Source organism: Pelobates fuscus, chromosome 7, assembly GCF_036172605.1.
Source record: "Pelobates fuscus isolate aPelFus1 chromosome 7, aPelFus1.pri, whole genome shotgun sequence".
NCBI classification, from domain to species: domain Eukaryota; kingdom Metazoa; phylum Chordata; class Amphibia; order Anura; family Pelobatidae; genus Pelobates; species Pelobates fuscus.
In genome coordinates this window covers 173,236,055-173,479,847 of record NC_086323.1, presented here as the reverse complement: position 1 = coordinate 173,479,847, position 243,793 = coordinate 173,236,055, and the positions used below count along the sequence as shown (strand labels likewise).

Below are 243,793 nucleotides of genomic sequence, written 5' to 3'. Positions count from 1 at the left end.
TGGCTACTAAAAAAGACTGGACATACCCCATTTGCAATACCTTGGGTCGTCTACTATTGCAAATGGTATGCCATTATGGGTGTAAATTTATTTCCTGGGCTACTATACAGTCTCAAAGGCAACGTAACCAATCTGACAAATTTCAATTTCAAATGTAACACGCTATATTTGACCCTGTAACTTCCCAAAACACCATTAAACATGTACATAGGGGGTACTGTTTTACACGTGAGACTTTGCTGAATACAAATATGTGTATTTTATTGCAGTTAAAGCAAACAGTATTATGACATTGACAGTTAAAATGTCATGTAGAACTAAAAAAATCAAAAAAAATCTTATTTTCTCCCATGTTTTTCATATTAAATTATGTTTCATAGCTAAATATTTGATATTAAATGAAAGCCCTGTTTCCCCTGAATAAAATGATATATAATAAGGGGGGTGCATTTAATATGAAAGAGGTGAATTACGGTTTGACAGACATATAGCGCAAATGCTAGGTTTTGTTTACATTTTGTTTCGTTCACAACTTGTACATTTGGCTGCGGTGTTAAGGGGTTAATAAAGTGTCCCCGTAACACAGCCTTATATGTACACCAAACTATAGCATCTGGTGTACCTTTGTTTTTATTTTCATCAAAAAAACGGTTTGTTAGATCTTTTATGGAATTTATATCTTGAGCCTCCTTCAGGAGTGATTCGTTAAGTCTCCAATTATTCCTAATCTTAATATCAGGTGAAATAGTTAGATCAAGTATTAATGGATTATGGTCTGACCAGGTTACTTCTTGAATCAAGACCTTTTTGACCCTATATGAAACCTCTGAGGAACCTAAAAATAAGTCTAATCTAGAGTAAGTACAGTGCGCTTTAGAAAAACAGGTAAAATCTTTTTCTAGTGGATGATTAATCCTCCATAGATCTAATAATCCGTACTTATTTATCAAAGTTGAAAATTGAGTTGATGATTTCTTTCCCTTTTTATCTTGAATGACCCCTGTTAATGAATTCCTATCCAGCGTTCCATCTAAGATACAGTTAAAATCTCCTCCCATAATAATCTTGCCCTTTTTGATTTTTTTCTAGTTTACTCAAAACCATTTGTATAAACTGAACAGAATTAGTATTAGGGGCATAAATGTTTACAATAGTAAATTCTTCATCTTGTATTTTACATATAACTAAAATTAATCTTCCATTTTTATCTTTGTCCTGGTATGTGACTTGAATATCTAGATCATCTGTTACTAAAAAAGCTACTCCACACTTCTTTTTATCCTCCAATGAAGAGCAGAGTTGAATTTTAAAGTTTTTGGGGATAAAGCGCTTTATGTCTCTCCTTAGCCAATGGGTTTCTTGAAGTAATATAACTTTTGCACCTTCCTTTTTAATATATTGAAACACCATGGCTCTTTTAATTGGGTTGTTTATTTATTGTCATAAATTTAACCATAAACTATCCGTTTGTGGTTCGCGACTATGACCCTCAGCAAAGAGACAAAAACATGAACTAAAAAAACACATACGACAGTTACATTCGAATGCCCTCATGTAATTCAGACATGAGCCATTCCACATCCACACTATTAAAAAGAACTTCCATCTCCACTCCCACTTAGTGGAAGACAGACAATGCATCCCAAAACCCTGGGTATGCATCCAAAACTCCAAAAAAAGAAATATGGAGTTAGTTGGAGGAGCATGAAGGGAACCCTCCTCGAGAGTGTCGCAGGAAGTCCATATAATCCTTATAACTGGGAGAGGAAGAGAGGGAGAGAGAAAAAAAAAAAAAAAAAAAAAAGAAGAAGCTCCTCTCCTCTAACATAGTCTAGAATATAGTCAGGTCACATTATAGTCACTTCCATTTCTTAAGTAACTTTTTAAGTCGCTAAATCAGTGTCAAGAGTCAGATATGCAACCATCCTGCATTCTGCTCCCTTCGATTAGGCAAACTGCGTATAGCTAGAAGAGCAGTGACGACAAAACAGAATGTAATAGCATCACTACCCTGATTTGCACCTTTAACTATTGACTTTATCTAGCCGCTTTATGTTAATATAATCCAACTAAGCAATCTGTGCATTTTGCAAACAAGTCTTGTGTAGGGAATAATACTTAATTCCACTATCATAATCACACCAAGAAGTATCGACAGAAAGAAGAAAAAAAAAAAAACACTCACATTTATGTATGCATTAAGCTATTCCTATCTGAAAGAAACAAATTATAATATGATTTGTTCAATTTCTTGTATACCAACTTTATATTAGTGAGATCAGACTGTATCCTATTCCTTTTCCAAACCAATATCAACTCATGCCAACCATTATATCCAATTTAACTGTTGGGATTGCACCAAGTAGTGCCAAGAATAAAAAAAATAAATAAAAAAAACAAAACATCTTTATATATACATTTTCCTTTTCCCCACTAGCATAGGTGACTTGCAATGTGATTTTTACAATTTCTTATATACCAACTTTATATTAATGACATAATTCTTTACATTCTGTGAATTTTTCAGACTTTTTCCTTTTCCCCACTAGCATAGGCACCTTGCAATGTGATTTTTACAATTTCTTATATACCAACTTTATATTAGTGAAGTAATTCTTTACATTTGCATTCTTTTTTTCTTATTATTTGTTTTGTGTGTTTATTATACATTATCCTCTATAGCCAGTAACCTGTGTTTATTATACATTATCCCCCATAGCCAGTAACCTGTGTTTATTATACATTATCCCCCCATAGCCAGTAACCTGTGTTTATTATACATTATCCCCCCATAGCCAGTAACCTGTGTTTATTATACATTATCCCCCATATCCAGTAACCTGTGTTTATTATACATTATCCTCCCTTAGCCAGTAACCTGTGTTTATTATACATTATCCTCCCATAGCCAGTAACCTGTGTTTATTATACATTATCCTCCCATAGCCAGTAACATGTGTTTATTATACAGTATCCTCCCATAGCCAGTAACCTGTGTTTATTATACATTATCCCCCATAGCCAGTAACCTGTGTTTATTATACATTATCCTCCCATAGCCAGTAACCTGTGTTTATTATTCATTATCCTCCCATAGCCAGTAACCTGTGTTTATTATACATTATCCTCCCATTGCCAGTAACCTGTGTTTTTTATACATTATCCTCCCATAGCCAGTAACCTGCGTTTATTATACATTATCCTCCCATAGCCAGTAACCTGTGTTTATTATACATTATCCCCCCACAACCAGTAACCTGTGTTTATTATGCATTATCTTCCCCATTGCCAGTAACCTGTGTTTATTATACATTATCCTCCCCATAGCCAGTAACCTGTGTTTATTATACATTATCCTCCCATAGCCAGTAACCTGTGTTTATTATACATTATCCCCCCACAACCAGTAACCTGTGTTTATTATGCATTATCTTCCCCATAGCCAGTAACCTGTGTTTATTATACATTATCCCCCCACAACCAGTAACCTGTGTTTATTATGCATTATCTTCCCCATAGCCAGTAACCTGTGTTTATTATACATTATCCTCCCCATAGCCAGTAACCTGTGTTTATTATACATTATCCTCCCATAGCCAGTAACCTGTGTTTATTATACATTATCCCCCCACAACCAGTAACCTGTGTTTATTATGCATTATCTTCCCCATAGCCAGTAACCTGTGTTTATTATACATTATCCTCCCCATAGCCAGTAACCTGTGTTTATTATACCTTATCCCCCCATAGCCAGTAACCTGTGTTTATTATACCTTATCCCCCCATAGCCAGTAACCTGTGTTTATTATACATTATCCTCCCCATAGCCAGTAACCTGTGTTTATTATACATTATCCTCCCCATAGCCAGTAACCTGTGTTTATTATACATTATCCTCCCCATAGCCAGTAACCTGTGTTTATTATACATTATCCTCCCATAGCCAGTAACGTGTTTATTATGCATTATCCTCCCATAGCCAGTAACCTGTATTTAACCTGTCTGTAATGAATGCCGCCGCCAGACTGATTTTCCTCTCTCGCGGGCGGCTCCCTTCCTATGGAATAGCCTACCTACCTCCATCAGACTCTCCCCTAGTCTTCAATCCTTTAAGAAGTGCCTTAAAACCCATCTTTTTAGGAAAGTTTATGGCCTCACCTGAGTAACCTCTACCTTACATACCTGTCTCTTGCTCTCTCCTATAGGGCAGCACTTTACTCTCTACTCCAGCTCTGCTTCACTCCCACCTTATTTGATTGATATTTCCTGTCCTAATGTGTTTTATACCCCACCTCCTATAGACTGAAAGCTCGTTTGAGCAGGGTCCTCTTCAACCTATCGTTTCTGTAAGTTTTCTTGTACGTGTCCTATTTATAGTTACATCCCTCCTCTCATATTATTGTAAAGCGCTACAGTTCGTGCTATATAAATGTCAATAATACTGCTACTACTAATAATAATGTTAGAAAGTCTGCAGTAGTTACCAGAGGGTCTGAGTCCAACACTGTTTTCTCCCGCAGACCCTCTCTCTCTACAGAAGTCATGGGACATGCACAGAAGGATAATTTGGCATGTGAGAGCTGTGAAATAACAACATTCTTCACTATATAAGACTATTGATCCCATATGTAGTGGTTTTATCTGAATGGTGCTCTGTTTTTGCTAATACTTGTTTTTATTTGTTTTTGACCAGGCTTGGCTTACCTTCTCTTCTGATTAACGTTTATTCCTTGACCAGGCATTCTCATTTTCTGATCTAGAGTTCCATTACCCATGACCCAGGTAGTTTTATCATTCTGTTCAGCCCTGGTGTCCTTGACTAATCAGGGCCATTCTCTTGTGTTGCCCTGTCCATTTTTATTTTACCCTTCATGTTTGTTAATGTATTTCTACATCAGGATGACAAAACACCCTGTTCATAGTTCAAGGCTTGTATCATAGGATTATAAGGACTGAACATGCAGCATAACATATTAAAGCACTTACACCAAGTACTACAAAACACACAATTTTATGACTTACAAGTACACAACTATACAATTCAGCATTTACAAATGAAAAGGGCAATTGACATTTGATACATAAGTTCAAAAACAAAAACAGTATATTTTGGATTAAGGTGGATAATACATAAATATTTCAAGCATGCTGGCACAGTGTACAGGAACCTCCTGAATGATAAAGTCACAACATCAGATGATGGTGTGGTAGGTGGAAATTTGCACCATGTGTGTACACATAGTTACAGGAACAGAACCTCTATTTATTAATGAGGTTTTGTCATGTGATGGTCACTCCTGAAAATCAAGCTTTAGATGCTTTCAAGTGTAGTGCAGGAAATAAAAAGTATATATTATATATATTTTAGGATTAGGACTAGGGTTACTGATTAGGGTTAGGACTACTGTTAAGGTTTCTTCAATCTCAAGTCAGCACCATGGCATGTCTGACTGAGATTGATTACAGTTATTCCGCTGCCTGTTTACCTCCTCTCCCAATAGTGATATGCCAGCAGAGGATCTGAGGAGAGCCTTCCTTTCACATAACAAGGTTACTGAGAGAGCTCTGAATAAAAACTACTATAGCGTCAAAGAGAAGCTTCTGTCGGGGGCAGAACCCCCACTAATTTTGGGCAGGACATATATGTCCCACTGCTCCTCAAAATTAGTGCTAATAATTGTGCACTGTTTCAATTACACTATTTATTACTTATAATAATAATGTAAATATAATAATGTTTGGATGACCTTACCCACTGTAGAGTCTGAATTTTGATAACATTATTTTCCCGGCAGATCATATAATTTGAATATATTAATATTTTTTTTAAATGTCACATATACATATATATACACATACAGATGTTTATCAAAATAAAAAGAATGTATTCTACACATTGTTTCAGAAAAGTGGTCTCTGCAAAGAATCGTAGTTTTCTGTTAATTATTAAGTGCAGTCTAATAATTGTAAAATAATATCTGCCTCTCTATAAAGGACAGATTGCAACAAAATATTATAAATTCTTGAAAGTGTTCTTTGCAAATGTCTCTTGTTTAGAAGGCAGGAAATTACATATATAGAAAATTCTTGTGGCAAAGTTGTACGAATGAAACAAACAGCAGGATCATTCCATTGGTTTCCATGGTGATCACTCTACTTTTAAAACTTTATCCGAGAATTGCTGTCTAAACACGAAACATAAAACCTTTTATGTAGGTAAGTCCGTTTTGAAAAACCCATTCAAATCTTTTCTAACTATATTGCCCAAACAGTAGGAAGTCTGGGTCTAAGAAAACACGCATTTCATACATTGTCTATAGATGTTTCCCTCTAATGTACAAATGAAAAATACCACATAAACAAAAGATATATTCATGAAATAACTAATTTCTACAGCATACCATTCAAAAATATTTTTACGATAGTATTTTTTTAATTCAATAGAGTTGATTATTTGGATGGATTGTAATTGTGTTTTCTGATTAAACGGCTTGATATTATTTAAATGTAGGGTGAAGCAAAATCATTTGAAATGCCATAGCGTTCCATTTATTCAAAATGTGAAAACTTTTGTCTTAACTAATATATTTTGATTGTGAAACACTTTTTTTTCTGGTTAATTGCAGTTAAAATGGCTATACAAATGGGGCGGGGCCGGACCGCCATGCTGACCGGTCGCATGCAGGAGAGGCTCCAGAGAATTCTGGCCTCTTAGGCAAATCCTGCAGCTCTGATGCCCGCAAAGAGCCCAACAATCAAGCATACGGTGGTGGGAAAGGTGGCGGACCCCGAGATTGGGAGTTTTGGGACCCAGAAGGGTCGAATAAAGCTTCGGGGACTGCGGCCTACTCGAGAGGGGAGAGGGGTAGACAGCCGCTGCCCTGTCTCCCCCCGCGGCAACCACACGCCGACTATCTGTGACGCCTGCCGGTCCCGTTTCCCCCCCCCCCGTGGGCCGGGGGGGGGGTTATCCCGGCCCCCACTGCAGAGAGCTCGGCAGGAGAGAAGGCTGAGAAGCGCGGTACTCCCAAAAACCTACCTCCCAAGATGGCGGCAACGTGGAGCCCTACACCAAGGCCCCTGTCTCATGCAACCAAGGGGAAAGAAGCTGTGCTGCTCACCAATCCGCCTGACCGCAAAGCTGTTGGAGAGAGCTCTGAAAGCTGAGAGCTCTGCGCTGTTTAAGCCTTAGGCTTAAACAGCGCAGACAGCCACTAAGCTCCCCTGACAGCCTCACAACCGTGAAGTATACATTTTTAATCAAGCACCAAAACCCGCTGATACCAGCCGAGAACTGTGGGACTTCACTAAACAGACCTGAGTTGCAAACCTTAACTGGACTCACCGTTTCCAGCGACATCCTCAAGGCACTCCATATCATCACAGAGGCACACACAACAAGTGTCATGCAGCATATGGGATATCACTTACAGCAACTGAGCGAGGTATCTCTAACGACCCCGGCAGCCATCTTTGGTCTCTGTTCCTGCTCTCGCCTATTCACCTCTCCAACATGGACTTACATGGACATAAGTACTTGTTTAGCAGTTAGCCCGACTCCAGTGGTCTCTGTTATATAACATGTCTGTCTAGCATGTAACCTAACGTTTAATAAGTAACCTGTCCCAATCGAGTACAGCCTTGCATGTAATCTACCATACACCACTCAATGCACCAGTTGCAGTTATGTCTTGCTTGCATTGAATCTTAACATTTTGCTAATCTTTAAGCTTACACTCAACACTGCAGTCAGCGCACCAGTTGAATGTATTGTTTGAATAATAATTAAAAAAATGTGCCGTTTTCTCAAAGCCACAAATGTGACCTTCTATGTTCTTGCTTTACTTACTAATGTTGTTGTGGCATTGTAAGATGTTATGTTATTCCATGCACACAGAAAATAATGAATTAAAAAAAAAAAATGGCTATACAAATATATCCATCATATTGGCAGTTATCTTTTTACACATATAGTCCACCTCCATAATACTCTTAAAAAAAACAACTTTATATTTTTCCATAGCAACAGTTTTGTATTAAATCACATTTTTAAAGCACAGAAAATGCAATTCTAATATATATTTTATACGGTTTACTTGGTAAGTATTATAAACAATTCTGATTCTTAACCATTGAAATAAACAACCTACCTAATGCTGTATATGGTTATCGGAAGCAGTTCTGTTTATACATACTTATTTCTTTTTATTTGGATATATTAATTTGCTTTCTGATGATTTAATTAGCCTCTGCGTAGGCACACGTGAAACTGCATTAGTAAATTTGCTGTCTGACTGCCTTTATTACGTTAAAAAAACACAAAAATCATTTAAAACAACTCTGATTCTTTGGGACCCAAAACATTCTATATCATATATAACCTGCAAGGTGGCTCGATTTACTTACATGAATGATACTATTTATTCTAGACCCGTCATTTTTTTAAACCTTGAAAGGAAAACTGTCACTTCTCTGGAATTTAAACCACTGAAAAAACATAGAAAATCACCTATATTTTGCTTGTTCTCGTTGAAAATTCACAATGCACATGATACAGATCCATTAAAGTATATGCTAATTTGTGATTTCTTCAATCAGTGTGTATTAATATTTACATAAGGTGAAAATGGCAGTGGTTGGACTTCAATGAATAAAACAGTAGTACTATATATTCTTATTACATAATGAATTAACTTGTTTTCAGTTTTGGGGGGCTAATAGCAGATCTGGCATTCTAAAGATAATGTCCATGAGAAATAAACATGGCTGACTGAGCTGACAATCTGTCATACAGGATACATGCTTCATATATCTGTTGTTAATGATATCACCAAAGTAATTTAATCTGAACAACCAAGAAATCTGCAAGGTGTATATAGGGAAGTCCACACAAGATACATTCATAGTCTTTCTGGCTAAACATCTGTCCAGAACTTAAGTGACTAATACTGGGCACCATTTTGATAAGACAATAATTAAAATATTTTATTTAAGAGCTACAACCTTACAAGATGGGGAAAGGTTAAACAGATGGGGAAGACAAGTTGTGGTTAAAGCACGTAAACAAAAAATAATATGCTTCATGAGTTAATATAAGTAAGGATTTCTTTCAATGTAATGTGCAAAAAGCAAACACCTTAACCACTCCTCTATTATATATAAAATATAATTCTTTCTCTTCATGTATTTTGTCCCATATCTCATAGTATAGTCAATTGGCCACTCTTTCTCATGTATAGATAAATATTGCACCAAACTCATTACTTTTGGAAACCATCAAACCTTTATATTATGGGATGCAACAAATCAGTTTTGATGGAACTGAATGTTCTTCCCACACACTAGGGAATTGGTTCTTAACTTCACTCATATTCTCAATATCACACATAGTTACAATGGCTCAAGTAGCGTTTTTTAGACTTTCATCAGATTTGAGAACATGTATTGATGATGAACAAAATCTCAAACACAATCCAACGATACTCTATAAATATATTAATATATATTCAAATCAGTCACACCCGTCTTTCCAACAGTAGGAGAAGATGATGATAATTATTAATTGTGTTCATTTCAAGGTGCAGGACGTACATTTTTCTTTCTTGCACACAGTACAGTACAGTTCAACACGAAATATCTTTTTAAATGTCTTTTTAAAGTTCTCGTTACACAAAGGATAAATCAGGGGGTTCAGTGTTGAGTTTACATATCCCAGCCATATAGTAAACATATGGAAATTGTGATTGAAGCAGTTTTGGCAAAATGCTATTACCATGAATAAGACAAAATATGGGATCCAACACAACATAAAAGCTGCCATGATGAAGCCCAATTGCTTGGCGGCTTTTCTCTCCCTGTTCATGTGAAGTCCTTGAATGTGCTGCTTGGAATGAGAGCGAATCCTTTGCCAAGTGTGCTTCAGGTAGCTAAGGTTCCCTGATACAGGACCATCTATCCTCTCGGATGGCACATCATTGGATTCCTCTATCCGACTGGTTTCCATAATACACGAAGGAGCTTCAGCAAACGTATGTTCTTCAGATATATCTGTCAACTCTTGGTTTTCACAACAGTGATGGTCTTTTAATTTCCCCCTAGTGACAGTTACATAATTCCTGCATTCCTCTGGGTGAGTCTGCAGGATTGTGAGAGGAAAACAGTGCAATTTGACCACTTTATTGTCACATGTGTCAAACTCCTGCTGGGTTTCAAAGCCCTCCAGCCGGAAATGGTCTTGCAAAGTACTTTGTTGAGTGAAAACCTTTGAGACTGCCGTGTAATGAGTTTGACAATTTGTTTTGGGAACCATAAGCATCCCATTAGAACACTGGTTATGAATACAATCCTCTGTCTTCTTCAGCACTTTAACATTTCTCACAAATTTACTGTCATAATATAACTGGAATGAGCCATTGATAAGAACTCTATGCTGGTAGTGTTCCCTTACTGCTTTATAAATTTTAGCATAGAACCACAACATTAACAAGGAAGGGATATAGAAATTCAATATGGCAGTGAGCACTTTAAACCAAGTCACCTTATGGAACTCAGTTTCACATGTATGTTCAGGCACAGATCTGTTTCCACCATTTGCAAATACATGCCAACCCAAAATAGGGATGATCCACATGCAAGAAAGAAGCCATGCTCCAGAAATCATCACTGAAGCCCTGGTCTTAGTCCGATATTTCAAATACTGCAATGGCTGCTGAATGGAGCGATAGCGATCAATGCACAATATGAAAAGACTAAATATAGAGGCCGTGCTTGCTACATAATCCATTGAGAGCCAAAATAAACAGGCTGGCCTTCCCAGGACCCATTTGTCATTGATAAGATAGATAATGTTCAGTGGCATGACAGCCATACCCACAATAAGATCAGCAATGGATAGACTGACGATGTATAAGTTACCAACAGTGTGAAGTGTCCGCTCAATCTTAACTGCATACAAAACCAAAATGTTCAAGATAACAGTAAAAAATGAAATGCACCCCAGTACCAGTCCGAGGCTAGCAGAATGAATGTCTGTCGCGTTCTTCGATGCGCTGAGGTTTGTATACCACATAATTTCCCAAGTTCGGTATCACTGGCTTACGTGGTAAGTTATGTTACGCAAATGCTGGGATGAGAAATGGCATTTTGTTGCTTCTGATCTGTAATAGGAAAAATAAATGTTAATGATCTGTATATACAGATGAGATAAGAATATATATACAAGCAAGAGCCTAAATATGCGCTGTCAGTAGACACATTTGAGTACAGTAGACCCCATGTTACAACAAAATGTAAGCTTAAAAGAAGGGATTTGTCTTCAACTGCTCTGTCAAAACATATTTTATTTATATGTATTAAAATAGTACTATTTATACTGAAAGAAATATAAATGACCAAGGCAGAGGGTCATTTCTTCAAGAGACTAATTTGCAAACATATGTTTTATTTATTTATTTTTTCATATTAAGCACAAAACCAAACCAATTGCAAATATTTTTTTAACCTGCATCCTGCTTTTGCCCTTGTAACATAGTAAAAGAAAATCACTATTTTAAATTGGGCAGCATTAATTCCAGTGTCCCCCAAAATCATTTTTGTTTTAGTACCTTTACCAAAATGGATGTCTGGTAATGTTTAGCTTACAGGGCAAGTATAAGCAGATGGCCTTATTTTGTGCACTTAACTCACAGAGCTCAGTATGGATGGCCGTACTCACATGGAGTATGTGATATATAGATTTGACAGATAGTTGCTAGAGTTGCAATGTGTGCTGTCATATATTCCAGCAACATGCATCAATCTGTGCATGCCTAAGAGTATTTCTCACACCTCTATGGACATCATAGAAACTCATGGTAGGCTGGTAGTCTGGTTAACATAAGACACTGCAGTCCACCAGGAAGAAAACATCCCACGTGGTCTACCCAGGCCTAGAGAACATTGATATTGTGGGCCATCAGCCAAAACATAAACTCATACAGTGCTGGACTAGCAAATGTCCTGCAAAATACACAACACAAACCTTCAACTATTTTTATTTTCAGAAGAATTCAGATCAAAAAAACCTTGCCAGTCCTCCATGCTAACAGCCGAGAAAGCAATTGGTACCCCTGTCCCTCACACACAGAGATGATTGTCTCAATATGAAAAAAATAATCAAAATCACAGTAATATTATGAAAATTAGTGTTCTTCAATGAATAAATAAATAGAAGTATAATTATAGATAGGGTGTAATCTACTTTGATACTGTTCCACATATAGGGTTAGTGTTCTAAAATAAATTAGATGATTTATATAAAAAAATCTTGTTCTTGGGTAGAACATTGACTTCACGATAGAGTACAGAGACTTGTCATTAATGGTAAATTACAATTACCAATATTACATACAAAGACACCCCTCCATTCACATGCCAACATAACCATGCATTCATACACTAACACTGCATAAGAAATATTGCATTCAGAAAGCAACACTATACCCCCCACAATATTTAAATGTCTGCACTAGACACAAACAAACCCCCGACATTCAAACATCAGCATTATACACAAACACACAAACATTCTCACAAGTATACTTCCTACAAAATCATGCCTACATTCACAGATACTACTTAAAAATAGAATCCTGCAAGAATGGGTAAATAGCAGACCCACAGCTGGCAAATCATCATAGGATTTGTATGGCACCTGAGGAGTTACCTATTATACCTAATCTACCAGTACTATGTCACGACCGGGGGCGGAGCTATGTACACGCATGCGCACAGGGCACACGCAGATGCCGGGAATTGCACTGAGCACACCTGTGGTAAGGCAGACCTTCATTACTGTTCCTATATAAATTATTGTTTTACATTGTAATGTTATCCTTATCCTGATGAAAGACGTTGATCCCTGAACCCTCAATAAAGAAATGTATTCTATTCAACAAGACTGTGAGTCTTTCTAACATTTGAACTTTATGCAACATTTGTCCTCTGGGACTGGAACCCATCCACATCAAATTCAGCCTGAGTGCAAGGATACAACCACAGTAATTTACTGTCACGTATTCATCCGCTTATAAATGTGGTTAATGACATTTACTATCCACACAGGAAAGGTTGTGCCGAGCAGCAACCAAATCCACAGAAGGGTTAATGCTGAGCAGCAATTATGCAAATGGGAACCTGGTAAATGACTTTGGGGTCAAAGGCCGGTTACAGCCTATCAGATCTAGAGGAGGGGTATTTAGGCCCAGTTCTCATCCTGCTCAGTGCCCTGTCGTGGTTTCCCTTGTGGTTGTCCAAGAGCGTGTTATTTATTCTGGTATTTCTGGTTATTTGACTTTGGCATTGTTTTTGACTTCCCTGTTTTCTGGTATCCCTGACTCCTGGCTTTTCCTTATCGTTGTGTCTCTTTCTGTATCCCTTGACCTCGGCTATTCCTGACTATTCTTTGGTACGTTAGTCCGGACATTCTAAGGTCCGGTATACGTTACCTATCAGTCCTCTGTGTTACACAATTCTACGTGCTGGATCATTCTGTAATCCTGACATTACGACATGGCCATAGATCCTGTAGAATTGTGTAAGCACATAGCTGCTTGCGAAATGAAACTGGAGGAAAATGATCACTGCATGGATCAATTTGCCCAGGCCTTCAGTACACTTCTTACTCGAACAGCGCATCTGCAACCTGCGGCCTCACCTCCACCTTATGTACCTCCACCTATAGTACACAAGGCACCTACTATCTCCCTATCTCCTCCCCTGCATTTTGATGGTAATATTCAAGAATGCAGGGGATTCCTTTACCAAATGGAGTATCATTTTGCGGCCTCACCAGGATCTTTTCCCACAGACAGAGCTAAAATTGGTTACCTGATGAATTAGTTAAAAGGTAAAGCTTTAGCTTGGGCCAATCCATTCCGGGAGAGTAATAGGAGTGTGGCACACAATTACCAGGAGTTTCTTACAGAATTTAAACTTACGTTTGAACCTTTAGGCAGGGAGGACGATGCCTCCACTGCTCTGATGCACATCAGACAAGGGAACCGGTCTATCTCGGATTATGCCATAGAATTTCGTACCCTGGCCTCCGAGGTAGACTGGACTAGCAGTGGGCTACTCTCTGCATTTAAAAAGGAACTATCTGACAATATGCTAGATGAGATTGCTGCTAAAGATCTACCCAATAAACGAGTGCATCACATTTGTTATGTAAATTGATAATAGACTAAGAACCAGAGAGAATACTAGAAATAAGACCAGGCGTATGACTATGCCTTTAAAACCCTGTCTCTTCGAACCTGTTGTTCCTGACCTTCCTAAACAGTCCGAACCTGAACCCATGCAGTTGGGGGTCACTAGACTGTCAGAGGCCGAGAAACAATATAGGAGAAATTAAGGTTTATGTTTTTACTGCGGTAGTAATGGACATATGAGAGACAATTGTCCCATTTGTCCGAATAAACTACCACACCTAAGTGCCTTTAGGAGACAGGTCTTAGGTTTAATGGAGACATCCTCTGAAAAGAATAAATATAGACTTCTCATTGATATTTCGATTATTCTTGACAAAAAGCACTTTTCATGCAAAGCCCTGATGGACTCAGGGGCTGCTGGAAATTTCATTGATGTCCAATTTGTCAAGGATAATACTATACCTATCAAGGAGAGACTATCACCCCTAGCCGTTGAAGCTATTGATGGGAGACCACTCTCACAACCATTAATAACGCATGAAACCTTACCCATACATATTTCCATTGGTGCCTTACATAAGGAAGAGATTATATTTCAGGTGACTGCATCTCCTTCATGTCCTATCATATTAGGATTTCCATGGCTTAGCAAGCATAACCCTCACATTGACTGGGCTAATGGGGAAATATTGGAATGGGGTAAGGAGTGTAATGAAAGGTGTATATTGCATGTCACCAAAAGAGTGGGCACTATCGAATTACCCACTAGAAAAAAGGAAGAAAAAAAACCCAAAAAGGGATGTCTTATATAAAGACCGCCCAGAGGGTAAATACCCAGTCCAATCTCAACAGTAGTGTAGTTGCCAAAAAAATAAAAAAGCCTTCATTGAAATCTATTAAAAACCTGGGTTATCAGTGATGGACAGAATAATATAGGGATAAATATGTATGGTAGGAACAGGGCTAGTCAGGAGCCTAATAGCCAAAAGGAACCCTCACAAAAAACGGAGAGGGGATAGAAGGCAATATGTACCGCCATACATAACTCAGGTAACAAAGCAGTAGGAGAGAACAGGGAAAGGGAGAAACACACACTCCCAACCAAACAGTAGTGCTATGCTAATACCCTATCTCCTATAAAACACCTTCGTGGGTGTTCTAATCTAAATGCTGTCATAACATCTGAATCCCCAGGTTACACACACATGCTAGAAAAACATAAATGAAAAAGGTGCTCAGAGCAAAGTGCTCAAAGAGTATTAAAAACACAGAAGAACCCGACGTACGTTTTGGCGTGACCACACGCCGTCCTCAGGGGTATCAGCAGTGAGCAGAAACTGTCCGGGTGGTAAATTTATACCTTAAGCTCATAAGCTTTATTGTAATCACCTGTGATTGTGTCTAAGCTGCTCTGGTCCTCCTGCGAATGGGGCTGTGGGGGTGTGGTGTAACATGGGGATACATATTGCCTTCTATCCCCTCTCCGTTTTTTGTGAGGGTTCCTTTTGGCTATTAGGCTCCTGACTAGCCCTGTTCCTACCATACATATTTATCCCTATATTATTCTGTCCATCACTGATAACCCAGGTTTTTAATAGATTTCAATAAAGGCTTTTTAATTTTTTTGGCAACTACACTACTGTTGAGATTGGACTGGGTATTTACCCTCTGGGCGGTCTCAGGGCCGGCCTTAGGGGTGTGCGAGCTGTGCGGCCGCACAGGGCGCCATGGTGCAGGGGGCGCCCTGCGGCCGCATAGCTCACACGGCATGTCTGTTAGCCGCAATGCTAACAAGACATTTGCCTTGGGCGGCATTTTCCAGGGGGCGGCAAAAAAAGCCGCCCCCAAATGCCCAAGGCAAATGTCTTGTTAGCCTTGCGGCTAACAGACATGCCTGGCGGTCGGGCGGCGCTGGCGGGCGGCTGGCGAGGGAGCACTTCCTCTGAGCTGTATGCTCAGCTCCCTCGCGCGCCGCAGAGTGAGGCTGGGAGCCGGAATATGACGTCATATTCCGGCTCCCAGCCTCACTCTGCAGCGTGCGAGGGAGCTGAGCATACAGCTCAGAGGAAGTGCTCCCTCGCCAGCCGCCCGCCAGCGCCGCCTGCCCAGCCCAGCAGCCACTGGACCACCAGGGAGGAAGAGACCCCCCCCCCCAGCATTCCCAAAGGTAAGGAGGCTGGGGGGGGGGGGGGTCTAAATAAATGTTAAAAAATGTGTTAATGTGGGTGAGTGTGTATGTTAGTGTGTGTGTGTCTGTTAGTGTGTGTGTGTGTGTGTGTGTGTGTGTCTGTTAGTGTGTGTGTGTATGTTAGTGTGTGTGTGTGTGTGTATGTTAGTGTGTGTGTGTGTATGTTAGTGTGTGTGTGTTAGTGTGTGTCTGTGTATGTTAGTGTGTGTCTGTTAGTGTGTGTGTGTGTGTCTGTGTCTGTTAGTGTGTGTGTGTGTGTGTGTCTGTTAGTGTGTGTGTGTGTGTCTGTTAGTGTGTGTGTGTGTCTGTTAGTGTGTGTGTATGTTAGTGTGTATGTTAGTGGGTGTCTGTTAGTGTGTCTGTGTATGTTAGTGTGTGTCTGTTAGTGTGTGTCTGTGTATGTTAGTGTGTGTCTGTTAGTGTGTGTGTCTGTGTATGTTAGTGTGTGTCTGTTAGTGAGTGTGTGTGTGTGGCTGTCTGCCTGTGTGTGTGTGACTGTCTGCGCGTGTGTGTGTGACTGTCTGCGCGTGTGTGTGTGTGTGTGGGAAGGGGTAAGGAGTGGGGGAGGGGGGGCCGGGAAGGGGGGGCGCTGTGAAGATTTTTTGCACAGGGCGCCCAAATGCCTAAGGCCGGCCCTGGGCGGTCTTTATATAAGACATCCCTTTTTGGTTTTTTTTTCTTCCTTTTTTCTACAATTTCCAGGATTACCCCCTTTTAACCAGTCCAGGTGACCTCTATACTCTGGAGGCTCGGCAGTGGGATACGGGAGTGTCTTTTCCTCCCCCCCCCCACTTTCCAGCCTTTTGAGTTTCCTTTTTCTTGTTATCGAATTACCCACTAGTACACCTCAAAATCCTGAGCTTCCTATACAATACCGTGACATTAAAGAAGTATTCAGCAAGACTCAGTCTAATACTCTACCTCCTCATAGACCATATGACTGTTCCATTAACTTACTACCCAGCGCTATGCCACCTAAGGGGGCAGTTTATGCTCTATCTCCTCAGGAGAGTAGTGTAATGGAGGAATATATTAAGGCCATATACGAAAATCATCCTCGCCTGCTGGTTCTTTTTTGTATCTAAAAAGGATGGTGAGTTGCCCCCATGTATCGATTACAGGGCATTGAACAAAATCACCATTAAAAACGCCTACCCCATTCCTCTTATTGCTGAATTATTGCTGAATTATTTGACAGACTCCAGGGTGCTAAAGTGTTTACTAAGCTTGATCTTAGAAGTGCTTATAATTTAGTGAGAATCAAGGAAAACCACGAGTGGAAGACTGCATTTAATACCACAAGTGGACACTATGAATATCTAGTGATGCCATTCGGGTTGTGCAATGCTCCAGCCGTGTTCCAAGATTTCATTAACGATGTACTCAGGGATTATATTTATTCGTTTGTCTTGGTCTATCTGGATGATATCCTTATTTATTCTCCTGACCTCCAGTCTCACCACTATCATGTTAAACAAGTTCTACAAACCTTGTTTAAAAAAAACAACAACTTTATTGTTAATTGGAAAAATGTATCTTTGACCAGTCTGAAGTACAGTTTTTAGGATATAATATTTCTGCCTCGGGGTTTCAGATGGATTCTAAAAAACTAGAGTCTGTTCTACAGTGGCCTTTACCAACTGGTTTGAAAGCTATTCAAAGGTTTATTGGTTTCGCCAATTATTACAGAAGATTTATAAAGGGATTTTCTTCAGTAATATCCCCCATCACCAATATGACATGCAAGGGGGCTAGTAGTACGATATGGTCTAAGGAGGCTATTGAAGCCTTTGAAACTCTCAAACAGCGATTTGCCTCCGCTGACATATTGATACATCCTGACACCAGTTAGCCTTTCATACTGGAGGTTGATGCTTCAGAGACAGGGGTAGGGGCAGTTCTCTCCCAGAGGGAGAGCCAGGAAACTCAGTTACATCCTTGTGGTTACTTTTCTAGAAAGTTGTCTCCTGCTGAGTGCAATTACGATATTGGCAATAGAGAATTGTTGGCCATTATTCTAGCTCTCAAGGAGTGGCGACATCTTTTAGAGGGTTCCAAGGACCCCCTTTTGATCATTACTGATCAGAAAAACCTGGCTTACATAGAAGATGCTAAGCGATTATCTTCTAGACAAGCTAGGTGGTCTCTATTTCTTTCTTGCTTTAATTTTCTTATCACTTACAGACCTGGTTCTAAAAATGGCAAGGCCGACGCCTTGTCCAGGCAGTTTGATACTGAGGCTATACTAGAGCAAGAAACATCCCATATCATTCCCCCGGAATGTATCATTGCGTCCACTGTCCTTTCATTGTCCTCTCCACTGCTTGGCTCCATCATGGAGGCTCAGTCTCAGACGCCCTGCGGTAAACCTCAGGACAAACTATTTGTTCCATTGGGGGAGAGGGTTAATATCATGAAGGTGTTTCACGACAATGTGTCTGCTGGTCACCCAGGTATTAATTAATCCACTTCTGCTATCATGAGGTCATTCTGGTGGGATTCCCTCAGGAGGGATGTTAAGGAATATGTGCAGGCTTGTTCTGTTTGTGTGGTCCCACTTGTCCATGGACTTCATTGTTGAACTTCCTAGTTCTAACAGTTATACCACCATTCTCATGGTTGTGGACCGTTTTTCTAAGCTCTCTCTCTCTCTCTCTATATATATATATGTTTTAAGGCCTGTATTTGTAGGAGGAGTTTGAATCTATCTTATCCTATAAAACCCCTGATTACCCTCTTACCTGGGCTGTTCTCGTTCAGGTGATACATTACCTTGGTTACCATGTGGATTTCGGGTTCAGCTCTTCCCGCCAATTTTTTTTTTCTGTACTCACCTTCAGCCACGAGATCCGACTGCTCCGGACTAACAGCTGACTCTAACCGCATCAGAGCATTGTTGCCGGTTCACTTCCGTGTTCCTGTCTCCTGGTCTTTACAGGTAACGCAAGGCTTTCTCCCGAGCGCCCTCTGTATTTTGTATCCATATGTACGGTGTTCGGCTCATCATAGGAGTTTTCGTGCTTTTGTCTGCATTTTGCTGAAACTAGCCTTTTGAGATAATTTTGTATGTTTCCCACACGTTCTAACAACTGAACGTTCGCATAGCATTGTCCCATTTGTATGAGTATCATTGTTCAGCACTTGGCCCGTTACATTTTGTATGTTTCACAAACTGCTCTTCGTTCACATAAGTTACAGTTAGTCATGTTTCGTGTTCGGTTGGCTGATATTTTGTTTGCTCTCCTTGATGTTCGAGTGTTTGAGCTCTGGTAAATGAGAATTATAGACTGTTCGTTATTATGGCTCTCTATTCATTATTTACATATGAGCTAACTCTAGCTGGTCATTTATATGTACCCACAGTGTTCTTTTTTTTACACAACTGTTCACTGTGGTACATTATTATCCAAGTATTAAACACATGGGGTATATGTTATATTTTTCACTTATACATGCTTGACTGGTCTGGTGGTTTAGAATTACACAGAGTAGCTTGTGCACCGTTTCTCCCCTCCCCTCTATGTCTCACATTGTCACACCTGCACATTTCATCCGCACCTCCATCAGGAAAGACATTATTGAGGATAAGGATGTTAATTTACTCTCACTACTAATTGCTTTGCAGGACATTGTAGAGAACAGGACTTATGTATACAGGGATTTGTCAGTACTACTTAAAGCCAGGGACCCCAGTCTTAATAAGAAACTCTCAATCCCCGAGTTCGTACTCGCCTTTAGGTTCTACAGGGATGTCATATGTTCCGTGTACCCCAGAGGCGAGAGGAACCTCACAGCAGACAGGCTCCTGTCCAGAACGCCACTATTCCAAGAGCTTGTGATGTACTAGCCAGTCTTCTGTCTCACGCCCGGCCACTATCATGTTTTGCACTCTCTGATAACACATAGGCAGCTTATGATAAGGCTCTAAAAGTTTATCATAGGTTTGCCATGTCCAAGAGTATTTCTCCATAGAATCCATGGTAGCTCCATAGAATCTTTATCTCACAGGGATTCAACATCACATACTCACCACTTATAGGAATCACACACCTTTCCTCACGTCCTCTCCCATTAAAAGCATATTACAGGGTATTAATAAAACAGATAGACTCCCTACTTCATTCAGGTTACCAATCGGTGGTCTAATATTCCAAACCCTCTCCGATTTATTGGACACATGACCATTCGACATTCCCACGAATCAAGTAATTAAAACCACTATTTACATAGCATTCTACAGTTTTTTGAGACCACGAGAGTTTACAGTAGCTAGACAGAGAGTCATCATCTCTAGCTTAAAAATATTCGATATCGCTAAACATCACTATATACTTTCTCTACAAACCTCTAAAACGAACCAAACTACTCATCCATCCACTATACCACTTTAACCCACCTAGAACAAGTGTTGCCAAGTTAAAATACTCGACTCTTACTTACCCACACTCAGTCATGTCACACACAGTTCACCACTACTCTCACTGCAAGGAATCCCTCTGACTACTGCTAAATTCATATTCATATTCTACATCAGAACACTACTCCTAAGTTTGTGTTTCAAACCGGTCATTCATGTTTCCAACCACAAATACTATATATATTTTTACTGTGTATTTTCCATATAAAGCATTAAAAGTGTATGTTGCCTAACGATTGGCGTGTCCATTTAATTAATTAGAACCAGTTGGTTTACATTTTGAAAATATTGGTGATATTGCCATAAACAAATGACAAATGTGTCTTGTGACAAAAACAGTGCTAAAGTTGACATCCGCATTCCTAAAATATTCCTAAAATATACATGATACATTTACTCAAGAGAGAACTGTCGGGAATTTAAAGTGAATTTCAAGTTTAAGGCTAAAGTAGTTGAACTATAAGTATAGCTGCCTTGGAGAAATGGAAGCTCGTCCATAGGGGCACCTGGAGCAGCACAAATCTAGTTTTCTTGTGGAGAGAGGAATAATTTGCAGTAGTTTCGAAACACTAAGCTAGTGATGTCCCGAACAGTTCGCCAGGAACCGTTCGCTGGCGAACATAGCGTGTTCGGGTTGCGAACACGCGCGATGTTCGGTCCGCCCCCTATTCGTCATGGAGGTGGGAGGGTCTGGGAGGGAGGGTCTGCTGATGATTGGCTGGAATGTGTCTGCTGACTGTGAGGTACAAGGTCAAAGTTTACTCAATGATGACGAATAGGGGGCGGACCGAACATCGCGCGTGTTCGCAAACGCCGACACGCTATGTTCGCCGGCGAACGGTTGCCGGCGAACTGTTCGGGACATCACTACACTAAGATTATTTTTCTGGAGGGTAGAGTGGTAAGCCAAAATTAAAAATTAAAGGGATACAATTAGTGTCCCTTTAATTCTTTAATAGGTTTCAGTTTGTCAAGATCCCTCCCCCCTCATTGGTAGTTGTTTGGAGAGGATTAGTTAATAGCATCTAGGTTTGTCCCAAAATTGGAGCCTATATGAAATCTGTCCTATTTCATCAGGTTTTGCACATGCCTAGTGTCCTTTAAGAAGGAATTTTAGGAATTTCCAAAGTTGCCATTGGGCAGCAGAGCCAGCAGCCATCATTGGCTGATAGCACCAGGGGGTGGAGTTACAGTGCCCACAAGAGAGAGAAGCAAGATGCAATCTTGGAAGTAACACTGAGAGAGCACAGCAGCAGCAACAGCTCCTGGCCCTTATCAAATGTAAGTGTGTAATATTATATTTTTCTCTCTCCATAATAGCGCAAGTCTGATTGCCTGAGGTCTGATTAAGCAAAGGAATTCACTCAAATATATCAATAATATATGCAAAAAAAGGGGTGACAAGGGGACTGCCTGAAGATTTTTTCCAGCTTGGCTATTTTGGTCTTAAGATTAAAATGTACTTTTAAATTCCCAATAATTCTCACTTTATTGATAGAACTTTAAAGGGACACGATAGTCACCAGAACAACTATAGCTTAATGTAATTGTTCTGGTGAGTATAATCATTGCCTTTTAGACATTTTCATGCAAACACTGCCTTTTCCGAGAAAAGGCAGTGTTTACATTACCCCCTGGGGACACCTCCAGTGGCCACTCCTCAGATGGCTACTAGACAGTAGGTAGCACTGCCATTCAGCGTCTCCACGCTCTGCATGGAGGCGCTACATTTTCCTCATAGAGATGCATTGATTCAATGCATCTCTATGAGGTAGTGCTGATTGGACAAAACAGCGTTTTGCCCAGCCCCCATCCAGCCTCCTTGCCTAATTTAGCCAATCTAATGCTTTCCCTATGGGAACTAAAGATTGATTTTGTAAGCAAAGCCCGAAGGCCTCATGATATTTACCCAGAAGTACTTAAGGAGCTAAAAGTGGAATTCAGATTTAAAAAAAAATATTTATGTTTTATTGAAGGTTTTAACATTCACATCCATTGCAGAGTCATGTTATAGTTATAGTGTGGTACATGATTGCAGTTGACACAAGATATAAGATAACAGTCACATGTACATATCTGAAGTCGTCCATGCATCATACAATTGGATACAGTGATATAGACATTGCGTCATTATATAAACAAAGTAACATGTATCAACATAATGAACATCTTGAACATCTAGGTCTGAGGTAAAATTGTCCAAAGGACAATCACAGTAGTAGTACTTAGGCCCCAGCCCTGAAGGATCCGGGTGGCCCCCCTATCGGTCTGTACGTGGGAAGCGGCCCTGTTATGTATCTCAAGTGAGAGGGAAATGTTTCTCTACCCATGAGTAGAGATGCGGCATGGAGCAGCCCCTTGTTTAGAATGTTTTGGCTATAATGATGGTTGGGCAGACTATGGGAGATGGCACACCGGGTGCAACTGTCAACTAGGGGTACTACAAATGCCATCATTAAAACTCGTCAGGGACAGCCCATGTTTCCTGGAATTTCTTGATTTTGGTCGGGGAGTCTAGAGACATACGCTCATATACAGGGCCGCCATCAGGGGGTGGCAACCATGACGGCTGTCACTGGCTCGGCGGCCCTGGGGGGCCCGGACTGCTCTGGCAGTCCTGGGCCCCACTTTCCCTCTCTGCACACATAGATAGCGACTATCGTGATCTATGTGTGCAGCCGCGGGCCCCCGGCTCCCTGTTACTGCAGAGGGGGCCCAGGCAGCACACAGCTTCTTCTCTTCTCCTCTCTGCTAATAACTCTCGCGAGACCCGGTTGCCATGGCAATGCTCCGTGGGTCTCGCGAGAGTTATTGGACGAGAGGAGAAGAGAAGAAGCTGTGTGCTGCCTGGGCCCCCTCTGCGGTAACAGGGAGCCGGGGGCCCCCCATGCCACTGGACCAACAGGAATGGACCCCCCCCCCCCTCCCTGGACACAGGTAAGCAGGGAGGGGGGAGAAACATTTAATTACATTTTAAAAAAAATTCATTTTTTTTTAATGTGAAAATGCCCCTTCCTCCCCCTCCTCCCCAGATTGCACATTTACACACACACACTACATACACTGACACAACACACACATACAATGACACAACACACACACACACACACACTGCATACACTAACACAACACATGCACACACTACATACACTGACACAACACACACACACACTGCATACACTGACACAACACACACACACACTACATACACTAACACAACACACACGCTGCATACACTGACACAACACACACACTGAATACACTAACAAAACACACACACACTGCATACACTGACACAACACACACACACTGCTTACACTGACACAACACACACACTGCATCAGGTGAGGTGGTGATCTGGACCAGGCCCCAAAAGAAGGGAATGCTACTGGATCCACAAACTAGACACCCTATCACCCAAAGGACTCAACGAGGGGTTCACATTCACTCCCTTCATTAGTTGAGTGTACCTTAAGGATATCCATAATTGTAAATTTGTAAATATGTATAATTGTATAAAGAGTTTGTTTACTCGTGACATAACTTTACACCAAAGATATATTAGGGTTACAATACTTAACACAAGCTAACTCGTATTGTGACACTTTCTTAGCATATTAATTACACTCCCAATTATCTAATAGGGCAGTATATGAGCTTAATGGGGACCTACATTAAGTGTATATTTTCATTTCTAGACCATATGACAGAGATGCACCATAACAAGATAAGGACAGATAGATATGAGGATAACAAAACCGTTTATAACATTAATAATAATCAATATATATACGCGGAGCCCTCCATGGGTGAAGATGGATTATTTTTTTTGTGCGCTCGGGTTTTTTCTTTTTCGTCGGGTTTTTTTTTGCGCTCGGGTTTTTTATTTTATTTTTAGTTCGACGGCTATGATGTTTTTTTATTTGGCCTTTTTTGGGGCTGAAAAATGAAGATTTTAGAAAAAAGAAGACGTCGAATGGTAAGTTTAATTTTACTTTACAGGTTAGCAATTTTATTCCCCCCTCACAATTTTTTAGGGTGAGGGGGGTAGGTAGGGGCATTTTTTATTTGGGTGGGGGGTGGGTGACTAGGGGCTTGGGCACCCCTAGTCACCTTGATGGGGGGGGGGGGAATTTACTTAGTGCCCCCACCCGCCGCCCAGGGGTGGGGGCGGGGGGAGGACAGTAGGTCCCCCCCCATTATCGTTATGGCCCCCACCCGCCGCCCAGGGGTGGGGGCCGGGGGGGGGGGAGGACAGTAGATCCCCCCCCCCTTATTACTATTATGGCCCCCACCCGCCGCCCAGGGGTGGGGGCCGGGGGGGAGGACAGTAGGTCCCCCCCCCTTGTTACTGTTATGGCCCCCACCCGCCGCCCAGGGGTGGGGGCCGGGGGGGGGAGGACAGTAGGTCCCGTCCCCCCCCTTATTACTATTATGGCCCCCACCCGCCGCCCAGGGGTGGGGACCGGGGGGTGGAGGACAGTAGGTCCCCCCCCCCTTATTACTATTATGGCCCCCACCCGCCGCCCAGGGGTGGGGGCCGGGGGGTGGAGGACAGTAGGTCCCCCCCCCCCCTTATTACTATTATGGCCCCCACCCGCCGCCCAGGGGTGGGGGCCTGAGGGGAGGACAGTAGGTCCCCCCTCATTCCCATTATGGCCCCCACCCGCCGTCCAGGGGTGGGGGCCGGCGGGGGAGGACAGTAGGTCCCCCGTCCCCCCCTTATTACCCTTTTTTTTTTTTTTTTTTTACAGTGAGCAGCCACAGGCTGCTCACTGTTTAGTGGACATGCCCCTACTCGCGATATAGCGAGTAGGGGCATTGGGGAGATTTGAATCTCCCTTGTGCTATTATGGGGGTCATATTGACCCCCATAGAGTGAGGGGGGGACCTGGGGGGCTAATGAAGTGGTGGGGAGCACTGCTCCCCACCGCTTCTGTCTTTACATATTGCAAGGAGGGAGCTGCACGCCGGTAGCTCCCTCCTTGTAATAAACCGAACAAACAAACGAACACTGATACACAGTGTTAGTTTGCTCGTCTGATTTTTTCTATTCATTCATTCGTCTGTCTGATGAATGAATGAATAGGTGAAATTCCCGTTCGCATGTCCAGATGTTTCACTGGGCATGTGCGGGAATCTCACAGTCTGTGTAGTGTGGGTAGATGACGTGTCCCACAGGGACTTCACCTACCCACACAAAGATGGCGGCGCCCTGAATATAGATCGGGGCAGAAAATAAAGAATAAAAAATAGGTAATGTGGGGGGCATAGGGGCATTTGGGGATGACTAGGGGGTCGATTGGATGTAGTTGAGGCGGGAGGGGGGTTAAAAAAAAAACGGAATTCGGCATGACAGTGCCGCTTTAAGCTATGCTACAGAATCACTTGGAGAGATCACAAGTTCCAAAGCTCTGCAGAACTTTATTATTATATACTTGCCTGTAAAGCAATATACTAAGCCATTTTGGGGCATTTAACCCCTTACATAGACAAGCTCATCTCAGGCACTGTGGTGAAGCTCAGTAATTAGAAGTAATAGCGATCTATCACATAAGACTTGCAAGTTCTGGATATAATTGATACTTTGTCTAAGGCTTCAATGTCTATCTGTATCAATCCTACTAGTGACCAAGTTAACAGGTCTACTCATAAGGGATACTATTTTGTTCTTATCTCTCCTAAAGGCCTTGTAGTCCGCTAAAGCAGTGATTATTGTCTATCTTCTACACTAACCACATATATACTTAAAAGAAACCCCTGACTATACGGTTTCAAGTAGTGGATTGTGTAAGATTCAATTGCTCACTCCTTTCTCTGATGTACATATTACCACCTCCCACTAATTTATTAGATGTGTTAGCATTATTTATAAGTTTCCTTTACTTCTTTTGGGGAATTTGTACCCTATAATAAAGGTGTTTTTTATTTTCAGTCCACAAAGAGTAGACTCATAGAATCTTTCTTGGTGCCCCTGAGCTCTTATGGGCTCGGGTCCACCCCCAGTCTCTACATTTATTATATATTCAAGGGTTATCCCCTATCTAAGATTCTGTGGACACAATATAGATCCTGTTCATCAGGCGTCTCATTACTTTATAATTAATGCAGAGAGTGTGTTAGTGTGTAGTGAATGCAGACTGTGTGTTAGTGTAGTGAATGCAGAGTGTGTTAATGTGTAGCGAATGCAGAGTGTGTGTCAGTAAAGTGGATGCAGTGAGTGTGTAGTGTATGCAGAGTGCAGAAGGAATTGTTTCCTAGTTTGTTGCAAATTTAGAAAGTGATTTGTGCCTTATTTTGGATCAACAGCTAAAGCAGATGTGAGAAAGGCTGAACTTGGTGTGTAAGAGTCTCTTTTCAGCCTACACAACTATTATTATTATTATTATTATTATTATCGCCATTTATATAGCGCCAACAGATTCCGTAGCGCTTTACAATATTTTGAGAGGGGGGATGTAACAATAAATAGGACAATTACAAGAAAACTTACAAGAACAATAGGCTGAAGAGGACCCTGCTCAAATGAGCTTACAGTCTATAGGAGGTGGGGTATTAGAAACATTAGGATAGGAAATATCAAGTAGGAGTGAAGCAGAGCTGGAGGAGAGAGCAAAGCACTATCCCATAGGAGAGCAAGCGACAGGTATGTAAGGGAGAGATTACTCTGGGAGGCCATACGCTTTCCTGAAGAGATGGGTTTTAAGGCCCTTCTTAAATGATTGAAGACTAGGGGAGAGTCTGATGGCAGTAGGCAAGTTATTCCATAGGAGAGGAGCCGCCCGTGAGAGGTCCTGCAAGCGTGAGTTGGCCGTACGGGTGCGAGCAGCGGTCAGGAGGTGGTCGCGGGCAGAGCGGAGGGTACGAGGAGGGGCATACCTCTGGATCAGTGAAGAGATATAAGAGGGGCTGGAATTGTTCAGTGCCTTAAATGTATGGGTTAGCACTTTGAATTGACTCCTATAGGATACAGGGAGCCAATGTAAGGACTGGCAGAGGGGCGAGGTGTGAGAGGACCGACTGGATAGGAAAATCAGTCTAGCTGCAGCATTCATTACAGACTGTAGCGGGGCAGTACGGCTTTTGGGGAGACCAATCAGGAGAGGGTTACGGTAATCCATGCGGGAAATTACTAGAGCATGGACAAGCTCCTTGGTAGCATCTTGCGTAAGAAAGGGGCGGATGCGGGCTATGTTTTTGAGTTGGAACCTACAGGACTTGGCAACAAACTGGATGTGAGACTCAAAGGTGAGACCAGAGTCAAGTATGACGCCAAGACAGCGCGCTTGTAGGGATGGACTTATGTGGATATCACTGACTTGAAGGGAGAGTGAGAGAGGAGGATCAGTATTAGGAGGAGGAAAGACAAGGAGTTCAGTTTTAGAGAGGTTAAGTTTGAGAAAGCGTGACGACATCCAGTCAGAGATGGAAGAGAGGCAAGCAGTGACACGTTGCAGGACGGCCGGGGAGAGGTCCGGTGAGGAGAGGTATATCTGAGTGTCATCAGCGTACAGGTGGTAGTTGAATCCAAAAGAGGCAATAAGTTTTCCAAGAGAGGCAGTATAAAGAGAAAATAGAAGGGGACCAAGGACAGAGCCTTGGGGAACTCCAACCGAGACAGGGCGAGGGGAGGAGGTATCCTTGGAAAAGGAGACACTAAATGAGCGTTGGGAGAGATAGGAGGAAAACCAAGAGAGGACAGAGTCACAGAGACCGAGTGATTGAAGAGTTTGAAGGAGGAGAGCATGATCAACTGTGTCAAAGGCAGCAGAGAGGTCAAGGAGACTATGACCCCAGTCCTGAAAAAACTGTACATCTCTGCAAAAATAATGACGTACTCTGCTCTTGGTCTCTTTGTCTTTCTCTACTGACTGGTTTATGACTGCATGGACCTGTCCTAAGATTAAAGAAGCCTTATTCAGAACTCTAATCCAAATATAAAAGATTCGTAGCACTAAAGAATGTATTAGGAGAAAATAATAATTATGCTTAAATCCTATAGTTTAGCGGAATGTCTACAGAATCACTCAATGGCTTTGTTTACCCATAATGCACCCTTCACTGCTGTGCACTATTACGAAGGCTTAGAAGTTGCTTGCCACGCCTAGCTTAGCGGGTCAGTGACATACTCACCAGGTGTGGATTTCTGCTTTCTATGGCTGAATTTGTACTCCACAACGACTAGTGCTAAGGTGAACATTTTTTTTTTTTCTGTATAATGTACTTTTAATATTAAATGTATCTATACACCAGTAAAACTAAAGATTCAAACAGAGTTAAACATATACACAGATACATTGTATGTGGATTATCCTTTAGAAGATTATTTGGAAATCTGTTTCTTGTCCACTCATCATCAAAAATGTGCCCTAGATACGTGGCAAGGCACAGATCTCATGCGCAGATGGGCTTAAAGTGATGCCGAATACAGGGGTGAGATCGATCTCTACACCAGATGGAGGCCGGAATGTAAATGCTTGCATAAGTCTTGTAAAGAACAGGAACAATTCCATTTTAGCTAAGTTTTCCCCAGCACAGCTTCTTCGACCTATCAGTGGTCTGTCGGTGTGGTATCCGTGTGGGAAGAGTCAATCTCCATGGAACTTGGTAGGCCGGTTAGGAGGCCTGTGTCCGAGTGTGTGAGCCTTGGGTGTCACTGCAGGCCTAGTGTATCGGGTGTTGTAGCCAAGCAGCTGCGTTACTATGTGTTGGCCAGCTAAAAGGTAATATGTAATGTGTGGGATCTTGTGGGATCATGGCTTAATGCCTAGATTCATGCTCCTAACGCTAGGATTATTTAATCATGGACCTGATAAGGTCTTGGGATCTCCTAGTTGCGTCAGTCACTATAGCATGTAGGCTGGCTGGATATTGGACTGTGTTCAACTGTGATGAAGTGTAGAGGAATACGTTGTCTTGTAGCCATTGAGCCAGTAATAACTAATAAGAACAAAACCAATATATGCATAAAAAGGAAAAAATAAAAGTGATTGTCATAGTCCGTGGCCACCCTGTTGTTCGAGGGTACATGTTACAAGGCTGTGAGTCAGGTATCTAAAGGGTGCCGTCGTGGAAGATGTGGGCCTCCTGATCGTTGCGAGGTTCGGTGTACATGAAATGTTTGTTCATATGAGGTCGGCCGTTGGTTCCCTAACTGAAGAGTGTCCCAGCCATCGCAAGGATGAATCCGAAGACATCGAGTCTGCCTGTTAAGTGGTATGTGTCACGTAGGGGTCGGGTGTTCGGCCCGTCGGTACAAATGGTATAGATCTCGCTGGGTCCCACGAGTGTTGGGGTGACTTTGGGCCCTGCCGGGCTGTCTGTGTGAGGGAGTCCGGCGGTAAGCCCAGTGCTTGCAGTAGCGGTGTCGCTTCGTTCAGCTCCCTGATCTGATGGGAGTATGTTCCCTGTTGCACGGTGAGCACGTGTGTAGTTTGCCACCGATATTTGAGGCCTCGTTGGCGTAGGAGCGTGGTAAGCGGTTGGAGGGATCGCCGCCATGCCAGGATACCTCTCGATAAGTCTGCGAGGAAATGCAACGTCATCCCTTCGAATTGGAAGGGCGTCTTCTCCCTCAAGGCGTTTTGAAGTGTTGTCTTGTCAGCTCTGGATTGTAAGGTGAGTATAATATCTTGTGTGGCCTCTGAGGGTGCCCTGGGAGATGTGGGAATTCGGAATATGTTTGCGGGGGTGACCTTGTTGGCCTGCATGGGTGGCAGTATGCTGTTAATGAGGCGAGCCACAGCCCGAGCCAGGTCTGCGTCAGAGATATTTTCAGTGAACCCTCTTATTTTCAAGTTGTCCCTCCGACCTGCATCCTCTTGTTCCGCCATGCGGTGTTCAAGGAGCACTTGATGGTGTTGGATGTCGAGTATGTTTTGCCTGATTTCTCCGATATCTCGGGTGGTGTCCGAGGCTGTGTGTTCCAATGTGTTTAATCGGGATGTCATCCCTTGTATGTCCCCCCTGAGTGCCTCGATGTCGTTGTGCAGATTTTTGTGGTGGTCCGCAAGCAGCCGTGTAAGGGCCGCAATTGTTACCGGAGCTGTCTCTGGGTTGGGACTGGTTAGTTGTGGAGGTCTCACCGCCTTGGTTGCCGGCAGGTAGTCGTCCTCGGATGGGTCGTCCGAAAAATCGGAGCAACCGCCGTGTATTGCCGCCATGTCTGGTCCACATGCTCCGCGGGCCTGCTTCCACATGTCGCCTATCGTAAGGCCGGGAGGGTGTTTTTCGGCCGGCGGTTTCTTGGTTTTCCGTCCCATGTTGCTCTGGGGACCGCTGTACACCTTCTTGGGTAGTTTTAGGGATTTTCCCCCCGGATTTCTGGGGTTATTTTACTCGTTTTCTTCGAGTTTCTGCCGGAGCTCTTAGCCTGTGCGTCCGCTTGTCTCGGCTGTCAGGCTCCGCCCCCTAAGGTGAACATTTTAACCCCACTGTTAAGGTCATTTTTTTTTATTCTTTCAAGATCAATGGATTATATATTATGTAATATAACCAGATATTAAAGTTATGTCTGTGCCTACAAATTTGTATGCATAATTTCTAAATAATAATATGGTGTTTGTGGACGTTCCACACAAAAGCGCTTAATGACAGATGGATTGAAATGTACAGAAACAAAAACCTGAAAATATGAAACTGCTAAACAATTTAAGATGCATATGGATTTGTTTATGCAATATCAACTTCCTCAGATTCTCCCAGCATGTATTGCTACTCATGCCAGCCTAATTAGCCAATTTTACCTCTTACGCTTACTTATTTTTTCCTCTCACAGCAGATTTAAAATGTATCCTTTTCCTATGGGATGATACATTCCCCGGACTTAATACTGTCAGATGAAAATGGAATTCTCCAGGGATAGTTTAATAATACACAGGAAAAGAGCAAAATAAAACAATTTGGTTTCCAGTTTCTGAAATCAAAACCTAAATGATATGCTTCATCTCTCGGTTTCCAGATAATAATTCCTCTGGGCAGCAATGGTAATGACATGGTCTGATAAAATCCTCCTGTATAACTGATCCCGTCACGCACCTCTTGTATTGTATTTTACTGAATCATAGTTTTCCTGCAGATTTTCACAGCGTATTTGTTACGATCACTGTTATAACCAAGCTTTACTTGCATGACTAACCGCACAATGAAATAATGAAAAACATGTATTTCATCTCACCCTTATTACAGGTCCATTATCGCAGAGGTATATCTGCGTAATTATAGTAGGCAAGTGTGATTAATTTAATGTGCTGTGTTGTTGAGGTACTGTAATAGTGTGTCATTTAGTGAAAATAATTGATAAGGAAATGCGGTAACACTATGATTTAAAGGGATGCTTTAGACTCTGAAATCACATCAGTTTAATAAAGTGATTTTGGGCATAAATGCGGCCTCTGGAGTATTGTAAATAAACATAGAAGTATATCATTGAAGAAATATATATTTGCTATTTCCACGCCTAATTGTGGCCTAATATCAGCCAGCCACTAAAGGCTTCCAACGCAAATAGATTTGGTCAATGTGGCATATTTACAAAGTTTCCTGAAAAGTGACGATTAAATGGCGTCATTATTTTATTTTATTATATTTATTAGAATTAACCCCTGCAGTGCACAATGTGCTTCTGCTACAATGATCAAATAAAACTCAGTCATGTGACCTTGTAGCTCATTAGATTCAATGCTTTACTATGAGAAATATTGGATGAATTCGTACTTGAATGCACTTGAATATCAGGCTTCCAATGCTCTAGGATTGGACCAGCAACAAGGAAGTGATGCTCCAAAGGAGTCTCAGCGCTGGAAAAAGGTGAGTAAAATAATTGTTTTAATATATTTTTAGTGCAAATTGGGGCAGGAGGGTGAGGGCCAGGGCACTAATTGTTTTTTCTAACGCTATAGTGTTCCTCTAGAGTGTTCTAAAAGTGATCTAAAAAGTTAAGTTCTTTTTCTGCGGTAAATAATGCCAGTTTGCACAGAAATATCCATTTTAGAAGACTGCTAAAGCAAAAGTGATCTGAAAAAGTGTTTAATTTGTTGCATCGTCAAACAAATTATGTATATAAGGTGCAAGGTGCAAAGAAGCAACAGACTAAATAAACTGACAGATTTAATAAATTATTCCTCCAAAATTAGGGGGGCGGGACACGTATGCTGTGTAATTTGACTCATAACACTGTTATGAAACACTGTTTATTTTCTGAAAACAACCTTTTAGAGGGTTATGAGTCAAATAAGACAGCATGGGAAAATTCCAAAGAAAATTCCAAGAACAAAATTACACAAAACACTCTGGTTGGTTGGATATCAAGCTAACCAATCAGAGTGGTGTGACAGGTAAATTTAGAGAATTATCTGTCAGTCTCTTCGTTTACCTGTCAGAAGCAACAAGTGCCAAAATACACACAACACTCCCTGTGTATAAAGATATAAAATAATACTTATACATGTACAGATATATGTGGGGGATGTCCCATATAGTCAGTACCTACAATAATAAAACAGGTACATAGTATAGACTGTACATACAAAGAGGGAAATATGGAGGTAATTGGATACACTCACGGATTTCAGAGCCGTGCCAGGCTCTGTATTTAGTGCCCAAGGGTGCCTCAAAAAGGCTTTGCTGGAGAATCCTGGATGATATCCCCCAGAGGTAGAAGGAACAGCAGCAGAGTGATGATAAAAAAGTATAGATTTATTGTAAATATAAATTAAAATAGTAACTGTGCAGGTCCCATATGGTGACTCATGAAATCACAGACATGAAGACGCGTTTCTACTCAGTCCGAGTTTTCATCAGTGCATAAAATCATCCAGTTGCTGTTCCGTTTTAAATTCTCCGCTATTCTGATTGCCGGTCACATGGGCGGAAGTTCGGGTGGCCGGCGTCTGACATCACTTCCGGTATTTCGGCGCTCATTTTCCAGCTTGATTGTGTTTAGTGCATTTGCCCATTCGAGGCTGGAAGCTCCATCTTGTAAATGGGCATCTGGTATAGTTCTTAGCATGCTTGCATAGAAAGGAACTTGCAGTATTGGAAGTGACATAATTGTATATACGAAATAGCGGTAATAATGCAATGCTATGCATAAAAGAAAGGACATTATAAATACCTAGTGTACAATATCAGTATGGGATTAATTAGTACATTTGTCCAACTAGGGCAGAAGGGTTTCATATTGAGGATGGACATCTGTCATATCTTAAAGAATGTATACATATAAACAGTAATTACTAAAATACAATGAAATAAAAAGTATAATATAAAATAAAATAGGATAAAAGTAAACAATGTTAAAGCAGCAGCAGCAATATAGTAATATATACAAAAAAAGAGAGAATGTGTGTATATATTAAACAGCATGTGGGTATATAATACAAAATGATCCCATCTAGGTGGTATAAATATAGCCCATATAGAATAAGATTGGTGGGTGAAAAAAGAGCTAAAAAAAAAGTCTCTATAAGAAACTATAAAAAAATTAGAAAAATTATAAAGTTATAAAAAATGAGCCAACTCGAAATCTAAATTTAGACCGTAGGGGGATAGGGTATTCAATTAAAAAATCCACCTACTTTCAATTTTACAAAGTTCTTTAAAATTATCTTCACCCCTCCAATCTTTTTTCTTTTGGGCAATGGCAGTGAAATTGACATATGAAGGGTCACTGTTGTGGCATTGTAAAATATGTGCAGAGACACTGTGTTTGGCATACCCCCTCTGTATGTTGCCCAAGTGTTCCAGTATGCGGGTTTTTAAAGTCCTCGTAGTCATTCCCACATACTGGAGTCCACAAGGGCACCAGAGGAGGTATATCACATTACTAGAATGGCAAGTAAGAATATAATTAATCTTATACTCCTTTTTAGATATATTGGAGATAAATTTAGTTTGTGTATCTTTCTTAAATTTTGTTCTTTTACAGGCTGTGCACATTTTGCATGGATAGAAACCATGTTTTTGGTTAAAAACGTTGGTATTAGCGGTATGTGTTTTTATGTGGTTTTTGACCAGTAGCGTTTGTAAATTTTTAGTACCCCTATATATAATTTTTGGTTTTTCACCAATGATGTTATTAAGACCCTCATCGGTTCTCAGAATGTGCCAGTACTTCTGAACAATAGATTTTATATGTTCAGCGTCACCACTATAATCTAAAATTAAAAGAGGTTCCTCTGTTTGTTTGGTTACTTGTTTATCCTTATATTCTAATAGGGACTCTCTATTTAGTTGTCTGGTTTCCTGAATTTGATGATCCAAAATACTTGGATCATATTTCTTTTCAATGAAGAAATTTTTCAAACGTCCCGCCTGTTCCTCATATTCTTTAATGTCACTGCAATTTTTAAAAATCCGGTTGAATTGGCTCTTGGGCACATTGCGCAACCACAGATCGTGATGACAACTCGTGGTGTCAATGTACCCATTGACATCCACTGGTTTGAAATAAGTTCTGGTGGAAATATGATTGTGTGAGACATAAATATCCAAATCTAAGAACTGGACCGATGTTTGGCTAATTTGACTAGTCAGAACAATGTTATTATGATTGTCATTAAGGCCCTCCAGGAAGAGATCCAAGGACATTCTGGACCCCTTCCATATAAAGAAGATGTCGTCGATATATCTGCGATAGAGGACCAGACCCGCTCCCATGATGTCCCGAGCTGGGAGGAAGGTACCCTCCCAGTGAGACATAAAAAGATTAGCATAACTGGGAGCGAATCTGGTCCCCATCGCAGTACCGACTAGCTGTAAAAAAAAGGAACCATCGAACCAAAAAAAGTTGTTGGTAAGAATTAAATAGATACTGTCTATGATGAAATCAATCTGGCTCTCAGCAAACTTATTACTATGCATCAAAAAATGCTTGACAGCCGTACAACCCAACTCATGAGAAATAATAGTATATAAACTGGTCACATCATATGTGACCAGATAGTAATCCTCTTCCCATTGGATATTCTGTAAGGTCTTTATTAACTGTGTGGAGTCCCTGAGATAGGATGGTTGTGATATCACCAAAGGTTGAAGTTGTTTATCTACATATTCAGATAACCTACTTAGTAGGGAGCCTATCCCGGATACTATAGGCCTTCCAGGGGGTTTCTTTGTATCCTTATGGATTTTTGGGAGGATGTAGAGGACTGGTATATGGCATACCGAGACATTTAGATATTTATATTCCTGCTTGTTGAGAATTCCATCTTCCATACCCTTACTCAATAATGATGTATATTTCTTTCTTATTTCTGGAGTAGGATCCACTTTAAGTTTGGTGTAGGTGGAGGCATCGTTGAGCTGTCTGTATACCTCCTCCATGTAATCCGCAACATTCAGCACAACGATGCCCCCACCCTTGTCTGCTGGCTTAATAACAATATTATGATCTTGTTGAAGATCTCTCAAAGCTTTAGTTTGGGAATAATTTAAGTTATTTCTTTTCTTTTTGGATATCTGTCTCACATCATTAGTGACCAATTTCTCAAAAACCTTCATTTCACCGCTAATGTGGTTTTTGGGAAAAAACTGGGATTTGTCTTTCAAATTTGTGTGTATAAAATTGTCACTGTTAGTATCTCTTAATTCATTAGTAGGGAATTTTTAAAAATGTTTCTTTAAGCAAAGTTTCCGAATGAATTTATGGATGTCTATGAAAGTATTAAAAGGTTTGTTGGAACTAGTTGGTGCGAATTTTAGGCCCTTATCGAGGACTTCTAATTCTTTATTCGTTAATACTTTATTTGAGAGGTTAAAGATACCTAATGGTGGTTTTTCCCTCTTTTTTTCAATGTCCAAAGGTCTTCCTGCTCGGCATCCCCTTCTCCCTGATCCCACGGTCTTTTGGACCTTTGTGGGCGGGGGGGTTGATCCTGTACTAAAAAAGAGTGGGATGAATGGTAGGCATGGGGTTTACTTTTAGTAGTATGATCATTTGTTGTCTCGTCTGTTAAGGATCTATATCTACTTCCATAATTAGGGGTATATTGCTGGTTTCGCTTAGAAAGCTGTATCCTATTTGCACCACTAGTTTTAGGAGAATCTCTAAAGGTTGGTTTATTAACCTCCTTATAATAGGGTTTTTTTGTATGTGTTTGCATTTGTTTTTTGGTTATCTACGTTGTAATTCCTGTTGTACCCACTAGATTTAAATCCAGGGTTGGAGTGGTTTCTTTTATGCCTAGCAAATGAGCGAACTCTATTGTAAGCATAATCATGCTTATCCCTAATGTATTTGCTTTTCTTGATGGAAACAACCTCTTCTTCTTGTTTATCTATATTTTCTTGGACTTTTTTAAGGGAGGCATTAACCTCTTCGGTGCCTAGTATTGGTTGGAGTTTTTCTTTAATCTCATTAATTTCCCTATCTAATTTGACAAGATTACGTTTCCTTTGTTGGACGATGATGGACATCATACGAGCAGAGAATGATTCCAATGCTGAATTCCAAATCTCCATGAATTCATCATCGTCCTGGTCAAAGGTAGGTTTCTTAAAAAACCTTAAGCCCCTTGGGGTAATGTTCTCTGTTAGGTATTTTTCCATGGTGAAAATTTCCCATTTGATTTTTGTTTCCTTAATTAATAATTTTTGTAATGAATCACAAGTATAATCAAAATCATATTCACGAAACTTAATAGGTTCTGATTCACAGTGAAATTTTCTGGCCAATTTATCCTGCCAATTGTTTCTTTTTTCAAATAATTCCATCTTTTAATGGACTGGAGCAGCCTACACTTTGTGGAGAATAGTAAATAGACACAATAAAAAAAGGGAAGTGAATGGCGCTTACACAGTAAAAACCAAAACACAGTACTGGAGTGAGAAAGGTGTTCCCCAACACCCTAAAGTCAAAATGTACGAAGGGTATTAGAAGCAACAAGTGCCAAAATACACACAACACTCCCTGTGTATAAAGATATAAAATAATACTTATACATGTACAGATATATGTGGGGGATGTCCCATATAGTCAGTACCTACAATAATAAAAAAGGTACATAGTATAGACTGTACATACAAAGAGAGAAATATGGAGGTAATTGGATACACTCACTGATTTTTTTTGTATATATTACTATATTGCTGCTGCTGCTTTAACATTGTTTACTTTTATCCTATTTTATTTTATATTATACTTTTTATTTCATTGTATTTTAGTAATTACTGTTTATATGTATACATTCTTTAAGATATGACAGATGTCCATCCTCAATATGAAACCCTTCTGCTCTAGTTGGACAAATGTACTAATTAATCCCATACTGATATTGTACACTAGGTATTTATAATGTCCTTTCTTTTATGCATAGCATTGCATTATTACCGCTATTTCGTATATACAATTATGTCACTTCCAATACTGCAAGTTCCTTTCTATGCAAGCATGCTAAGAACTATACCAGATGCCCATTTACAAGATGGAGCTTCCAGCCTCGAATGGGCAAATGCACTAAACACAATCAAGCTGGAAAATGAGTGCCGAAATACCGGAAGTGATGTCAGACGCCGGCCACCCGAACTTCCGCCTATGTGACCGGCAATCAGAATAGCGGAGAATTTAAAACGGAACAGCAACTGGGTGATTTTATGCACTGATGAAAACTCGGACTGAGTTGAAACGCGTCTGCATGACTGTGATTTCGTGAGTCACCATATGGGACCTGCACAGTTACTATTTTAATTTATATTTACAATAAATCTATACTTTTTTATCATCACTCTGCTGCTGTTCCTTCTACCTCTGGGGGATATCATCCAGGATTCTCCAGCAAAGCCTTTTTGAGGCACCCTTGGGCACTAAATACAGAGCCTGGCACGGCTCTGAAATCCGTGAGTGTATCCAATTACCTCCATATTTCTCTCTTTGTATGTACAGTCTATACTATGTACCTTTTTTATTATTGTAGGTACTGACTATATGGGACATCCCCCACATATATCTGTACATGTATAAGTATTATTTGATATCTTTATACACAGGGAGTGTTGTGTGTATTTTGGCACTTGTTGCTTCTAATACCTTTCGTACATTCAGAATTTATATGTGTATGAGTACATAATTTATAGAATTTGGTAATACACCACATTTTGACAACCACTAAATAGGAGAATTATACAACAAATATTTGTGAGGGGGGCGTGCCTAGCTGCCGAAGAAGATGGCTGCCTAATCCTGTAGCTCCTCGTGGTCCCAGCAAAACGCAGCAACACTAGACTCACCACTCGCATCCACCACTGAAAATGGGGCGCAATAAGAAGCAGGCAGATCCCTCCGGTACCCCCAGACCATCGGGGTCCGGAACGGAACTCTCCTCTGCACCTACCTCACCACGCCATGGGATCTCGGGTCCCAGTCAGATACGGAGGTCCCAGACCCGACCGCGGACTTGCCCGCGGCAACTCCCACGCAATTCTCCATGGCGCTCACTATCGGACCCACCCAAAACCCAGGGGACACGAGAGAGACCTCAGGGCCATACTGCCTACCCTTCTGATGAAGGGCGCTCTCAGACCACCTCAGCAAGGTGATCCACGACGAACTGACCCAAGTGAAGGCGGATCTAACCAGGCTGACGGCTACAGAAGCAGAAACAAGGGCCCTCCGCGCGGAAACTGATGCTGCGGCCTCCACGATCACGGGCTGTGAAACGAGCCTGGCACATATCACCACATGGATTGATGATCTCGACAACAGGAGCCACAGAATGAACCTCAGTGTAAGAGGGGTGAGGGAGATGGGCCCCAATGAAAACATACCTGAGATCCTCCGCACAGTTTTCAGCCTCGCCCTGGGGGGACAACAACCCAGACTAGGCCTCGTACGAGCCCACCGTGCACTCCGAGCAACACCAGCACCAGGGGATCAGCCACGTGACATCATCTGCTGCTTGGATAACTTTAACCTCAAAGAAGACATCCTGCGCAATGCCCACCGTATGGGCACCATCAGACTGGACAACCAAGTAGTGTCGGTCTTCCAAGACCTCTCCCTCTACACACTGCAAGCCAAGAAGGCCCTTCGACCGGTAACAGCGTCACTTCAAGCGGCGGGTATCCCGTATCGCTGGGGATACCCCTTCTCCCTCTCTGCATGTAGGGGACAAGAGCTACACACCATCAAGACCCCGGCGGATGTCCAGGGATTACAACAGTCCTTGGGGCTCCCTCCTGCCAGAGTACAGAATTGGCTGACTCACCAATTTATACAGCAAGCAGCAGGCCCTCCGCCTCCACCGCCAGACAGATTCACAAGCCGAGATCACACTCAGCGCAGATACCCAGGGCGACCAGGCCCGACCAGGCCTGAAGAATAATGGCCGCACTAAAAGCTCAGCCAGAATGGAGGAACGGTGCAGGAGCACGCCAAACCACACACCACACAGCAGTGAGTACTTTTATAATATTTGATAAGGGGACTTTGGCTACATGCCCACGAGATTGCGAGGGGGGGGGGGGAACTGCCTACACTGAGGGTGGGGGACGGGCACACTAACTGCCATCAAAAGCCTGGGCACCAATCCTCCCTGCCCATACCCAGGAACAGGTCTTTCCACCAGGGGGACAACGGCACTTGCCAGCACTAATGGGGGGGGGGTATTCAGCACCGTTGGGGCGGGGGACAGGGGACCTGGGCTACACCTTGGCACTCCCTGGGACCCGCAAGCAACACAACATCATTGGAACTGGGCTATTTAATGACAGAGACATGGGACACGGGATATACTCCCACACGGGAGCACCAAACTCCGCAGAAGTCCCCCGGCCCTGCCGTACACACATAGTAGGTACACACACAACATCGGCTGACTCCCGGCACGCTAGGAAACCACGCAAATACGCAGAACCAACATAATACCGTAACACAACACTACATGCATAGGACAAGGGAGGGAGGGGGGAGGAGAGGGGGACCAGGAAGGACAGGAGGGGGATGCTAACAACCTGCAGAATAGGAGGGGGGGGTGGGGGGAAGAGGATTCGGGGCAGAAACGCTACTGAGTACTGAGACGAGAAGGGGGGGAAGGGGAACGAGACTCCACGAGACGGGGGGAAGGGAGTGGGAACTAAACGAACATACGCGGGGGAGGGGGGAATAAATAAGTAAATAACCACGAAAAAAAAGAGACAATAATTAGAAGGGCCCCGGGGAACCTACATCCCCATGCCAAATGAAAACGACAGTAAAGAGGAAACAGGGAGGTGGAGAGGCCACCACCCACACCGCCAACCCAGACCCAGCACACATAACCCCAACCAACCCGGACCCCATGGTACACATACCCTCTACACATTGGAGTAACACCCCAACAAGTGGATGAGACACTGGGCAGCCCACGCAACGCTAGACCATCAGCCATCAGAAACCACACGTAGCCAACCCCCTCACAGACCACTTAATGCTCACGCACCGTTCCTACCAAACCTGGAACATACACCTAGACCGGGAACCAGACGCCTAACCTAACCCATACCCCAGATGGGAGCTCACTGACAATGCCAACCCACTGCGAAATTGATAAACCACTAAACGGTGCAGCCACAAACCACACCTAGATACCACTACGAGCCACTACCAAGGCCACTGACTAGCCAACTACCCACGGTCAGACCTGACTTACGGACCCAAAACCGAGCCAGGCGTGCACGGGTGATAGATCTGAACGCCGGGAGCGGAGGCCGAGCGGCCACCGACGCCCCCAAGGGAATAGGACAAATGGCGCCCTTACACTAGAAGGGCACCACACTCCGGAAGTAACCCCGGGCACCCAGACTACAAGGACCCGAGGACCCACCGCCCGGATACCTGTCCACAACCCCAACCTAAACGGAGAACATACCGAGCTAGACACAAAACAGACTCGCAGACAACCTCACCATACACCCTCCATCCCCTACCCATACCTCTCCACCACCTCCTCTCCCCCTGCTAAATGGCAGCCGCCCCGGGCTTGCAGGCCCCAAGAAATGTCCACTATGCCAAAGAGGACCTAAACATTCTCACATATAACGTCCATGGACTCAACGTCCGCGAAAAACGCACCAGGCTCCTCAGAGACCTGAAACGGTACAGAGCTTCGGTTGCATACATTCAGGAAACACACTTCCAAGACCTCCGGGCACCATCGCTCCGGACCCGCAACTTCCCACTCGGATACTTCAGCAATAATCCACAGCGACGCACACTGGGAGTGGGCATTCTATTCTCCAGATGGATCCCATACATCGAACAAGACACGCTCCGTTGCACATCGGGGAGATACATCTTCACAAAGGGCACCATCCATGACCAGACATACACTTTTGAAAACATATATGCTCCGAACACAAAACAATACCACTTCCTCCGCAGGACAATGACAGGCCTGATGAGGTTCACAGAGGGCACCCTGATAGTAGGGGGGGACCTCAACCTCCCCCTGCATGACCGGGACACCTCAGCGACACACACCCAGACACCCCCGGCAGGCACGCAAGAACGCTCCAACTACTCCACCACCATCAGCTCACAGACTGCTGGAGGGCGATGAATCCTGAGTTACGAGACTACACGTTCTACTCCACGACACATGCCACTTACACAAGGCTGGACTACCTCCTACTGCCATACCACAGCCTATTCTACCGATGACTTGGTCGGACCACAACCCAGTTCGCATACGACTGAAATCCGTTATACAGACCCTGCCACATTTCCTGGAGACTTAACGAATCCGTCTTAACAGATCCCGCGCTGGTGTCGAAGACCGTGCAGATCATACAGGACTATTTCACCACCAACAAAACCGAGGACACGACACCCCTGACGTGCTGGGAGGTGCACAAGGTGGTCATACGGGGTCACTTTATCGCGCACTGCACGGCACTGAAGAAGACGCACACGAAAGCAATAACGGATCTCAGCACGTATATATATACCTGGAGAACCAACACAAACGGACACTAGATGCCTCAACTTACAGAGATCTCCTCCACAAACGCTCCCAACTTGCTGAGCACATGAACCGCTCCATCCAACGATCCAAGGCTGCCCCTGTCGCCCATACTGTTTGCACTCACCCTAGAGCCCTTCCTCAACAAAATCCGAAGCAACGAGGCGATCCGAGGGCTAACCGTAGGCCAAACACACCACAAAGTTTTGGCCTATGTGGACGACCTTCTGTTCCTAGTGCAGGAACCCACCAGATCGCTCCGGGCAATCAGAACCAAATTCGAGACCTATGGCCAGATATGCAATCTACGCATCAACGACACCAAATCGGAAATCCTAGGCCTAACAATCCGACACTCACAACAACTCGAACTTAGGCAAAACTTTCCATTCCGCTGGTGCACGAACAAGATGAAATACCTGGGGGTGTGGCTCACGCAAGACACGGCGGACCTCTACACCCACAATTACCTACCACTCCTGCGGACGGCGCAGACCGAACTCCAAACATGGAGCACAACTTACATCTCTTGGCTGGGACGCATGAACGCAGTGAAAATGACCCTGCTTCCCAAGTTCCTCTTCATCTTCCAAACAGTACCAATTGAGGCACCGAAGTCATTCTTTACCACCATCCAAACCATGATCCGTAATTTCATCTGGAAAGGGAAATCTCCCCGAATTGCTCACACCCAACTGACTCTCCCCAAGCTCAAAGGGGGCTTGACACTCCCAGACTTTCGGAAATATCACCTAGCGACACACCTCACCCGAATAATCAACTGGTCGGTAAAGACCAGGGACAAGCCCTGGGTGCAACTCGAGGCAGACAGCACCAAATGCGACCTCACGACCCTCCCCTGGATCACGAAAGAAGCCAGCAAACTACTACAATACGCCAACCCATTCGTGAAGGCCACCCTACGTATCTGGCACTAAAATGGGCCCAAACACTACCTTACGACCAACCCCAGCCCACTACTCCCCTTAAGAGGCAACCCGGACTTCCCGGCGGGAGACATGGGCCCAATCCCACACCCAGCAAACGGCAACACAACGCTCAGAATGATGGATATCATCTCACCCCCATTCATACTCAGACACACTTTCGCACACACGCTGGCGAGGGAACAAATGTCCCACTATGCACACTACAAAACCCAACGCCCCTACCTGACAAGAGACTGCACAGAGTTCGAAACCCTGTGCAGGCAGAATGAAACCCCACGAGAACAATATCCCTGATTTACAATTCCCTAGCGACGAACCGATACCTTTTAGCCCCCCATGCATCAGACGATGGGAAGAAGACCTTGAAGAAGAACTTACAGACGCGGACTGTGACAAAATCATCCTGCACGTTCAAAAGACCCTGGGCTCAGCCAGACTCCAGGAAAACTCATACAAAATCCTCACTAGATGGTATATCACCCCTGCCACCCTCCACGATGGCAACGATTCAGTGCCGGCCATGTGCTGGCGATGCGGAGAGGAGGACGGGACTTTCCTCCACATCTGGTGGAACTGTACCCTCATCCGACCATTCTGGGAAATGATACGCCAAGTCATTCACGCAGTGACCAACGACACTCCACCTACGTCACCAGCCTTCTTCCTACTACACCACACACCCACCCCGACCTATAAGAAATCGGTGGTGCCACGATTACTCAATGCGGCGAAAGCAACGGTCCTATACCACACAACCACACCCACCCCGACCTATAAGAAATCGGTGGTGCCACGATTACTCAATGCGGCGAAAGCAACGGTCCCCATATTCTGGAAACAACCATGTGCCCCTCCACTCAGACGCTGGGTGGAGGAGGTAGAGGACACAAGAAAATTCGAGAACCTGAAAGTCACAACGGCAGCGGCAAAAGAAAAGCTCATGACCAGATGGTTCCACTGGATACGGCACATCGCTACAGATGAGTTCTTACAATGCCTGAACTCACCCTAAACCTAGGACACGCCACCACAAGACAAGCAGGCGCCTGCACCTGGGGGGCGGCCCCTAGGCGGGTCACCCTCACCCCCCCCGGTACATGCCAACCACATACACCCCAATCACGGACTGGAGGCAACATGAACCACACAACGTACTAACTGCTCTATAAGTCGACCGGTTCATCTATAATGCAACACAACATAAGAACCGCACATGAAAACCCAGGCCTCACATCCGGGGGCCCCCATTTAAGTTTTGACATTACGACCTCATCTTGGGCAGGAACACCCACGTAGGGAACCACATGCTCGCACTAGCTTTCACAAGAAGGTGATCCCCGTTTGCTTACTAGCTATACACAGGCTATAACTTAGCCCAGCTTACCTCAACAGACGGACTAACCCCCGCGCATACTTCACTAACCTATACCATTACCCTTCAATCTATACGTCAGCGCACACGCGCAAAATTAAACAGCTAAATGGACGTCATACACTAACGTACTAAGCTTATACATATGCTTATTTGCTTAACGACTGCCTCTAATAACACTGTAATAATTACAAATAGTATAGTTCTTAACTATAATAGACCAGCTACAATTACTACTTGAGCCTCGTGAAAGCAAAAGTGCACTGTTTACTGCCTGCATTGAAATAATTTGTATGACTTCTGATACGATTTTAGTGCAACGCACCATTTAAAGCCTCGCAAGCCGTGTAACTGCGCAGTACCACTATTTGTCATAAGCATTCTAACGTGTTAGACATGTATAATCCTGCAAAGTATGTACAAAATGATATTGTATTGTTAGGCATTCACTCGGATTCATATGCCTCTGTGTAGGCAACCACATGCTATAATTCCGCACTGTACTCATCTTCAAAGTAAAAATAAAACATATTTAAAACAAATATTTGTGAGGTGTAATAACTACCATATTGATACATAATCTAAGAGCTAGAGAGTTTATAGAATGAAACAAATATACACATGTGTTTTGTTGACTTTTGAATTTGTGCATTGTGACTGACAGAACATATTTTGTTGCAAATTTTAGCATTTATATGTTTAACTTTGTTTCTGCACAGTTTTAAAGTATTGGTGATAAAAGGGGAAGATTGAATAGTTGCACTGCATGGGTACTTTTGATGTTTCGGACATTTTTAATTGCCCATGTGCTGTATTGTCTCTCTCTTGTTGCAACTAACTATAATGAAACTGAATATATTTTAATCGTTTTTTGTTAAATTGTGTGGCTTCACTGCATTCTAAGTTTAACCCCTTAAGACCGCAGGACGTTCTATGCCGTCCTTATTTTGGTGGCTCTAAACGCCGCAGGACGGCATAGAACGTCCTGCGATCTTTTGTACTTACCCGGTCGCCGGCGATCCCACGCCGGCGATCGCGGTATGGGGGACTTACCTGGGAGCCCAGGGAGTCCCCCTCTGTCCTCTTCGGCCCCCCAGGGCCATGTGATCGCGTGGTCCTTGCGAGGACCCCGCGATCACATGGACGGCATAGCCGTCCATGTCAATGCCAGCAGGGGGAGTGCCTGTAAAGACAGGTACTCCCCCTGCTGCCTGGAAATAAAATAAAATAAGTTAAATCAGTGTTAAAAATAAATAATATATACTTAGATCACATATATATTTATTATATATATGATCTAAGTATATATACACATATACACATATACACATAAATATACATACACTGTCTACGTGTATTTTAATATTACTATATACATAATTATATATATATTAATATCAAAATACACGTATAATGATATTGATTAAATATATATATAATTTTCATTATATATATTTATATATAATAAAAAATAAATAAATATATAAATATGTTAAAAAATAAAATTAAAAAAATAATAAAAAATAAATAGATAAAAAATATATAAACATGCGTCATTTCGTTCTAACTGTATTTTAAAATTAATATATATATATTGATATCAAAATACATGTAGAACGAAATAATATATATATATCTATATACATAAGTATATACGTATATATCACTATATATATATACCTATATATAAATAAAAATAATAAAAAAATTATATACATATATATATATATATATATACACACATATATATATATATATATATATATATATAATAATTCTACGTATATATTTACGTAATAATTTTACATAATTAGGTCATTTTATTAATTACAATTTGCAGGACCTGCCTGACAACCCAGGCCGAAAGTTCAGGGAATTAAATTTTCTAGCACTATATTTAACCCTGTAACTTTCCAAGACACCATAAAACCTGTACATGGGGGGTACTGTTTTACTCGGAAGACTTCGCTGAACACAAATATTAGTGTTTCAAAACAATAAAATATATTACAACGATGATATCGTCAGTGACAGTGAAATTTTTTGCATTTTTCACACACAAATGGCACTTACACTGACGATATAATTGTTGTGGTACGTTTTACTGTTTTGAAACACTAATATTTGTGTTCAGCGAAGTCTCCTGAGTATAACAGTACCCCTCATGTACAGGTTTTATGGTGTTTTCAAAAGTTACAGAGTCAAATATAAGGTTTGCGTTTCAGTTTTTTCACATTAAAATTCGCCAGGTTGCCTTTGAGACCGTATGGTAGCCCAGGAATGAAAATTATCCCCATGATGGCATACCATTTGCAATAGTAGACAACCCAGGATATTGCAAATAGGGAATGTTCAGTTTTTTTTAGTAGCCACTTAGTCACAAACACTGGCCAAAATTTGCGTTCAAATTAGTTTTTTGCATTTTCAAATATTAACACTAACTTTGGCCAGTGTTTGTGACCAAGTGGCTACTAAAAAAGACTGGACATACTCCATTTGCAATAACTTGGGTTGTCTACTTTTGCAAATGGTATGCCATCATGGGGGTAATTCTTATTCCTGGGCTACCATATGGTCTCAAAGGCAACGTAACCAATCTGGCGAATTTCAATGTGAAAAAACTGAAATATGTAACATGCTATATTTGTCCCTGTAACTTCCCAAAACACCATAAAACCTGTACATAGGGGGTACTGTTTTACACGTGAGACATCACTGAATACAAATATGTGTATTGTATTGCAGTAAAAGCAAACAGTATTTTGACATTCACAGTTAAAATGTCACGTAGAACTAAAACAATTTAAAAAATTCTTATTTTCTCCCATTTTTTTTATATTTTTCTCATATTAATAGCAAATGAACAGTTTGTACTTGGGGTAAATATTATTATGAAGGTGCCTATGTTAGATGGTTATATGGTTGGGAATTATCATTGTGCTTAAGTTACAGTAAGGTATCTTCCAGTTTCTATGATCTTCCTTTGAATTATTCTGCTTATTTGTATAAAACCCCACTGCACTTAAAGGCAGAAGGGTGGTTTTGTGTTTTGCTATCTGTTGTTGTATTGTTGTATTGAGACTGTGAAGTCAATTTTTTTTAAAGACAAGAGTTTGTTTGAACAGGTTAATGTTATTCTGTTTCTCAAATGGTTCAATCTCTTAGGAGCCAGTTTCTGTTTATTTTTTATTTTATTTTTTTAATTAATCCCATTGTTAAAAGCTTTTTGTCTTTTTACTTAGTCTGCTGGTCTATTTTGGTTAAATACTCAGGGAGAGCTCTGTTTTAAAATGTAATTTCTAGGTACTAAGTATTTTTCTGCAGAAGTACAAGAGTACTTCAAGAAGGACATTGCCAAACATGATGGACCATATGAGCTTCCAGAACCTGCAGGACCCGATTGTGTAAAATATGAAGGTTTCATGGATGTTTTGACGCAGATTGTAAGTAACAAAAAGTGCCATATTAAGAAAAGGAAAAACTTGGTGGCACAAGCGGTTGTTGCTGCAATAGGGGGTTTGGCAAGCATGGTACTCAAATTGCAGCAAGGTAATTTGATAATCACTAATACAATGGAAGATGCTTTTGATGAAAACATTTTTTTAAATAGCTGCCCTAAGAACAAACACAATGATTGAGGGGTTGGAGAAGGAATTAAAGGAAATAGAACAACAGAGAGATGCATATAGTGCTAAGATCACTGAACTCCAAAACCTAGTCATGGAATATAAAATTAAAACTAAAGAAAAAACAAATAAATGGGATCAGGATATTCCTAAAGTATGCCCAGGCCAGTCTTATTATATATCTGAGAGCACAGAACCAGTGCTGGGAACAAAACACAAGGGGAATGTGCCAATTGTAAATGGTGTCCCACAAGCCCCTATAAAAATAACTGAAAACTTTAATGCAAGCAAAATGCCTACTAGCTTGTCTAGGCTGACAAGGACTATGTCATTGACAGACAAAGAACATTTTCAGAAATGGTGGGGAAGTATGCCAACTAACAACTTTACACATTGATTTATGAGGGGAGCAAATAGAGCTAAGAAAAAGGAGGTCTTAACTTAGAGGAATGGACAGAACTGTTAGAATATGCTATAGGTCCTTTGGCTAGTAGACTATTGGGATTTTATAACTGTGTGTCTGATCAGACAGGAAAAATTGCTGCAACTAATTTCTATCTATTCAGCATAGAGAAAGAAATAGTGAATATTACCATGAGGCCAACAGATGGTCCTAGAGATGCAGCACATAGGATATTTTTCTGGTATACACTACGCCAACCTCAACAGTTCCTGGTGTTGGGCTCACCATAACACATTGCTAAAGTAATGGAAGCCCTTCCCTGGGATGTCAAGAATGTGTCAGGCTTTTTGATCTAATACCAGCAGACTTAGAAATGGTACTAACTAGAACTGACAAGTGGTGGATCAAGTATCCTTTTACAGAACAGGCCTGCTCTGTTTCAGCCGTAAGAACATTCAAGGTCGACTCTGGTAGAGATATAGGTGGTAAATGGAGAAACCAGAGGTGGGATGTACCCCAGAACAAGAGGGATAATGAGAACTGGAGACAAAAACAGGACTTTGACAAAAGAGAGATCCGCAGAGGGACCATAGGAATAAGGAAAGTGCTAAAGGGAGCAATGTAATGGAAGATAATTGGAGAAATAAATGGGAGGAGCCTTGGGTAATCAATAATAATTGGAATAATAATAACTGGGAGAGGCTAAACAGGAGAGATAAGTGGGAAAATCAGAGTTGGCGAGAAAAACGGAGAAACAACAGGAACAGAAATAACTAGAAGAAAAGAAAGTAGTAGTTCTCAAGGAAGGAGAAGAAAGTATATCAACTTTAATGTTTCATTCTCAAATTCCTAATTGGAACTAGTACCGTATAGGCAACCCTTAAGGTGTACATATATAGTGAATATTAATGAATATTAAAATATACCTTTTAATAGAAAACATAAAAAAATGTGTCAAAAAATGTGTCAAAAAATGTATAAAAACGAAATTAGGCTGTGATTAGCAGACTGTTTGGTTTAATGGCAAGCAGGCTAAATAGCCTTTAACTTAATAGCAACATAAGTGGGTATAGTAGAGTGGTACAAACGGAAACATAAATAGAAAAAATTGCTACAGAATATGTTTAGTGCAATACTATACTAGGAATTCTCCACTCTAAATAGTGAAACTACCCAGGAGAAAATAAGATACAAAAAACTCCTCACTGTTACATAAATCACGTCCCAGCCGCTAAATGACCTCAAACAGCTGTCTGTTGGAGCTCGTTTTGAAATCTAGTCTAAGTAGTGAAAAAGGAGACAACGAGATCGGTATAGTCCCCTGTCTAAACTCCAAAATCCTAGGAGCAGAACACGAAAACTCCTAATCGTTGAGTGTCCCTGCGGCTAGACTCCCAAACGGCTGCAATCTCTGCCTCAAAGATTAAACTAAGCTAGAGCTTTGCTGGAGAGATAATATCGAAAATCATTCTATCTGTCCCTTATCTAAAACTCCATTGCTAGCTATATTTTGAGCGTCCCGTCCCGACGCGCGTTTCGCCGTAACTCGGCTCGTCCAGGGGACGACAGGAACAGTTATTGGGAGAATAATTGGAAAAGGAACTATAGATGGGATGAGCATCAGACCAATAGACGGAAATGGGATGATTGGAGGAATAAGGAAGGGAATAGAGAATATACTGGAATCTGAAGAGACAGACAGAGATTGGAGGCAGACATAAAAGCGCTTAGGGAACAAATGAGAGAGGAGGGAAAGACTGATCAATTGAGGGTCCCCAGTAATTAATAACTCCAAAAAAATTTTTGTTGTCCTCTACATCTGTATGTATGTATGCTTGTTTTTCTTTTGTTTCTATATTTGATCTGTCTCACCATTATTTCGTAACACTCTAGTTTAAAGAGGACCTTAGTATTGTTATATATTTTTTTTCATATTAAGGATAAGCCTCTAAATTCATTAATTACAGTCAGGTGGGCCAAATTCCAAATAAGTTTTGTTTTTATTAGTTTAGCATGCCTGCACTGCCAGCTATGTTTTATTTATTTTTGATGCTGGATTAAAAATGATAAATTCATAGATTAGGTGAATTGTTGCCAATGTGAGGTTTATATTTGATCACACTGGAGAGATGTGATAGTGTAACATTCTGTTGGTTTACAACAGTAAAAACATTTTTTTTATTTAATTTGGTTACCAACAAACATAGCCTCAAGCTGATTTTTTATTTTTATCTTTGAATAGCAACAGACCATTATCAATTTTCTATAGATTGCACACTGCCAAACTGTGTAACTGTAGCATTCAATCTACTTTTTTTTTTCGCTCTCCATCGTTGATGTTTTTTTGTTTTGCTTTGTGTTGTTGTTGTTATTAATAGCCTTAGAGTGAGGTGAAGAATATAGGGACATTAGATTGCCTTGAGTCAAGATGGAATGAATAATAAAGTGACAGTGTATGCTATTTGCTCTATTTGGCTATCCGCATGGGGGTTAAATGGTTACGGGTATGAGAATTTGCACCTACGTTCAATTGCAAATACATTTTTCACCCTTACATCTTTCCCACTCACATTCATCTCTAATAATTTTCTGTAAACCTGTATACATTTTTTGATTATTGCATGTATTCATCAGTAAATTATAAAGTAACTAATATGGTTTTGTGTTCAACTGTCCATCAGGTGTGGCGTAAGTGTCTAAATAAATCCTATTTTCAGGAGACATTTGTGGGTGTTTTACCTACCTCTAAAATTCAAACATAGACTTAAGACACCACAACCAAATAGATATTATTAGACAAAACTAATTAAGCCTTTGACACAAGAAGATACGCTGATTACTGTTGTGCATAGTTCATTGTCTGTGTTTGATTCAAAGAACATGTTATCAGGAAGGCCCAGAGAGGCAACGGAAATTGACATGTCCTGTCACAGTTTACTATACAGATGAAAAGTGCTAGGATTACCAAGTCAAACTATTATCCTGAAAATTGATACTATACAGAAGAAGAGGTGCTGGGATTACCAAATCAAACTATTATCCTGAAAATTGATACTATATAGATGAAGAAGTGCTGAGATTACCAAGTCAAACTATTCATACAGCTCAGAATGAGGGTAAAGTAACGCAGCAAGAAGCGGGAATCTGTGTCATTTCAAGGTGGTCACAGAATGAGTTTCCCCTACACTCATGAATATTTGCTTGCATGTAATGGATTGTAATGGATTGGCAAAGACAATATTCAAGGAGAGATCATTCTAAAATCACAGCTATCAAGCACACAGATCAGTCATTGAGTATTGGACTCAGAGTCTTCAGTTGCCAGTCCCAGGCGAAACTAAACATCATATTGTGTCATAAACTATTGATAATTACTGTGTGGGGTTGATTGTGTCTAGATTTTACTTTACTTCACATGAACACATTACCATAGAATATTAATGAATTACTACCAGGGTCATAGTGACCCCCATACGGGTTTATATTTAGTTTTATGACAGCAAGCAGCCATTGGCTGCTCGCTGTCATTTAAAACTGGATATAAATGTATCTTATATAGACGTTTTAGAGCTATGGTAAGAGTATGTATAAAAAGTTGCCATTTAGATAGTGACCCCCATAGGTTTTAATGCAGGGGGAGTGGAGGTGGGGGGAATAGTTATTTATTTATTACCAGGAGGGAGCTGGTTGGGCTGCTGGTTACATAGTTACATAGTTACATAGCTGAAAAGAGACTTGCGTCCATCAAGTTCCTTGCTTTTTTAAATTTTGTGAATGTGCAGTGCTGGACAAAAGCAAATTATTTTTTAATGAATTTCGCAAACAAATGGTTTATGGACGTAATTCAGGATTATGAAAATTTTACTGGTGCACATGTCTAATACATACATACACACTAACATACATACAGACACATATATACATAAAGACACATACATACATATACATACATACATACTGACAAAGATACATACAGACAGACACATACATACATACAGGGGCGTATTAGCCGCGAGGCAAACAAGGCTAACAAGACATTTGCCTTGGGCATTTGGGGGCGGCGTTTTTTGCCGCCCCCTGGAAAATGCCGCCCCCAAATGCCCAAGGCAAATGTCTTGTTAGCCTTGCGGCTAACAGACTTGCTGGGCTGGTTGCTGGGCGGCCGGCGAGGGAGCTCTTCCCCTGAGCTCTCTGCTCAGCTCCCTCGCGCGCCGCTCGCAGAGTGAGACTGGGAGCCGGAATATGACGTCATATTCCGGCTCCGCCTCCCAGCCTCACTCTGCGGGCGGCGCGCGAGGGAGCTGAGCAGAGAGCTCAGGGGAAGAGCTCCCTCGCCGGCCGCCCAGCCTGCCCGCCAGTGCCGTCCTGCAGCCACTTGACCACCAGGGAATTGGAGAACCCCCCCACCCCCAGCATTCCCAAAGGTAGGGGGGGGGGGAGTAAATAAAAAAAAAAAAATGTGTTAATGTGAGTGTGTGTGTCTCTGACTGTGTGTGTCTGATAGTGTGTGTGTCTGTTAGTGTGTGTGTGTGTCTGTTAGTGTGTGTGTTAGTGTGTGTGTGTCTGTTAGTGTGTGTGTCTGACTGTGTGTCCGACAGTGTGTGTCTGTTAGTGTGTGTGTCTGTTAGTGTGTGTGTGTCCGACTGTGTGTGTTTGTTAGTGTGTGTGTCTCACTGTGTGTGTCTGTTAGTGTGTGTCAGACTGTGTGTGTTTGTTAGTGTGTGTGTCTCACTGTGTGTGTCTGTTAGTGTGTGTGTGTCCGACTGTGTGTGTTTGTTAGTGTGTGTGTCTGACTGTGTGTGTTTGTTAGTGTGTGTGTGTGTGTGTCCGACTGTGTGTGTTTGTTAGTGTGTGTGTCCGACTGTGTGTGTTTGTTGGTGTGTGTGTCTCACTGTGTGTGTCTGTTGGTGTGTGTGTCCGACTGCTTGTGTTTGTTAGTGTGTGTGTGTGTGTGTCCGACTGTGTGTGTCCGACTGTGTGTGTCCGACTGTGTGTGTCTGACTGTGTGTGTCTGTTAGCTAGTGTATGCGTATCTGTCAGTGAATGTGTGTGTATTTAGAAGGCGGGGCAGGGGGGAAGGGTTGGGTGGGGGTGGCGCGCGTGCGCGCGGGGGGGGGGGGGTGTCTGAGTTTTGTCCTGCCTAGGGCAGCACAAAACCAAGATACACCACTGCATACATACATACGTACATACATACTGACACATACATACATATACAGACATACATACTGACATACTTACACACTGACACACACATGCAGCTAATTTTTCAGCCACCCTCCTGTTTCTTACCTTTTAGTTGCAGGAGGGTCCCTCTTCACAGCCTGTCTGTCCTTCTTCCCTCGCGTAGTAAGCTGTGAGGAAGTGACTATCTGTCACTTCCTCCTAGCAATAGTTGCGTTGATATTTTAAAAGGCCCTAACTGCTTGGGCCACCCGATGGGTCCTTCAGTGTGCGGGCCCCGGTGCAGTTGCACCGGCAGCAGTTCCGCCCGCTACACATGGGGCCCTGATGGCGGCCCTGGCTCGTTTATGGCTATCCGTTCATTGATATGTTCAAGAGCATCAGCAGCACACTGTTCATGGGTAGAGAGGTGGGGACATGTCATGACACCTCTCTGTTTGCGTAGGGATCATGAAGTTTTGGGTTCAAGCCACAGGTGTTTTTGGAACCTAGCAACGACTATGATCTTGCAATTAACGCTGATGTACCATAGGTCCACAATGCTTCTCTAAGAGAAAAATCTGATTGAACAAAAAGTAATCAGCACTGATAACTGGATAACTACAATGAAGGATGATCGAGCTGCAGGAAAAAGTACATTCTGGTGATGAACATTTTATAGTTTTTTTTTTTTTTTTTTTTTTACAGAAGGAGGGACAGTTATATATACATAGAGAGAAATAACGAGAATGGGAGGAGATTATTTTTTAGTTTATTTAATTAAATATTGACAAGATCCTGAGTGCAGGCTGCATCCATTTGAGATGACATAGTATTGTTATTTGTGTGAGAAAAGTTAACCAACAGCTAACCAAGAATATGGAGACTTATCACAGAGGAGGACATTTGCCATCAGGCCAAATAAGCCAAAACACTCAATTTATTGTGCTAATAATGACAGATGGCAGAATGAAATGGCTGTGATCACATTAGCCTTGTGCATTTCAGGATTATTGGGAAGCATTTACATAGCCCATGTATCTCCACAATAACCTCCATAAGAAGTTGGGTATTCTGGACAGAGATAATGCATGCATAAGAAGCAAACAATGAGAACTAGACAGAAGTTGGTTTCTTTGGCCAAAGTGTTGTAAAATGTTTAAATGGATGATGGATTGCTGTTTAGATAATAAACCCCTTGGTGTTTTATTTACTAAACAGTGAGTTGGTACCTGATTTGACAAAATAGTTCAGATAAAAAGAAAATAATTCAGAGCTTTTTTTTTTTGGACTTGGTTATTTTGTCAAGGTCATAGCCACTTCTTGTTTAATTCTTAAACTCAAATGTGAAATAAACAACAGATTAATAGTGATATGCAATCCTATTACAGACAGTATAGGGAGGGAGTCATGATGGTTATTAGGCCTGGAGATGCTCAGAACGGAGAAAGCTGTCTATCATCTGGTATCCGCAAATCTGCACATTGATCAGCCTTTCATGCTTCACATTCCTCTGACCCCATGTGTGTGTGCGTACAATGTCAGCTATCTGCCAGGGCTGACTGTTTGATGCCGAAATTCCATATTGTGCTTTTTCCATTTCTCCGTTTCCCATCCATCAATGGGATTATCTCCCCTTTTATTTTCTGGTTGGATACCTTCCGAAAAATGTGTGATATAAAAGGTAGCGCCTGTGTATTATGTCTGCATTTATTACTTTACACAATGGATACACTATTGTGATAAGTGCATGCTTATATTTATAATTGAATATGTGAAACTGCTACAGAATATTTCTATTTATAACAAGTTATGTTGTTTAACAATCTACAGGTTTCATATTGCAAAATTGCCCTATTAGGATTCGACGTCAGTAAGTGCATTTTTTTTATTTTTTATTTCCTTTTTATGACACCAGTCCTGAGAATGTCAGAGCAAATATCATATGTGAAGTGAAGCAGGATGAATAATAATGTCGGTAGCTCAGTACTGGTGTTTTCAGATGATGCACATGTAAATTGGTGAAAGAGGGTTTGTGTAAAGATGGTTATAGGAAAAAGAGAGAAAATATAAATATATCATTTTAACTATAATTCCAAGATGTACATGTAAGCAGGCTGAATTTATCCTCCCTGACTTTTATTAGTTTTACAAGGGTTTTAGCTTTTTCTATAGCATTGTACAATGGGAAGTTAAATCATTTAATACTATTATCTTGTGAAATTAAGTAAGAATAGAAATTTGGGGAGCAAATAGGAGCCTGCACTCACAGCATGTCTGTTTGGCACTGTCCCCCTTCCCCAAATGTCCACAGGTGACAGGTACATGTACTCATGCCAATATGAATGCCTGTCAACTGTCTCAATTTGGTTGAGACAGTTCCGCTTTTCAGGTCCAGTCCCACCATCCCACCTTAAGATCTGGCTGTCTCGCTTTTGGAGACACCATGGAACTGTCTCCAACATTCACAAAATGAGCATGAGACGCGCCTATACTATATTCAGGGCGCTAGGACCTTGCAGGGAGGACTGAAACTATATAAGGGAAGTGGTCACAGGAAAAAAAAAATATATGGTAGTTAATAGGAGAGGAAATAAACAGTAAGTAGGCTAAAAAGGACAAATGCCTAATTAAATGTTTTCTTTTGGGATACAGAAACTAAATAGTGTTTTATTATTTTTTGTATTAGTGCAGTGAAGTGTCTTTTTAAAGAAAGAAATTAAGTGAAGCAAGACAAGCATGTGAATACAAAGGTACAGGGAAGTTGGAATAGTGGAGAAAGTGACAATGAAAGAGAAATGAGAAAAAAATGTGAAAAACATACAAGAGTCATGACGTTCATCTGTATTGTCAGTGCCTCATCAGACATTGTAGTACCAGTGATTTAGACTACTAAATGTTTCCTGGGGCATGATGTAAAATTAAAGAACCACCTGCCATTATTAAAATCATTGAGACACCCTGTGACAGATCCACAAAATGATTCCAGGCCCCCCAAATGTCCCACTTTTGGTGGGAAAGTCCAGAATTTAGTTCCCTGATGTCCTGCAGCCAGGGACACCAGTTAACTGTCCTTGTGTATCACAGCATGACCACGCATAATGAGCGGACAGTGGGCACTAATGTGAAGTAGGCATTAAGACCATACTGAGGCCACTTCGGCAGCACTCTCTGCAGTCCTCTATGTAGTGGGCCAGCTGGGAAGCTGTCTGTCTGTTTGACATCAGGTTGACACGCCAGGGTGGTCCCACTCAATATGGGTGTTACCAATTACACAAGTTTTGTAATTTGTGACACCCCTGCTGAGGGCCCACTAACTAATCCCAATTCCATGCCTACCAATCATACTGTTGGGAATGGGATATATGTGATATACTGATTTTAATAATAATAAATAACAGGAAGCTATAGAGAACAAGCAGATCTAAAAAATGTCCATTCTGCTTTCATCATCCAATATGTTTACTTTCATCATCCATTATGTTTGCATCTGATCCTGGATATCCTATAAGGGAGGCATGTGCTTTGTCTTCTCTTTAAAAATATATATTTTTTAAAACTGCACTTTAATAATTAAGAAATCAACTCTCTCTGTATATGTTACATACCAATGTCAAAAAAATCTGTTATTTGCCAAAGATGGTTTGAAGTCCAGCGTGGAACTCTGCATGCAAGCTTTATAGAATCACTTGATCACAGTCATTCCTTGCACATCGATAATTTTTATTTAGCGTATATCACAATAGCAGTAATCCAATCGAGTCTGGAAAGAACGACTGTACAATTAGTCTATCCTTCAAGCAAGTGATTTAGAATAAAAAACCCTCTGACAATGTAACGCTGGGTGCACCTGCATATCTGACTAAGCGCTCACTATGTTTCTTACTCATCTTGATAATGGACGTGGATGTGTAATTCTCTAGGCAGTGGTTGCCAATAATTTTCATGGATACTTCTTAAACATAAATGGTTAGTTAAGTCCATTGCACACGTTTCAGTTTTGCGACCAACATGCTTTACTTGTATTAACTGCTTTTAAAGACTGGGGAGTAAGATTTTGTGGGTTGGATTGGATTGGATTGGATTGGAATAGCTGGAGAGGTAAAACTCAAACATTTTGGAAGTGCCATGATAAAATGATTTGCATCCAAACAATAGGATTATTGTAATAAAATAAAATAATAGAGTTGTCACTGTATTATTTACTTGCATGACGCAATATTGCATTAATGTTATGTTTTTAAGTAAAATAAGATGTTTGAATTGTGGAAGTGCAGGGACCATTAAAAATACGAAACTCTTTAGATTACCAATTAGTGTTGTTTCGTTAAAATTACCATTACTTTTTTTTTTTTATCTTTCATTCCTTCGAAGATAGCCAAGTCTCAAGATTTACCTGTCAGAGCTCACTGATTGGTTGGCTCAAGCCAACTAATCAGAGTGCTTTGACTCAAATTGCATGGTGTGGGGAAGCTCTCTAATGCTTTCCCCACCCTGGAAGCTCAGTCTGCATGGAGTTGTCACAGGTGAAGATGGTTTTTTTTTTTTTTTGTTACTTTTTTTTGTGTGATTGGGTCCATTTTTTATATTAATAGTTGGGCTTGTGGGTGACACTAGGTTTTTATGGGTCAGCATATTTAATAGCATGTGATAGCCCCACTTGGGAGCATGGGGACCTGTGCCATGTGCCCCTTTATTGGAAAAGTGACTGGGTAGCAATAGCTGGAAAGTCGCCAGTCCTAACTTATGACAGCAAGCAGCCACTGGCTGCTTGCTGTTTATTATAAATGCCCCCTCTCGTGCCACAGCGGGCAGGAGCGAGAATACAGTTTTGTATTCCTGGCATTATAGGATTCCTTTAGCCATATGTTCTTTAGCCTGGGACAAACCCATACATTTCCCAGGTGGAGATCCAAACAGTGCATGGCTGTTGTGATTAACCTGTGCACAAAGCTAAGCTCTTTTGACGACCTGTCAACCATTCTTTATTTGGCCTTCCCCTTCTGTCTAAATGCCTACTGTATTCCAGACGTTTTCACGCTGGATTCAGAATCACTACTCCATTGCCTGATCAACAGAATTAATTTACCACTGACATAATACTATTTAACCAGCCCACAAGACAGACACTACTAGAAGGGAATACAAATTGTCCCCAAAAATGGTTACATTAATGTCTATTGTTTCTATTATTGCCTTTATTGTTGTGCTTCCAAGTTCTCCCTAAGTGCCTGCTTCTTTACAGGTAGTGGTGATATGACATGTGTGCACATATCTGCTCATATCAACATGGAGCCCAAAATCCTAATAACAAAATTAGTGGTTCAATAAAGTAGTGCTCCAGACATAACTGAGAAAAAAAAAATAATATCACAGAATACATTATGACATTATCAATTTATGACGCATCCCCAACTTCCCCTTATGGTCAAAATATTAGCAGAGGTGATCACCAATCACAAAAGAGTCTCTAGATTCAAGCTTAAAAATAGCACTGAAACAGCTCAGGTTAAAGTATTGCTAAAGGTGTATCTCTAATCTTCTTTTATCTTTCCACTGGTTTGAAACCCTTAACCAGAGAATAATCCTTAGATGTGCATACATGTTGCAGGGTTATCACTAAAGTGGATCACCTCTTTTTTATCAAAGCATGGTGAACATGGATAATAAACCAGAGTGTACCACTATTTCAGTGAAACTGTTTTGTTCTAGAGCAACAATGCTCTAGAAATGCAATGTCCACAAACATCAGAGCAACTATGATGAAACGAACAGAAGTGACTCTTTCACAGAGCAATACAAATTGTGCACACTGCTCACAAGTCTTTCTGTTTTCTGCTTGCCTCTTTAACTCTTAAACAGCAGGTGCATGAATCACACTTAAAGGAACACTATACTGTGAGGAACACAAACTTGTATTCCTCCTGACCCAATAGTGTTAAATCTACCATCTAGCCTCCCCTGGCCCCCGTTGCCCCCTTAAAGATAGTAAATATATAGTAAGAATATAGTCAAAGCTTACTTTTATTCACGCCTGCAGCGTCTAGCTCTATTCCGATCTGCCTGCTTAGCTGACATTATTTATAAGTGGTTGTCTGAGCCAATCACAATGCTTTCACATAGGATTTGCTGAGACTGCCAATGAGACAGATTAGGGGCAGAGCCAGCACAAGCCAAACAAAGCTCTGGCCAATCAGCATCTCCTCGTAGGGATTAATTGAATCAATGCATCTCTATGAGGAACGATCAGTGTCTCCATGCACAGGGTGGAGACAATAAATGTCAGTGATGCACATTATGCAGCACTGCCCCAGGAAGCACCTCTAGTAACCATCTAAGGAGTGTCCAGTGGAGTTATCCCTAGGCTGTAATGTAAACACTGCATTTTCTCTGAAAAATCTGTGTTTGCTGCAAAAAGCCTGAAGGGAATAATTCTACTCACCTGAACAAATACAAATTTAACAATTTTCAGTTACTATAAACATGAAACAAAGGAAAATAAAATTGGGGAAATGCCTACATAGTAGCAAAATAGGTACAATAATGCATTCAGTTGTGAGAATGCAATAACCAATGTTCCCATAGTGTTCCAATATAGTGTAATTTAATAAAGGTGGAAGCCAAAACATTGGGATTTACTCATTGTATGATACAATAAAGTTTTGCTCAATTTAAAGTGGCTCTGTCACTTTGCAGGATTTGCTTTTCAATTAATCCTTTTCCTCTATTTCTTCTTGATATTTTTTTTTTGTAATTCTCCTCAGTTTTTTCATTTTTACTTATATATAAAATAAAGTAGGGATTGCTGTTTCTTGGGTGGGAATGAACTTTGGCACATTTTTGCAATGGCTGGAGCATAAGCAACGTTCCATTCCAATTGCTAAGCTGATTTATCTACAATCCATCAGTAAAATGAATTCTACAGAGAGCAAACCGCAGACATCATGATCAGAGGAGAATAAAATGGAGGCAGCCACGTATTGAGATCTGGCACAAGGAAGATAATAAATGTAAATAAAGGCAAGTGGCAATGGGACAAGTGTAATCATTAAGATACTAGAGGCATAAGGAAAGGAAAACTGAAAGAAACACAACCAAAACATGGCATTGCTGCTTTAAAGGAACACAATAGGCGTCCTTACCACTTCATCTTAATTAAGAGGTCTAAGTCCACGTGCCCCAGCTCTGCAGGAAATGATTTTTTTTTTTTGCAGGGTTAACCTGCTTCTATTGGCTGTTAATAGGACAGCCACTAGAGGTGCTTCTGTAAAATAGCCGCGTAAAACACAGCGAGACCATCTGATTGGTGCAGCTTGTCATTTTGGCATGCACGCCCACTACCCTCCTAATGCTCTTTTATGGTATCTCAGTCAAAGAGACGGAGCATTATGGAGGAGACCAGTACTATGAGAGAAAGTAAAGTAAAATATATTTTTAAAATATATTTTTTAACCCTGGCAGTGCTGGCACTGTCACCTAAATGATGGTTGAGTCTCTATAATGTTAGGAATAAACAATGATTGCACTAGACTTACATAAACTACATTTTGCCATAAGGGTGGCTCTCAATAACCTTCCATTATATAAAAAGCAATAAAATACCAGTGGATTATAACTGGGCACTTTCAAAAGAGATGCTGCTAACAATGGGCACTGAGTACCTTGTTGCCAACTGTGCCACTTCCATAGCAACTTAAAAATACACAAAATAAATCCGAAAACAGAAACCGTTCACATTAAACCCATAAAACCACAAACACATTTTATTTATTATCTTACTCAATTTTTTTCTCTGTCTAAATCTTTAATATATTTTTCATGCTTTTCAAATAATTGGTTTTCTTTTAGTGTACTCCGTTCCCTGAATAAAATATTAGTTAATTTAAAATGTCATAAATTCTTCTCCGATTTGTAACCTTTTATTTTAAAATACTGTGAGGCTAGCGTGTTCCTGGCACCATGGAAACCCAAGGACACTGCAACATGCCTGGCACTGGCAGTCTGGCACTAATTAGTTCTCACCTCTCTGGATTCTCAGAGCTCTTCTTTAGCTTTAGGGAAAGGAATAGAGCAACATATATCTCATACTTATGTCAGCAATAAATTATTTTCGCACAAGGAGAAAGGTTGTATATTTCACATATTTTATGTGAACAGAAAATGCAGTAATATGGGTATTGTAGTAATTCATTTCATTTGGGTGCCAGAGCATTCATGGGCAATGGGTTGGTAGAACCTCTGGCCCTTAAAGGGTTACATACATTTCAATTGTATATTTATAGATTTTTTAGGACATACTTGAAAACGAGAGAAATATCAATGTATCCTTCCTGGTAAAATATTTTATAAACAAATAAATAAATAAAAATATATTGTCTCCACACTTCATTTGATTTTTCTCTTCCCTCTACCACACTTCGTGTGTGTTTCTTCTCACTCTCTCCAGCTCTTATAGCCTTCTCCTTACTCAGCCTCTTCCTCAACAACCTCCTCATGTTAACCAACTGTTTTCTATACCCTCACCCAGCACCTGAGGTCTTGTGTTTCACCTGTACTCCTATCCGTTATCATGCTGTTACTTACTAAAAATCTCCAGTTCCTATGACTATTCTGCTCATAATCCATAGCTATTGTGTCTTCACCATTCCCAGCTCAAGTGATCTTTCTCCATGCAATTTTTATATTTTTCACCCTTTCACCTTCATCCAATTAGTCTCTAGCTCACTAGCAAGTTCCAAATACAGGGCTTCAACCCGTAATATCCAGAGACAAAGGATAAAGGATTCATGCATTTTACTGGTTGTTAGGGTGGCTGTACTGAATGCCAAGCCTAGGGAAGGCAAAACCAGTGAGAATGGTCCTGTAAGAAGTGGAGGTCAAAGCAGCACTGAAGTGTAGACATTAAGCCATGCAGAGTTGAAAATATCAAAGAGAAGAAAAGTCAAGAACAAGCTGAATCTAATACCAGAAAATACACAAAGATAAATAAGGTGCAATTGGTATCACAAGGAAACCACAACAAGTCAATGTGCTGCAATATATTAGAGATTATTATAGCTACTAACCTATGTAGATTGGTTTGGTACTAGTGATGTACCGAACTGTCCGCCGGCGAACAGTTCCCGGCGAACTTAGCGTGTTCGCGTTCGCCGCGGCGGGCGGACACATGCGCAGTTCGATCCGCCCCCTATTCGTCATCATTGGGCAAACTTTGACCCTGTGCCTCTCGGTCAGCAGACACATTCCAGCCAATCAGCAGCACTCCCTCCCTTCCACACCCTCCACATTTTTTTTTCACTGTAATAGAAGAGCAGTTGCCTGCCTGCCAGCTTCTGTGTCAGGTTGGATGCCTTGCCCATTTGCACAGTCAGTGCCACCACTCATATCTGTTTTAACAATAGGTTAAGCTTTACATTTAAAGGAAATATTTTTTTTTTCACTGTAATAGAAGAGCAGTTGCCTGCCTGCCAGCTTCTGTGTCAGGTTGGATGCTTTGCCCATTTGCACAGTCAGTGCCACCACTCATATCTGTTTTAACAATAGGTTAAGCTTTACATTTAAAATAAATAATTTTTTGTCACTGTAATAGAAGAGCAGTTGCCTGCCTGCCAGCTTCTGTGTCAGGTTGGATGCCTTGCCCATTTGCACAGTCAGTGCCACCACTCATATCTGTCTTAACAATAGGTTAAGCTTTACATTTAAAATAAATAATTTTTTTTCACTGTAATAGAAGAGCAGTTAGTTGTCTGCAAGCGTCTGGGTGTCAGGCCTACTTCAGCAGACCTGTGCCAGCGTGCTTTGACAGTTGCCAATCATATCTGGTGTCTCTTTAGCGTGTTTTTACAAAGAAAAAAGGTTTCCAGAGTAAGCTAATAGCAGCCAGTCAGTGTCCTTCAAGCGGCTCTGTCAGGCCTTCCTTCAGCGTGTGCCCTGCACAACCATGCCAGCGTACTTTGACAGTTGCCATTCATATCTGGTGTCTCTATAGCGTGCTTTTACAAAGAAAAAAGTTTCCAGTGTAAGCTAATAGCAGCCAGTCAGTGTCCTTCAAGCGGCTCTGTCAGGCCTTCCTTCAGCGTGTGCTCTGCAGACCTGTGCCAGCGTGCTTTGACAGTTGCCAATCATATCTGGTGTCTCTATAGCGTGCTTTTACAAAGAAAAAAGGTTTCTAGTGTAAGCTAATAGCAGCCAGTCAGTGTCCTTCAAGCGGCTCTGTCAGTCCTTCCTTCAGCGTGTGCTCTGCAGACCTGTGCCAGCGTGCTTTGACAGTTGCCAATCATATCTGGTGTCTCTATAGCATGCTTTTACAAAGAAAAAAGGTTTCTAGTGTAAGCTAATAGCAGCCAGTCAGTGTCCTTCAAGCGTCTCTGTCAGTCCTTCCTTCAGCGCGTGCTCTCCAGAACTGTTCCAGTGCACATTGCCAATCATATCTGGTGTCTCTATAGCGTGCTTTTAAAACCAAAATTTTTTTTTCACTGTTATAGATTGAATAGCAGTTACTTGTCTTCAAGCGGGTGTGTCAGGCCTACAGTGTGTGCTCTGCAGAACTGTTCAAGTGCACATTGCTAATCATATCTGGTGTCTCTATAGCGTGCTTTTACAAAGAAAAAAGTTTCTAGTGTAAGCTAACAGCAGCCAGTCAGTGTCCTTCAAGCGGCTCTGTCAGTCCTTCCTTCAGCGTGTGCTCTGCAGACCTGTGCCAGCGTGCTTTGACAGTTGCCAATCATATCTGGTGTCTCTATAGCGTGCTTTTACAAAGAAAAAAGGTTTCTAGTGTAAGTAGGCCCCCCCCATTGTGATTTATGGCCCCCACCCACCGCGCAGGGGTTGGGGAGGACAGTAGCTCCCCCCAGTGTGTATCATGGGCTTTGAGGACAGGTGTCAATCCATACCTGCCAAGTGACCCTATGTAGGGGTAACAGTCCCTATTCTGCTCTGTGCCAGTGTGTATCATGGTCTCTGTGGACGGTGAACAGTCTCTATTCTGCTCTGTGTCAGTGTGTATCATGGTCTCTGTGGACAGGGAACAGTCTCTATTCTGCTCTGTGTCAGTGTGTATCAGGGGCTTTGAGGACAGGTGTCAATCCATACCTGCCAAGTGACCCTATGTAGGGGTAACAGTCCCTATTCTGCTCTGTGCCAGTGTGTATCATGGTCTCTGTGGACGGTGAACAGTCTCTATTCTGCTCTGTGTCAGTGTGTATCATGGTCTCTGTGGACAGGGAACAGTCTCTATTCTGCTCTGTGTCAGTGTGTATCAGGGGCTTTGAGGACAGGTGTCAATCCATACCTGCCAAGTGACCCTATGTAGGGGGGACAGTCTCTATTCTGCTCTGTGTCAGTGTGTATCATGGTCTCTGTGGACGGTGAACAGTCTCTATTCTGCTCTGTGTCAGTGTGTATCATGGTCTCTGTGGACAGGGAACAGTCTCTATTCTGCTCTGTGTCAGTGTGTATCAGGGGTTTTGAGGACAGGTGTCAATCCATATCTGCCAAGTGACCCTATGTAGGGGGAACAGTCCCTATTCTGCTCTGTGTCAGTGTGTATCAGGGGTTTTGAGGACAGGTGTCAATCCATATCTGCCAAGTGACCCTATGTAGGGGGAACAGTCTCTATTCTGCTCTGTGTCAGTGTGTATCAGGGATCATTAGGATAGGTGTCAATCCATATCTGCCAAGTGACCCTATGTAGGGGGAACAGTCCCTATTCTGCTCTGTGTCAGTGTGTATCAGGGATTTGATTATCTTTATTCAGATTCAAAAATTACAATTCCAGGAAAAAATTAACAAACATTTACAAGAACATGTTATGCACATCATAGAAACAACGTAAACCTCTTTAAAGCCACAAACTTAAGACAAAAAATACGTACACACAATGTGTAAGGGTTTGAAAGAATATTCTGAATCCTTACATGTTTACTTTATCGTTTGTTTGATTTTTGTGAACCATATATAAACTACAAGCAGCGTGAAAACTATAAAAACTCAAGTGGCCATGCTGATCAAATTAAATAGTATGCTTTACACACCTTATGGGTGATGTCACAGCACAACGGGAATGTAACAGGGGAAGAGGTGAAAGTCATCCTCCCCCTCCCACGACCCCGCCATATCTGCCAAGTGACCCTATGTAGGGGTAACAGTCTCTATTCTGCTCTGTGTCAGTGTGTATCATGGTCTCTGAGGACGGGGAACAGTCTCTATTCTGCTCTGTGTCAGTGTGTATCAGGGGCTTTGAGGACAGGTGTCATTGTTAGGTGATTTCTGCCCTTTATGGATTAAAAGCAGACTCTGCATCAACTGTGCAATTTTCCATGGGAGTTTTGCCATGGATCCCCCTCCGGCATGCCACAGTCCAGGTGTTAGTCCCCTTGAAACAACTTTTCCATCACTTTTGTGGCCAGAAAGAGTCCCTGTTGGTTTTAAAATTCGCCTGCCCATTGAAGTCAATGGCGGTTCACCGGTTCGCGAACATTTGTGGAAGTTCGCGTTCGCCGTTCGCGAAACAAAATTTTCGGGTTCGCGACAACACTATTTGGTACCCAGAACATAGTTGCCTGAATGATACAGTGGAATGATAAGTTGTTGGCACCATAATTGACACATGGATGTCTTGTAATAAAAGGATGCTCATCTGAATGTACTGAGATTTGCTGCACACTGTCACAGGTCTCTTTCTTTTCAGACACTCAGTTAGAGATGTAAAATACACTGTATTTTTCTGGACCCATAACCGATAAGGATCTGGGAAACTTGGAGGCCAAGGCAACACCTTGAACTCTTTGTCAGGCTCCTTAAAACATTCCTGAATAATTTTTGCAGTGTGGCAGAGTGCATTATCATGCTGAAAGAGGCAACTGTATGTGATCTGCAGCAATCTCTAGGTAGGTGGTATGTGTCTAAGTAACATTCACATTAATGCCAGGACCCAGGTGTCACAAACTTACCTTTACCCAGTGCCCGCGCCGCTCCTCTCCTCAGGCCGTGCGGGCCGAATGCTCCACGTGGCCGCACAGCCTGTGTAGAACCTTTGGTCCTGCAAATGTCTTCCTCTGCTGGTTCTTGGGACTGCAGCCCCTAGAAATAAAATATAAAGCCATGAAGTCTTTACCTTAAGGGACCACATCATCTAGGTGACTCAATGCTGTTTGGGCTCACAGAGATGACGTGGACCAATGTGAACTCTTTTTTTTTTTTTATTCTTTATTTTGTCGTGCTCAGGTTAACAGTACATGCTTGTCTAGCCACATTAGCATCCACAAGCTTAGTAGTAACAATTATTGGTGATTTTCCGTTTGGCGTAGCAAGTAATAGCACAGTTTTTGTTTTTGTTAGAAAACAGATTGGAGAAACATGTTAGTTAACGTAAAAGTGCTTAATCATGCAGTAGGTAGCTTCTAGGAATGGGAACTCTTTTGAGCCTATTTAAGACTTATTTTAGCCTCCATTCATTGACCTATTATGATTTCTGTTAGATCCCTTTTAGTGCTCCTAGAGATTCCCTTGTGATTTCCTATGTTTGACCTTGGCTTCGTATTTGACTTGTGACTGCTGGTATCCTGACCTGACTTTGTCTTGACTCTGAGTATTTCTGTTATCCTAACCTTAATTTATATTGACCCTGCTTCTTGTTGTTTTAATATGTTAAGTCCGGCCATTCTAAGTCTCGGTAATACGTCTTTCGGATCCACCTTTTGTGGGTTCCCTCTTTCCTGCATTTTGGGGTACGACTCCTGTGACACCAGGGTTTCCCAAAAGAATATTGCCCAAATCATAACACTGCCTCTGCTGACCTGCCTACTTCCATAGTGCATCCTGTTGCCATCTCTTCCCCAGGTATACAATACACATGCACCCGGCCAACCATCTGACATAAATTTAATTAATACCCAACACACAGAACTTAAGTTAACAAATAAAATATAACCTGAATGCTAAAGCGTATCTTCGAACCTTAGAATGGCCAGATTTAACACTAATCCATAGACTAGTTCATAAGAGGCCTAGGCCAAGGGAGACAGGGAATACATCAGCCAGATATCATGGAATACAGAAGGAAGAATAGTCAAGATACAAGCAAGGGTCAAAATACAAAAGAATCAATAAATATAATGCGCTCTCGGAAAACCACAAGGGAAACCACGACATGGCACAGGGAAACATACCAGAATAAGCTTTTTTTTCCACTAGGAGGACAAATATTGGTAAATGGCTGTCATGTGATGCCGCAGAGCGCACGCAATGTCTGTGTTTTGATGAGTGTATGTTCACATCAGTTAACGGAGCTGGAAAGGCTAAGCCATATGAGGGCCCTGATTCACAGTGGCTGAATGCCAGCAGAGACCCCGGACACATGGGATGGAGGCAATAGCGGCATAGGCAGTGTGCGAACAAGCAGTGCAACAGGTTCCCAAACCCCCATCAACTCTCTCAATAAAACAAAAAAACAACTGCCATCCCCCTTACCTTAATAATAGTGATGAGGAACGTATTAAAAAAATACCTGTAAAAAGAAATATACTTACCACTCAATGTTTTCTTGAAAAAAAAGACGAATATGCAAAACGACAATGTTTTACCTTATTATTATTATTATGATATTTAAAGAGCACCGTCAAATTCCGCAGCGCTTTACAGTGGGTGGACGAACAGACATGTAGTTGTAACCAGACAAGTTGGACACAGGAACAGAGGGGTTGAGGGCCCTGCTCAATGAGCTTACATGCTAGAGGGAGTGGGTTAAAATGACACAGAAAGGTAAGGATAGTATTAGACTAGTGACAGTTGCAGAAGAGGAATCAGTTGGGAGCTATTAACAGTTTAATTGATACGCTTTTATGAAGAATGGTTAAATTGACAGGATCACTGCCCTGTCAATTTAATGTAATATTCCTCCTGTGGGGGCTCAGGGGGTGGACAGTGATCAATGCACCCACTGTTCTTTAATTTGAAGCCAAATCTGGCATCATAGTTTATGGGGGAGGTTTTAAATCTCATCTGACCTACACATCAATTTCTTCATTATTTGCCCACTGGCTGCTAATTGCTCTTTCTGGGTTATGAAATTGACGTGTGTTGAGTACGCTACAGCCATAAACAAATATAATACAGATGTAAATTATAAATATCAACCTTTATTATTTGAGGACCAAATAATTCTCTAATTTTATCTATTTGCTCCCTGCTCAGATTTTCTTCTAGCCGCATTGATTATAGTTCACAGACATAAAAGTACTTCCCCAATCCACATATGCTTAACTTTACTCCTGCTTTTGCTATCTCTGTCTATCACTTGAAGATGGTCATTCAGAACCTGTAATCAAGAGTAGAATTAGCAGACATTATAGCATACAGAACACTGGTTTTAAATTATTTTTGCCTGGCCCCAATTTCTATACATGATATTTACTTTGTGATTATTCTAGTGGAAATTGCCTCAGTTAACCATTCCACTAATTTTATAATATAATATAATATAATATGAGATAGAACATAAGGTCAGCTGACTGCTCTCAGCCAATGAGCCAAGCTCTGCTTTGGAGGGCTTAGCTCAGGAGAGCTAAAGTAAGTTCCTGGCATTGATAGTGGAGGTTGGAAGTGGAAATTGCCGGGCACCAGGTAAGAAGCCATACTGCTAAAAATGGTTTGACTCCTTACAATGAGGGGGCAAAATGGCAGATCAGGCACCATGGTTATGGTGCTTTAAAGGAACTCTCTAGTGCCAGGAAAACATACCTGTTTTCCTGGCACTGCAGGTTCCTGCAGTGCCCCTCTCCCTCCCACCCCCCATCCCATGTTGCTGAAGGGAGAGGGGCACTGCAGGACTTAAAACCCCTTCAGTGACTAAACTGAGTCCAGCGCTGATGTCCCTTGGTGCTGGATCAGGTTCCGCCCCCAATGTTCCTCTCCATCGACGTCAACCAGCGGGGGTGACCTAATGCGCATGAACGTCAATGGCCGCACGCGCATTAGATCTCCCCTTAGGAAAGCATTATTCAATGCCTTCCTATGGGGATTTCGGCGACCCTGGAGATCCTCATGCACAGTGTGCAGACGTCCAGCGTAGATTAAAATACTTTTCGTGTTCTAAGAACACGGAAGTCCCTCTAGTGGCTGTCTGATAGACAGCCACTAGAGGAGGACTTAACCCTGCAAGGTAATGATTGCAGTTTATAAAAACTGCAATAATTACACTTACAGGGTTAAGGGTGGTCAGGGTGCCTGGAGTGTCCCTTTAATTAAACTCTGTTTAATATAGCTTTGTAATACACGCATACACATTTCTTTGCATTTTGTGGTTCTTGAATATGCTTATTGGACATCGCTGTTTTAATATTGTGTTCCCTGGCTCGCCATGTCACTTAAAATGTGATAATATCACTGATCAGATTTGTGTCAGGGGAGCTCTGCATCTACCCCGAGACTGTATTGGTATTTTATCGACTTAAAGACCAGCCGAAGCCTAACCATGAACGCACCCCCTCAAAAACACAATGGGGTGCAAGTACCGCAAGCTTTTCTCATGGGAGACTCCCAAACAGATATGAGGCTCTCATTCGAGTGGCCTGTACCGCCTGCACCTCCCAAGATGGCGCAAGCCACGAGGATTGAGGATTAAGCCTCAGATGAATCCCAAAAGGTCCAGAAGTTACACCGTGCAGTCGCCTCGATGGCACAGGTGACGCAATATCCACCTGAGAGGCATCCTAGAGGAGGTAACTGGGGAAGCATTACTGCCCTACTCCCAAAAGTTGATCGCCTCAATGAGCCTAAACGGAAGATCAGACCCCTCCATGATACTAACCGCATTTAGTGTATGTAAGGCAGCCACAGCACGGCTGCCCCCAGAGACACAATTATTGTCACCAGAGACATTGCAGTGCGCACAGCAGTTATGGTCTGTTCCAGAACACTGAGAAAAGTTCAGTTTGAGGGAACCTCAGTATCACTCTTCAGTGACATCCCATTTGCTGCACTCATAGAAAAGTGTAAATTTCCTCTGGTGGTTAAGAAGCTGAGGGACAACTCGGTCCATTACTGCTGAGGAGCCGACGGTGCTTTACAAGTCCCACAAAGAGACAAGCCCTTAAGTTATCTTCAGACGAAGACCCTGAGAAGTTTATCCAGAGCCTAAACCAGCAGGCTCAACATGCAAAAGTAGAAATGCCAGGGAGTACCCAAGATGAGACACACAGAGACCCAGGGAAAGGCACTTCGCTGACCCGACCTAACCCACCAAGAACACAGACGCTGATTTTGACTAAGGGGATAGGCTCAATAGCATTATAGTGCTTCTAATTGCCTGCTTACCACCACTGTCTATTTCATAGACCGTAATAGATGACTAACCTGTGACAATAGGTTCTTGAACGGGACTATAGAGGAACTCTATACTACTACCTCTTGCAAGATTACCACTTATGCACATATAGAGTAATGATTATATGCAATGGTTAATTTTACTTTATTTTATGTTATTTCGTTCCGCACCTTGATGTGGATGCATACCTTTGTATGCAAAACCCAATAAAATACCAAAAAAAAAAGTGATGTCATTAATCACTTTTAATGCGATTCCCTCCATTCATACAGCCCCATGTCACTTCCCCACATCACTTGTACCAGGGCAATGGAAGGAAATAAAGACACCCTGAAACACACTTATATAAACACAGTAACAGACAGTTGTGGAATATGCTCTGTTTTTGTTTTTTTTTCCTTCTAAATTTGAGTAAAATATCTTAATATTCAGTTGTGGCTGAATTATATGGTATTTACATCACAGAGCCATTTGTTGCATGAATAAAAGAAAACTCAAAGAAAACAGACCCTTTCTACAAACATAGAGGCTGCTGGCCTTCTTCGTTCTGTCCATTGATGTTTGAAGGTGCCTGGCCAGTTTTCTCACTCTGGCACATCCACTGAGCCTGTCTCTGCATAAAATTCTTTGAATAAAAGACTTCACAGTCCTCTTTGTTGTTTGTTTCTTTAATCTTCACTAGAATGATTGGAGTTCAACTGAGCTTTTAGCATGACCCTACCTCTTTGTCATTAGTGTTTAGAGAAGTGTGTATTATACAGAAGAAATTACCATTCTATATATTCTTTATATATTTATAGGAAAAAAGTTACCTGCACTCTTTCCCAAATCCCTATGTATATTTAAACAAATAGAGGTTATTTAGTTACCCCAATGGCCATTAGAGGGAATGCCCACCTGCCACGTCAAGGCAAACCTTGCTTCCTTGAGCTTCTGGCAAATATATATCTGAGACAGACAGGGGCATTTTTTATATACACCCCTACATGCTTATTAACCCTTAATAGGGAATACATGGGATGGGCGTCAGCATTGTAACATAACTGTGTGATACAAAAGTGAATACAAATACAAAAAAACAAGTCCTGCGCTCAAACTCCCACTACTCTTGGGTGGCAGCAATGGCCATAGTACACATCAGCCTCAATACATACAGTAAAAACCAAAGAAAAAAAGTGTCTTTAGCAGGCGACGTGAAGGAGGCAGCCGATCCCTCCGCAGCAGCAGCCTTCTTGGACTAAGGTCTCCCTGGAGGACTCTACCTCAACCCCCTCCCCCATGCCGGCGGGGGATAGCCCGGCAAACACAAGCGATGACCCAGCACCAGGGAATCACCCTGAGAAAAACATGGTGGACACCACGTGCAGCCTCGCGACCAGCACCAGACTGCCCCCATTAGCGGAGAGGATCGACCGCCTACTGCAGGACTTCTGGGCCAAACTTGCCCTCCGAGAGAACACTTCTGAGGTGAGGCCACCCGCAAAACGCCCACAAGACATGGCACCAACACTAGGGGTCAAGAAGAGGAGGCAAGCGCCTCGGAGAGTGCCACGACGAAAAAAAAAAAAGGGCGCTGCCAAGGTACGCCATCCTAGGTCACGGCCTGGGCAGGGACAGTCCACCACGCATCACCCACGCTATCGGGGAGCTGCTCCCAGTCGGGGACACAAGCATTTCACGGAGAGAAGTCCTCTATTGAGCAGTTGCAAATCCTCTGACCGGCAGAGTCGCCAAACCCGAAAATTCACTGCCCAACGGAGACTTACCACACCTGGAGACCGCGGATGGCCTCATGCTTCCCTAAGGGGCCTGAGATATGACTATCGCAGCCGCTCCCAGCAAGCTGACCCACGACACCACGGCATCATGTACCAGATACTACTACAGCTCATGGACCTGACTACACAGCTGCAAGTAGCCTGTAATAGCAAACTTAGGGCCATGCTACGGGCCTCTAGACGGGGCATAGGCTAAACAACATGGGCTGCTGGGAGGCTTCATCTTCTGCAACACACTGCAGGAACAGACCACATGGCCCATAGCCAGCATTACTTTCTCTTATGTTATTTTTCACGTTATTCTACTGTTATAATATGCTGATCTGCGGTCTCCTAATTACTCTCACAATGTTTTAACACTATAGGCCAAACGATTAGAACCTTTATTATTGCTTGTAGCAATATAAGCTAGAACATGGCCTGTTTAATACCATACTACAGCCAGTTCTGATAACGCCCTATGCCATATGTTTCACTCTCCCCTCTTGCGTATAGTGCACAGCACGACTGGTATTTAGCCTTGCTCCACTCGAGTTACCGAGGGCACTAGCATATTAATCATTAGTGTATACAACATACCATATGTGTTAAGCTTCACCATACTGTTTATTCATACAAGCTGTTTTAACCCTTCACATGTCCCCTAGCCTAAATATAAAAACTGTGCAATGTCTTTCAATGCCATATTTATATTACTATACATTTCCATGCCTGCTTGCGGTAGCTATTGTGGCAGTGCAAACATGATTGTCCACGCTATGCACAAATAAAATAAAGAATAAAAAAAAAAAAAAGTTTCTTCAAGGAAGCAATGGTTAGTGTAGGACCCACCTAAGAGGATTGCCTTGTTTGCCATGGCAGGTGGGCATTCCAACTAATGGCTATTGGAGTAACTAAATAACCTCTATTTGTTTAAATATACATAGGGATTTGGTTAAATGTTAGAGTATGGCTCCTCTGTAACGTATATAGCTGTACAAAGGTCGTTAACTGATCTCTTCAATCATATTCTGGTCTACTCTATATTCTGGAGTGCAACCTCTTATTGATCAGAGGTTGTGCAAATTATTTTTTATCCTATTATCCTATAATGGCTGAGATGTCATCAATGAATTAAGGACCCTTTCTCCTTCCTGCCTACTGTGATGATTTCTAATTCTCTACTCCTATACTGAATGGATGTTTTTCTGTTGAGAACTGATCTTGTTGGTATTGATCTAGGAGAACTAAACAAAAGCCTTAATAAGATTCGCACTATTCTGTGTAGAGCATTTGTAAGTGTCTAGGCCAATCTAGTGTTTCTAGATGATGACACATCAAATATTCCCAATTAAGGGTTTTGTAAGAAATCGATTGTTCATTCCATAAATCTGACCTGCTCATGACCAGTAGTATAGGAAGAGAGATGTCTTTAGTGGGCTCTCCATGTTAATTCCACCCTTGCTCCTGTAGCGGGAAAGAGCTAGACTGTGAAGGAATGTAATTTCCTCTTCAATACCTTTTCATTGTATTTACAAAGTCACACAACTGGGGGAGTAGAACAAATTGGTGATCAGTTGGGTGCAGGGCATCACAAATGGAAATAATGGATGGACAAAAAAGAGGAGAGATGTGGGCAGTAGACTCAAGCATGGAATACTTCGTGAGGTAACCTAATTGGGGGAGAGATGAAAAGGTGGGATTGGGGAGACTGATACAGCTGGCTTACAAGGGAGAATGACACCACTGGGATATGGAAAGTGACAACATCGTGATAGAGATATGGTTGGAAGGAAAGCATAGCTGAGAAGGACACAAGTGGCAGAGGATGAAACAATTGGGGTACATATTTAGAACAGAATAGGGAGTAAGACAAAACTGAGACAGCCTATGTCAAGTTCCAGGTTACATTATAACTAATATCAATTTTAAGGAGCACTATAATCCTTTAATAATATACTATAATCCTATGATAATATTATAATCTGTATTCTTAACATTACAGTGTCCCCAGCTCTGCTTATATTAATGTCTCCTCAACCAGATGCATAAAAAAATATAAAATAAATTAAAGATTTATTTACCTTTTCCCAGTTCCGAGTATTACTCGTGCTGCATACATTTTTGCCTCCAGCAATGTCATGGAGGAGGCATGGCCTCTTTCAACAATGTCCAATCCAATGTTTCTCATAGAGGAGCATTGTGACCCAATGTGCATGCATGGTTACACCATGCATTTCATTGATCCAACATCACTTGATGAAGTGATCAACTCAAATCACTTTGTTTAGACAGCCCCTGCCTGTGACTTACACAGCTTTCCTAAACACTTCCTGTAAAGAGATCTAATGTTTAAACTTCCTTTATTGAATAGTGTGTTTAATCTAGAATCTCTTATCTCCTGCTCTGTTAAAGGGACACTATAAAGGTACCCAGACCACTTCATTTCAATGTAGCGACATGCCTTTGTCTATTTAACCCTTAAACATTGCCATTGACAGCCACGTATGTCTCTTGTGGCTGTCAATCTGAGTAAAACTCTGCTATTTCTGTCAGATGGTCTCATAGAGACCATTGTATTTGTACAGCGTGGCATTTTACTGCGCATGAGCACTAGCCTCCCAATGCTTTCCTATGGGAAAGCATTGAGCTAGCTGAGAACATAAGTCTTGATGATTTCCTCCGTGAAGGTGGGATGATATACTGTGATGGAAAAAAGGTAAGTAAAACTCTTTATTTCCCTTCATTGGGGGGCAGGCACTGGTTATGGTGTCTGGGGCCTGTATGTGCAACGTTTCAGTATGTAACCCTGCACATACAGAGTCTTACCCCTTTGCTGCTGAAGCTGTAATTCCACCTCTGACTGCATCATCTGGGCATTATTAGCCAGCCGGGAACAAGAGCTAATGTTGGTTTTGTGCAAAATGGACAAGTGGCAACAAGACACACAGCATTATGGAAACAGGCGTCCAAAGGCAGCATGCCAACCATCTTTGTCCTCCCTTAGCCTGTCCTGCCCTACATTCCTACCATTATATTGCTCCGCCTCCACATCACATACTATTCTAAAACCATCGGCATTAATATGCTTTGTGTCCGGTTGACTCTTGGCATTGGGCATGTTGATTTGAGGATTTTGTACAACAGCTGGGCCTTTAACCCCTTAAGGACACATGACATGTGTGACATGTCATGATTCCTTTTTATTCCAGAAGTTCCTTAAGGGGTTAAACACATTTCATGAAATTCCTGTTGCAAAGTTCCAGAGCCAGTTTGGAATTCTGTAGAGTGATTTTTACGTGCTGCGTGCATGGTCCAACACGTTGTGATTGAGTTGTTTGTATTCCTATATGCTTCCACATCAGAATAATAGTACATACAGTTGACATGGGAAGATCTTGTAGTGTGAAAATGTCATAAACTGACTCATGGCAAATGTTGTAATATGACAATTCCATGTTTCAAGTCACTAGGGTATTTGCTGGGCTGTTAGCTGTAGGTGACGCTGAAACACCTGATCTCAATAATTAGTAGAAGTATCCACATACTTTTTTACCATATAGTAAAACGTTATTTCAATGCTTTGCTGCAGCCTGACTTTTGCCCAGTCAGATGCTTCCTATAGAGAAGCATGGGGAATAAATTATGCTTGAGCGCAATTGCACTAGTCTATCACACTAATGATTCTCTGTGAGGAGCATAGTATCTTAAGCTTTTCAGAGAGAAGTAATGGACACGTACAGCATGCAGTTACTGCATACTTTACATGCTGATCTTGATCATCCAATAACAAAAAAAAAATTTTGTGTCAGAAATCATTGGTGGCTGTCTTAAAGGGACACTCCACTACCCAAATATAAATAACTGTTTAGTAGATATATCCCCAATTAAACCATTCATACAATATATAATAACTTTTTTCATTGGGGTATATCTAAATAAATGTGAGGAACTGACTCTGCTGGGTTTCGAACCCTGGTTTACATGCTGCTAAACCTCTTCCTTACCACTACACCAGCCTGCCTTTTGCAAATGTACCTGAGATCTGGTAACCTTGACTCTATAAGCATTGGTATCAGTGACAAGTCTCTTCAGCTGTGTCTGGTCATGTGTCTGGTTCTTGGCCTATAAAAGTCACTTCCTGTCTCTGTACCTTTGCCAGATTATTGTGGTTCCTGTACTCTCTAATCAAGCTTGTTCCTGTTTCTCCTACCTGTTGCTGATTTTGGACCGTTTTGACTTTGCTGCTTCTCCTTCCCACTGACCTCGGCTTGCCTCACTACGATTATCATCTCTTTGTTCCAGTCTCCCATCTCTGCTTAAGATCAGAAGGCCACTCAAGGCTCAGGGGCTCAACCACCTGGGTAACGAGTGGCTACCTCTGGCAGAAAACATTGCTGATCTGGCTACTGGACTCCAAAACTTTGTAACATCAATATCATTACAGAATAATCTGGCCCATTCATGAAGACCGTCGGATCAGATTCTGCATTGGCCCAGCAGGTTGCTTTTAATGCAAGAACTATGCAGACCCAGGCACAGACCATTCAAGTGCTGCAAGATCAGGTAGCTGAACTGCAAAATGAAGTTCGATCAATGCATAGTGAGCTTACCAGCTACAGGGCACATGATGTTGCGGCTGCTGCTGCTACTACTGTTACACCTGCACAAGATGCCCGCTTGCCTCTACCAGAAAAATTTGGAGGAGACCGCAAAAAATTTAGGGGTTTCCTAAATCAATGCCGTTTGCATTTCATGATGTTACCTAACCGTTTTCCATCTGAAAGAGAGAAGGTGGGATTTATTTTCTCCCTATTCAAAGATGAAGCCCTGGCTTGGGGCTCCCCTTTTCTGGAACAGGACAGTCCAGTCTTGGGAAATTTAAATGACTTTCTTGAGGCCATGTGCCTAGTTTTTGATGACCCCAATCGCTGTGCTACAGCAGAAGCCACTCTCCTTCATTTACATCAAGGGAGGCGCTCTGTGGCTGAATATGCTGCTGAATTCAGACAGTGGGTTGCTGATACTACTTGGAACCAATCAGCCCAGAGGTTCCACTTCAGAAGGGGTCTCTCAGAAGCTATAAAAGATGAGCTAGCTCGTGTTGATCTTCCTGTTGAGTTTGATGCATTTGTGCGGTTGGCTATCCGTATTGATCGGAGACTTTCAGAAAGAAGATTGGAAAGACAGGGCTCTTTTAAACCAAGTGCTACTCCTACTTTCTATTCAAGAATTTCTACTCCGACCCCACAAACACCTACAGAATCTGAACCTGAGGCTATGCAGGTAGATCTAATAAGAGGGTCATTATCCAATGAAGAAAAACAGTGGCGACGCACTCACAATTTATGCCTGTATTGTGGTAGTGCAGGGCATTATGCCATCAATTGCCCTAGCAAGTCTAAAAGAACAATAGCTATGACTGCTGAGGGTGCACAGATTCAACACCAATCCCAGATTTCAGACCAACTGGATTCTGTCACACAACCCTTGTTTTCTCTGGCTCAGGGTGAAGAGGGTATGATGACTCAACATCCTCATTTGGTGGTGCCTATCACTTTGCAATATGGTGATAATAAAATTTCAACTACAGCTATGATAGATTCTGGAGCAGGCGGAAACTTTATGGACATCAAATTTGCAGCAGGAAATAAAATTCAGTCTATCCCTAAATCTTCACCTGTGTTAATGGAAACAGTAGACGGTTCTCCACTTACGTCAGGCCCGGTTACACATGAGACTGTGCCCTTAAAATTGATTCTGGAAGTGAATCACCATGAGTCTATATCTTTCCACCTAATTTCCTCAACACAGTTTCCAGTGATTTTGGGTATACCCTGGCTTGCTCTGCATAACCCACAGATTGATTGGAAGACTAGAACTTTGTCCTTTCCTTCAGAACACTGCTTAATGAATTGTCAACCCTCTAAGGCAACACCTGTTGCCACAACATTTAATGAAATGGTTGATACAAACTTAACTAAGCTTCCTCTACAATATCGGGATTTTGCAGATGTCTGTGATAAGAAGAATGCTGATCAGCTTCCACCTCACAGGCCTTATGATTGCCCCATAGAGCTGCTACCTGGAGCTGCTATCCCATTTGGCCGTATATACTCCCTTTCTGAGCCTGAATTGAAAGCACTTCGTGAATACATACAAGAAAATCTTGCCAAAGGCTTTATTCGACCATCTACTTCTCCAGCAGGAGCTCCTATATTCTTTGTAGAAAAGAAAGATGGCAGTCTACGGCCATGTGTTGATTACAGGGACATTAATAAAATCACTGTTAAAAACCGCTATTCCTTGCCTCTCATTCCTGAACTTCTGGAGAGACTTCGTTCAGCTAAAATATTTACGAAGCTTGATCTACGGGGGGCATATAATCTGGTTCGCATAAGACCAAATGATGAATGGAAAACAGCTTTCAGAACCAGGTACGGACATTACGAATATCTAGTAATGCCATTTGGGCTTTGTAATGCCCCTGCAACTTTTCAGCATCTAATCAATGATGTTCTACGGGATCTCCTGGATCAGTTTGTTGTGGCATATTTGGATGATATCCTGATATTTTCTGATAATCTTGAAAATCACAGAAAACAGGTCTGCATTGTTCTTGAGCGCCTTCGTACCCACCACCTATACATTAAACTGGAAAAATGTGAGTTTGAACAAACAGAAATTCAATTCCTGGGATATGTAATAACTCCTAAAGGTTTAAGTATGGACGCAAGTAAAATTAAAGCTGTGCTGGACTGGCCCATCCCCAAGAATGAAAAAGATATTCAGAGATTTGTGGGGTTTGCCAATTTTTACAGGCGTTTCATTAAGAATTTCTCTGCCGTTATTACACCGATCACTGAACTTACACGTAAAGGGACTCCTTTTCAGTGGTCCAATAAGGCTGACACTGCATTTTCCAGATTAAAGACTCTGTTTACATCTGCCCCTATTCTGGTACATCCTCAGCCAGAATTGCCATTTACTGTAGAGGTAGATGCTTCTGATTCAGCTGTTGGGGCTATACTGTCTCAAAGGACTGGACCTAAGATGTTGTTACATCCATGTGCCTTCTATTCCTGCCAGATGTTACCAGCAGAAAGAAATTATGACATAGGGAATAAAGAACTTTTGGCTATAAAAGCTGCCTTCACCGAATGGAGACATCTCTTGGAGGGAGCCACCCATCCAATTACTGTCCTCGCAGATCACAAAAATCTGGAATGTATTCAATCAGCTAAGAGACTGTCAGCCAGACAAGCACGTTGGTCCCTATTTTTCTCAAGGTTTAATTTTTTGATTTCATACCGCCGTGGTTCCAGAAATGGCAAGGCAGATGCCTTGTCTAGGATAGCTGACCCCCTCCATACTACAGTAACCAAAGCCACCATCTTGCCTGAGAGTAGATTTTTAGGAGTTACCTTTCCTTCTGATCTAATGTCTCACATTAAAAAGGGCTACGCTGATGATCCAGTTTTTCGTGATCCTCCTCGTGATCATCATATGACCATGCTTAATGGGTTTTGGATTTTTCAACAACGTCTGTTTGTTCACGAATCAGTGCGACTGGACATTTTACGCCTCTACCATGACTCAAAACCAGCAGGTCATCCAGGAATCCGAAAGACACAAGAACTACTTACCCGATCCTTTTGGTGGCCTAAATATTATGAGGATGTTAAGAAGTATGTGTCCTCTTGTGATGTATGTGCCAGACATAAGACTCCTCGCTCATACCCTGATGGCATGCTTCAGCCTCTTCCTATTCCTCATCGTCCCTGGGGATCTATATCCATGGACTTTATTGTGGAACTACCTCCCTCTAAGGAACACACTACCATTCTTGTTGTTGTGGACCGGTTAACTAAGATGAGTCATTTCATACCAGCTCGTGGTCTCCCTTCAGCTAAACAGACTGCTGACCTAGTTATTCGGGAAATATTTCGCTTGCATGGAGTGCCTGATGAAGTAATTTCTGACAGGGGAGTGCAGTTTACATCTCATTTTTGGAAATATTTTTGTTCTATTCTAGGTATTAATGTAAATCTGTCGTCAGCTTTTCATCCACAAAGTAATGGACAGACTGAGCGAACCAACCAGACGTTAGAACAATATTTGCGGTGCTATATTAGTTACCTGCAGGATGACTGGCTGGATTTTCTACCCACGGCGGAATTTGCCTATAACAATGCCCAACACTGCTCCACTTCTCTGAGCCCATTTTTTTGCTAATTATGGTTACCATCCAACCTTCCTAGTGAGTCTCCCAATTACTACTTCCATTCCTGCAGTCACTGACCGGCTAACCGCCTTACGAGATTCCCAAGAACTGTTGAAGAAGACTCTTTCGGATGCTCAGGAATGTTACAAAAGAGCTGCTGATAGGCATAGAAAGGAGGCCCCAGTTTATCATGTTGGTGACAAGGTTTGGCTGTCAACAAAGAATCTTAAGCTTAGGATTCTTTCTCATAAATTGGGTCAAAAGTTCATGGGACCTTTTGAGATCATCGCTCAGATCAATGCTGTCACCTTCCGTCTGCAACTTCCAGATTCCATGAAAATACATCCGGTGTTTCACGTTGCACTGCTTAAACCTTTTCATGAAAATACTTTCCCTGGTCGAGCCCTGCCTGCCCCACCACCAGTCCTCGTGGATGGTGAAGATGAATACGAGGTGGAAAAAATTCTTGACTCCAGGATATTCCGCAACAAGCTTCAATATTTGGTTCTTTGGAAAGGCTATGGTGAAGAGGATAGATCATGGGAACGAGTGGACAATATTCATGCTCCTGATCTTCTTCAGTCTTTCCATGCACAGTACCCTGCTAAACCAGGAAATAGGGCATCCAGAGGCTGCACCTGTAGAGGTGGGAGTAATGTGAGGAATTGACTCTGCCGGGTTTTGAACCCTGGTTTACATGCTGCTAAACCTCTTCCTTACCACTACACCAGCCTGCCTTTTGCAAATGTACCTGAGATCTGGTAACCTTGACTCTATAAGCATTGGTATCAGTGACAAGTCTCTTCAGCTGTGTCTGGTCATGTGTCTGGTTCTTGGCCTATAAAAGCCACTTCCTGTCTCTGTACCTTTGCCAGATTATTGTGGTTCCTGTACTCTCTAATCAAGCTTGTTCCTGTTTCTCCTACCTGTTGCTGATTTTGGACCGTTTTGACTTTGCTGCTTCTCCTTCCCACTGACCTCGGCTTGCCTCACTACGATTATCATCTCTTTGTTCCAGTCTCCCATCTCTGCTTAAGACCAGAAGGCCACTCAAGGCTCAGGGGCTCAACCACCTGGGTAACGAGTGGCTACCTCTGGCAGAAAACATTGCTGATCTGGCTACTGGACTCCAAAACTTTGTAACATCAATATCATTACACACAGACTTCCCAATGTAGCTCAATGAGAAGTCTTCGCATGGCAGGTGCTCTGAGCAATTACTGCCTCTTGAGTTTAGCGCCACTAAGCTAACCAAACCAGAAAGTAACATGACCGTTTGATTGACAGACATGGGGTTATAACAATTTATTTTATAATAAAAACGCTAATTTCTATTGCAATTTGGACTTTTTGTAGAATGAAACAAAGATGACACACATTTCACAAATAAAGCACTTTAGCAAGCTGAAGTGTTTTAAGAGTCTGGAGTGTTCAGTTAATGACACTAGTAGTCAAAAATATATGAAAACTGCAAAATGCGACAGTCTTGTTTCTCAGAAATTACTTGCAAGACCCCAGGGACAGCATCTCTGCTCCAAAATTATTTCAGTAATGCCACAAAATAGCTGTAATACTGTTTTTCAAATTGTGACTTGCAATGTGTATAATACAATAGTATACATATTTTCTGGTATAATATGTCTAACATTAGACTGTCCCTTTAAAACAAACATGCAATGCTATATTTCTTAATAACAGCGCCTAACAACCTAACAACACATCGCAACACGCTAATTCTGACATGTTTTATGAAACAGTGAATAAAGGTCATTAATACCAATTTCTCAAGCATTGTAGAGACTGATAATTAACTGCTAAGAGCTTTTGAGGAGGTTGTAGTTACCATGGACAATCTTATCGTCATCAGAGACACAAATATTTCATTCAATTCATTGGTTCACTTTAGATTGTGGTGTTTGCTATATGTAAACGGAGAGAACTTTTATGTTTCTGTCAAAATGAAACCACTCAATGTAATTAAGGTACAAAGGAAATCTATTCGGGCCACTGAAAGTGCCCCACAAATGGCAAAAATGTTTTAGTAATGTGTTATAATGTCAATCACTGCAAATAACCTTGTTACGATCCCATTCAATTATATTTATAACTAGTTAACTATAAGAGTGATCAATATTTACAAGCAGGTGATTCATAGAAAATGTTCGCGCATTGATCGGTATGAGCTCTGAAGGTTTTCCATTAAAGACAAAATAACTATAAACATATTTTCAGATTGTTATGGGTATATATTTTAGTGTTTATTTAAAAAAAAAAAAAAGACAAAATAAAAACCCCAAAACAACTAGCAACAAAACAAAGAGGGCATATAGCGGACACAAATAGAAAATTTTCATTATTCCACAATCATCCATTGTGCATTAAAGTACTGGGTAACTTTCATTTGCACCATTGAATAAAACAATGATTATTATCTATAACTTTCATTAGCCTTGTTCATATGATGCCTCCTTTTCTTTTAAATGTAATGATCTATCAATTTTTCAAAACCCAGTTCAGACAAGGCAAAGTCAAGGCAGACATTGCAAATGAAATTGGGAAATAGGAACATTATTACATTTCTCCTATTCTGTGTATGCATTCTCTATGCCAGCATTTCCCAATTGGTGTTCCGCGGAACCCGAGGGTTCCGAAATAACAAAATTGGGGTTCCGCAGTGACTTGCCCATCGGGTGGCCCATGCATTTAGGGCCACCTGATGGGCATTGTTGCACAGTATGGGATGCTGGGAGGAAATGACGGGCGGTCACTTCCTACCAGCTTCATATAGAAAACACAGAGTGCATACGCCAGTGTGTGTATCTGACAGTGTGTGTGTATCTGTGTGTTAAGGTGTGTGCCAGTGTATGTGCCTGTGTGTATTTGGCAATTTGTGTATCTGAGTGTGTGTATCTGTGTGTCAGTGCCAGGTTGTGTATCTGTGTCTGTGGGTCAGTGTTTTCGGTGTGCGTGTATCTGTGTGTTAAGATGTGTGTGTGTATCTGAGTGTATGTGCCAGTGTGTGTGTCTGTGTATCTGTGTGTTAAGGTGTGCGTGTGTATATGAGTGTGTGTATGCGCCAGTGTGTGTATATGTCTGTGTTTGTGTATATGTGTGTATCTGCGCCAGTGTGTGTATCTGTTTGTCAAGATGTCTTCATGTGTCAGTGTGTATCTTTGTGTCTGTGTGTTTATGAATGTGTGTATATGTAAAGTGCTTTTGTGCGTATCTCTGTGTTGATGTGTATGTATAGCTGTGTAAGTATGTATGTGACATACATCCCAGCAATCAAACACAACATGCCAACACACCCCTGCAAACACAAACATTACATACAAAAACACCCCTGAATTCAAACCCTAAAATTATATACAAACACTCAAACACCAATACTACACACATGCATTAAAGCCAACACTACATCCAGGGGCGTATTAGCCGCGAGGCAAACAAGGCATTTGCCTTGGGCGGCATTTTCCAGGGGGCGGCAAAAAACGCCGCCCCCAAATGCCCAGGGCAAATGTCTTGTTAGCCTTGCGGCTAACAGACATGCTGGGCTGGTTGCTGGGCGGGCTGGTTGCTGGGCGGGCGGGCAGGCTGGGTGGCCGGCGAGGGAGCTCTTCCCCTGAGCTCTCTGCTCAGCTCCCTCGCGCGCCGCCCGAAGAGTGAGACTGGGAGCCGGAATATGACGTCATATTCCGGCTCCGCCTCCCAGCCTCACTCTGCGGGCGGCGCGCGAGGGAGCTGAGCAGAGAGCTCAGGGGAAGAGCTCCCTCGCCGGCCACCCAGCCTGCCCGCCAGTGCCGCCCTGCAGCCACTGAACCACCAGGGAATTGGAGAACCCCCCCACCCCCAGCATTCCCAAAGGTAAGGAGGCTGGGGGGGGGGAAGTAAATTAAAAAAAAGTGTTTTTGTTAATGGTTAATGTGTGTGTGTGTGTGTCTGACTGTGTGTGTCTGATAGTGTGTGTGTATGTTAGTGTGTGTGTGTGTGTCAGTGTGTGTGTGTGTGTCTGACTGTGTGTGTCTGTTAGTGTGTGTCTTACTGTGTGTCCGACTGTGTGTGTCTGTTAGTGTGTGTGTGTGCGTGTCTGACTGTGTGTTTGTGTGTGTCTGTTACTGTGTGTGTTAGTGTGTGTGTGTGTGTGTGTGTCTGTTACTGTGTGTGTTAGTGTGTGTGTGTGTGTGTCTGTTAGTGTGTGTGTGTGTGTCTGTTAGTGTGTGTGTCTGACTGTGTGTGTATGTTAGTGTGTGTCTGACTGTGTGTCCGACTGTGTGTCTGTTAGTGTGTGTGTGTCTGACTGTGTGTTTGTGTGTGTCTGTTACTGTGTGTGTGTGTGTGTGTATGTTAGTGTGTGTGTGTCTGTTAGTGTGTGTGTGTCTGTTAGTGTGTGTGTGTCTGTTAGTGTGTGTCTGACTGTGGGTCCGACAGTGTGTGTCTGTTAGTGTGTGTGTGTCTCACTGTGTGTGTGTCTGTTAGTGTGTGTGTGTCTCACTGTGTGTGTCTGTTAGTGTGTGTGTTTCCGACTGTGTGTGTTTGTTAGTGTGTGTGTGTCCGACTGTGTGTGTTTGTTAGTGTGTGTGTGTGTGTCCGACTGTGTGTGTCCGACTGTGTGTGTCTGACTGTGTGTGTCTGTTAGCTAGTGTATGCGTATCTGTCAGTGAATGTGTGTGTATTTAGAAGGCGGGGGAAGGGTTGGGTGGGGGTGGCGCGCGCGCGCGCGCGGGGGGGGGGGGTGTCTGAGTTTTGTCCTGCCTAGGGCAGCACAAAACCAAGATACACCACTGACTACATCCAAACAAACCTCTAAAAGCAAATGCAAACATTACATACAAAACACACCCCTGTATTAAAATGCTAAAATTATATACAAACACCAACTCTACACACTCTAGCACACCTGCTCCTAAGGAAAAAAAAAGAGGGAAAGGGGATCCTCTATAAAAATGTTGACTTTAACTTTACCCCAAAACAGCCTTGTTGAATAATGGTTTTGCTTTTGGCACACACAATCTTTTATAGAGTTTACTGTAATAGAAGATTACATTGCATTACTCATTTTAAGAAACAACTTCTTATAAATTTAATAAATTTTTCTTCTTTCAATCGATAGTGTCCAGCACATATGTTCAGCCAGCCTTTTAGAAATGATCAGATTAATATTTTGGACTGTACTTGTAGAATGTCAATTATTCTGAAGGTGCCTTGATATGCTAGGAGTTTTTTTTTTTTTTTTAGCAATGTATGTGTGCCTGGAGCTATATATTTTGCATTGTTTGTTTATTTTTTTAGGTTATCAGAAAATTATAATGCAACTTGGGCAACTGTGATCCTGGCGTCACAGACACCTGGATGCAGAACATTATTTTGATACCTGAGGTGTGCATGGTCGTCTTACTAACCCCTTCAGTTTGCAAAAGTCCAGTCCAGACATGCATGTTTCTATGGCAATGACTCCACCTCTCTATCTATAAGCCCCACCTCATTTTGTAATCACACACACACACTAACTGACAGTTACACACTCTCACTGAGAGGCACACACTCTCACTGACAAACACACACACTCACTGAAATGCACACTTACTGACATACACACACACACACACACACACATACACACATACACACATACACACACACTCACTGATGCACTCTCAATGTGGAGCTGGGCCTGGAGGTGGAACACTCCTCCCACAAGCAGGCAGATCGGAGCATTGCCACGCGGTACTATGGCAATGCACCAACATGTACTCTTGGTAGTAGTCAGCCTACACGCACCGCCACTGAACCACCAGGGCTTGAAAAGTCTCCCCTCCTCCCTGGCCAAAGGTAAGAAGAAGGCAAGAGGGGGGAAATACAAAGTTTTTTTTTTTTTTTTTTTTAAATATATACATTAGCTCCATTATCCCTCCCACATACACTGAAATGTTTAATATTGTGTTCTGAAGTTTCGAGGTGTCTATAAGCCATAGCCAACCCTCATGTAACTATATAAATTATTTTACACTTTAACCTGTTATATAATATTTATACTTATCTGTTGTCATCTTGTTCCCGGAGGTTCTCCATCAAAAGAGGAGTGTGTGGCATTTCTCCATTATAAGCTTGGACATAAATACATTTTCCTGTCCTATTGTGTTTTACATCCCACCTCCAATAGATTGTAAGCTTGTTTGAGCAGGGTCCTCTTCAATCTATCGTTCCTGTAAGTTTTCTTGTAATTGTCCAATCTATAGTTAAATCCCCCCCTCTTTTAATATTGTAAAGCGCTAACACTATATAAATGACAATAAAAATAAAAATACATGATCAAACTCACAGCATCATTGGACAGCCAAGTGCAGCACCAAGAGGTGAGCCCTTTTTATTTTTTATTTTTTTTTACCTTCACTACATAATTTGTCCCAGTAGATGCTGGGGTGAAGAAACAAGGAACTGTTACCTCTCTGGAAGTGACAGTTCTTCTTTAAACATTATATATTATTTGTTCTTTTTCTCAACCCAGTACCGGTAACTTTGCAAAAAGGTAATATTGTTAATATATATATATATATATATATATATATATATATATATATATATATATATATATATATATTAAATCCACTTAACATGCATTTATCGATGAGCTTTGCTATGATGGATCCAGCATCTTGTTTTATCTTCCCTAGAAACAATTCTGACCTCCAGACTACATTAAAAAGGAGCTCAGGGAGATGTCATCTACTGTCTGTAACACAGAACACCTTGAGTGTCCCATTACTGTTTCCATAAACCAGTTATTTTTATTTTTAATTAATACTTCACTAATCAGTCTACATCATCATTCATCAAAAATGCCTCATCATCCTGTTAATTAATAGTTTCATGCTATGCGTAGTGTTTCTGTGAGAATGTGACCACGGGCCAAATGTCATTGCAAAACCATTACTGTTTCGGGAAGATGCAAATAATCTTACTCAGGGAGGACTGCAAATATTCAGTACTACAAATAAATTAATTGCATTTGAATAATCGGTGACTTTTTAAAATTGCAGTAGCAGATGTGTCAGAAATAATATTCTGAGAGTAGCTCACTAATTGTAATAATAAAATTCTCATAGAACATTCTCAACTGTTCCACAATTCATCAATGGAATAATCCAGAATAATCCAGCGTTTTCATACAACAATTTAAAGGGACACTATAGGCACCAGAACAACTACAGTTAAATGTAGTTGTTCTGGTGAGTATAGAATGCCCCTGCAGACATTTTAATGTAAGCAGTGCCTTTTCAGAGAAAAGGCAGTGTTTACATTGCTGCCCAGGAACATCTCAAGTGGCAATCACTCAGACAGCCACTAGAGGTGCTTCCTGGGTTAAAAAAATCACCTTTTTACCTAGAGGTAATGGGGGGCCAAGACAGTTATTTAGAGCTTTAGTGTCAGGAATACATAGTGTTCCATTTAATTTGAAAGTTAGGTGTTTTATATGATTGAAAAGTGTATTGCCTTTCATCGCTCAAGATTCAAATTAATTTGTTCAATCAAGCAGATTCGGTCGTGCCCAAGTACAGCTCTACGAAAACTAAATATGGCATGCCAGAAAATGCATTTGAGAATCCTTACATGCGTGAAAGAATTTTGTTTTTCTTAAAACTTTATAAACCTTTAAATTAGATACAGATATAGATAATTATTTGTTGTGGTTATGGAACACTGAGGCTAATGTTTTGTTTTTTTGTTTTCTTCTATTTTTTTGTAAAATGTTTCTGCAAAGAGAACATAATGGAACAGAAAGACATACATCCATTATTCATCCAACCTATTTATACATATTTGTCATGCATTTTGTCCATGGAGTGTCCCTTCAATGCTAAAGATAATTGCATAACCATTTATCTCACAGGACTATTCACTAAAATGAGAATTGAAATTGAACTTCACATTTTAGGCCAAGGTAGCCAAACCAGAAGCATAGCTGACTCCAATTTGGTTATTTTGGCCCTAAATCTGCCATTCAGATTTTTGTAAATAACTCATTTAGTGTGTAATAATGACAGAGTGCAATAAAATGGCAGTTATTTATTAAATAATAATAACAAAGTATTTAACCAGGAAAGGTACATTCAGATTACTCTGGTTTCCAAGTACGTCCTGGGGATGATACCTTAGCCCAACATCCAGGGGCTGTTACTATCACACAATTTAATGGTACTCAAATCAGATACATAGGCACTTTTGTTTGACATACCTACCAGTGGCAGAGTTGAGAAACTTTAGGTGACTTACTGATAGCAATTTCTGCAACTAAAATGTAATTTAGAGCAAGACTAATGTGTGTTACTTAAATAGACTGCATAAGTACCAACAGTCCCGAATGACTTTGCTGCAAGGGGATTTATATGGAACGGTGGGACTGGGCACTTAGATGGTGACATTTAACATAGAAAAAATATATATCATTTTTAGTTAGTGGAGTGATATCTTCTTGATCGAAGGGGATATCTGACTGTCATTCTGGAGTCAAAAAGGATTATTTGCCTAGTTTATTGCAAAATTGGAAGTGCTTCAAACTGTTTTTTTTTTTTCGTTTTTTTCGTGAGAAAGATCGAATTTGATGGACGCATATCTCCTTTCAGTTAGATAACTATGTAACTCTGTGAAATAAAACCTAATACTCAAGGATATAATGTTTAATTTGTGGTATAATAGGTTCTTGATCCAAGGAGATATCTGACTGCTGTCTGGAGTCAAGAGGATGTTTTTCCTAGTATTTTGCAAACTTTGAAGCACTCCGAACTGGGTTTTTTGCCTTCTTTTGGATCAATAGTCAACAGAAAAAACAGATGTCTGCTTTCAATTCGGTCCAAATAAGGGACTGTAGATAATTTCTTACTGATTAACTGTAATAAGGGGAATTCAACTAATGTGAAATATGTTTAGTCTTGCTTTCGTAATTTTTGTTCCAGTAGCCCATTGACTAAATACATTACTACTTTATTTAGTTAGAACAAAGCAAATGCATTCTCTTACCCTTCCTAACATTTCGCATGCCTTAAAAGGGAGACATTTCTTTTAGGGAATAGGGCTAATATCGTGATCTTCTGAGGGGGCTTTTCTGAGATATCTTAGTTGTCTTCATGACCTAGCTTCTGAAAGCTATTCAGCACAAATGTTTTTAGATGTTAGAGCAGCATTCCTTTCATGTGTGTTTCTCTCTAAAAGCCCACACCGGACTATATTTAATCAAGGCATTTAACTTCAAAGGAGACTATTAACCAAGTCTGACTGCAGAATGAAATTTTTTTTCATAAGGGTAATCAATGGCGAAAAGGAGCTTGTAATTTTGTGTATACAATTTTAGCCATAGGACTATTTTCATGAAGCCCATTGTTTAAGTAAATATGTGCTGTGGATTAATGTATTAATTTTGTGGACATATGATCCTTATTTGTAAAGATACTTGCAAATTAATAGGTTTCTGCAGCCCCTCAATAGTCCAACTATTGAAATATATCCTTTCAACCACACATGACATATTCCATTGAGCAGAGGAGCTGGTTACTTGTGCATGCTCTACCTTGAGCTTCCATTCGGTGACAGCAGCTGTGATTGCTAAATGTGCCTTTTCTGCAATCAAAATCACTCCACAGTCAGACTACATTGTCTCTGGAAGTTCTTCCCCTATCTCCCAGAGAGAGTGCCAGCAGTTTAGAGACTGCAGCAAACATTTACCATTTTCAAACGTTGGTCACAATAACAGATCACAAAAGGTCTGGTAAACCTCTACATAACAGGCAGTCTAAACTCCTATATAAAGGCAATGCCTGACATGCAAAATAAATCACCTACTATCCTATGAAGCAATTAATACATTTATTTGTGCAACATCAAAGTAACAACGTGCAGCACATAAGGACATATGCACACTTGGATGTTCATTCAGGATAATCCATATCCCCTAAATTGTGTCCCATGAAGCAGGATGCCAGTGGGCAGGATCAAATAAGGGGGTCAGTGATGTGTACTACACCACTAAAACTGCCCAAACTAAGCCAAATCACCTGGATACCTGGCAGATTTTCTTGGCTGGCCCACCAATGGTGGACCATGCAAGGAGCACTGTTTCAATTCATAGTGCTCTGATCATAGAACAAGCACATGTAATGCGGTGCTCGCAGTACACTTATTGGGGGAACTTAATTGGTGTCCCCAAAAGCTGAACACTAAGGAACAAAATTGGTACTGTGAGAAAGCACCCTAAAATTGTGATTGTCCCACCCAAATCGGGAATGTTTGGAGGCATGGAAATATGTAAAGATGTTGTCATAGTATTTACCTATGTTAAAGTGAATCGAACTGCTGATTAATGCAAACGTTTTTAGTTCCATCTAAATATTAACCAATTATCAATGTTTATTTACATATTCCATCTTTTTCATTTAGAATTTGTACATCTTCGGTGAGCAACAGGGGGATTAAAAGGTTAACAGCAGGCGACAGGCAGAGCAACAGAATAAAGTATCACAAGGGCTTTAATTCCTCTACAAATAGCTATTTGACTTTTGTGACTAGAATTATGCTTTAGTAAAAAATATATTTTCAGTAGTAATGGCTTAATGCTGACTGCTTGCTCTAATATGATGTTGTCCTGTTACATTTTTTAGAGCAGCATGCACTTTTTTATGTTTTTGCTACTAATTAGGCACATCCCCTACAATAATAGGCTGTGCGGGTTTTCTCTTCTCTTTGAGTTAAAGTGCAGTAGAAAAGTGCAATAATTTCCAGCAGCTGCAACACTTAAAATTGGATCTCTCAAATCCACCAAATGTACAGAATGTAGAAATAGGAGAGTTAAAAAGGGGGTGGTAGAAACCAAACCACTTGAAACAAACTCCCAAAAGTGGAGCGCTAGCAGTAGAACTTACCCCTACAATACAGGGGTATTAGGTATCCCAGACATAGGTTACATGTAAAACAAAAAATAAAGAAAGTGCAATAGTGAAGTATATCAAGGGTTAGTGAATGAATCCTAAGTACAAAAAGACCAAACTCACAAGTCTAGAGGCAAGTAAAGGACTGGCTCAAATCTCAAGCGTCTTGGGTGCATAGGGAGACACCTTCCCTCTTTCGGTTTTCTTTCTTTCACACTCAGGAGAAAACACAAATAGGAAATGTCTCTCTAGTGTAGTATATTAAGACCAGGAGATGAGTATAGAAACGCTTCTCGGAGGATCTTTTCAGCATTTGGACTTTGATTTTATTGTTTATTGATCGGTTTGATCTCATGGTCATGCATGTATTACATTGATACTGTCAGAATGCTTTCTATGTAGAGGGAAAGGTTCATGGTGATTGAATGATTCAATCCTTTTAGATCCAAACATATAAACTGCAATCCATGGAGAACTAGCTTCTTATTTTCAGATTAATAAATCCCCTGACTCCACAATTGATTTATTTTGGCAAGCAAATAAAGCATTTATTAAGGGGCTTTTTATTAAACATATTAGCTTCACCAAGAAACAGTAAAACCTGAAACAGATTGTGGATTCATTTGCCACATCCTACAGTGGTTTATATAATTTAAAGGACAGTCCACGTTGACACCTGCCTGAGAAGAAATCGAGCAGTTCTTGTCCTCTGTGGAACTCCCCAGCTTGTCTCCAGAGTAGCACAATCACCTCTCCAGACCATTGAAACAACAAGATGTGTTACAAACTGTGACTTGCCTGCCAGCGCACAAATATCCAGGTCCAGATGGATTTTCCAATAGCATCCAACCATTGCTATAATCAGAGTGCTTTACCTCCAGAGATGCGTCAGGCAAATATATCCACAATATATATCGACAATACCAAAGCTGGGTAAACCATATCCCAGTTATTCAAATGTTCAACCTATTTCCTTGCTAAACAGTGCTGTGAAATTTTATGCAAACATTCTAGTGAATAGCTTATCCAAATACTAACACAAATCATTCATAATGACCAGGTGGACAGCAAGCAAGGAGCAGATAATATGAGAAAGATCCTGAATATCCTCTCTTATATATCCATAACCAAAATGGAGGGCCTTCTCCTTGCACTTGAGGGGTATAGAAATGGACTGCAAAGTCTCTCACCTTTCTATGTTCGCGGTCAATATCCTTCTCAAGGTGAGAAGATATCACTTATCTAGGAGTAAAAATAGCATTGTCAAAATTATTAGATTGAATTATACTCTTATGATGCAGAAGTGTAGAGAGGATCTTTTTAAATGGAAGTTGATTACATTACCCTGGCTAGGTAAAATTAATGTGTTAAAGATGGTGTAACTTCAAAAAATCCTCTAGATGCTCCCGATGTTACCAGGTAAAATCTAGGTATCCTTTTGCAAAAAATTACAGGCCGTGTGTAATATAAGCATTAGCTTAGAGTTCCCTTGGCCCTTCTACAAGATTCATAAAAGAGGGAGGTGTAGGCCTGCCACATTATTTGGCTTACTATCAGGCTTCTATATTAGAATCGGCAGTAAATATGCATGCACCTAATGATACACTGCAGTAGGTGGACATGGAGAGGGTTCGGGTCCCCCGAGGCATGCTGGTGGACATCTTGTGGGTGCCTAAATCATTTCGATATAAGATGCATTTTGTATTACCAATGATGTAATTGACATTCTGTATTTTGGACCAAATTCAGAAAACTATATAGACTGCACAGAAATTCCACCAATCAGTGCCAGTCTCAGAGCTGGGGGCTGTCTCACTATGGCTAAATTTAGAATTTATCACATAAGTACACATACGATTAGTTGTTAAGATGTTGTCCCTATGTTAAAGAACCATGCTAGAAACCAATTTAGTTTTATGACACAATGGAGGGCAAATGGGACCAGGCGCCAAAAGGGAAACATTGGATTGAGACGTTGAATGCGCTAAAGGGCCTCACTTCCTGTTACTCACATATTGAAGCCCATACAAAAGTTAGTTTATAGGTGTTATCTGACACCAAGCTGACTCCATAAAATATATATTCAAACACACCACCTTGCTGCTGTCGATGTAGAAAGGGAAAGGGGACCATGATGCACATTTGTTGAGAATGTAGGGTTATTAAACCATTGCGGATGGAAGTTACAACTATATTGAGGGTATTACATATAATAGACATGACAGCCAATCTATATACTTTTTTATTTCTTTAGTTCATTTATTTCTTTAGTTCATTTATTTCTTAAATTTTATTATATCCCCAATTGGACAGACACATGCTTCTAAATATCTGAAAGCTATTGTAAGCTTAGTAGCAAGAAATCTCACAGCAGGGAACTGGAAACAGGCTACTTGCCCAACACAAAATAATTTGATTGATAAAATACAGCAGTATTACTTATATGAGCAGATGTCTATAGCATCTGCAAAGAGTCAAGTAAAATTTATAGAGGATTGGAAACCTTGACTCGACACTTTAGCATGTAGTCTATCAGAACAATAATGGAGCATGATAGTAGAAGGTAAAAGTAGAGAAGGGAAATGAGGGGAAGTGGAATAAGGTTAGGGAGTGAATTAGGAAAGGGAAAGAGGGAAAGGGGTAAGGAAGAGAAGTAAAAGGAAAGGCGAACGAAGAGGGAAAAAAGGGAAAAAAATAAAGAAAACTCCATATATTGATTACGTCCTTGTATAAATACATATAGATGCTTTCATAGATATGCCAACCAGGAGACCTTAGTGAACAGAGAATGGGGGGCTAGTGACATGCTGAGTATTCAAAAATGGCATGTGTATGACCACTGTGAACAATTATGAGATCATGATTGATATTATTACTTTGTTATGTATTTTGTGGGATTGTTATTATGGTTATTTTTGCTATTTATAATATGCACCACTTTTATGGTCTTTCCTGCTTTCCCTCTTTTCTTTTGTACCCCATATTATTAAACCTTGTAATAAAGTATATTGACAGCCACTAGAGATGGACATCCTCAGTGTAATGCCTTGAAGCATCTCGTAATAGCCAGGTTTCATTGTTACCATTGAGAACTGCACTTGGGCAACCTTGGAATGGCTCACCTACATTAAAGTGAACCTGTCATGTGATTTGTTTAGTATGTAGAATTTAGTTTTTTATGCTGTCTACTTTCTGAGTACATTTGTTTTACCCATCTACTATGTTTCCTTAGTGGGCTGCAACTTCCTCACAGTTACTACCCTTCTTTGGGAAGTCTTGCATCACTTTGTAATGCTTAACACAGCTCCTCTGGTGACACTGATATGCTGGCTTCATTACCAGCACCTCAGCCGATTGAACAAGGGATATGTGATGGATTCTTCCATTCCTACTCAAGGCTTGCAGGTTTGTGCATTGAGGGGAGCAGGGGGGGGGGCGCGGGGAGGTAAATGCTTACAAGCATTGAACACAAGCAAAAGAACAGCATGTAGGCATGTTTTCTTGCTAACATACATCAGCAAAGAGTCTATGCCAATAGCCAAATGACAGATGGAGGTGCATGATTTTCATAGCTATATTTTGAAAAATCTATACATTGGTTAACGATTTCACTAGCACAATATATAGATACATTGAAGTGAGGAATTACATTAAACAAAGTACCATGACAGCTTTTTTGTTACAATAAAGTAATAACTCCAGTAGTTATCCAACTGAATTACCAACTGCTGACATTACAGAGTTATTCACTAAAGTAAGACTTGGGACTTCAAGGTGAATTTCAAATTTGAGGTCAAAATAATCAAAGTGGAAAAATTCTCCAATTCGGCTACACTTCCAGTTTAACTGGACTCCCAGAGTAACTTACCTATCCATATCTGTCTCTTGCTCTCCTATAGAGCCACACTCCACTCTCACCTCCAGTTCTGCTACTTTCCACCTTGTTTGGTGGCTGTCACCATTGCTGCCCTGTTGTGTATTTGCACCCCACCTCCTATAGACTGTAAGCTCGTTTGAGCAGGGCCTTCATCTATCTATTGTTCCTGTGTCACTGTGTAATTGTTTCACTTGTTTTTAACCTCCTCCCCCCCTCCCCCCCCACCCCCACCCCCACCCCCCTTCATAATACATTGTCCTCTATATTGAAATTTGCTTTTATTTCCTGACAATTTAAATGGCCCGGATAGTGTTCCCATATAGCAGTGAAATACAGCCATTTCTTAGACTATACATAAAGGGAATAAAAATATATTTAAAAAAGTCTACAACAACAAACCAAAATACAAACGTAATATTAGTTCCAATCTAATTATTTTCTTAATTCTTCACATCAAAGTTTTTATTTTGACTTAAAGGACCACTATAGTGCCCGGAAAACACTCTCAGGGTCCCCCTCCCGCCGGGCTCTCGGGGGAGGAAGGGGTTAAACTTACCTCTTTCTCCAGCGCCGGGCGGGGAGCTCTCCTCCTCCTCTCCACTTCCTCTCCGCCTCCTCTCCCCCTCCTCGGCTGAATGTGCATGCGCGGCAAGAGCCGCGCGCGCATTCAGCCAGTCCATAGGAAAGCATTCTCAATGCTTTGCTATGGACTCTGGCGTCTTCTCACTGTGATTTTCACAGTGAGAAGCACGCAAGTGCCTCTAGCGGCTGTCAATGAGACAGCCACTAGAGGCTGGATTAACCCATTTATAAACATAGCAGTTTCTCTGAAACTGCTATGTTTATAGAAAAAAGGATTAATCCTAGCTGGACCTGGCACCCAGACCACTTCATTAAGCTGAAGTGGTCTGGGTGCCTATAGTGGTCCATTAAAGGACCACTCCCCACCCAAAAAACACTTCAGCTTACTGAAGTGCTTTATGGGTGAGGAGTACCCTAGTTTAACCCCAGTTTATAAAAGTGCTGATTTCTATGAGAAATACTCCCCATAGCTAACAGAAGTGGCAGGCATGCTCTACTTGAGCCTCCCTCTCTCTCACAGACCTCAGACAGCTGCTCAGCTCCAGACGTGCGCACGCGTGCACGAACTGGCGTGCGCACACGCAAAGGTGTGGGCATGTGTGCACGAGCTGGCGCCCGCGCACATCAAGACCAAGTCAGAGGCTTCTCATTGAGATGCCTCTGATTGGTAATTTCCCTGGGAAAAGGGGGAGGGCTTACAGAGGCTGCAGTCATAGGAACTGCAGCTTTTGTAAGCTCTTTTATACTATACTCCCAATAAATACATACATTAAAATATATATGTATGATTCATTGGGGGTATATCTACTAAACATTTTTTTTTCTGTAAGTGTGGAGTGGTCCTTTAAGCAGTGCCAGACTACCTATAAGGCAGTATAGGCATTCACCTAGGATCCAGGCTCAGAGAGGGGCCCAGTCTAGTCATGTAGCTCTGATGGCTGTGAGAGTGCCCTCCCTCACCTGCTTGACGGAGCTTTGTAGTTGGCACCTTTCCCTGACATTTATCAGAAAAAGTTAATGACTGACTACTGGACTGTAAAGGAGCTCAGAAAGTGATCTGTAACTTATATTGGTGCATACTATTATGCTCTCCCACCAGATCACTGCAAAAACCTGCACACAGCGCTCACAGTACAGAGCCCAGAGCTGTAGGAGGGGGGGGGCGGGGGGGGGGGGCAATTTCGCATCATGTCTAGGGCCCTGGACATCCGTAATCCTGCTCTGAACTCAGCGTGGATGCAAAGAGTGATATATAGTCTGCCTGTCGTGTTCAAAGCACTGTTAAATAAATCGGATGCCGAGACACTATCTTGGACTTGGATAATCACCTTGTCTCCAGCTGTTTGATCTTGACAGCAGAACACATTTAGTTTCTCTGTCTGCCCGTAATACAGATTGAACTATATCATCTTAAAAGAGAAGTTGGTGTGGGTTGGAATTTTTTCCCAAAGTGCAACTGATTCCCAACACTTGTTCTTATGAGGGAAAGAAAAGTGTGAGCCACACAGGTAAAATAGAAAATCTCCTGCAGTTTTACATGTAAGTAAAGACAGGGGAAATATACATATTGATTTCTACTGGCTCTCATGAGGGATGTGAGCAATATATATCACTGGTTATAATGAGAAATGTGTTGACATATATGTACCGGGACACTTCAAGCACCCAGACAACCTATATACGTATTAAAGTGTAAAGTGATAACAGTGGCCGCGGCTCTCGCGAGACTTACACTGTGAGCTGATAGAAGAGCTGAACGGACCGGCGGAGGAGGAGAGAGCTGACAGGAGCTGCAGGAAAGGTAAGTAACATCTCTGCAGCCCCCACAGCCCCCTCCTACACAGTGCCCATCCACTGGACCACCAGGGAAGGAGCCCCCCTCCCTGGCCAGCTAGCAAGCAGGAAGGGGGGACGAAACAAAAATAAATTAATAATAAAATAATAATTAAAAAAAAAAAATAACATTACAAATAATAAATAATAATAATAAAATATGAAAATAATTAAAAAAAATAATAAGTAAATAAAAAATAATGAAAAAAAAAATTAAAATAATGTAAAAAAAAATAATAAAATTGCCCCCCCCAAGGCTCTGCAACACACACACATACACACACACACTGCACTCATACACACACTGCATTCATACACACACACTGCACTCATACACACACTGCATTCATACACACTGCACTCATACACACACACACACTGCACTCATACACACTGCACTCATATACACACACGCTGCACTCATACACACGCTGCACTCATACACACACGCTGCACTCATACACACACGCTGCACTCATACACGCTGCACTCATACACACACACGCTGCACTCATACACACACACACTGCACTCATACACACACACACTGCACTCATACACACACACACTGCACTCATACACACACACGCTGCACTCATACACACACACGCTGCACTCATACACACACACGCTGCACTCATACACACGCACTGCATTCATACACACACACTGCATTCATTATATACACACACTGGAAATAAATATTCAATTAATATAATTTTTTTAGGATCTAATTTTATTTAGAAATTTACCAGTAGCTGCTGCATTTCCCACCCTAGTCTTATACTCGAGTCAATAAGTTTTCCCAGTTTTTTGGGGTAAAATTAGGGGCCTCGGCTTATATTCGGGTCGGCTTATACTCGAGTATATACGGTAATCAGAGTAAAAAAAAAAGGTACTATGTGGGTTTTTAAAGTGCGTTGGTGTTTGCCAAAGTAGGTTAATTTATTTTATATTCGAGCATTCGCAATGAATCCAGTTTAGTTTTGGAGACAGAGGCTTGAAGGCAAAGTCTATATGACAAGGATGGCTAAATGCTGGAGCCACGTGCACGTGATTGTAACTTTCCTATGCTTCTCAATGGGCAACACTTTTCATGTACTCCCAGGGCCGGCGCTACCTGTAAGGCGGACTAGGCAGCCGCCTAGGGCACCCCTTTGGAAGGGGCGCCACCAGGAGCGCCAGCCCCCTTATGCTGCAGCCGCCCGATCGCTCTGCAGAGAGCCTCAGGCGGCTGCAGCTTTGCCCGGGCTGGTGCGTCCATGAGGGCACACCGCCCGGGCGCAGCCAGAGGAGAGGGGCTGACAGGAGGGAAGCGCTCAGCACTCCCTCCTGTCACTCCCTCACTGTAGTGTGGCCGAGCCCTGTATGATCCGCGGGTACAAGGAGCATCTGTCTCCTGTACCCAGCCGGACTAACAGGAAGTGTGCACTGAGTGTGCACTTCCTTTTAGTCTGGCCGGGTACAGGAAACAAAAGCTCCCTGTACCCGCGGATCATACAGGGCTCGGCCACGCTACAATAGAGGTAGGGGAGGGTGGGGGGATAAATTGAAAGGGAGGGGGCAGGGTATAAATTGACAGGGGGGGGATAAATGGAAAGGGAGGGGGGAATAAATTGAAAGGGAGGGAGCCGCGCCGTCTTCCGTCCACCCTGGAATGAACCTCCAGCATTCAGGACTGTGTGGGGAAGAGCGTACCAGGATCAAGCTCTCAAAAGAGCTGAGTGATTAAAGCTCAAGTGTAATGATATTGATGTTACAAAGTGTTGGAGTCCAGTAGCCAGATCAGCAATGTTTTCTGCCAGAGGTAGCCACTCGTTACCCAGGTGGTTGAGCCCCTGAGCCTTGAGTGGCCTTCTGGTCTTAAGCAGAGATGGGAGACTGGAACAGAGAGATGATAATCGTAGTGAGGCAAGCCGAGGTCAGTGGGAAGGAGAAGCAGCAAAGTCAAAACGGTCCAAAATCAGCAACAGGTAGGAGAAACAGGAACAAGCTTGATTAGAGAGTACAGGAACCACAATAATCTGGCAAAGGTACAGAGACAGGAAGTGGCTTTTATAGGCCAAGAACCAGACACATGACCAGACACAGCTGAAGAGACTTGTCACTGATACCAATGCTTATAGAGTCAAGGTTACCAGATCTCAGGTACATTTGCAAAAGGCAGGCTGGTGTATTGGTAAGGAAGAGGTTTAGCAGCATGTAAACCAGGGTTCGAAACCCAGCAGAGTCAGTTCCTCACATTACTCCCACCTCTACAGGCGCAGCCTCTGGATGCCCTATTTCCTGGTTTAGCAGGGTACTGTGCATGGAAAGACTGAAGAAGATCAGGAGCATGAATATTGTCCACTGGTTCCCATGATCTATCCTCTTCACCATAGCCTTTCCAAAGAACCAAATATTGAAGCTTGTTGTGGAATATCCTGGAGTCAAGAATTTTTTCCACCTCGTATTCATCTTCACCATCCACGAGGACTGGTCGTGGGGCAGGCAGGGCTCGACCAGGGAAAGTATTTTTATGAAAAGGTTTAAGCAGTGCAACGTGAAACACCGGATGTATTTTCATGGAATCTGGAAGTTGCAGACGGAAGGTGACAGCATTGATCTGAGCGATGATCTCAAAAGGTCCCATGAACTTTTGACCCAATTTATGAGAAGGAATCCTAAGCTTAAGATTCTTTGTTGACAGCCAAACCTTGTCACCAACATGATAAACTGGGGCCTCCTTTCTATGCCTATCAGCAGCTCTTTTGTAACATTCCTGAGCCTCCGAAAGAGTCTTCTTCAACAGTTCTTGGGAATCTCGTAAGGCGGTTAGCCGGTCAGTGACTGCAGGAATGGAAGTAGTAATTGGGAGACTCACTAGAAAGGTTGGATGGTAACCATAATTAGCAAAAAATGGGCTCAGAGAAGTGGAGCAGTGTTGGGCATTGTTATAGGCAAATTCCGCCGTGGGTAGAAAATCCAGCCAGTCATCCTGCAGGTAACTAATATAGCACCGCAAATATTGTTCTAACGTCTGGTTGGTTCGCTCAGTCTGTCCATTACTTTGTGGATGAAAAGCTGACAACAGATTTACATTAATACCTAGAATAGAACAAAAATATTTCCAAAAATGAGATGTAAACTGCACTCCCCTGTCAGAAATTACTTCATCAGGCACTCCATGCAAGCGAAATATTTCCCGAATAACTAGGTCAGCAGTCTGTTTAGCTGAAGGGAGACCACGAGCTGGTATGAAATGACTCATCTTAGTTAACCGGTCCACAACAACAAGCATGGTAGTGTGTTCCTTAGAGGGGGGTAGTTCCACAATAAAGTCCATGGATATAGATCCCCAGGGACGATGAGGAATAGGAAGAGGCTGAAGCATGCCAACAGGGGATGAGCGAGGAGTCTTATGTCTGGCACATACATCACAAGATGACACATACTTCTTAACATCCTCATAATATTTAGGCCACCAAAAGGATCGGGTAAGTAGTTCTTGTGTCTTTCGGATTCCTGGATGACCTGCTGGTTTTGAGTCATGGTAGAGACGTAAAACGTCCAGTCGCACTGATTCTGGAACAAACAGACGTTGTTGAAAAATCCAAAACCCATTAAGCATGGTCATATGAAGATCACGAGGAGGATCACGAAAAACTGGATCATCAGCGTAGCCCTTTTTAATGCGAGACATTAGATCAGAAGGAAAGGTAACTCCTAAAAATCTACTCTCAGGCAAGATGGTGGCTTTGGTTACTGTAGTATGGAGGGGGTCAGCTATCCTAGACAAGGCATCTGCCTTGCCATTTCTGGAACCAGGGCGGTATGAAATCAAAAAATTAAACCTTGAGAAAAATAGGGACCAGCGTGCTTGTCTGGCTGACAGTCTCTTAGCTGATTGAATACATTCCAGATTTTTGTGATCTGTGAGGACAGTAATTGGATGGGTGTCTCCCTCCAAGAGATGTCTCCATTCGGCAAAGGCAGCTTTTATAGCCAAAAGTTCTTTATTCCCTATGTCATAATTTCTTTCTGCTGGTAACATCTGGCGGGAATAGAAGGCACATGGATGTAACAACATCTTAGGTCCAGTCCTTTGAGACAGTATAGCCCCAACAGCTGAATCAGAAGCATCTACCTCTACAGTAAATGGCAATTCTGGCTGAGGATGTACCAGAATAGGGGCAGATGTAAACAGAGTCTTTAATCTGGAAAATGCAGTGTCAGCCTTATTGGACCACTGAAAAGGAGTCCCTTTACGTGTAAGTTCAGTGATCGGTGTAATAACGGCAGAGAAATTCTTAATGAAACGCCTGTAAAAATTGGCAAACCCCACAAATCTCTGAATATCTTTTTCATTCTTGGGGATGGGCCAGTCCAGCACAGCTTTAATTTTACTTGCGTCCATACTTAAACCTTTAGGAGTTATTACATATCCCAGGAATTGAATTTCTGTTTGTTCAAACTCACATTTTTCCAGTTTAATGTATAGGTGGTGGGTACAAAGGCGCTCAAGAACAATGCAGACCTGTTTTCTGTGATTTTCAAGATTATCAGAAAATATCAGGATATCATCCAAATATGCCACAACAAACTGATCCAGGAGATCCCGTAGTACATCATTGATTAGATGCTGAAAAGTTGCAGGGGCATTACAAAGCCCAAATGGCATTACTAGATATTCGTAATGTCCGTACCTGGTTCTGAAAGCTGTTTTCCATTCATCATTTGGTCTTATGCGAACCAGATTATATGCCCCCCGTAGATCAAGCTTCGTAAATATTTTAGCTGATCGAAGTCTCTCCAGAAGTTTAGGAATGAGAGGCAAGGAATAGCGTTTTTTAACAGTGATTTTATTAATGTCCCTGTAATCGACACATGGCCGTAGACTGCCATCTTTCTTTTCTACAAAGAATATAGGAGCTCCTGCTGGAGAAGTAGATGGTTGAATAAAGCCTTTGGCAAAATTTTCTTGTATGTATTCACGAAGTGCTTTCAATTCAGGCTCAGAAAGGGAGTATATACGGCCAAATGGGATAGCAGCTCCAGGTAGCAGCTCTATGGGGCAATCATAAGGCCTGTGAGGTGGAAGCTGATCAGCATTCTTCTTATCACAGACATCTGCAAAATCCCGATATTGTAGAGGAAGCTTAGTTAAGTTTGTATCAACCATTTCATTAATTGTTGTTGCAACAGGTGTTGCCTTAGAGGGTTGACAATTCATTAAGCAGTGTTCTGAAGGAAAGGACAAAGTTCTAGTCTTCCAATCAATCTGTGGGTTATGCAGAGCAAGCCAGGGTATACCCAAAATCACTGGAAACTGTGTTGAGGAAATTAGGTGGAAAGATATAGACTCATAGTGATTCACTTCCAGAATCAATTTTAAGGGCACAGTCTCATGTGTAACCGGGCCTGACGTAAGTGGAGAACCGTCTACTGTTTCCATTAACACAGGTGAAGATTTAGGGATAGACTGAATTTTATTTCCTGCTGCAAATTTAATATCCATAAAGTTTCCGCCTGCTCCAGAATCTATCATAGCTGTAGTTGAAATTGTATTATCACCATATTGCAAAGTGATAGGCACCACCAAATGAGGATGGTGAGTCATCATACCCTCTTCACCCTGAGCCAGAGAAAACAAGGGTTGTGTGACAGAATCCAGTTGGTCTGAAATCTGGGATTGGTGTTGAATCTGTGCACCCTCAGCAGTCATAGCTATTGTTCTTTTAGACTTGCTAGGGCAATTGATGGCATAATGCCCTGCACTACCACAATACAGGCATAAATTGTGAGTGCGTCGCTACTGTTTTTCTTCATTGGATAATGACCCGCTTATTAGACCCACATAACCACCAATGTTTAGCTGCAGGAGGATATGACGCGGTAGAGGAGGCTGGACGGAACGGAGCTCACACACGCCCCCCTAAACGCCCCCCTAAACGCTCCGATCAGCTGCAGGGCATTTTGCCCTGATATGACAGGTAGAGCATTTACTTTACTTTTCTTTTTATGTTTATTTTGCACTTTGTTTAGGTAGCACTTAGTATGTGGTGATTCTTGAGTTTCCCAGGGTATACAGATTTTTAGGATAGCTAGCCTTGATCCTGGTGGATGTTATCCACGGGCAGTACTACTTAGGCGGCATTTCGAGAGTTGGGATACTCCTTTCTAATATTGCCTATGATGGGCAATTGATTACCACTACTCTGTAAGGAGCTGTATATCAAGGAGGTTTGGGGGATTGTATAGGGTTACGTTTTATCCTTTCTCTTCCCCCACCTATCATTCTCTCTTCCTTTCCTGTTACCAGGCATTCAAGTGCCTTTTCCGTGTCCAGAGCTGCTTCTCAGGATCCCCTTGTTTCAAGGGTCTCCTTTTCTTTGTATTTTTCTAGGTTACCCCCTACTTTGCGGCTCTGAGGTAGGCCATGTATAGGGCTATTTTCAATGCTTTACATGTGTCTTTGTGAAGTATTGGATCTACCCTATCCATTTTTCTCTCTTGTCATTTTTGTATTTAGGTGTTATTTCACCATTTAGCCTACTGCACTCCTTGTACCCTTTATATTTCTATAAACTTTATTAATTTTGTCACAGAGTAACTGTATACAGTCTCTCTATATGGCAGGTTTTCTGTCCAATAAACCTGATGCCCAACAGTGGTGCACTGACGCTGATGTGGTGTTTTCCAATAGTGCCTCCCTGTCATCTCCCTTTGCTCCTAACATACATACAAGTTTCAATAGACTAACTAACACTTTTAAGAAACAAATTAAAACTAGCTGGGAAATCTCGACACTTAACACGTATATTTCCAAAAAAATCATTCCTAGAGGCTTAAGAGTTCTTGTGCCGCCCTCTAGGAATATAGAGATTGATGGTTTTAACAAAGAGTGGGAGGAGGCAGCATCTAAATGTTCAGTTACATTTATGACTATTATTTGCAAATATGAGAACTTACAACTTGAAAAGATACAACAGGAACTAGACACCGAGATAGAGGCAATCCAAAACTTTAATGCAGACCCTCTGTTTCAGAGCCTGGAAGTTAAACAAAAAAATAGCCTTGATAAGTTCTCATACCAAATTAAGACCAAGAAACATCAGAAATTCTTAAGAGATACTAACGATTTTGACACCGGCAGAATATACCGTCACTTTAAAAAAAGAGTAAGAACAGACTCTGACCGATTTAGTACCTCAGAATATGAGTCGACTGACAATGATGAATCAGACCCCTCCACTTCCTCTAGCCAAACTTCACAAACCTTAGCCCCTAAAAGTATACTACGCAAGGGTGTGGATTTTTTAGGCCTAAGACAGGCCGAGGAGTTCAAAGGTCCAAATACCAGACAATCTCAAAGGGGCAGGGGCCAACGGAAATACCGGAATTAGGCTCTGATGACCTTAAAATTGTCAAAATGTCTTCTATTACGTTATCAGCAATAGAACTTTCGGTCTTGCAGAAAGGCCTTACGTTCGTACCTATTCCTCCATTTAATAAATTTATTTGGACTAAGGACCTAAATCTTTTTGCTCGTAAATTAGCCCTATTTAAATACCACACTACTAGGAAAGAGCAGAAAGCACAGAATTTAGGGTTGACGGTCAAAGACTTGGAATGTCTCGATATGTTGGTTGACTTACTACAGTGTAATGAGGACGGCGGACAAATTGATGTGCCCCAGACCGACCTGAAACCCAGGAGTACATTTACTCCTCATTTTAAGGACTATAAAAGTATAGAAGTATTCCTGGAAATGGTATGTAGGGATATTGAACGAATAAACCCTAATGATTTGGATTTCAAAACAAACGGCAACTTAACAAATGCCGAAATGAAAGCTTTGAAATCCCTACGTACTAATTCACACATAATCATTAAACCCTCTGATAAGGGCAGTAACATTGTAATAATGGACCGCTCTTACTATATAGCTATGGTCAACCACCTGCTGAGCGATACTAAGACATACCAAACCTTACAGATGGACCCTACGGGGGAATACATCCTTGAGGTGAAGGCGTTGTTGTCCCAAGCACTCAACAACAACCTAATCACCAAAGACGAGTTTGACTTTATGTTTACAAGGCACCCTACGACATCAACTTTTTATAGTTTGCCAAAAATTCATAAATCTATGACGAACCCTACGGGACGACCAATAGTCTCTGGTACAGGGAACTTAACTCAAAACATGAGCATTTATCTTGACAAGATAATGAGTCCTTTCGTTTTGGCACTTCCCTCCTTCGTAAGGGACACCAAACAGATGTTACAGACTGTGGAGAGCCTCACGGTACCTAAAGACGCATTATTATGCAGTCTGGACGTGGAGGCCCTCTACAGTTCTATTCCACACAGCCTTGGTATTAAGAATTTAAGACTAATTTTACAACAACAGTCTAAATTCTCCCAAGAGTATATAGACTTTGTTTGCACCATTCTGAGCTTTGTGCTTACCAAAAATGTTTTCCTTTTTAATGGGGTAATTTATCATCAAATTATGGGCACAGCAATGGGCACATCATGTGCCCCGTCCTATGCAAACTTATACCTGGGCACATGGGAGAGAAATCTGTCAACTGATGTACGCTTGATCCAATATATGACACAGGTACATTGTTGGAAACGCTATATTGACGATGTGCTGGTAGTATGGTTGGGACCTACAGAAGACTTCAATAAGTTCGTGCAATTGCTCAATATAAATGATTTAAATCTACACTTCACAAGTGAAATTGGAGGCAAACAATTAAATTTTCTGGACATTACACTGTCCTTGCAAGATGACCACATATCCACTACCCTGTTTCGTAAAAAAACTGCTACAAACAGTTTCTTGAATTGGCAGAGTCACCATCCCTACCCCTCGAAGGCTGGTATACCGATTGGACAGTATCTGCGGTTGCGCAGAAACTGCTCAACCGTGGAAGACTTTAAAACTAAAGCAGTCAGTCTAAGGAAATCCTTTAGAGATAAAGGGTATCCCAATAGAGTACTAAAAAGGGCATATTCAAGGGCACTAAACTCCGAAAGAAGTGATCTTCTCAAGGATAACAGTTCATCAACAAGTCACCAAATCCGCTGTATCGGAACTTTTGATGCAGGCTGGCATACTATGCTGTCGATCCTCGGCAGGTACTGGCCAATCCTGACATCAGACGATCAGTTAAAATTAGTGATCTCTCCATTCCCGTCAGTCACAGCTCGGAGGGGAAAAAACTTTAGGGACCTATTGGTACCTAGCCATTTTGGACCAATTGGCAACCGAACTAAACCATACCTCCCTAAGGGCACATACAGGTGCGGACATTGCAGTGCCTGTCAGTTCATATCTAAAGAAACTAGGACTTTTTCAGATAGTTCTAATCAAGACTCCCATTCTGTACAATCCTTCTTTAATTGTCGTACGGAGGGGGTTATCTACCTTCTGACATGTTCATGTGGAATTAAGTACGTCGGGAAGACCTTCCGCACTTTCAAATTCCGTATTAGGGAACACGTGAATTCTGTCAGAAGGAGATTGGAAACCCCCATCTCTAGACATTTGAAGATACATCATGCCAACTCATCAAGTAGGTTACGTTTCATGGGTATAGGTATACCTCAGACCCAACGTAAAGGCGATTGGGATCGTAAATTGAAACAAAGGGAGTCTTATTGGATTTACAAATTAAAAACACTTTCCCCCAAAGGACTTAACGAGGGGTTTTCGTTCACGTCATCTTTATAGAAGTAAGGGTACTTAACATCTACGGTCAATAGGCTTGTAACCCATTTGACTAACTTTATTTTATTTGCTGTCTGTATAATTGTGTATATATGTAAATAATAAAGTTTTTTTGTTTTTTGTTCCTATGAACACACTGTGTATAGTCACCGGCCCTTCCTGATTATACAGCACTTACCAATTGACTACCTCTTTAAATGGTGATGTAATGCAGTCTAATCTACATCTCCCCTCTCCAGTCCTATTATTGTCGACAATGGTGTAAAGTTATGGATACTCCTCAGTATGTAATAGAAAAGGAATTCATTTCATTTATATTCTTTTGGACAGTGGAGTTTTGAGTTAGCCCTGCAAAGATTTCTCCTTAATGATATTTAGATCTGGAGAAGTGATGAAGTTGAAATAACCCGACTCTTCACTCCCAGGCATCTGCAAACTTATCATTCATCACACAGCAGCCATTTATTAACACCCTATAAGGTGTTCGAGTGATGTGTCAATTCAGTGAGCACCTTATTACAATTATCGGTCCGTAGAAGGGGCAGTACGTAGGACATAGTCCCACCCCCCATAGGGGTTGATGGCACTCTACATACACACCCCCCCACTCGAACGGACCGCCCAGTGATAGAGGAGGCGTTATGGGCGTCTAGTCATTCACCTCATCCCTCCTCCCCCCTGTCCACACTTGACGGACGTGTCGGTCAGCCTATGACCGAAGTCGAGTGAGTGAGACAGCAAGAAGGGGGATAGGCGGACCTTGCGGGATGAACTTAGATTGACCCACATAACCACCAATGTTTAGCTGCAGGAGGATATGATGCGGTAGAGGAGGCTGGACGGAACGGAGCTCACACACGCCCCCCTAAACGCCCCCCTAAACGCTCCGATCAGCTGCAGGGCATTTCGCCCTGATATGACAGGTAGAGCATTTACTTTACTTTTCTTTTTATGTTTATTTTGCACTTTGTTTAGGTAGCACTTAGTTAGTTAGTATGTGGTGATTCTTGAGTTTCCCAGGGTATACAGATTTTTAGGATAGCTAGCCTTGATCCTGGTGGATGTTATCCACGGGCAGTACTACTTAGGCGGCATTTCGAGAGTTGGGATACTCCTTTCTAATATTGCCTATGATGGGCAATTGATTATCACTACTCTGTAAGGAGCTGTATATCAAGGAGGTTTGGGGGATTGTATAGGGTTACGTTTTATCCTCTCTTCCCCCACCTATCATTCTCTCTTCCTTTCCTGTTACCAGGCATTCAAGTGCCTTTTCCGTGTCCAGAGCTGCTTCTCAGGATCCCCTTGTTTCAAGGGTCTCCCTTTCCTCTTATTAGATCTACCTGCATAGCCTCAGGTTCAGAGTCTGTAGGTGTTTGTGGGGTCGGAGTAGAAATTCTTGAATAGAAAGTAGGAGTAGCACTTGGTTTAAAAGAGCCCTGTCTTTCCAATCTTCTTTCTGAAAGTCTCCGATCAATACGGATAGCCAACCGCACAAATGCATCAAACTCAACAGGAAGATCAACACGAGCTAGCTCATCTTTTATAGCTTCTGAGAGACCCCTTCTGAAGTGGAACCTCTGGGCTGATTGGTTCCAAGTAGTATCAGCAACCCACTGTCTGAATTCAGCAGCATATTCAGCCACAGAGCGCCTCCCTTGATGTAAATGAAGGAAAGTGGCTTCTGCTGTAGCACAGCGATTGGGGTCATCAAAAACTAGGCACATGGCCTCAAGAAAGTCTTTTAAATTTCCCAAGACTGGACTGTCCTGTTCCAGAAAAGGGGAGCCCCAAGCCAGGACTTCATCTTTGAATAGGGAGAAAATAAATCCCACCTTCTCTCTTTCAGATGGAAAACGGTTAGGTAACATCATGAAATGCAAACGGCATTGATTTAGGAAACCCCTAAATTTTTTGCGGTCTCCTCCAAATTTTTCTGGTAGAGGCAAGCGGGCATCTTGTGCAGGTGTAACAGTAGTAGCAGCAGCAGCCGCAACATCATGTGCCCTGTAGCTGGTAAGCTCACTATGCATTGATCGAACTTCATTTTGCAGTTCAGCTACCTGATCTTGCAGCACTTGAATGGTCTGTGCCTGGGTCGGCATAGTTCTTGCATTATAAGCAACCTGCTGGGCCAATGCAGAATCTGATCCGACGGTCTCCATGAATGGGCCAGATTATTCTGTAATGATATTGATGTTACAAAGTGAGTCCAGTAGCCAGATCAGCAATGTTTTCTGCCAGAGGTAGCCACTCATTACCCAGGTGGTTGATCCCCTGAGCCTTGAGTGGCCTTCTGGTCTTAAGCAGAGATGGGAGACTGGAACAGAGAGATGATAATCGTAGTGAGGCAAGCCGAGGTCAGTGGGAAGGAGAAGCAGCAAAGTCAAAACGGTCCAAAATCAGCAACAGGTAGGAGAAACAGGAACAAGCTTGATTAGAGAGTACAGGAACCACAATAATCTGGCAAAGGTACAGAGACAGGAAGTGGCTTTTATAGGCCAAGAACCAGACACATGACCAGACACAGCTGAAGAGACTTGTCACTGATACCAATGCTTATAGAGTCAAGGTTACCAGATCTCAGGTACATTTGCAAAAGGCAGGCTGGTGTAGTGGTAAGGAAGAGGTTTAGCAGCATGTAAACCAGGGTTCAAAACCCAGCAGAGTCAGTTCCTCACATCAAGGGAATATGCAGCGCATAGCAATCCCCAGTGTGAATATAGCTGTCCCCTCCAATCACGAGACAAGACTACGTGTTGAGGGTCAAGAAGATCTCTGATGTTTAATGACAGGGACTGCATTTATGCAGTGCTCCCCTGCAAGGGAGACGCCCACAGGCAATTAGGCATTAACCAATCACATATCGGTTACATCCCACATATTCCCTCCCCTCTGCTTGGGAGATAATTGAGTTTCTTACTGTATCTACTCAATCTCCAAGCTAAAAAATCATACATTTTTATAACTTTCAAACTTTACATTCAATCTTCATAAATCTTCATAAAAGATATATTATTAATCAGCATACTTGAAATATGAACATACTCAAAAATCATGCAAATCCTTCCATTAGTTCAAAAGTTAGCTGGAAGTCCTTTGTGACCGACCGCAGGCACAATTTCATGCCCAAAACAGTTCCACAGATTCAGGCTGTGCGGTCGGTCTATCTCTGCCCTGAAAAATAACAAGGTCCCATCCGAAGAAGGCGTTCGAATCGTCGAACTCACTTCGACTTTTGTCGAAGTGTCGAAGTGGAACCGGGGTTGCGTTTTAGCAGTGTTCAATAGTATAATGGAGGTCTATTTTACACCAAAATGACAAAGTCCCGTTCGAACGTGTGTTCAAATCTTCGAATGGGACTTAGCCTCCAGCCGCAGTGTCGAAGGGTAGGGGAAGGTACAGGTCACCGCGTTCGATTGGATTAAAATGGCCGCCGCCACGTGTTCGACTGTCTAATGGCGGCCACTTCGACTGCTTCGGCACTTCGACGACATCGGCACTGCGACTGCATCCGAAGTGCCAGTTTAAAAGTACAAACCCTTTTCTTTGTACAACACAGTTAAAGGGCCAGAAACCGTATACCAAGATCCATTAGGCCCAAATGCAGTTCTTAAAGGGCAATACATCCCAGGGCCGTAGTCGCAGGGCAGGAGGCTAGCAATCAGTCATCTCCAATGCCCAGTGGCAAATGGCAGTTTGTCACAGGGAGGAGGGGGGGAATAAATTGACGGGGGGGGGGGGGTAATAAATTGACAGGGAGGGAGGGGGAATATATTGACAGGGAGGGGAATAAATTGACAGGGAGGGGAATAAATTGAAAGGGAGGGGGGGAATAAATTGACAGACGGGGGGAATAAATTGACAGGGAGGGTGGGGGGAATAAATTGAAAGGGAGGGGGGGAATAAATTGAAAGGGGGGGGGAATAAATGGACAGGGAGGGGGGGATAAATTGACAGGCAGGGTGGGGGGAAAAAATTGACAGGGAGGGTGGGGGGGAATAAATTGACAGGGAGGGTGGGGGGAATAAATTGAAAGGGAAGGGGGAATAAATTGAAAGGGGGGATAAATTGAAAGGGGGGAAAGAAATTGACAGGGTGGGGGGGGAAAGAAATTGACAGGGAGGGAATTGACGGGGAGGGAATTGACGGGGTTGGGAGGGGGAATGACAGTGGGGAGGGGAGAAGAGAGTGACAACGGGGGAGACGAGAGTGACAAGGGAGGGGGAGAAGAGAGTGACAAGCAGGGGAGAAGAGAGTGACAAGGGAGGGGGTGAGAAGAGAGGGACAAGGGGGGGAGAAGAGAGTGACAAGGGAAGGGGGAGAGAGTGACATCCATCACACACACACAATGCACCCCTTACACACAAAGACAATGCACCCCTTGCACACAGAAAAACACACAATGCATTACACACACAGACACACACACACACACACACACACACAAGCAATGCAACCCTTACACACAATGCATTCCTTACACACACTCAATGCACCCCTTACACACACTCAATGCACCCCTTACAGACGCACACATTGCATCCCGTACATACACAGAAACACACCTTGCAGCCCTTACACATACAAACACAGATTCACACAATGCATTCCTTACACACATATCAGGACATCCCCTACTCCACCTCCTGTGAACAAACTCATTGGTGAAACATGAAGGTGGACCCTGGGAACCAGACCTTGAGCTGTGTAAAGGGCGTTAAAAAAATGGAGCTGCTTCCCGTTACATAGTTACATAGTTACATAGTTAGATAGCTGAAAAGAGACTTGCGTCCATCAAGTTCAGCCTTCCTCACACCTGTTTTTTGCTGTTGATCCGTTCTCCCAGAACATTGATTTTTGTGACCACAGTTACAAACAGCCTCCAAAGAGCCTGTTCTACACCAGACCAGTGGAGCCAGACTACAGCTAGAGCCCATCATCATCCTCATCTGGTTGTAAGTAGGCAATCTAGTATATTATTTGTGGCACTAATCTCTAATTTACCTCACATTAAAGAAACACTATAGTCCCCAGAACCACTTCAGCTTAATGTAGTGGTTCTGGTGTCTATAGCCTGTCCCTGCAAGCCTTTTAATGTAAACACGGCGGCACTGCAGCACTTGCGTTAGTTAACGGCAGATCATATGTGTGGGGCATTGTGATGTCATATGGGGGGGGGGGGGGCGGCAAACTTTACTTTTGCCTAGGGCGGCAAAAATCCTTGCACCGGCCCTGTGTACTCCTATACAGCACTCTATATCCAGCACCGTTTACACCATACTATAAAGCAAGAAGGGCAATGGTGTGTGATGGTGAGCTGTTGTGCATAGAAAATCACAGTTGCAGTTGGTTCTTTAGAATTAAAGGTACTTGTGATATAGATGTGAGTGCAAGAGAGATCAATTACCTGTGCTCAATTAGATGGGGATACTTTTCTGGTCCATTGATGATTCTTGAGCAATTTCTCATGATTTATCCTCCTTTTATGTGAAAAGGAAATAGATACTTGTACTTTGAAACCTCCCTGCGATGTATTATTTTATGTCCCCTGTCCGATACTATACATTCCACTTACAGGAAGAAAAGGTTGGCTGTCACGAAGCTCTATGTGCATCTGCTAATAATCCTACTGACAAGAACATCCTGCTCAATATATCAGGATTCCCCTGATAGAAATGCAGTTCATGATCTGTTCTAGAGCATGTCTCCGCTGCATATGAAGAAAGACTTCTGGGAATTAAATCCACTTCTCATGACATCCAAAATAGACACAAGTTAACGTTGCCACTTGCTACAACTTTTCCTTTGCCAGTTTAAGCTATATGTCTGATATATATACAAATATATATATATATATATATATATATATATATATATATATATATATATATATATATATATGTATATATATGTATATATATCTATATATACTGAATCAAACATACAGGAGCATTCAGTAGGTTTGCTATATAATTATACATTAAATGGTAAAAAGTAAACATGCACTTTTCATAGTTGTAATAATTCAGTGGTTATTTACAGCTTCTTTGGAATCCAAATTTCAGTCCTCATTCCCAACCCCTTAAGGACCAAACTTCTGGAATAAAAGGGAATCATGACATGTCACACACGTCATGTGTCCTTAAGGGGTTAAGTTGACCCATGTTGGTTGGAACAGACATTTCATATTTAGCAGGCTCGCCCATAAACTAATTCACTGTAGCAGCAACACGTCTCTCAGTGCAATAGAGATCCCTCTGACACTAGACAGAGTCTAATAATTAAAGTGTCCTGCAGAATTAATGTTGAGTACGTGTTATATTATAATTTAAAGAACAGGTCTCCGAGCTAATATATCAGTTAAAAAACGAGCAGCCAAACTAATCCCATGTACTTAATGTTGGCACATAAGAAAAAAAAACAAGAACAAAATGTGCATATGTAACACTGCTTTATGTTTACACCTATTGTATACCCACCCCGGTGCTCATGCCATACAAGAACATATAATGTATAATGTGGACACGAGATTTCCTCTTTATGACATTCCAATGTAAGAGTATGGGCTTTGTATATTGTGAATTTCCTCTTTTTCTTAAAATGTATTTAAACCTGTTTACGAATACACCAAGGCACTGCACTCATAACTTCAAGCACCTTAACAACTACAATCGGCTGTAGTGGTCATAGTCTTTGGAAATACAAATATACAAAAATAAGTCCTGCGCTCAAACTCCCACTACTCCTATGCGGCAGCAATGACTATAGTATACATCAGCCACAATACATACAATAAAAACAAAGAAAGATTGCATTTGGAATGTCTCTTTAATATCCTATATCATATCATGTTAGCTCTGCAGATTAAGAATCAGAGACATTCCTCTGCGTGGTCACTATGTGCTCATTTTAAAATAGGTTAAAAAAGGTGTCACATTAGTTATGTGACTGTAGTCAGTCAGCATTACTTCTTAATAAACCAGTATGGTACCTTTGTTCTTTTCCCTTGCAGTCTATCCCTGTCAAGCCTTCATATCCTGTGTCTGTTTTTCAGTTCGTGTATTGAGAAATTTCTTGTTACAGCAAGAAGTGACGTGCCCAGAGAGATGTATGTACGCACTGACTTTGTAAGTGACACCTGAAGATTTGTCAGTGACAATGTAGAGGTGTGAAAGATGTCTGAGGAAGTGTCATAACAAAGGCACAATCTGGAAAGTGTGTATAGAAGAGTCACGATGAGAGGAGAAAAAGAAAGTGACAATCAAACCCAAGCCCCCCGCTGCTATGTATACCTGAGTGGCAAAGCATAGTATATGTTCTAAATTTCCAATAAGCTGCATGCATAAAACCTATCAAAGTGCAAAGCCGTCTGTCAGTGTATTTCATGAACATTCCTGCCTTTTCTCATGCTAAGTTATTTGTTATAAAATAAGAATGACCTAGGTCAGTAAGTAAGTGGTAGCTGAAGGATTTTCTAATGGTTTTGAAAAAATCCCATCATGCACTGAGGATTTATAGTTAGAGGTTTTTGATTCATAAATCTGTTCCATGGGCTATTCTCTAAACATGCATTTATTTGCAATTGCTATCATATTTTATTAAAAAGAGCTGCATTTCGCACTATAGTATACACAGCCTTGTCATCAGAACACAAATAAAAGAAACCAATAGATTGAAGCAGACATTAGCATTAGGCTTATAGCAAAACTATTCTTAAAATAAAAATAAAATTAAAAAAATAAACAAACCAAAAAACTAAACATCTAGGAGAGCAGCCTAAGTGCACATCAAGGGACACTCTAATCACCATAACCACTACAGTCAATTTGAGTTGTTTATGATTCAAATAATCTGTGGCTGCTGTCACTGGTTATTGTCATGCTGCTTCAAAGTGACTTGACTAGCAGTTTATTGCATGGACCAGCCTGAGAGACTGCACCAAGCAAAACGAAATACATTTGTGGATTTTTGGGGCATTTTAAAACTTGGATCTGCTTGTGGTAATGCCAGTGAATGGGAGGCTAGGGATTGGCTGGTGTAGCTCAGTCAGTTCCCGCAGAATAAGTATCTGGGAAGCGATTTAGAACCTTGTGAAATACTGCAGAAACATATCAAAAGTATCTTATGCTTGTATGATTTTTTTTAGGAGTAAAAGTAGACATAGAACACATTTACATTTTTTTTTTTAAATTTAACAAGCTGTATTGAGAGTAGATGTTTTACTATTTGATAGTGTGCTACAGCCTGCTGTAGTGATTATGGTGCTAGGAGTGTCCTGGTGTCCTCCCTTTGTAACTAATCAAAGAGTTTTAGTATGGTTTGACAACTTACCTGGCTCCCGCTAGGCACAAGCAGCAGCAGCCTCAGCTTTTAGTATTCTACTGCTGGAAACAAAATGTAACACTGCATGGCACTGTTACAACACTGCGTTGGTCGGATGACGCTGCCTCTTTAACATAATTGATATTTCAAATGTGTTAATTAGAGGGCCATCTGTTAATTGAAATTATTTTGTTTATACATTTTTGTTAATGTTTTATTATTTTTGTTAAGAATGATGTATTTCTCTTAAATTAAAAAAAAATATTCATATGTTAACTGTTCCTTTGTGTTCTAAATACAATTTGTATGGAAAGAGTGACCAAAAATAATTGTTATTTAACCCCTTAACCCCTTAAGGACCGGCCTGTTTTTGCGATGTTTGTACGTTAAGGACCAGAGCAGTTTTAACACTTTTGTGGTGTTTGTGTTTAGCTGTAATTTTCCGCTCATTTACGGTTCCAATACAAGTTATATATTGTTTTTTTCAAGACAAGAAGGGCTTTCTTTACATACCATTATTTGTATTATGTCATATATTGTATTTAAAAAAAATAATAAAATATGGTGAAAAACGTACTTGGACTTTTACTTGAAAAATCTTTTACTTATCTACAAAAGCTAATGAAAAAAACTGCTAAATAGATTAAAAATTTTGTCCCGAGTTTAAAAACACCCAGTGTTTACATGCTTTATTGCTTTTTTTTGCAAGTTATAGGCCTATAAATACAAGTAGGAAATTGCTGTTTCAATATATATATATTTTAAATGTATCAATAGTGACATTGTAACACCGTTATCTGTCATAAATCCCCGAAACACACCTAACATGTACATATTTTTTTAAAGTAGACAACCCAGGGTATTCAAAATGGGGTATGTCCAGTCTTTTTTAGTAGCCACCTAGTCACAAACACTGGCCAAAGTTAGCATTTATATTTGTTTGTGTGTTAAATATGCAAAAAACGCTAACTTTGGCCAGTGTTTGTGACTAAGTGGCTACTAAAAAAGGCTGAACATACCCCATTTGCAATACCTTGGGTTGTCTTCTTTTGCAAATGGTATGCCATCATGGGGCTAATTCACATTCCTTGGCTACCATACGCTCTCAAAGGCAACCTAACCAATCTGACAAATTTCAATAAAAAAAAGTAAAATTAAGCCTTATATTTGACCCTGTAACTTTCACAAACACTATAAAACCTCTACATGTGGGGTACTGTTATACCCAGGAGACTTCGCTGAACACAAATATTAGTGCATCAGAACAGTAAAATGTATCACAGCAATAATATCCTCAGTGAAAGTGCTGTTTGTGTGTGAAAAATGCAAAAAACTTCACTTTCACTGACAATATCATTGCTGTGATATGTTTTACTGTTTTGAAACACTAATATTTGTGTTCAGCGAAGTCTCCCGAGTAAAACAGTACCCCCATGTACAGGTTTTAGGGTGTCATAGAAAGTTACAGGGTTAAACAAAGTGCTAGCAAATTAAATTATCTGGACTTTCGGCCTGGGTTGGCAGGCAGGTCCCTCAAACACTGGCTGACAAGAACACGCTTGCGACTGCACTGCGGGGCAAAACCCCTCTTAAGTTTGAAGGGGCATCACTGACGGCGTTCCCAGATCTGACCAGGAACACAATAGCCTGGCGAAAAGACCTACAACCCATCTTGCATCTTCTTCGTGCCAAGGACATCCCTTACAAATGGGGCACTCCTCGTGCTGTATCATTCACTCTCAACGGGACCGCATACAAGGCGCAAGACAAACAGGAGCTGGAAACCCACCTGCAAACAACAGGTATTTTGCAAGCAGCACCGGCGCACAGACGGAGCATAGCCCACCTGAACCCAGACACTATCCGGGACTTTACCCCACGGAACCCCTCCAGGGCCTCCCCAGGCGGATCCCCCACTTGAGGAACCACCGACGAGCCAACCTACAGGGACTTTTCCTCACTTTCCATTCCACCATACACGCAGACGGACCGTCTCATACAGTCAGAGACTAAAAACTCAGCAGAACCACCAACATCTTTTAATGTTTTTTTTTTATAATGTTTTTTTCTAATGTTTTCTCTAATGGTTCCTTTTATTATTTTCTTTAATGTTTCTTTTATGTTCTATGTAATGCCCACACATAGTGACCCAACAATGCCACCGTTTAACCCGCAGCACCTAGTGGCTAACACATAGAGTGGGCAAACTGCCATGAACATATCATGAATACCCATACAGGGTTGCAGAAGCCCACCTAGCAGCATCATCACTTAACCCGCATTACACTAAGACACCCTTACCCCCCCCCCCCGCCGACACACTCCGGACCACTATGAGAACGAATATCTCGAACAAAGGCAAGGGGGAAGCCCTACAGGGCAGACACATAGAGAGCAACGTCGTGCACACTCCACCCTCATAAAGGGCAATAATGTTACCAACACAGGCCTTCTCCTCTCTAGAGATAACCCTACATTATAAAACTGTGCTATGATATGACAGCCATCTGAGTTATAAATGTTGACATGTTGAATATGTGCCGTTGTGGCCAAGAATGCATCAATGTTACTTTATTGCACGCAAAAATAAAGAATTCCAAAAAAAAAAAAAAAAATGCTGTTAGAATAAAAATGGCATATATATATATATATATAATTTTTTTTTAATTATTAAAAATTATTTTTATTTTTTGTTATTTATTTTTATTAACATATTATTTGTATTTTATAATAATATATATATACCATATATATAGTAATTATATATATTGTATATATTCGTGTGTAATTTAAATATAAGTGTATTTTTATATTAATATACGTATATATAAATATAAAAATACACTTAGTATGACATTATATATATGATACATATACATATATTATATATAGATATAATACATGTATATATATATATCATATATATATATGTATACATATTATTATTTTTTTACACTGATTGCTATTTTTTTAACTTTATTTTATGATTTTACCGATGCAGGGAGACTGCCTGTCAGCACAGACAGTCCCCTGCAGGCAGACACATGGACACCTATTGCGGTCATGTGATCGAGTGATCACGTGGCCGTGGGGTCTTGATCTGCTGAGGGGAGACTGCCCGGGCAGACAGGCAGTCCCCCTGGACCGGGAGGAGCGCTGATCGTCGCCATGGGACCGACGGCGATCAGGTAAGTAGCCCCAGATCGTTATGACGGTTCAGGACCGTCATCGGTCCAAACGCACGTTTTACCGCTGACGGTCCTGAACCGTCAGCGGTCCTGATGGGGTTAAGGACTGAGCCAAATGTACAAGTTGTGAACAAAACAAAACGTAAACAAAACCTGGCATTTGCGCTACATGTCTGTCCAACCGTAATTCACTTCTTTCATATTAAATTCACCCCCCCTTATTATATATCATTTTATTCAGGGGAAACAGGGCTTTCATTTAATATCAAATATTTAGCTATGAAACATAATTTAATATGAAAAGAATGGGAGATAATAAGACATTTTGTTATTTTTTTAGTTCTACATGACATTTTAACTGTCAATGTCATAATACTGTTTGCTTTACTGCAATAAAATACACATATTTGTATTCAGCAAAGTTTCACGTGTAAAACAGTACCCCCTATGTACAGGTTCTATGGTGTTTTGGGAAGTTACAGGGTCAAATATAGCACGTTACATTTGAAATAGAAATTTGCCAGATTGGTTACGTTGCCTTTGAGACTGTATAGTAGCCCAGGAATTACATTTACACCCATAATGGCATACCATTTGCAATAGTAGACAACCAAAGGTATTGCAAATGGGGTATGTCCAGTATTTTGTAGTAGCCATTTGGTCACAAACACTGGCCAAAGTTAGTGTTAGTATTTGTTTGTGTGTGAAAAATGCAAAAAACGCCAATTTTGGCCAGTGTTTGTGACTAAGTGGCTACTAAAAAGACTGGACATACCCCACTTGCAATACCTTGGGTTGTCTACTATTGCAAATGGTATGCCATCATAGGGGTAATTTTCATTCTTGGGCTACCATAGGGTCACAAAGGCAACGTAAGCAATCTGGCGAATTTTAATGTGAAAAAAATGAAACAAGCCTTATATTTGACGCTGTAGCTTTTGAAAACACCATAAAACCTGTACATGAGGGGTACTGTTGTACTCGGGAGACTTTGCTGAACACAAATATTTGTGTTTCAAAACAGTAAAAAGTATTGCAGCAATAATATCGTCCTTGTAAGTGCTGTTTGTGCGTGAAAAATGCAAAAAACTTCACGTTTACTGGCGATATTATCGTTGTAATACATTTTACTGTTTTGAAACACTCCCGAGTAAAACAGTACCCCCCATGTACAGGTGTTATGGTGTCTTGGAAAGTTATAGGGTTAAATATAGTGCTAGCAAATTAAATTCCCTATACTTTCGGCATGGGTTGTCAGGCAGGTCCCGCTAATTGTAATTATTTAGGATACCTAATTATGTAAAAATATTACATAAATATATGTGTAGAATTAATATAAGTATATATATACATATGTGTATATATACGTATATATATTTATATAATTTTTTTATATTTTTATTTATATATAGGTATATATATAGTGATATATACGCATATATATTTATGTATATAGATATATATATTATTTCGTTCTACGTGTATTTTGATATCAATATATATATTAATATCACAATACAGTTGGAACGAAATAACACACATCTATATATTTTTTTATTATTTATTTTTAATTATTTTTTTAATTTTATTTTTTTACGTATTTACATATTTTGTTATATTATATATAAATATATATATAACAATAATTATATATATATTTAATCAGTATCAGTCTATGTGTCATTTTATATTAATATATATAGATATAATTAAATATATATATTAATAGTAAAATACACCTAGACAGTGTATGTGTGTGTATGTATATGTGTATATATATTTACTTAGATCATATATATATATAATATATATATGATCTAAGTATATAATTTTTTTTACACTTATTTTAATTTATTTTATTTTATTTCCAGCCAGCAGGGGGACTAACTGTCATTACAGTTAGTCCCCCTGCTGGCATTGCTGCAGCCAGCTATACTGGCCATGGCCTCCGGTCTTAAGGGGTTAATAGATGTGCGGAATTGCAATTCCTTCTCATTTTAATTTATAGTGTTTACTTTGGCTTACTTGATCTGTGATTTTGCAGTGTACTGCAATATATACACATACTATTAATATATCTAGATAGAGTTGTGGTGGGTAAAAAAGTGTGGATAAAAAACCCCTTCCACCTAACGTAAGTGGATAGTTAATAAAGCTGCTGTATACAGCAGACACATACTCCAACGAATCCATGTATAAAGTGGAATTATGGGGCAAAAATGTGGTTCTTTGTTGAGCTCATTTGCATATTCCTACCCAGAATCCCTTGCAGTAGTGAGAGCAATGTTAAAGTGAGATTTCTGTGGGAAAAGCAAGTCTTATGGCTTGACTGGTGTGTGTATTTGTGTTTAGCAATGTAATCACTCTCTCTCTCTCTCTCTATCTATATCTATATCTATATATATATATATATATATATATATATATATATATATATATATATATATATATACATATATACATATACACAAAAATACTCCAACATAACATTTACACATAATATTGGTGTAACAGACTGCTATATTTTACTGTTTTTACTGTTCAGCGAAGTCTCCTGAGTAAAACAGTACCCCCTATGTACAGGTTTTATGGTGTCTTGGAGAGTTACAGGGTCAAATATAGTGCACTTTTAAATTAAATTCTCTGCACTTTCCGCCTGTGTTCAATCAAATTTTAATTAATAAAATCACATAATTATGTTAAAAGGTTATTTAAATATACACGTAGAATTTTAATATATATGCATTTATAGGTATTTTAATTCTACGTGTATACTAATTGTCATGATATTTATATCGGCAGACATTTTGTGCTATGATAGAAATTAAAATGTATATTGTCAGAATCACTCTGAACAGAGCAGACTCCATTTTGGATTTCAAGCTAACAAAGACACAAATTTCTATCCTTTCTGTGACTAACCTAGCCGGAGCTAAAGAATGCATTGTATATACAAACCAAGTGATAAGAAATGAGAACGGGGGATGGAAGACTGTCTAAATGTTAATGGAATAGAAATAATTCTAAACCCAGACATTAGTGACAGAGAAGATTAGTAATTAATGTTACTTTCTAAATTTTACAAGATTCCCATTGTAAGTGAAAGGTGAAACTTAGTTTACGAACTATCATATTAGAAATTACAGCAGGAATTGGAGACACACTGTCTGAAGAAATCCCTTTGAACTGACGAGTAAACTTAAATTATATTAACCATAAAGATAAGCTAAATAACGTCAGAATAGCCACCAGGAAAAGTTAATTTTTTTCTGGATAGGAATGTTTAGTGGGACGAGACTGCCCTCTATAGTCCAAATACTTAAATTGCTATCTGGAAGGTAACCACACCTCCAGTTTTCTATTGGTCTATCACCTAGTGACGAACAGATATTTTTTCCCTTTAAAAAGGTAAGCAAGAAAGGGAAGAGAGGGGGCAAAGCAGTCGGAAAAGGGCAAAGTCAAAGAGTCAGAGTTGAAGTGAGTTGGAGTTGGGGTTTCAGATTCGGCCATGCAGAGAAATCCATGACAGATATCCACTCCAGGGCACTCAGAATTTCTTACACACCAATCACACATCCATTCAGTTCCTGAGACTACCTACTCATCTGATGAGAATGTCTACTCAACTGGTAATTATACTGGTTTCATTTAATTAATCTAAAATTAAGCACCATAGGGCCGAAAAATTAGGCATGTACACATGCCTGAAAAATGCAGCCGCTGCTGTAGCAGCGGCCATAAAAATTGATGTTTGTTTCCCAGGCAGAAAGTGCCCTAAAACATTGCGGCTTGAACCCTAGTTGGTGGCGGATAAGTCACGCAAGTCAACCGGCATTCAGAGCTAAAATACAGCAGCGTGTGGACCATTTTTAACCCAAGGCAGCTCATCTCATCAGGCCTTTTTTAGTCGAATGTATCGCCCAGTGTCAGTCCCTTCGGGATCCATCCCTCATTCATCTTAATAAAGGTGAGGTAATCTAGACTTTTTTGACCTAGGCGACTTCTCTTCTCAGTGACAATACCTCCTGCTGCACTGAAGGTCCTTTCTGACAGGACACTTGAAGCGGGGCAGGCCAGAAGTTCTATCGCAAATTGGGATAGCTCAGGCCACAGGTCAAGCCTGCACACCCAGTAGTCAAGGGGTTCATCGCTCCTCAGAGTGTCGATATCTGCAGTTAAGGCGAGGTAGTCTGCTACCTGTCGGTCGAGTCGTTCTCTGAGGGTGGATCCCGAAGGGCTGTGGCGATGCGTAGGACTTAAAAAAGGTCTGCATGTCCTCCATCAACAACACGTCTTTAAAGCGTCCTGTCCTTGCTGGCGTGGTCGTGGGAGGAGGAGGAGGATGACTTCCACCTCTTCCCCTGTTAGATTCCCGTTGTGCTGTGACATCACCCTTATACGCTGTGTAAAGCATACTTTTTAATTTATTTTGCAAATGCTGCATCCTTTCCGACTTGTTGTAATTCGGTAACATTTCCGCCACTTTCTGCTTATACCGGGGGTCTAGTAGCGTGGACACCCAGTACAGGTCGTTCTCCTTCAGCCTTTTTATACGAGGGTCCCTCAACAGGCACGACAGCATGAAAGACCCCATTTGCACAAGGTTGGATGCCGAGCTACTCATTTCCCGTTCCTCCTCCTCAGTGATGTCAATGAAGGTATGTTCTGCCCCCCAGCCACGTACAACACCACGGGTACCAAATAGGTGACAACGATCACCCTGGGATGCCTGTTGTGGCTGGTCTTCCTCCTCCTCCTCAAAGCCACATTCCTCCTCTGACTACTCTTCCTCTCAATCCTCTTCCAGCGTTGCCGCAGGTCCAGCAAGCGATGCTGATATGGCTGTTTCTGGTGGTGATGGTGACCACAACTCTTCCTCTTCACGCTCATCTACGGCCTGATCCAGCACTCTTCGAAGGGCACACTCCAGGAAGAAAACAAATGGTATGATGTCGCTGATGGTGCCTTCGGTGCAACTGACTAGGTTTGTCACCTCCTCAAAAGGACGCATGAGCCTACAGGCATTGTGCATGAGCTTCCAGTAATGTGGCAAAAAAATTCCCAGCTCCCCAGAGGCTGTCCTAGCACCCCGGTCATACAAATATTCATTAACAGCTTTTTCTTGTTGGAGTAGGCGGTCGAACATTAGGAGTGTTGAATTCCAACGTGTAGGGCTGTCGCAAATCAAGCGCCTCACTGGCATGTTGTTTCGCCGCTGGATATCGGCAAAGTGCGCCATGGCCGTGTAGGAACGCCTGAAATGGCCACACACCTTCCTGGCCTGCTTCAGGACATCCTGTAAGCCTGTGTACTTATGCACAAAGCGTTGTACGATCAGATTACACACATGTGCCATGCACGGCACATGTGCCAACTTGCCCAACTTCAATGCCGCTAACAATTTTTTTCCGTTGTCACAAACCACTTTGCCGATATCCAGTTGCTGTGGAGTCAGACACTTTTCCACCTGTGCGTTCAGGGCGGACAGGAGTGCTTGTCCGGTGTGACTCTCTGCTTTCAAGCAAGTCAAACCCAAGACGGCGTGACACTGCCGTATCCGGGATGTGGAATAGTACCTGGGGAGCTGGGGGGGTGCCGTTGATGTGGAGCAAGACGCAGCAGCAGAAGAGGACTCAACCGAGGAGGTTATGGAAGAGGATGGAGTAGGAGGAGTAGAGGAGGTGGCAGCAGGCCTGCCTGCAAGTCGTGGCGGTGTCCCCAACTCCTCTGCAGAGCCAAGCATTCCTTGCTTGGCAGCCGTCAGCAGGTTTACCCAATGCGCAGTGTCAGTGGTCAGTTGGACCCTTGCCCCAACACTTTCTTTGCCAGACATGCCATTACTTTCTTTTGCACAATCGAGTACAGGTTGGGGATTGCCTTTTGTGAAAAGAAATTTTGTCCGGGTACCTTCCACTGCGGTGTCCCAATAGCTACAAATTTTTTGAACGCCTCAGACTCCACCAGCTTGTATGGTAAAAGCTGGTGGGCTAATTGTTCGGACAAGCCAGCTGTCAGACGCTGGGCAAGGGGGTGACTTTCTGACATTGGCTTCTTACGCTCAAACATGTCCTTGACAGACACATGACTGTGGGCAGATGAGCGGGAACTGCTCAAGGCGGGAGACGGTGGACCAGGAGGAGGATGGCGGCTTAGAGTTTGCGTGCTGCTTGTACTCATGTGTTGATCCCAAGGCGTTTGTGATGTGCGATCATGTGCCTACGCAAAGCAGTTGTACCTAGGTGGGTGTTGGACTTCCCACGACTCAGTTTCTTCTGGCACAGGTTGCAAATGGCATTGCTGTTGTCAGAGGCAGACACACAAAAAATGCCACACTGCTGAGCTCTGCAATGATGGCATTCTGGTGGTGGACACAGCATGCGTTGATTGTCGTGCTGTCGGGTTGACCCCGGGTGCCGATGCATGCTGTCTGACTGTGCCACTAGCTCCTTGCGACGACCTCCCCCTGCTTCCAACTCGTCTCCTCCTCCTCCTCTCTGTCTCCCCATCTGAACTTTCGCCCTGTTCTTCTTTCCGAGCGGGCACCCACGTGACATCCATGGACGCATCGTCATCATCAACCGCTTCGCTTGTATCTGACAACTCAGAAGAGGAAGCAGCAGCGGGTACAACATCATCATAATCACACCGTACATCCATGTGTGTAATGCTGCCTGCCTGAGACATATCCATGTTATCTACATCCTCTGGCAATAATGGTTGCGCATCACTAATTTCTTCAAACGGATGTGTGAATAACTCCTCTGACATACCAAGTAAAGCGGCTGTGGTGCTAGTTTTGGTGGTGGCGGCAGGCGGGTGAGTGGTATCTTGAGAGGTGCCTGAAGCTAAGCTGGAGGAGGATGGTGCGTCAAGGTTCCGAGCGGAAGCTGTAGAAGATTGGGTGTCCTGTGTTAGCCAGTCAACTATGTCCTCAGAACTTTTCAAGTTGAGGGTATGTGGCCTCTGAAAACTGGGCATTATTCTATGGCCAAAGGGAATCACAGCACCATGACCACGATGGCCCCTGCGGGGTGGCCTGCCTCTGCCTGTCATTTTTTTTTTGATTAGTGGTACTATGCGTGCAAGCTACTGTGAGACCAGATATGAGTGGCAATGTGCACTGGCAGAGGTTGGCAGAGTACATGCGGTAGGACTGACACACCCGCTTGAAGACAAATAACTTCTATTCAATCTATAACAGTGAAAAAAGTTTTTTGGTTTTAAATGCACGCTATTGTGACACCAGATATGAGTGGCAATGTGCACTGGCAGACGTCTGCAGAGTACACGCTGTAGGCCTGACACCCGCTTTAAGGACACTGACTGCTATTAGCTTACAGTGAAAAACTTTTTTTCTTTTTAAAGGCACGCTATAGTCCCACCAGATATGAGTTGCAAAGTGCACTTGCTGAGGTTGGCAGAGTACACGCTGAAGGACTGACACCCAGACGCTTGCAGACAACTAACTGCTATTAGCTTACAGTGAAAAACTTTTTTTCTTTGTAAAGGCACGCTATAGAGACACCAGATATGAGTGGCAAAGTACACTGGCAGATTTGGCAGAGTACACGCTGAAGGCCTGACAACCAGACGCTTGCAGACAACTAACTGCTATTCAATCTATTACAGTGAAAAAAAAGGTTTTTCTTTTTAAAGGCACGCTATAGTCCCACCAGATATGAGTTGCAAAGTGCACTTGCTGAGGTTGGCAGAGTACACGCTGAAGGCCTGACACCCAGACGCTTGCAGACAACTAACTGCTATTAGCTTACAGTGAAAAACTTTTTTTCTTTGTAAAGGCACGCTATAGAGGCACCAGATATGAGTGGCAAAGTACACTGGCAGATTTGGCAGAGTACACGCTGAAGGCCTGACACCCAGACGCTTGCAGACAACTAACTGCTATTAGCTTACAGTGAAAAACTTTTTTTCTTTGTAATGGCACGCTATAGAGACACCAGATATGATTGGCAATGTGCACTGGCAGAGGTCTGCAGAGTACACGCTGTAGGCCTGACACCCGCTTTAAGGACACTGACTGCTATAAGCTTACAGTGAAAAACGTTTTTTCTTTGTAAAGGCACGCTATAGAGACACCAGATTTGAGTGGCAATGTGCACTTGCAGAGGTTGGCAGAGTACACGCTGTAGGCCTGACACAACCGCTTGAAGACAAGTAACTGCTATTCAATCCATAACAGTGAAAAAAGTTTTTGGGTTTTAAATGCACGCTATTGTGACACCAGATATGAGTGGCAAAGTACACTGGCAGAGGTTGGCAGAGCACACGCTGAAGGCCTGACACCCGCTTTAAGGACACTGACTGCTATTAGCTTACAGTGAAAAACTTTTTTTCTTTTTAAAGGCACGCTATAGTCCCACCAGATATGAGTTGCAAAGTGCACTTGCTGAGGTTGGCAGAGTACACGCTGAAGGACTGACACCCAGACGCTTGCAGACAACTAACTGCTATTAGCTTACAGTGAAAAACTTTTTTTCTTTGTAAAGGCACGCTATAGAGACACCAGATATGAGTGGCAAAGTACACTGGCAGATTTGGCAGAGTACACGCTGAAGGCCTGACAACCAGACGCTTGCAGACAACTAACTGCTATTCAATCTATTACAGTGAAAAAAATTTTTTTTCTTTTTAAATGTCAAGCTTAAGCTATTGTGACACCAGATATGTGTCGTGGCACTGGGCAAATAGGCACAGTATCCACTGAGCCTGACACAGAAGCTGGCAGGCAGGCAACTGCAATTACATTACACAGAAAAAAAAAAAACAGACTGATGTTCTAGCCCTAAAAAGGGCTTTTTGGGGTGCTGTTCTTACAGCAGAGATCAGATGAGTCCTTCAGGACTGTTGTGGACACTGAATACCCTAGCCTAGCTATCAATTTCCCTATCTAATGAGCAGCAGCTACACTTTCCCTCCTCTCACTAAGAATGCAGCTTCAGAATGAATCTAAAATGGATGCTGGGAGGGAGGTGGGAGGGTCTGGAAGGGAGGGTCTGCTGCTAATTTGTTGGAATGTGTCTGCTGACCGTGAGGCACAGGGTCAAAGTTTGCTCAATGATGACGAATAGGGGGCGGATTGAACCGCGCATGTGTTCGCCCGCAGTGGTGAACGCGAACACGCTATGTTCGCCGGGAACTATTCGCCAGCGAACAGTTCGGTACATCACTATACAGTAGCTCCAAATATATGCGCCTGGCCAGTGCAAACCCCGTCTTGGTCTTGTGAAGAGGATTTTTAGGGCTGGTAGGTGGTGGTGCCACATGGATGACTAACGGACTGCAAAAAATGTTTTATTTTCGGGCAAAGTTATTGGTCAAACCGAGATTTTATGCCATGCACAAGTAATCCATCCATATATAGTGTAATCAATATTAATACAATCATATTTTTATAGTGGGTATACAGGTCACAGTTTGGGCCCTTTAAATCTTCTCTCTATCTAAATATCTAAAAAAGATACCAGGTTCTCGTTATTGCTTTCATTATCCCTTTTACTACGGCAGGCTTCTCATCAGAGGCATCAGTCACACTCTTAGCAGCAGAGTAGTCTCTGACATTTGTAAGTGACGTTTTTGTTACAAAAAGGTTGTATACAGAAGTGTCTTCATTTCTCCCTGTCTGCATGTAAATCCTCCTCTGTGTTCTGTTGTTTATTACAACAATAGTTATTACTGCCATTAATGCACAAATTGAACATGCTAATATTTAGGTGAATTTTGAAACGTGTAAAAAGAATCAGTGCTCGACAATACAGCCTGTTTTCCCTTGGACAGGTGACTGTTTCTCTGAAGCATTAATTCATTGACTATAATTAATGTTCTGCTTGAACATATAGAAAACAAAGGAAATTAGAGGTTTTTAATGTGTTCTGAGAGGCAGTAAATTATCCAATGAGTAATTAATTAATTATCACACTTACATTGATGGAGACGAATGTAAGCACTAATTGAAAGAGGACAATGCATTAAATGGATCAATGAAACCACGTTTCTGTGAAAAACAAAGTTACAAAACCCATCCTGGTAACTCGAACAGCTTTATGCACTCAAAACGAAATGCAGTAGATTAGGGACCGTAACATCACATAGAGAGTAACATGTACGGAATTAGTGGCTCTATCAACACACGACAAAGAACATATATATATATATATATATATATATATATATATATCACACCTCCACCAACAATGTCTCATTAACTTATAAAAACATTTATGGGTTCATAGCTTACCTAGGGGACCTTCCCAGATAGCCCCCCTTCAAATAGCCAATATATACCAAATATGGAATAGCTGGAAGTCTACAAGAGATAAACCGCAAAAAGCATTTAGGATATTAGTGGCTATATCATCATATGGCAGAGAAAATGCAGGAGATTACAGGCTCCATAGGTGTAGCTCGTAGGTAGAACACATGACAGTTACGGTAAGTATTTTAGTGCATGACATGGAATAAAAAGGAGATCGGTTGCTGTATCAACACTTTGTTATTATTATTAGCGTTTGATAAACATCTAGCAGGCTAATGAAATCATTCATATAATGGCAGGGAACATATTGGAATGACTGAACCGATTACATTTCAGGATCCATACAACGGAAATATGTTTTGATTAAGAGAAAGGTTGAAATCAAGCTCGAGTCACAGCAAATTCCTGAAGAATTATGTATTATTGTGCCGGTGAGTTTATATCAGAGAACACATCAATAAACTCAGAAAAGAGGAAAACAGGACAAGGGATCAGCAGCCTTAGGTTGCAACCTGAAATGGTTGCAGAAAATGGTGTAGACATTTATTGATTTTTAGGAGTGGTAACATACAAGGTAAATCAATTAGCAGCTGAAATGATTTGTTTACCCCAGAGAGAAGATATACATTTAACATTTCTTTCTCGTCTTTATGGTTTAGAGCGGCTGGTTTTAACCAGCAGGCAGTGGCACATTTGTGTGACTCGAGCCTCCTCACGTTGACTAAGGTGCTGTCATTGTTTAAACAGATAAACACATACCAAGTACTGGTCCTTAGTGTGCTTTTTCTTCAAAGAAGTATCCACATTAAAGAAAAACTTCAAGCACTAAAACCACTACAGCACACTTTACCTTGAGAGCCCTGTCCCCTCTCCCCCACCCAAAGTAATCTTAAAGGGACACTCCAGGAACCCAGACCACTTCTGCCCATTGGAGTGGTCTGGGTGCCAACTCCCACTACTCTTAACCCTGCAAGTGTAATTATTGCAGTTTTTTATTAACTGCAATAATTACCTACAGGGTTAACTCCACCTCTAGTGGCTGTCTACTAGACAGCCACTAGAGGGCACTTCCTGGATCATAGCATAGGAAACCTGTGCTAGAGCATTGCTGGACGTCCTCACACTATGTGAGGACCTCCAGCGTCGCTCATTTCCCTATAGGAAAGCATTTTTAATGCTTTCCTATGGGGAGCTCTAATGCGCATGCGCGGCATTGCCGTGCATGCGCATTAGGTCTCCCCGGCCGGTGGGCGGGATCAGTCTCGCCCACCGGCCGACGCAATCACAGGGAGGAGCAGGGGGCGGAGGAAGAAGCAGCGACGTGGGGCATGTCGCTGCCTCTGGTAAGTAACTGAAGGGCTTTTCACCCCTTCTGCAACCGGGGATTGGGGGGTGGGAGGGAGAGGGATCCTGCAGTGCCAGGAAAACTGTCCTCGATACTATTACAGTACTGTTTACCTCTTCATTGACAGCTCGGCCTGACTCACATATCAGGTACTATGCCAGAACCAATTACTTTCTATGTTTTAAGTGGTACTGGTCCTAGGTTACGTGGCCCAATTAGGAAATTATGCTGGTCTTAATCCATAGGCTAGTGGTCCCGCGAGGCCAACATCCCCATCCCCATCCTCATACTCGGAGGTACTACGCCCCTCGGGCCAAATCATAGCTAGCCGCCTCGCACCATTGCAAAGAGAGGGCCTCACCTGTCACTCCCATTCTTTCTTATGCTTTAATTGACACCGAGAAGCCAACACCCCGCCACAACGTTCGGTGGCCTCAATTTCCCCTCGGGCCCACGCATAGATAGTGCCTCTCAGGCCGCTTGGCAACTAGCAGGGACTCATCTGTCAAGTTCACAAAGTATAATTGTTTCACCACTTGGTATTTAGCTAGCCCACCAGCACCCACCCAAATTCATTACATATGACTGATTAAGCCACTTTTATATTTTTAGTTATGTCACAAACTCCTGATATCCCTGAGGAACTTTCACTACCCAGCACACCCGCTAGGCCTGGTACCCCTGTTCCTGGTACAGATGTGAATAGCCCTTCGTCCCTTAAATCATGGACCATCCCACGTCTCACAGCAGAACTCAGAAGACACTGCATCCCTTTCCCAGCTACGGCTAGGAAGGCGGAGTTGTTTAGATTACTGAATACTACCACCGACAACTCCGAGGCAGGGGAAGGCCCTAGTGGGACTCAATTACCAGCTTTTCATGCAATGATGACTTCTCTAATGGCATCCATTGGCATAATAAGTGACAGGCTGGATAAATTGGAGGCTGGTGGTGCTAATCAGTCCACTACCAATACTACGATCACCAGCCATCCTCTCACTAATACTATGCCCGGTAATACCTTTGAATCTACTGCGGTTATAAAATCAATTGATCCCTCGCACATGGTCCCATCTCACCTTAAAAAGGACATTCTGGAAGGCAAGGATGTTAACCTGGTCTCATTGCTCATTGCCTCCCAGGATGTCCTAGAGAACAGGACCTTTGCATATGGGGATATTTCTATAGTACTAAGGGTTAGAGACCCCCGGCTGAATAAAAAATTGACCAGCCCTGAATTTGTGCTGGGGTTTGGGATTTATAGAGATGTCTACTGCTCAGTTGACCCTGAGAAAAGAGCAGAGTTGGATGCATACATGCACAAGATGGTGTATCTGGGGCACAAATACGGTGGTACCGCCTTTTACAATTACCACCGTTCCTTCTCTGCAAAGGTGGCTGCGGCTCTGGCTCAGTTCAATTTAAGCATAAATTGGAACAAATTGGACACAGAGCTATTCTGCAGGCACTTTGCAGGCCTCAGGCCCCCAACTTGTGCAGTGTGCACATCGACAGCACATAGCACCAATTTCTGCCCGAATTCGGTTGAAATTGAACAAAACCAACCGGCTTCTAACTTCCAAAGACCTACTAGAGGATTAAAAGACAGGATATTGTCTTTTTAGGCAAATCGCAAGTTTGCAATAATTTTATCGTGGGCAATTGGGGGTTCAGCTCTTGCAGGTTAATGCATGTATGTTCACACTGTTTCAGGGCCCATTCCAAGACAATGTGCCCAAATAAAGCATTTCCTAAACCATATCTCACGTGTGTGAACCTCAGATTATTCACCACTTTTCTACAACTACACCCATCACGACATTTCAGTGACTACCTTATAACGGGACTGACTGAGGGATTTCACACCGGGTTGATACATTTACCTACAGGCACACTGGAATGTGACAACCTACTATCCACATTAGATCACCCACAGTTGGTACACAAACTTATAATGACCGAGGTAAACCAAGGGTTCTTGTTGGGACCATTTCGTTCACCACCCTTCACATCTTGGAGAACTAACCCCATTGGGGTTGTCACAGGAAAAAACTCACTCAAACCTAGATTGATCATTGATTTATCTGCACCACATTCCTCCACGGTTCCCAGTCTAAACTCACTCATACCTTCTGAAGAGTTTTCACTACATTACGCCACTATCGACCATGCCACAGGTGCTATCATTAAAGCAGGCACAGGGGCATGGTTAAGTAAAATGGATGTAGTAAATGCCTTCAAGTTACTTCCCATGCACCCACCCTTCCCAGATCTATGGCTTTGGGGACCATGGCTCACCGAGGTCAAATCACTGCCCAAATTCACCGAGACCTCAGCTTTATTTGAGCTGTACCCAATCGTGGTGGCTCGGATAATATGGCTACATGCCATATTGTCAATAAAGGCCGGTCAGCATCCCTGGTAATTATGAGACTTCTTAGACGACTCACATGGGTAGCGGCCACCTGTCAATTCTTTATCACATGTATTCACGTTCCCCAGTGCACAAACACCGGTGCTGATCACTTGTCTCGATTTCGTTTTCAGGATTTCTTCACAACACTACCCACCGCTTCCAGACTGGCAACTCCTGCCCCACTTTTCCGAGACATGATAATGGATTAAAAGCTTTGTTAGATCATGCACGTCACATTTCTCACCTCGCACTTTCAGTAAACACTAGGAACACATACGATAGGGCTTTTCACGTATTCAAGAAATTAATCACTGAATTCCACATCCACGACATGTTCACGTTAGACTCAATATTGGGTTTCACTTACTTTTGCCACATCAACCTTAAACTATCATTTAACACTATAAAACTGTACCTTACTGGCATTCAACACCACATGCTTATCCAACAACCCGACGCTACAGGTTTCCTGTCCTCATATCAAATTAAGACAGTACTTAAAGGCATTAAAAAAATTGGACGCACATGTCCCCTCACAAAGACTACCCATAGACAACAACATATTCCATTCACTAATCAATGTATTAGATTCTTCTCCTTTCGAACCCATAACTAATACCGTAATAAAGACAGCTATATATTTAGCCTTTTATGGGTTCTTCCGAGCCAACGAATTCAAGACTAGGACCATTAAAACCACCGACTACCTAAGAACTATGGACTTGCAAAAACATTACCTACTAATTTTAAAAGAATCAAAAACCAGCACCGTAGGTCATACTATTAAAATCCCCTTGTATCCTACTCATAATAAATGGTGCCCCGTACAAGTTTTTGACGCTTATCTTCTTTCACTCCAGAAACAACCTCTACAACCTTTGCTCGAACTGCATGGAAACATTCTGACTACAACAAAGTGTATGCTTTATGTACGTCTACTATTGACTAGGCTCAGCCTAAACCCCAATCATTTCTCAGGTCATTCTTTCCGAATTGGGGCAGCATCTACAGCACCTGCTAATCACGTACCCACTCACATTATCAAGACAATGGGACGCTGGAAATCCTCAGCCTACACACTCTACATACCTAATCCCATTAAAGAATTAAGACAAGCTTTCTGTGACTTATCTAAATAAAGAAAGAAGTTGGTTACCGTATTACGTCTTATGGTATTTTCTTTTGCCCACTTTTATTACAGGCCTACTGCTTTATCGGTTCCGGCACACCACAACCGACTGGTTCCAACTCATTGATGTTATGGTTATTATATGCTAGATTTCTGTATACGACTTTATTGCCCTGACTACAAATTTGAAGGCTTGGCCTGTAGTCGTGGGAGGGGCTTGAATTCCCTTTAAAAGGGCTGCCAATCCACTCCCACCTTACCATTGCTGGTCTGGCGAGTCACCCCACCCACCACTCCCTCTATTTATAAACACCCTCTAAGGTAGGCTCACTTTTATTACAGGCCTACTGCTTTGCCGGTTCCGGCACACCACAACCGACTGGTTCCAACTCATTGATGTTATGGTTATTATATGCTTCTGTATACGACTATATTGCCCCGACTACAAATATATATATATATATATATATATATATATATATATATATATATATTTAGGAGGCTAGCCAGCACCTTGGTTTTGCACCCTCCCTGTCACAGGTGCCTCATCTCAGGACCCTATTTAGCCTTGTACTGCAGAGAACTCAAGATGGAAGTATTTCCCCAAGAAAGTAGCTCATTTAGCAGACATTTGACTGTTAGAGTAGGACTTGCCAAAGACGGGGTACATTGACGTTGTGGCAGGCTTATGCAATGTATGATCATATAATGCAACATCATTTTTTGCCTAAATAAGGTGTTTATAATAAAACTAACAAAATCTGTCAGCACCAAAGTAGCTGTTTAGAAGATAAGGGAGTGCACTGGAAACACAAAAATAACACATCCTAGATCTGAATTAATTAAATATTCTTATGGAATACTTTGTTCTTTACATAGTTGAATGTGCTGACAACAAAATCACACAAAAATAAAAAAATGGAAATCAAATTTTTTAACCCGTGGAGGTCTGGATTTGGAGTCACACTCAAAATTAAAGTGGAAAAACACACTACAGGCTGATCCAACTTTGATGTAATGTCCTTAAAACAAGTCAAAATGAGCTTCAGTAGTGTGTGTGGCACCACGTGCCTGTATGACCTCCCTACATTGCCTGTGCATGCTTCTGATGAGGTGGTCTCCTGAGGGATCTCCTCCCAGACCTGGACTAAAGCATCTGCCAACTCCTGGACAGTCTGTGGTGCAACGTGATGTTGGTGGATGGAGTGAGACATGATGTCCCAGATGTGCTCAATTGGATTCAGGTCTGGGGAACGGGCGGGCCAGTCCATAGCATCAATGCCTTCGTCTTGCAGGAACTGCTGACACACTACAGCCACATGAGGTCTAGCATTGTCTTGCATTAGGAGGAACCCAGGGCCAACCGCACCAGCATATGGTCTCTGAGGATCTCATCTCGGTACCTAATGGCAGTCAGGCTACCTCTGGCGAGCACGTGGAGGGCTGTGCAGCCCCCCAAAGAAATGTCACCCCACACCATTATTGACCTACTGCCAAACTGGTCATGCTTAAGGATGTTGCAGGCAGCAGAACGTTCTCTACGGCGTCTCCAGACTCTGTCACGTCTGTCACATGTGCTCAGTGTGAACCTGCTTTCATCTGTGAAGAGCACAGGGTGCCAGTGGCGAATTTGCCAATCTTGGCGTTCTCTGGCAAATGCTAAACGTCCTGCACGGTGTTGGGCTGTAAGCACATCCCCCACCTGTGGACGTTGGGCCCTTATACCATCCTCATGGAGTCTGTTTCTGACCGTTTGCACATTTGTGGCCTGCTGGAGGTAATTTTGCAGGGCTCTGGCAGTGCTCCTCCTGTTCCTAGTCCTGCTGCTGGGTTGTTGCCCTCCTACTGCCTCCTCCATGTCTCCTGATGTACTGGCCTGTCTCCTGGTAGCGCCTCCATGCTCTGGACACTACGCTGACAGACACAGCAAACCTTCTTGCCACAGCTCGCATTGATGTGCCATCCTGGATGAGCTGCACTACCTGAGCCACTTGTGTGGGTGGTAGACTCCGTCTCATGCTACCACTAGAGTGAAAGCACGGCCAGCATTCAAAAGTGACCAAAACATCAGCCAGGAAGCATAGGAACTGAGAAGTGGTCTGTGGTCACCACCCGCAGAACCACTCCTTTATTGGGGGTGTCTTGCTAATTGCCTATCATTTCCACCTGTTGTCTATCCCATTTGCACAACAGCATGTGAAATTGATTGTCACTCAGTGTTGCTTCCTAAGTGGACAGTTTGATTTCACAGAAGTGTGATTGACTTGGAGTTACATTGTGTTGTTTAAGTGTTCCCTTTATTTTTTTGAGCAGTGTATAAAATCAAGTAGTTAGACTACTAACCAGCTGGGCCCTCATGCCAAGCTCATTTTTCCTCTCCATTTGCTATTAAATAATGCAAACATTTGCTCATTTTAAGTCCTGAAACTATTGGAGTCCAGAGCTCCTCCAGTGATCATGTTTATAATCTGTTGCTTCTTTTAGTGCCAGAATGCATACGAAAATCAGATATGCACATAACCATGCTGCTCTTACACTTTGAAACATGCTTCAGTCAGAGTGGCCCCTCACTGAAGACTCTCCTTTGTCTCTCAATTTTCAGCTTGTGTTGCCTGTAATGGCCTCTATTTTTTTCTTTCTATGATCTTTGGAATCTCCATGAACTGTATATTTTCTTGTAAAGAGCACTAAGTCCCAGGGGAAGAAAAAAAACACTATAAAAATAACTGTATTTTTATTCACACAGAGATCACGGAAGTGATAATAATTTAAACCAAGATCCAGTGGTGACCATGTCAAGTCAAAATTGTCGACATATTTTTGAAGGAACAGAAATATCGCCATAATTCTGTTGATTTCCAGCTGTTTCTTTTACTGACCTTTGATTCTTATAAATGATACACAATCTGTGGTGGGATTCCTGGGAATTGTTTCAGGATTCTAATTTAACCTTGTCCTAGCAGGCGTTTTCCAAGTGTTTGTAAGTCTCTCTTTGAAAGTATAACACATTCATATTTAATTTATACTCTATTTGGGATCATTCAATGATTTCCTTTAAGAAATACTTTAAAATTAACACAGCTTTTGAGTAAACACACTTTAGTCCTTAGTGACATAGTATCTTGATGAATTAGCAAAGCCAATTAATTCTGCCTTACTGTTCAGAGACTTGCCTCAGCACCAACTTGAGGTGTAAAGCTCTATCCACATTCAAGAACATTTTTGATTCCTCTGTCTGTACTGCACACAATATCCATTCACTATCTACAGTGGAAGTAGAAAGTACCATTCTTAAAGAAACACTATAGAGCTAGGAATACAAATGTGTATTCCTAATTCTCTAATATCCAGATCACCATTTAGGTGACCAGTCCCCCATAAGGAGTAAAAAAAAAATGTTACTCATTTTTTCTGCCATGCAGGGTGGCCCGTGCTCTTGGCTGAAATCATCAGTCTTGATAATCTCATTCAATCCAATTATTTCCCATAGGACAAATTGCCACACTGCGACAATCAGATGAAGTTTTATTTGGAAATGTTGTCATAAGTGCCTCTAGTGGCTGCAGTGTTACAGCCACTAAAGGCATAATTACCCTGTCATGTAAATATTCTCATTCATGCAGAACGTTTTACACTGCAGGTCTATAGAGGCAGAGAGAATTCAACATGGAAAATTGTTATAGAGATAAGGTACAGAGTTCATGGGAAGCAGGAGAACATAAAATAGGAAGGGGTTTAAGGAAGAAGAAAGACACTCTCTGCACCTCTGTTGGATTGTGCTATATATATATCTAGGAAGAATATTTTAAATTACTAGACTATGCTTAACTGAATATCCTTTGGGCATTAGACTGATGCCGAGAGCTACCAGAAAATGTTACAGTTGGATTGTGAGATTGAAAAGGGTGAATGCGGATAATATTTGCGGAAAAGATGAAGAGTTTAGTTGTAAAAAGATTATGTTTTAGATAACAGTAAGACATCCATTTAGAGATGGAGGGGAGTCTGTTTTTGATGGCTTCCAGAGGTGCAGGAGTGAGGATATGGGAGCAAGGCCAAATTTACCCTCTCTGCTGCCCCCGGGGCCGGTTTCCTCAATGCGCCCCAGCCCATCATATATATGAAGTATGGTGTGTGTGTGATTGGATGGATTAATGTTAATAGTTTGTGGTATGTGTATGGATGAATGTGAGTAGTTTAGGGAATGACTGTATGATGAATGTGACAAGGTGGTTGGTTGGATGGCAATAAGTGCAAGTTGGGCAGGGGTAGGTTACATGCCCTGTGGCCAGTGGCGTACACACAACCCATGGGGCCCCGGTGCAAAAACTGATCCGTGGGCCCCCCCGCGCGCGCTTACTCTGCGCGGGCGGGGCCGCAACACATGGCGGCGGGCACCTGGTCGCAGGGCTGCGACCCCTGCGACCACGTTATGTACGCCAGTGCATGCATAAACACATACACTTAAAGGACCACTACAGACACCCAGATCACATCAGCTCAATGAAGTGGTCTGGGTGCCAGGTCTCTCTAGTTTTAACCCAGCAACTGAAAACATAGCAGTTTCAGAGAAACTGCTATGTTTCACTGAGGGTTAATCCAGCCTCTAGTGGCTGTCTCATTGACAGCCGCTAGAGGATTTTCTGCGATTCTCACTGTGAAAATCACAGTGAGAAGACGCTGAACGTCCATAGGAAAGCATTGATTAATGCTTTCCTATGGGCGGTTTGAATGCGCGCGTGGCTCTTGCCACGCATGCGCATTCGGAGCTGAGAGGCGGATCGGGGCGGAGAGATCCCCAGCGCCAAGGGAGTCCAGCGCTGGAGAAAGGTAAATGCTTAAGACACACACGCACACATTAACTGACAGACACACACTCACTAACAGACGCACACAGACACACACTCTAACACTAACACACACACTTACACACACACACTAACACACACACACTCTAATACTAACACACACACACTCTAACACACACTCTAACACTAACACACACTCTAACACTAACACACACACTCACTAACACACATACACTAACACACACACACACTCACTAACACACATACACTAACACACACACACTCACTAACATACACTCACACTAACACACACTCACACTCACTAACATACACTCACACTAACACACACTCACACTAACATACACTCACACTAACATACACTCACACTAACATACACTCACTCTAACATACACTCACACTAACACACACTCACACTAACACACACTCACACTAACATACACTCACACTAACACACACTCACACTAACACACACTCACTAACATACACTCACTAACATACACTCACTAACATACACTCACACTAACACACACTCACACTAACACACACTCACTAACACACACTCACTAACATACACTCACTAACATACACTCACTAACATACACTCACACTAACATACACTCACACAAGTTTTTTATTTATTTATTTAATCCCCCCAGCCTCCTTACCTGTGGGAGAGCTGAGGGGATTCCCTGGGGTCCAGTGGTGTCACCCGGCTGGCCGGTCTTGCGGGCGCGCGAGGGAGCACTGTCCCCTGAGTGCTTCCTCTTCAGCTCCCTCGCGCGCCGCGTACTGATACCGGAGCCGGAAGATGACGTCATCTTCCGGCTCCGGTTTCAGTACGGTGCGCGAGGGAGCTGAAGAGGGAGCACCCAGGGGAGAGTGCTCCCTCGCGCGCCCGCAAGACCGGCCAGCCGGGTGACAGCAGGGCCAGTGTCGGGGGGCCCTGAGATGGCCGACTCTTGGGCCCCCCAGGAGAAGAGGCTGGCCCAGTGGCTACATACCTGGGTCGCAGGGCGGCCGGGCCCCCTGGTGGGCCGGGCCCGGTCGCAGCCGCGACCCCTGCGACCCCGGTATGTACGCCACTGCCTGTGGCTAAGTGTATGGATGTGACAGGGTGAATGGGCGTGACTGGGAGGTAATATGGGACTATCTGACTAGGTGAATGGGAAATATGATTAGTTTAGAGGATGGTTTAGTGGGTGAATGGCAATGTGCTAGTGCGTGAATTTAGTGGTGTGTTTTTTTTATATAGTGCCAGTGTTTCCATGCAACAGCATATCTATGTGAAGGTTTACTGTGCATGTGTGGGTATTTAGTGTGCATGTATACGTGTGTTTGTGCACTCCAATTTCAATTTCACTTCCCATCTGCCTGTCTTTATCTCTTTATGCCTCTATATTCCGTTATCACCCCTCACATGCCTTCCTCTCAACCTTTCCCTAATTATGCCCTTAACTCTCCCTTTTTACTACTGTTCTCTCTTCCGATTCCCCATTCCCTTACTTGTTCCCTTCTTCTTTCCCTATCCCCTGCCTTTTCCTCTCTTCTTTCTCCACCCCTCAGCTCTGCTTGGCCACAATCCCTCATGTAATCCCCTCTCTCTCCTCCTTAAATCACCTGTTCCAATCTTTCACCCTTCTTTCCAAAATTATTCTCTTCTCCCCCACTCTAAAGGTTATATTAATCACTTGTTCTCCTCTTATGTCCCCCCTTTCCAAGTTGTTTATGTCTAGTCTTGAATTTCTCCCTGTGTCTCTCTTCTAATTTGAACTCTTGCTCAGCAGTATGGGGGTTTCAGCAGTAACTGCAGTCAGCTGGAGGTACAGAAGGTTGCATGGGCTTATGGCGCTGACATTATCTCTGTGCGCTGTCCTGCAGTTTCTTTTGGCTGCCTGCGGTGGGCAGAGTACCTGCTGCCATGAGTGCAGGGTAAGAAGGGGAAAGAGGTATTCCCCTTCTCGCTAGAGCACTCCTGCTGTAACCACCAATGATACAGGGTTTTAGCAAGTACGCCCAACTCCCATGTGCCACCCCAAGGCCATTGTCTCTTCTGTGGCTTTATGGGAAATCCATCCCTGAATGGGAGCAGAAGTAAATCTGAATATTGTCAACATATTGTAGTGAAATCCAAAAGTGTTGATAAGGTGTTGAAATGAGAGACACATCATGAACGGAGAATAAAAGAGGCCAACGAATAGAGCCATGGGGAACACTAACTGAGACAGACAGAGACAAAGGGGCAACCAGAAATTGTCTTTCTAATAAACTGTATGTAGCAATTCCTATGCACATTTGGTATCTACCTGCGCTGCCTTGATTTCTTTATTGTTTGTTTTAACAGCACATAGTTAATAGGCTATTTAATTTAGATTTTTGGGTACTGCAGTAACTAGGAAAGTACAGGTTCACAGAGTCCAAGATTGTGAAGATTTGAAGATGAAGAAGAAGAGAGTGGTCAACAGTATCTAAGGCAGCAGAGAGGTTGAAGAGAATGAAGAGTGAGTAATTACCTTTAGATTTAGCAGAGGTCATTAGCTCTTTGGAAAACACAATTTCAATAGAATATAGGGAATGGAAGCCAGATAGAAGAAGGTCAAGGTGGCAGTTAGTATTGAGGAAGTCAGTTAAATGGGTATCACAATCTGCTCGTGAAGTGAAGTAGCGATATGGGATGGTAGTTAGAAGGACAAGACATGGGTTTTTAGGATGGTATTGATGATTGCACCTTTGAGGGAAGAGGAGAAGATGCCAGAAGGTAGAGAGAAGCTGGAAATATTCATTAGGGATGGGACCAGAGATTGTATCAGTTGAAAGGGCAGAGGGTCAAGAGGACAGATGGTGTGGTAAAGGAATAGAAGAAGGTTAGAGACATTTTGTTCAGAGACAGGAGGAATGGAGCTAAGAGTTGAAAATGGAGAAGAATGGTGAATACACTTCTAGTTTGGTTAATATTGTCCGTAAACTGACATGCAAAATGACTAGCTATGAGGTTAACTAATGGGGGGGTTGCAGTGGGCAGTGAAGAGAGTTAAAGAAAAAGGCATTTGGGAGAGTTGATGGAGATAAGTGGAGTAAAATTGTTTTGCTTGACAAGGGAGAGTGCAGATGTATAGGAACGTAGCATGGATTTGTAATGTCAGAAGACAGGTGTGGTGCAAGATTTAAAGTAGGACGTCTAGGTCTAGCATAAATATGATTGGGCAATAGTAGAGGAGAGTCAGGTGAACAGTTGATAATAGGAACAGAAAGCTGATAAAGGAGTAAAGAGATGAATGGAGTGGACTTCAAAAGAGAAAAAAGAGAGACAAGACAATATTGGAAAGAACAAGGAGTGTAGGGCACAAATCCCATGGCATGGCATGGCATGGCATGGCCTGAAAAAATGGGATAAGTGCAGTCCACCATAAGATAGGGATACATGGGTAGTGGTGTGAGAGGAAGACGGCCAGATATTAGACAGTGCCAAGAGGTTTAATAATCTGAAGATGAGAATATGATGAATCGTGAATGGTAATAGATTTCATGTAAAAACACACAAAATAATAATATACACATAAAATAATAAATTAAACCAAGATCCAGAGGTGACGAGACGACGACAAGTCAAAATTGTCGTTATATGTTTGAAGCAATGGAAATATCTCCATAGTTCTGTTGATTTCCAGCTGTTTCTTTTACTGAACTTTTATTCGGAGACCAGTGATGCTTAGAAATGATACACAATCTGTGGTGGGATTCCTGGGAATTGTTTCAGGATTCTAATTTAACCTTGTCCTAGCAGGAGATTTCTAAGTGTTTCTAAGTCTCTCTTGGAAACTATTACACATGAATATTTCATTTATACTCTATTTGGGATCATTAAATTATTTCCTTTTTTTTTTTTTTTTAAGTAAACACACTTTAGTCCTCAGTGAAATAGTATCTTAATGGATTAGCAAAGCCAATTAATTCTGCCTTACTGTTCAGAGACTTGCCTCAGCACCAACTTGAGGTGTAAAGCTCTATCCACATTTAAGAACATTTTTGATTCCTCTGTCTGTACTGCACACAATTTCCATTCACTATCTACAGTGGAAGTAGAAAGTACCATTCTTAACCCCTTAGTGACCAGACCATTTTTCAATTTTCTTACCATTAAGGACTAAGGCTTTTTTTACATTTTTGCGGTGTTTGTGTTTAGCTGTATTTTTTCTCTTACTCATTTAGTATACCCATACATATTATATGCCGTTTTTTTCGCCATTAAATGGTCTTTCTAAAGATTCTATTTTTTTCATCATATCATATAATGTACTATAAAATGATTTATACAATATGATGAAAAAATAAAAAAAAAACTTTTTTGAACTTTGACCCCCAAAATCTGTTACCATCTACAACCCGCCAAAAAACACCCATGCTAAATAGTTTCTAAATTTTGTCCTGTGTTTAGAAATGACCCATTTTAACATGTTCTTTGCTTTTTTGGAAAGATATATAAGTACACTTTGCTATTTCCAAACCATTTTTTTTCAAAATTAATGCAAGTTACATTGTAACACTGATATCTGTCAGGAATCCCTGAATAACCCTTCACATGCATATCATTTTTTAAAAGAAGACAACCTAAGGTATTAAACTTGGGGTATTTTGACTCTTTTCATGAAACCATTTTACCACCAATCTATGCCATATGTAAAAAAAATAAAAATATTGGTGATTTTTTTGACACACATAGCAATTTAAGACTACATGTACGGAGAACTTTAAGGGTTACTGCCAAAGAAGACCCCAATATGTGTTCAGCAAAATCCCCTGAGTACAGTGATACCACCCATGTACAGTTGTGTCGGGTTCTCTGGGGGCTAAAAGACCTTATTTGAAGGGTGCGCATTCCTACTTTTCCAACTTTGAATTTTCTCAGCTGGTCATCTATTTGGGACATTTTGAAGCCAGTGAATGTAATTTACCCCCATCAAACCATATATTTTTTAAAAAGTAGACATCCTAGGGTATTTCAAATGGTTGTATTTTAACACTTTCCATGCACTAATGCTACCACCAGTCTTTGTCAATCTTTTGGGTAGTAATTTTTTGTGTGTTATTTTTCTCTCACAGTGTACATTAGGCATGGATTCTCAGTTCCCGTAATGTGTTACTGACAAAGAACACCCCAATATGTGTTCAGCAATATCTCCCAAGTACAACAGTGCCCCCAATGTACTTGTTTTATGCGTTTTTGCAAACTTACATGGGCCAAATGTAGGGCTTTCCCCTTTTCCATGTTTGTACATTGAAATTTGCCAGATTGGTTTGCTAGGCCTATGTTGCCTTTGAGACCGTATAACAGCCAAGGAATGAAAATTAATTAACCCCATCATGGCATACCATTTGTAAAAGTAGACAACCCACGGAATTCAAAATGGGGTATGTCCAGTCTTTTGTAGTAGCCACTTAGGCACAAACGCTTGCCAAAGTTAGCATTCGTATTTATTTTTTGCATTTTTTTACACAAAAACTGCACTTTTACTGGTGACATCGTCGGGATATGTTTTACTGTTGTAAACACTCATATTTATGTTCATCGATTTCTCCCGAGTATATCAATACCCCATCATGTAGAGGTTTTATGGTGTTTTGAAAATGTACAGGGTCAATATAGGGCTTGCCCAATTCAGTTTGCCAGATTGATTTTCTGGGTCTATGTTGCCTTTTGAGACCATATGGTAGCCCAGGAATGTGAAATAACCCCATCATGGCATACCATTTTCAAATGTAGACAACTCAGGGTATTCCAAATGGATACCCCATTTGGAATACCCTGGGTTGTCTACATTTAAAAATTCCAGTCTTTTGTAGTAGCCACTTAGTCACAAATGCTGGCCAAAGTTAGTGTTTTTATCTGTTTTTATAAATGTAAATGTGTTTTTTCTTTAATTTTTAATATATATATATATATATATATATATATATATATATATATATATATATACAGTGGGACCTCGGTTTACAAATTTAATACGTTCTCCGTGACGTTTTTTATTGCGAAAAATTTGTAAACCGAAACGCGGTTTCCCATAGTAATGCATTGAAAACCAATTAATCCATTCTGGAGGTCAGAAAAAAGTCAAAATGAGCTGGCATGGAAACCTACCCACAATGCAGAACACACAATAAAAGGCATGCAAACGACGAAGCTCAGCTCCCTACCTTTCCACAGCTTGAGAAATGCACCAAAAAGTCCCAAAACAACTGCAAACAATTTCCAGAATGGCTCCAAAACTCCATGCAAAAGCCGCTCCAACACCTCCACACTCTACGCCACGTGTTACCCACAGGCTCCAGCATGCAGGGGGCGGTGCTATAATCCTCCCCGATGCAATGCATCCTGGGGAAACTTACTTTTTAATGGGAAAAAAAATTGTAAAACGAGGCATTATTTTCAATGGATTTTCATTTGTAAAATTATGTTAACTGAGGCGTTTGTAAACCGAGGTCCCACTGTAATTATATATATATATATATATATGGGAAAACAAGGGGCTGGCTGCACTCAAAGTAGCTGTTTAGTTGATAAGTGAGTGCGCTGGATTTCTATTTTTACTATGTATATATATATATATATATATATATACATATACACACACACACACACACACATATACATATAATACGTGTGTATATATAATACGTGTGTGTATGTGTATATATATATATATATATATATATTATTTTATTTCCTATATATGTATAATATATTATAATTAAAGCATTTTATAATATATTATACATATATAATGCATATATATGATTTCATTATAAGTGTATTTTGAGATATATGTGTATAGAAATAAACTCTATAGATCCAGGAATACAAATGTGTATTCCTAATGCTCTAGTATCCAGATCACCATTTAGGTGAACAGCCCCCCCCATAAGGAGTAAAAAATGCTACTCACTTTTTCTGCCATGCAGGATGGTCCGTCCCCTTGGCTAAAATCATTAGTCTTGATAATCTCAGCCAATCCAATTTTTACAATGATCCATAGGTTAGGGACATGAAGGATGCCCAATCATATCAATCGGTGTACTTTTAACTTATACACGACTCCAATGAATAAAATGGCTAAAAAAGACTAAGTGGCTGACTGATTACAGCAGCAGAGTATGTATTTTAATGAAACGTGATTAAACAGACTTTGCAATCCAACTAGTGATATGATCCATTCACCCATAATTTGTGACACATTACCCTAATTTAATCACTTCTTACGAAGCCTTTGTTTCATTAAATCGATGGACAGTGATAGACAGGGCTATAATTACCATGTACAATGTCTCTGTGCAATTTATTTGTTAGTAGTGTTTCCGTTTGTGTTACCATTTTTATTTTTTTGCTTTTTTTCTTTACGTATATAATGTGAAATGATCGATATAACAGCTTTTTTATGTTAAGGTGTATTGTATTGTTTGTGTACAGATAACCATTTGTCTTTCTGCTCAAGAAGTCACCCTAACCTGTCCCCCTGCCTCTGAAAATCATTTTCTCTGTAATTTGCAGCTTGGCTAGTGTGTTCACAAATAAATAACCTTGTAAATGCCAGTTTTGCGCATAACCTATTGCCGGGATAAACAGATTCACGTATAGAGTAATCCAAACACACTGCAGTACACCCAGGGGAGTCACGAAAATGACATGTACAACCTTTACAAAACAATTTACATTTTAATGATGTCTTAAAAGTAATTACAATGATATACCCTAATTTATTAGCGGACACAAGGATATACCCCAATTTATTAGCGAATACAATTATATACCCTATTATATTAGCAAACACAATTATATAACCACATTTATTAGTGAATACAATTATTTACTGTAATTTATTAGCAAATACAATTATATACTCTAATTTATTAGCGAAAGATTGTATAAACCATATGTCTGAGATTAAAATAATAAGGAAACATAATTATGTCACATATAGCTTCTTAAAAAACTTATCAGAGTAGTAATATTTCTACTTGTGACAACTGGCTGGAGGACATTGTTTGGAGAGTGACTTCGTCTTCAAAACCTTTCTCTGACTCAATTTTGGTAATTACTTCACAACTTGAACTCAATTCATGAGGAATGCGTAATGACATAGAGTTTGTTAGGGAGGGGGTTAATAATTTCATATATTTGTACTAATTTTCTTTGCTATATATAAAATACACATAATTACACACCCACTCTAATTCTGCTAGATATGATTATGCATTTTTTTTTTCACTCTCATTTCTTTTGTTAGTCTTAGACAATGGAATAATGATCTCTGTTTATAGCATTTCTCCAACTATAGAAGTAAATATAGAAGTATTTGACTTGCCTATTCAATTAAATATATATCAAGACTGGTTCTCTAGAGATACTGTACTGTGCTGAGTAAAAGCTTTTTGAATACTGTAGATAATATGGACCATGTTTATTACACCAAAAATAGAGCAACAGAGAAAAATGAGGAAAAACATAATCTTGATTTTCATGTGAACTGATCTTTATTTAGCACTTTGCAACAGAATAGCATCTGCTCTTATCCTGATACATATGGTCATCATGCAATTGATCAGAAGTTTTCCCAGTTTTAGAATATATTGGACCCATCAAATAGAATAATATCGTTCAATAAGAAACTTTTAGCACTTACCTGTTTCATGAGCTCTGCTGAACATCTGCCACAAAGTCGTAGTAACAGAGAATCAACATCTCTTTCTATTGTCACTTGTAGATTGTTTCCTTAATGCCGAAAGCTTAGTTTCATGTGCAGCCAGGAACGTCTGCTAAAAAGGTTTTTTTAAAAAAAAAAAAAAAAAAAAATGATTTCTGCACCTTTGTAGCTTTTCTTAACGTGGTGAAATCTTAAGAAAATTTCTCGTGTGGTCAGTACCTCTTCTTTCTGTGTAACTGATTCTGCCTTCTCTGAGCTAAGCCTTGATATCCCTCCCTTTCCTGAATGCTGCCTTATTGGCAACTGTTGAAACCTTCCTTGATAGAAAAAGCATTCTTTTCAACTGTGTTCTGATGATATCTGCTGCACAGCAAAATAGACATCCCATCAGTTCTAAAGACAGCCTCCCCCTACTCTTGCAGTCCCCATCGCTGTCTTTTATCTGTACATATCGTATCAAATCACATCTTGGAGTTTTTTTTCTTTCCTTATTAGGAAAGAGCAGTCACTCAGGTTATCCTACAAATAGATGAATTTTCACTCCTATTGCGCTGGAATTGAGCCATCTATTAATTAAATAAAACCATCAATCAAGCGTAAAATAAACAAATACAACCAAACAAACCCAAACAGGCTCTGCTCAATTGTGCCAATTATTTTCTATCTGGATAGATTTCTAGAAATAAAACCATATTTTTTCATGAGATGCCCAGACTGTTTGTTAAGAAAATAGAATAAAGCACCCTTTTTTTTTATTGTCTTTTAAAATGATTTATTATTATTAACAAACAGGCACATCCACAGTTTCATAAAAATCTCTTTTTAACACTTTAAGGGCAAGGGAGAGGTGTTGTTGAGAAACTTCTTCTCTCCAAAAACTAAAGCGTTAAAGGAACGCTACAATGTCAGTAATACAAATGTTTATTCCTGACAATATAGGTCTAAATGGCTGTTTCGGGTCCTGGCCCCCCTTACCTCCAGTTAAAAAGGTGATTTTCTCACCCTTTTCCAGCCCAGCGCGGTGTCAGTCGTGGCTGGCCCCACACATGCTCTGCAACTTTGGCTGAGATCATCAAACCTGATGATGGGAAAACCTGGGAAAACATTAGGAGTCTAATGCGCATGCGTGGCATAACACCACTTTGCACCAATCAGCACTGACCCAGGAAGGACCTTTAGAGGCCGTCTGAGTGACTGCCAGTGGAGGTTTCCCTAGGCAGTAATGTAAACACTGCCTTTTCTTTTGAATTAAAATGCATGCAGGGACAGGCTGTAGTCACCAGAACCACTACATTAAGCTGTGGTGACTATTAATGTGAGTCTGTCCCTAGATTTGCTGTGAGGTCAGAAGGCACAGACTCTGCATAAAAAAAAAAAAAAATTGTGGTACTATTTCTGTTATAAAAAGCTGCTTCATAGGCAATCAAACTGGGAGTTATATCATGGTGTTATTAGTTGTTTTATGTGGAAACTAGTGTGTGTTAATACATATGTAATATATACATTTAAAAATATAGGCTGATATTTTGTCATCATTCATCAATGCTAAAAGCTATTTATCAGTGGTAATAAAATAGGACAACAAGCTATTTCACTAACTTGACTGTTTCATTGCACATCACATTGATTATAAGCCTGGGTATGAAATAGCATAAATGAAGAATAGCATTTTTAACACACACACAATAGTCATTTCAAAAATAGATAAAACTTAGCTGAATAGTATGTCTGTAAGTATTTCTTAAGAACCCGATAAATTCTGTAAAATCCAACAAATTTCACCAGAATGTAAAAGGATTACCCATATGTGGATGTTACACCAAATACATGCACTATACAGCACATTACAGACTTTTATTGCAGTCTGCAAAGAGTGTGCACTCAGGTGCCTCCCCTCTCTCATTTCCCCTCACTTTCTATTATATTACAAGTACAAGGTTTGTACAACAATGATTGCTGTAGAGTGTGGGGGAAAGGTTGCCCCTATTTACATTCCATCTGCAAAAATGTAAGGGGAGCCCTGAAAAATACATAAATGTCCCTACAGAATGAAAAGCATTGTTGCACCAAAAGGAGAAAATGTATTTATTTTCACTGTCTAAAATGTTTTATTCTTTGCTTTTGAAATGCAAACAGAAATGTTATCATGAATATACATGTTGTTTGAAGGGAATGGGTTTGATCGGGGGTTTTCAAACTCTGGCCCCTCAGATGTTAATGACCTACAACTCGACTAGAATTCTCTGCATTCACAAGATGGATAGATAATCATGCTAGCTTTAGTTCAGCAACATCTGGCAGGTTTGAGATGCCAGGGTTTTAGCAATGGCAAACATTTGCTATATAAAAAATGTTACACAACACAAGGCTATGTGGATTATCCTTCTTGAGTTGCCAGCAAGACGTACAATCTATTTATTTTAAATTTATGGAAGAACAATTGGATATATCATGACATCCACTTTGTAATGTAATCTTACACTGCGTTACATGAACCCATTTGTGTTCCTAACACTATTGTGTTCTCTGCTCACCCCCTCCATCGCGGCAACACCTCAGGCACATAAAGGGTTAAAAATCCCTTTAGTCATTTGTCGCTGTCGTTGGGTCTACTCTCCGCCTCCAAAGGGGACCCAATGCGTGGCAAGCATTGCGAGCAAATTAGGCACTCCCCATAGGAAAGCACTGAACCAATACTTTCCTATTGGGCTTTCTCTGATGCTGGATGTCCTCATGCAGAACGGGAGAACGTCCAGCGTCATTTTTTTTTTTTTTTTTTAATTCTTTATTTTTGTAGTGTGCATAAAGTTTACAAGCAGGTCTGAGGTGCCCCGAGAGCAGTCCTCAGGCCTTTTCCTCGCTGAACATGCGGGACAAATGAAATACAGGCACAATTTTTATATTAATAGTAATGCTGAGTAATTCTGCAGATAATACAGTGCGAACGGTAGTGGTAAAACATACGTTTACAAAAGAGATAAACAAGATTAATGGCAAATCATATAACAGGCTTAGCTATAATTAAGGATCAAAACATAACGAGTATGTGGCTTCCTAATAGCTGCACGATTAACATTCTATAGTAGAACAGGCTAGTTACGCTTAGATTTGTTTGTTATCTAGTCTAAAATACAACAGCAGAGAAGATCTTTTCCTTATCCTAACGACAGTGCACAATTTTGTGTTTAACCCCTTAAGGACCAAACGTCTGGAATAAAAGGGAATCATGACATGTCACACATGTCATGTGTCCTTAAGGGGTTAAAGGAACACTATAGTCACCTAAATTACTTTAGCTAAATGAAGCAGTTTTAGTGTATAGATCATTCCCCTGCAATTTTACTGCTCAATTCACTGTCATTTAGGAGTTAAATCACTTTGTTTCTGTTTATGCAGCCATAGCCACACCTCCCCTGGCTATGATTGACAGAGCCTGCATGAAAAAAACAACTGGTTTCACTTTCAAACAGATGTAATTTACCTTAAAAAATTGTATCTCAATCTCTAAATTGAACTTTAATCACATACAGGAGGCTCTTGCAGGGTCTAGCAAGCTATCAACATAGCAGGGGATAAGAAAATCTTAATTAAACAGAACTTTCAATAAAGAAAGCCTAAATAGGGCTCTCTTTACAGGAAGTGTTTATGGAAGGCTGTGCAAGTCACATGCAGGGAGGTGTGACTAGGGTTCATAAACAAAGGGATTTAACTCCTAAATGGCAGAAGATTGAGCAGTGAGGCTGCAGGGGCATGTTCTATACACCAAAACTGCTTCATTAAGCTAAAGTTGTTCAGGTGACTATAGTGTCCCTTTAAGTTAAGAGTTAACCCAGGTGTACATAAGTTTAGACAGTCGAATAGGTGTACGTGCAGGTAATCCATCGGTTCTCTACTGGTTTTAAACAGGCTGGAGTCGCCTTAGTATTTGGCGCCAGCCCGTGAGATGGTGCATAGGAATTGAGTGTTTACGTAGCAATAGTTAGCGAATTAAAACTTGCTTAACTTGGGTCTAAATATGCGTATATATGAGCTGCCAAGAGAGGGAAGTGTGAAAGTTAAAAGGCAGTTGCAGCGCAGCTTAAAATGTGAAATAAAAGGGTGATGGTCGCATAGTACAGATTGAGTCAGAGGATCTGGTATGCGATATGCTGGCTCAATATATATTATAAGTAATAGCTTCCCTGCATGTTATGAGTAGATATGGGCGATATCAGCATAATGCATGGGATGATGCTTAGCTCAAAGATGGTAATTGCAGACATCTAAAATGAATCAGATCATGCAGGTTTCATTCTGTAATGCGAGCTATATATGCCATTGTTGTCTTGTCCTATGACTAGAGATTGCAGGACATGGTATTTCAAATTGCACATACAGCCTTTGTGGGGTAGCAGAGCAGAGTTGTAAATGAACTGAAAAGAAAAATATATAAAAGGGGGACATTTATATAAGACATCAGCATGGGATTAAAGGTCCCTTATCAGGTATGTCCAGGTACTCAGCTTCCCCTGTAAGTGACTAGACGTCCCTGTTGCTGGTTTGGATACTCGATCAGCCGATTCCCATCTGTGGTAGAGGCAGTACAGGCATGGGGACGTCCCGTATGATAGTGTTCCCCACTGTGGCTTTGTGAGCCTCTCGTTGGTGACCCTTGGGCTGCAGCCCTGTCGGGGTAAGCCTGCCACATCTGTACCTCTGGAGGTCGGTGTGCGCCGTGAGAGGCGGATGGGTGTTGCTCTTTATGGCCTGATCCTCTTGCCAGGGTGAGAGCCGACCATTTGGTGGGCGGTTGAGGCCTCTGGGTATGCCGTTTAGGCCTGCGGGGTGTCGCAGCCGAGTTCCCCGGTAAATGAGGTGCTTGGTGGCTCCTGCGGCTTTGTTGTGGGTTGCGTGTGAGGGCCTTCGCTTGTGTCGCGGTTGCTTGGTGGCGCTAGCCGTTCTTTTTAGGCGCACACCTCCAGATGCTCCCGCATGTTGATCCGAGCTGTCACGCTGCGTGGCAAAGCTTCTGGTCTCGGGTGGGTGAGCTGGCTCTGAGGTGGTCCTCGGGGTCTCTTTTTTTGGTGCAGGCTTCGATTGTGGCCTTGTGTGGGAACCTCTTGTTGGTTTCTGCGTTGTCGCTTTGATTGAGGAGCGCTGCTTGATCCGTCGCCATATTGGGACTCTCCCCACTGACGGAGCCATGGGCTTGGCAGGTGGACTCCGCGGCATGCGGTAAGTGTCCATTGGTAGAGGGGCAGGGCAGCTCATTAGCCGCTCCAATCGCCTCCAGAAGTTGGAGAAATGTCCTCCCGCCAGCGCCGGGTCGTGGTGACCACGCGGTGTCTGCCATGTTGGTTACTGTGCCGCCGTCTACTGTAGCCCAGGCCATCTCTGTTGGTGCTGGGTATTTCTCCCAGTGGGGACCGGGATCACCCCCCCCGGTCCATAGGGGGGGAGTAACGGGGCCCTGGTATATGCTTAGCTGCTTGGGTTCATAGGGCCTCGCTCGGGTTCTGAAATTTGGCGTGATAACAGGCTTAGTTTTGCTCTTATTGCCAAAGTCGCGGAGGAGCTCCTCCGTGGCACGTCTGCTCTCCATGGCGGTCAGGCCCCGCCCCCCATCCAGCGTCATTTAAGGGACTCAGAGTCCTTTAGAATCCCGGAAGCGCCTCTAGTGACTGTCTGATAGACAGCCACTGGAGGCAGTATGAGTCCTGCAAGGTAATTATTGCAGTTTCTCGGAAACTGCAATGTTTTATATTCCAGGACTTAGTGGGACAGGGAAATTGAACCCAGATCCTTTTAAATAAAGTGGTCTGGGTGCCTATAGTGTCCCTTTAAGCAAATTAAAAGTTACACAGTTTTACAATAAAAGAAAACATTTGACAATAGCAAAGTAACATTACTAACATAGTGTGACTTTAATATAAAGTCGTACAAAAAAAGACAAGGTAAAGAAAATCAATTAACAAATAAAAAAATAATTTGGGGAGATGGAAAAGGGGAGCTATGAGAAAAGTGATAATATGGAATATCCGTATAAAGGGGAAAAATGATAACCAGGAGCCCCAGATTTTCATTGAGGTATCGGTGGCCACTCTTAATTTTGTTCTAACTGATCCAATTCCATAGATCTGCTCTTTGACAATATGTAGTGATTATTATCATTATATAGCACCAACATATTGCAAGGTGCTTTACAATTATAAAAGGGGAGCTCTTACAACAAGTAATTGAGATATAAAATATTGACAGATCACCGATTCCTCAGCAAATGTTCTGCAGAACACAAAACATATTTACTGACATAGGAGGCGTTCAGAAATAACTTTGATTAACTGGTAATTGACAAAGACCTGATATAATTTCCTGTCATTATTGTTATAGCTAGGAGGCAGGAGGGTAAACTGTTATAATTTGTAATCACCAAGTACAGGTATATTACACTGAATATTTATGTTACCACTGTCCTGCAGTGTGATGATAATAATTACTTGTTCAAATGTATAAGATGTGATTGTCAGGTTTATTACGTGGAAACACGATTAATGCAAGGTATATGCTGAGCTGCTATGGATTCTGACAACATAGAACGTGTATGAGTTGATGATTATCTCATCTCATTCTTGCAGCCTACGTTATTAGTAGGATTTATAAAATAAGACAGGTAATTTCAACTATCGCTTTCTTTCCTACTCACTTGACACTAACTAAACGTGGACGTTTAGATTTAGACGAATCAAGATACGCACAAATTATTGGGCTATATCTTTATTTGTCTAAAACGCAACGATATTGGGCTTGTGCAATTCATTTATTTGTGCTGAAAGAACATGACATGCGCACAGTCGATTATTCGGCAGGTGCGCCGTTTACCCCAAACCCCCCAATAACTTACAGACACCGTATTTCTGTTGGAATAAAAAAAGTCCACAGCTTTATTTATTATTATAAACAAGATAACAAATTGGGGTCATTGCCACAAAAGTAAATATACCTCCACCCCCCACCGTACATAAATTACCCCCGGCAATGACCCCGCCAATAACAATAAATAACATTATAAATAACCAATTAACACATAACATATGGCCTACCAAAGAGGCCCCATATCCATAACTTTTTAAACTGTAGGGGTGTACCGAGACCCCCCTACACCACCTGGTTCGGAGCCACCGATGAGCTCGAACCCACAAACCATTTCACACTCCAGTTTAATCCAGCCTAACCAATTTATACTCCTCCTACCTTCCAATTACCCAAGCCCTATCCCGCCGCTGTGACCAAACGGGAACTCCAAATAAATAGGGAGGGTGGGAGGGACAATTACCAGGTAAGTGTCAGTTTAGTTAAAATGTCCCTTGGACATAAAATGGCCGCTTAATATACTCCTCTAGTCCAACCCCCATTTACCAATAACCACACCCCTTTAACTGGTTACTCCCCTGCCTACTCCTGGCTCTGTCAAGGCCCACTCCCCTGACTGCGCTGTTCCATGGGCTACATGACATGCGCACAGTCGATTATTCGGCAGGTGCGCTGTTTACCCCAAACCCCCCAATAACTTACAGACACCGTATTTCTGTTGGAATAAAAAAAGTCCACAGCTTTATTTATTATTATAAACAAGATAACAAATTGGGGTCATTGCCACAAAAGTAAATATACCTCCACCCCCCACCGTACATAAATTACCCCCGGCAATGACCCCGCCAATAACAATAAATAACATTATAAATAACCAATTAACACATAACATATGGCCTACCAAAGAGGCCCCATATCCATAACTTTTTAAACTGTAGGGGTGTACCGAGACCCCCCTACACCACCTGGTTCGGAGCCACCGATGAGCTCGAACCCACAAACCATTTCACACTCCAGTTTAATCCAGCCTAACCAATTTATACTCCTCCTACCTTCCAATTACCCAAGCCCTATCCCGCCATAGCAAGAGACTTGACCCCTTAATGTCTCGAGCGACCCCCACCACACATAAATAGGGCTTTGGAAATACCCTCCTGGAATCCTAAGTTTAGTAGATCACACCCCACATCAGACAGGTGCACACCATCCCTCCTAAAATAACCGGGCAACCCGCCCTCCAATTCCAAGTGCCTCACTGGGACCCCCCCTAGTCTCCTAATATAGACAGACATGGCCTTATTTACTTTACCACGGCAACGTGCCACAGCCGCCGGGTCCCTGGCATGCCTCCAGTTCAACCGCGGCACCATTTCAGACCAAACTATTGTAACTCCAGGGACCAGAGCCCTCACCCTGTCCAGGTCCCTCTTCATTCTCCTGACCAACACCTTCTGGGGGACCAAACCTAAGTCATTGCCCCCACCGTGAATCAACAATATATCCGGGGCAAACCCCTTGGACAACATCCCAAAAATTTCACCACTTATACTCTGCCAGCTGAAACCCCTAAAACCAAACCACCGCAGGTCCACTGTGTCCAGAAGAAAACCCAGTTGTGTGCCTTGTCTCCGAACTGCGGCCCTCTTCTCCGCCCAGTAGACAAACGAGTGACCCACCAGCCAAGCGACCAAGCCTGAAAGGAAACAAATTCAGTTAACCGGCAGAGCACCCTTTTCCCACATCCACAACATTCCATTCACACCAACCTTTCCGGCCTTACATATGCACGGAACCTGATGGATTCCCATCTCCCAATCTGCTTTATCCGCTCCTCCCCCAGCCCAAGCCGCGCCGCCTCAGTCGCAGCCCCGATACGGAAGGAGTGCGTACCAAATTGTCCGGGCTGCAAGCCCAAACTCGTCAACCCCATGCGGAAGACTCGCAAGAACTGAAAGCGCGACAGCGCCTTCCCATCCTCATGAATCAGGAAGCAACCACCAACCTGCGGGCGAACCCGTAAAAACACGTCCCCACACGCAACCGGGCACACCGGGGACCCTGGAAGTGAGGACAGGACAACATTCTTACCTTTTCCGAAGACGTCCGTCTTCGAGCGCCGGAGCCAAATCACAACCTTGTCCTGTTCTATAGCCACATCCTCATACTGGAGGCCCGATGCCCCCGACCTATTGGCGCTCACCAATTCGCCAATACGAAAAGCCCCAAAGAAAGCCCACACGAAAGCCACAGAGAACAAAGTTACTTCAAATGCCGAACTACACAATTCGTTCAACAACCCCACCAACCCTTGAAGGGTGGCAAAGGACACAGGCCTCCTCGTATCCACAGACCTCCTGCCCTTCTTGAAACCCTTCAAAGTTTGCTTTACCAAGAAATGTTTGGTCAGGTCTTCCCACCCGTTAAACTTGAACAGGAAGGCTAACGCAGACATGTAGCGTTCCACCCTAGAAGGGGATGACCCACCTGCCACCAACCTGCAAAGAAGCCACAACAGTGTGTCCAACCTACCCGCTGCAGAATCGCCTGCTCCCGCCTGGGACAACATTTCCTCCCATTCACACCAAACCTTAGTATAAGCGGTCCAAGTCCCCGGCGCCAGTGAGCTCCTTATGTATCGCCCAAGCACAACGTCCCGAGCCGCCACATCTCCTCCGGGCATGCTTGCCCTGTTGCTTGTGCGTCCGGCGCTGCTTCCCGGAACCGCACCCACTGTGAACGAGACAGAGCGTCAGCGACCACATTCAGCAGGCCCGGCACGTGCCGCGCCCGGAAGACAATGTTCCAAGACATACACAATAGCACTAGCTGCCGTAACAACCTAACCACTGGCAGGGACGAAGCCGATAGACTGTTAATTACCTGTACCACTGCCATATTATCCGAGTGAAAGACAACTTTCTTGTCCCTGAGCTCCTCGCCCCATAGTGACACCGCCACTACAACTGGAAAAAGCTCCAAAAAGGCGAGGTTCCGAATCAAGGGGCTCTCGGACCAAGCCTCAGGCCAAACCTCAGCACACCACTTGCCCCCAAGGTAAGCCCCAAAGCCAATGCTCCCCGAGGCGTCCGTAAACAGCCCGGCTTCGCCAGATGCCTTCATCACATCCCTGAAAAACACCCGTCCGTTAAACTCAGTGAGGAAGCGGTCCCATATGTCCAAGTCCTCTCTCATACCTACCGACACCCTGATGTAATGACCCGGCAGACGGACCCCACAGGTGGCCCTAGCCAGCAATCTACAAAAAACTCTTCCCATAGGGATCACCTTACAAGCGAAATTAAGGCTGCCGAGCAAGGACTGCAGTCCCCGCAGCGTAACTTTCCTAGCGCCCTTTATCGCGTGCACCTGCTGGCGGAGCGCCCTCAACTTCTCTTCCGGCAGCCTACATTCCCCCACGACCGAGTCGATTTCCAGCCCTAAAAAACTCAGACACTCGGTCGGGCCCACTGTCTTGTCCTCGGCCAGAGGAATCCCAAACTGTTGGGCTAACCTCTGGAACACCCGCAGTATGTGGGCACATCTGTCGGCCCCAGCCGGGCCCACACACAGAAAGTCGTCCAAGTAATGGACCACCGTACCCCCGCCCGATTCCCTGCGCACTACCCACTCCAGGAACGTGCTAAACTTTTCAAAATACGCACACGAGATGGAGCAACCCATGGGTAGGCACAGGTCCACGAAAAACTTACCCTCAAAAAGGCACCCTAACAAATGGTGACAGTCTGGGTGGATAGGAAGGAGCCGGAATGCTGCCTCCACATCCACCTTCGCCATCAAAGCCCCTCGCCCTGCTCTCCGAACCAACTCGACAGCATGGTCGAATGATGCATACGATACGGAGCACAGGGCCTCATCGATATCATCATTTACCGACGCCCCTTTCGGGAATGATAAATGATGAATCAACCTAAACTTACCCGCCTCCTTCTTGGGGACTACCCCCAGCGGGGATACCCTCAAGTCAGGCAGCGGCGGAGCCTCGAACGGCCCAGCCATCCTACCCAGTTGCCCCTCCTTCAGCAACTTGTCCCTCACAACTCCCGGGTGTTCACCCACCGACTTGAGATTACTGCATAACCTCCCCACATCCCTACTCTGAAACGGTATTGAAAAACCCTCCGTAAAGCCGTGCCATAAGAATTCAGCGTCCTGACGGTTACCGTACTGTTTTAGCCACGGCAGCATCTCGCCTACTTTCACCGGGGTTGCCCCCCGCGGCAGCGGAGGGGGCCGACGCTCCAACGGCTCCCGCTCCTGGTGCAGACTTACCTCGCTTAAAACACCGGCTGGCTCCGTGTGCACCCCCACAACCTGAGCACTCGTGCTTAAACCGGCACGACGCACCCCACTTACATTGGCCCTCGTTAAAGAGCCAACAGAAGCCTTTCTTTTGCCCGGCCGATGCAGGTCCCCCAGGGGCCGCACCGGCCGTCCCTTGAAAGGGCGCAGCCTTTTGCGCCATCATGAGCCGCATCCAGAGGGGAAGGTCCATTTGATCCCACCGCATGCTGGGATTCGCCGCTAACCTCTGGCGAAACTGCTCGTCGTACCGCCACCAGGCGACCCCGCCATAGGTCCGGTACGCTTCCCCAATCCCATCTAGGTAGCAAAACAATTGGGAGCATTTATCCGGCGACTTTTCCCCTATCACGCTGGCCAGGATACAGAAGGCCCGCAGCCAGTTCCCAAACGTTTTAGGAATCTTCCGATACCTACGCTTTTTCTCCTCTTCCTCTTTCTTTGCGTCCTTCTTGTCCTCCTCCTTCATGTCTAAGAACTCCTCCAGCGGGAGCAAGGAAAAAACCTCCACAAACTCACCCTTCCAAATTTTTTCCTTGATGTCCATTTTCAGATGACAACCTAATGGGCCCGAAAAAGACACGTGCACGTTTTGCCGCGCAGCGTCGGTAATTTCGCCCCCAATACCTACCTTGTCCCCCGACTCCTTACTAGTTTCAGACCCCGATAACCCCACTTCGCTATCCAGCGTTGGGCCCACGGCCCTACCTTGTAACCCCTGGCCTTTCTCACACGTCCACACTCTCCCAAACTGAGGTGAAGCCATTTCCCCACCCGCCCATGAATCTAAGAAAGATTTTAAGCAATTCAATAGTGTTCCTGCGTGTGGTGTAACAGTTGACTCACCGCCTGAGCCCGAAGCCGCAGAAGGCTGTGGGTTCGTTTCCCTTCCGTCCGCCATGCTTGGCTCCGGAGCATCCAATTGGCGCCGACTCCCGTCCGCCTGGCCCTGCCTCAGGACCGCGGGTGTAGTGCTGCGAGACCTGCAAGGAGAACGACACCTGGGTAGTGTGTCCACATGATCACATACCCGCCCAACATCCTTATGTTCATGCCTGTAGTTCCGCCCTATCTCCCGACTCCCTGCCTGGCCCTCCCGGCCGTAAGCACTGCGCCGCTGACCTGGCGAGCTCCTGCCTGAGGACCCAGACGCACTGCGCCGCTGCCTCCACCTCCGGTCCCTTGAGGCCGATCTCCTTCTGCTTAACCTGCTTGCAGACCTGCTCCTCTCTCTACCCCTCCACCCGTCAGCCTGCCTCCTGTCATGCCTGGCACTGACGCCGTGCTGCTCCCTGCTGCGATGCGGCCGAGGGCTCCGCGAGAGACCCCTCGGTCCCCGGGAGCCGCCCCTGCGGCCCTCCCGCTCTCTCCCAGCCCGTCCTGTCTCCATGCCCTGAGCTGAGTCCTGGGAGCTATCCCGACCTGCTGAACCTGGCCCCTTTTGGGCCGCCTTGCGAACTGGGGATTCCGCCTGTCTATCCTGGCGTTTTCTGTCTGCTAAAGCCGCGGGCCCTGCTGGCCCCAATGTACCTGGCTGAGCGGACCCGCCGTCTGCATCCCTTGTGCTGAACCTGGCCCCACTAGAGGCCGCCCCCAATGTGTCCCGTTGCCCAGGGGCTCCCCCTGCCATCAGGGGGACCGCCTGATCACTAGAGGCCTCCGCTCTGCCCCCCGCCCGCTGCCCAGCCCCAGCGCCATTCCCTGACTCACCGGGCCGCAACCGCTCACTGCTTCCACCATCCGATCTGCTCTGGGTCCTGGCTCCAGCCGCAACCGTCCCGCCTGCCGCCTCCCGGCGGGGCGCACACCGCGTGGTAGGCCTCGGCCTAGCTGCTGCCCGCGCCCGGCCAGCACCGCGTCGGACCGACGATGCCGGCCGCGGTACATCCACTCCGCTGGGGCCCGCTACCTCATCCAGGGCCCCAACAGACTCCGCTGACGGGCTCCTCCGTCTGCCGACTTCAGGCTCCATGCCCGGGCTCAGCCGCTGGGGCGGTCTCGCCCTCCTCATGGAACGCCGTGCAGCCGCCGCAGGGGTTGTAGGGGGGGGACCCTGAGCCCCCAGTTGCTCGTGAAGCCAGGCCAATCCTCTATCCCGCACAGCAGCTCTCACTCCCTCCAGGATTTCTTCCATTGATGCCATGATCTGCAAGACAAAAGAAAAAACCAACACAGACCTGCCAAAAACAATTACCAGGTAAGTGTCAGTTTAGTTAAAATGTCCCTTGGACATAAAATGGCCGCTTAATATACTCCTCTAGTCCAACCCCCATTTACCAATAACCACACCCCTTTAACTGGTTACTCCCCTGCCTACTCCTGGCTCTGTCAAGGCCCACTCCCCTGACTGCGCTGTTCCATGGGCTACAAAACGAGGTGGAAGGAACTGGTCCCGTGAGCCAACAAGCTCCTTATTTTAACATTGTGTGCATGGGTTTTCTCCAACAACGTGTCCTATCCTGACACTATCAGACAAATTTAGAACCAATTGCAAATGGCGAAGTCCTTGTGTACGGTTTCACTAGTAATTTACTTGTTTTGCTTTTAGCATTTTGTCCACTAAATTGTCTAGGATTTTTGCATCATGCTGACTGCAATATTATATGACATTTGACTCTCTCCGATATTAAGCAATTAAATGCTACATGGATACATGTTTATGTATCGCCACATATAATTGTTTGGAAGATACATTTTCTGTGAAATATAACAGGTTTGTTAAGAACACAATAGTGATGCAACTGTCTTCTCTCTAGCCCAGAAAGCCTATATTTCCTGTTACCTCAGTGCCACATGGTGTTTGCATATCTCAAGCCACCATTACCCAGTACTAGTAGGAATATCCTTTATAAGAGAATAATCCATTTCTAACAGTGACACTTACACAAAGAAACAAACAAATAAATAATCCCAAACCATTACAAATATGAAAAAATCACACAACTACACAGGTGATTCTTGTAGGGCAGCTTTTAAAATATACAAGGTTTAACATTTTATTGTGAATTGTAAGCCACTGCTCACTTGTGTTTCACTGACTAGGATGGTATATTTACTGTGTTTCTCTTCAAATGCAATTTTACTAAAGGTTTGAGCTGTAGGATGTTGCTTGTTATTATTATTATTACATTGCCTTAAAGTTATACAATGGAGATATGAAACAATAAGTAATATACAGACAAACCATGTGAAGTGATGAAGGCCCTTTTCAAATGAGTTTTCAATATAAGAGGAATGGGTAAATGCAAACAAGAGGAAGAAAAATGTGACAGAGGGAAGAAGAGGTTGATAGATATGATGCCTGTGTCTTGTTAAAGGGACACCCCCTGTCTAAAAAAAGTGTGTTTTTTTTTAAATTGCTGTTTAGGAGATATAAACTCATGGAAAATTAAATTTTTATTACAATTATGCATTTTTTCACTGCTGGTATATCTCAAAACAGTTTGCAAAAGCTGAAGAGCTCTTGTCTGTAGCATTTGCAAGCCCTCCCTTTCTAACCCCGCCTAGACTTTCTGTGGCTGCCCAATCACAGAATTCCCAATGCAGTTCAATAAGAAGTCTTTGCAAGGCAGGTGCTCTGAGCAATTGCTGTCTCTTGAGTTTAGCTCCACTGAGCTAACCAAACCAGGAAGTAACAGGACTGGTTGTCTGGGGTTGAGAGCCATGGGGGTGTAACAAGATTGGTTTATAAAGGTGCCTATAGCTGTTGAAATCTGAACATTGTGTGCATGGGTTTTCTCCCCCCCAAAAAAAGGACACACTCTTTGTAAATAAAGCACTTCAGCAAGCTAACATACTTTAGGGGACTAGGGTGGCCCTTTCAGCTTGTAAAAGTGGCATGTGGGGACAGCCAAAGATTGCAACGAGAGAGATTGGAATGCATTATGGAAACAAATGAATTGTGGAGGATAGAAATTATATTGCAATGAAAGAAGATCACACATGGAGATGATGGCTTTCCTAAATAGGTACATTTCCAGTGGTTTCTTGATTGGAGGCTAGAGAAAAAGTCTCAGATGATGAGGTATGGCAGAAACAGCTCTCTGGATTTATACTACTTGCACATTTTTTGTTACTGAGATAAATCTCTGGATGGCAGCCATACTTTCTGTTTATAATCTGTCTTTTTTGCATGACAAATGCGATGAAATTGGGAGCACACAATCATGGAATCATGGATATTAGTCTGCATAAAACCTGGCTAAACTTTTTGTCTCAATAAGCATATACTCAATTTTTGCATTATTCGTGTTTTTAAAGATGGCTTCTAAATTGGGTTGTGTATTAGACCTCTGTTTAATGTTATGGGACTGCCAGTAAAGGTCTACCGTTTCTGTGGATGTAGGACCTTTTTCATAACATAGCTGCTCTGCGATTGATGGAATGTATGACCAGCCAGAGTGACTTTATATAGTATGAGTCAGTGCCTTCTCTATGCTTGTGTACCAGAGGGATACGATGAGGCAGAGTTCAGCTTTCTCATCTTGGTTGCTACTGTGCAGTCAGTGTAGGAATTCTCCTTGCTGCAAAGTGAACCTGTTCATTAAGGGGTTATATTTAATAGATTTATATTGATTTTCTCCGAGCGAACTCGAGTATAAGAATTTCAGACAGAAGAGTGGGGCTAAAAGATTTCTGCCCAACACTGACTCCTCTCATCTAATTTTTAAAGAGACTTCAAATTGTGGAGCTGTTAATCTTTAGTTTTTAGAAGAAAATAAAAAAAAAATTTCATTGACTGTGCCACTGAGTGTGTGTGTGTGTGTGTTTTTTTTAAATATATATATATATATATATATATATATATATATATATATATATATAGTTAAACAGAAGTATACAGTATTTATTTTATGCTTTTTTTTCCCTTTAGTTTTTGTTACAGATTAAAAGCCTAGGAGTAGTTCAATTTGTTTTGGACAGTATCACATTTACGAATCAGCACAACAACAAAATGGAATGAAACAAATGGGCCCATATCTAATGACTGAATTATTTTGTATCCATGTATTATTACTTTGTTATTATTATTATTATTATTATTTTCATTCTGATGGTTGAAAAGTAGTTAACAACTGGGGTGGAAGGGAAAGGAAGGGAATGATGGGAGGTAGTCTGGGCCAGTCAACTCTTTCTTTTCGTGTGATGTAATGCTAGCTTGCTCAATCAAGCTTCTCTTTTCACTGTCCAATGGAATTAGCTCATTTGTGTTATCGATGTTAAAGCACAGGCAGTCAATGGTTATTTTGTCACAGGCACTTGGCTAATGAAGGTAGAAGGTGGGATAGTATAAATTAGGCTGACAGGGTGTTGTCCTTTCTTGTTGACTACTGACCATTCGAAAGACAATATCATTTTTTTCTTGTTACCATCTTGGGAGTCATATTGCCTAAATTTTTCCTATTACTAGGTATCAATATAATTGTATATATATCATATTAATTCATGGGCTATAGTTAGAATTTTTGATTATGTGCTGAAATTTGTATATTATATATCTTGCATTTTTATTCCTAGGGTGCAGATCTACAAATATGGGCTTTTGTCTGATTGACAAATATATATACTCTTTTTATACGCTTTTTAAAAAATTAAATTTTAGATAATATTCCCCTCAACTATGAAAAGTTAGATTGGTGCTTTCATATCATCATAAGAATGAGGGTTTTCTAATGTAGCCAATAGTATGGCGATATTTTCAGACTTTTAGGGCAGTCACGCCCACTCAAGAGACTTAAATATAGATGGTGTATAAAGAATGGGTGGATCTGATGAAGCCATCTGGTGAAACGCGTCATTAAGTTCTGACGTCATTACGCTCGACGTCTGTAAGACCCACCTCCCAGAAGAATTATAGTGCAACCAAGTCCTTGGAGTCTCGTATAGCCGGCATTGCATGAAAGGACCAGAGGGGAGCCAAACCAGAGGGGATATAAGTGTAACGGTACTTTACCAAGTTCGCGTGCTGGCAGTGGTCCTCCTTAATTTTTTTATTTTTGCTGTGCATGATAATACAGAGAGTCTCGTGAAGCCACAACAGTATGTACGAGAGCAACAATACTAGACATAGATAAACAGATTGTATGTAATTTTACTGTAAGTAATATTGCATTAAGTGGCTTACCGATGAGGAAGCACAATTTTATATTGTAACTAGAAAAGCTACAATTTCTGGGGAAATTGTATGAAGTGTTCTTGCCTCCACCAGTAGTCTACAACTGGAGTGGGCGGAGTAACTGTTATTATTTATATAGCACATTTAATTGCAACATTGTTGCCCAAAGTGCTTCACAGTTACATAAAAACATACATTTATAAAAACATTAGCAGGTGCAAAAGGCCCTGTCTATGACATCACGTGCTGCTGCAGCCTGGCACAGGTCAGAGTATTTTGGCGGTTGCCATCTTCAAACGGTCGTATTTTAAAAACTAAACATCCTACATCGAAGAGCTTTATATTGTGAGAAGACCCAGACCTACATTTTGATGTATAGTATGTCTCTGAAGTATTAAAAATGAAGGCACAGTCGCAGTTTAGAAATTGCCCTTCAAATGTGAGCTTTGCAGAGTGTAGTTTCAATGTATGTCAATGGACGGCATGAGTGTCAAACAAATGGTCATATTGTGAAAACTATCAGGACTCTGGCTTAGCCGTGGACATTTTTAGTGACAGCAGGGATAGCGAACGTTTTGATATAAGATTTGTGTAGGTGGGCTTGAAAATGAGGGAGTGGTGGCAGTTTAGAAATCATGTCCTGATTTTTCAGCTTTTGCCAGTTCCCACTCTAGCTTTGAACATTTTGCCATTCATTACCCACAAGAACGATGATATTTCGAGAACCATTCGGCGAAACGTTCCACAAAGTAATAGCACACCAATCGGGAACAATCCGCACGTTTCGGTATATTACTATGTAGTGTAAAAACTGTGGGAGGAGTTAGGGTGGTAAATTTGGCTATAATAATAATAATAATATATTATAATATATTTGTGTTAGGTGCTTATGATAGTACAGTGTGAAATACCATAGATAAATGTAGGATAATAAAAAGAGCAAGTCGGATGTGGTGTGCCGGAACCGACGATGAGGTAGGCCTGAGAAAGAAGAGGGCCTACCCAGGAAAAGAAATAGAAAGGAAATAAATGTTAAAATGTGGTGTGGTGGGAGGGTCATTCAACTCTGACCTCGAATGGTAAGGAGCAAGGTAAGGGGAGTGCCTTAAGTAGGCTAGAGGTAGCAAACCAGCCCCTCCCACAAATCCAGGCAAATTACCTTAATACTTGTGTTAGGTGCTTATGATAGTACAGTGTGAAATACCATAGATAAATGTAGGATAATAAAAAGAGCAAGTCGGTCGTGGTGTGCCGGAACCGACGATGAGGTAGGCCTGAGAAAGAAGAGGGCAAAAATTAAGTAATCAAATTTATTACAGACAACCAATACATATACATTTTATCAACCAGACATGTTTTTGAAAGCATCCCTTAATTCTTGTACTGGGTTAGGTATGTACCATGAGTAAGCGGATGACTTCCAGCGCCCCAGTGACTTCCAGCGCCCCAGTGTTTTGATAACATGAGTTGGGATGTTTACACTGGAGGCTGTGGACGCGGCTCCTATACGAAATGAGTGCCCTGAGAAGTTGGCTGCGTTGAGGCCCAGTTGTGTGAGCAAAGACCTGACGTAGGTCATGAAGGTTGTAGTGGTGAGTACTGAACCTTGCAGCTGTAGTAATGGTTGTGAGGGTAGTAAGTTATGATGCTGTATGTAGGCAAGAACCCTGACTGGACACCATCTGTTGTGCGTGGGATAGTACGGAATGTTTACGGGTATGTGCTGACTGGTTTTGGAGTGAGGTAAAGTCAGGATGTAATGATCCATATGTTTTGTCAAGTGGGAATAGAGGAGAAAAGGAGTAGTTTGGGTCGTGGAGGTTGTAGTGAATTCTCTCGGTCTTAGAAATCCATAGAAAGCTATGTATATTGCTGTTTTGATGATAGAGTTTGTATTGGTGTCAAACGGTTTTAAGTCAAGCAGGTTAGATAATGCTTTGAAGATATGGTTATCTATGGGTAGCCTCTGGGCTGTATGTGTGGGTTCTGATTTCTGAATACCTCTGAGTATGGTCTTAATTTTGTGAGAGGCCATGAAACTGTTGTTATTTGGGTGTAAGATTAGCATGTGGTGTTGAATGCCAGTGAGATAGAGTTTGATGGTGTTATATGACATTTTAAGTTTAAGGTGGCAAAAGGAAGCAAACCCCCAAAAAGATGTCATAACAAATGGTTGCATGATGTTATGTTCCGAAAGGAATCTTTTGAATAGTGTGAAAGCTCTGTTGTATGTTTTGTGTGTATTGTTTGAAAGTGCCAATTGGGACAATGTCCTGCTATGCTGCATGATGGTTTCTAGTCCAGTATGAGTTGTTGAAATGTTGGAGTGATGGTGGCTGTGGGCGCCGCTGACGGGAGTGCTTGATGAAACGCCTGAAATTTAAAGCAAGACAAATTGTCAGCAGCTGTGTTACATACACCTGGTACATGGAAACAACATAGGAAAAAATTATGACAAGCTGCCAACCAAGTGAGTTTCCTCAGAAATCTCATGATCGTAAGGGATTTGGAACGACCTTTGTTGATTATGTGACAGGTTGCCTGGTTATCTGAGTAGCAACGAACTGGCATGTTTGCCCATAAATGACCCCATGCTATGGCAGCCGCCACGATGGGATAGATCTCAAAAAGAGCTGAGGTATCCTGAACTGCTGAAGGCCAGCTGCCCCAAAGCCATTCGTTCCCAAAAATTGCAGCAAAACCAATGGTAGATGCCGCATCTGACCAAATGGTGGGAGATGAGTCAGTCAATTGAGGGAGGAACATACTTTTACCATTCCAAGTGGATAAAAATCTCTTCCACATGTTTAGATCTGCTGTAGCTTGGGTATCTAAGGACAACCTGTGTGTGTCATGTAGGAAAAGTGGGAAAAGATGCAATAGTCGTGATATAAAGGAGCGGCCTTGAGGTATGATGCGCATAGCAAAATTTTGTGATTCCAGCAGAGACTGTAGCTCTTTGCGGTTGCAAGTACCGAGCTGAAGGTAGCTGTTTATGTAAGTGAGAATATTCACTATCTTATCGTGTGGTAGGCTCGCTTGCATTGTGGCGGAGTCTAATTGGATACCCAGAAAAGTGATAACCATGTCTGGCCCCTATGTTTTCTTTGGGGAGATAGGTACACCTAGTTGCTCAAATAGCTTAGTGGTAGCTTTGAGTCTAGTAGGAGGGGAAGTGTTCTCCTCGACCAGTAGGAAATCGTCCAGGTTTTGTAATACCGTAGGGCATCTGGCTGTGTTCAATAGTAACCAGCATAATGCTTCGGCAATTGTGTCAAAAATAGCTGGGCTACTTTTGGACCCAAAGGTTAACCGGGAGAAAAAAATAGTAGTTCCTGGACCACTTGATGCCATGCAGGTGCCACAGTGTGGGGTGGATTGGTAGTAATTTAAAGGTGTTGGTAATGTCGGTCTTACTGAGCCAGGCTCCAACCCCTGCTTGTATGATAGTGGTAATGGCGTGATCTATGGTGGTGTATTGCAGGGAGAATTCCTCAGAGGGGATGAAGGAATTAAGACTGGGGTTGGCCGATGAGTGGGGTGCCGATAAGTCAATGATGAGTCTCTGTTTTTGGGAAGATTTCCCTGTGACAATACCAATGGGGTTAGTGCGCCACTCTGTGAATGGGGGAGTTTTGAAAGGCTCCAAATATGAAGCCTTCAGCCACTTCTTGAGCTATGAGGGTGTCAACCGCTGTGGGGTTGTGTTGAGCGGATTGTAGATTAGGGCATTCCAGAGTTCCGACTGGTAAGTGTAGGATACCTGTATGGAAGCCTTCTGTTAAACCAGAGATAAGAAAGTCTATTAGGTGTCTAGATGGGTGCTGAGACATAAATGCAGTGAATACTGGCATATTAATGGACGTTAGGTAAGGCTTGGAATACATTATATTTGGACACATGGTCTTTGCATGTGCCCTAAAACATTTTGAACAGACATGCAATAGTCTACATCCACTGTAATTACAAGACCCAACATTAAAATTATTACATATCTGGGACTTGCCCCGAAACTTACATAGAAACATAGAAACATAGAATGTGACGGCAGATAAGAACCATTCGGCCCATCTAGTCTGCCCAGTTTTCTAAATACTTCCATTAGTCCCTGGCCTTATCTTATAGTTAGGATAGCCTTATGCCTATCCCACGCATGCTTAAACTCCTTTACTGTGTTAACCTCTACCAATTCAGCTGGAAGGCTATTCCATGCATCCACTACTCTCTCAGTAAAGTAATACTTCCTGATATTATTTTTAAACCTTTGTCCCTCTAATTTAAGACTATGTCCTCTTGTTGTGGTAGTTTTTCTTCTTTTAAATATAGTCTCCTCCTTTACTGTGTTGATTCCCTTTATGTATTTAAATGTTTCTATCATATCCCCCCTGTCTCGTCTTTCCTCCAACTTGATTGGGCGTCCCAGTTTGTCTCGTGACAACTTCTCTGGAACCCCAGAGGAATTAGCTCCTTGCGTGGAGGCATGTTCGTCCGCCGTGTTGGGACAAAAGTTTGTAGTATGGGCTGTGGAGGAGCAGTATGCACAAGCCGGTGTTCTTAGACCTGCAAAGTGTCTGCAAAAAATGATGGTATCAATCCTTCCCCAGTTGGATCGTGTTCCGTACTGGGAGAAGGCTCCAGACACTTTTGCAGAAAAAGACCTATGGTAGTTGATGTAGAATTATTAAAAAATCTTATTGTATTTATATTGAATTGCTGCTCTAACTCTGTATTAACCTGATACTGTGACAAATCCTCCATTTTGTCCTCATAACCTGACTTCTTCATATGAAAACTACATTACATGACAGTATTTCTCAGCACATCTAATACAATAGACAAAGACTGTATTCTCCATAAGGATATGACTAACCCAGGAACTGTTGAATTTCCCCTAACTCGCAACATAGTATAATTTAAAGGCCATGAGAACACAGTAGTAATGAAATGTTCTATTCATAAGAGACCTTGCACCTAACCACGAGATTTGACATCACCGACCGAGTAAAATGACGCTCAAGACCCCTTGTCCCCCACCCGTGTCCGAAAAAGTACCACCTCTTGGTGGGTGGACACGGAACTAACCACTTAGCTTTTGATCCAATTAATTATATTGATAGGTGGACACTAACCCAGACACTTAACAATTAATCCAATTAATGATGTTTATTCACTGATATCTTGATAATCAATGATGACGAAAATGTCTCTTAAAAGGGCCTGCGCGCCCGTTGATTCTGCACTTGCCAATAAATTTCCTCGAAGTTATTTTAACCTGAACTCCGTGTGTCAGACTGAATTACTTCAGCGTATATACGCAATTCAATTCTCTTTAATTTGGACAGGAACAGATAGACACTTAAACATTTTGGTTTACTGAAAAAGTACCATAACAACTTTGGCGCCCGAACAGGGACTCCGGGCTATGTCTGGCCGGTGAGCCGTCCTAAGGAAGACAAGGGTGGACGGAGGAATCCAGGGGGAAGGAAGGGAGATTGATCACCTCCAGATACACGGTAGAGACTTCTGCAGAGCCACCGGTATGTTCCGGCCCCTTTGATTGACCCGTCCACGTGTCTGTGACTGCTTCCCGGGAGGACATCAAAGACAGGTAATATCTTGCCCGGAGTCTTATTACCCATTTGTTACCTGCATTTAGTCTATCTGTTGCCTGGGTGTGTCTAGTTTGGTTGCCCGGGCTGAATGTTTATTTGTTTCCCCTTTTTGGGATAAAGGGGGGGGTGGACCAGTGGTAGTTTGCTTGAGGGTCCTGTGTTTGTCTGTTTTCCCCTTTTTGGGATAAAGGGGAGGGTGGACCCGGGGGATTTGCCTGGAGTCCTGTTGCCTGTTTTACTCCTTTTAGGAGCCACGTGTTTGTGGCTGTAGGGAAAAAGGGGGGTTGACCTGTGGATGTGTTCCTGGGGGTCTTCTTTGCCTGTTTACTTCTTTTAGGAGCCTCGTGGCTGTGGCTGTAAGGAAAAAGAAGTTTGTGGAATTGTGGGATCTGTGTAGAATCATAGTTTCCTGTGATCCAATTTTGTGTCACTTTGATAGCCTAGCTAGCTTCACTGTGTGCTTTCGGACCATCCAGCTCTAGTTGAGTTGGGGACGTCCTGACCCGGACCATCCAGCTCTAGTTGAGTTGGGGACGTCCTGACCCGGACCCTTCGGCTCTAGTTGAGTTGAAGGTCCACTGATTATTTTAACTGTGGTAGGAGACTTAGCCTTGTGGCAGGGGACTCAGTTTCCTGGGGGGATTCAGGCAGGCATTGCTTGTTTTCCGCATCACGTGGTAGTGAGACTTATAGAGTGGGTTTTATAAGGGCACTACGGGAGTGAGGGTAGCGTGGCCACTTTAAGTGGACTGCTGTAACGAGGGAGGCTAGAAAGGATTTCGGACCGGTGTTAGCTGTTATCCTTAGCCGCTGGTAGTGAGACTTGAGGAAGTCATTCTCCGAGCGGGGACACTACGAGGTTGAGAAAGGTGACTTTGGAGTAAGCACATGTAGAAAGAAAGGGATTACTGTTGATTTCATTTGAACTGTGATGCATGCACTGTATTTCAACTGTACTGTTGTCTTGTTTGTTTAATGTGGAGTCATTTAAACTCCTGTATCTGTCTCTAAGGATTTTTCTTCCCTTACTCTTTACCTTTTCTACACTTCCTGTACTATTATACTATCCACTCCCATTCCTCTTAATAGAGAAGTGATTGGTCACACACTTCTCACCTCGCTCCAATCCGTGTCTACCACCCCGGGTAGGCGGATTCAGTGACTAGTCTACGTTTTGGGAAGACGCACTTGAGAAAGACCCACGATTCTCAGGTGGCAGTCGAGCATTGTAGACGTTCCGGTTCAATTTTCCTTATCTTTCCCTATATCTGGGACGCTGGTGTAGGGGAGAAGGGATCATGGGGCAGGATTTAAGTAAGCCCAGTAAGGGCTGGTTAGCATGTGATTTAGTTGATGACAGAGAGGGTGAGGAGATGGTTAAAGGTGTTGAAAAGATTGCAAAAGTTTGTAAAATAGCTGTGCCGACATGTGGTAGATTACAACCAGAAAGTTGGCGTAGATTGTTGATGGAAAAGAAAGGCAAGCTTGCAAATTATAATTTATTAAAAACAGCTGAAGCATGGTACAGAGTAGCAAAGGCTATTCAGCAAGAAGGTTGGGTTGAAGAAGAAATAATTCACAAGGGTGTGAAAATGTTTGTGTACCATAATAATTGTGTTGCTGGGGCTCTTCCTCAGCCAGCGCCCCAAAATGGCGCCCGGGGGATGTCTATCCCAAAGATCCAGTCAGTAATGGGAGATTGCCAGCTGATTAATCCTCCCAATCCCCACCCCGTCACCTCTCCCGTTTGCCCGGTCCTAAATTCTGATGGATCCTACTTTTCCCCTTCTCCCTCCCTAACATTCCCATCATCCTCATCCATCCCCAAGCCACCTTCTGAGTCTAATGCTAACATCTCATCTGCCATTCCTTCCTCACACTTTGTCTCCGTAGATAATCCTACCCTCCCATCTGCATCTGCCCAGTTCACTAACCCCTCCTCTCCTGCCACTGTCAATCTTGCTGATCCCACTCCGGCTCCTCCTCCTTCAGGCACCTTTACTGACTCTTCCCCACCCTCTCCCTCGCCCGCCCCGACCACAGCCCAGTTTCCCACCCCCTCTGCTAATCCCTCCCCAACCTCACTGCCCACTCCAGGTTCCGCCCCAACTCCCACCCAAATGGCCTGGCCATACCCCTTCCCATACCCCTATCCTCACTGGCCATACCCCTTTCCCCAAGCCACTCCCCAGGTTCCGGTCATGCCCAGTCCGGTTCAGTCTGCCCCGGATGTGCCCACATCCAACATGGCCGCCACGTCTTCCCTTAACCCCAATGCAACTTCCTTCCCCGCCTCCAATATGGCGGCCCCCAGCCATTCAGCACCCCTGATGCCGGTGCTTCCCGGTGATTACCGGTCCCAAGGTTATGACCCAATGGCAACTCCCGCCTCCGGAGCTCCCTCCTATCCCCCGGCCCTGTCTCCTCAGGTGCTCCCCTCACGCAGAAGGTCCCAGATAATAGAGCTAGATGAGGAAGAGGATGACAGGCTGTCCCAGGGTTCATTGGAGGCTGCGAGAGCCCACCGTTCTATTGAAGATCCCTTCGGCCATCAGGGTCGGGGAGAACAGGCCCCTCCTAAATATGTCGCTTTTAACCCCACACAAGCTAGTGCTTTAATGAAATCTCTCCCTGACCCAGAGAAACAGCCTATGCCTTTTTACCGAGGGATAGTTCAGATACAAAAGACTTATTCCGCCGCCTGGCGTGACCTACTGAGCATTTGTGCTATTAAAGCAGGGGATGCATATTGGCCCAGCATGGCCCGCCACCTCAGTACAGATCTGCTTACAAGTGATGTTGATTATCCCTCCGGAGTAACCTTTTGCAATCAATTGAGAGATTGGGCTAAGGATAAACTTGCAGATCAAGCTGCTGGCCTTACTGATGTTGTGCAAGACAAAGGAGAATCAGTGGAAAGGTTTCATGCAAGATTATATCAAATGTTTACAGATTTGGGATTTGATCTCACTGACAAAATTCATTCACAAATGCTATCAGGTGCGTTTGTCCAAGGTGTTAAAGATTCCATACGCAAGGGAATCATTGCTGCACGCCCTGAATACAAGGTTGTTCCCCTAGATACGTTACTCCTAGTTGCTAGAGGTTTGGAATCTGCCCAAACCCCCAGAAGACCCAATTCAGCTCCTCTCATGGTGGCCCGTGCCACCCCCATCACCCCTGGCACCAAGGGTGTCAAGTTAGAGGACGTAACATGTTTTAATTGTGGGGCTAAGGGACACTACAGAAGTGACTGTCCAGAACCCAAAAGGGAACCGGGGGAGCCCAAAAAGTTTCCTACAGGGGAGCCCAAAAAGTTTCCCAAGCCTGCCCCGGCCCCTAAGACCATGAAAACGGTTCCAATTGTTGAGGAACCAGATGATGATTAGGAAATTGGCAAACCTGTGTCATTAACCCCTGTCATGGCAGTGTTTACAGGGGATAAGGGGGGGGGGCACTTGCCACAGTGACTTTACCCATTGAAGGCCAACCTACCACATTTCTTATCGACACAGGCGCAGCCCGAAGTGTTCTCAGAGAACAAGACCTGCCAGACCCATCTTTCTTGTCAAGTATTGATGTCTCCTGTGTTGGAGTGGATGGCCAACCGAGACACAGTCCTCTAACAACCCCTCTGCGGGTAGGCACAAGCTTACTTGCTCGTTTTGTAGTTTCCTCCACATGCCCAATTAACCTGTTAGGCGCTGATGTCCTTTCACGCCTGCAGGCGTCTATAACCTTCACTCCAGATGGACAGGTAGAAATGTCTACACCTCTATCTGTTTCTGACACTTCAGCCCTGTGCTCCTTACCTTTGATGCTGCAATTAGATATACCCAATGAGCAAGCAGCAGAACCTAGGTCCAATTTCCCAGATGAGTTAAAAACTCAGGTGCCTGCTAAGTTATGGTCCTCAGGCCCAGAGGATATAGGTCATCTAAATGTCCCACCTGTGGTGGTTAAGCTTATCCCAGGAGCTAAGTTACCAAGGAAACCACAATATCCTCTAAAACCAGCACAGGCTGCAGCCATTTCTATTCACATCAAAGCACTCCTGGAAAAGGGTGCTTTAGTGGAGTGTAAATCAGAGTGTAATACTCCATTATTTCCTGTGAAGAAGAAGACTCTAAAAGGTGAGCCAGTAAAGTACAGGATGGTTCAGGATCTCCGTGCAGTCAATGAAGCCACTGTCCTGGACACCCCTCTTGTACCAAACCCCCATACCCTGCTCTCTGGCGTCCCACCTTCTGCAAAGTATTTCACAGTCATTGATCTAGCTAATGCCTTTTTCAGTGTTCCACTAGATCCATCCTGTCAATACCTGTTCGCTTTCACCCATGAAATGCAACAATATACATGGACTGTCATGCCCCAAGGGGCACAAAACTCTCCAAGTCAATTTGCCAAAGCCATGTGTACTATTCTTGACCCATGGCAAGCTGAACACCCAGAAGTTGTTTTACTCCAGTATGTGGATGATTTGTTGCTCTGTGGAGATGATATACCCACTACTGAAAAATGTTCAATTAGTCTGCTTTGCTATTTGGCAGAACAAGGATGTAAAGCTTCGCTTCTCAAGCTGCAATTCTGTCAACCCTCTGTGATTTTCCTTGGACATTGCCTATCTCAAGGTACCAGACATCTCACTCGGGACCGAGTCAGAACAATTCTGGACATTCAACCCCCAAGGACTTCAAAATCTCTTCATGCCTTCTTAGGCCTCATTTCCTACTGCAGAGCATGGATCCCAGAGGCCTCTCTGCTTATGCAACCTCTCTACGATGCACTCAAGTCAGATCCATTCGGCCTGACCAACGAAGCTCTGGACAATTTCAAATCTCTTAAGCGTGCCATTGCTTCTGCTCCTGCCTTGGGCCTACCTGATTACTCCAAACCTTTCAAATTATTTGTCTCTGAAAGACAAGGCCACGCAACAGGAGTTCTCACCCAAACTAATGACTTAAGAGGCCGCCAGAGGCCTATTGGATATTTCTCATGTCAACTGGACATTGTGGCCAGAGGGACTCCTTCCTGTCTCAGGGCTGTTTTTGCTGCAAGAGAGCTCATAGAAAGAACCTCAGACCTGGTCCTTGGCCACCCCCTGGTTGTTTTGGCCCCTCATGACATTTCTGCCATCATCAACCAAGTCCAGCTCAAACACGTGTCTCCAGCCAGACACCTACGCCTCCAGTGCCATCTTCTTCTACCTGACAACATTTCCATCCAAAGATGTCAAGTTCTTAACCCATCCACTCTTCTTCCACTCCCTGAGGGGGGTATCTATTATGGATTTATCACAGATGAAACCTACATTTACCTGCTTTGTGGATGTATCAAGAAAGTCATGCATCCACATTTGACATTTTATGAAGGTGAAAAGCCTCTCTGTGAAGGCCCAGATCACGCCTTCTGTACCATGTGGTACAAACCAGACATTACTCCCGAGCCTTGCTATGAAGATGAGCTCTACCATTGGACTGAAGTAAAGCTCACTGCCCAAGATTTCTATTGTGACTCGGAAGGCAACAGCATGGTCCTGATCCAACTGCCCCCAGAACTCAATTACCTATACCATCATTGGGATACTGCTATTCCACATATTCCTGTTACCAAGTTAAAGACAAGATCATGGAATGACCTTGGGCCCATGGCAAAGTTATGGGCCACCATGGATGAAGAACAGCTACAGGAAAATGGTATTGTCAAATACCCAACAACTGACCTTCTGGAAGCATGGCCACGCCACTTCCTAGAAAAAGAATTTAAAGACCTAGTTATAACAAATGACTATGACCCAGAAACTCCTCATGACTGTTTCGAACAGATGAAAATGGAAACAGTACACTTACCAACTGTGCATGAGAATCCATTACCGGATCCGGATTTTACTCTGTTTGTGGACGGTTCAAGGTATGCTGATGAAGAAGGAAAATACCATACAGGATATGCCGTAACCACAACAGGGGAAGTTCTCAAGTCATCACCTCTACCGCCAGCAATGTCTGCGCAAGAAGCTGAATTGCAAGCCCTGACTTCAGCATGCAAGATTTCCAAGGGAAAGCGTGCCAACATCTATACAGATTCAAGATATGCTCTGGGTGTGGCACATGACTTCGGCCTCATTTGGAAGACAAGAGGATTTCTTACCACTGCCGGTACACCAGTCAAACACAGCTCTGCAATCAAGGAACTAATGGATGCCCTCCTACTCCCTGAAGAAGTGGCCGTTTTGAAAGTAAAGGCACATGGGAAATTGGATTCAGATGAAGCAAAGGGCAACCATTTGGCCGATCAGGCTGCTAAGCAAGCAGCCAGAGATTTGCAGGAAGTGGATGAAGAAGTGTCCGGTCAAGAAGAAGAAGTTCCTATCTTTACCTTACAAACTCTTCCTACCGACCTAAGAATTCTACGAGAACAACAAGCTATAATTACCCCTGAAGAAATCCAGAAATGGAAGAAGAAAGGAGCTGTCCTAAAGGACGGAATTTACTACAACAATTCTAAATTTTGCCTTCCAAGAAACTTATACCCAGCAGTTGTCCAATGGGCCCATGGGCCTGCACATCTGTCAAAAGACCTAATGGCCGCCCTCATTCAAAAATATTATGAAGCACCTGGAATCACAACCCTGATCAACAGCTTCTGCAGGGCCTGTGTCATTTGTGCAAAATGTAATCCAGGAAGACCAATCAAGGTGCCTGCAAAGCACCTAGCAAAACCCATGTACCCATTCCAGAGAATTCAAATTGATCATATCCAAATGCCCAAGAGTGGGTCTCATGAATATGCACTAGTAATGGTGGATATGTTCTCAGGCTGGCCAGAAGCCTACCCTGTAGCCAATATCACTGCAAAAACAACCGCAAGACACCTACTTACAGACATTGTATGTAGATTTGGACTTCCAGAAGTCATTGAAAGTGATCAAGGCCCAGCCTTTACAGCAACAGTGACTAAAGAAATTTGGACTGCTCTGGGAGTGACCCTAGCCTTCCACACCCCTTACCACCCACAAAGTAGTGGTAAAGTAGAGCGCATGAATGGCACTCTAAAAGCCAGAATGTTAAAAATGTCACAAGAAACAAAAATGCCCTGGCCAGAAAGTCTGTCAATAGCTTTGTTCAGCGTTAGGCACACACCTAGAGGGAAACACTCGTTATCCCCATATGAAATTCTATTTGGGACAGCACCCAGGCTAGGTTGTTATTATCCACAGCAGTTACAGCTTCAATCAGATGTTTTAGTAGACTATGTAACTGAACTTGCAAGTGCCTTGAACAAAATACATGCCCAAGTTTTCTCTTCAATTCCAGATCCTGATCTGAACACAGGTACCCATAACCTGCTTCCCGGAGATTGGGTTCTGGTTAAGAAGTTCGTGCGGAAAAACACCCTGGAACCAAGATTTGACGGGCCATTCCAAGTTCTCCTGATCACCGCAACTTCCGTCAAATTGGCCGGCAGGCCACATTGGATCCACGCTTCCCACTGCAAGAAGTCTCCTGCCCCAGAGGAAGCAGATACCGCACAACCATGTACCTCTGGTACATTGTCTCCTTAATTAGTTTAATTAAGGCCCAGCAAGTAGCCATCACTAAAGATGCTAGTGGGTACACCTTCTGGTATAATTCATCATGTACCCGTGTGGCTACCTATACCTTTGATTATTGTGACATCGTAGAATGCCCATTCACTACAACACAAATCCAGAATATCTATAGAGATATCCCTCATGTAAAAGATCCATATGTTTGTGTAGTTGACAAACAATGGGGGCATAATTGTGGCCATTGGGGGGCGGCGGGATGGAATGCCGGACCTTCCTGGGGCTACAAGCCAAAAAGTGCCTTATCTAAAGTAGATGATCATGGTAGGTCCCTCCTTCAAAGAATGACTCTGAGAAAGCCTGGAGGAGGCACACCAATGAAATTAATTCTTAATGTTGAGCATCCAAGCCCAACAGATGCAGACCAGTATGTATTGGGAATGTACTGGAAAAAGGGTTCCTATACTAAATTAGGGCATTTCTACCTTAAAGATATGTGTAATTCCCCTGAGTGGCAAGGAGCTACTCATATGGTCACAAACCCATTAAAACCACACATCCAGTCCTTTAAGGACATGATGGCCATTGCTAACCCCACCTTTGAAGATACTATGGCCGCTGAAACAGGTTTTAATGATGTTAACCTATGGTTAGAATGGATGAAATATAATGCCAATAAACATAACCGAACCGCATGCTATGTGTGTGGTGGTGCCCGGCCTCATCTGGGCACTGTACCTTTAACTCTGCCAGTAAATGAAGAAAATTGCATTTTAAGTCTTTTTGCCTACCAATATAATTTCAACAGGTCTCAATGTCAAGCATGGACAGCGGAGTATCCTCTTATAGCCAAAAATGTAAGACCTCCTCATGGTGTTACCGTATATAAAGGTAATTACACTTGCTATGTCAAACATGATGGGATTGGTAAATTTGTGGGTAACTTTCCCGCAGGTTATTGTACTACATATAGAACTGTTCCTGTACGTTTGCTGCAGCAGCACACTAGGTCACTGGGAGATATTTACTGGTTGTGTGGGGATTTACAGTTAAGATCCAGAATGGACACAGAGTGGTGGGGGGAGTGTACATTGGCCAAGGCCATTATGCCTATACACATTATTTCTGACACACACACCAACACCCATGAGTCCAGCCACACTAAGGCCAAGCGTGAAGCCCCAGTAAAAGGAAGTTTTGACCCTCACATTTACATTGATGCCATTAGGGTGCCTAGGGGGGTACCCAATGAATTTAAAGCAAGAGATGAAGTTGCTGCAGGATTTGAATCAATTTTTACCATAGTTACTGCAAACAAGAACTTAAATTGGATAAACTACATTTATTACAATCAACAGCGTTTCGTTAATTACACCAGAGATGCCCTCCAGGGATTAGCCGAACAATTGCAGGCAACATCCCAAATGGCCTTCCAAAATAGAATAGCCCTGGATATGATCCTAGCCGAAAAAGGAGGGGTATGTAAAATTTTGCCCGACACCATGACATGTTGTACCTACATCCCAGAAAACACAGGTCCTAATGGTAAAGTTACATTAGCCATAGCAAAATTAAATGACCTCTCAGAAGAATTAAAAAGGAATTCCGGGATAAAAGATCCCTGGGACAGATGGTTTGGTTGGATGACGGGTTGGAAAAAGGCTTTAATGTATATTGGTATGGCAATACTAATTTCTTTTTTTATCTTTGCTCTTCTCTTTTGTTGTGTCTTCCCCTGCCTGAGGAAAGCTCTCACGAAGACTATTGACCAAGCGGCACCCACTTTCACACTACTTGATGTTGATGACCAAGATTTCCAGGATCTCAACTCACCCTGTTTGCCGCTGCAATCCATCCCTTTTGATGATAAAGTGCGAGAGTTCTAGGAAGGGACTAGATTAGGGACAGCATCTGTCGGTGAATGGTAAAGGCCCCATGTGGAGAAGTGGTGGGTTAGCCGCCATGGGATACCCTTGGGTGTGAAGTGTTCGAGAGCCATACTGACAGATGAGCTAGCCTAGTAGGGTCAGAAAATAGGGACAGACTTGCACTTTGCATTAACACCTAGCTAGCGGCCACGGGGTTTCTGTGCCTTTGGGCTAACACGTCTTCTGGTATTAACAAATAAAGTTTTTATCTCTTAGAATCTAACATTTCATAGGGGGGACTGATGTAGAATTATTAAAAAATCTTATTGTATTTATATTGAATTGCTGCTCTAACTCTGTATTAACCTGATACTGTGACAAATCCTCCATTTTGTCCTCATAACCTGACTTCTTCATATGAAAACTACATTACATGACAGTATTTCTCAGCACATCTAATACAATAGACAAAGACTGTATTCTCCATAAGGATATGACTAACCCAGGAACTGTTGAATTTCCCCTAACTCGCAACATAGTATAATTTAAAGGCCATGAGAACACAGTAGTAATGAAATGTTCTATTCATAAGAGACCTTGCACCTAACCACGAGATTTGACATCACCGACCGAGTAAAATGACGCTCAAGACCCCTTGTCCCCCACCCGTGTCCGAAAAAGTACCACCTCTTGGTGGGTGGACACGGAACTAACCACTTAGCTTTTGATCCAATTAATTATATTGATAGGTGGACACTAACCCAGACACTTAACAATTAATCCAATTAATGATGTTTATTCACTGATATCTTGATAATCAATGATGACGAAAATGTCTCTTAAAAGGGCCTGCGCGCCCGTTGATTCTGCACTTGCCAATAAATTTCCTCGAAGTTATTTTAACCTGAACTCCGTGTGTCAGACTGAATTACTTCAGCGTATATACGCAATTCAATTCTCTTTAATTTGGACAGGAACAGATAGACACTTAAACATTTTGGTTTACTGAAAAAGTACCATAACAGTAGTCATAGAAGGCTGAACCACCATATTTGTTGCCCAGGTCTACCAGCTTGTGCATATAGAGATCAAACTCCTCTCTTCTGTTGGGATAGACCGCACAGATGACATCCCTGTAAATACCAAAAGCTAGTACAAATTCAGTGATAGTCAGTTTCCTGTTTAGGGGTATCCCTAGACCTGACAACAACAGATACATCATCATAAGCATACGTTTTATTCTCAACAATATCCTGGGAGGCAATCAACAGGGAAGCCAGGTTGACGTCTTTACCTTCCAGGATATCCCTTTTTATATGCTCAGGTATCATATGAGCCGGGCTAACTTCCTGGTCATCCAGGGTGATGGCGGGAGCAACTAATGGCAAGTCAGCTGGTGCTTGTGAAGCAGCAGCGGGTGGCCCTGCTAGAGTAAGGGCCGTGGTGACCGACTCAAGTTTCTCCAGCCTGGAGTTGACCTTGCTCATGGACGCCATGAGTGAGAATAACATGGCATGTATATCTCCTGGGTTGGACTGGCTAGGTCCTTCCCCGGCATCCATGTTATTTGTAGATGTGCGTAGCAGTTTGAAAACTTCTGCTTTCCTTGCTGTAGCGGGGTAGGGGATTTGTCGTCTCCTCAATTCCGTGGTTATACGTGGGATCGTCCAGGATCTGATCGATGCTGGACTGGCTAGCTCTCCTCCTTGTGTGGGAGTGACAGCTCTAACCGGGGTGCTAGGCAGGGAGAAATCCTCTACCCCTTCCTGAGACATACTATAAACAAAACAATTCATTAGTATAGGAAACCACCAAATTGTACTGGCAGGCTAGCTAGGCCGGATGACGAAAACATTATACTTGTTTGGTGACCTATGAGGCCCTGCTAATTGCCAAGCGGCTTGAGAGGCTCTATCTATGCGTTGGCGCGAGGGGTTATTGAGGCCACTCGTCGTAGTGGCGGGAGTTTTAGGCCTCTTGGTGACTGTAAGACAGAAAACAGGGGAAGGGAGTGACAGGTGAGGCCCTCTTTATGCAACATGCGAGGCGGCTAGCTAACGTGTGGCCCGATGGGTGTTTGCCTCTGAAACTTTGAGGCGGGGTGTTGGCCTCGCGGGACCACTAACTGATGGCGATTGCCAAGAAGGGGTAAATACCTATTGGGATGCCTGTGACCCTATTGCCAGCACTCTAACCTAGGGGGATGAAATGAAATGTATGGTAGAAATACCATATGAGCAGGTGTACGTACCTGGTAGTATGACAAATTCACAGGAAAAACCCGTGTGGAGCAAATATATATAAGCTTGACAGCCTGAAATGGGTAAAAGAAAGTAGTATGATGAGTGTGGATTGTTGTAAAGAAAACAGACTTATAGCCTGTAGCAGCAATGTTTTAAGGTTTGCTTGCGTATGATTGCAAATAAAATGTTGATACTATGCAATAGATATGTGTTACTCAGAAATGTTGGCATGGCTTTAATAAGATATCTGAGGGAGGCCGTGGCCTATGTACCAACAACATATGTGTTATATAATAATGGTGAGTAAGGGGAACATACAATGTAAACTATATATATATGTATATTACTGTGCAGGAAACGTATGATTGGTTGGATCAGTACGTGTGATTCAACCCGAGTATGCATGAAAAGGAATTAAATCCTTATGTGTCATGGTTAACCACAAAGAAATGAGGTCTGTAACGTAGGCTGATTTAATTGTAATGAAATGGATAATTTATAAAAAAATTAAATAAAAAAAACTCCAGTAAGCGTGGGAGTCCAATGGTCTATACAGAAATGTTAGCTGGTTTCATACCCTTGATGTAATAAGTGATACCTTAAAAATAGCATGAAAATGGTCTGTCTATTTAACCAAGCAACTTTTTAACCAAATGTAAATACATGAAATGATGAAATGTAACTCACGAAAAAGATCTATGTGAATACATAGCAGAATAACCGAATCTTAGCATGAAGGGAAACAGAAGTTAGCATGAATAGCTTAACCGTATGCATTTTAATGCGAACAGCAATCGTGCATAGAATATACTATGAATAAGTGCCGGCCACAAACCGAAATGACAATTGTTTAAATGAAGCAAGGGAAAAACAGTTTGTGCGAATTGATCGCTTCTCTAATATGCATAATTTAGCCAAACAATTTGTAAGAAATGAAGCCCCGAAAAAGGCTTTGAAATGCGACTGTGCAGAGAAAACCGTAAAGCGAGGACCCATGCTGTACCGTGCGCCGTGGGAACCGATCCTGGCGTGACAGGTAGGTCTGACTTACGGTTTAGGAGTCCCTGGAACGCGATCTACGACAAAGACCCGGGTAAGAAGCTGGACGGACGGAAAAGGCCTGCAAGAGGATTCCTGGACACTTGCTGCAGAAAAACTTGTGGGTAAGAAAACCAAGATGGCGTCTGAGAGAACCCGGAGGTGGATCCTCATTCAACTCTGACCTCAAATGGTAAGGAGCAAGGTAAGGGGAGTGCCTTAAGTAGGCTAGAGGTAGCAAACCAGCCCCTCCCACAAATCCAGGCAAATTGCCTTAATACATGTGAGATAACAGTAAGTGGTCTTTCTATGCAAGAACACTTAATTATAATGTTAAGCGGAAATGTCCAAGTAATTAGAAAAACAACACATTCAAACAGAAAATAACTTCAAGACATGGTGAATAACTGTTAACTGAGTAGTGCCACTGGGGGCCAATTTCTTGGGTAATTGGTGTACAAGGGCTAACTGAGAAAGCAACATGGATTACTGCCTGCAGGAAGTTAAAAAGATGTGGCTACAGACATGATAAAATTAGTTAAAGGGCTCAGCCTACTCCTCTCATATAGTGGATGCTACCAAAATAAAAGTAATGACTCATATCCCACTTATCTGCACCCCACCAGCCCCAGACACACACACACACACACATTAACAGACACACACACATTAACAGACACACACTAACAGACACACACTAACAGAAACACACTAACAGACACACTCACTCACTAGCAGACACACACTCACTAACAGACACACACACAGTCAGAGACACACACAGTCAGACACACACACACACACACACACACACTCACTAACAGACACACACACTTACACAGTCAGAGAGACACACACAGTCACTAACAGACACACACACTCACACTAACAGGCAAACACACACACAGTCAGAGACACACACAGTCAGACACACACACACACACACACACACACACTAACACATTTTTTTTAACCTCCCCCCAGCCTCCTTACCTTTGGGAATGCTGGGGGGGAAGGGTGTCTTTCTACCTGGTGGTCCAGTGGCTGCTGGGAGGGCGGCACTGGCTGCTGGGCTGATATCTGGCGGGCGGCTGGCGAGGGAGAGCTCCCCCTGAGCTGTCTGCTCAGCTCCCTCGCACGCCGCAGAGTGAGGCTGGGAGCCAGAATATGACGTCATATTCCGGCTCCCAGCCTCACTCTGCGGCGCGCGAGGGAGCTGAGCAGACAGCTCAGAGGAAGTGCTCCCTCGCCAGCCGCCCGCCAATGCCGCCCGCCCGACCGGCATGTCTGTTAGCCGCGAGGCTAACAAGGCATTTGCCCTGGGCATTTGGGGCGGTGTTTTTTGCCGCCCCCTGGAAAATGCCGCCCAAGGCAAATGCCTTGTTTGCTTTGCGGCTAATACGCCCCTGCCGGGGGGGGGGGGCAGGGTTCAGAAGTCGATGAGTTTCAGGCCCGGACAGGGGTTCGGCTGCCTCCCCCACCACGGGTGAGTTGATGGGCTGCAAAGGTCTGTGCCCACCAGAGACATAGAGACATGTCAAAGCAGGCCAAGTCTGTCTCTGGGTGTTCCTCAGTATGTTTAAGTGGTTTTGTGCCAAAAGTAAGACACCTATCTTTAAGCTTACCTGGCCCTATTGTGGTTTCTGTTCCCAGTACCCTTTAGTGCGTTCCTTGTGTTATTAAACTGTATTGTATTCTGGTATTGAACTTGGCTTTGTTTCCTGACTCTGAGTTTCTCTTTAACCCTTGCCTGTCTTGTTTGCCCTTCTGATTATTATTGTGTACCTAACTCTGGCTAGTTCTTGTTTTTGCTGTCTCTCCATTTCCCAGACCTTGCCTTGTATTTCGACAATGCTTTACTCTGTCTAATGTTAAGTCCAGCCACTCTAAGGCCCGGTGAGATGTTTATATTTCCTTAGTCCGTTCCTTGCTATCCTAAACTTTGTGTGTTAGGGTTATACTCCGTGACAAGTTGGAGAGGCTCTTACCTGCCTAGAAGCTTGTTTTATCCTGATTGTGAATAAATTGTTTTACTTTCACCACAGCCTAAAGTCTTCATACTTGCAAATATGCTACTACAGTTCAGAGCAGACTTACTGCTCTACACTTGTGAGTGTTTACCTCTATCTATACCAAGTAATTTTTTTTTAAACATATTGCCTTGTCTTTTTATCACTTACTTTGAGACAAGTAAAGTGGAATAGTCCTCAATGAGTAAAGTGTTAAATAGTTTAACCCCTTCTCGACCACTTACGTATCAGGTATGTCCGACAAAAAACGGTCCTTAAGGACCACAGACGTACCTGATACGCCTGCGGCAAATTTGAGCGCTGGAAGTGATCGTGATCGCTTCCAGCCACTCTATCAATGTCGATGCATCGTACAATACACCCCCTCACAGCTGGGCACCCGAGCGATCACTTCCGGGTTGCCCCATGTGACGCCTGGCAGTATAGAGCAGAGCATTGGAAGCCATCAGGCAGGTTTCCGATGCTCTGCCTGTACTGAGTGTCTCCAGGAGTCAAGACACTCCCTCCCTCTCCCTCCCTATGTACTTACCGATCGCCACCGTTCCTGCTGGCGATCGGTCTTCTTCTGAGGGGAGACTGTCTGGGCAAATTAGGACCCCCAGATTGTTGGTCTTTTCTTATGTTTTAGTCACCCTGTACCCATTATAGGTGCAGGGTGTGTGTAATGTAACTGTTTATAATGTGTGTTTGTGTATACTGTTAAATGTTTTGCCTGCTGTGCTGCTGAGGATTACTACCAACTAGGTGGATTTGGCTATGGAGCCTGTGTAGTGCCCTATGTTGGTTGGAATAGCAATATGCACTACCTGAATAGAAAGGCTTGTTAATTTGCATATTCAGGTAGATTTGCATATTGCTATTCCTTCAGGCAGGAGAGATATTTTATGTTAAGTATTGTCTTTCCCACCCCTTTATAAATATGTCAATATGTTATTATAAGTTCCTATATGTTGTCTAATGAGATTTGACTGTTTGTACTTGTATTGAGTTGTCACAGCAATCTTGATGTAATAATCATGTGGGCTAGCCCCAAGAAAAAAGCAGTTTAGTTTGTCAGTTCCTTTTGGAACTTGTGTCCTGTGTGGATTTGTGGGGATCCCAGTGACAGAGTCTTCAAACCTGTTTGTTGGTTGCAGTATACCTCTAGCCCTGTGATAAAGCAAGAGAGCTAGGCTGGAGAACCCAATTGCCTTTGTAAAGGCAATAACTATAATCACTGTAAGCAGAGCTGCAGTGGAATAGGCAGAGATACCTGCCTGGAAGGAGAGCTTTGACCACTGGAAGCTGGACCCAGGACCTTGGTCTAGGGTGGGAAGCAACAGCGAGACACCGGCCAAGCTGTGGCGGCTAGGGCTTGAAGTGCTGATGGTGTCCCTTGCTAAGGTGAGAAGGTGGTGTGACTCTGCTACCTAAAACTACAAGGGCAAGTAGTATTGCTACCATCACTATAATAGTGCCTCGCTCTTACCTACACATGATGCAGTTCTGTATCACATGCATCACATGAATAATGCACATAGGTTTGGGCTTTCTTAAAGTCTTTGAGAAAGTCCAAAACTACAGGCACATGTGTTAGTCACAGAACTGCAGCGTGTGTGAGTAAGAGCAAAATGAGATGAACAAAATCCAGTGGATGGGGAAATGTGGCTGTTCATTGACGCCTTTCAACTGTAAGCCTGCGGGACATAGATGTGTGTTTTTGCTAGATGAAGGAATCAGAATTACTGGTGTTACGTTTTACATGCTATTTAACCGTGGGGCAGTTTGTGGTCTCATAGGAAAGTGAGAGTCAGCACATTTGGGTGTTGGTGCTGGTCTTTTGCAGTGCAGTGTCTCTGGTTCGGCAACCCTGTAAGACACTGAAGATTGCTGAGAGACTCCATATGTTTCATATATATACTATCTATACCAAGGGCACAGTCATCATCATCATCATCGTGCCCCCTGAAAAGGTTAGAGCAGCAACTATTGTGCTCTGTTGTGGACGGCTCACAACTGGAATCCCTTTCAATCCCTCATGAATCAACAAATTGGACATTTAACCCTCCCAATGCAGCGTTGATTGCGAAGACTACCAAGTCATTAACTCCTGGTGCTGAAACTTTTTATTAAAGGAGTTGGAACTTTCTGGTTTTAATTTTATTTATTTTGTTGTGATATCTGGACTTTTATCTATTTTTGGATTATTTAGCCCTAAACTAAGTAACCACGACAGTACTGGTCCTTTCTATAGAAGGAGTTGGAGCTTTTTATATATTTTTTTACATTTATTATTTTATTTTGATATCTGGACTTTCTATTTCTTTACTCCAAAGATATCATTGTTTGTTATCATTGAATTTGTATATAGTGCTAACTCATAATTTACATGAGTGAATGGAGACTTAACTAGAGTTAATGCTTGCATCCATGTGTGACCCACGAATCAAGGACAAGATGGCACAAAAATTCAATGATTGCTTGGAGGGATAAATTGATTGACAAGGTGTGTGTGATGTGCAATAGAAAAGGTTCATGCTACTTGAAGGACAAGAAGAACTAGATGGCACCTTCAAGTAGCAGCACCAGCACTTACTAATCCCCTAGAACAGCTGCTTTTTGGGCTGAGGGCTGAGGCCCCGGATAGTTTGGTGGAATCCACTGAGCTTTCCAGAAGGAAATAACATAGCACTGCAGAGATGGTGACGGCTTACCTAGGTGAACTTCCTTTGTGCGCTTTGGGCTTCTGGGATGACAAGAGATGGATTTGGCCTGCTCTATCGCTGTTAGCCCAGGTGCTCTCAACCACTGTCCTGAGTGAGCAAAATTTTTCTGTTACTGGCAATATACTGTGCCCTCAAGACTCACAACTGGCACAGCAGCGCATGGTGTAAATGGCATTCCTGAAAGTCAGTCGGCAAAAGTTGTGTTACTCAACTCTTGATTTGTAACCTCCGTCTGACCCGGTCCCACCATCTAGTAAGATCACTGATATTACTGCCCTAGGGTATTATGGCTTGTTGTATTTACATAGTTTGAATGAATCGTTCAACCAGGGGTTTGAATTGTTAAAAAATAATTCCCAGGAGCTGACATGCGTCATCAATTCCTCATTTGTTTGTGTGATGCATTGCTACCAGACAAAAAGGCATAGTTTATATAGTCCCAGCGAAGGTGACTACCGTCACGACTAATATTTTCCACATTATGTTGTGTAAGGCTGTGACTTTCCTGTCTATTTCTCTGCTCTCCTATATCATAAACAGATAAATGATGCCATTGAGACAGTTTAAATGTTGATGTTGTTATAGCAACACTCTAATGTAGCTACATGTATGCAGTCCATTATAGTACTATAATCACAGTGGTGTAAGTAATATCACTAAGGAAAGATAAGGTTAAGGATCATAGGGGCAACTAAGTTTAAAAACAGAATTGTCATTTATACCATTATATAAAACATTGAAAATAACCCATAACTTTTTTTATTACGTTTTTGTTTTTAATTAAAATTTTCACGAGATGTTCTTTGTTTTTTTTCTTCTTATGTTTATTAATGATTTAGAAAATGTAGCAATCCAGTCTAGGCACAGCCAGGACATACAATCCAAATGAGGCGGAGAGCAAAAACCTTGTTTCAGTCTCTCTTCTTCCATTAATTATGTTATGTGTTTAGTAGACATGCCTCAATCTGTGGCATGTCGAGTAAGGGCATAAAGGAGGATTTAATTTGTTAAAGGCGGACTATAGTTACCAGAACCACTACAGCTTAATTTAGTGGTTCTGTTGTCTATAGCATGGCTCTGCAGACTAAGCACTGTAAACACTGATTTTTCAGACGGTCACAATATTGGTAGTGTTTCACACAAAGGCTACAATATTATTTCATTTTATAAAACAAAAACTCATGGTTTTGAAGGGGCAAAGTTAGTTTGTAGTGAAGGTTAATTAGCTCATAGCAAATGGACATGTCAAATGCATAGCTCAACATATGGGAGGCATATAAATGATAACATAATAATAATGTGCCAAGTCTTCAATCTGCGTCACCTTGCAAGAACAGTCATTTAAAACTTTATTTAGATGGTACACTACCCCACATGAGATTAAGTCCCACTAACACTTGTTGGTGAGTCTGTGGGGGAAAGGAGCAGCTATGACTACATGTGGTGTTCTTGCCCCAGGGTTCAAGAATTTTGGAACAAGATCCTACAAGAGGCGACTAACCGTTGACCCATGGGCATGACTCCTTTCCAGACCTACAGAGGGACTATCCAAACATGAACAGGAATCTTTTTAACATGATTTACTTGGCAGCCTGTATGGTATTGAAATGGATACGCCTGGAATTGTTTAATTATTACAAAGATAAGGGACAATTACTTAATGGACAAATTAACATCCCAGGTGCTAAACACCACTAAGACATTCCAAGAAATCTGGGACCTGTGGGAACAATTTGATGAGTTACACGCCCTTGCATTTGCATTTGCTCCAACGACTTACAGGATCAGGAGTTTAGGCATCCCTGTATCTTCCGGTGCCGTGGGTTTAGTTTATTTTATCATTATTTTTGTTATACTTCTCTGCACGCCATTGTGCCATGCTCGCTATCATGGATCTCATGTAACCATGATGCTGTATATGTCTTATGCTATGTGATTACATGCTTAATACCGAAAAGCTGATATGATAATGTCTAATCTCACAACTCCGGAATATTTTCGATAGACCTACCTGTAAAAAAAAAAACACTCTAAATTGAATTGTATTACTATTGCCATGTAATTATATAAATTAATTTCAAGGTTTCAATACATTTCAATTACTCGAATAATTAAATGTTCACATTGAGGGTGCTAATACCAGATTTCAGAGTAATAATCTAAAGCTGATTAACATACGGTAATCTATATTGTAGAAAATGAATTAATATTCCTGGAACGTTAACTGCATTGTATGGCTGTTACTATTTTATAATCCATTTCAGAAAGATTGTCTTATATTAAATCTGCTTCTTTCAGTGTAAAAAACTAAATCCATCATTGTCTTAACAAAACTTTGCATTAACAGAAACTTTAAATTCTATCAATTTCACAAATATTTAATGTACATTTCAAGATCAATCACCGTGGTAGCAGTGACTAATCGGTTAGTTCTTCACTGTAAAATGGACAGGGATCAAAACTTCTCTGTATGATTAAAATCCGTAAATACAGATATTCTACTCAGACTGATATATTAAGAAATGCATTGAAAGAACTCCATACGTGGAGAACTCCATTGACCTGGAATTATCTGATTGAGAGAATTTCCATTAAAACTATATTTGCCTTTGTTCCTGAAGACCCTGTAAATAGTACCTTGGTATGATGGAAAGACCCTAGTTTAGGAGGTTAGGTTGTCAATCTGTAAATTCCTCATTTAATGTTGCAACACAGACCAGTATTTTCCCATGTACCTCTGTCCTGCCAAAATAGTTTCGTTTTCATATACTAAATGGGGCTTCAAAATTCCACTTGCTCACTAGCCATTGACAAGTTGAAATACAGCCTTGGTATGTTTGCCATGAATTCCCACTGCCTGTAAATATCTTCACTGCTGTTTAAAAGCAGTATCTCAATATAACAGTAACAACACACCTGATATATGTTGCTCTCGGAGTAAGATTAAAGGAATATGATTAGGAATACAAACGCTATAGTGTCCAGTCCCTAACTTACTAGGTCCTCCCACCATGGTTCTTGAAAGAGTTAAAAACCTGTCTAACAATCACCTCTGTCCAGTGCTGAGGCTCCCTCAGCACCTGCTATGGTCTCCTTCACTTACAACGTCACTGCGGTGGAGGACCTAATGTGCATGCATGAACCAGTGCATTCCTAAGAAGAATTTGAAGATGTTTAGATGTCTTCATGCAAAGAGCAGGAAGTTCCTATAGTGGATGCCTTGAAGAAAGCCACTAAAGGTCTACATAAACCTGCAATGAAAACGTTTGTTTTACATTGCAGGGTTAAGGAAACACGGATAGTGCACCCAGACAACTTCAGTGAAATTAAGTGATCCGGGTGCCTATATAGTCCCTTGAACACTATCAAGCTGCACGGTTTCAGAATCAAAAGATAAAAGACAATATAAAAAAAAAAATAGATTTTTGGAACAAACAAGAAATAAGTAAATGTGATAGTCCTCGCAAATAATAGTCTCTTAATAGTAAACGTTTTAATCTTTAGTACAGCAAGGGCTTTTCTTTGGGTAGGGCAGCTGTCTTCATTTTCTTGTTCATGTATATAGAAAGACAAAAGCAGAAAGGGTGGAAATAGTGTAATACGTCAAATCTATTTATGTAATAAAAAAATGACAGTATCACACTCACATTTTATAGAGCCTTAGCCAGCTCCAGCGTTTATAGCGTGCAGTGGTATAATCTCCACTTATAAGACTTGTTGGAGGTGTTCGTTTTGTTCACGATGACAGGAAATACAAATAGTGCTCTCAATAAAACAAGTGATATATGATAAAAAACGTTAAAATATACTCACAAATATAGAGCAGACTAACTGCTCAATGATGACAGTGTTGGTGGTTTGATCCCCACCTAGGTTTGCTTTGGAGGAGAGATAAAAGGTGCAAGGAAGTATAAAAATAGTATAAAAGGGACACTGTAGGCACCCAGACCACTTCAGCCCATTGAAGTGATCTTGGTGCCAACTCCCATCACACTTAACCCTGCAAGTGTAATTATTGCATTTTTTATAAACTGCAATAATTACCTTGCAGGGTTAAGTCCTCCTCTAGTGGCTGTCTACCAGACAGCCACTAGAGGGACGTCTGGCTTCTTAGATGACTTTTGTTCGTCTAAACGACGCTGGACGTCCTCACGCGTATGGCCATTGTAGGGAAGAGCGTGGGCGGACCCTGGATTCAGGTAAGTGTCTGAAGGGGTTTTAACCCCTTCAGTGACATGGGATGGGGGGACTCCAATATTCTACAGTTCCAGGAAAATGGGTTTGTTTTCCTGGCACTGGAGAATCCCTTTAAAACTAAATAAAAAAGGAAATTGGCACAGCACACACGTGCTGTCACCAAAATCCTTTAATAGTTAAAATACAAAGTAGTAACATCCATTAGCGCTTTTTCACCAGTATGGCTTTTTCAAATGGAGTAAAAAAAACAAAAAAAACAACAACCAGTAAGCAGCTTTGGACCCTTAACCCCCCCCCCCCCTCCCCCTCCTCCCCCCATGTATATACAACAATGGAGTATACAATGAAATGTCAGACTGCCATTCTAGGGTTGAGAAGGCATTTTTCCTAGTTTGCTGCAAAATTGGCAAGTACAAAACTGTTTTTTTTGCCTTCTTTTTGATCAACTGCAAACTTTTGTAACAATGTACAAGCATCCTGCAACTCTTGGTGTACACCCACATACTAGGCATTACCAGATTCTGCAAAAGTCCATTGTGGGGTGTGTGACTAAGTTTGTCCATTCTCAGAGGATGTTCACAATATCTAAGAATTGCATTACAAACTTAACATAAAAGGTACCTTCAGGATTCCTGCTACTTCTGCCAAGACTGTGAAAGAAGCAGCAAGCGAACCCGTTATATACCAGTACTGTTATGGTTACCTCCAGGCTGGCTGGAAGTTGGACCGTAGAAAGGGTGCTCCTGGCGCTCACCAAAGGACCATCAGCACCGTAGACACTATAAGCACTGCAGACTCCACGAACCGCCGCTGCTGGGCTAGGATCTCACCGTCTGCTATCCACCCTGGACCTACAACCAGGTGAACCTCTTCTTTCTGTAGAGCGAAGCAGGATCAGGAACAAGAGCTCTTACAAGTGCTCAGTGGCTAAGGGAGTATGAAGAGCATAGCAATCCCTGTAGTGATTATAGCTGTCCCCTACAAACATGAGTCAAGGCTGCAAGTTAGACGGTCAAGTCATTCTGTTTAATTGGCACCAAAGGGACCTTCTTTTATGCAGGTTTCCCTTACATAGGACCACCCACAGGGTTTTACAGAACAACCAATAACACACGTACATTACAGAAAACACTTCCAGCAATTACACACAAAATCCTCCCCCTCTGCCTGTGATATAATTATGGTACACATTGCTTAACATAATTATCACAGGCAGGAAAAATACAGTTTTTATACATACACTGTAACTTTAAAAATATAAGTCCAATCTTCATATTCAGAATCAGCACAATTTAAATATAAACATAACCAAAAATCACACAAATCCCTCCAGTGGATAAAAAGTTAGACGGAAGTCCTTTATGGCCGACCGCAAGCACATTTTCCTGCCCAAAACAGTTCCATAGATTTGGGCTGTGTGGCCGGTCAGTTTTATGCAGAAAAATTACTATTCGAACGTGCGTTCGAATTTCCAAACGGGACTTAGTCTCTGCAGGTGAAAATTCAATGTAGGAGAAGGTAAGGGTCAGCAGTGTTCGGTGAAATGTGTAGCCGATTTCAGTTCCATGAATTTGGCTACACACACTGCTGACCTCGTTCAAATGAACAAAGATGGCCGCCGCCACGTGTTGGTTTGCATGAACTGCGGCCACCCAGCGGTCGGCAATTTACCTACAGCAGGCTCCCAGCCTGGGAGGTAAATTGCCTGCACACTTCCACTTCTGGGTGGTCCGCTTGTGTGGTACTCGGTTCAGTAAGCCCCATTTACTGAACCAAGTGGGAGAAAGCCAGGAACAAGTTATTTTACAGGTCTGGGGACGTAGTCTTAAAGGGGCATTGTTCACCAAAGTCACAATATGTCCCCAGACGGTTCTTAAAGGGCCATACACACCCAATAAAAGTCCATAAGTTTTCAGGGGCACAATCTCCCAGGGGCTATAGTCATGAGGAAGGAGAGCTTCTCCACAACCCAGGGACGCAGGGCAATTTGTCATTTAAAGGGCCAGTTACAAATGGCAGTTTGTAACAAGTACCAAAAAACCCTGCCAAGCAGAAATATTTTAAGCGATCTATAGTTGAGCCTCAACCCCAATAAAAGTCATATTGTGGCTTTTTATCAATTTAAGCATTGCCTGTTGCACAGTTTTGTAAATAAAATGCAGTATGCAGTGACATCCGGAGCCTTTGACCACACATACCTGAAGTAACGACTTGATCTCTCAACAGAGCAGTAAGGACAGCAAAGGAGCAATTACATTTTCTCCATCACCATCAGAGAGCCAGGGTGCAGACGTATAGCTGCAGTGATTTTTGCATTATGCTTTGCACTATATTCTTTGCAAATGTGTTACACAGGACTGGACTTAGGTATTCAGGCTAGCTACTGGCATTATTCCCACGCACTGAGCGTTGTACAACATGTCTTAAGGCAGCTAGTGTGTTTCAGGGCTGCAGTTCAGGGTCTTTTTTTGTTTTTTGTTTGGAGTGCAGTGTACTAAGGGAAAACTGTTGCATTTCAGAATTTTTAATATTATGATTACTGATATTTAAGAAATATTTATTTGTCACATGTGAAGAATACATTTAGAAAGCTGTAACATGCACAATAACTAAAGAAAGTCAATGTAAACAAATCTCCGGAGCCTGACGGTATTCACCTTCAAGTACTTAAGGACCTTAGTGTAAAAATAAGTGAACCTCTGTTTTTAATCTTTAAAGATACTCTTTTTTTCAGAAAGTGTACTGGAGGATTGGGGGAAGGCAGATGTGTTTCCTATATTTAAAAAAAAAAAAAAAGGGTTCAAAATCTTTGCCCGGAAATTATAGACCTGTGAGCTTAACCTCTGTGGCTGGAAAAGTATTTAAAGGGTTATTCAGGGATAATATTCAGGAATTCATTGGTAAGAACATTGTTATTAGTAATAATCAGCATGGTTTTATGAAACATAGGTCATGCCAAACCCTCTCAACAAAGAAGTAAATAGAAATATAGATCAGGGTGTTGCAATGGATGTGATCTACTTGGATTTTGCCAAGGAGTTTGATATGGTTCCTCACAATAGGTTAATGTTCAAACTCAAAGAAATTGGTCTAGATAAAGATTTGTGTTTTTGGGTAGAACTTTAAGATAGAGTACAGAGAGTTGTCATTAATAGTACATTTTCAAGCTGGACAAAAGTGGTAAATGGTGTCTCTCAAGGATTTCATCTGGGACTACTTCTATTTAACATGTTTATAAATAATCTTGAAATAGACATTAAAATTACGTTTCAGTGTTTGAGGATAACACAAAAATCTGTAAAGCATTACAATATGAGCAGGATATTACTTTGCTGCAAATGGATTTAGATAGATTGGAGGACTAGGCACTCAAATGGCAGATGAAATTTAATGCAGAAACATGCAAAATTATGCACTTTGGGGTAAAGTATGCACAAGCAACTTACACCCTAAATGATAGTGCATTAGGGATAATAACACACAATACAATTGTGGGAATTTTTATAGACAACAAATTAGGCAACAATGTGCAATGCCAATCAGTAAGGTATTGTCATGTGTAAAACGGGGAATTAATTCTCGGGATGAATATATCATTTTGCCTCTTTATAAATCACTGGTAAGACCACACCTTGAATATGCTGTGCAATTTTGGGCACCTGTTCTAAAGAAGAATATTATGGCACTTGAAAAAGTTCAGAGGCAGTCTACAAAATTAATGAAAGGAAAGGACATTTTAGTTAACCCCTTACCAACCGGTGACATACCAGCTACGTCCGACAAATAAATTGACGTTAACGTGTAGGTACCTGGTACATCATTTAGTAAATCGGCACTTACCTGATCACTGGTGATCCCCCGGCGGTGATCGCAATTCTGAGGTCTGCTTGGGAGCTCAGGCAGATCCTCACTACCTGATCCGGCCCTCCTGGGTCATTTGATAGCAGGGTCTTTGCGATGGCTGGAATCGCTGGCTGATGCAGTGCCTGCAAGGGGCCTGCCTGTGCTCTCAGGCAGTCCCACTAGTGCCTAAAAAAAAAATGTTTTCAAAATGAGTCAAAGTTAAATAAAAGTTTATAACATACATAAGAAGTACTTAGATCATATATACATATATGATCTAAGTACTTTTACATGCACATAAACACACATACACCATTATTAAAAGTGTGTTTTAATATTAATTATTATATATATATATATTTATTAATAATAAAATACACTTAGAATGATGTTAATTATATACATATATATATATATATATATATATATATATATATATATGGAAAAAGATAAATAAAACAAAATAATAAAATTAAATTAAAAAATATATATATATATATATATATATACACCGGTTTAAAGTTGTTCTAACTGTATTTTGATATTGATATACATATAGATTTAAATCAAAATAGATTTAGAATGACGTTATAAATACATAAGAAAGGTTAACAAAAGTAAATCTGTTTAGTTTAGAAAAACGGCACCTCTGGGGCGATCTGATAGCATTATACAAATAGATCCGGGGCTTTACAGAGGTAATTTAGATGGGAAGAAAGGTGATTTAGTCTAAGACAAAGGAAATTGTATTTTTACAGTAAGAACAGTGTCATTCTCTGTCTCAAGAGGTGGGTTTAGCGTGTAAACAGCATTTGGATGAATACTTGCAAAAACAGTATATTCATGGATATAATTTTTCATTTGTCCTGACCTTGCCTTGTCTGAACTGGATTATAATGTCAGTTGCTAAAACTTTAATATAAAAGTAAAAGAAATGGAAAAAGAACAAAAACGTAGTACAAGTTGTAGGAGATGTTTAATGTTTTATTCAGGGGTAAGGTGACAGTTTCCTTTATTTTGTTTATTGTATACTTTTTTTTTCTTTGAATAACGGATAAACGCAAGTGTTGCCTAATTTGAGTGGCAAATTACTTTCTCTGTTGTTCAATGATCACTTTTATTAAAGAAGCACCATAGTGCCAGGAAAACAAACTTGTACAGGGTAATGTACAGTGTGTTTGAACAACAATGACCTAAACTACACCCCAATGCTTTTTATTCTTAACAACAACAAATTAAAACTAGTGCAAGCAGAATTTTACATTGCACACATATGTTTCAGGTATACACTCCTTTTTCTTTTTAATTTTTAATTTTTGGTTTGTCACCATGTTTTTTGCATTTGTTATACATGGTTTATGTTACTGTTGATGCTGTTGGAGGTCTCTGCTTCTCGTCATGGGCATCTTATACTCTGAAGACAATGGTTTCCGTTTAACAAAGTACAAACTTCAACAGAAACTTGTCATTTCAAATACTTTATATACAGTAAGAGAAAAAATTATTTGATCCCCTGATGATTTTGAACGTTTGCCCACTGATAAAGAAATGATCAGTCTATAATTTTATTGGTAGGTGTATTTTAACAGTGAGAGACAGAATAACAACAACAACAACAAATCCAGAAAAATGCATGTCAAAAAAGTTATAAATTGATTTGCATGTCAATGAGTGAAATAAGTATTTGATCCCCTATCAATCAGTAAGATTTCTGGCTCCCAGGTGTCCATTATACAGGTAACAAGCTGAGATTAGGAGCACTCACTTAAAGGAAGTGCACCTAATCTCAGCTCATTAGCGGTGTAAAAGATAACTGTCCATAGAAGCAATCAATCAATCAATCAGATTCCAAACTCTCCACCATGGCCAAGATCAAAGAGCTGTCCAGGGATGTCAGGGACAAGATTGTAGACCTACACAAGGCTGGAATGGGCTACAAGACCATCGTCAAGCAGCTTGGTGAGAAGGTGACAATAGTTGGTGCGATTATTAGCAAATGAAAGAAACACAAAATAACTATTAGTCTCCCTCGGTCTGGTGCTCAGTGCAAGATCTCACCTCATGGAGTTTTAATGATCATGAGAACAGTGAGGAATCAGCCCAGAACTACATGGGAGGATCTTGTTAACCCCTTCAGAACGGAGTCAATAGTACACGTTCTGATCAAAACAAAACGTAAACAAAAACTGGAATTTGCGCTATATGTCTGTTCAACCGTAATTCACCTCATATTAAATGCACCCACACTTATTATATATCATTTTGTTCAGGAGAAACAGGGCTTTCATTTCATATCAAATATTCATATATGAAACATAATTTATTATGAATAAAATAAAAAAAAACTGAAGTTTTTTTTTTTTTGTTTTAATTTGTAGTTCCGCCTCACATTTTAGCTGTAAATGTCATAATACTGTTAGGTTTTACTGCAAAAAAATGCACATATTTGTAATCAGTGATAGTAATATTTGGCCAGTGTTTGTGACTAAGTGGCTACTAAGAAAGACTGGACATACCCCACTTGCAATACCTCGGGTTGTCTACTTTTGCAAATGGTATGCCATCATGGGGGTAATTCTCATTCCTCGGCTACCATACGCTCTCAAAGGCAACATAACCAATCTGGCAAATTTCAATGTGAAAAAAATGAAATGCAAGCCTTATATGTGACTCTCTAACTTTCCAAAACACCATAAAACCTGTACATGGGGGGTACTGTTATTCTTGGGAGACTTCACTGAACATTAAAACAAATATTAGTGTTTTAAAACAGTAAAACATATTACAACAATAATATAGTCCATAAAAGTGCAGTTTGTTTGTAAAAAATGCAAAAAACGTCACTTTTACTTAAAATCTCATCATTGTAATACAATTTACCAGTTTGAAACACTAATATTTCAGCGAAGTCTCCCGAGTAAAACAGTACCCCCTATGTACAGGTTTTATGGTGTCTTGGAGAGTTACAGGCTCAAATATAGTGCTTGCAAATAAAATTATCTGCACTTTCTCCCTGTGTTGTCAGGCATGTCAATCGAATTTTAATTAATAAAATCACATAATTATGTTAAAATATTATTTAAATATACACGTAGAATTTTAATATATATGCATTTATAGGTATTTAAATTCTACGTCTATACTAATGTAATTATATATATATATATATATATATATATATATATATATATATATATATACACGGTTATTTGTATTTTATATATATTTTATATATAGATATATATAGAATGTCATTCTAAGTGTATTTTCTTACCAATATATATATATATATATATATATATATATATATATATATATATATATATATATTATTAACAAAATACAGTTAGAATGAAATTACATATGAATATATAATTTATATTAAATTCAATATTTTATTTATTTATTTTATTATTTTATTTATTATTGTAATTATACGTATATAATATATGTGTATATATCTATTATATATATACATATTATATATGTAACGTCATACAAAGTGTATTTTAATATTAAAACTATGTGTATATATATACACATATTATATGTATAATTTATATATATATATATATATATATATATATATATATATATATATATATATATATATACACATACACACACTTTTAATTTAATTCTAAACATGTTTATTTTTTTTTTTACACTACCTACCAGCACGGGGACTGTCTGATATTTTAGACAGTCCCCCTGCTGGCAGATCCACAGCCAGCTATAGGGGGCCATGTGATCGCTCTTTGAGAGCGATCACATTGCCCCTGGGGGCCTCATTTGCTGGGGGAGGGCTGTCTGGGCTGTGAGGCAGCCCTCCAGAAGAGGATCGCGGCGGATGTGAGTACGCCGGACCTCCTGGGTGCTTAAGCCGTTACGGCGTTCTATGCCGCCGCAACGGCTTTAAAGCCCTTTAAAGCTGGGACGGCATAGAACGCCGTAACGGCGTTAAGGGGTTAATGATCTCAAGGCAGCTGGGTCCATAGTCACAAAGAAAACAATTGGTAACCAACTATGCCGTGAAGGACTGAAATCCTGCAGTGCCCGCAAGGTCCCCCTGCTCAGGAAAGCACATGTACAGGCACGTCTGAGGTTTGCCAATGAACATCTGAATGATTTAGAGGAGAACTGAGTGAAAGTGTTCTGGTCAGATGAGACCAAAATGAAGCTCTTTGGCATCAACTCAACTCGCCGTGTTTGGAGGAGGAGGAATGCTGTCTGTGACTCCAAGAACACCATACACACCGTCAAACATGCTTTTGGGATGTTTTTCTGCTAAGGGGAGAGGACAACTGCACCGCATCAAAGGGACGATGGACGGGGCCATGTACCACCAACATTTTGGAAGATCTACTCCCATCATGTTGTATTCTAGATCTACCCATCTGCGCTCATAGAAACATAGAATGTGGCGGCAGATAAGAACCATTTGGCCATCTAGTCTGCCCAATTTTCTAAATACTTTCATTAGTCCCTGGCCTTATCTTATAGTTAGAATAGCCTTATGCCTATCCCACGCATGCTTAAACTCCTTCACTGTGTTAACCTCTACCACTTCAGCTGGAAGGCTATTGCATGTATTCTCTACCCTCTCAGTAAAGTCATAGAGAGGAAGGAGCCCAACCTCTTGTCTGTTGTTCCTTTAAAGACTGATTCTTGCAGTCATTAACTACAAGTCCCAGAATTCCTTTTCCCTCCCAAAAGTGGTTTATCTTGCCCTCTTTTCACAGAGAGTTCAATCTTTACACAAGTCTTTCCCTTTGATTTCTTCCCTCCAGCTATACTGTAACATTGTGTAAGACGTGACCAGTTAGGGTTGGTTTCTAGGTAGATTGGACAGGATGGCTTGGGAAAACACACTTCATGGTTACACCTATATGTTAATTACTCTGATCTTCTGAACATGACCCTTGAAACCTTTATAGTAAATATTTGTACCCATTGATGACAACCTCCTTCAAAATGTAAATGGAATTCCATTGTGAAACCAGATAGCTTATTACACAACTGACCTTCACAAAGCATATGTCAATATATTAAATAGAAAATATAATTTGTAAAGGCACCCCATTTCTTACATGAGGTACCCCACTGGTCACCATGCTTCGAATATACTCTATTGACTACACTCAGCCATTGCCTTACCAATTCAACAATATTGGAATCCAAACTTAAAGATGGCAGTTTATTGATAAGCCTTTTATGTGCAACAGTGTCAAAAGCCTTACTGAAATCTAGGTAAGCAATGTCTACTGCACCACCCTGATCTATTATTTTAGTTACCTAATCAAAGAAATCAATAAGCTTAGTTTGGCATGATCTCCCTGAAGTAAACCCATGTTGTCTCTGATCTTGAAATCCATGTGATTTTGGATGTTTAACAATCCTAACATTTAACATGGTTTCCATTACTTTCCCCACTACTGACGTAAGGCTTACTGGCCTATAGTTGCCCGACTCCTCCCTACTACCTTTCTTGTGAATGGGCACAACATTTGCTAACTTCCAATCTTCTGGGACTACTCCTGTTAACAATTATTGGTTAAATAAATCTGTTAATGGTTTTAGTAGTACACCACTAAGCTCTTTTATTAACTTTGGGTGTATTCCATCAGGCGTGGAATGCCACATTGCGATCTTTGCTAACTGAGTGTCAGGGTTGTGGTCCGGTTACCCGGACCCAGACACTGTCTTGGCGGCCTGCAGGAAACAACTGAAACAAAAGGAATCATGGAAAAGGAAATGGGTGTGGCAACATAAAACAAACATTTAAAGGAATCCAAGAGACTGGGAAGTCCAGGAACGGAATACAGGAATAAACCCAGAAAACCCAGCATAAGGAAAACCAGACATAGAATAGAAAACCAGAAAAGCCAAGGAAAACAAAACAAGAATTGTAAAAAGAGTACTGGATACCAGAAGCCATAGCCAAAATGATCCACAGTTAGGAACAGGATGTGACACTGAGCCGCTAAGTAATAGTAGTATAAATTAGGCAGGCCTAGGCCGCCTTCTGCTTTAGGTCTTTTTAAAACATGTATGTGTCTCTTGTTTTGTAATGGAGCCAAGTCGGATTTGGTGATTGGTATTGGTAATGCCTGGAAATAGAATAGTCTGGGCATTATGATCATTTTTATCGAATGGACCCTTCCGATTCAAGATATCGGTCTGTCCACCCACCTTATATTGAGGGGGTCTAAATTACAATGTTCTCCCACTTGAGGGGATATATGATAACAATATTCTCTAGAACAGAAAAAATGAACACAAAATAGTGTAGTATATCGATGGAACCAAATGTAATGTACAGGAAATATAGACCGAACTCACATCGTATAGAGCCCTATAAGGATAGGCTCAGGCCTCAGAAGCAGGGGTATGTTAGGTTATACCAAACCCTCTCCAAATTCTTGACCCAGTGGTTCTCAGATATATTGAGACAAAAGGGAGACAAAATGCCCTAGTGCAAAATTGTAGAAGTAAAATTGTATCCAAAGTGTCAGTGCAAAAACCTGCTCACCTTATGTAGAGCCAATTATACCTTTAGTGATTCATGGATTGTGGTTGTATAGGGACTTGTAAAAATCAGTGAATACGGTTGCTATGTCTACTGGTGCTGTCTCGGGGTGGCCCTTGTGGTCCTTGATTGTTGTGATGTGTGGATGTTGGGATCATGGGTGTAGTGTACTGGCTACCATATCATGGCTCTGGCTGTGTCATTTAGGATAGTCTTCTGTATGAGGCATCTTAGGACAGGACCGGACTGGCCCACCGGGATACCGGGAAATTTCCTGGTGGGCCGTTGGCACATAGGGCGCAGTGCGCAGACAGCTAGCTGATCTGCGACCACAGGGGGAGCTCTGATGGCGGCCGCAGGGAGAGCTGGCGGTGCTGTCTCTGCTCCCCGCCCTCTGTGCACTGGGGAGCAGAGACAGCACAGCCAGCTCTCCCTGCGGCCGCCATCAGAGCTCCCCCTGCTCTTTTACCCTTATTAGGGTTAGCAGTTAAGCCAGCATTTTGTATTGAGTTAAGGACAGCCTGTACTTTTGGAAGGTGAGATTCCCAATCCTCACTGTGTACTACAACATCATCCAAGTATGCAGCTGCATAGCGCACATGCGCTTTAGTATTCTGTCCATCATTCTTTGGAATGTGGCAGGGGCACCATGCAAGCCGAAAGGCAAAACTCTGTACTGAAATAGGCCATCAGGAGTAGAAAATGCTGTATTTTCTTTTGCTCGCTCTGTGAGTGGTACTTGCCAATAACCTTTGGTTAAATCTAGTGTAGTGAGGTACCGAGCTTTCCCAAGTCGTTCTACTAGCTCATCAACTCTAGGCATGGGGTATGCATCAAACTTAGAAATAGCATTCAGTTTGCGATAATCATTACAAAACCGTACTGTATTATCAGGCTTTGGTACCAGCACAATTGGACTGCTCCAGTCACTTTGTGACTCCTCAATGACTCCAAGATCTAACATTTTCTTAACCTCTGCTCTGATAGCTTCTATGCGAGCCTCGGGTATTCTGTATGGTTTGAGATTGACCCTTTTTCCTGGTTCTGTTAAAATGTCATGTTTAATCACGCTAGTCCTTCCTGGGACTGGGGAGAATACCTCTTTATTTAATCTAATAAACTCCTTAACTTCCCTTGTCTGGTGTATTGACAGTGTCTCTGAGATATTTACTTCGGGGTCAATATTACACTTATCAGGGAAGGTTGAAGCCTCTGTAGTAACCAGAACTTCCCTTTCTTTCCATGGTTTTAGCAAATTGACATGGTATATTTGCACTTCCTTTCTTCTACCTGGTTGCCTTATTTTATAATTTACCTCTCCTACTCTTTCAATAATCTCATATGGCCCATGCCAAGTTGCCAGGAATTTGTTTAGCCTTTAACGTTTTATTAAATCGCTCAACCAAACCATCGGTTTGTGGGTGATAAACACAGAGGTTTTGAGGTGTCTAATGTGAAGGAGCTTGCAGAGTTCCTTTGTAACCTTGGACATGAATGGAGTACCCTGATCTGATAGGATCTCCTTGGGAATCCCAACCCGGCTAAACATCATCATTAACTCTTTAGCAATGGACTTTGCTGAGGTTGTGCGCATAGGTATTGCCTCAGGGTAACGGGTAGCATAGTCGAGTACTACTAATATATACTGATGCCCCCTACTGGATTTTACCAGAGGACCCACAAAATCCATAGCAATACGTTCAAAAGGCACTTCAATAACAGGCAAGGGTACTAAAGGGCTACGGTAAGCCGTAAAGGGCGCAGTGACCTGACATTCAGGGCATGACGAACAGTAGTTTTTGATAGCTGCGATTACTCCAGGCCAGTAAAATCTCCTCAAAACACGCTCTCTTGTTTTGTCAACCCCTAGGTGACCCCCCAAAACATGGCTATGTGCAAGGTTTAACACAGTGCGCCAATAGGCTTGTGGTACTTACAGCTGCTTTGTAATAACGGACTCTTTTTTCTCAACTCTGTACAACAGATCATTATCCACTTCAAAATAAGGGTAAGAAAGAGAATTCCCTGGATTGACAGGGGATCCATTCCTTATAGAAATATTATTCCTGGCTACCAATAATGTTGGGTCAGACCACTGTGCACTTCTGAAGTTACCAGGCCTAACCTCTAAATCAACTAACTCTATATCTGGTTCAGAGCTTCTAGAAGGTCCCGCATTAGTTTGTTCTGGGTTTTCACCGACTAATGTTTTTATAGGGGAGTGCTGCATACTGTTAGGCTCATCATCATGATCTCTCTCATCTGCCAGAGTATCTGCAAAAGGAAATTCATCATTCTGTTCACCTGATGGGTTTTCAAAACACACCCATAGGTCTAGAAAATGGGGAAAATCCCATCCAATAATCATCTCATGTGCCAGTTTTGGTACCAGCCCCACTCTGCAGTTTACAGTACCACACTGGGTTTTAACAAGTATATCTGCAGTAGGGTAGTTATGTATATCCCTGTGCACACAAGCAATATCAACTTTTCCAGAGTTAACAATATGAGTATCCTGTAATAAGGATTGGTCTAGAAGGGTAACCATACTCCCTGAATCTAGCAATGCCTGTATATTTTTTCCCTCCACATTCACGGTACACCCAGGGTGACTATTCAAATAACCATTTTTTTTCCACAGAACATACAACCTGTGAATAAAGTGCAATTCCTTCCCAATTATTACCAAAATTACACTCCATTGGTTCAACATTTTCAGGACAGTCTTTTGCAATATGTCCAAAGTTTCTGCATTTAAAGCATTTTATACCATAATTAGAACTTTTTGATTCATTTGTAGGCTCTTCCCACCTCCCAAAGTTTTTTCTCTTTTAACAATGTCTCTTGGGTAATAAGGCCCTGTTCTCTCATCAAAAGACCCCCTTTTCCCTGGAACAGTCTTACCAGATTTGCTGGGGTTGTAGGTTTTCGGATTCTTGGGTCTCTCTTGGCCAGGAGGTTGAAGCAGTTCTCCCGCTGCTATATACCGTTAGACCAATTCAACCAATTGGTCTGCTGTTTGGGGATTGCTCTGGCTGACCCACCGACGAAGTCCAATAGGTAAGCCTCTTAGAAATCTTTCCATCACCAGTTGCTCCACAATGCGGCTGGGTGAGTTGATCTCTGGCTGCAACCATTTTCTGGCAAGGTGTATCAAGTCAAACATCTGTGAACGAAGCGCTTTATCCAGGCTGTAAGTCCATGAATGAAATCTCTGGGCCCGGACGGCTGTTGTCAACCCCAGGCGTGCCAGTATTTCTGCTTTTAGCTTCTTGTAGTCACTGGCTTCCGCTGCTTGCAGATCATAGTATGCTTTCTGGGATTCACCAGTAAGAAATGTTGCTAGCAGACTTGCCCATTCCACTTCAGGCCAACCTTCTCGCTCAGCGGTTCGCTCAAATGCCATCAGGTAGGCTTCTACATCATCTGTGGATACCATCTTTTGCAAGTAGTGACTCACTCTGATCACCTTTGGACATTGTGGTGATTCTGTGGCATCCCTGGCCAGCCTTTGTGATGGACTCTGGATCTCCTGTTGTATGACACATGTGGCATGCTGCTGCTCCTCTCTGAGCACTTGATGAGCTGCTGCCTGTGTTGCTTCAACTTGCTTGAATAAAGCATCTGTATTTTCCTTTTGAGTCAGTACAAGCTGCTGCAGTATTGAAATGCTCTCTTGCTGTATTGCATTAGTCTCTGCAGTCCTCCTGTTTGTCTCTTGCTGTACAGCAGTGGACTGGAGCAAAGCTTTCATGACATCCTCCATTTTTTCAACAGTCTCTTTCTCCCTACTTACAGACTTTGCCGTGTGCTGCCCGCATCCTCCACCATATGTGACAAAAGTACTCCTTTCCCTTGGTACCTTGTCCTGGGATTGGGGTGTTACACACAGTCTTTTCAGGCTTTAGAGACACTTCACACGCTGGATGAGGTAAATTGACTTGCTCTTTTATTGAGGTTCCAAAATAAATGCACAGTAAGGTATAAAGGTAACAAAAATATATCAAACAAAAGCCTTGCTCTTCTGAGCACTAACTAAACAAAATAATCAGCTAACTGGGTTGGATGGCTTGTCCATTTCCCAACATAAACATAAACATAAACAACCTTACTGCTTCAGGGTTTTCAGCTCTCTGTTTCCACTCACAGAAACCAAACACAATCTCCCTCCTTCCTTGGCAGGGGAGTACTTAATAGCACTGCTAATTGACAATACTTTTCAGGTGAGTTAGATTAGGATTCAAACTCTGGAACTGGACTTCTCACCTGTAGGTTACAAGCAACTTCCAAAATGTGGAGTGGAGCACTGGCCCTCCCTACTCTCCAAGTGCTCCACCCAAGGCCCAAATATACACATATTTAAAGTGCAACATTCATTATAACATAACACATTTCCCTGGGGCTAATTACAGAAAGTAAGAACCTTGCAAAATCTGGGGAGGTATATAGGTTCCTTCCAGCACAATTCCTTGCTTTCGGTCACAATATATATAAAACACGAGAAATACCGGCACTCAAGGATTTCCAGCAAATAAAGTCTTCATTTTTTTTCTTCGCAATAAATGCGAATTTATTCAGCCACCAGAGCACCAGGTATTTTTACAATCTTATTGTCATGGTTGGAGTGCAGGGGCTATCTAGATTTTTATATATATATATATATATATATATATATATATATATATATATATATATATATATATGTATGTATATTACTCAATTATCTGGGGTGGCAAGACATAGCCTTACATATTACATGCGACAATATATGGTGCAATGACTTATGTGGCTGGCACAGATTTTTTTTTTTTCCAGGGATGTATCCCCAGTCCGGCTCTGTCTTAGGGTCCTCAATGTTTGGAGCTCACTGGGGGATGGATTCGTCTTGTGTTGTTGTTCGGACTTACGTAAGTCACCTAGTAAGGCTTTTATTTTTGAGTTTTCTGTTTCTTTTTCTGGGTAGCTTCTCTAATGAGGGCACCTCGGATTACTGTTTTCTGGGCTTAACATACAGTCGTAGTTGTTAACTCGGTCGAAGAGTTCAGGTGAAAGTATTCCTATTTTTTTTGAATGGTTTCTTTTATGTTTGGATCTCTATATAAAGAGGCGTTTAGTTTCCATGACCATGGGGATGTTGTGCATAGATTCATAGGCGTGCGCACGGGGTGTGCCTGGGCACACCCTAATCCCCGCGGCACGCCTACGGATTGAGTCCTGCAGGAACGGAGTTCCTACACTTTTTATGAGCAGGAATACCGTTCCTGCAGGCACTCAGCGCCCCCAAATGTCCCCCTTCCTCCCCCTGTCATGGGGGGGCAAGAGGTGATGGACCCCAAACACCCCCCCCCCCCCGTTCTGGTGCCTGTCTTCATCTCAGCCGCGGCGAGGGAGCAGTGTGCTCTCTTCTCCCTTTTGCCGTGCGCCATTTTCTGATGCTGGGAGCCGGAATATGAAGTCATATTCCGGCTCCTAGCTACAGCAGACAGCCCGTGCGGCGAGAGGGAGCAGAGAGCACACAGCTCCTTTGCTGCGGCTGAGATGAAGACAGGCACCCGACCCACTGGACCCCAGGGACAAGTCCACGCCAGCACTCCAGGTAGGGAGGCTGGGTGGACATTTTTTAATAAAAAAATAATAATTTGTGTGTGTGTGTGTCTGTGAATGTGTGTGTATGTGTCTGTATGTGTGTCAGTGTATGTGTGTGGGAATGTGTATGTGTGTCAGTGTATGTGTGTGTCTGTGAATGTGTGTATGGTGTCTGTGAATGTATAAGTGTGTGTCAGTGTATGTGTGTGTGTCTGTGAATGTGTGTGTGTATATGAATGTGTGTTTGTATGTGTATCTGTGAATGTATGAGTGTGTGTCCATGTATGTGAATGTGTGTGTGTATGTGTGTCTGTGAATGTATGAGTGTGTGTGTCTGAATGTGTGTGTCTGTGAGTGTATGTGTGTGTCTGAGTATGTGTGTCAGTGTGTATATATATATATACACACACACATATTGGAGTGTATTTTTTTTGGGGGGGGGGGGGAATCTTGGGAGAGTTCCCACACTTTATTCTCCAGGACTTTATTCTCCCCTGTCGGCTCACACAGAACCGGCGCTGAGTGCCGGCTCTGCTCTAAGCCTCCATGGGCCGGCGGGGAGATCAAAGATCTACCTCACCGGCCCACAGCAGCATGGAGGGAGGCAGGAGAGGACCCGGGGAACTCTAGACAGCAGCTCCGCCAGGTTCCTCTCGCGATATCTTAGCGTTGCCGTGGCAATGCTCAGATCTCGCGAGAGTTAACTCTAGCCCCGTAGGCTAGAGTTAACTCTCCACTGGACCACCAGGGATGGCACATGGCAGCAAGGATCCCCCTCCCTACATAAGGTAAGAAGGGAGGGGGGATATTTACTAATCTGCACCTCCACAATCCCTCCAAACATACAACACCCACACACAAACAGCACCTACAGACACACAGCACCCTCACACAAACAGCACCCACACACATACAGTACACATACAGCACCCACACACACAGCACGCTCACACACACAGTACACTAACCACACTCTCACAAACACACAACACCCTCACACACAGCACACTAACAGCACCCTCACAAATACACGACACCCACACACATCACACAAACAGCACCATCACACACACACACATCACACAAACAGCACCCTTACACACACAAACAGCACCCTTACACACACAGCACACTAAAAGGACCCTAACAAACACACACACACGCACACACACAAACACCCTCACACACAAACAGCACCCTCACAAACACACACACACAAACACCCTCACCCAGATTGCACACTACCAGCACCCTCACACACACTTCACACTAACAGCACCCTCACACAAACACACACACAGCAGCACCCTTACACACAGCAAACTAACAGCACACACACACAGCAGTGTATGTATGTGTGTGTGTGTATGTATGTATATATATATATATATATATATATATATATATATATATATATTTGTCTAGCTCTATAGCAGTGTCTGCATAGTCGGACCAAGTGATGGATCCCACTGATAACTTCGTTATCTTATTTATGGCTTGGTTGTTTACTAGTAAGCAGTCTATACGTGAATACGTGTCGTGTGGTGCAGAGTAGTATGTATAGTCCACATTGCCTGGGTGTTGTACCCTCCACACGTCAATCAGTCCTGTCGAGCGTATACATTTGTGTACTAATTTGTCCTGTCCACCCCTGCCATGGGAACGTACGTGCCCACCACCCACACTTCTGTCGACGGCTGGACATGGCACTGCATTGAAGTCCCCCCTAAATTAATCATACCGTGTGGTAATGCTTCTAGTTGGTCTTTGAGGTATTCTCAAAATTCTTGTGTTGGCTCATTGGGTGCATAAATGTTAATGAGGTGTATGGCATGCGTGTACATGTTCAGGCCCTTAACCTTTAAGGAGGGGATTTGTACAGGCATCTTGGGTATGGGGTGTATGTGCTATGTAAGTTTACCACTGTTGCCTGCCACGGACCTTGTCTATTTGCTAGTCCTTGTGAGTTACAAATGGTACCAGTTCCTAACTGCTATTGTCCCGTTTTGCTCTATCAGTGTGTCCCCGAAGTCCATAAAGAGAGCTAAAGAATATATGGTAATGATAGTAAGGAGTAATGGACCCTCTTCTGCGTCGTGCAACCTAGTCGTGTTTAGGTGCATACCCATGGTGCCCTGTATGCAGCTTTGTTGCCTGTAGAAAATCAAAGTGGTCTAAGGTAACTATATACAGTGGAAACTAAAATATAAAACATGTAGCTTTTCCAGTAGGTAGAGGAATGGTGCAGCGCAGATTAGACCAGACCCTCTCCCCCCCATTTTGTGGTGTTTTGTGGTTTCTTGTGATGTGGATTTTCACATTGCATTTTTGTCTGCATAGGACCCATTGTGTAGTGGGCTTGAGACTATCTCACCCTCTGTGTAGTTTTCTATGGAAGGCATGAGACGTGTCAGGGGATGAGTCCTGGTGAGGTGTTTGTTCCGTGCAAGTGTGCTGTGTGGTTAGAGTGTGCGTGACTTTCCACTGTTCGCCTAGGTTCTCTAGATTTGTGTCCCTAGATTTAATCACGTGTCATTACCAAACATAATGACATTTCAACATAACATTTCAACATAACATTTCATCATAACATTTAGCTGCTTTTGCGGCTGATTATAAGAAGGGTGTAGCGTATATTTTAACTACGTTAGTGTACCCCGGCCCCTATCTGTCCAGGGAACCGATTAGAATACTCTCGGCATCCCCCCAGTCTCCTCCCCAAACGTATAGCTTTAATATATGCAGTTCCATCTATGAACAGCATCCCCAAGGAAGGCGGTTGTGGGATGGGAGCAGTTGGTGACCACAGTAAAAAAAACAATATGAAAAAAAAAAAGGGTTAAAATGGCAAGAAATTGAAATGAAAAAAATGCAAACATTGTTTGTGTTAGGGGGTCAGTGTCAATATCAAAGCCGCTATTTCGGTAGGCATTTTATAGCCTTCGTGGCTAAGTCATAGTGGGGCCAGGTATTAACTGACTCTGCTGTTATTGGCTGCATGTGTCCACACGGCCTCTCTTCACTCATCCCATTGCCCCTCATCTCTTCACTCATCCCATTGGGTTGTTGCCACGTGTGTGTTGCCAGGTGGCTAGATTGGGTATCTTCACTTTCCTGCCAAGTACTATTCCCTGTGGAGTAGCAGCATTTTGGTCATAGATGTGGTCTGCCACTTGAGCCCTGTGGGTGCCGGTATGTCCAGAGCTTGCAGGAAGGCTATGGCGTCTCTGTTCGGTTGTAGGATCTTAGGTCTGCCGTTCTTGAAGGCCATTAATTTAAATGGGTGTCCCCAAGCGTATTTGATGTTGTGTCTTCTTAGGAGGTCCGTGACTGGTCTCCATTCCCTGTGCCTCTGTAACATGACTAGGGACAGGTCTTGGAACAATAATATTTCAGCCCCGTTATAGGTAATCGGGCCCTCTCTGCTGCGTTTCATGAGTGCCTCTTGTTTGGTAATGCTGAAAAGGCATAGTTATATCTCTGGGCTGTTTAGCGTTAGCACTGCGTGTTCTTAGAGCTTGGTGCACTCCTTCCAAGTGCCAATTGTGGGCAGGTATATCCGGTAGAAGTGGCCTGAATATAGCCAATATAGCTTCTGTCAGGGAGCCCTCACTGCCGTGTTGGGGCAGTCCTCTCAGCCTGGTATTATTTAGATGAGAGCAATTCGCCAAGTCCTCCAGGGCGGCTTCTGAAATTGTGACCCTCATGGTGAGGTGGTTCACCTGTGTGGTTACCATGTTGTGGGCTTTGGTTGTGGACTCCTGTCTTTGCTCTATGATGGCCGTCTGGTGCCCCAGTGCGGCTATCTCTCCTTTAGCCTCGTTGGTCGACCTGATGATCTCCCCCACCATCTGTATTTATATTATGTTTGTGACCTTCCTTAAAATGTAGCACGTAGATGCACTGTGAAATTCTTATTACCGTACTCTAGTTCTATTTTATTATAGTTGAGATATATATTCTACTAAGTGAGTCGGGGTTTGATGAACTAGCTGCACAGAAGTGAACCTGCTATTATGCATTTTTCAAATCTAGTTATATTGTTTTGTTTGTTGTATTGCAGTATCTTTTTCCAATTTTTTGCTTTTAATACTTAGCACAAAACGGCACAAATAGCTCAACCACAAAACAGATAATCATAATAGCAAATTGGCTTTCACCTTGTTTTCACGATTTAATTTAAATTGATAACTGAAGTGACTGAATTGAAAAGGTAAATCAATGAAAAATATAGATTTGAAATTAAATTAAATTATAAAATAGAAATAGAAATAACATGATAAGGATAAATATAAGTATGCGAGAGAAATTGGGGAATGCAAACTAAACAGGATATATATATTTTAATAAACCCTTGGTATTGATTAACATAACTAATCACAGAGAGACCTACATTAAATTTGGGAAATATTTTAAAACATAAAAATGAACACCAAATCATGTAGAAGAAAAAACTCATTTTCATAGCTGGAAAAATATTTTATTTATACAGACTGGGAAAAAAAAATTCTATAGTGGGACCTTGGTTTACAAACACCTCGGTTAACATAATTTTCTGTTTACAAATGAAAATCCATTGAAAATAATGCCTTGGTTTACAAATGTTTTTCGCAATACAAAGTACAAATTTCCCCCAGGTTGCATGGCACCTGGAAGGTTTATAGCACCGCCCCCTGCATGCTGGAGCCTGTGGGGAGCAGGTGGCATCGAGTGTGGAGGTGTTGGAGCGGCTTTTGCATCAAGTTTTGGAGCCATTCTGGAAATTGTTTGCAGTTGTTTTGGGACTTTTTGGTGCATTTCTCAAGCTGTGGAAAAGTAGGGAGCTGAGCTTTGTTGTTTGCATGCCTTTTATTGTGTGTTCTGCATTGTGGGTTGGTTTCCATGCCAGCTCATTTTGACTTTTTTCTGACCTCCGAAACGGATTCATTGGTTTTCTTTTTTTTTTCTTTTTTCACTTTGAAATATTTAGTTTTTATTGAGTGTTTGTTTCAACGTATAACAATCAGCTTACATTTGTTTCCAATATAGGTCGACAGTAGTTATCACAGAGATAATGCTAAGTTAAAACCTATTGACACATCTTGTACCGAGATTGCCTAGTCATATTCTTGGTCGCATACATGTCGTGAGCTGTACAAAATGATCGGCTTAGTGAGTCATAACTAATTGTGTTTGAAGTTTCATGGTGCCTTATGTAAGATTTGTTGGCCTCTGTAATGTCCTTTAGAAAGTCATAGTGTTATTGGTCTTTTCGTCAGATTGCTGTGGATTTTGTATTGAACCCAGTTTTAATAGCTTGGTAATACCCATGCTCCGTTGTCTGGGTTGTGAGCTGATGTATGTGGAAATCAGTTGAGATGTGACTCCCACTATAAAGCATACTCCGAGTTTCTGCATTCATTTGGTCGTTAAGATATCCCTTCGGGGGGAAATAAACTGTCTAGTGTCCCTAAACATATTCTGTGTCGGTAGTGTAAGGCTTGTCTTCCGTCTGTCTGTCTGATGGTGGCTGGTGCCCTTGTCCTGAGGAAGTCGGTTGTCCCATTTCGTTCTTTCGTGTCTGCGAGCTGGTTGTTTTTTTTTTTTTGTCTCTTTATGTTAGGTGTGCACTAGATGTCATGTGTGGTTTGTTTCTCTAACGTCCGTGCGGGGGGGGGGTCGACTCTTCATAATCTAGTGTTTCCTGTATGGGAATACTGTCATTATGCCTATCTGTGAACCCCCCTGCGCGCCTAAGCCTGGTGTCTATCTGGCGCCTGGATTCATTGGTTTTCAATGCATTCCTATGGGAAACCGCATTTCGGTTTACAAATTTTTCACAATAAGAAATGTCCCGGAGAACGCATTAAATTCGCAAACCGAGGTCCCACTGTATGCTTATTTCATAGGACATCTTGTGGGCTGTCTTAAATTGAAAACAGCTCACTAAAAGTCCCAGTACAGGCATATTTAAAACAGTTTCAATGAAATAACTGTCTAAAACCAGCAAATGAATTCCCCTGCTGACATCATAACAGCAACTTCCTTCTAGTGCAGATGGCTCTGTAAGCACTAATAGTAAAAATGTAAAACTGAGAACTCGTTAGTCAGCTGGGATAGTACAAGTTCATATCATGGGTATGTACCCAATTTATATATACACAAAAATAGTTAATAATTTGGATGTAGATTCTATAGTATACACATGTTTACGTAATGTTTGTTACCTTTTACCGATTTCTTAGTTTTTTTAAATAAATACAAAATATATATTGAAAAAAAAAAAAAAAAGAAAAGGTGTCCCAATAAGGGATCAACAAACTGGTAATGAATAGGACCACACAGAAATATCTATTAAGTTAAAGTGTTCATGAAACAAAAAGAACTAAAGGTTGTAGGTAAAGTGTAACAAGGAACTCTAGGATAGCTTACATATCAATGTCTGAACAGGCTGTATTAGCTACATGACAACCAAATCACTTTTAAATGTATATCTGTATTGTCTTTCTGCTGCTCTTGCTGAGCACTCTGCCCTCTACATTAGCAGCATGAGAGTGCTAAATCATATTCAGACAAGTTATCACAATTTGATTTAAATCCCTTCTGCACCCATAGTGAACAGCGCTGGGCAGCCTGCCTAGTCCAATGCTTATCACGACATGCAGCTGGTGATCATGCTGCATAGGGCACCCCTAGCTTCTCCCTCTGTCACAGAAATGATGTCACCTTTGACTGACCACCATCTGCTGACCTTTGACATCTGCATACCACGTACCAAAATTACATCAGGAGTCTCAAAGAAATCTCCACTGTCTTGACCTACAGCACTTCTCCACCAAACACAAAACTCTCATCTCAAACCTCACCTGTGCTAACTCTGAAGCCTCACTCTACAGTTCCACCATCTCCTCTCAACTAGACATCATGGCACCTCCTACATTTAAATGTAGCCAATTACAACCTTGGCACATCAGGCTTACCCGATACCTCCAGAACTGCTGAACGCTGCTGAAGAAGACTTCCTCCACTATAAATGTATGCTGCACTCCTACAGTTTGGCTCTTTCCTCTGCAAAAGTAAACCACTTCAACAACTTAATAACCACACTCCCCCGCAAACCCCAATGCCTATTTCACACTTTTACCTATCTTCTTCACCCTGTTGCTTCCCCTCCTCCTACCATCTTTTCCACCACAAACTTTGCAACTTACTTCACTGAGATCTCTACAATCAGGGGAGAGATCTCTTAGCTCTCTATTTCCCCTTACCCCCAACCTCACTCCCTCTGCTGTTCTATGCTCATTCACACCCACTACAGCTCTACTCCAGTGCTCTCGACCCACCACCTGTTCTCTCGATCCTATTCCCTTGTATCTCACCACCACTCTTTCTCCTTCTCTTTGATCTCCTTCTCACTAAAATTTTCAATCTCTCCCTCTGTTCTGGCACATTTCCTTCACTCTTTAAACATGCATCCATAACACAGATTCTAAAAAAGTCAACCTTGACTCTAACTTCCCATCCAACTACCACCCTATCTCACTACTGTCGTTTGCCTCCAAAATCCTTGAGAGAGTTGTGTATGCAAGATCGACAGACTTCTTCGAATTGCTGGGCGGAATATAGTCACTGTTTTGACAATTTGCCTGTGATGGATCGTAAGTTTGCTTTTGTTACGTAAGTTTAAAATGGTTTGACTCTTTATAATAGGGAGGCACCAGGGCTCTAGTGGCTATGGTGCTTGAAGTGTTTCTTTAAATTCAAAGTCACATCATGACCCTTCTCTTGGTGACACAGGATTTATGCTTCATTTTTCACCTCTGCTTACATTTTCTCTATGTTGCTCGCCCTTCTTCAGTCCCAACAGGGTATAAATAAGGTGGTTATTAGCCACAAGTGACAAAGCAAAATAAAATGCAATACAATTAACCTTTGCCCACATATCATGCAAACGTATACATTTTATACCACAAGGATGGGAACCTAAATAAAAAATATATATATTAAATCAAATAGAAAAAATGGAAAATAAGGCAGGAAGGGAAAGGAGAAATATTAGTCATTTCCTATAAAAAGTATGTAAATCCAAATTAAAGACCACTCCATTTTCTCTAACTTATTTTTAAGGTTATTTGATCCTTTACCGTGTTTGGATCAGTATTATGTAGTTGTGCAAAACATAAGGAGATACTGTGATTATTGTACTGATGCTCTCAGCCAATACGATAACCCTACAAAGCACAGCAGCTCTGTATGTTTTGCACAAATACAAATTAAAGTCATATTTGTCACTTCTCTATTTTTAGAAGATTTACATCTTATGCTATCTTTTGTAAGGATAGTTTATTAGTTTCAAATAAGACATTAACATTAAAATTGAGACATTAACAAAATTTTATGCATTCATTTTGTATAGCAGCTTCCTATAAGCCTCAAAAACATTACCATTTAAACACATAACATTAACACTCCTAACATATGCTCAGCGTGTGGGTGAATCAAACATAAAACATCTAACTATAACTGACCTAAATTCGAGTCTAGAATGATTGTTTAGAGACCTTTTGTATCTTTCAATTTATTCCAATTATCCAAAATACTTTTAGATGTATTCATATTTCTGGCATTAATAAAGTATCCCCTTACCATATGTTCCTGGTTGTTAATTTGATTAACTACAAGTGTAGAAACCACACCTCCTTTTTTCCCATTTTCTTGCCGTTTTGACAGCCACAAGAATATGAATGGCTTTGGAATATTTATTTAGTTTCTCTAAATCTAGATGAAAAAGTTTTTTTTTTAGGGGAAGGGGATGTCTCTTTTCCGATTATTTCTGAAAAGCATACAAATGTATTTTCCCAGCATGTACTGAAATGATCACAAGACCACCCTGTGTGTAACACATTTGATCCCTCTATATTACATATCCAGCAAATATTCTTGTATTGTGGATCTATTTTATTCATAGTCTGGGATGCTACGTAGACATTATTTATAATTTTGAAATATACTTATTGTAAATTTAAACAACGTAGGGTATCCCCCACTTAATTCCATGCATTATTCTATTCCTCTTTATCCTCTAAAAGTTTCATGTTTTTTGCGCATGGATTTCAAGTTGTTCTGGGTATTCAAGGATTCTATTAATTACAGTAAATCCATATAGATTTGTAGTCATCTTTTTGGGGGGCTCATTATTGAACAACTTTTCACAAGAGTTTATATTTTGTTTTTTCATCCTCTATAAAAAATATTCAGTTAAACAAAATAATTAAAATACAAATACAGAGTCTGAACGTATATACCAAAAGGTGCCAAGTAACTCAAAAACACCCGTGTGGTAACCCACACTATAAAAAGCAAAACATATACATAGACAGTAGGTGGAGTATCTTGGTTGAAGGTATAAAAAAATGGCAAGGATACAAATGGGATAACTGTAAGACAAAATAAATACACAAGCACCTAGTGCAAAATCATACAGTACATATATATAGTAAAAGGAAGAATGTCCATACAGATAAATAGAGACAATGCTTCCTTTTAATAGAGGGGTTACAATAAAATACAAAATGAATATAAAATGAAATAAAATAAAATGCAAAGCAAGATTCCTTCTTGCAAACACCACTGAAAGTGGTAAAGTCAAAAGTTCCACTATGGGATATCCTGAATAGCAAGACGCGTTTCGCCTGTAAATTAGGCTTCCTCAGTTGCTAAAAATACCTTTCGGTTGATGTCTTCTTATACCTCTTCTAGATTACACTATAGTGTTCACCTGTTCCGGGTTTGTCTCCTTTTCGTGACGTTCGCGGCAGCACACTGATGACGAACTTCCGGTTCGCGGTTTTCTATCTCGATCATTGTTGGAACGCATATGCGTTCCATCTATTGAAAAAACTTTCTTGTCCATTTTGTCCATATGTTTAAAACATTTGCCGAACCCGGGCACATATAAAATAGAATAGAGAACATCAAAATGGATGTTAAAAGCATAATAATGCCAGCTTATGATGAAAGTTAAAAAAAAAAAGCATATATAATAATAATATATGTATTAAAGTTATCCACATGTGACAGAATAAATGTAGAGCATAAGATAGATTTCGAAAGCATAATTATATCAGCATATGATAAAAGTGATATTTGAAAATAGAAGAAAACATATATGAATAATAATATATGGACTAAAATAGTCAGCATAAATATAGATAAAAGGGGAAAAAACAAACACATCTATATGTAATATTTAAGAGAAGTTAGTATATATATATATGCATTAAAAGTTATATTAAGGACTATAAAATCTAAAATGTACAAGTGCCCAGGTTCGGCAAATGTTTTAAACATATGGACAAAATGGACAAGAAAGTTTTTTCAATAGATGGAACGCATATGCGTTCCAACAATGATCGAGATAGAAAACCGCGAACTGGAAGTTCGTCATCAGTGTGCTGCCGCGAACGTCACGAAAAGGAGAAAAACCCGGAACAGGTGAACACTATAGTGTAATCTGGAAGAGGTATAAGAAGACATCAACCGAAAGGTATTTTTAGCAACTGAGGAAACCTAATTTACAGGCGAAACGCGTCTTGCTATTCAGGATATCCCATAGTGGAACTTTTGACTTTACCACTTTCAGTGGTGTTTGCAAGAAGGAATTTGCTTTGCATTGTATTTTATTTAATTTTATATTCATTTTGTATTTTATTGTAACCCCTATATTAAAAGGAAGCATTGTCTCTATTTATCTGTATGGACATTCCTCCTTTTTTGGGATCAATAAAGCATCATAAATACACTTAAATTGAGTGGGATCCCTTCCAACTTTCCTACAGGCGTCCAGACTCTACCTTTGTGAGTACTAAATCACGAAATCTTCATTTTACTATATATATGTACTGTATGATTTTGCACTAGGTGCTTGTGTATTTATTTTGTCTTACAGTTATCCCATTTGAATCCTTGCCATTTTCTTATACCTTCAACCAAGATACTCCACCTATTGTGTATGTATATGTTAAACAAAATAATTGCTTCTTAACCCCTTAAGGACCAAACTTCTGGAATAAAAGGGAATCATGACCTGTCACACATGCCATGTGTCCTTAAAGGGTTAAAGGACCACTATAGTGCCAGGAAAACATACTCATTTTCCTGGCACTATGATGCCTTGAGGGTTCCCCCACCCTCAGGGTCCCACTCCCGTGTCGCTGAGGGGGGAGGAAGGGGTTAATTGCTTACCTCTTTTCCAGCGCCGTGCTCCCTCGGCGCTGGGGACTCTCCTCCCTCTTCTTCCATCATCGTCTGAATGCGCATGCGCGGCAAGAACCGCGCGCGCATTCAGCCAGTCCGTAGGAAAGCATTCTCAATGCTTTCCTATGGATGCTGGCATCTTCTCACTGTGAAAATCACAGTGAGAAGCGCAGAAGCGCCGCTAGCGGCTGTCAATGAGACAGCCACTACAGGCTGGATTAACCCATAGGTAAACATAGCAGTTTCTCTGAAACTGCTATGTTTACAGAAAAAAGGGTTAAACCTAGCTGGACCTGGCACCCAGACCACTTCATTGAGCTGAAGTGGTCTGGGTGCCTATAGTGGTCCTTTAAATAATTTAATATTTATTTTTCTCTGAGTTTGAATTCCTCAGCCATTTGTGGAGAGGCTTTGCTATCACATTCTTCCATCAAATTGGCAATTATCTCTATCCAATGTCAGCCCACCATATTTAATTCAGGAATATTATTTGTGAATACTTGGATTGGTGCAGAGTTTAGTAGGTCTATCTTTAGCTTTTGTTTAAATGGATACCAGAATCTTAATACATATTCTAATATCATGTTCTGTCACTTTTTTCTATTTTTTCTAAAGCTTTTGTCTGCAACCACAAAATATTTTCTAAATTATCCATTCCTTCTGTACTTTTTTCTATTACATACCAATCATCGTTTTCTGCAGCTTTCGCTTGCATCTTAAATATATGCATAAGCATGCTTGCTTCCCAGTATCTTTCAAGACTAGAAAACCAAAGCCTCCTTTTCTATGCAAGTATAAGGTATTCCTATTTATCCCAGGGTTTTTACTTGTCATACCTGGGACAATTACGAAGATACCCGTGGGTGAACGCCGCGTTCCTGGATACCTCCAGCTCGGAGGTCTTGCAATGTCCTCCCAATGGAATTGCAGACAGTTCTGCATTATCTGTGAGGTTGCCAGGTTTTCATGGCAACCTTGCACCACTTACAGGCATCCTTTGAAATTATAGGACCCTGAGGGTGTTACACTTTATACTCACCTTTTAGTGATGTCATAATTGTTTGATGTCTTGTCTGCCCTGCACACCCCTTTGTGTGTCCTGATGCAGAGTGATGACGGTGTCTAGTAGTATTCTTCCCTGCCATATGTAAGTTTCCACCTTGCTGGGAATCATTGCCCTGTCGTTGTTCTTGTTAGCCCAAGAGTGTGTTATATTATTATTCTGTTTTTCCTGTTGCTGACCCAGTTTTGCATTTTGACTATTCTGACTCTCTGTATCCCTTTGACCATGGCTTGTTTTCTCGTTCTTGTGTAACTCTGTATTCCTTGACCTAGGTATATTTTTTTTAATCCAATTTTCACCTTTTTAGGCTTACTTTAGGTGCGGCCACTCTAAGGTCCGGTATACGTACCTGATATACAGCGAAAATGTATGCTTGTATGGAATTAATCTTTCCCATCCTTGATATGACTGTACCTCTCCAACTATCCAATTTTTTTCTGGGTTTCTTTAAACAGATCTTCCTAATTATAATCCAATACTCTATGGTTTTGCAAATTTTCATTCCCAGGTAATGTATCTCCCTACGGGACCATTAAAATGTAAATTTTCTTTTTCATTCCTATTGTTTATCATCCTACATGGCTAAACCTTTTAGTTGGGATTTCCCTACATTTAATTTATAATTTTAATATTTAATAATATCTTTTAATAGGACCTGTATCGATGTTTTGGGATTTGTTACTTAAAGACAGATGTCTTCTGCATAAAATGGAAATTTATACTCCCCCATGTGATTTTTATATCCATGGATACAAGAAGAATTTTTCGTAATTTTATTCGCAAGAGATTCCAAAGTTGAAAAATATATTATGGGGGATATGTGACATCCCTACTGAATTCCATGATCCATTCTGTACCAACAGGACTCTACTGCTCTCTGTCCCACCATGCTAGCACTTGAGGTTGTATACAGTGACATAAATAGACATGTGCAAGTAGCTTCGTTCTGAATGTATATTCGGCCGAATTTCGGCAATTCGGACATTTGGATGCTTCCGAATGTCCCCATTGCCGAATTTCCGAAATGACAAAGTGCCGAACCGAATTCCGAAGTGCAGAATTGCAGAATTACTGAATTTCTGAAGTGCCAAATGTTGGAAGTGCCGAACCGAACCGAATTGCTGAAGTGCTTTGAAAAGTGGCAAAACAAGAGAGGGAGGGAAAGTTATATGAATGATGACAGGAATCTAACCCTACCCCTAAACCTACCCCTAACCCTAGATGTGTAAGTGGTTGTGGTGCTTAGGGTTAGTGGCAGGATTATAGTTAGGGGTAAGGTTAGGTGCAGGGTTATGGTTAGGGGTAGGGTTAGAGTTAGGGGTAGGGTTATGGGTAGGGTTAGGGGTAGGGTTAGGGAATTGCCAAAGTTTCGAAGTCCTGAAGTCCCGAATTGCCAAACTCCTGAATTTCGGAAGTGACAAACTAAAGCAAAGTGTCGAATTACAGAAGTACCGAATTGCCCAAGTCCTGAATTTTGGAAGTGCAAAACTGAACCGAAGTGCTAAATTGCAAACCGAATTTAGGAAGTGCCAAACTGAACCAATTTTTTTGCCCAATCACATCCCTAGCCATAGTTGCTCTTCCCCCTTTTCTAAAACTTATAGTTTGTAAAGTCTCTTCTAGGAAATCTGAGCTGACCCTGTTAAACTCTTTTTCAGCATCTAATGCATGGGATCTCCTTTTAGATACCTCCAATACAATGGTAATTATCATTCTCACATTATCATTTGAATGTGTTACTTAAATAAAGCCACCCTGATCTTTATTTATTAGACTAGGTAACATATTTTTTATACAGATTGTCCATATTGCTAAATACATTTTCGTATCTGTATTTATAGATATTGGCTGATAATGTTTAATTTCTGTTGGACTTTTATCTTGTTTGGGTATTGGAAAAATGGCTGCACATTGCATTTTATGGGCTGTACAGAGAAGAAAAAATTATGCAAATTCTGTACCAATCTGCTCAGGATTTATACTGTTTTATCATTATTAATATATTTTTTAAATTAAAATCTTGCTTTGCTCCTATAGTTTCTCTATAGTATAATGTGACAGACTGCCGTCACTGAGTGCCATACCCACATGTACCCACTGGCTTTCCCGCAGTGTTGTCAGGTCCTCCTGCGGGGGCTCGCCCTACCTGCTCCTAAAGGAGCCATAATAACTGTCCAGAAAAGATCCAGAAGCCTCCTGCCTGCAGCCGGACTGTCAGCAAGGCAGACAGTGGCTGCAAGGGATCCCCACCTGGGAGCTACGAGTCCAGGCTCATAGCTGCCCAAAGAGCACTCTCTCCGGTGCTACGTACGTGGAGATATCCACCGAAGAGAGACGCGAGTCACAGGAAAATCCTTGAAACCGTGAGTCGGCTTCATGACTGCAGAGTCCCACTGGCTGCCTGGAAGTCCGTGCCACACCTCCCCTCCCCAAGTGCCGATTGGCGCAATTTGGTTTTGCGCTCTTTTCCCCGATTGGCTGGCGGAACGCCTCCCCTCCCCGAGCGCAATTGAGGCAATTGGTTTTGTGCACTTTTCCCCGATTGGCTGGCAGAACGCCTTGCCTGAAGCACTGATTGGTGAAAATCGGTTAACGCCGGCCTCCCTATTGGCCGCCGCTTGGTTTAGGTGCAATGTTTGAAATTACCGGCCTAAACCAAGTGATTCCGTGGAAATGTTTTCAGGGATGTACAGAGCTCCAAGCCCAGACTTTACACAATGATTTCTCAGGCTATGTACATCCAAATAGCTCTGCTATTTGCAGGAATCATAGCTGAGACCAGGAGCTATCCAGTGATGTGTATTTCATGTGTGTGCCACATTTCCTTACCGGGTTCAGAGCCCCCTAGGTTTTCCTCAATGTATGTGATGTGTCTTCCTATATGTAATTATTGTACTGTTGGTATCTCCCAGAGCAGGAGATGGCTATCTGTAAACCATACCCCTCTAGGCCGGAGGCTGAGGGACTTGTGCTGAATAGAATGGAGACCCCCCTCAGGGGGTCTCCGTATAAATTAATTGTGTCTCTTTCAGTTACTGGGGGGAACTGGTGTCCTTATGCTATAAGCGGTTCCCGAGTGGCTGAGGGAAGGAATTAGCGGAGGTAACCGGTCGGGTTTGCCGGAGTCAGCCTTATATAATTAAAAATTTGCTCTTATAGGTAATAATTCAGGAAGCTAATCTGTCCTTGATTAGAGGCATGAACATTCATAGTAGAGTACACAACATCATTCAATTTACATATCTCTTCGGTGTCAGCTTCTTTAAATATCAGTTCATATTTTAGTGTTTTGTTTGTTATTAAGATAGCTCTTTTTTTTTAAATAAAAGTTTGAAGAGAATTCCGCTATAGGGAATTATTTTCAATAGAAATCTTTTTACATTCTATCCCTTCCAGTGTGTTTTTTGAATTAGTGTAATTTCAGTATTTTCCTTTACTAAAAATCTTTTAACATCAACAGTTTTTGGGGACTATTTAGCCCCTGTATTTAAGGGTTATTAATTTAAATACCATCATCTCTTAAGTTATCCAGAGATTTCCTCCAGATCCTAAACATCCCAATAAATGTATTTTTTGCCATTCGCCCATCATGCTGAGAGACAATACATAACATCATACTCACAAATAATGCAGGTCTATTTACTGCATCCTTCCCTACCTTCCCTACCCAAGGAATCTAACAGGCAACTCTATACTAAATGAGAATGAAATATCCATTGGTTAAAATTCTAAATTCATGTTTCATTCCAAGAGAGACGACAAACAAGGAGGAAGAAAGATAGAAAAAGTTTTTATTTGTTTAACTTCTTCATGTGTTACATATTATGAACACGTTATTAACAAGAGATCATACTAATCTAATATTTAGGCAAATCATTTTATTTCTCTCCTGGTTTATCGATCATCCCTATGTCAGTGAGCTAGATCCATGAAAAGGGAAGAGAGAGAGGTCCTGTTTCTTCATTCTGTTTCACTGACGCTGTTTCCTACAATCACCAAGCCATCTCCATCTCCAAGTGTTTCTGATCTTTCCTTTTTAACCTGCAAGCTCTAGATGCTACTTTTTTAATCTACTATTAAATCACCTAAAAATGTATCTCTTTTAGTATGACATTTTTATCATTATGTCTACCTTTTGACTCCTGGCATGGAAATCCAGAATATTAAGTGATGTGAGTAGATGTAAGATAAGACAAGTGAGATGTTTGTCTGGATCTGGTTATAACAAACAATGTTGATCTGTTGACCAACATTCGCGTAGGAGAGCACTTGGGAAATAGTGATCACGTTATGGTGTCTTTTGAAATAAACAAAAAAAAAAGCACAGGGATATACTAAAATGTATAATTTTAAAAAGGCCAGTGTAAAAAAGATAAGGGCAGCTTTAGAACATATTGATTGACATAAACTCTTGAGTGAAAAAAAACACTAAGGATAAATGGAATAACGTCAAACGATACAAAGATTCATTTATCAGTATGTATCATCGGTAATAAATATGAAAGAAGCAAATAGAAACCAATATGGCTTAGTGGGAAAGTAAATGAACCGCTTGGTGACCAGACAATTTTTCAATTTTCTTACCGTTAAGGGCAAGGGCTGTTTTTATATTTCCGCAGTGTTTGTGTTTAGCTGTAATTTTCCTCTTTCTCATTTACTGTACCCACACAAATTATATACTGTTTTTCTCGCCATTAAATTGTCTTTTTAAAGATACCATTATTTTCATCATTTCATATAATTTACTATAAAAATATAAAATATGATAAAAAAAATAAAAAAACACACATTTTCTAACTTTGACCCGCAAAATCTGTTACGGATTTACAACCACCAAAAAACACCCATGCTAAATAGTTTCGTAATTTTGTGCTGAGTTTAGAAATACCCAATGTTAACATGTGTTGTGCCTAATCATTAAATTCATGAAGCACCAATATCCAAAAAGTAATAATCAATACCTAATAAGGTTTATAGCGATATTGGCGGGCACACAACCCAGATCGGATAGAGTACATTGAGTTATAGGAAAGAGAAATCACACAGAGACCAAGTTGAATATAAGAATTCACACTATACTTTATTATCCACAAAGGGATCTAAGCAAAGTAAGTTTTACTCTCATTTAAGTAGTTGCATGCATTTACTTCAAACAGCTTAGTATCTAGATATATCAGCTTAAGTATACATCACCATTAGAGAAGCTTGCTTTTCTCCTTGCCACACATGACTGGGGAGAACTCAGGCAGTCACTCGGAGAGACCCTCTCTGCTGGGAACAGCAGTAACCAGTAACACGCGTCCGCATTACAGGTGGGTAGTTCTCCAAGTGAGTGCAAGATTCCCTTAGTCTTATATACCTGTCTTCAAGGACAGACAGTAGTTCCTTATCAGTGCAGCCCAGCAAAAGACCTTGATACAAGCAGCTAGATGGACCTGGCAGTTGGCCAGACTGTTCAGGACCACCAGAACTTCTGCCAAGTCTTGTGCGGTTAATTATCTCTTATCTACAAGCTTTCTTTGTACTATTCTAGAGATGGCAACATAAGTTTTTGATGGCAACAGAAGTTTCTCAAACTGCTGAAGTGCTGTGTCAGCTATAGTGCTGTGTCAGCGTAGTAAACAGGTGTAGTGCTGTGTCAGCTCTTAATAGCTGTGGCATAAGGCCTTCAAGCCTGCATCTAGTAATATGTGCTATGTGTGCTTATATGCTTACAGGTGCCATCTTAACTATCTATAAATGTTTGAGTTGCTCAATAGTGATCAATCAATAATACTTAATTAATATGAAATATTATTATCACAACATGTTGTTAGCTTTTGTTTTGCAAGTTATAGGACAATCAGTACAAGCAGTACTTTGCTATTTCCAAACCATTTTGTTTCAAAATTAATGAATGTTACATTATAACACTGATATCTGTCAGGAATACCTGAATAACCCTTCGCATGTATATATTTTTTTCAAAGAAGACAACCTAAGGTAAACTTGGAGTATTTTGACTCTTTTCATGCAACCATTTTACCACCAATCTATGCCAAAAAAAAAATATTTGGTGATTGTTTTGACACACATAGCAATTTAAGAATACATGTACTGAGAACTTTAAGGGTTACTGCCAAAGAACACCCCGATATGTGTTCAGCAACATCTCCTGAGTACAGTGATACCCCCCCATGTATAGGTGTTTTCAGTTTTCTGGGGTCTAAAAGATCTTATTTGGAGGGTGCGCATTCCAGTTTTCCAACTTGGAATTTTCACAGCTGATCATCATGCACCCATGTCCTATTTGGGGCATTTTTGAAGCCGGCCAGAGTAATTTAACCCCCATCAAACCATATGTTTTTGAAAAGTAGACACCCAAGGGTATTTCAAATTGTGGTATTTTAACACTTTCCATGCACTAATTCTACCACCAGTCTTTGTCGAACTTTTGGGTAGTCATTTTTTTGTGTTATTTTTCTCTCACATTGTACTTTAGGCATAGATTCTCAGTTCCTGTTATGTTTTACTGACAAAGAACACCCCAATATGTGTTCAGCAACATCTCCTGAGTACAACAGTACCCCCAATGTACAGGTTTTATAGGTTTTTGCAAACTTACAGGGGTCAAATGTAGGGCTTTCCCCTTTTCCATGTTTGCACAACTGAAATTTGCCAGATTGGTTTGCTGGGCCTTTGATGTTGCCTTTTAGACCATATGGCAGCCCGGGAATGAAAATTAACCCCATCATGGCATACCATTTGTAAAAGTAGACAACCCACATTATTCAAAATGGGGTATGTCCAGTCTTATTTAGTAGCCACTTAATCACAAACCCTCGCCAAAATTAGCATTTCTATTTCTATTTTTGCATTTTTCACACATAAACTGCCATTTCACTGATTATATTATCAGTATAATACATGTTACTGCTCTAAAACACTCATATTTGTGTAGAGTAATGTCTCATGAGTACAACAGTACCCCTCAAGTACAGGTTTTATGGTGATTTGGAAAGTTACAGGGTCAAACATAATATTTGCCAATTTCTGTTTTTGTAAATTGCTGTTTGCCAGATTGGCTATGTTGCCTTTGAGACAGTATGGCAGCGCATAAATGAAAATTAACCCCACCATGACATACCATTAAAAAAGTAGACAACCCTAGGGTATTTAAAATGGGGTCCAGTCTTTTCTAGTAGCCACTTAGCCACAAACGCTTGTTAAAATTGGCGTTCATATTTGTTTTTTGCATTCTTTTTACATAAAAACTGCACTTTTACTAGTAATTTCATCCCCGTGATACGTTTTACTATTTATTTTTTTATTATGAAATTTTAGTTCACATACAAAGTTATAGTTATACCGTCAATACATCTGTCTATGTTGTACAGATGAAGCTTTGAGTAATGTGAAGCTTAACATTTTAGTCGATATAAAAAAAAGAGAGAAAGTGGGAATGGGTGGGGGGTGGGGGGTTGACAGATTTGCATACTCAAATTCATCGGAGGTGGTCAGGTCACCGGTGCGGCCAGCGACCCTCCATGAGACTGTTGGAGACAATAGCGCCGTAAGGGCTTGAGGTTGCATTGTGCAATATAAGTTAACAGTTAACAGTTAGCTTTCTTTCCCCCTTGTTATACATGTTTCGTCTATATGGACGCAGCTGTCGAGGCTTCTGAGAGTTGACACTTATGGGTTCCGGGTCCTAATGACCTCCTCCCATGTGTCCCATGCTATTTTCCAGATTTTGTTCTTCTGGTGCGCTGCCAGTCTCGCTGCGCCTTCTGAAATTTTGTTTTGCTCCACTAGGCGTATGCATTCCGCCAGGGTGGGGGTGTCACTGTTCCTCCATTTCCTACTTATTATCATCAATGAAGCTATATTGATATGGTATGTTAAATAGCACATAGCTTTAGGAAGCCCCATAGGGTAGTTTTGCAGCAGAAAGATATATGGGGTGTGGATTCCTGTAATGGATTGCACAAGTTGTGCCACCCTGCGCCAGTAGTGCGTTAGTGACGGGCACGTCCACTATATGTGGAGCATGTTGCCCTCTCATTCTAGACATCTCCAACACTTGTTGGGCACTTTGGAATTCATGTTGTGGAGCCTCGCTGGCACTAGGTACCATCTCTATAACAGCTTACTAGCTAATTATATGTGGGTGGTGCAAAGGGTTAGGGTTTTATGAACCCCAAACAATTTTTTCCATGTCATCTCAGACAACGTGAGGCCTAACTCCTTTTCCCAGGCTCGGATGAACGCTAGATTTTTAATTATCTGGTCTTTGTTCAGGCTCGCATAGAGCAAGGAGATATTTTTTTTTTGCTGGTATTGATTTTGTTAAGATTCTCTCGAAGCTTGTCAGCTGTTGTCCATTTACAAGTTTTGTTGCAGGTAGGTAATGTTTGAGGTATCATGCTCGTATTTGAAGGTAGGAAAATTGGTCTGTGTTTGGTAATGTAAAATCCTTTTTTAGTTGTGCGAATTCCACTATCTTGCCCCCGTGCATTATTTGTGCGAGGTACCGAATGTGGTCCTTTCCCAGAGGCGGGAATTAAAATCCGGGATTACAGACCGTAAAAACTGATTTGAGGAAGGCTGAACACGATGGACACTTTTTATGTCTCTTTTTAGCTATGTAGCTTTGAAACAATGTACTTTATTTAAACTGACTGATTTCTAAACATTTTTTTTTTGCAATTTAAAGACACATTACAGCATTATTGCTGTGGAGCTCTGTTATGCAACTAAATACACAAACAATATGGAGCTCCTATAGCAGAGGAATGTTAGGATAGAAAAGAGGTATGTTAAGATAGAAAAGAGAGACAGGGAATTTGATCACAAAATAGAGACTGTCCTGCCTAAATAGGGACATTTGGAAGGCATGAAGGTGGTATCAAGAGGCGCACAAGGACGTAAGAAGGTAATAAGAGATACACAAGGGAGTAAGAACATTATTTGAGACACAGAAGGTGAAGAGAGAAGTAAGGAGAGACACACAAGGGGGGACTAAGCAGAGACTCGTAAATGGATTGGAGAGGCACATAAGGGCACATAAGAACACATTAGACTTGTGCTAAAGGTAGTTTCAGATGGTTTGCCTGAATTAAATTCCTTTTATTGAACTGTCTCATCATAGGTAAACCACAGGTAAGCCAAGGATGGAGAAGCCACAGATTACACATGCCTCCCAGATAGAGAGTGGTGATGCTGAGTCTTGAGGATTTTCTCTAAAGTACTGGATGAGAGCCTCCTATGCTCCCTGGAGCATCCTGGCCTGGGTTAGGAGAAAGTAATTTAGTCCCCAATTTGAGACTGTCAGCTTATGTAGTGGTAAGGTGATTGTTACAAAGATGGGGGTGTGATCCAACCAAGTGGTTATTCCGATAGTGGCCTTGTGTAGCTGGGTCATATAGTTGGTCAAAAATAATCTATCCTGAAATTGGATTCATGTGGACGTGAGTATAGTCATCTTCCCCTGGGTAAGTTGCCCTCCAGTATTCAACCTTTTGCTAAGAGTTATGCCATGATCTCATGGCTTGTAGTATTCAACCCGATATCGGAGGAGCATTAGGTGCAAGAGTCCCATTGGTGATTGAGGGATTTAACAAAGTCTCTCACCAAAACCAGGAAATCTTCTCCAAATTCCTGGTTGTTGGGAGTGTATATTTTTGCAAAAGTGTACTGCGAGTCAAGAATTTTGCCCTTAACGTCAGAGCTGAAATCTCCATAAAGGGTGTATGTCTGGGGAACAGTATGGCCATGCCCTTCGATTTACCTTTGAGGTTGTCACTGTAATGACCAGTGGAGTAGACGTGATCTGGGAATTTAGGGTGTGAACCTTTTTAAAAGTGTATAAAGTATAAAGACTATAGAGGCATTATAGGTCTGAAAATCAGAATCTGCAGATGCTCTCTTCTCTGGCACTCTACAGATTTTCAAATATTGTTTTAAATTAAAAAAATATTATCAACAGAATATAACAGTTAATGTAGGGTAACGCCTTGTTGATCAATAAAGAAAGATGTCTGCACTTTGGAGTCGAGACAGATTTTCACCCCCATTTTGTGGCAAAAAATTTTTGTGTGAAAAGTTTTTTCACCCTATATTTTAATATAGCTATGTAAAATGTAAAATATACATAACATATAGGGATTAATTTAAGATCCTGGTACTTGCTTACAAATCTCTACATAATGGTGCTCTGACCTAACTATCCTTAATAATACACAAATATGTTCTGTCTAGGACCCTATGCTCTGCTTAAGACCTACATTGTTCGTACTCCTGTTCGTTCTCCTACCTCTGATGCTCGCCTTAAAGACTTCTCTAGGGCTGCACCCCTCCCCTCTCTGTTAGACTTTCACCCAGTCTCCACTCCTTCAAAAAATCTTTGAAAACTTACTTCTTCAGGAAAGCATATCAATTAAAACATATCAATATCAATTGAAACAGCTTTCCCTCCCTGTAACCATCATCAAAACAAAATAATAAGCCCTCAGTGAATACTATCCGTGCAACCTACTTTCCTACCCTACCCTTACCTTTTTTGTCACTATATCCCACTCCCTCTAGCATGTAAGCTCCTTGAGCAGAGCCATCAATCCCTCTGTTCCTGTGTGTCCAACTTGTCTGGTTACAAATATGTGTCTGTTAGTCCACCCATTGTAAAGTGCTGCAAAATTTGTTGGCGCTTAATAAATAATAATAATAATAATACACTCAAACCATAAACCTTCTTCCAATAAACAAGCACGGAAATAAACCAATACTTTTTCCAGACAGCCCTACTGCACAGAAGTTTCAAGGAAGTACATGTCTTCCATAGTTGTTATGTTGGAGAGTACAGCAATTATTCTGCACTGATTTAATTACTGATTCTCTGTGATTAAAAATATTAATGGCAAACTCAAGGAGGACAAAGATTGACAATATATCTCTACCAGTTCATGGTCTCTGCCGAAATGGCAGTTCTGGGAGAGTTGCACAAGACAATAGGTATTTAAACTTAAGAACCTTTTCTATTTTTTTTTGTATTTTATGAATTCATTAATGTATAAATCATCATAAATAAAAAAAGTTATCAACTTAAGTTTGGAATATCCATTTAATGCCCAGGAGATAAATTGCTGTTAGAAACAACTAGCAGTAAACATTTTGCATTATCACAAGTTTTATGCTTTGTGCAATTGTAATAGTTGAATTTATAAAAAAATTGCAATTGCATTTCTCTAGTGAATGAACGATGTGTTTACAATACCGTATGCGGCGCACCAAAAGAGGACATATTTCATTTAATGTTATCTATAAGTGGAGAATGAGTGGTTCATTTAATAAGCAACCTGCGGTGTGTGTATAAATTGATTTTTTTTATGCTTTTAAACTGCTTGACCCTTTATTTGTAAAATAAATTGGCAAATGGAAAAGTTCTGTAAGTATGTCTCATTTTAATACAACATCTCTAAATGTATTAATATAAAACCTTGAAGTAAGGGTTAAGAGTTGTAGATTTGGAATTAACATGTAACAAATTATGTTCAATTTTGTACATAACCCCTTCTTATTAAGTGTTTGGAAATTAGTGTATGACTATGCTGCCACTCTTCTTGTGTAAATGTGACTTCTTGGACTCCGGGCCAAATTCACATGACCCTCTGTTAACATTTTACAATTTTCTTGACAGCTGCTTCTGCATTTAATATAATTTAGAGGTCCCTAGGCTACTCTATGCTGTCAACCAATGGGTGGAATGTAGCCTTTCATGCTGGCTTAATCTCTTGGAGAAGATTTATTCACACGATCTTAAGTATATTATGTATGTATAGAAACAAACATTAAAGCTGAGTAATGCCCAAGTAATGTTTACAATGAACTAAAATAAAAATTGTAAAACATAAAAACAACACATATTTGCTTGCCTAATGAACCCATGGTTAACTTGTTGAAAGAGTAAATTGCTAATACAATCTTTAAGTGAACTATAATCAGTGTACCAATTTTCATATTACCACTAAAATATACTGAAATACTGACTGTATATGTTATAAGACTGTCTGCTTCTCTGTATTTCTATTTGCAAGTTGGTTAAACTTAGCTGTTTGCTCGAAAATGATAGGCATTAGTTGCTGTGATTGAGTAACAAATTGTTTGTAAATTTTTATTGGTTTATAAAGCACCAACATGCCCTGTTGCGCTTTACAACTGACACAACATTATGTAAGTTTATTAAATCTGAACAAATCATTACTTCTTTATGGATGGAAGAAGTCGATACATTTGCAGACAGGAAAGCAAGTGGTGCATTTGATTTACATAGTTACATAGTTACATAGTTACATAGCTGAAAAAAGACTTGCGTCCATCAGTCAAGTTCTGCCTTCCTCACATATGTTTTTGCTGTTGATCCAAAAGAAGGCAAAAAGAAAACAATCTGAAACGCTTCCAATTTTATTAAAGACACGGAGGCTCATATTATGCATAACTCTTTCTTTATTTCCTCAGCAGCAAAGATAGAGGAATATAAATATTATCAAAAAATGAAAGAAAAAACTGTACAGGCATAACAGGTAGCCAATCACATAATAGAGGAAGTAGCTATATAAGTCCTGTGTCTCCCACAATCCCCCTCTTTCTTTGCTGCTTCCTCAGACAGCTAAGTATTTTACTTGAGCTCTCCTACTCATTGCATTTTGTTTTGTGATGTTTACTTGTGGTTCATGTTTCTGATTATACTTATTACTATTATTGTTGTTTTTATTCATTGTTGATATTTTCTGGTACCCACATCGTTGGTGTATTTGGGGGTTCCCCTGGGACTTTGCCCGCCGCCGCGGGCTGTTTTTCCCCTCCTCCCGTCCCTGTTTGCCGCTTCTCGGCGCTATCTCTGCCGCGTGGGTCCTTCTCTGTGACCGCGGCTGAGTGTGCTCGTTTCCCCTCTCGCGGGCTGCCCGCGCGGGTAGGTGCACGCGCCCCTTCCCCCGCCGGGAGCCGGTCCGCGAGCGCACTCTGACACGTGCGGCGGCCATTTTGGGCGGTCACTCGCATCACCCTGTTCTGCCGTGCGGTCGGTCCCTCTTCTCCGGGTTCCCCTGCTACACCAACGATTAGGTTTAGCTTGTTTCTGTTCTGCTGGGTTAATCAACCCATTTCTAGTGTTTCCTTTTCGGCTTCTATTAGTGCCCGTTTTTCTATTGTGCCTCATTATGCAGGATAGTAACGATGGGCCTACTGACCCCTCTGGGGATTTCCCGATAGATAACCCTGAGGGTGCTATGGCCTCTCAGGAACTCCAGGCCTTATTAGAAGCTACTATGGCTTCCTCCCTTCAAAAGGCTATTGCCTCCGCTATGGGGGCTGTCTCATCCTCCTTTACCCAGTCACTTCACTCTGTGTTTTTGCCTTCCATGGCTGCCCCTAACCCCCTGGGTGTGGGGTCCCCTTCCCCTGCCCAAACTGTGCCGGGTGCCCGTAAGGCGAAGGCAAAGTCTCGACATATCGGCTCCCACTCCTCGATGCAGGCTTTGCCTGCCATGATTGACACGCCTCTGGCGGTCGCAGATAGCGCGCATCCCACGCGCACAAGAGCCCCTGGCCGGGCTAAAAAGGCTAGATTGTGGAAACGGGCTAGAGCCCTGGATGATGGGTCGGATACCGACCGGAGTGTGGAAGATGATTCCGATATTATGGAATATGACTCCTATGTGGAGGACGAGTCAGGCGAGGATCAACCCCCTACGGGTGTAACCCCTTCTGGGTCCTCTGCCAACCCCCGAGGAAAAGTGCCAGACCCCGCTGGGGATGATAATAAAGGGCTTTTAGACCCACAGGGTAACCCTCTGTTTGACCCGGACGACCTGCGTCACCCGCGGTCTGCTGAATGGGTCCCTCCGGACCATATCGCCCAATATGTGGCTAAGAGAATACGCACACCTCTGTCCAAGGAAGGCCGCAATAAATTGCGTGCCGAATGCCCACGACCTTCCCTCCCTGGCGCTGTCTGTAAGACCCCAGACGTTGACCCTCAAATTGCCCAATTTTTAAATAAGTCTGGATGGAAACCTAAGAAGGGTCTTGATCACTCCCTGAAAGGGTGCCAAGACAAGATCCTAGACACGCTGGGCCCCCTATCAAAACTTTACGAGCTCCTTGATGCCGCTCGTACTGGTGACTCTGTTTTGGATGTCGATGTGGCCATCGGGTGGGTCCAGCGGGCTATATGCCTTGTAGGGAATGCTAACACGGCCATGTCTTCCGAGAGACGCAAGGCAATTCTATTAAAAATAGACCCTAAACTGGCCGCTATGACCGTAGCTGAACCTGATTCAGCAGATGAGGGGATGTTGTTCGGCACATCCTTCGTAAAGGACATGGGGTCCTATGTCAAAACATTTACGGCGATTGACAAGGCGCAGGCAAATATGAAGCGCGTATTCGCGCCCAAGGTTTTCGGAGGGGCCGGGCGTAGCAGGATCCGTCCACCCGGCCGTGGTTTCCGAGGCTCGTTCCGTGCCACCAGAGGTTCCTTTTCCCCCTCCCGTGGGTTCCAAGATCCGAAAACGCCTCCCTTCTTTCCGGCAAGAGGGAGATCGTGGGGCTCCAGATACCCCCGTGGTGGGTCTTCGGGCAGACGCCCTTATGGTGAGTACCCTTTCTTCCCCTCTCGATCAGGTTCGGGTGGCGGGGAGGCTGGCTTTATTCTACCTAAAGTGGGCAGATATAACCTCAGACGCTTGGGTTCTGCAATGCATAAAGGGTTATCAACTAGATTTCGTCTCCCTGCCTGTTCAAATGTATGCCCCCAGGGAATTATCTCTCCCACAGGAGCAGGACGCGATGATCTCCGCGGAAGTCGGGGAGATGTTCTCGAAAGGCGCCATCGAAGAATTGCCGTTCGCCACTCCAGGCTTTACGAGCAATCTCTTCCTAGTGCCCAAGAAAGGGGGCGGTGTCCGCCCAGTGATAAATCTTCGCCCTCTCAACGCCTTCCTACGCTACCAACATTTTCAGATGGAAGGCATTCATTGTCTCAGAGACCTTCTGAGACAGTCGGATTGGATGGCCAAGTTGGACCTGAAGGACGCGTACTTCACGGTTCCGATAGCAGTGGAGTCCAGGGACTACTTACACTTCACCTGGCACGGACGGCGTTGGCGTTTTACATGCCTGCCGTTCGGTCTCTCCTCGGCCCCTTGGTGTTTCACCAAGGTGATGAAGCCGGTGGTGTCGTACCTCCGTACCCGAGGGGTTCGACTGATTATTTACCTGGACGACATCCTAATCATGTCCCAATCGTTGGAATGCCTGAGACTGCATTTGGACTGGACAGTCAATCTCTTACAGAACCTAGGTTTTCTGATCAACTGGGACAAGTCGGTCCTGAACCCAGCCCAGTCTATGGAGTTTTTGGGGTTCCAAGTGGATTCCGTACGGCAGTTCCTGTACTTGCCGGAATCCAAGATAAAAGCCATCCAGAAGGAGCTTCGAAGAGCTCTTCGTGCTTCGGACTTATCGGTTCGACAGCTGGCAAGGATCATCGGTCTGCTGGCCTCCTCCATTCAGGCGATATTCCCAGGCCCTCTGCATTACCGGGCTCTCCAGCGGCTCAAGGGGTCGCACCTACGTTCGGGTCACTCCTACGAATCTCGGATATGTCTAGACGAGGAATCGAGAGACGAGCTGGTATGGTGGCTAGCACACATGGAAGCCTGGAACGGAAGGGCGATTTTCGGTTCCATTCCGGACGTGATCATAGAATCAGATGCCAGCTTGCACGGCTGGGGGGCTCGTTGTGGCAACGTTTCCACGGGAGGCAGAAGGTCCGACACAGAGAAGTCGTTACACATCAACTGCCTGGAACTTCTGGCAGGAGCCTTTGCGATTCGCAGCCTTACCCCTGGAAGGGCGAACTGTTGCGTTCTCCTCAAGTTGGACAACGTATCGGCGGTCCGATACATAAATCACCTGGGCGGCACCAAGTCCAGGATGTTGGCTCTCTTGGCGAAGGATTTTTGGCAGTTCTGCCTTTTCAACAACGTTTCGGTGACGGCGGAACATATTCCGGGTCTGGACAATTCAGGTGCGGATTGGAACTCCAGGCATTTAAGAGACTCGGGAGACTGGCGCTTGCACGCCTCGGTCTTCCAAAGCCTAACCGGGTTGTGGGGGCGATTCGAGATGGACCTATTCGCCTCTCGCCTGAACACTCAATTGCCGAAGTTCTACAGTTGGAGACCGGACCCGGCGGCTGTGGCGACAGATGCCTTTCTTCAGGAATGGCCACCGGGCCGCCTGTATGCCTTTCCTCCATTCAACATGATTGCTCGTACAATCTCGAAGCTGGTTCGTCACGACTGCTGTCTGGCTCTGATCACCCCTCTGTGGAGATCCCGTCCGTGGTTCCCTCGACTGATGGAGTTGTCCATAGATTTCCCTCGTCTGTTACCGAACTTTCCAGGACCTCCTTCTGGATCCGGATGGGAACTCGCACGAGTTGGTTCTACGGCATCAGTTGCCCCTGGTAGCGTGGTTCCTTTCAGGGGACGCTGGGTTGTCCCTGACGTTCCACAGACAACTCTCTTGCTCCTCGATAACGCCTGGGCTCCGGGCACGCGATCAGCTTACCGAGCTGCATGGAAGTCTTGGTCTGATTGGTGCATGGAACGGACAATGGATCCCGTATCTGCCCCTCTCCATTTGATCCTGGAGTTTCTCACAGCCCTGTTCGACTCGGGCAAGGCGTACAGAACTATCAATGTTTTTCGTTCGGCCATATCTGCCGGTCACGGAGGTTTGGAGGGTTTACCCGTCGGCAAACATCCTTTTGTATGCCGTCTTCTCAAGGGTATTCGCCTCGTCCGTCCACCTGGGTCGCGTTTTTCGGCCTTTTGGGACGTCAACATAATGTTGCGGTTCCTGTCGGCGTGGTATCCTAACCATGACTTGACCCTTAAGCAGCTATCCTCCAAGATGGTTATGCTGTTTTGCCTGATCTCTTGTAAGAGAGTCTCCGACGTCAGGGCTCTTGACTGGGGTGCCTTTGTGTTTACTCCTGAAGGCGTTACTTTCAACATATCTAGGAGGACTAAGTCGGCATCCAAATCCTTCGTATATCCTAGATTCTCGTTATGTCCAGCACTCTGTCCGGTAGATTGTTTGAAGGCCTATCTGGATGCTACGCGAGCGTTGCGTTCGTCTGACCGACATCCCCTATTCATTTCATTTAGGGCTCCTCATCGCCCAGTCTCGACACCGACGCTAGCACGTTGGATTCGTTGGCTTTTATCCCTAGCGGGTATAGACACGTCTATCTTTACACCTCATTCTGTGCGAGGTGCTATGGCCTCGAAGGCATCCACAGTTGGCTGCCGTCTGGAAGACATCATGCGCGCAGCGGACTGGTCCCGAGAGTCGACCTTCAGGGACTTCTATTTCAGACCAATTGAACACATCGCATCTCAAGTGATAGCACAGCTTTGAACTTGCATAATATGAGCCTCCGTGTCTTTAATAAAATTCCCAGATTTTACTAGTAACATGACGTAAAGTCATGATTTTATTAAAGACACGGAGGCGAGTATTATTCCCTCCCACCCTCCCGGTGTGGATTTGGGATAAGAGATGCCTCGATGCTATGCAGGTATGTTGTCAATTAGGTCTGTATTGGGATCATGTATCTATATCATGTATTTTTATCATGCTTAGATGATTTTAACAGTTTTATATTGGTTTCTAATTTTATATATTTTTCTATTCCAGAATCCTGTTTCATGTAGGACTCCTCACGGTTATGTTTGGTAAGTCTACAGTTTTGAGTTTGGAAATTACCATATTTTTCTAGCTTTTTTAGCTTGAAGTTATCGTTTTGTTTCCCGTTTCCTGTTTGGATCAAGTGGGACATCGTTTTATCTTACCTGGTCTTCGTTTTCGCAAGAAAGAGGGGGATTGTGGGAGACACAGGACTTATATAGCTACTTCCTCTATTATGTGATTGGCTACCTGTTATGCCTGTACAGTTTTTTCTTTCATTTTTTGATAATATTTATATTCCTCTATCTTTGCTGCTGAGGAAATAAAGAAAGAGTTATGCATAATATGAGCCTCCGTGTCTTTAATAAAATCATGACTTTACGTCATGTTACTAGTAAAATCTGGGAATTTTGCAACAAACTTGGAAAAAAATCCTTCTTGACCCGAAAATGGCAGTCAGATATCTCCTTGGATCAAGCAGCTATTACCCCACTAATTAGAAATTATATCCCTATATGTTATGTTTTTGGAAGTATTTAACCAATTGCTCTTTGAACATCTGTATGAACTCTGATAAAACCACCTCTTCAGGCAGAGAATTCCATATCCTTATTGCTCTTACTGTAAAAAAAACTTTTCTTTGCCTTAGATTAAATCTCCTTTCTTCCAGCCTAAATGCGTGACATTGTGTCCTATGTATAGCCCTGTTTACTATAGATAAATGCAAATGTATGATAAATAAACCTGCAACTTGGATTTGGGACTTTTTTTTGAGAATTGTAATTGTAGAAATATGACTATGTCAATAATATGCAAGACTAATGCTGCAAGGACTGGCTACATATTGTAATTTATAAAAATGGATGCAGACTTTCAAGAAAATAATTAAAATTATATATATATAGGAGTACCATCTCCAGTAAATATGGAGGGAAATTAGGGGCACCAGTTAGAACAATACTGAGCCCAAAAAATTGCCAACATTTTTTTTAAGGAAAAGGGCATAATTTCTTCAGCCTTAGTCTTTATGATAATGTACTTCCGGGTTCTTATCTTACCTCTCCCAGAACTCTTTCAGTGTTTTCCTTCCTTACACTATCTTCTACATGATCAGGAGCAGATTTGCCAGTAGGTAGATTAGTTCTATAGGGGGTGTCTGTTTGCAGCACTTATCATGTGTCTTTTTGGAGCTTAAAGTACTCCCCTCCCAAAAAATAAGTGGATAATAATTTCCCTGAAATTCCAAAATGAGTTAAAATATATCATTAGACAGTACAGACTGCATAGTCATATTTTTAATTTGCTTGACAAAGTTTAACAAAAATGCAGTGCTACCACTATCAATGGCAACAGCTGTGGGGAAAAAGACTGTCTATTTAGGCTCCCATGTGGGATGATGTGGACTCCTGGCAGATAAAGTGCCAGAAGCTGAAGAGGATCCAGTGGTAGAAGATTGCCACAGCCATGATGTGCAGCTTCAGTTAAGTATATGACTGGCCAGTGCTCAGCAAGCAGCATTGTCACCATCAGGAGTCCCATAAGGTGGCACAGCCAATCTTCTATACTTCAGTCTCCTACACTTGATTCTGACTGAGCTGCAGGAACAGTTACATCGTTTGTAAAACATGGTGTTGTCCCAGCTCTTCCAGTGTCTCTGTGTGAGGCTGGAAAGGAAATGGAAGGGATCACTTTCCATTTGTCCAGGAGGAGTAGCACTGAGGGAATCACACTGTACAGGGAGTGCAGAATTATTAGGCAAGTTGTATTTTTGAGGATTAATTTTATTATTGAACAACAACCATGTTCTCAATGAACCCAAAAAACTCATTAATATCAAAGCTGAATATTTTTGGAAGTAGTTTTTAGTTTGTTTTTAGTTATAGCTATTTTAGGGGGATATCTGTGTGTGCAGGTGACTATTAATGTGCATAATTGAAGATTATATTAGCTTTAGTGTACTAATAATCTTAATTTTAGTAATGACAGGAGGCGAATATTTGCATATCTTTCTTTACTGAAAACTCCAGCAGCATAGAAACAGTAACAACCAATGAGAAAAAAGATATGCTGCCCATAAAAGGGTCTGTCTATGACATCATTTCCTCTTTCTTTGAGGCGAAAAGGTAACAGTCAATACATAAAACATCAACATAAGATTAATAATTCAACAACATATAGCGAAGATGAACTTTGGTAGGTCCAAGATGTGACGGAGTGGAAGATGATACTTCGTCCCATAAAGTGGATATTCACGCTGAAAGAAAAAGAAAAAGGTGAAAGGTTTCTGGCGTGGCAGCGTGTCCGCATATCATAACCATTGATAACTGAACGGTAACCTATAGTAAGATGTGTAGTCTTATACTAAACATAGAACATCAAAATCAGAAACGTGAAAAGCAATACAATCAAGTCAAAGGAAAAACTGATAATTTACTTATACTTCATGCATAATACCAACAAAGTAAGTCATATGTTAACATATACAACAAGAACCTGCATGCTTACCTGAGCACTAGGACTCAATCCTGAGAAACTAAATAATCTGAGGGGGGGGAAACAAACCCTAGGGCGGGAAATATTCGCCTCCTGTCATTACTAAAATTAAGATTATTAGTACACTAAAGCTAATATAATCTTCAATTTTACCACATGACAGGAGGCTTCATATTTGCATTTTTAAAGCTTAGGTCGAACTAGTGTGAAGGAGGCATGTGAAATTTGGCGGAAATAGAAAGTACGAAACGTACTTTCCCTAGACCAGTCCGCACACCGCATAATGTCGGCTAGGGAGGCGCCTGCCAAGAACGCTTGGGACGCTGCCGCCCCTCTGACCGAGTGCGCTCCAAAGCTAGATTCGATTCCTGCCAACTGAAGTAACCATCGAACCCATCTGGCCAAGGTTGTCGCAGACACTGGGCCGTGAGGCTTCACGTAGGAGATCAGCAGCTGGCCCGACAAGGAGCGTCGGAGGGCGGCTGTGATTTCTACGTATCTCCTAAGTGTCTTGACAACGCACAGCTTGGAGTCCGATTCGAAGTAAGGGTAAGACACAGAGGACGAATCTGATTTAGTCCGTCTTGCGATGGAAAAAGTGACTCCCTCAGGAGTGAGAGAGAAACCGTCCACGTCAAAAGCTCTAATGTCAGACACCCGTCGGAAAGAGACGAGGCATAACAGTAAGGCCAATTTGGCTGAGAGTTGTTTCAGCGATAGCGCTGGGTTGTCTGGCCAACCCCGAAGGAAATCCAGCACTCCACTCACTTGCCAGAGATTGGCATATTTGGGTGCAGGTGGTCTCGTCAGTCTGGCGCCCCGCAGTAGGCGACATACCAGCGGGTCCTGACCCACCGGTCTGCCTTGTACTGGGACGTGCGCCGCTGAAATGGCCGATCTGATCACGTTGAGGGATCTATATGATCGACCCGTCGAGAAAAGATGAGCAAGGTAATTGAGTATTAATGGGACAGGGGCAGTAAAGGGATCGGAATCCCTTTCCATGCACCAATCACTCCAGGCTGACCAGGCGGAGATGTAACATCTCCTGGTGCCCGGGGCCCATGAGTCCCATAGGAGATCTTTAGTAGATTGCGATAGGCCGTGGACCGACCAGGAGCCCCTGAAATCGTCCAGGCCACCAGTTCCAGACGTCCTTCCAGGACGAGGGGGTGAGGTTCCCCTCGCGGTCCCGACAGGAGGAGTGGAAAGGTAGGAAGTAGGACAGGGTTGTCGTGGGACATCTCCAGGAGATCCGGAAACCACGGTTGACTCTGCCAGAGAGGTGCTATGAGGAGGAGCGATATCCTGTGGGTGCGTAAGTACCGTAGAACCCGTGGGATCATTGAAAATGGAGGGAAGGCGTAGGCCCCGTGAGGGGGCCAGTCTTGAAGAAAAGCATCCGCTGCTTCGCCCATCGGGTCCGGAAGCCAGCTGTAGTATCTCCGTAGCTGGTGGTTGGTCCTTGAGGCGAACAAGTCTATTGATAGCGGGCCCATCTGGTGTCGTATTACCTGAAATACCTCCCTGTTGAGTGTCCAATCGCTGGTGTCTCTCCAGTGTCGGGAGAACCAATCCGCCGTCAGGTTGGAGACCCCTGGGAGATATTCCGCCTGTAACGTGATGTTCTTCCGTATGCAGAAGCTGTAGATGTCCTTCGTGGCTTCGGTCAGGTCTTTGGACCTCGCTCCGCCCAGGCGGTTGATGTATTGCACCGCTGAGATGTTGTCCATGCGGAGTAGGATGCAGCAGTTCGATTTGTCCTTGGCCAGGCTGCGTAATGCGAAAGAGCCCGCAATCAACTCCAGGCAATTGATGTGGAGATCGGTCTCCTCTTCCTGCCATGGGCCCCCCGTGGAGGCCTCTGAGCAGTGGGCGCCCCATCCCCATAAACTGGCGTCCGATTCCACGACGAAGTCCGGGGAGGGGCCGAAGATCGCCTTGCCGTTCCAGGCTTGTATGTGTAGTAACCACCATCTCAGCTCTGATCTCACCTCCCGAGTGAGTGGGATCCAATGGTCGTAGGAATGTCCGGTGCGCAGGTATCCCGCTTTCAGCCGTTGCATGGCCCTGTAATGTAGAGGGCCCGGGAATATCGCCTGAATGGA

The 243,793-nt window shown here is 42.1% G+C and overlaps 1 protein-coding gene across 1 annotated transcript; it reads right to left on the bottom strand.

Moving 5' to 3' along the window:
* Positions 1-9,568: 9,568 nt before the first annotated feature.
* HRH1 (histamine receptor H1) lies at positions 9,569-148,713 on the bottom strand. The gene is made up of 3 exons (XM_063426932.1): positions 148,657-148,713; positions 93,654-93,705; positions 9,569-11,156 (listed from the first exon to the last, which is right to left on the bottom strand). Exon 3 carries the CDS (start codon positions 11,066-11,068, stop codon positions 9,569-9,571), a length of 1,500 nt encoding a protein of 499 aa, XP_063283002.1. The 5' UTR covers positions 11,069-11,156; positions 93,654-93,705; positions 148,657-148,713.
* Positions 148,714-243,793: the final 95,080 nt, after the last annotated feature.

What these genes read in the sequence shown, in the direction of transcription:
- HRH1 (XM_063426932.1), bottom strand. Translation starts at nt 11,068, where the DNA reads ATGTGGTATACAAACCTCAGCGCATCGAAGAACGCGACAGACATTCAT.